The 288,358-nt window shown below is 46.3% G+C and overlaps 5 protein-coding genes and 4 long non-coding RNA genes across 16 annotated transcripts in view; 5 read left to right on the top strand and 4 right to left on the bottom strand.

Annotated features, from left to right (window-relative positions):
- The window catches only part of LOC138770737 (uncharacterized), a 2,780-nt gene extending 2,346 nt beyond the window's left edge, over positions 1-434 (bottom strand). The window contains exon 1 of the long non-coding RNA XR_011359494.1: positions 407-434. This is a non-coding gene — a long non-coding RNA (uncharacterized lncRNA). The remainder of the gene's footprint in view (positions 1-406) is intronic.
- Positions 435-6,740: 6,306 nt separating this feature from the next.
- On the bottom strand, positions 6,741-53,369 carry LOC138771587 (uncharacterized). 5 transcript variants are annotated; one of them, XR_011359646.1, is made up of 9 exons: positions 53,232-53,369; positions 37,643-37,741; positions 35,645-35,968; positions 31,962-32,258; positions 30,414-30,533; positions 12,754-12,903; positions 11,095-11,149; positions 10,502-10,606; positions 6,741-6,816 (listed from the first exon to the last, which is right to left on the bottom strand). XR_011359646.1 is itself a non-coding variant. In XM_069951433.1 (6 exons), the coding sequence occupies exons 2-5, from the start codon at positions 37,689-37,691 to the stop codon at positions 30,439-30,441; spliced, it is 765 nt and encodes a 254-aa protein (XP_069807534.1). In that variant the 5' UTR covers positions 37,692-37,741; positions 53,232-53,366; the 3' UTR covers positions 25,291-27,292; positions 30,414-30,438. The 5 variants fall into 5 exon arrangements, 1 of the variants encoding a protein (XP_069807534.1); XR_011359648.1 differs by lacking the exon at positions 53,232-53,369 and adding an exon at positions 48,170-48,251; XR_011359649.1 differs by lacking the exon at positions 53,232-53,369 and adding an exon at positions 40,047-40,221.
- Positions 17,706-24,257, top strand: LOC138770825 (uncharacterized). The gene is made up of 3 exons (XR_011359512.1): positions 17,706-17,816; positions 19,501-19,818; positions 23,525-24,257. It is a non-coding gene; the product is annotated as an uncharacterized lncRNA (long non-coding RNA).
- On the top strand, positions 52,985-93,832 carry LOC138771588 (T-lymphocyte surface antigen Ly-9-like). 3 transcript variants are annotated; one of them, XM_069951437.1, is made up of 7 exons: positions 52,985-53,446; positions 76,272-76,580; positions 79,155-79,187; positions 84,713-84,778; positions 88,908-89,051; positions 92,030-92,090; positions 93,571-93,832. In XM_069951437.1, the coding sequence occupies exons 2-6, from the start codon at positions 76,322-76,324 to the stop codon at positions 92,074-92,076; spliced, it is 549 nt and encodes a 182-aa protein (XP_069807538.1). In that variant the 5' UTR covers positions 52,985-53,446; positions 76,272-76,321; the 3' UTR covers positions 92,077-92,090; positions 93,571-93,832. The 3 variants fall into 3 exon arrangements, with proteins under 3 accessions (XP_069807538.1, XP_069807536.1, XP_069807537.1); XM_069951435.1 differs by lacking the exon at positions 52,985-53,446 and adding an exon at positions 53,499-53,597; XM_069951436.1 differs by lacking the exon at positions 52,985-53,446 and adding an exon at positions 61,417-61,488.
- A 2,620-nt stretch (positions 93,833-96,452) lies between these two features.
- LOC138770368 (uncharacterized) lies at positions 96,453-126,474 on the bottom strand. Of its 2 annotated transcripts, none has more exons than XR_011359468.1 (6): positions 124,192-126,474; positions 124,002-124,040; positions 123,747-123,861; positions 123,587-123,666; positions 96,814-96,867; positions 96,453-96,540 (listed from the first exon to the last, which is right to left on the bottom strand). It is a non-coding gene; the product is annotated as an uncharacterized lncRNA (long non-coding RNA). The 2 variants fall into 2 exon arrangements; XR_011359467.1 differs by lacking the exons at positions 96,453-96,540; positions 96,814-96,867 and adding exons at positions 123,036-123,173; positions 123,416-123,469.
- Positions 126,475-200,512: 74,038 nt separating this feature from the next.
- On the top strand, positions 200,513-208,977 carry LOC138771064 (SLAM family member 9-like). Its single transcript, XM_069950499.1, has 4 exons — positions 200,513-200,575; positions 202,121-202,435; positions 206,806-207,060; positions 208,514-208,977. The coding sequence occupies exons 1-4, from the start codon at positions 200,524-200,526 to the stop codon at positions 208,648-208,650; spliced, it is 759 nt and encodes a 252-aa protein (XP_069806600.1). The 5' UTR covers positions 200,513-200,523; the 3' UTR covers positions 208,651-208,977.
- Positions 208,978-210,995: 2,018 nt separating this feature from the next.
- Positions 210,996-221,383, top strand: LOC138770908 (uncharacterized). The gene is made up of 7 exons (XM_069950220.1): positions 210,996-211,118; positions 212,774-213,088; positions 215,111-215,419; positions 215,636-215,727; positions 218,497-218,606; positions 219,533-219,609; positions 220,875-221,383. Exons 1-6 carry the CDS (start codon positions 211,049-211,051, stop codon positions 219,591-219,593), a joined length of 957 nt encoding a protein of 318 aa, XP_069806321.1. The 5' UTR covers positions 210,996-211,048; the 3' UTR covers positions 219,594-219,609; positions 220,875-221,383.
- A 10,592-nt stretch (positions 221,384-231,975) lies between these two features.
- On the top strand, positions 231,976-233,589 carry LOC138771213 (uncharacterized). The gene is made up of 3 exons (XR_011359566.1): positions 231,976-232,061; positions 232,192-232,330; positions 233,452-233,589. It is a non-coding gene; the product is annotated as an uncharacterized lncRNA (long non-coding RNA).
- A 7,772-nt stretch (positions 233,590-241,361) lies between these two features.
- Positions 241,362-243,233, bottom strand: LOC138771043 (uncharacterized). The gene is made up of 3 exons (XM_069950467.1): positions 242,928-243,233; positions 242,551-242,697; positions 241,362-242,409 (listed from the first exon to the last, which is right to left on the bottom strand). Exons 2-3 carry the CDS (start codon positions 242,658-242,660, stop codon positions 241,521-241,523), a joined length of 999 nt encoding a protein of 332 aa, XP_069806568.1. The 5' UTR covers positions 242,661-242,697; positions 242,928-243,233; the 3' UTR covers positions 241,362-241,520.
- Positions 243,234-288,358: the final 45,125 nt, after the last annotated feature.

The following is a 288,358-nucleotide window of genomic DNA, read 5'->3' on the forward strand; positions in this document are numbered from 1 at the left end:
ACAGAGAGAAAAGCTCACACATAGGTTTTTGTGTCTTCAGCAGAAAGCAGCAGCTGAGAACTGGGGGAAGGAGACTGAATAGATAATAACAAGTATGGAAGAAATTGTTAGTCTCACCATGGGCAGCAACATATCAAAAGTTATGTTTTTGTGGAATAACCCTTTAACACTACACCCTTGGTGACCATCAACACCAATGCATCAGCATGAAGCAGGTAAGTAAATATTACACATGCAGTGTTGCAGGATATTTAATCCTTTGTTATCCCTGGGACCTCATATTATCGGAATGTTACTGTAACTGTATACAGAGATATATTTTATTGATGGGGAAGTTCAGACAAGTAATCATCAGTTCACTCTTCTTCCATCGGTTGCAGTATGGACGTAATAGTATATGACCTACCTGGGTCTCCTCTTGCTGCATTTTCCCTCTGGGATAAAAGGAAAAAAAAGTGTATGTGATTTCTGGCCACATAAGAAATTCATTCTCTATAGACCAGCGCTTCTCAAAGTGTGAGGCGCGGGACCCTAGCCAAACACTGCGCCTGTCAGCTGTGGGGCCGCAGCATACTAGCAAGCTGACTGATTGCCCGCTTGCTTGCACTGCCCGCCCACTCGGCTCGAGTCCTCATCACTGTTCCTCCGTGCATATTCATGTGAGCACACTCTCAGGCCGGCGGCTGCACTTCCTGACCGGCCTGAGTGTGCACACATGAATATGCACGGAGGAATGGAGGCCTGACAGCTGGGAGCTTGTCCTGATCTGAGGGGAGGGGGGGATTTGTTATGAGAGCTTATTTAAGGTGGAACAGACAGCCTGAACCCCGGCCAGCAGTAAAGGTTAGGCTGCACTCACACGTTCCGGGAAGTTGTCCGTGCTCACGGATTCGTGCGCACGGACAATTTTACAGCCCATTGCTTTCTATGGGGCTATTCAGATGTTCCGTGATTTCACGGATCCGTGATCCGTTCCGTTAAAAAATAGGACATGTCATTACTCGGAACGGATGCACGGAAAGGATTCCCCATAGAAATCAATGAGATCCGTGTTTTTCACGGATGTACACGGATGTGACATCCGTGTTCATCCGTGAAAAACACGGATGTGATGTAATCAATGTCATTTACAATGCTGTAAGACAAATCCGTGAAAAAAACGGACACGGATACAAAACGGATGCAAAACGGACTGTTTTGCACGGATCACGGAGGTAGCTGCCGGACCACAATCACGGACCGGGAAAATCACTGAACGTGTGAATGCAGCCTTAATCTTCCTGGTGGCCGAGATTCAAGCTGTCTGAAGCTCCCTTAACAAATCCCCCCTCAGCTCAGCTCTGACAAGCCTCAAGCTTCGGATGTCAGGCGGTAAGTGAAAGCAGGGGATGTGTGCAGACACACACACACCTCACACAACCCTGCCCCCTGCTGTCTGTTTCCACATCTCTGCCATCTGCTCCTGTGCCCACATCTCTACCCTCTGCTCTCACATCCCTGCCCTCTGCTCCTGTGCCCACATCTCTACCCTCTGCTCTCACATCCCTGCCCTCTGCTCCTGTGCCCACATCTCTACCCTCACATCCCTAAATCCCTGCCCTCTGCTCCCACATTCCTGCCCTCTGCTCCTGTGCCCACATCTCTACCCTCACATCCCTAAATCCCTGCCCTCTGCTCCCTGTGACCACATCTCTGCCCTCTGCTCCCACATTCCTGCCCTCTGCTCCCATATCTCTGCTCCCTGCCCCCACATCCCTGCCCTCTGCTCCCATATCTCTGCTCCCTGCCCCCACATCCCTGCCCTCTGCTCCCATATCTCTGCTCCCTGCCCCCACATCCCTGCCCTCTGCTCCCATATCTCTGCTCCCTGCCCCCACATCCCTGCCCTCTGCTCTCACATCCCTGCCCTCTGCCCCCACATCTCTGCCCTCTGCTCTCACATCCCTGCCCTCTGCTCCCTGCCCCCACATCCCTGCCCTCTGCCCCCACATCTCTGCCCTCTGCTCTCACATCCCTGCCCTCTGCCCCCACATCTCTGCCCTCTGCTCTCACATCCCTGCCCTCTGCTCCCTGCCCCCACATCCCTGCCCTCTGCTCCCTGCCCCCACATCCCTGCCCTCTGCCCCCACATCTCTGCCCTCTGCTCTCACATCCCTGCCCTCTGCTCCCTCCCCCCACATCCCTGCCCTCTGCCCCCACATCTCTGCCCTCTGCTCTCACATCCCTGCCCTCTGCCCCCACATCTCTGCCCTCTGCTCTCACATCCCTGCCCTCTGCCCCCACATCTCTGCCCTCTGCTCTCACATCCCTGCCCTCTGCCCCCACATCTCTGCCCTCTGCTCTCACATCCCTGCCCTCTGCCCCCACATCTCTGCCCTCTGCTCTCACATCCCTGCCCTCTGCTCCCTCCCCCCACATCCCTGCCCTCTGCCTCCACATCCCTGCCCTCTGCCCCCACATCCCTGCCCTCTGCCCCCACATCCCTGCCCTCTGCTCCCTGCCCCCACATCCCTGCCCTCTGCCTCCACATCCCTGCCCTCTGCCCCCACATCCCTGCCCTCTGCTCTCACATCCCTGCCCTCTGCTCCCTGCCCCCACATCCCTGCCCTCTGCTCCCTCCCCCCACATCCCTGCCCTCTGCTCCCACATCTCTGCCCTCTGCCCCCACATCCCTGCCCTCTGCTCCCTGCCCCCACATCCCTGCCCTCTGCTCCCTGCCCCCACATCCCTGCCCTCTGCTCTCACATCCCTGCCCTCTGCTCCCTGCCCCCACATCCCTGCCCTCTGCCCCCACATCCCTGCCCTCTGCCCCCACATCCCTGCCCTCTGCCCCCACATCTCTGCCCTCTGCCCCCACATCCCTGCCCTCTGCCCCCACATCCCTGCCCTCTGCTCCCTGCCCTCTGCTCCCTGCCCCCACATCCCTGCCCTCTGCTCCCACATCCCTGCCCTCTGCCCCCACATCTCTGCCCTCTGCCCCCACATCCCTGCTCCCTGCCCCCACATCCCTGCTCCCTGCCCCCACATCCCTGCCCTCTGCTCCCTGCCCCCACATCCCTGCCCTCTGCTCTCACATCCCTGCCCTCTGCTCCCTGCCCCCACATCCCTGCCCTCTGCCCCCACATCCCTGCCCTCTGCCCCCACATCTCTGCCCTCTGCCCCCACATCCCTGCCCTCTGCTCCCTGCCCTCACATCCCTGCCCTCTGCTCCCTGCCCCCACATCCCTGCCCTCTGCCCCCACATCCCTGCCCTCTGCCCCCACATCCCTGCCCTCTGCTCCCTGCTCTCTGCTCCCTGCCCCCACATCCCTGCCCTCTGCCCCCACATCCCTGCCCTCTGCCCCCACATCCCTGCCCTCTGCCCCCACATCTCTGCCCTCTGCCCCCACATCCCTGCCCTCTGCCCCCACATCCCTGCCCTCTGCCCCCACATCTCTGCCCTCTGCCCCCACATCCCTGCCCTCTGCTCCCTGCCCTCACATCCCTGCCCTCTGCTCCCTGCCCCCACATCCCTGCCCTCTGCCCCCACATCCCTGCCCTCTGCCCCCACATCCCTGCCCTCTGCCCCCACATCCCTGCCCTCTGCTCCCTGCCCTCTGCTCCCTGCCCCCACATCCCTGCCCTCTGCTCCCTCCCCCCACATCCCTGCCCTCTGCCCCCACATCCCTGCCCTCTGCTCCCTGCCACCACATCACTGCCCCTTTCTCCCTGACTCTGATAATCTTTTAACTCTTTTTCACTTCTGGCTTCAGCGTCCACCAATGGTGAGGCCCGAGCAACACTGTTGTTTGGTTGGTGAGGCCCAAACTGAAAAGGTTTGAGAAGCACTGGTATAGACTATTATCACAATTTAGCCATTTCTTACTACTTGCTTAGTTTGAGGCTACCGTATGTTTTTTGCGGGTTTGTCGGACATCTTTTAGGACAGCCATCATTTCATTATTTTAAGGCCAGATAACAGGCATTATTTTTAATGATGGACGTTATTTATACAATGACGTCTGTAGTAAATAATAAATGCTACTGGCCTCAAAATGATGGTCGTCCTAAAAGATGTCCGACAAACGGCCAAAAAACGGCCTGGGATTTGATTCAGTGCTCTCTACTGGAGAAGAAGAATATAATTCTCTCCCCTATAATTGAGAACACTGAGGGGACATAGTAGTCATAGTATTTCCTAACATGGTGTTTTTATCTAATCTTGTAGTATTAGTTTTTTATAGGACGGGAGGTGGGGGGCAAGGGGGACTGAGGTTATATTATGTCCCTCTCTCCGTGTTTCAGTGTAAAACCGTCATCCGTCTTATCACCACATGGATTCCTGCCCCATCGAAATGTCTCAACTCAACTCGAATTTTACATTTTTTGCCCTTTGTTGATATCTTTTCTATATTTGCTAAAAAGAGGGAGTGGAAAATGTTGGTCTACTGTGGGACAATGGCAGACCATTGGCCTATCTAAATTAAAGAAATGAAGCAAGTAGTTCTGATTCACAGTTGCCTACATTTTGAGCTTACAGTTCTCATTTAGAGCTATGTGTCTCCATGGTAACAGACTACAAATACACAGAGTGTAGTCACATTATGAGCTATTCCTTTTTGTTTGCTTTCTCTTCTACTGTCTGAAGGTTAGCATGTAGAGAGCTTAAAGGGGTTTTCCAGCTTAAATAGATTGGAGGGGTGCCTCCACACGCACAGATCAGCTGTTCGGCGCCTGTACTACACAGTGCACAGAGTTTGCACCGTTTACTGTGTAGTCGTGGTGTGTGGTAAATGTAGCTCGGCTTCCATGTAAGTGAACAAGACACGGGCTGCAGTTACAGGTCGTCCCCACTACACAGAGAAAAGAGACAAACTCTGTTCGCTTAGTAGTGTGAGCGCCAAACAGCTGATGCCAGCGCTCCCCGTCAATAAGTTATTGATGTGCTATAGGGTACTATTACACAGGGCGATGATGGCCAGATCAATATTGTAAACAAGCACCAATCTGGCGCTCGATTAATGGGTCTATTACACAGCCTGATAATTGTTTAGCAAGGGCTGCATGGACATTGTTAGCGATGTCCGTGCAGGCCTTGCCCAAACAGTAAATACTTCACCTGTCCATGCTGCCGGTCTTCTTCTACACTCTGTATGCGTCTGTGGCTTCAGAGTGGCCTGTCTGAGCTGACAGCCCGCTCAGCCAATCACTGGCCAGGGCAGTGTCGGACGCTCTGAAGCTGCAGCGCCCGGTGCTGGGACAGATACAGAGAGCAGGAGAAGACTAGGAGCATAAAGAGCTAGAGTATTAACTATTTTGGCAATCATTAGCCGTCGGCCGCGCATTGCTATTACACGTAGTGAGGATTTTAGGTCTGGGCCTAAAGAAAAGATCAGGCGATGATTATTTCATCGGCTGATCGTTATCTCTATTACACAGAGCCAAATCAGGCCGATTATCGCTCTGTGCAATAGGGCCCATATATTGGCCAGAAAGCCCTTTAAGGGCATAAAGGAAACACATGAGTCTGAAGGGGAGCATTATACACAAGATTTAAGATTTATTTTTTCAAAAGAGATACATTTATTAAAGCAATACATATGGTTACAAAAACATGCATTTAAAGGGCAAAGTAAAAATAGCAATAACAATGAAGTCATACTTACCTGTCCAGATGGCCCCGCAGTCACAGCACCACCAACTCACAACCTCCAGTCTCCTGTATCTCCCGGGTTTCTGTGCCGAGGGAACGACCCTCTCAGCTCAGGGGCACTGCGCTGTGGGTCCACCGGGACAGGTAAGTATGATTTCATTATTTTGCTCCCACCACCTCCTGCCCACCCTGGATTTTATTTTTGACCAGAGTTCACCTTTAAATGAGATAGTGGAAATATCTAACCCCCTGGGTCCCCATCTAAGCTATAAAGGAAAATAAACCCAGTAAAGCATAGAAGAAATGTGGTGATACATACAGTATTTCTGAAGCGTTTCCTCATCACGAATGCTACACCTACTACAACCGCCACCACCACCAGTGCTAGGACCACTAATATAATCACCACCTCATGCGTCCTGTGGGGCACAACTTTATCTTCAAAAAGAAAATATTAAATTCAGTCTCATAGAAAAAGAACAACATTCCATCAAAAGGAAGAATTAAAAACAGCAACAAATCAGTACTCAAAGATACAGAATTCATGTAGAAATGGTAGAGCCATAGCTATAGAAGGAGGGTATAGTGGTATTATAACAATTATGTTTTTTACTGTTGTTTTGTATTAGTTTTTTTGTATAAAAACTACCTGATATGGTAGCTGCATATACTCGCTAAATTGACAAATATTGACTTGCACACAAATACATTCCTTAAAAGCAAATGTGCCATCACATGGTTGCCGAGCATACCCTCTCCGCACCAGTGCTGAAGCAGAAAACAGTTCTGAGTGCGAGCACCCAGAGGTGGTTTAAAAAAAGGGAAAAAAATTTCAGTACTTGTGATGGTACATTCACTTTAACCATGAAACTTACCAGAAATGTGTAGGAGATAAACCATTTCATATTTGTCCAGGTTTAGCAGGAGTATGTCCGCTTTATATTCCCCTTGGTCTTCCATCAGTAAGTTGTGTATAACTAGTGATCCGTCCTCTGAGCTGTTCAGTCTTCCATCATATCTACTTTCCCGGATAGTGACACCTCTGTGTGGTTTGGTTGTAGCAAAATTGACTTCATTTTTAACCCACTGGATATCTTGTATTTCATTTTTTTCATCACTATTAACCGCCAGAGTGACATCTTCCCCGATCAGAGCAGATATATTCTTTGTTTCCAGTAAGATACCTGAGGAAGTAGACGTCTTTTTGAAAAAAACTGTATGCCAAGTAGATGCCCCACCGGAGATATCATCCACTAACCTTAAGCCTAACTACATCTCAGGCCTCAACCATGACTGTATTAGGGCTCCATCCAAGTCTTAACATCCATACAAGTCTATAGGCACATACTATACTCCGGTATGTATTCAATATATATTCTATTTTGAGGGCTATTTGCAAAGTTATAAAAAGTTTTTGTTTTGTTTTTTTCAAGGTCAAATGTCATACAAGCCGTGCTAAACTTCAGCATGTATGCCTCCTCCCTCCCCTGCTCCTCCTTGCTTTGCAAGAGTGTTGTACAAGGCTCAGAATGAGGGGAAGGGTGGAGGAGGGAGGAGGTCTGGGGCTTGTGTCACCCTCTAGGACGGGTCACCCGACACTGGTGGGCAATAGTTGGTACAAAGACCAAAGAGTCAAAACACAGGCACAAGCATTTTCTCTACTTTCAAGTATTCTACTTCTTCTACCTCTGGAGTTCCAACAGAGCACAGTACTACTTGGGTTGGGACTCTCTCGACATCCTCCTCTCTACTTTTCTGAACTTTCTATCTCTCAGCACGCAACCCAGCTAGAACGGCTCTATCTTCTGATCCACTCTCAGTACAGATCTAGCCTATCAAGTATAAAGTACCATATCAAGGCAAAGCTGTATTACCTGCTTCCTACATCAAGTAAACAGATTTTCTTTATTGTAACAGGACTCTGTGGTTCTTCACTAAGCACCTACACAGTGAATACACCTCTCTGGGGTCATCTCCCCTTTCTGTGGGTGGCAGTACCAATAGTCCAGGTGGGTCACTACTCCACTCTGGACCACAGTGATAATTGCCCAAGGGACCCCCAAACAGCCCGGCAGGTTACAGTCCACAAAGAAAAATGGTATAGCCAGCCCATTGAACTAAAACCAGGTGTGCTAGCACATCTGTGTGCCAATCCGGCACTGGTGTCACAACACATTACCACCAGGCCTAACCATCAGGCAATTGACCGGCCGTGCCTCTACACCGGAGGCCACCATAGAGGCATGCATGCTGCAGCTCAGCACAGCTTCTACGACACTTAAGCTTGGAAGGGAAACATGACTTTATAACTTTGCTAAAATCAGCTAAGCAACAGGTATCATTTTTTTTTAAATCTCCCATATTGTGCACCACTGAGAATGAGATATGGCTCACAGTTTTTTTTTATAAGGTGTCACCACTAGACTATCTCTTTAGATCCACATTGGTGCCTATAAGAAACGATATAATATTACAGATTGCCTGTAGGGAGAAAGGGACAACCACTGCCAAATGTCCCCAGCACTACTAATGAGAGGATTTTGCACCTGGTTCCCTGGAGCACTGTATAAAGGTCCTGTGCAGCCAACGGCATGTACCAGCCGCGGTTGCAACAGAATATTTGTACCAGAGTCATCTGGGTGGCTCCCCGACTAGTGTCTAGTCACCACTCTCTCCCTCCCGGTGGGGATGAGTGACAGGCAGAGAGGCGCCAGTAACAGGCCTCTCCCTGTCACTCATCCCTGCCGAGCACGCAGAGAGAGCGGTGACTAGACACTAGTCAGGGAGCCACCCAGATGACTACTTGCTGTCTCTCTCCTTGCCACACGCGAGAAACTTTATTTTTTCTGGTACAAAGCTTTTGCTGCTGCCATCATGGCCGGTACATGAGCTTTATGTGGTGTCCTAACACAGGTATTACAGATATATACACCCTTCGCAAAAGTCTGTACCTATTGTATTATTATGGTGATGAAAAAAGTACTAAAGTTTGCCACTAGATGTCACTATATTATAGATGTATATGGAAGCTGCACCGCTGAAGGATTGTAAACGGTTATTGTTTTGCTGTTGGTCACCTGAATCTGTAGACCAGTAGGAGTGCGGAGAGGAAGTAAGTCACATGGGTGGAGGAGGAGCAGGGGTCTTTCGTTCTTGAAATTGTGGAGGAAGGACGCCAGCTAGATAGCTCTCCACAGTGGTCTGATTTGGGCCCTGGCCCTCTGCCAGGTCCCCGTACCTCAGTTGAGTCTTAGTCAGAAGCCCGTATGGGAAGGACACAAGACAGCACGCTTCACACAACTTTCCTACAAGTAACACTATATAGCACTATGCACTGTTAAACTCCTCTTAGGAGAGGATAAGCCAGAGATAACCTCAACCCACGCTGTGGCCAAGGAGAAGTCACAGAGCAGGACATTATCAACTAAAGAGCCAGGAACTGATCCGAACAGAGCAAAGTTGCAGTAAGCCTAGGAACTCGGTCTCGCAGTGCGGGTGTCAGCAGGGAACCCTCAATATTCCGCTCAACCCAGGTAACAATGTCTGGGGCCTGTGTCACCCATTAGGAAGGTTCAGCCAAGTCTAGTGGGCATAAGGTAGTGTGAAGACTAATTCAAGGTCAATGCATGGGCACAGGTGTTCTTCTTTTTCTTGTTCTTCTAAGTATTCTACCTTATCCTCAAACATCCCGGCAGAGCACAGTACTACATGGGTTGAGACTCTCACGGCATCCTCCTCTCTGCCTCTTGCATCACTCAGCACAACTCAATCAACACAACTATATCCTACACTGCACTTCTACTACAGATCTGGTTGTTGTATTGTCAAGTATTTATTGGAACTTTGCCAAGTGTGTTTCAAGTGCTTTATTTAAAGAAACCTCATAATGTTGAAGCTGTGTTACCTGCTGCACATTTACAAGTAATAAACCGGCTCCTCTATATTCAAAAGACTCTGTGATTATTCGCAACCCACCAACACAGCACACACCGCAACCTTGGGACATTTTCCCTTTCTGTCGGTGGCGGGTCCTATCATCCGGGAGGGTCACTATACCACTCTGGCCATCCGTGATATTAACCTGGCAGGACACCGACCACAGGGGAAAAGGGTACAACCGGCCTTCAGAACTAAAAGCAGGCGTGCCATCACACCTGTGTGCCCTCCAGGCCCTGGCGTGACGAGACAACACTACAAGGTCCGGCTGTATCTCGGCCATCCACCACAGGAGTGGTGTCACACTTCAACACCTGGCAGGTGACCAGCCGCTCTTCCGATATAACATCACACCTGGGGTACACCACATTTATACTGTGCTCCACTTTGAATCCCTTGGTTCCCTTTAAGGTATAGGGGTTAGGAGAAAAGGATTTTGTGTGACCCCTTTGTTCTTGGAGAGATAAGCAGATGCCAGAGCGGTCTGTGTACGGCTTCCACCCCCACTTCAAATAGGGAAAACATGAGTGTTGGGTTGTGCCGAATGTTCATGTGTATGGGGAGGACGGGAGACAGAACTGTCGGCTGAAGGTGTATAGGCTTTGTTAGATTCTACATGAACACTGAACAAGACTTCTGGCACATAAAGATGTATTTCAGCCATTAACATTTATCCACTATGATCCCCTCAACATCTCGGGAATGGTCCCATATTTCCAGTCAGAATGGAGGGATTGTCATACATGTGCATAGCTGACATTTCTGGTCTATGCCAAACAACATATCCCTCTGTCTCCAAAGTTTCCCATAGACAATGCAGTCGCATCATTATAGAAACCATTTTGCAATGCGATATTGCGATCTTTACGTCACATGACCAAAGTCGCCATGTAGCCCTAAACATACAGTATGATAAATAAGGATATTACCAACCTTTTTGCTGAAGAGATGTCACCTGTTGTATTCCCAGGCTGTCAGCTGTCCTCAGTTTTTCTGTAGTTCCCAGGGGTGTTCCCTGTATACCCCCAATATATGGCACTAGACAAGCACACGACACAAGACAGGTATTATTGGCTTTATAGGTCAACATTATACCAGTGCATCAGTGATTATTCTTCTAAGAGTTATGGTGCGTTTACACAGACAGATTTATCTGACAGATTATTGACGCCAAAGCCAGGAAGAGGCTATAAAAAAAGAACAGGTCATAAAGGAAAGACTGAGATCTCTCCTCTTTTCAAATCCATTCCTGGCTTTGGTTTCAATAATCTGTCAGGTAAGGCTGCCTTTACACACAGAGATTTTTGAAGCCAAAGCGAGGAATGAATTTGAAAAGAGGAGAAATCTCAGTCTTTCGTTTATGACCTGTTCTCTGTTTAAATAGTCTGTTCCTGGCTTTGGCTTCAAAAATCTGTCAGATAAATCTGTCTGTGTAAAGGCACCCTGAATCTGTCTGTGTAAACACACCATAAGATATTGAGCAGGACACAGAGAAATTAGAAGATATCACATTATAGTCAACTTACATATCAGCATACACATCAAGCAATGAGCAATCTCCATTGTCTTTCTTCCTCATGACTACAAGTAAAAAAGAGACATGAACAGATCAAATAAACGATCCTTTATTGTTTCAAATAAACATTCTGTTACCATTATAATCCAAATTATATTTTCCTATACTAAGACCGAGCTACGTCTTGTTAAAACAGCTATTAGAAGGAATGAAATAAAAACAATCACCCCAAGATATATCATTTACTAATATACTGTTTTCACTTCATGGATGGCTTAACTAAACCCTGACAGGAAGTTGTGTAGTTCTTACATTTTCAGTGTGGTGTTGTCTCCAGCTCCCTGGCTCCTCCCTCCACCCGAGACAACACATCTCCTATCTGGCTGGATCTTGTCTCTGAGCTCTATCCCCACCCCCCCACCCACCTGTCCATCCTTTATTACCATCTCTGACCAGCCCGTCCAGCATTTGTCACCACGTCATCCCAGCCTACACAGCCCTGCCATATACTCCTACACATATAGGGGGGATTTATCATCCCTCTACCCGCCAAAAAATATTAGAATTTTCACCTTCATCTGGTGGGCAGGCAGTAGTTAGCGGCATAGTTCAGAGGGGACATGGCCTCCAACTGGACCCAATTACCAACTGGATTTATTGAGTGCCGTAACCTCTCGATAAATCTGTCATGGACATGGGGTGGGGATTTAGATAAGACCAACGTACGCATATGATGGCCTTTATAAATTATAGCCAAGTGGTTGTGTCAGTACAGTAGCAGGAAGATATGAACAGGTTCGGAGCTCCCAGCATCATAATAATATATGATGCCAGGAGTTCCTGACTGCAGCCTGCAGCTTCACGCTCCATAGCATCCGTGATCTACAGAGCATGTGGACGCCCACATTATGCAGGGATGGGGAATCTTCAGCCCTCCGGGCCATTGCAGAGCTGCCATTCCCATTATTTGTATAGCCATGATGGGCCTTGTAGTTTTGCAACAGCTGGCTGGTCTAAGGGTCCTATTTGACGTTTTTTAACGATTAACGACTAACGAAAAACAATTGCAAACAAGATTGTTTACCGATAACCTGAAATCGTTATATTACACAGAACGATAGTTGTTAGTTACGATTACAGCGATCATTGACTCCCCCCGAGATCCCGGCGAATGAAGGAGCGATGTGCAAATGCGGAATTACAGCGAATGATTAACGAACGATGATTTTAGGGTCAGATCTAAATCAACAACCAACGTCACACAAACGATTTTTTGATCGTTGCCTGCAATTACACAGGGCGATTATCATTTAAATTCAAACGATTTTCCGCACGATAATCACCCTGTGTAATAGGGTCTTAAATTGTTGGGGTCCAACCTCTAGCTATTGCACAACTACAAATCCCATCATGCCTGGCCAACCAATGCTTTATCAGTGTAATTTTCTCTCATCGCCTCCTCACAATCTGACTGCACACTTGTATTCATTATATCCCTTAAAGGTTTATTACTACTATACAAGCACAATGCCGACCACTGAGAAAGCAGATATCAGAATGATGAGCGATACAGAAACCAGATGAGATTTATATACAGGAAGAGTAATAAAAATATATACCACACACATAATAATACGATAAATAATAATGACTCAAATCACACCCTCACCATTGTGCTAGGACCGGCTCCCTCTTAGTTTTACTTTCATTTCATGGTTACCACCCCTTCTAGTCATCTGCGGCAGCCTGGACTCTATGATAGAGTAGGAGGAGTCGGATCCCTGTGCTCACATCTGCTGCAGAAAATCAGCTGCAGATCCTGTAGGTGTGAACGCACCATTAGAGTGTTTTTACAGTGATATTAGCATGGACTCTCACAAACATTGACAGTGATTCTCTCACTTTTATAGGCACATACTGTACATTACTCTCTCAGAATCACTTAGAATTACACTTCTGTACACTAAAAAGTGAATATACTCTTACAGATATACATACATACCTAGAATGTGAAAATAGAATACAAATACAAAGTTTGACAGGTACACAGTCTCATGATTTTATACACATATACTGTATGGTACTCTCACACACAAAAATACTCTCACATTAAGAATCAAGAGCATTCTCTATAACGGTCCATTTACATGGAACGATTATCACTCGGATTTTTGCCATAACGATCGCATTTGAGCCATAATCGGCTCGTGTAAACACATTGAATGTCTTTCACACATTCGCCCTAATGTGTGAGATGGGCTTAAGCGATTTCAAAACGATTTAAAATCACTTCCCCAACCTTTTCAGTCCCCATATCTTAAAGGGAATCTGTCACTAGGTTTATGCTATGCTAAATAAAGACAACATGAACTAGTGATATAACTGCTGAACAGATCGGTGTATTACTTGTACAATTCTGTTTCACTGTTCTCCTAATATGCCGGAGAATAGGACACTTGCCACACCCCTCTCCCGTCCTCCAGCTGCTGATTGACAGTTGACTGCCTATACACTGCATGGATAGATAACTGCCAATCAGCAGCTGGTGGGCGGAGTTTTCTGCTTCTCATGAATATCCAGGACTACTGGGTTCATGCACATAATGGAGAGGACTACTTATTGTCCATGTTATTTAGGAGGAGATATCTGGATCAGTTGTACAGACCAATGTAAGTGATACATCATTCTGTTCAGCTTCTCTGCCACTAGTTTGCTACCCCAAGATAGGACGCCATAAACCTGCGGCCAGAGTCTCTTACACCATAGATCTCTGGGATGAGGCTTTTTAGAGCATCTTAGTGCGTGAAGTGACCCCGGCAACATAGGCCGATATTCCTGCAGAACGATGTCAGCACCTAGCGGGATCTATGCTGCAATACATTGCTGCAGTTCTGGAGGCCAAAAGGGCTCCAACCCCACACAGAAATGGATGTTGATGGACATATATCCAGTATAAGGTCTCCTGGGTTATTGTATTGCGAAGAGGAAAGAGAGTTCAAAAACTTGCTATAGTCTCTGGGAATATCTCTTCAGTGTCTTGCAGCAAGTTTGGCTGAAGTAAAGTGTGACATACCCGGTAAGTGATATTCCCATTTGTATTCCCGGTCTACACCGCCATCGATCTAACCCATTTGCATCATGTTATTATACTATTACTACATATCCATATAGAAAGCCTACTATATTCTTTATATTGTTCAGCCACACTTACATGTATCTGTTCCTTAAACCCTGAGACACAGCCTCGGTGGCCGCCTACCTTGCAGCGTTTCTTCCTCTTTTTGGAGTTTTGCTTCCAACCTGAAACTAGATGTGTCCTGTACAGCCTATTCCCCTAATTTAGAGCACAATGCTCTCCTTTGCTGTATACAGTCCTGTATGCATTATATATATATATTGTGGACATGTCACAGGAAAAGTGCTCGAGGGGAGGTACATCTCACCCAGACTACTGCTTATGGGGAGATGGTAAATCCGGAAGAGACCTGTCACTCAGCAGTGATATGCTGCTGAGTTGTTCTTTAAATTTTCCGGGCCGGATTTACTGGAATGGTGGATAGGTTGGTAGTGGGACCTGCCATTCCCTCCCCCTCGATCCAGTGTGGGTTTTGGGAATGACACAATCGGGCTGGACCACTCGCTCTGGGACACCTCAATGACTCCTAGGTCAAGCATACGTTTTACCTCGGCTGACACCGCCTCCCTCCGTGCTTCTGGTATCCTATAGGGCTTAAGGTTTACTCTATAGTACTGGCTAATGTCGGGACTGAACTAGGCGCTGTACAATATGAAGTGGGTGTGGTTAAAAACCTTATGCATAATGTGATATTGGGGCGTGATTTTCCATTGTTCTGGGCTCTATGGGGAAAACAACAATCCCCTGAAAGGAGTGAGGATACCCCTAAGTCTATTGCATTACCCACGGTAAATGATAAAAATGTACAGGATGAAAATGCTTTTCCTTTGCAGGTCCTGGCTGGTGAGGAAGAGGCTCCTCCCACTGACCAGAATGTTCCAGACTTAGAGGTGTCTAGGGATAATTTTGGGACTGCACAGTTGCAGGACCCCACTCTCAAAAATGCGAGAGAGCAGGTCACTGTTATGAATGGGGTACCTCAGGAACCAGAAGCTGAGAAAAAGTTTCCACATTTTTCTGTGACTAATGATCTCTACTATAGAGTCACTAAGATTAATGATGAGGTTGTGGAACAGCTTCTGGTGCCTAAGTCGTACCGGCGTCAGGTACTCGACATGGCCCATAATCATGTCCTTGGGGGCCACTTGGGGACAGATAAAACACAGGAGAGAGTCCTCCAGAGGTTTTTTTGGCCTGCGATTTATGCTGACATAAAAAAATTACTGCGAGTCGTGCCCCACATGTCAGCTTAGCGCCCCAGTGTCGCATTTCCGCAGTCCTTTGGTTTCGCTCCCCATCATAGAGGTACCTTTTGACCGCATTGCAATGGACTTGGTGGGACCCATTGTAAAGTCGGCAAGGGGACACCAGTACATTTTGGTGGTCTTAGACTACGCAACCCGCTATCCTGAGGCTGTACCCCTAAGAAACACTGCGTCTAAAACAATTGCCCGCATCCTCCACCAATTGTAGGGATCTTCCCGGGGGATGGTGTGTTTGGACACAGTTCAGACAGCAAACTTGGACTTATAAAAACAGCTGGGTGTTTATTAGCTGCATAAACAGTCCTCAACAGAAATGTAGCAATACCATGCTTTTCAGAACAAAACAAAACAAAAAGGTCCTTGCCCGTCTGGGCACTTACTAACACAGGTCTCCTATCTGACTCTTCAGTAGGCAGTATCACAGGGTATGAATAGGCCCCAGCGGCGGCAGTATTCGTTGCTCTCAGCCAGGGGTGAACAGCTTGCATGCTGTATCTCCTGGGAGCAACGAATACTGCCGCCGCTGGGGCCTATTCATACCCTGTGATACTGCCTACTGAAGAGTCAGATAGGAGACCTGTGTTAGTAAGTGCCCAGACGGGCAAGGACCTTTTTGTTTTGTTTTGTTCTGAAAAGCATGGTATTGCTACATTTCTGTTGAGGACTGTTTATGCAGCTAATAAACACCCAGCTGTTTTTATAAGTCCAAGTTTGCTGTCTGAACTGTGTCCAAACACACCATCCCCCGGGAAGATCCCTACAATATATATATATATATATATATATATATATATATATATAACTATATAATATATATATATATATATATATATATATATATATATATATATATATGCCTGGGACTGCGCTTGTAATCCAAATCCACTCTTGAACAGAAGCAAATTTTCCCATAAGAAATCCTTAAAAATGCAGACAATTGGTTCCACACCCCAAAAATAAGGATTTTTGTAAATTCTGAATAACAGGTAAAACAAATGAAACAAACGATTAGAAGAAGCTGATTATGTGATATTATAAGTTACTGTTCAGTATAGCAATCAGTATGTGGAGTATAATGTATAGTAACTGTATAACCCTGATAACACAGACGCAGTTTGTAGATACAGGATGGAGCTGCAGATTCCCATAATGCAGTAGTGTAGGACAACAGGCTAGACTAGAGAAGCAGGGCTGCTGTGAGACGTCTGTGTGGTCACAAGACAGCAATGGGGAAGGGGGTGTGTTCAGCATAGACCAATCAGGAAGTGAGAATCTCAGAGCTGTGCAGGAGGACAGTGACAGAAACTATTCTATACAGCAGTGTATAGCTGAGTGTAAGTGCAGGCCCATTATAATAGCAGTGTGTATAGCTGAGTGTGAGTGCAGGCCCATTATAACAGCAAGGTGTATAGCTGAGTGTGAGTGCAGGCCCATTATAACAGCAAGGTGTATAACTGAGTGTGAGTGCAGGCACATTATAGCCGGAATGGAGAGGATGGGAAGCACAAGGGCTGACAGAGACTGAAGGGAGCATGAAGGAATGAGCAGGGCAGATGTGGACACATACATGCAGCACTTTCTGTCCGGGGAGAGAGGGGTTAAAGCTATAAAGAGATTACCCCCACAGTCCTGTCCCCTGATGCTATCCCCAGCCTGAAGTGGATTTGCTATGATTTGAAAGATGAGGGAGACTTCCTGGGTCAGAGTACAGGACTGTAGACAACGTGATGCTCCCGGCATGATTTTAATAGATCATGCCGGGTGAGAAAACACTCAAGGAAAGGGATTCACTGTCCGTGTTATGTGTGCTTCACGGAGCGAGCAGACCAGCAAAGCTTTGGCTGTCCAGGCATGATGGCACTTGTAGTTTTGCACCAGCTGGAGGGCCGTAGTTTGACACCTCTGCTCCAGATAACCTGTGATAGGTGGGTGAACTCTTCTATGTGTTTGTCCCTTTCTAACTATATTCACCATCTTCGTGCCTGCTTCCACTTCTAGGTGACTCCTTTCATGTACGGTAATATGGGAGCTGCCACCTAATTCTAGCATCTCTGGAAATGTGGAAAGTGAACAAAGAAACAGAATGCCAAGAAATATATGGCAGACTTCCTCCAGAGAGGTAACACTTGTGAATTACAGACCGTGTGTGTGTGTGGTTAGCAGGCGGTTTTATAGTTTATATGGGCGGAAATGACTGATTGCATGAGAGCGAGATGACAGTGTGTTGTAGATGGTGCAGAGCTGTGTGCGTGTGAAGTCCTCTTACTGATGTGCAGGAGACTAAGGGAAATTCTCTGTTGTGCGGCTTCATATTTCTCTCTCTTCAGAAAGGTAAGCTGCGTGTCTGTATTCACTTTATATGACATAGCCAGTTTAAGCTATACATAGTAATGATGTTTTCCTGTTGGTTATAATGGAATCTTTGGATGCTTCTATCTATGGAACCTTCATGTCGGCCTTTACTATTTACTATATAGACTGTACGGCATATTTTTTATATTTTGAAAATTAAAAAAAAAAAAATTATAAAAACTTTTGAAAACCAATATAAAACCTGATACTGTTACTTGGGGCCTGCAACCAAATGTAATTTCATTTTATGAATTTATCATGTTACGGTCGCATTATATTGCAGGCTGCATCATGGCCACATTGACTGTTATTAGATGTAAATAGTAAAGACCCTCTATAGGCTGCCTGGACGATCTGGCGATCACCCGGGCAGTCCTTTGCACTCACCTGCTTGCTGCTGACGTGTATAATAGCAGCGTCAGCAAGCGGGGAACGAGGAGCAAACGAGTGCTGACAGCCCTCGTTTGCTCCTCTATGTCGTCCCGTGTAATAGGGGCTTAAGACGGCCAACATGCCTATCAACCTATCTTCTTTATTGCCACGTATACTACAGTAAATGGCAACGTTTCAACCCTGATATGTGGCTCTTTGTTGGGGTTGCCATTTACTGGACTTCACAGTGTTGCAATAAAGGAGATTGGTTGATAGAAATGATGGACGTCTTAAAGTGACTCTGTACCCACAATCTGACCCCCCAAAACCCTCAGATAGCTGCATTTAATCCAAGATCTGTCCTGGGGTCCGTTTGGCAGGTGATGCAGTTATTGTCCTAAAAAACAACTTTTAAACTTGCAGCCCTGTGCCCAACGGCCGTGGCTTAGAGTATCTGTGCCCTAATTTTGCACCACCCCTCCGTCCCTCCTCCCCACCCTCTTCATCATTAGGAATGCCACTGGAACATTTTCTCCATGCTGAACATTGCACAGGTGCCTTAACAATCCAGCCCATGCGCTGTGCTCACACAGGTGGAGAATAGGAGGCAATCTGCCTGGAGCATTCCTAATGATGAGGAGGGTGGGGAGGAGGGACAGAGAGGTTGTGCCAGCCTAATGCATACACAATCTAAGCCCTGGACGTTGGGCACGGGGCTGCCAGTTTAAAAAAAAATTTTTAGGACAACAATTGCATCACCTGCCAAACGGAACCCAGGACAGATCTTGGATTAAAAGCAGCTATCCAAAGGTACAGGTGGTTTGGGGGGGTCAGATTGTGGGTACAGAGTCACTTTAAAGGAGTTGTCTGGTATAAAATTATATTTTACTCTGCTGCCGGCGAGATGACAGGGACGTACACTTACCTGTCCAGCTCCATTGCCGGGTCCCAGGCAGACTGCTCTCCACCGCCACTAGCGATTTCAAAATATCCGGTGATGCTCCGTTCCCGCTAGAAATAGAAGTTGGAGGACATACAACAGCTAATAGGTACTGGAAGACTTGAGATATTTTAATAGAACTAAATTACAATCATTGGCATTTTCTGACACTTGATTTGAAAGTTTTTTTTGTTTTTTTTTAATGGAGTAGCCCTTTAAGTCTGAGGGGCGGGGCTTGACACAAGACTCCAGTATTCATTAGAACCCAGTCACTGTCCCCTGCAGGAATATACTGTGGACATACGATAAGACAGTATGGTTGCCCTAAACTTCTGCTTGGGTTGTTTCTAGCTGCATTAGGTGAAGAATTATGTGGAGCAACAATAAAAGTATCGGGTGCAGAAGGTGGAGAGGTGACACTAGCTGTAAACCAGTCTAACATCACCATCATTTCCTGGAGAAGAGACAGTGAACTGACATATATTGCCAGGACGGCCCCATGGAAACTTTACCTATTCCAGGATGGGGCACATGAAGGATGCCTCAACGTCACGGCTGATGGATCCTTAATCATTGGCAAACTAAACCGAGAAGACCAAGGAACGTACAGAGCGGAAATCATAGGAAGAATGAGTCAATGTGTACAGCTGTATGACCTGAGGGCGCCCGGTAAGTAGGGAGCTATAGGTTATAGGCTATAGGCTACAGGGCCCGTTCCTAGGTCCCAATAAAACACAAAAAGAAAGTCCAAGGTGGCCCATCCATGGTGAGGTCCAAAGCGGCCCCTCCACAGAGAGGTCCAGGGCGGCCCCTCCACAGTGAGGTCCAAAGCAGCCCCTCCACGGTGAGGTCCAAAGCGGCCCCCCCACGGTGAGGTCCAAAGCGGCCCCCCCACGGTGAGGTCCAAAGTGGCCCCTCCACAGTGAGGTCCAGGGGGACCCCTCCAAAGTGAAGTTCAGAGCGGCCCCTCCACAGTGAAGTTCAGGGCGGCCCCTCCACAGTGAAGTTCAGGGCGACCTCTTCACAGTGAGATCCAGGGCGGCTCCTCCACAGTAAGGTCCACAGCAACCCCTCCACAGTGAGATCCAGGGCGGCTCCTCCACAGTGAAGTTCAGGGCGGCCCCTCCACAGTGAGATCCAGGGCGGCTCCTCCACAGTGAAGTTCAGGGCGGTCCCTCCACAGTGAGATCCAGGGCGCCCCCTCCACAGTGAGATCCAGGGCGGCCCCTCCACAGTGAAGTTTAGGGCGGCTCCTCCACAGTGAGATCCAGGGCGGCTCCTCCACAATGAAGTTCAGGGCAGCCCCTCCACAGTGACGTTCAGGGTGGCCCCTCCACAGTGATGTCCAGGGCTACCCCTCCACAGTGAGGTTCAGGGCGACCCCTCCACAGTGAAATCCAGGACGGCCCCTTCACAGTGAGGTCCAGGGTGGCCCCTCCACAGTGATGTCCAGGGCGGCCCCTCCACAGTGATGTCCAGGGTGGCCCCTCCACAGTGATGTCCAGGGCTACCCCTCCACAGTGATGTCCAGGGTGGCCCCTCCACACTGAGATCCAGGATGGCCCCTCCACAGTGATGTCCAGGGTGGCCCCTCCACACTGAGATCCAGGACGGCCCCTCCACACTGAAATCCAGGACGGCCCCTCCACACTGAAATCCAGGACGGCCCCTCCACAGTGATGTCCAGGGTGGCCCCTCCACAGTGATGTCCAGGGTGGCCCCTCCACACTGAAATCCAGGATGGCCCCTCCACACTGAAATCCAGGGTGGCCCCTCCACAGTGATGTCCAGGGTGGCCCCTCCACAGTGATGTCCAGGGTGGCCCCTTGACCGTGATGTCCAGGGTGGCCCCTCCACACTGAAATCCAGGGTGGCCCCTCCACAGTGAATCCCCATTTTTTCACATATGCAACTTTTCATTTTGATACCTATGTCAGGCCATGCTCAGGCCGGGATCACTGCTCACAGGGTCAGAAAGTACAGCACAGCAAGAAGACCTGGTGGCTTCTATCTTCAGGGCACAGCAGGAACATATATAGGAGTAAATGACATAAACCTGCTGTCCTAATAAAGTGCATAGCTTTAGGATAGAATGGCCAACACCTTTTAAAAAGCTCTCCTGGATAATGTGACCTCTGATCAGCAACCATCCTGACTTCCAGATTTCAAACTGCATTCTGTTATCAATCCCATGATGCATCAGCACCGCATCACATAAGCGGCTAAAGCCAGTAGCATTTCTTCCTGCTAAGAGGGTAGGGCAATAATGCTTGTCTCTACAATTTCGGCAGCGCCTCCAAATGCCCCCTTCCTCTATAGACTATAAGGCCCCTTTCACACTACGGAATCTTGGTGCCTAAGTATACAGTCAGGGAGGCTGGAGGTTTCTGTCTCCCCCTTGTGGAGAGCTTTGGTGGAACAGTCCATGCATCTTCCTCATACAGGAAGATTAGAAGGTGACCACCATTGTGATCACAGAAACACACCTAATTTCCAGGTGGTCACCATGAAATCACATGACCCAAGTGAAAGAAAAAGGATTCTAGGAAATAGAAAGTAATAACTAGCTAAACTATATACATACATGGCTATCTGCATAATAAAATAAAAATAAAGAATCTTGGAGCGCTTCTTTAAAGGAGATGTCCGACGAAAACGTTTATTAAAGTATTGTATTGCCCCCCAAAGTTATACAAATCACCAATATACAGTTATTACGGGAAATGCATATAAAGTGCTTTTTTCCCTGCACCTACTACTGCATCAAGGCTTCACTTCCTGGATAACACGGTGATGTCACTTCCTGGATAACACGGTGATGTCACTTCCTGGATAACATGGTGATGTCACTTCCTGGATAACATGGCGATGTCACTTCCTGGATAACATGGTGATGTCACTTCCTGGATAACATGGCGATGTCACTTTCTGGATAACAAGGTGATGTCACTTCCTGGATAACATGGTGATGTCACTTCCTGGATAACATGGTGATGTCACGACCCGACTCCCAGAGCTGTGTGGGCTGTGGCTGCTGGAGAGGATGATGGCAGGGGGACACTGAGGGACACAGGGCACTGGAGGGACACTGAGCATCCCCCTGCCATCATCCTCTCCAGCAGCCACAGCCCGCACAGCTCTGGGAGTCGGGTCGTGACATCACCATGTTATCCAGGAAGTGACATCACCATGTTATTCAGGAAGTGACATCACCATTTTAACCAGGAAGTGAAGCCTTGATGCAGTAGTAAGTGCAGGGAAAAAAGTACTTTATAAGCATTTCCCATTAAAAGTGTATATTGGGGATTTGTATAACTTTTGGGGGCCAATACAATACTTAAATAAAAATTTTCGTCGGACTTCTCCTTTAAATTAGGGAACATGTTGGTCATTTGTGATGTGGTTTTTCCAGACACGCTGAACGTTCACATTTGTTAACTTCAAAATCACCTACTGTATATCAGTTCCTGTTCCCTATTTCACCCATACACACATGTACAGTAACTACACAAGGGTATTTCCATAGGCTGATGCCTACATTGGCTTTTCCCATCATAAACTATCATGGCATATCACCTATACTGACTGCGACTGGGGTCCAGAACAGCAAATTGTAGGCAAGCTAGCCTTTAGGCTTAAAGGGGCAATCCTCTAGCTATTTTTTGAAACCTAAATACCCCCCTTTTTACCCCAGAGTATCAGACACTTGTGAACACTGACTTACTGTCCCTTCTTTAAAGGTTACGCCAGCAAAAAATCTTTTTCTTTCAAATCAACTGATTTCAGAAAGTTATACAGATTTGTAATTTACTTCTATTTAATATAAAAAAAAAATTCCAGTACTTATTAGCTGCTGTATGTCCTGCAGGAAGTGATGTATTCTTTTCAGTCTGACACAGTGCTCTCTGCTGACACCTCTGTCCATGTCAGGAACTGTCCAGCGAAGAAAAGTTTTATCTATGAGGATTTGTTGCTGCTCTGGACAGTTCCTGACACGGACAGAGGTAGCAGCAGAGAGCACTGTGTCAGACTGGAAAGAATACACCACTTCCTGCAGGACATACAGCAGCTGATATATATGGGAAGACTGAATATTTTTAAATAGTAAATTACAAATCTCTATAACTTTCTTATACCAGTTGATTTGAAGAAAAAAAGAAAAAAAAGATTTTCGCTGGACAACCCCTTTAAATGAATAGGCTCTTTCAGTCAAGCAGATGGAGTGCAATGCTTCACCTAGTGGTAGAGATATGTATTGCATACATTTACACTTTTATGTGGGTCAAATTGCTGATAACAGTTTCTCCTCTGGATGGTAGTGATATCACATGCATTGTACCATGAACATAATATATATTTTTAATTTTACCTCTAGGAGTGAAAGAACAGACGGATTACATAACGTTCAACAGTGTGCGTCTGATCCTATCGGCCTGTGTGTTTCTTAACACCTGCTGTGTGTTCATTTACCACCTGATCAGTGAGGTGTTCCACAGAGACGGTCACACAGAGGATTATATGTAACCCGGACAATATGTCACACGGACGATCTCTGGATATAGTGGGGTTTATTTTTACGCTGTTTTTACTGTGCAAAATAATGTCCCCTTTTCCTCTATGGTGCCACCTACTGGAGGAGGAGTAGCTGCAAATAAATGCTCATCCCCTTAAAGAGACTTGAAACATGACTGGAAATCATTAACCAAAATCTCCTCCAAAAGCAAGAGTTATCCCTCTCTGGACAACTGCTTCATCATTACAGAGCAGGGTGTTGTGGGGCTGAAGCTTCTCATTGACGATACTGCCAAACTGCTATTTAGAAATTTAAAAAAAAAAAAAATTCATTTCCAATAGGTGGCACCATAGAGCTCACTCTCTTCCTTCTGGAGGACAGCTACTGTGAGAGTTTATTCCCACATGAAGGATTACATGAGCTATAATGCACTCCTCTCCCCCACCATTAGTGTGACACTAAAATATAACCGTATATGTGATCCTAGAACATCACACCGGAGATGGTAAGCATAATGCGTTTATTATTTAAATCTCACAATCAAAATATTATCAAACTGTATAATCCAAATAATTATATAATTATACAACAAACACATTTGTGTGTTGGATTATATTGCCCCTTTCCATGGAGATATTCAAGCCACGATATTCTCTTTCACCATGCAGAGCTGCTATACCCGGGTTATCCAGGATTAAAAAGCATGGCTATTTTTATTTCCAGAAACAGTGCCATTCTTGACCGCAGGTTGTGTGCGGTACTGCAGGCTGGTTCTATCAGCTAAGATGGAACTGAGCTGCAATACCCCGCACAAACTGAGGACGAGCGAGAGTGGCCCTGTTTCTGGAAGAAAGCTAATCCTGGATAAGGGCGGGTTCACACTACGGAATTCTCGCGGACAATGTCCGCGGAATTCCGTCAGCTGTCCGCCCGCCCTGCGTATTCCGTGATCCGCTAAAAGAAGTAACATGACACTTCTTTCAGCGTATAGCGGAATACGCCGGCCCATAGAATGGTGTCTATGGGGCCAGCGGAAAGGCGCCCAGATGTGCGGGCGGACAGCTGACGGAATTCCGCGGACATTGTCCGCGAGAATTCCGTAGTGTGAACCCGCCCTAACTCCTTGATGATAGGGGATATAAAGACTTGTAGAATACATGGCGGTGTTGCTGAAATCACAACTAATGATGGGGAATTTATTCTCGCAAAAATCCAACTGGGCCGATTTTGGCGTTCCGGTAACTTGTACTTTCAGTAATATTAGCTGAGCAGCAGCAGCAGGAGGTTGCGGGCATATAAAGTGCTAGAGAAGAATCGCAACAAAAAGTACCTGATATCTCAGCTTACCAGACTGATAACGCGAGAACACTGTAGACTTTGGCTAGAATTCAGCTTAACATCTAACACCAACACACAGGTTTATAGCTTATAGGATTAGGCTCCGTTTACACAGAGCAAAACTGGCGAAATTCCACAGCAAAATTCTCAGCTCCGGAATCCCGGCGGCCTCCGTGTCATAATGACAGTATATGGAAGGCTCGCGTGCCTCCTCTCTCCGCGCTGAAGAATGGACATGTTCATTCTTCAGCGCGGAGAGAGGAGGCACGCGAGCCTTTCATATACTGTCATTATGACACGGAGGCCGTTGGGATTCCGCGGCGGAGAACCTCCCATAGACTCCCATAATGACGCGGAGGCTGGCGGGACTCCACCAGTTTTGCTCCGTGTGAACGGAGCCTTATATCACACTGAGGTAGGTAGTAATTATATTATAGACTAATGAAGAAAACAAATAAATTATGAGGTAGCAGGACTATCATGGTAGAAGATGTATGTGTCGAGGGACCAATTCCTGGACTCGGAGTCAGCTGCTGGAGTCGTACCGCTTCATCATCGTGTCTAAACTTAAAGCAAATGTACCATCAGGTACATCAATGTTTTTTTTTGCCTGATGGTCCATTTGCTTTAAAGTTGTTCATATGTTTCATATGATATCCAGGATTTAAAATAAAAGATGGCCTCTTCCTTCCAAAGACAGCACCACCCTTGTCCTTCGTTTGTGTGGGGTATTACAACTCCAAAAGAGAACAGAATTATTCCACATTAAACAGAACTTTTATTCTGCTAGTTAAAAAGGTGGAAAAAAAAAATCCCACAGTACAAAACCCCATAGCTCACATAACTGGCCCAGAGGTGAGGCCCATGCTGAAGAGCGGCCCGTATAAGTCTGGTGAAAGTATCGGTGGTGGCCCACCCTATACTGACCCTCTTCTTTGGGAGGCACTCTTATAGGAGTGATCCCGCACTCGTACCTCCTGGTATTCCCACCCATCAGGCAGTATATATAAGCATACTGTGGTTTTATTGGCAATGTCAGAACTAGTGTCTAATAGAGATGCCGAACTGTTTGGCTTCGGTCATGTTCTCCAAACCCACAACTTCATCAGCTGCAGAAGTTGGATGCAGCCCTAGGGAGTCCTGGAAAACATGGATACAGTCACATTTTCTAGGACTCCCTGAGGCTGCATCCAACTTCTCCAGCCTCCAGGAGTCAAATCCCGAACATTTGGGTTTGGAGAACATTGCCGAACCTGAACAGTTCAGCATCTCCATTCAACACTAGTCCCAACCTATAATGAACAAACAATATATGGCGGTCTTAATCCCGCCTGATGATAAAACACTCTCCGACGCCTTTCCTTGTTATTGCACACAATTCTTCAGGGAGAAAATATCCCAACATTACAGCCAGGGATATGTATTGTATATTGCCAAATCTGTTAATAAGTGAATTGGATGGTAATTGGCCAGATGGCCAAGGTATGTGCCCAAAAATATCAAGTTACAATTTATTTGAACAACACAATATGGATGCGTGTACTTGCCATGAGATGTTCCATGACCAAGTTCCCTGACCATGGCATAAAGATGGCCTGGGTATCAAGTATAGATAACGACCAATTTTTCTTTTTATCACTACTTGCTATCTATAAACCCCACTCACCCCCATTAGGGTAAATTAAGGGGCACCAGGAGGTACGAGTGCAGGATCACCCTTATAGGGTGTCTCTCTTGCCTTGATAGACAGGGCCATCCAGAGAAGAGGGTCAGTATTTTCTATACAATGGAACTGAGCTGCAATACCAAACACAAACTCACAACAAGAGTGGCGCTGTTTTTGAAGGAAAGCGGCTATTTTCCAATCCTGGATAACCCCCATGAACCAATGGTAATCCCATGGAGTAAGGCTAATATACATGCACAGATCAGTAGCACTGCAGTCAGTATAGTATAGGGCCAAGCTGCGGCAGCACAGTGCTCAGTATGGAGCCACATAAGCTCAGTTCTAGCCCATCTCCACTTGTAGAGCATTAGAGGCCATCTTTCATCTTAACAGGGCGAACAGAACATCAAACCAAACTGTGCCAACAGATTACTGTGACTAATATTAGTTGCAGATCACTATGAATGATATTAGTTGCAGATCACTATGATATTATTAAGGCACGCGTATACAGAATAAACCTAAGCTGCCACCAAATGCGGAATGCAGGTGACAACTACGTTGCCGGCTTCAATCCACCAGGTGCCTCATGACTGACACAATACCATCTGCTCCCATCTGATTTCCTAGAGAAGAAACAACAAAGATGAAGGTTTTCCTCAGCTGGGACATGATGACATCTGATGATACAGACACACGGTTCACAATGACTACTTATTTGGGTGAGGGGAGTTTATTTTTAGATATACTTTTAGCATACCTCCCAAGTGTCCCTCTTTTGGAGGGACAGTCCCTACTTTTGACCCACATCCCCCTGTCCCTCTTTGCCCTTTACATGTCCCTCTTTTGGAGCTAGGAATTCCATTTGCAATAGTTCCCTTCTTATGTTGCTCTAGAAAGTGTCTGGTTACTTAGGGTTGTATTCCACAGGCCGATGGGGGCCCGATCAATAATGTAAACAAGCGCCAATCTGCTAGATCAGTGCTCGTTTACTGGGCCTATTACACAGCACGATAATCGTTAAGTGAGGGCTGCAGGGACATTGTTACCGATGTCCTTGTAGCCCTTGTTCAAACAGCATACATTACCTAACCATGTGGCAGGGCTTCTCCTGCGCTCCTTCTTCCTCCCAGTCCCGCGCGCAACTTTGGATTGGCCTGTCTGAGCTGGCAGACTGCTCAGCCAACTAAATAGAAACAACTTGGCTGAGTACACTAGGGTGTTTGTAGCGGGTGTACGTAGGAGGCTCCCAATCTGTGAAGAAGGGAGGAACACTCCTGCAACGTCCATCCGGCTGCGTGGTTGCACGCTTACCTGTCTTCAGTGATGCAAATGGTGGATCAAGAGCTCCGTAAGGGGTGAAATCGTATCCAGTTACCAGATGTGGCCCGCGTCATGAGCACTTTGGGTGATTTATATATTTGTACAACATAGTGAATTTGTGTTGCAAAAGAAATGAAAGGATACTTTCAGTAAAGCATTACCAAACAAGTTTTGTTTGCAAGCGTGGTGAATTGTATACTGAGACTGCTCAGCCAATCACTGGCCAGTGATTGGCTGAGCGGTCTGTCAGCAAGACAGGCCGCTCTGAAGCTGCTTCTGCGTGCAGGACCGGGAGGAAGAAGGAGCGCAGGAGAAGCCCTGCAACATGCTTAGGTAAAGTATATTGGCTGTTAAATCTTCGGTCACCTGCCACACATCGCTATTCCACGCTGTGATGCACAGTCAGTGCCCGATGATTTTAGGTTTGAACAACAATGTCTCCAACAATGCTGTTAAGGTCCCCATATACCTTATATGTACTAACAAGCTTGTGGTATAAGGTGTATGGAGCTATCCCAACCATCCACCGACAGATTCAAATTAGGATCGGGGTGATGTATTTTCACTGCCCGACCCCTTTTTTCTCTGAGAGACAAGCCACCAGAGCAGCCTGGCTGCGGCACACCATTTCCTTCCCCATAGAGATGACAGAATGATCAGCCGTGCTGAATGATCCTGTGTATGGGGTGGGCGGGAGAGATAACTGACGACCCAACAATTGTTGCTGAAGGGACCCTTTAGCTTTATTTGGCCATAAAGCTATGTTATAGAAAATAAATGATGATGATGATGATGATGGAGAAGTAACCATGATGCATTTTTCTACACCAGATGAGCTGCTACTCCTCCTGTGTACTCCCTGTTCCCCTTTGGCTTCCAATGACTTTTGTTGTGATCTTATTCTGTAATGTAGCATTATACCATTATATATACTTTAATGTTCCTCCTAAACCTGGCCACAGACATTAGATCAGGTGTGAACAGCTCAGTGCCTATTCTATGTGCCCCCCAACCATCTGGCTGTACAGTCATGGCCAAAAGTTTTGAGAATGATACAAATATTAATTTTTACAAAGTCTACTGCTTCAGTTATAAAAATGGCAATTTGCATATACTCCAGAATGTTATACAGAGTGATCAGCTTAACAGCAATTACCTGCAAAGTCAATATATAATATATATACACACACATACACACATATACACAGTATACGCTAGTATACATGTCAGTTTTCTGTGGTCGCTGTTTATTGAATAGCGGCTGCAGGAGACCTGTCAGTGCACACAATAGAACGTGCAGCTCCGGCAGCACGCTCCATTGTGTGCAGCGGGGAATTTGGATGCGGGCGCACACTAATGCGCCCCCCTCTCAATTCATCAGAGATAAAGATCATCCAGCTGGTACTGCAGTATCGGCCAGGGTGATCTTCTCTGACACAGGCCGTTCAGTGACCCAGCGGGGTCACGGAACAACCGGTGTCTTACGCCATGTGAACATAGCCTGAGACTCCTATGTATTGGGAGAATAGGGGTCCCCTGATCTGCGGCAAATGGGGTTGAGAGTGTGTCATGGTTGCCTCCATTGTAGTTTATGGAAGCTATCAAATGTTAGGCTGTTCCTGTAACTTTAATACGCCAAAATGAAGAGTTGCATGCATGATTAACTCCCTCCTCTCTGGAGTGCTGAATTGTAACCCTCGGTTGCAGGCTAATCGGCCTCCATAGATCAGAACAGATGGTGCACCCCTGCATTAGTTCAATATGCCCCTACTGTAGCAGGTTTCCATCAAGAATCTATCGTCTAGCTTCATCCTGGGTTCCCCAATTAAATGGGACAAGAATACAAATAAGTGGCCGCAGAAGAGACTGGAACATTTAGGGAACAGAAATGGCACTAAAAGCAGAAATAACCAGCGCAATAAAAAAAATAAATAACTACAACGATCCCTGATGAAGGTAATCGTAATAAGTGAAACATGTAGGAACCTTTCTAACTACTGGAAGGACCCGTAGCTTCACTAAGGATCTCCTTACCCAACACGGAATGCGAAGGACAAGTGTGAAGATGCTATCGGCCAGAGCGCTCCCCTGTCTGTGAAGTTTTCTCTGCACCTGTACTTACCTGAGGATTCGTTTCCTCCTTTCAAAATGTAAGCACACATCATATGGTAACACAACATTTATTATTAGAATACTATTATTGTGCTGGGTATTTCTGCTTTTAGCAACACTACTTTACACTTGGGGACACAGGGTACCCTACCTTTCTAAGTAGCACTTTACTGTATATCTGGGTATTAGCGCCAGTGCTGTATATCTGGGTATTAGCGCCAGTGCTGTATTGCCTCTAACGGGGGATATACTGTATACAACCCTTACATTTAAAATAAAGGTACAGATGAGATGGAAGGAAACATTACATACTTTTGTATGGGCACCAACTTCTTTTTTACACCAGGATCCAAGCATAAATGGGGCCCAATGTGACCACTGACAATAATCCAGAGATCACACTGACGGCACCTGACCCCCCTTTCAAGGACGCTGAAATAGAAATGTGAATACGACATCAATGTCATCTCAATACAATCACATCCTGGAGATCATCTTTCCATCACTGATATGTATTAGCGACTATCTACTACTTTTACTTGTATTTAAAAAAAAAATTCAAGTCTTCCAGTACTTATCAGCTGCTGTATGTCCTGCAGGAAGTGGTGTATTCTCTCCAGTCTGACACAGTGCTCTCTGCTGCCACCTCTGTACATGTCAGGAACTGTCCAGAGCAGTAGCAAATCCCTAATGAAAACCTCTCCTGCTATGGACAGTTCCTGAAATGGACAGAGGTGGCAGCAGAGAGCACTGTGTCAGACTGGAAAGAATACACCACTTCCTGCAGGACATACAGCAGCTGATAAGTAGTGGAAGACTGGATATTTTTGTAAGGAGGAACATCAGAAAGTTAAAATGGAAACAAGGCAATGAGCCAGGGGTGAGAACTCAGCCTATGCAATGAGCTATGTAAGATACAATAGTGGCCATTATAGACGGCTGTGGGCGATTAAATCTGGTGCCGCCTGCCAGTGTGGGACACTAGTGCTAAACCTTACCTGCCCCAGCGTCAGCTATTGTCAGCCATAGCTACCAAGTGGATATGTAACCATGTAGAAGCTATAACCAGCATTAAAGTACTAAAACTGGTACCATTGACTGGCGAAGATGATTGTAAACCTTGGCCATGTACCAGAAAGCATACATAACAACAACTTAAAGTGTCACTGTCGTTTAATTTTATTTTTATTTTTTTTCAGAAATCAATAGTCCAGGCGATTTTAAGAAACTTTGTAATTGGGTTTATTAGCCGAAAAATGCTTTTTTTATCATGAAAAAGCAGTCTGAAGCTCCCCCCCCCTGTCTTCATCATTGTGTATGGAGAGGGGAGGGGTGGAGGGAGATGAGGCACCAAAACAGGACAAGAAAGAGTTAATTTACAGCTACATCACCGGGCTATCTCCTCTGACAGTCAGCAGTGACCTCTCTGACCTCTGAATACTGGCTTTCACACAGGTCCCGCTGTGTAATCCTTTGTTCTCTGCTCTCTGCTGCCGACTAATCTCCCTCATTCCTCCTCCCCCTTCCCTCTCCATAGCACAGACAGGGCACGTCTTATGCAACAAGACATGATTTCCTGATGATGAGCAGGGAGTGGGAGAGAGGAGAGAGGAGGGAGGGGGGACCTGGGAAAAGTCTTTTTTGAATGCATATAATGGCATATTTGCCTAATAAACCCAATTATAAAGTTTCTTAAAATCGCCTGAACTATTGATTTCTGCAAAAAAATAAATAAATAAAAAACACGACAGTGACACTTTAAGGCCTAAAAGTCTGGGGGTGGGGGATTAAGAACAATGGGAAGACTTATGGGTCACTGCCAGGTAAGTTTATTACATTATGACAATATATCTTACTCACCTGTAAAGGTGACCTGATACTGCTGCATGCAGCCGACTCTATCACGTGGGAGAAGAATGGCTCTGTACACTCTTTGGTCGTCTCCAGTTAAATGTGTTATGGTCAAGGAGCCATCCTGAGATGCCAGCAGCCTCCCCTTATTCTGGTATTCTTGGAGATATCCGCCCCGCTTAGTTTTGGCATAAGTGACGCCAGCTGGGCTTTCCCAAAACAGGTTTTCAATGTTACTTTCTTCCACTTGTAGAGTGACACTTCTTCCAACTCCAGCAGACAGCACCTTGGTCTCACCGCACTTACCTGCATAAAGAACACACACAGTTCAGGCAGACCACACCTATCCTTATTATTTTATCAGTATTTTTTTCCTCATTAAAGGGGTACTCTAGCAAAAAAAAATCTTTCCAATTAACTGGTATCAGAAAGTTATATAAATTTGTAATTTACTTCTATTTCCAGTCATTCCAGTACTTATCCGCTGCTGTATGTCCTGCAGGAAGTGGTGTATTTTCTCCAGTCTAATACAGTGCTCTCTGTTGCCACCTCTGTCCATGACAGGAACTGACCAGAGCAGCAGCAACTCCCTATAGAAAAGCTCTCCTGCTCTCCAGACTGGAAAGAATACACAACTTTCAGACATTACAGCAGCTGATAAGTACTGGAAGACTTGAGATTATTTAATAGAAGTAAATTACAAATCTCTGGCACCAGTTGATTTAAAAGATTTTTTTTGGGGGGGATGAACTAACCCTTGAAGAATTAGACTAGCACTTATATAGCATATAAGCATATAGGGGGACATTTATAAAGTCCGGCGTTTTTTGTGCCAGGCTTAACAATGTCCCCGCAGCGCCGAGGTTTGCTAGATTTATATAAAGGGGCAATGCCTCTACATAAATCCTATTGCAGTGAAACCTACGCCAGCTTAGGCCCACTTGTGCATACATTTTTCCCATAGATTTATGCACAAGTGGGCCCTCTGCGCCAGAAAATGGCCAGTGAGCCACATATTAAATGTCCCCCATAGTATATAGCTTGTTACCCACAGAAGAGAAGAAGGAACACCAGCTCAGCTCCCACACTGTTGACACAGCCCGCTCTACACCCCATGGCAATATTGTATGGACAACTTCAGCCGCATATACTGTACACACATTGCCCAGAACAAGTAGATTGCTCCTGACCAATGAGAGACTGTAGAAATGTTACAAAAGAAGTGTAATAGAGTCACAGTATGGGAGCATTGTCATATATAGCATCTTGGTCAACAGTGTGTTTGTTGGAAAGTTAAAGGGGTATTCCCCCCAAAATTATTTGTGCATTAATACATTGCCCACCCATAGCTTTCCATCTTGCCAATATTCTGGATTCTGCACAGTTTTGCTGTTATCTAGGTGCGTTCACCCCCACGGAATGCATAGAATCATGAAAACTCAGTCCAACCCGACACGCTCCCTGCTCCTGGCCCGCACCCTCCGAGACGGCATCACATCTCCTCAGTCTCTTCAATGGACAGGGTTAGTACTTCTTACCCAGTCCACTGAAGAGAGGAAGGACACTGACAGCTGCTGCTGCTGTCTCCCTCTCTGAAAGCAGCCCCCCTACCACAATGTGTAACCCCATTTCCCCCCAATGTGTGCTCCCCGCCAGCAGCTAAAAACCGCCACCCCCCCCCCCCCCCCCGCAACTGACCCGCTGCTGGCCGCCCCCCCAACGAATCACCCGATGCTGGCCGCTGCACCAGGGAGATGTAGTTCTGCAGCCTGGATGGCTACAGGTTGCAGAACTACAACTCCCATCAAGACCTGTCAGCAGGGCATGATGGGAGTTGTATTTCTGCAACCTGGATGGTCTCAGATGGCAAAACTACAACTCCCATCATGCCCTGCGGAAAGGTAATGACGGGAAATGTAGTTCTGCAACCTGGATAGCCATCCAGGTTGCAGAACTACATCTCCCAACATGTCCTGTTTCCTGGCCAGCGCCATCTTGTATACATATATCGGTTTTTAGAAAAACTTTCTCGGGAACGGCAGCAGCTAGAAAGACGAGTGATGGCTCAAAATACTCCGGAGGACTTGGTGATTAAGACCAGCTAGGTTTGGGAGAATTTCATTTTTGGCTCTTGGGGGGAATACCCCTTTACAGTGTCACTGTCGTTAAAAAAAATTTTTTTGCAGAAATCAATAGTCCAGGCGATTTTAAGAAACTTTGTAATTGGGTTTATTAGGCAAATCTGCCATTATCTGCATGTAAAAAGCCTTTTCCCAGGTCCCCCCCTCCCTCCTCTTTTCTGTCATCCACTCCTCAGAATCAGAAAATCTCGACTGTTTTATCATCAGTCGGATCTGTCTGGTCTATGAAGAGGGGAGGGGGGAGGAGTGAGAACAAAGGATTGCTCAGCAGGGGAGCTATTCAGAGCCCTATTTAGAGGTCAGAGAGGTCCAAGGTGACTGTCAGATGAGAGAGCCCGCAATGTGAATGTAAATTAACTCTTTGTTGTCCTGTTTTGCTGCTTTTACTTTCTCTCTCCATAGGAAAACCATGAAGACAGGGGGGAGAGCCTCAAACTGCTTTTTCATGATAAAAATGCATTTTTCGGCTAATAAACCCAATTACAAAGTTTCTTGAAATCACCTGGACTATTGATTTCTGCAATAACAAATTTAACGACAGTGACACTTTAAGTATTTTTCAGCACCAAAGATTTCAAGGGTGGTATTACACGGGCCGATGAAGGCCCGATAATAACTGTAAACGAGCGCTGATCTGCTAGATCGGCGCTTGTTTACCGGGCCTATTACACGGCCTGATAATCGTTTAACAAGGACTGCATGGACATCGTTACCAATGTCCTTACAGCCCTGCATACATTACCTGTCCATGGTCCAGGGCTCCTCTTGCAGTCCGCTTCTCCCCGGGTCCCGCGCGCTCTAGCTTCAGAGCGGCCTGTCTTAACTGACAGGCTGCTCAGCCAATCACTGGCCATGGTGGTCCCGGCCTGTTATTGGCTGAGCGGCCTGTCAGCTGAGACAGGCCGCTCTGAAGCTAGAGCGCATGGGAAAAGGGGAGAAGCAGAGCGCAGGAGGAGCCCTGGACCATGAATAGGTAATGTATTTACTTTGCAAATCGTCACCCACCGGCCGCGCACCGCTGTTACACGTAGCGATGTGCGGTCGGTGGACGACGATTATAGGTCCAAACCTATATCAACAATCATTGGCTGATCAATGTGTTTATTACACACGGAAAGGGCCGATTCGGCAGATTATCATTCCGTGTGATAGTACCCTAAAAAAAATCTCTAAAACATTGGGATTTCCTGATGGGGAGGAGGATTTCACGTGAACATTGGTCCATTATAACCTTATGGTGATAATCAAGGGCCTGGTTATGTAACAAAGGACAAAAAGAGGGAAAAAAAGAAACGTTCAAGGGGTTTTCAGAATGTCTGACGGTGATCCAGAGTCTCCTGTAGGAATGGAGCAGTGGGTTGCACGGAGCAGTGGGTTGCTCCATTCATTCTCTATGGGAGCTGCTGGAGATTGCCAGGTACAGCCCTTGACTGTCTCCACAGAAAATGATGAGTGGTGGCATGCACACCCTCCTCCGGTACTATGACCGGTGCATAGGGAATACCTTTGCAAGATGAGAAGATCCCTTTAAGAACTATGAGACTATTTCACCTGTGACGCTGAGGTTATAGGACTGTGAGCAGCTTTGCTCCTCCAATAAGAGTGCTGTGGCTTTGATGATTCCGGCGTCATTCATTTGCAGATCTCCTATAATCAGGGAGCCATCACTGGATGCCCTTAATCTCCCTGTGTAGGAATCTTCTCGGATCACAACAGATCCACCAGGACGTGACGTGGCAAAGTGAGTCCCCCGGGAATTGATCCACAGAACTTGTCTGATTTGCTTCTCCTTAGCCACCGACAGCTGTAAAGTCACCTCATCCCCGAACATGGCAAACACGTCTCTTACATCCTCACAGGACTCTACAGGCAAATCTGACAATGCAAACATTTCATTAGGAAAGAAAATCTTCCATACATAAATATATTATCAGTAATGAGAAATAGAAAATACCCTGAACGATTATCTCAGGATTGGGTGTTGTTTTTGCTCACATGGCCCCTGTGCTCTTTTGTATGACTAAAAGGAGAATTCAGGCGGGGGGGGGGGGGGGGGGGAATCAACTTGAGCAGGGGGTGGGGGGAACATAACATGGCTGCTTACCGGACCTTATGCCCACACTGCACCGCATCACCGATCTCATGAACCCCGCCGGATGACACTCTCTCCCGGCTTCAGGGTACATCACGACTAGGCTGACACGTTAATGAAGGGTGGGATTTAGCATGCTCAGCCAATCACTGACTGAATAAGCGGGGCATCCATCAGCCAGGTCATAATGTAGCTGCAGGAGAGATGTGCAGACTGTCAGCGGGGTCCTGGAGTGGGTCGTGGCACTGTGTGGGCACCAGGATGGGCAAATATGACTTATTTATTATGTTCTGTCGGCAATTCCAAGAGGGCCACTGACTTGCCGTCACTTTGAATGTATATGCTGCCACCTGTAAAGTCAGATAGTTACACCTAAATTAAAACCTATATACAGTTTACTGACTGCCACCCTGTTCTGTATACAAATGTAGCTCCGCCTTACGCGGATGCCCCAGGCCGTGGTGGCATCTAGAGATGAATGTGATTTGAGCATGCTTGAGTCTGATCTTCAGCATTTAAATACCGGTGGCTGAGGTTGGACACAACCCTATGGAGCCATAGGTTGTATCCATGTTCTCCCTGTGGTTGCATCTGACTTCTTCAGCCGCTGGTCATCAGAGCCAAAGGATCAGACGTGGGCATCTCTAATGGCGTCCTATATGACAATACACTTCACCCTTCACCCTCCCTTCTTCAGTGCAGTGTAACATTATGGAGAGTGACGTGTAAATCACATGCTCCTCCATAGGGCGTCATCTTATGGACAGGCCACCCAGCCAGCGCACAGCCTGGGGTATCCGCAGGGCAGAGCTACATTAGTGCAAAGAACAGGACTATATATGTGTAAGTGCTTCATTTACTTCTTTATGGTGCGTTCACACCTACAGGATCTGCAGCTGATTTTCTGCAGCAGATTTCATTTAAATAACTGAACACAGCATCAAATCTGCTGCAGATCTGCTGCAGATCCTGTAGGTGTGAACGCACCCTTAAAGGAAATCTGTGAGTAGGTTTATGCCTCCATAAATGAGGGCAGCATAAACTAATGACAGAAATTCTGAACAGATCGGTGTATTACTTACATCATTCTGTTCAGCCGTTCTCCTAATATGCAGGATAATAGGATTCTTGCCACACCCCTCTCCCCGCCTCCAGCTGCTGAATGACAGGTGACTGCCTATACACAGCATTGATAGATAACTGCCAATCAGCAGCTGGTGGGCGGTGTTTTCTTCTTCTCATGAATATCCAGGACTACTGGGCTCATGCACATAATGGAGAGGACTACTTATTGTCCATGTTATTCAGGAGGAGATCTCTGGATCAGCTGCACAGAACAATATAAGTGATACATCATTCTGTTCAGCTTCTCTGTCACTAGTTTATGCCACTCTAAGATAGGACACCATAAACCTACTGACCTACTACTCTTTAATAAAGTGTAACATAACACTCACTCATTTGAAGATGAAGAAGTATTATCAGCCAGCAGGCGAGATTTCTCATTTTTTTTATTTTGTTTTTTCCCCAATTCTTAGATCAGAAAGGAGCCGAGACTGAAAAAGAGAGCAAGAAAGTGAACCAGATTTACTATACCAAATAAAATATACGTAGCTATCAGCCATAACAGTGAAACCACCTTCTTAAAGGGAACCAATCACGTCCAAAATCGCAGCAGTATATAGCACTCTAACCAGAGAGGCGCTGGACGAGCCCAACGACTGTGACTAGTTTAGACAGACGGACCGCCCAAATGACCTAGTTTACCTACGGCGCACATTATCGCAGAACATACAGAGCACAGCGGGCAGGGACAGAGGGTTATATGTTTGTGTAGTATGTGCAATCAGGTATTTGCCATCCAGGCCTGGTCTCTATACACTGTGATATGTCCTGGGGTATTAGCAGCAGGTTATGTCAGGTGCAGATTCCAGGACTGTTCACCCTATATACTCCGTGTGGGAATAATAATGTTATATGTTAATAGATCGGACAATTCCGCACACTACGATATGTAATATGTTTATTTATTTTTTTTATATTTTTATTTTTTTAATGGGCAAGGGGGTATTTTAAACTTTTATTGGGAGGAGGTTTAGAAGGGGTTTTTAATACTTTTAAAAATTTTTTGTATTGTACTTTTTAATTTTTCTTTTACACTTTTTATCACTGTTAAACATGAAATCAATAGATTGCATGCACTGTTCTATGCCATAGCATAGCATAGCTCAGTGTTATCGGTGATATATGTATAGAGCCTGCCTGAGAGCAGACTCTATACATGCATCACCGATCTGACAGGACGGAGGTAAGAAGCTTACCCCGGCCAGCCAGGACATGCGATCGGAACCCCTGGAGCACGGCTGCGGGGGTGCCGATCACTCAGTGACAGATGGTCGTTTTGTCACTGAGCACCTTAAACGCTGTGATCTCTATAGATCTGATATCAGTTGATTTGGACAACCCCTTTAAGGGGTGCAGGAATCAGCAGAGAGAGTTGGATTCTTTGCAGGTACCAGATGCACAGGCCAATGTCCATCTCACAGCTTTCTCCAGGCTATATTGTCATGCATCCCACTAAGCCCCCCCCCCCCCACTTAAAGCTCCACGTAAATTTACAAGGCATAAAAGAGGGGGGAGGAGTTACATGGCACTATACGGCCTGGAGAAGGCTGTGAGTTGTGAGATAGACATTGGCCTGTGCATCGGGGGGGGGGGGGGGCATTACACGTCAGCCACGCCGACGTCTTTACTATACTGCGCATGCGCAGTGCAGCCAGAGAAGGCGCTGCTGTACTGCGCCTGCACGGTGTAGTACAGCAGCAGCATAGTAGCATAGTATAGACGACAGATATACCTACTGGGCATTGGGCATACAAGGTAAAAGTCCTAAGTAAGCATGGCCAACAATTCACAGCACGTGTGCTAGATGCATGCGGGACCTACGATGAAAGACGTCATCAAGGAGACATACGAAGTCCTAACATCCGCACCAAAATAATATAGGGGAAATATATTAATTTTATTTTTCTAGGATATTACATCCACTATTATAGTGTACACAGTGCAATCCCAATACACCACAGCACATTAAAGGAGAAGTCCAGCGTTTTTTAAAAATGCGACAGCCGGCAAGGGGGGAATTTGATAACAAGTATGAACTTGTCTCTTCCCGTGCCCGCGGTGAGCTGCAGGACCGGCCGTGGGACTCTTGACGGGCTCCGGGATCTCCGGCACTGACACGTCATGACCCAGCTGATGGACTGGCCGCTCCAGTCACTGACTGGCTGAGCGGCCAGTCCATCAGCCAGAAAATGCCTTCTGGCAGGGGTCCCGAGGCCAGTCCTGAGCCGCTCGCTTCATTGTTTGAACTGACAGGGCTTTCTGCAGCGGCTATTCACTGAATTGTGGCCGCAGAAAACTGACATGTCAGTTCTTTGCAGCGCCGCTTGGGATCACGGCCGGAGCATATACGATGTGTATACGCGCCGGCTGTGATCCCATAAAAGATCATGCAGCATGTCTAGTCGCACAAAGTACTGCCGTTGTTGCCGATTGCAACAACGGCCGTACTTTTACACTGTGTGAACATAGCCTAAGGCATGAACAGCAATAAAATACAATCCACATATGAAAGTAGTAATAAAGGAAAACCTAAGCTCTGCCTTTCTCTCTATTTTATCATTTTTCCCCCATATTGTGAGTTATAACTGACCGGTCATACACAGTGCACAATCAGTTGGATCAAGTAAAAAGAAGTTGGCAGCGGCAGAGATATCTACCATGACAGCCACACAAACCGACCGAAGTCACATGACAAATGTAAAAAGAATCCAAAAGAAAAATAAAAAACAAACTCACCAACTGGTAGACCATTGTTTGGAACAACTGGCACAATCTTAAAACTCACAGGGTCCGTCTCACCACCACTCCATACGGGCTAGATGACTTTAAGAGAGGTACATCCACAGAGGTCACAAAAAAAACAAGAAAACACACCTCATAACAGTATCTTTATCTCCCCAAAATGGAAACAAGTTTCCAATCTACTCAACGAAATGGCCAACAATGATCACATAAACCATCATGACTCTGAGGTTCAACAGTGTTATATGGAGTCCTTTGACCGCTATGCACTTGGAAGTATCATCCTCCGGATCTAGAGGTATATAGTGAAACACCGCCGCTTTAGGATCATCAGGAACCTGTATCACCCCCATACAGTACTGGCTAAAAGTATTGGCACCCCTGCAATTCTGTCAGATTATACTCAATTTCTTCCAGAAAATGATTGCAATCACAAATGCTTTGGTATTGTTGATATGGCTGCTATCTGACTGATATGGCTGCTATCCGATTGATATGGCTGCTATCTGACTGATATGGCTGCTATCTGACTGATATGGCTGCTATCTGACTGATATGGCTGCTATCCGATTGATATGGCTGCTATCTGACTGATATGGCTGCTATCTGACTGATATGGCTACTATCTGACTGATATGGCTGCTATCTGACTGATATGGCTGCTATCCGATTGATATGGCTGCTATCCGATTGATATGGCTGCTATCTGATTGATATGGCTGCTATCCGATTGATATGGCTGCTATCTGATTGATATGGCTGCTATCTGATTGATATGGTTGCTATCTGATTGATATGGTTGCTATCTGACTGATATGGCTGCTATCTGATTGATATGAAGTATAACAAAGTCCTTTATTTACATGTACAAAAAATTGATAAAAACTAGGGAATTTCAGTAGGAACTAATTAATGGGTGTACAATGGAGGTTTTTATGTGTGTATATATACACGTATGGCTGTTATCATGTCCATTAGCTCCTGATGAAGTGAGCGAAACGTACGTCGGGCTGGTGGGCTGGACGGGGGTAAGATCTCAGTGTTGGTTTGTTAGACTTGTGTGGTCGTATAGGAATTGGAATCTGTAGGGCCTTACTTGTGGTGCTCTATTCATTACCTGACCGGCCGCTGAGGGGTTACAAACAGTCTCTCCTCCATTATACTATATCATATTATACTATAGCTATGTTGTCACTGCATTGCAGGTTAAAGGAGAAGTCCGGTGAAAATTATTTTTTTATATGTTATTACTGATGGAAAGTTATACAATTTTCTAATGTACATTAATTATGGGAAATGCTCCTATACTGCTATTTCCCTTAATTTAGTGTACCAGGAAGTGTTAGAATTCTCTCAGAAGCAGTGACGTCACGACGAAAGGTGTAATTCCTATGGAGTGTCCAGCAGGGGGCGCACTATATATAGAAGTCAATGAGTACCATTGACTTCTATATATAGTGCGCCCCTGCTGGACACTCCATTGGAATTACAATGGATGTGTATGTAATGTAATATACAGTGTTTTTGATTGAATACATTTATGAAATACTTTGGGGAGCAAGTGTCCTTGCTCCCCAAAGTATTCCATAAATGTAAGCAATCAGTACATCACAGTAAGCCCGCCGCCCGCCGCTACCGAACGCCCGCCACTGCGGACTACTCTCAACTACTACTCTCCCCACCTGCTCATAGCATGTGCAGGTGATGGGAGAGTAGTAGCCGGGTTATATGGCTAAGATCGCCGCCGCGATGCCGCGCAGGGGGAGCCGCTCATCACTGCAGCTATCACCCCCCTCCTGCTGCTTCCTTACTCTATGTGATGGCTGACTTCCTGCCCGGCCGCCGGCAGTGTGAACGGAGAGCGGGAGGGGGGAGCGGAGGGGGATGACACTTGCTCCCCAAAGTATTTCATAAATGTATTCAATCAAAAACACTGTATATTACATTACATACACATCCATTGTAATTCCAATGGAGTGTCCAGCAGGGGCGCACTATATATAGAAGTCAATGGTACTCATTGACTTCTATATATAGTGCGCCCCCTGCTGGACACTCCATAGGAATTACACCTTTCGTCGTGACGTCACTGCTTCTGAGTGAATTCTAACACTTCCTGGTACACTAAATTAAGGGAAATAGCAGTATAGGAGCATTTCCCATAATTAATGTACATTAGAAAATTGTATAACTTTCCATCAGTAATAACATATAAAAAAATAATTTTCGCCGGACTTCTCCTTTAAACACTTGTCATTGCCATAATTTCAGTGACCACTAGATGGTAGTGTTGCAATTGGTACACATAATATTGCAGCACTTATAATTTCTAATTTTACATTGGTTTACCACACTGAGATCTTTCTCCCCCTCTGGCCTTATGTTATCTGTGTCTTTTCCCATGAAATTCCCTAGTTTTTATCAATTTTTTGTACATGTAAATAAAGGACTTTGTTATACTTCTAAATAATTGTGCAATTTTCTTCGGTTTTTTATATGGTTTTGTTGCACTGTATGTTGTTTAGGCAGGACTTTCTTTTGGGTTGTCTATCTAATTGATATGGTTGCTATCTGATTGATATGGCTGCTATCTGACTGATATGGCTGCTATCTGATTGATATGGCTGCTATCTGATTGATATGGCTGCTATCTGATTGATATGGCTGCTATCTGATTGATATGGCTGCTATCTGACTGATATGGCTGCTATCTGACTGATATGGCTGCTATCTGACTGATATGGCTGCTATCTGATTGATATGGCTGCTATCTGACTGATATGGCTGCTATCTGACTGATATGGCTGCTATCTGATTGATATGGCTGCTATCTGACTGATATGGCTGCTATCTGATTGATATGGCTGCTATCTGATTGATATGGCTGCTATCTGATTGATATGGTTGCTATGGTTCCCTGCAGCAGAATATAGATCTACTGTGCAGCTCGCAGAGCATATACCAGCCGTGGCTGCAGCTGTAGCTTTATAAAGGGGAAAAAGAAGTTTCATTATGCCACGTAAGGCTGGGAGAGGGGCGGCAACTAGTCATCTGGACCCAATAGTGGCCTCTCTGTCTGTGAATCATCCCTGCACTGCGCGCTGACAAGCAGAGAGTGATAACTAGTCACAGGTGGCTCCCCACCCAGATGACTAGTTGCCGCCCCTCTCCTGGCCTTGCGTGGCATAATGAAACTTCTTTTTCCCCTTTAGGGTACAAACACACACAGCAGATACGCAGCAGATTTGATACTGTGTTCAGTTATTTAGATCTAATCTGCTGCGTATCGCAGCAGTAAATACGGAGCGAATATGCCGTGTGTTTGTACCCTTAGGGTATAAACAAACACACCGTATACACCGCGTATTTACTGCTGCGATACGCAGCAAATACACCACAAATACGCAGCAGATTAGATCTAAATAACTGAACACAGTATCAAATCTGCTGCGTATACGCGTATACGGTGTGTGGGTTTGTACCCTTATAAAGCTATTGTTGCAGATGCGGCTGGTATATGCTCTGCAAGCTGCACAGTACATCTATATATACTATATATACCAGAGAGGGCAACAAAGAGCACTGTGTCAGACTGGCGAGAATACACCACTTCCTGCAGGACACACAGCAGCTGATAAGTAACTTTCTGACACCAGTTGATTTGAAAATATATCACATGTAAGCAGCACTGGATACACAAACCAAACAATAGAAGAGGGGTGCACACCTCACCAGACTGGATCCGTACATCTGTCAAATTCAAACAAAACGGAGGTTGGAGAGGGCACTCAACGTAAAAGCGTGACCCTAAATCCCACCATCTCGACAGTGTTCTGAGGCAGGGCCGGCTCCAGGTTTTTGTGGGCCCTTGGGCGACAGAAGCTCGGCGGGCCCCTTTGAGGAGCAAATCATGGAGAGACAGGCGAGGAAAGATTTGCAGCAGAAGAAACATGCGGCTGCTGCATATCTTTCTCCTCCTGTATCTCCTGATCTCTGCAGTAGTCAGGACTCTGGAGGAGTCAGACCCAGTGAAAGGATATATATATATATATATATATATATATATATATATACACACAGAGCAGGAGCTGTATACAGAACTAGCAGCTCCAGCATGTTATATATATATATATATAAAACATGGTGGAGCTGCTAGTTCTGTATACAGCTCCTGCTCTGTGTATGTATATATATATATATATATATATATATATATATAAGGGATGGGTCCGTACGAACCCGAACTCTCGCCATCGATGTCTTCCACCTTCGTGGAGAGGGTGGATACAGTGGGAGGACCGCCTGGAAAACTGGGATACAACCATAGCCATAGGCTGTATCCCAGTTTTCCAGGCGGTACTCCCGCTGTATCCACCCGCTGCACAGAGTGGGCACACAGCGGGAATCATTTATTTATTTATATACAGAGCAGTAGCTGTATACAGAACTAGCAGCACCAGAATGTAAGATATATATATATATATATATATATATATATATATCTTACATGCTGCTGCTAGCTCTGTATACAGCTCCTGCTCTCTGTATGTATGTATATATGTGTATATATATATCATGCTGCATGAGAGAGAGAGAGAGAGAGAGAGAGAGAGAGCAGGAGCTGTATACAGAACCAGCAGCACCACTCCTGTATACAGCTCCTGCTCTGTGGATAGATAGATAAATAGATAGATAGAAAGTAGATAGGAGGTCCTGCTGTATACATATATATTACAGCAGGACCTGTATACACAAAACAAAACAACTAGAAACGCCAGCACATACAGTTGACTATTAGTTTACAGAGCCTACCTTCTGCTCTCTATCAGGTCAGGTGTCCGATCACATGACCCATGACATCACCACAGGTCCTTCATACTCAAAGGTCCTTTTCCTACCTACTCGGCTGTAGGGAAGACTTGCAGGAAGACGTGTGCCCGGGGACCCCAGTATGTATCGACGGGCCCCTAACTGTCACATGCGGCCTCTAGGGGCCCAGTCCCCTCTGTTACTACACTTTTTTTTTTTTTTTTTTACTAACAAAAAAAAAAATGTAGTAATAGACGGGAGTGGGCCCCTAGAGGAGCTGTGGGCCCCGGCACTTGCCCTAGTCAGCCGGGTGCTGACGCTGGCCCTGTTCTGAGGTGCTATATATAATACACCACTCAATAGTCCAATCAGAATACGGATCCAAGAGTCTGGAATTATTCAATCATCGTTCCAAACAATGCAAGAAATCATACAGTGAGGAACGTATTTTCCGGCGTATAAGACGACCCCTCACTTTTAAGAAGATTTTCAGGGGGTCATCTTATATGCCGGAAAATGGCGCGATTTTTATCACTTTGTTATTTTTTATTTATGTTTCAATAAATTTTCTACATTTTATCGGAGCTGGGGGATCCATTTCCATTTTTTTCTATATTAGTTTGTCTTACTGTATATGCCAGAAAATGTTAACCCCAGACTGACCACAGCAAGGTTTACTAGCTGCAGCTCTGCTGTGGTCAGGAAGGGGTTAACTGAACTTGAAAAAAACAAAACAAAAAAAAAACAATTAACTCACCTGTCAGCTGTTCCTGGCAGCCGTGCGTCTCCCATTATTTTTCGGTGCAGGTAGTGTGGAGACAGTCCTTTTAGTGACTTTCAGATCTGTATTGGACCTGGCAGTTTTCTGTGTTTCTGAGTGCAGATACACTGTCTGTGCTGGAGGTCCCTGAAGCTCTCTTGGCAGCCAAGTGTCTCATCGGAGAGAGGCTCGGAGACGCTCGGCTGCCAGGAGAGCTTCGGGCAATGACAGAGATTTCGAGAACTTTCCGCACCTCTGCCATTCTCCCGAATCTCTCCCTTCAGCCAAGCCTCTCTGAGCTTCTCCGATGAGACACTCGGCTACCGAGAGAGCTCCAGTGACTACCGACAGTGTCTCTGCATCACACTGACTGTGGCGGAAACATGACTTGAGACACGCGGCTGCTGGGAATGGGTCACAGGTGAGTTGAATTGTTTGTTTTTTATAGCGGTCGCCGCATATGGTGGGGATGCGGCCATTTTTGAGCTCCCACACTGTATGCGGCGACCATACCCAGAGTATAACACGACCCACAACTTCTGAGAAGATTTTTCAGGGTTAAAAAATTGTCTTATTTGCTGGAAAAACGGTAAATAGATAATAGATAGATAGATTAATAGATAGATAGATAATAGATAGACAGATAGGAGATAGATAGAAAGCAAGTGATAGATAGCATACATACAGAGGGACTGAATGCCCCAGTATACCCAGTAACAGTATAATGATGCATTACATTATAATTGTGTCGTACATTACATTCAGCTATAACATATAGACTATTCGATCAGCTGGAAGCTTACCCCATCAGAACCAATAATGAAAGTGTATTAACTGCACATGTCTCCTGACCCCCGTACGGAGTACTTATTTCAGCCAAATTTAACTTGATTTTTCGATCCAAAGGGTTCTGTTTCAGATCGCTTCGAATCAAGCTAGGGAAGCATAACTGTACTACAGGCGTATGTTCGCGGTTCGTACGCATCCGGCGGCATGTCAATTTTTCCCACGCCCGTAGTTTCAGACGCACATGTACGGAGGCGTACGAAATGCGGCCGGACTCATACGCAGTGTGAACATAGCCTAAGGGTGCAAACACACACACCGTATACGCAGCAGATACGCAGCAAATACGCCGCAGATTTGATGGTGCAGATTTGATGCTGTGTTCAGTTATTTAGATCTAATCTGCTGCGTACTTGTTGCGTATTTGTTGCGTATTTGCTGTGTATCGCAGCAGTAAATACGCTGTGTATACGGTGTGTGTGTTTATACCCTTAGGGTAGCTTCCCACGTACCGACTCGTAGCGTTAATAACAGCTAGGTCCTGGCAGATCACTTTTACTACATACACGCAGCGGTCTGAACGACCGCTGCGTGTATGTAATTCTGCCCGCCGCTTAACCTCCTCAGCTGCTGCCCGGCTCCCGCTCTGTATACATTACCTCTCCTCGCTGCACGGGGTCTCAGCGTACTGCTCTCCCGCCCAGCCAATCAGTGGCTGCGGCAGGGCAACACACTGATTGGCCGGGCGGGAGAGCAGTACGCCGGGACCCTGTGAAGTGAGAGACAGGTAATGTATAAAGAGAGCGGGGGAGCCGGACGGCAGCTGAAGGGGTTAAGCAGCCGGCAGAATTACATACACGCAGCGGTCGTTCAGACCGCTGCGTGTATGTAGTGAAAGTGATCTGCCAGGACCTAGCCGACTCCGAGCGTTATTAAAGCTGCGAGGGGTTATCCAGGGTTATCCAGCGCTACAAAAATATGGCCACTTTTCCCCCTACTGTTGTCTCCAGTTCAGGTGTGGTTGGGGTGAGGTGGCTGAGGGAAAAGACGTCCACTCACCTCCCCGTTTCCAGCGGCGGGTCCCACATCGCGGTGCTCCGGTGCCCGGCCGCTTCCTGGTGTCTGACGCGGGCCCGAGACGTGACGTCTCAGGTCCGCTCAGCCAGTCAATAAAGGAGGCGGGATCCGTTTCAAGTCCACACAGATCCTGCCTCCTTCACTGACTGGCTCGTCACGTCTCGGGCCCACGTCAGACACCAGAAAGCGGCTGGGAACCGGGCACCGGAGCGCCGCGATGCGGAACCCTTTAAGCTCCATTTACTTTAATGGAACTGACTTTCAAAACTCCACCCAAACTAGAGACAACAGTAGGGGGAAAGTGTCCATGTTTTTGTAGCGCTGGATAACCTCTTTAAACTGGTGGTGGCTTCAGAATTAGGCTATGTTCACATTACGTAAAAGTACGGCCGTTGTTGCCATCGGCACGGAACGGCCGGTCACTCACGTTGTGTAAACATAGCCTAAACACTCCAACTCCCACCCGCCCCCCGAGACATTACACACACACACACATATATATAGAATGTGCAGCACTTGACGTATCCTTGAAGGACGCCCACAATAATTTGAAAGCCAGGACAAGAAAGCTCCACCATAATAACATAGAGAAATGTAAGGTAACATTGCTAACGCTCTAATAATTAATGTACCAAGGGAGAAAAATAAAATACAGTTTTACTGATAAAACCGCCAATATAATCACCAAATCAAGGCAATGATGTAGGCAGAAACCAGCGGTGTGACTGGCAGTGACTGGGTTAAGATTGGGGGTCAGTGATGGGGGGGGGGGGGGGGGCTTGTTGCTGAGGAGTTTCATTATTCCAACACACCACATCGGTATCTAAGAAGGAAAAGAGGAAAAGCATTAATCCTCACGGTTACTTATAGTGACAGAAAATCACCATCAGAATGATAGGAGACCCTACAAGAAGAGCTGAACGCTGCTCAGTTGGTCGCCCGGTTTCTCTAAGAATAAGACAGGGTCTTCTATTATTTTTTCACAGGAAGAAAGGGCTATAGCTTATTTCTGGAGAGACACGGGATGCCCCTTCACTGTAACCCCAGTCTATATGGTAGTTAGCCGCTATACTGTATGTTCCACTGTTATAAGGCTTCTATACTGTACGTTCCCCTGTAGTTAGGCCTCCATACTATATACTTCCCTCCCCCCATATAGTTCTTCCCCCAACTGTATACATCCCTACCCCCTCTGTAGTCTTTCCCTCCACTTTATACCAGGGCCAGCCTTAGGGTAGATTGCGCCCTGTGCAAAAAATAAAAATAAAAAGTTCGGCACCAATGCCCACCCCATTGGCTCTGGTGAGATCCCCCTTAAGGTGACATACAGCTATTACAATTCCTACAGCCTCCAACCCATTCAGATAACATCCAACACCCACCACCGACCCTTCCCCCCAGCCGTACAAACAACTGCCCAACCCCCGCCCCCCCTCCAGCCGTACAAACAACTAACCCCCCACCGTCACCCACGCCAAGAGTTCTTACCAGATTAATATAACATTATGGGCGGACTCTTGGAAGGTCTAGTATCAATGTACATAAAGAAAAGGTCACCTCGGTATTTACCAAGTGTCAAAACATGAAATCCAAATCACCAATATAGGGCGATCACCCTCAGAGAAGCACTCTACAGATTGAATGCGGTTAGTTACATCTGCCATCTATTACAGTGACCACTAGAGGTCACTATAGATTTGTTGATCAGCTGATTTATTACACAAATTGTAAAGAAGCCGCTCCGCTGAATTCTATCTGTTTCCTTTAGGGTGAACCGGAGTCGACACCACACATCGGGGGGCACGGATCCTGGCATGCAATATCAACTAACAAGTCACGTGAGTGAGTACAATACTCTACAAGAATTGTCTGTATATTCTGTTGATTTGATATTCTTGTATTGATACAAATCAATATCGATAGACGCTGTAACGGTGTATGTCAGTTTCTAGATTCGATCATTGGGCACAAAGCTCCAACTAACACAATCTAATACAGCTAAGTAGTACGAGGGTGTACAGTCATACCCCAAACATCTCAATCTACACCTTCGCACTACTTAGATGTATCAGGCTAAGTTCACACAACAAAAATTTTCAATAAATAACGGCCAAAATTAAAATAACATTGTGTCCTATTGAATCCCGGCCAGAGTGTATACATTTCATACGGCCACACAGAAAACGGACGGCTCCAGCCGCACTTTACATTGTCTGCTATAGTGATTTGGAATGCAGGTGCACGCTTATGAGCCCGTATTCCAAATCAAAAGAAGTGAAGTCATCTGGCCGGTACTGCCGCACAGCTGACGTGAACTGTACTGACAGCGACCGTTCTGTAAAAAAGGCCGTGTCACAGAACGGCCACTGTCTTAATAAGTGTGAAACCGACCTTAGATTGTGTTAGCTGGAGCTTTCTGCTCAATCTAGCAACTGACATACAACATGGCAGCGGTCTTTCAAGGATCTGTAGCACCTCTGGCCTCTCGCTTGTACTGATAGGGTACAAACACACACCGTATACACAGAGTATTTTATGCTGCGATACGCAGCAGATAGGCGGCAGATTAGGTCTAAATAACACAGCATCAAATCTGCTGCAGGTCTGCTGCGTATACGGTGTGTGTGTTTGTACCCATACAAACATTTACCAACTACTTGCAGAACTTTTGGCCTCTCGTCTGTATCAATACAAGAACATCAGATCAACTGAATATACAGACAATTTTTGTAGACTATTGTACTCACTTACATGACTTGTTAGTTGATCCTGCATGCCGCAATCTGTGCCCCCGATGTGTGGTGTCGACTCACCTAAAAGGGTACGGGTAGAATTCAGTGGAGCGGCTTCTTTACTTACTTGATACAATTTATAGGCTTTGTGTAATATATCAGCTGATCAGCAAATCTATAGTGACCTCTAGTGGTCACTGTAATGGATGGCAGATGTAACTAACTGCATTCAATCTGTAGAGTGCTTCTTTGAGGTTGATCGCCCTATACAGGTGGAGGAAAGAAAAACACTGTATTGGCTTTGTAATACTCATTCCCCCATTTAATTTAGTGCATCAGCTTGTTTCCCATGTTTTGACACTTGGTAAATTTAAAGGAAACCTGCTCCCCCCCCCCCCCATGTCGGGGTGAAGGCCGCTAGAGCCCCGGATACTTACCCCATCTTAGCAAGTCCGGTCCCTGGAGCCAGTCCCGGGACGGAGATATCCTTGTCGGAAGCCCGGCGCGCGCGCTGCATAGTTGTGTCCGACGTCCATAGAGAATGAATGGAGCCTATGGGCGTTGGACTCATCTCAGCAGCGCGCGCCGGGCTTCCGACAAGGATATCTCCGTCCCGGGACTGGCTCCAGGGACGGGACTTGCTAAGATGGGGTAAGTATCCGGGGCTCTAGCGGGGGGGCAGCGTCCTTCACCCCGATACGGGGGGGGTGACAGGTTCCCTTTAAGGCCCCGATCACATTTAGCAAAACTAGCTGAATTCCGCGGCGGAATGCCGTTAGCCTCCCTCTCGTAATGGGAGTCTATGGGAGGCGATGTGTGGTCCGGGTGCTGGGTTGGGAGTGGGGAGCAAGACCCTGCTGTGAACCGCCGTGCTCCGGGCAGCTATCAGCATCGGGGAACAAGGTCACAAAGGGGCGATCCATGCTTCTGTTCACACACCCGGCTTCGTGCTTGATAGCAATGGGCTTCAGCAGCCCAAAGCAATCGAGCACTGATCTCATAGATCAATGCAGTATAAAAAAAAATCCCCTTTCCCATAATAAAAGTTAAACATTCTCCACCAAAATAGTTTTTTTTTTTAATTTTTCAATTTGCAATATATTTTGTGGGGAAAAAAAGCCATCCCATTGCACTACAGATGGAAAAGTGTGTGTGGGGGGAATTAAAATCCAAAAATAAAACGAGGCATTGTCTTTCGTCAGTTTAACGAATACATTAAAAGGAAAAAAAATAAAATGGGTGCAAAAAACGGGACATGAGGCCACAACCTGCACCATAAGCGATGGGACAAGGACAGGAGACAAGTAAGGGATCATAGGGGTCCAACCGCCTTATTGACCTCTATAATGACCCGCTGCCCTATTAAAAACAAAGGGGACGATATGGAGATTCTGATGGCCTATGGGGCACTTGGCTCTTTCCGGCAGCTCCATAGGAAAGAATAGAGCTGCGAGTCACATGCCGCACCCACCGCTATATACTGCTAAGACATAGGACCTGGGGGCGATACAGAGTTTGCCATGGGGGGGTTCAGACATTAAACCCCTATTATATCTAACTTATCCCCTATCTGGAGGGTAGGTGACAATTTATTTTATCTTGGAATACTCCTTAAAGGGGTAGTGCGGCGCTAAAAAGTTATTCACAGAATAACACACATTACAAAGTTATACAACTTTGTAATGTATGTTATGTCAGTGAATGGCCCCCTTCCCCGTGTCCCACCACCCCCGCCCGTTAACCGGGAAGTGTGTGGTGCGCTATACATTACCTGATCCGTGTCGAGGGCCGTTCGCCATTTTGTGCCAAACGCCATCTTGGGACGAACGGCCGAATCCCTGCCGATCGCAGCTGAGCGGCTGATGACGCGGCCGCAGGCGTAGAATTACTATCGTACGGGCTAGTCGTGAAACTGCGGCCGTTATTTTGAGGCCAAAACAACGGACGTAGAATTACTATCGTACGGGCTAGTCGTGAAACTATGGCCGTTGTTTAATTTTGATTCCTAGCATGATTATAAACTGGATGAAACAGGTCATTTACTTTAAATACTGCGCCCAGCCCGAGAAACCACTCAGAAATACATCAAAATCAAGTTTAATTCAGCAGATATAAGTTTTACATTCGCGGCCGCATTGAAATCCACGGCAGTTGTTGCAGTATTACCGGCCGGAAATAATTGATATGTTCATTTTTCATGGGGCTGTATAAACAACGGCCGTTATCTAAAACGTAGTGTGAATTCAACGGCCGTAGTTACATTGCATTGCAGTCATTATAGGGAACCTCAAAACAACGGCCGTAGTTTTGCGACGTGGACAACGCCCATTATTAGCCTAAATGTTAACCCCTTCTTGGCACACATTAAACACTGGCTCTTGTGTTGAGTCATTTCTGCACATTTTTCTTTTGACCAATAAGATACACAATGCTACGTTTATCCTTATGTAATATGAGAAAATGTAAGAACGTCCGTCACTGACACAATACAATCTATGGGGGAGATTTATCAAACATGGTGTAAAGTGAAACTGGCCCAGTTGCTCCCAGCAACCAATCAGATTCCACCTTTCATTTTCCAAAGAGTCTGTGAGGAATGAAAGGTGGAATCTGATTGGTTGCCGGGGGCGACTGAGCCAGTTTCACTTTACTCCATGTTTGATAAATCTCCCCCAAAGTTTGTATGCACCACAGTAATACCATCTAATAGCACAGAAAGTTCTCCCCCTAGTGGACACATTGAACTGCATGAACGTGAAAGTAGTCTCTACGATGGGAAAGGGTTAATAGTCCATACAGGACACTAACACTGTGTGTGACAGAAAGCAGGAGAGACGGGACAGTAACACTACAGATATACAGTGTATATATACTGCGCAGCAGGCGCCATTTTGTCATCTGTCACTGCGCTCCGGGGGAAAACACCCGGAAGGATCAGCAGCAGTTTCGGGTAATGATCGGAGACGCACTGACACATAACTAAACACACACACACCACACAACACACGACTCTACCGGAAAGCGCGACTCCAGGAGGAGCCCATCCCCCACCCCAGGACGGATCACTGGTAAAGGACGTGCCACTCCGAGGTCACGTGTGATAACAAAGCTTGTCATAGGATGGGGGCGGGGTTATTCTTTTTACATAAAAATTTGCCCCTCCCTCACGTAAAGCAAGCGGCGATGCGGACAATGTACAAGAGCAGGGAGGGAAGGGAAATCCGGCTCATGTACGTACTTTTCGTAGCGCGCTACGTAATGTACGTAAAGGAGCAGCGACTCCAGGGACTCTGTACTCCCGTACTCTAGTACGACGCGCGATGACGTCATCACGCTCTACGTGTAAGAAGGAGAGTGAGGGGGCGCAGGAGCAGAGGGGAGGTGAGTACGTATTTGGTGGGTTTTTTTTTTTATTGGGGGGGGGGGTTGACTAACAATTTAATGGGGTCCTTGGTGAAGAGGAGGTGGTCGTAAGACTTACATGGGACTGTAGGTTGGAGGAAAGGCTGGATGTTACATAGGACTGTAGGTTGGAGGAGGGGAGGGATATAACTTACATGGGGCTGTATATTAGGGGAGGAGAGTACTAGTGTGACTTATGTATGTATGGACAGAAGTGATGTTTAGTTGGGGGAGGGGAGCCATGTGACTTATATGAGACTGTAGGTTGGAGGAAGGGAGTTACATGGGCCTGTATGGACTTCTCTATAGTATAATGTTGTCTCCTCTCTGCAGCCTCTGCTGTATCCTGGTATCTGTGACATCACAATTTATTGGCCCCTCCTCTCCTGTATACACATCTACACTGACTGATCGCCACATTAACCCCTCACTGTCTCCTCTCTCCTGTATATACATCTACATTGATTGATCGCCACATTAACCCCTCACTGTCCTGTATACACATCTACACTGACCGATCACATTAACCCATCACTGTCTCCTCTCTCCTGTATAAACATCTACACTGACTGATCGCCACATTAACCACACACTGTCCTCTCATATATACACATCTACATTGACTGATCGCCACATTAACCCCTCACTGTCCTCGCTCCTGTATACACATCTACACTGACCGCCACATTAACCCCTCACTGTCCTCTCTCCTGTATATACATCTACATTGATTGATCGCCACATTAACCCCTCACTGTCCTGTATACACATCTACACTGACCGATCACATTAACCCATCACTGTCTCCTCTCTCCTGTATAAACATCTACACTGACTGATCGCCACATTAACCACACACTGTCCTCTCATATATACACATCTACATTGACTGATCGCCACATTAACCCCTCACTGTCCTCGCTCCTGTATACACATCTACACTGACCGCCACATTAACCCCTCACTGTCCTCTCTCCTGTATACACATCTACACTGACTGATCGCCACATTAACCCATCACTGTCTCCTCTCCTGTATACACATCTACACTGACTGATCGCCACATTAACCCCTCACTGTCTCCTCTCTCCTGTATACACATCTACACTGACTGATCGCCACATTAACCCCTCACTGTCTCCTCTCTCCTGTATACACATCTACACTGACTGATCGCCACATTAACCCCTCACTGTCCTTACTCCTGTATACATATCTACACTGACTGATCGCCACATTAACCCCTCACTGTTCTCTCTCCTGTATACAGATCTACACTAACTGATCACCACATTAACCCCTCACTGTCTCCTCTCTCCTGTATACACATCTGCACTGACCGATCACATTAACCCATCACTGTCTCCTCTACTGTTTACACATCTACACTGACTAATCGCCACATTAACCCCTCACTGTCCTCTCTCCTGTATACACATCTACACTGACTGATCGCCACATTAACCCCTCACTGTCTCCTTTCTCCTGTATACACATCTGCACTGACCGATCACATTAACCCATCACTGTCCTCTCTCCTGTATACACATCTACACTGACTGATCATCGTATTAACCCCTCACTGTCTCCTCTCTCCTGTATACACATCTACACTGACTGATTACCACATTAACCCCTCACTGTCCTCGCTCCTGTATACACATCTACACTGACTGATCGCCACATTAACCCCTCACTGTCCTCACTCCTGTATACATATCTACACTGACTGATCGCCACATTAACCCCTCACTGTCTCCTCTGCTGTATACACATCTACACTGACTGATCACCGCTTGTTCACTACTCACTGAAGTAGTAACCTGTTCTTTCTTTGGGGCGGTTATCAGAATCTGCCTGACCATAGAATGGAGTCTATGGCACAGACAGACATGTGCATGGGTGTGAGCGCGGGTGATCCACCCGAGTTCCCTAGTGTGCACATATCCTTAGAGAGGAAAGTTTTCTGCTTGAAATTCCTCGCCTATTTAGCTCTGGCAGAATTCGAGTGAAATTTAAGCAGAATTTAAGACCCATTGACTTCTATAGAATTCCTCTAGCAGAACAGATGCACTCCATACACAACTGTCTTATATACACACATAGCTCTGATACAGATCAATACAGATGCACTCCATACACAACATTGTTATATACACACACTGCTCTGCTACAGATCAATACAGATGCACTCCATACACAACTGTCTTATATACACACCTAGCTCTGATACAGATCAATACAGATGCACTCCATACACAACTGTCTTATATACACACCTAGCTCTGATACAGATCAATACAGATGCACTACATACACAACTGTCTTATATACACACATAGCTCTGCTACAGATCAATACAGATGCACTCCATACACAACATTCTTATATACACACACTGCTCTGCTACAGATCAATACAGATGCACTCCATACACAACATTCTTATATACACACATAGCTTTTCCATAGCTCCACTATAACCATACATAAACACACAGACACCCATTTTAATGAACTCAGAAGTTTTACACTTGGAAGTGCCGACCTACTTCTTCTGTTCGTTTTGAATTGCTATTAAGGACTTGGAGGTCCTCGGGATGAGCACCTACCAGGTGAACTGGATGAACTTTTGTCTATAGTAATCATGTGACCTCCCCACTCCATTCAAAGTGGCAGAACAGTAGGCAACGTATACTGCCGTGTAACCTCTCAGGGTTCCATTGGACCCTCATCATTGCCACACAGCCTAATCTGGGAAGAGGCTGTAATCACATTAGACCCCTCTACTTTCTAGACCACATGCATACAAAATGATGGGGGGAGTAGTGCTGCATGTTTTTCCGAGACTATATAACATATGAGAGGCTTAGTTATAGAAAACCAGTGGACAGTATTACTCAAGATAACCTAGAGGAAGCCTACATGACCACAGGAAGGCTATACAAACCTTATGTATACTGCTCCACCCAGGACCACAGTGCTGCACAATAACCACCGAGCCTCTGTGCTGCTGTATACACACTGGCTCTCTACACAGTACAGCAATGATTAGGGCCCTATTCCACAGTAACGATAATTAGTAAATAGGTACCAAAATAGGTACCAAAGCCCAATATTTCAGATTTTTGGTCACATAACATCCCTGAAAAACGGAATAAAAGTGATCAAAAAGTTACATTGCGCTGTGTGACATAGCCTTATGTGCAATGGGATCCCGGCCGGAGCGTACACACATCATATGCACTCCGGCCGGGATCTGTGCGGCGCCGGAAAAAAACTGATAGGTCAGTAAATTCCGGCCGCAGAAAGACCTGTCACGGAACGGCCGGTCTCATACGTTGTGTGAACATAGCCTTAATGTGTATCTGTCATGACATATAACCCCCCCAGCAAGTATATAGTTAATGCTTGCCTTCTGGCTGCTGTCAGTTTTGATTTTAATATTGCAGCTCCCGTGACCTATGTGCCACTCATGGATGGGGGGTACAGGGGCGTGTACAGCTGCTAGCCAATCTGCATTCATCTTTACTGGGCCAGTCTGGACCAAATAGCCTTAGGGTGCTATCACACAGGCCGATGAAGGTCCAATTCATTTTGTAAATCTGCTATATTGGTGCTCGCTTACTGAGACCATTTCATGGCCTAATAATCGTTTCGGAAGGGCTGCACAAACATCGTTAGGGATGTCCGTGTAGCCCTTGAACAAACAGCTAATACATTACCTGTCCACGTTCTCAGTGTTCTCCTGTGCTCTGCACCCGTCCCAGCACCACAGCTGCAGCTTCAGAGCGGCCTGTCTGAGCTGACGGGCTGCCAAGCTGATGGCCAATAGCGACCTGTCAGCTCAGACAGGCCGCTCTGAAGCTGCAGCTGTGGTGCTGGGACGGGTGCAGAGCACAGGAGAACACTGGGAATGTGGACAGGTAATGTATTAGCTGTTTGTTAAATTGTCAGGGTAGGCCGCTCATCGCTATTACACGGACGATGATTTTAGGTCTGGACCTAAAGAAATGATCAGCTGATGATCATTTCCTTGATCATTGTTGTCTCTATTACATGGAGCGATAATCAGCCGAATCGGGACAACTCTGCCTATTATCGCTCTTTGTAACAGGGCCCTTAGTGAATGAGTGCAGTTTTGCAGTAAGTGAGACACCTAGTGGCCCAATGTATAGCATTGTATTTCATATAGAAAACAGGCAAGAAAAAAAAAATTAGAATGCAAAGATGTAGTATATCACCTTCTTTGCTGATTTAACACTTTTAGTAATGACAGTGCCCATTTAAGCAAAAGTGGCACGCCTGTCCCTGCTTGTTTTCCCAGTGGGGGTCTCAGCAGTGATCAAAACTCTTAACATGTCATAAGTTTTTTGAAATATGCACAAATTAAAGGGGTAGTTCACAAAAAATAATTTCTTTCAAATCAACTGGTGCCAGAAAACGCCAGAGATTTTTAATTTACTTAACAGCAGTAATAATTTGTAGAAAAGAAGTAGATAAGAAGATAGAATAAGAACAAGTGTCAGGGACTGGATAGGAGGCCCCTTTTCCTAATTTAGTAAGTACTGGGATGTGGTGAAATGTATATAGTGACTTGAAGAACTCCTCGTACTCACGTATAGATAAGTCCTAGTTATGTTATCTGACTGCCTTCTGCCTCTCAGTATCGGTAATCGTCCTGATTGGTAGTACGAGTCTTTGGCCTTTGTCTCTGAGAGTAGCTAGCTAGTAGTTTTCTTCCTACTCGGCCGAGCGAAGTTCATTAGAGAGCGGCTACCTTGAACTGTGCTCTACTGTGGTTCAGTCTTAGTTTTCCTCTCCTACTTTAGGCGGTTGCCACCTAGTAGTTGGAGTAGGACACAGCAGTTGACTGCACTAACTGTGACACCTGATAGAGACACTTTTGCTTAGGTGTAAAGAGAAGAAGAAAACACGTAGTGGGACACTACATATGTCCTGCATGAAGTGGTTTATTCTTTCCAGTCTGGAGAGCAGGAAAGGTTTTCTATGGGTATTTGCTACTGCTCTGGACAGTTCCTGACATGGACAGAGGTGGCAGTGTGGGGTCCCAGCACAGGTGTGCCACTTAAACTTTATTGCACCTGGGCAAAGTGACTCGGTCAGGTTCCCACAGTGGGATATGGTCAGAGTGTTCTGTGCTTTCCCCACTAGGGGTCACAACTGTGTTTTTCTGTGTGCCTTGTGTTATGCACAGCTGTAGGAAGCATCGGGTTAACTGTGTTTGTCATATGTTTGTTGTCCTCCTATTACAGGAGCAGGCCTGTTATCCCTCACTTTTATACCTATCCTCTTTCCTCTCTCTTTACACCACACAGCCCCACCAATCACAGGTAGCCTAGTTTTTCCCCTATAAAAGGAGGTTAGTTGCTGGTTGTAGGGTCTTCGTTCTTTTTAGTTCAGTCAGGAGTTGGATAGAGAGAGACGATGTGAGAGCGTGTTTCTATGTCAGTAACCACCGCTAGCATGCAGTGCTAGATCCCTCAGGAGGAAAGGACATCCTCTAAGGATCCCCTTGTCCTCGCCAGGGATACTCTCAATAAGGTATAGGACAGTATACCTAAGTTTGGTACTGACCCCAGCAGGACAAAGCTGCAGATTACGCCTATGTGTCCTGCTGTAACGCACGGCTGTTCTGAAAAGTTTCGGGAAGTTTGCTCAACCCATCGCAGGTACATAAGACCTCGTACTACCCTAATAGGACGGGTATCGCGACACTTTATTCTATAAGGCGGTCAGATACGTAAGTATGAATATCTTCTCCTCTCAACTAGGGTACACAGCTACCTTGGACAGGGCCCTCAAGACACTCCTCTACTCTCATTTCTACAGTTACTACTACTTTTACCTCTTGCCTGCACCTGCAGTTACTGAAGCCTAATTTTTTGTATTACCCTGAAGAATTTAGGTAAATGGACGTTATTCAGGTTAAGCTACTGGACTCTGTCTATTTTTCTGCACCAACACACCAGGTTACACTTTGTTATCCAAACCTGCGGAAGCAGTGCCTATCTGACTGGGGGTGGGTACCAAGGCCACTCCAGGCTACCGTGACAAGTGCCCAAGTGACCCTACACCCACCTAGCAGCCACAACACTGAAAAAGCTACCCTGGGCAACGGCAACCCTGACTTCTTTACCACGGCCGCAGAGAGCACTGCGTCAGACTGGAACAAATACACCACTTCCTGCAGGACATACAGCAGCTGAAAAGACTTGAGATTTTTTAATAGAAGTAAATTACAAATCTCTGGAACTATCTGGCACAGACGAAATTAAAATGGTGAACAACCCCTTTAGAGGGGTAGTGCAGCGTTTAACATTTGTTCACTAAATAACACATTACAAAGTTTTACAACTTTGTAATGTGTGTTATTTAAGTGAATGGCCCCCTTCCCCATGTTTCCCTCCACCCCGGAAGTGTGGTACAGTATACTTACTCAACTGCTGTTGACCCCGGCCGCCATCTTGGGTCGGCTAAGTAATCTTCCGAAGGCCAGCCAGACCGATCCAGCCGGCCCTTATGCCGGCCCTTCTCTGCCGCGTCATCAGCTGCTTAGCCTTGATTGGCTGAGCATAACTATGCGTCATCAGCTGCTCAGCCGCGATTGGCTGAGCATTACTATGCTCAGCCAATCGCGACTGAGCAGCTGATGACGCAGCAGAGGGGGGACGGCTGGAGCGGTCCGGTGTGCCTCTCGAAGATGACGTCGTCGACCTAAGATGGTGGTCAGGGTCGACAGCAATTGAGTAAGTATTGTGCATCACACTTCCGGGGTGGGGGGACACACTGGGAAGGGGGCCATTCACTTAAATAACACACATTACAAAGGTTAATAACTTTGTAATGTGTATTATTTAGTGAATAAATGTTAAACGTCACACTACCTCTTTAAGCACATTTATTTAAAAAAAAGAAATAACCTTTTTTTAACATAATAAAATAAAAGTTGCCTCATCAGATGGTGATCTTTCCGCAGGGCTCAGGTAAAACCTGGGACTTGCGGGGGGCGTGCCATCTGATGAAGCGCCCATGCACGTGAAACAGCTGTAATAGCTTGTGCTGATGAGTGTTTAGCATCCCGGCCCAATACCACTGTACCTGCTGAATTTTTAAAGTTTTCTACATGAAATAAAGATTGTAAGAAAATATAGTGAGTGCCCTCAGGCTCATATCTCTGTTTTGGATGTTCATGTATGACATGCTATATAATTATGAGGAGCATGTTATGTTATATGTAAGTCATGTTATAAGGTAGTGCCAGTATAAATTCTTATGAACAGTAACGTGTAATAAAATAAAAGACTTTAAACAGTGTATCGTTGTAATCATACTGACCTGAAGACTATGAATAGTGTTTCTTTTACCACTGGTGAACGGTGTAAAAACAGCCCCCACCAGTTACTATTGCAAAAAACAAGACTTCATATGAGTCTGAAGGAAAGCGAGGAGAAAAAAAAGTCTTGAAGAGGGTACTACAAAACAGGAAAAAATAACAGCGTTTTTTTGAGCGTGTTTTTTTTTTCTCACTACTGCTCTCACTGGGTGTATAGTAGAATATATTAATATGGTTTTAACACACTAAATTCTCTCTTTTTCATGCCAAAAGTGGATGTAGAGGCAAGGGGTTAAGAAAACTTTATACAACTTCCTCTATATTTTTTGTACAGAACAGAGGTTTCACATTATTTTTCACAGTCTCCGACCACTTGTAGAATCACAGACTGTCCACAGCACATGTAATGTTCTCAGTATATTAGTCACCCAGTGACACAGGGAGGAGAAGCATCTGAGGGGGATGGGGGAGAAGCTCTATATGTGCCTCTTCATCTTACTCTATCATCGTGATGGTAAGTCTGAACACCTTCTTGTCTTTGATTCTCGGTATAGTTGTTCTTTCTCCTATCGCTCCCATACCATTATATTGTCTGCACTGGACATATAACAATGAGCAGTCACATCTTACTGATTTGTTTTTCACATCCTTGTAAAACAGCAAGAGCTTGCTTTATGGACTATTAGGCTATGTTCACACTACGTAAAAGTACGGTGTGGAACACTGCCTTATCTGCTATAGGATCCCGGCCGGAGGGTCAACACATAGTATACGCTCCGGCCAGGATCCCATACGGCGCCGCAAAGAACTGACATGTCAGTTCACACAGTGAAGCGAGCGGCTCCGGCCACAAGCTTCATTGTGTGCTGTGTGAAGTTCTGATGCGGGCGCGTGCTGATGCGCCCGCATCAGAACACTGCAGTACTATCCGGGATGATCTTTGAAGAGACCGGCCGTTTCGTGACCCAGCAGGGTCACGGAACGGCCGGTCCAATACGTAGTGTGAACATAGCCTTAAAGTGATTTTTTCTTATTTTAAGATTAATGCTGATATTCCCCTCTGAGCTTGTTAGTCAATATCTATCCATTCAGTTGTTCCCAAATAAATGGTGGGCAGCCGCGGTGGCCTGTACTCTTATTTATTCTCTATGCAGGCACACTGATCACTCCATTCTTTGGGAGCATTGTATCCCTGTTCTCGGAATTGGTGGTTGGACCCCCAGCGATCAGCTTGTTATACCCTATCCTATAACAAGCAAAGATGAGAATATCCTTTTTGCATGTGAAAAAAAATGGTCAATCTCAAAACTATCCATCTCATATCTATCTGTCTGCTGTTCCCCTGATATACCCTGTTGTTTCTCAGTACATTATACCATGGGGCTCCAAACTGCGGCCCTCCAGCTGTTGCAAAACCACAATTCCCATCATGCCTGGACAGCTAAAGCTTTGGATTTGGCTCTCCAGGCATGATGGGAAATGTAGTATTGCAACAGCTGGAGGGCCGCAGTTTGGAGACCCATGCTATACGATAAAGTGAAAGGTGGCTTTGAAACGTACTACAAAAAGTTTGACCAAATCCTCACATTGCTCTAACAATGGAAAAGTAAAAAGTTATGGCTCGTAGAAGGTGAAGAGGAAAAACTAAAATGCCACAACCAAAAAAAAACCTGCATTAACCCCTTAAGGACAGACCCTGAAATGGCCTTAAGGACAGAGACATTTTATGAATATGACCAGTGTCACTTTATTCATTAATAACTTCGGGATGCTTTTACCTATCTAGCCGATTCTGAGATTGTTTTCTCGTGACATATTGTACTTTACATTTCTGGTAAAATGGAGTCGATACTTATAACAAATCTTTATGAAAAACACCAAAATAACGTGAAAAATTGTGAAAAAATGCATTTTTCCAACTTTGAAACCTTTCTGCTTATACAGAAAATGGTTATGCCACATAAATTATATATTAAATAGCATTAGCAACATGTCTACTTTATGTTGGTAGCATTTATTAAACTATATTTCATTTTTTTAGACAATAGGAAGCTTAAAACATTAGCAGCAATTTTCCAAATTTTCAGTAAAATTTCAAAATCAGATATTTTTAGGGACCTGTTCAGGTTTAAAGTGTATTTGAGGGGCCTGTATGTTAGAAAGCCCCACAAAGCACCCCATTTCAGAAACTGCACCCCCCAAACTCTGCAAAAGCATATCAAGAAAGTTTTTTTAACCCTTTAGGGGAGTCACAGAAATAAAAGCTAAGGGAGGCATTTATTAAGTCCGGCGTTTTTTACGCCGGACGTAAAAATGCCCCCGCAGCTCCGGTGCTACGGAGATTTATGTAGAGGCGGACTGCCTCTACATAAATCCCGTGCGCGCCGTTGCGCACCGCCGAAAGCCTACGCCAGCTGAGGACTGGAGTAGGTTTTCGGCGTACATTTTGGCGGAACGGATGATAAATCGCGCGGACCTCCGTTCCGCCCACTTTCCGCCCCCTTTCCGCCCCCTGGCGTACTCGGCGGAAAGTGCCGATTTGCGAATATTTTATTCGCAAATCGGCCATTTGCGTATAAAAAAATACGCAAATCGGCACTTTCCGCCGAAAATCATCCGTTCGCCGGATGATACATGTGGCCTTAAGTGTGTAAGAAATTTGAAATTTTTTATTTTCTGTGCAGAGATTTTATTGTAATCCAATATCTTTCATAATGATAAACCTATTAGCAGAGAAATGCACCCCAATATTGATTGCCCCGTTTCTGCAGTTTATAGAAATACCCCATATGTGGCCCTATTGCGCTATTTGACGCAACCACAAGCCTCAGATATAAAGGAGCGCCTAGTGAATTTCAACGCCTCTGTTATATTTGGTCATTTTTGACTGTACCACTTCAGGTTGGCAGAGGCTCTGGGGTGCCAAAACCTAAAAAACACCCCTAAAGGGACACCATTTAGAAAACTACACCCCTCAAGGAATGTAACAAGGGGTGCGGTGAGCATCTGGACCCCACAGGTGCTTCACAGATTTTCAGAACAATGTGGTGTAAAAAAGGAAAAATTCTATTTTTTACACTAAAATGTTGTTCTAGCCTTCATTTTTCATTTTTACAAGGGGATAAAAGAAAAAAAACACACCAAACGTGTAGTGCAGTTTCTCCCGAGTACGGAAATACCCCACATGTGGACATAAAGTGCCAAGCGGGCACAGGACAAGCCTCCAAAGGGAAGGAGCGCCAATTGGCCTTTGCAAGCTGGATTTTACTGGAATGGATTTCAAGGGTCATGTCGCATTTACAGAGCCCTCGTGCTGCCAAAACACTGGAAACCCCCCACAAGTGACCCCATTCTGGAAACTACACCCCTCAAGGAATCTAACAAGGGGTTCAGTGAGCATATGGACCCCACTGGTGACGGGCACAAATGTGGAACAATGTGATGTGAAAGTGAAAATTTTCATTTTTTCACTTTCACGGCACAAATGTGGCCGTCATCAAGGGGTCCATATCCTCACTGCACCCCTTGTTAGATTCCCTGAGGGGTGCAGTTTCCAGAATGGGGGTCACTTGTGGGGGGTTTCCAGTGTTTTGGCAGCACGAGGGCTCTGTAAATGCGACATGGCGTTCATCATCCATTCTGGCCAAATCCAACCACCAAAATCCAAATGGCGCTCCTTCCCTTCGGAGGCTTGCTCTGCACCCACATGGCGCTTTATGTCCACATGTGGGGTATTTACGGACTCAGGGGGAATTGCTCTACACATTATGTGTGTTTTTTTCTCTTTTAACCTCTTGTGAAAATGAAAAATTTAAAGCTAAACCAACATTATAGTGTAAAAAATTTAATATTTTATTTTCACGCCATATTGTTCCACATTTGTGCCCGTCACCAGTGGGGTCCATATGCTCACTACACCCCTTGTTACATTCCTTGAGGGGTGCAGTTTCCATAATGGAGTCACTTGTGGGGGGGTTCAACTGTCTCGGCAACACAGGGGCCTTTTGAATGCAACATGGCCCCTCGAAATCCATTCCAGCCAAATCCAGCCTCCAAAAGCCAAATGGCGCTCCTTCCTTTTGGAGGCTTACCCTGTACCCGCATGGTGCGTTATGTCCACATGTGGGGTATTTCCGTACTCAGGTAAAATTGCTCTACACATTTAGTGTTTTTTTTATCTTTTAACCCCTTGTGAAAATGAAAAAATCAAGACAAGATCAATAATTTAGTGTAAAAATTAAACATTTTGTATACTATATGTTAGTCTAGCCTTGATTTTTTTTCCTTTTCCACAAGGGGTTAAAAAAGAAAGTGAACACAAAACGTGTAGGGTAATTTCCCCTGAGTGCGAAAATACCCCACTTGTGGACATAATGTGCCATATGGACACAGGGCAAGCCACCAAAGGGACAGAGCGCCATTCAGAGGCTGGAATGGAGGATGGAGGCCATGTCGCAATTACAAAGCTCCTGTGCTGCCAGGACAGTAGAAACCCCCCACAAGTGACCCCATTCTGGAAACTACACCCCATAAGGAATCCAACAAGGGGGTACAGTGAGCATATGGACCCCACTGGTGACGGGCACATATGTGGAACATGTACCGTGAAAATAAAAAATTAAATATCCCCGCTGCCCCCCTCGTTAGATTCCTTATGGGGTGTAGTTTCCAGAATGGGGTCACTTGTGGGGGGTTTCTACTGTCCTGGCTGCACAGAGGCTTTGTAATTGCATCATGGCATCCTCTAATGGGAATGGCGGCCATACCTATTTAGCTGGGGAAAAGGGACAATTCTAATTTATTTGGGGGTATTAGGCCAATTATTAGTTTATAAGGTTGGAAATGACAGGTGTCCATCAAATTCTATCTGTGTTGACCCAGAGGAAGGCAAAAAACCCTTGTGAGGCAGACGACAGTAGCCTCATCACTGGGGAAAAATTCCTTCCCGACTCCATAATGGCAATCAGAATAATCCCTGGATCAACGTGACCCCTGAAATAGGAATAAGGGACAGAATTTAGATAATGTAGATCTCCAATGATGTGTGGTACGCCTTGAAGCGATCCAGTATGCAGAGGCCGGGGTGATCAGGACAGGTGTCATACTGGAAAATGGTGTCCTTCCTGATCCCCCTGTTACCCCACACTCTGCACTTCTTCTGGGGTCTCCTGTTTTCCAGTGTGGGGGACGTCACCTGGAAAATGTTGCCCTGGTGCGATCTGGGGTCCTTCATATCCAGAAGCGCTGGGTCCGCTCCATGGCTGCTAAATATTAGGGCTCTATTACTGCTTCTGATATTTTAGGATCGTGCGGCAAGCTACAGTAGCTCGGGCAGCGAGGGACCGGAAGAGGGGGTGCTGGTATAAAAGTTATCCCCGTACAGGTGGTAACCTTTATCCAGCAGTGGGAAGATCAGTTCCCAAACGATCTCCCCACTAACTCCGAGGATGGGGGGGGGGGCATCTAGGGGCTGCATTCGGGTGTCCCTTCCTACATACACTGTAATGGTACCTGCACACTGCGGAATGGCGAAGGATAACCCTTTGTGCATTCCGCAGCTGGCACCCACCGGCGGACTGATGGAGGCGCGCGTCTCCTCTCGTGTCACACTCCATTCTATGCACGGGCGGATTCCGCCCTCTGTCCAAAGAATTAATGTGTTCATTCTTTCGACGGACAACGGAATCCGCCCGTGCATAGCTGGTGGGTTGTAACGCCCGGAGTAGTGGATCCACTGGACCGGCACCAGCGATGGCACAAACCTCACCAGGGAGCGGAGTCTAAGGGGCCGCTGGTTTTCACCAGAGCCCGCCGCAAGGCGGGATGGACTTGCTGCGGCAGGCGACCCCCAGGTCGCTACCCCTGGCTTGGTTGCTGGTGTCGGCAGGCGAGGCGTGGCAGGAGATGGCACAGGCAATAGTCTGCAGATGAGAGCGCACGTGACAGGCTGGACACGGGAACAGGTGGAGTGACAGGGGAACAGGAACCAGGAACGGGGACTTGGGACCAGGTAACGGACAGGACTCAGGAACAGGGACTTGGGACCAGGTAACGGACAGGACTCAGGAACAGGGACTTGGGACCAGGTAACGGACAGGACACAGGAACAACAGGGAGCTGGGCCAACCGCTATGGGAAGCAAGTAGAGGCTCCAACACAGGGGACAGGGCATGCTGGGATTTATAGGGGAGTGATTGGGTGCAACTACCAATTAGGAGCGCACTGCCCCTTTAAATCTGAGACAGCCGGCGCGCGCGCGCCCTAGGAGGCGGGGACGCGCGCGCCGGCCGGCACAGCGAGAGACAGGAGCGTGGAGAGGTGAGGCGCCCCCCGGGGCCGAACGTGTAGCAGCGCCGGGTCCCTGCACAGGGACCCCGGCAGCTGCCTGAGATGGAGGGAGGTCGCGGCGGCGGCCCGGAGCACGGGACGCCGCCGCGGCCGTGACAGTACCCCCCCCCCTTTGGCCTCCCCCTCTTTCTAACCTGCAGGAACCTCTTGATGAGATCCTGGTCCAGGATGTTAGCCTCGGGTTCCCAGGACCTCTCCTCAGGACCAAATCCTTTCCAATCCACCAGGAAGAACCTTCTCCCTCTGACAGTCTTCATGGCCAGAATGTCTTTAACAGCGTAGACGTCGTCAGAGACGGCTTGAGGAGCAGAGAACGAAGACTTATCTGAGAACCGGTTCAGAACCACAGGTTTTAAGAGGGAAACATGGAAGGAGTTCGGAAACCGCATAGTGGGGGGTAGGCGGAGCTTGTAGGTGACAGGGTTGATGCGTCTTAGCACCGAGAAAGGACTGAGGAATCGAGGACCCAACTTGTAGCTGGGAATCTTGAGTCGGACATATTTGGCCGAGAGCCAGACTTTGTCACCTGGGAGAAAATTTGTGGCAGGTCTCCTCCTCTTATCAGCCTGATCCTTCATGCGTTTAGAGGCTTTGAGTAATGACTGTCGAGTTTGTTCCCAGATCGATTGCAGGTCAGATAACAACTCCTCCACGGCTGGGACCTCGGAGGATGGAGAGAGAGGCAGAGGAGGACGAGGATGATGCCCGTAGACCACATAGAAAGGAGACTTGCCTGTGGAAGTCGAGTCCAGATGGTTATATGAGAATTCTGCCCATGGGAGTAGATCGGCCCAGTTGTCTTGGCGGCTGGAAACAAAATGGCGTAGGTAGTTACCCAGAATCTGATTGACTCTCTCCACTTGCCCGTTAGTCTGAGGATGATAGGCCGAAGAGAAGTCCAGCTTCACTTGGAGTTGCGAGCAGAGGGCACGCCAAAACTTAGAGACAAATTGAGAGCCTCGGTCGGACACAATGTGAAGAGGAAGTCCATGCAGGCGGAAGATGTGTCGGAAGAACAACTGAGCCAGACGAGGAGCAGAGGGCAGACCAGGAAGGGCCACGAAGTGAGCCATTTTGGAGAAGCGGTCCGTCACCACCCAAATGACTGTATTGCCCGCAGATGGAGGTAGGTCTGTGATAAAATCCATCCCAATGTGGTGCCAGGGATGGTCCGGGACTGGCAAGGGCAAAAGTAGGCCGGCAGGTCTTTGACGGGGAGACTTATTCCTGGCACAAACTGCACAGGAAGCCACAAAATCCTTGACATCCTGGAGGAGATTGGGCCACCAGTAGTGACGGGAGATCAATTGCCCGGTCTTTTGGGTTCCTGGATGCCCGGCTACCAAGGAGGAATGCCCCCACCTCAAGATGCGTTTACGGAGTGCGGGGCGCACATAAGTCTTCCCGGGAGGCAGTCTCTGCAGAGCAGAAGTGGCAACTGGTACTAGGCGGTCGGGAGGTATTATGTGACGAGGAGATTCCTCTTGCCCCATGACATCGGATGCTCGGGATAATGCATCGGCCTTTAGGTTCTTCTCGGCTGGACGGAAGTGGATGGTATAGTTGAACCGAGAAAAGAAGAGGGACCACCGAGCCTGCCTGGGATTGAGGCGTTGAGCCGATTGGAGGTAGAGGAGGTTCTTGTGGTCCGTGTAAATGTTAACAGGGTGTTTAGCCCCCTCTAGTAGATGACGCCACTCCTCCAGTGCCAACTTAATGGCCAGGAGTTCGCAGTCCCCAATGGTATAGTTCCTCTCGGCAGGGGAGAAAGTCTTGGAAAAGAACCCGCAGGTTCTGGTCTTGCCTGATGTGTCCCTTTGCGAGAGAATGGCTCCTGCGCCCACAGAAGAAGCATCGACCTCGAGAGAAAACGGCCTGGAGACATCCGGGCGGACTAGAGCAGGAGCAGAGGCAAAGGCAGACTTGAGGCTATTGAAGGCTTGTTCGGCCTCTGGAGGCCAACGTCTGGGGTCCGCCTTCTTTTTAGTGAGAGCCACAATGGGTGCGACCAGGGTAGAGAAGTGAGGGATGAATTGCCGGTAATAGTTGGCGAAGCCCAGGAAACGTTGGATAGCTCTAAGTCCCACAGGGCGTGGCCATTGAAGGACAGCTGCGAGCTTGGCTGGATCCATTTGTAGGCCCTGATCGGAGACGATATAGCCAAGAAATGGAAGACTGCGCTGATGGAAAACACACTTCTCAAGCTTGGCGTATAGATGATTGGCCCGTAGTCTTCGTAGAACCTGACGCACTTGTGCCACATGAGTCTGCTGGTCCAGGGAGAAGACCAAAATGTCATCCAAATAGACAATGACGCAGACATAGAGGAGGTCTCGGAAGATATCGTTCACGAATTCCTGGAAGACCGCTGGGGCATTGCATAGGCCGAATGGCATGACCAGATATTCGTAGTGCCCATCCCTGGTGTTGAAAGCGGTCTTCCATTCGTCTCCTTTACGAATTCGGACCAAGTTATACGCTCCCCTGAGATCCAGCTTGGAGAAGATCTTAGCTCCACGAAGACGGTCGAATAGTTCCGGAATAAGCGGAAGAGGATAGCGGTTCTTAACAGTCACCTTATTTAAGCCCCGATAGTCTATGCATGGGCGGAGGGAACCGTCCTTCTTCTGAACAAAGAAAAATCCGGCGCCAGCTGGAGACGTGGATTTACGGATGAAGCCCTTTTGTAAGTTCTCCTGGATGTAGGAGGACATGGCTTCAGTCTCGGGCACAGAGAGAGGGTATACTCGACCACGTGGAGGAGAAGCCCCTGGAAGGAGGTCTATAGGGCAATCATAGGCCCGATGGGGTGGTAGTGAGTCCGCCTCCTTGGCCGAGAAAACATCGACAAAGTCTTGGTAGTCCTCCGGTAGCCCGGATAGAGGCTTGACATAAGCAGGTGACCTTGTAGAGCACTTGGGTTGAGGAGATCTCAGACACCGGTTATGACAGTCCTGACCCCAGCTGAGAACCTCCCCAGTTCTCCAGTCCAGTTTAGGGGTATGGAATTGCAGCCAAGGAAGACCCAGCAGGAGGTTGGAAGAGGAATGGCGCAAGACATAGAAGGAGATCTTCTCCTGATGTAAGGCGCCCACCTGGAGGACTAGGGGTGCCGTCTGGCTGTACACAGCTTCGGAAAGAATCTCCCCCGTAACCGAAGAGATAGACCGGGGTTGGGCAAGCTGGATAACGGGTAGCCGCCATCTTTGGACCAACGAAGCAGAGATGAAACTGCCAGCAGAGCCAGAGTCGATGAGGGCAGTAGACTGAAAAACTTGCCCTGAGGGTGTCTGGATGGAGACGGGCATAGTCAACCTTGGAGAGGTGGCATTCACACCTAGGGAGGCCTCTCCCACCGGACCTAGGTGCGAGCGTTTCCCGGACGCTGAGGGCGTTGGGGACATCTCTGCCGATAGTGATCCGCGCCACCGCAATAGAGGCAGAGATTTTGGGCCAGTCGACGGTTCCTCTCATCAGTCGTCAGGCGAGCACGTTCCACCTGCATAGGAACCTCTGGAGGCGACTGGGACATGGGAGCCACGGGATTCTGGAACACCGGTGCCAGCCGGGGATGGCGACGGGGCAGACTCAGACGCCGTCCTTGCCGGACCTCCTCCTCTCTCTCGGCGAACCTGGTGTAGACTCTGGTAGCCAGTAGGATAAGTTCGTTCAGGGAGGTAGGCAGGTCCCGGGCAGCGAGCACATCCTTCACTTGACTGGACAGGCCCTTTTTAAAGGTGGCAATCAGAGCGGCCTCATTCCAGTCTAGCTCCGCAGCCAGGGTGCGGAACTGGATGGCGTAGTCACCAACGGAGGAAGTACCTTGGGATAGATTGAGAAGAGCAGTCTCAGCTGAAGACGCACGGGCAGGTTCCTCAAAGACAGAGCGGAACTCGTCCAAGAAGATTCGGAAATTGGCAGCAACCGGATCATTACGGTCCCATAGTGGTGTGGCCCAGGCCAGAGCTCGACCTTCCAATAGGCTGATAATGAAAGCCACTTTAGAGCGCTCGGTGGCAAACTGACTGCTTAAAAGTTCGATATGCATAGTGCACTGGGTCAGGAATCCTCTGCACAACTTGGGGTCACCTCCATATTTACTTGGGAGAGCCAGTCGTAGTTTTGAAGAGGTTGCCGGGGGTGATGACTGCTGAGCTGTGGTATGCTGCTGTACGGCTGCAGTCAGTTGTTGGATCAGCTGTGACTGTTGCTGGATCTGTTGAGCCTGTAGGGCGACCACTCGGGCTACCTCACGGATATCAGGCACCTCGCCGGGATCCATGGTTGGAGCCTACTGTAACGCCCGGAGTAGTGGATCCACTGGACCGGCACCAGCGATGGCACAAACCTCACCAGGGAGCGGAGTCTAAGGGGCCGCTGGTTTTCACCAGAGCCCGCCGCAAGGCGGGATGGACTTGCTGCGGCAGGCGACCCCCAGGTCGCTACCCCTGGCTTGGTTGCTGGTGTCGGCAGGCGAGGCGTGGCAGGAGATGGCACAGGCAATAGTCTGCAGATGAGAGCGCACGTGACAGGCTGGACACGGGAACAGGTGGAGTGACAGGGGAACAGGAACCAGGAACGGGGACTTGGGACCAGGTAACGGACAGGACTCAGGAACAGGGACTTGGGACCAGGTAACGGACAGGACTCAGGAACAGGGACTTGGGACCAGGTAACGGACAGGACACAGGAACAACAGGGAGCTGGGCCAACCGCTATGGGAAGCAAGTAGAGGCTCCAACACAGGGGACAGGGCATGCTGGGATTTATAGGGGAGTGATTGGGTGCAACTACCAATTAGGAGCGCACTGCCCCTTTAAATCTGAGACAGCCGGCGCGCGCGCGCCCTAGGAGGCGGGGACGCGCGCGCCGGCCGGCACAGCGAGAGACAGGAGCGTGGAGAGGTGAGGCGCCCCCCGGGGCCGAACGTGTAGCAGCGCCGGGTCCCTGCACAGGGACCCCGGCAGCTGCCTGAGATGGAGGGAGGTCGCGGCGGCGGCCCGGAGCACGGGACGCCGCCGCGGCCGTGACATGGGTGCCAGCTGCGGAATGCACAAAGGGTTATCCTTCGCCATTCCGCAGTGTGCACGTACCCTAAATCTGTAAGTGCACCCTGAGGTACGCTCACAGAGTTTGTAGAATTTCACGCCATACTGTGATCTCTTATTGGGACGGTACTGGCGGAAAAGACGTGTCTGGGGGGCAGCGTATGCTACGCTACCCCCAGACACGTCACTGGATGATGAGGACGATGAGGATGAATGGAGGAAAGAAGGATCCCCCCATTTATCCTCACTGGCTGTTTCGGTGTTGGAGGCAATAATAGCGTATGCCTCTGACGCCGAAAACACCCTGGGGGCCATCTTTATACGGGGATTGGTATATGGGGTATGTAAATGTGTAGTGGTGTAGTGTAAAACTTTATTCCATGTAGTGTAGTGTAGTGTAGTGTTTTTTACGTGTGTTTTTTTGACAGTAAGAAAAAATATCCCTACGCCAAGAAAGGAGCTGCTGATAAATGCCGCACTTATGTGCGGCACTTATCAGCAGACAGTGGCGGTAGGATATAGGGGGGAAAAAAACGCCCCTACGCCAAAATGGAGGAGTTGCTGATCAGAAAAAATCTTTTTAACCCAAAGCAACTGATCAGTGAATGATATTCACTGATCAGCCGCTAGGGGGCAGTAGAGCAACGCTGCCGGAGATTGCCGAGGCCCGCCGAACCCGAGGACCCAAGCGTTTCCGAAGATTTCCGACGCTGGACGACCGAACCCAGAAGTGAAGCGAAGAAGACGCGAGGACGGCGCGGACCACAGATCGTCGCTCTGGACGCCCAGATCAGGTGAGTGTGGTACACCTGCACCACACACACCTGTTCTGCACCCCTCAGCTACCTAGCTGAGGGGTGCAGAACCCGGCAAAACTGTTTTTACAGTATGATCGCCGTGATAGGCCAGCCGGTACTGGTATCTGGCACTGGATCGTGGGGGTGGCATCGGCGCCATCTTTGGTGGGGACACTAATGGTATCTCGGACAGCACCAATCGCCATTGCTTTCCGGGTCACCGATGACCCGGAAAGCTGAATTTAGCTGCTATATGCTGATCTGTATAGATCAGCATATAGCAGCGATCGTCGGCACGGGAGGGGTTAATCACCCCCCGTGCCAACGAGCAGAGATGGCCTGATATACATTATCGGGGAAACATCGGGGGTAAGTATACGCCCGTTTGCGTTAAAGCCCACCCTGCGGGGGCGTATACTTACGTCCGATGTCGTTAAGGGGGTAATGGAGTGGGCAGTGTGGCACTGTGCTGCGTTTTTTAATTATTTATTTATTTATTTTTTTCGCCCATTCAAACTGTAAATTTACAGAATGTATCATCTCATTAAAAACAAAATACAATGCAGAGATACAGAACCTCTTAATTCCTGCCTTCCCCCAGACCCTACCATCAGCCTACCCACCCCAACGTGACGAGAGAGAGGAAGGATGATGAAAAACAACATACACCTCCTAGACAGGACCTTACCATGGACCCCGTAACTGTTTATACAGTATTTCTAGAACTTGTAAGTGTCAGGGCCACGGCGGCGTCCCATGCTTTGGGCCCCCGCCACCCTTCTTCTCCTGGGACAGCGGACGCCGGAGTCCATGTGCTGGGGCCCAGCGCCACTGTCTCTTCAGCTCATAAGAGCGCCTTACCCAGGCGTGCTCCTGCTTCTTGCTGTCCCGGCCGGTGCACGCGTTCCCGTCTCCTATGGCGCGCGCGGGCTGTCACAGATTTAGAGGGGCAGTGCCTCTCTAATTGGTTAGAGCAACAATCACCATTACACTATAAATACTTGCACCTGTCCTGCCCTTGCTTCGTTGGATCCTCTGCATGCTTCCCTTGGTGTGTGGTTCCAGCTCTCTGTTGTTCCTGCCCATGCTTCCAGCCTGTGGATCTACTGTCTGCGGTTCCAGCTGTAAATCCTGCAGCGTTCCTGCTGTCAGCCTACGTGTCTCCTGCTGCACCTCTCCAGCCGCCATTAGCAAGCCTAGCCAGGGCTTGCGACCTGGGGGTTGCCTGCCGCAGCAAGTCGATCCCACCTTGTGACGGCACTGGTGAAGACCAGCGGCCCCTTAGACTCCGCTCCCTGGTGCAGGCCACGTCATTGCTAGCGGTGGTACTGCGGATCCAGGACTCTTGTTGTTACAGTGAGCTTGATCCTTACGAATGACTAAACTCTGTTGACCAAGTTCAATCAGTCCTTAGAATTAATATTTGCACCAACAGGAGGAGTCTCCGAATCAGATTCTTACCAACATTAATAAATAACGTAGAAACCAAAATGATAGTGCCTGCACAGTATAATATGAACACCCCTACCCTTTTAGAGCAGCTCTGCAACATATGTATGTAATCTGAGTTTCTTTTCCCGCACCTAGGACACTTGTTATGTCCCCTAGCCACAATCCTGTGTAATAGTGAGGGATGATAATCCCAATGGTTATTGGTCTTAAAGGGGTAGTGCGGCAGTAAAGAATTATTCACAGAATAACACACATTACAAAGTTATACAACTTTGTAATGTATGTTATGTCTGTGAATGGCCCCCTTCCCCGTGTCCCACCACCCCCACCCGTGTACCTGGAAGTGTGGTGCGCTATACTCACCTGTCACGTGCCGACACCCGTCTCCGATCTTCATTCAGTGACATCTTCTTCGGCCAGCCGGCGAACAGCTCCGTCTGTTCCGAATGCCGGCCGCCCTCTGCAGCGTCATCAGCCGCGATTGGCTGAGCATAACTGTGCTCAGCCAATCGCGGCTGAGCACAGTTGTGACGCGGTGGAGGGGGGACGGGCGGCAGCGACTCGGCCGTCCATCCGTCCGAAGATGACGTTTGGCACAAAATGGCGGACGGCCCTCGATACGGATCAGGTAATGTATAATGCACCAACACTTCCGAGTACACCTGCGGGGGTGGGGGTGGGGGAAGGGGGCGATTCACAGACATAACATACATTACAAAGTTGTATAACTTTGTAATGTGTGTTATTCTGTGAATAAATTTTTAGCGCGGCACTACCCCTTTAAATAGAGATGAGCGAACCTGGAGCATGCTTGAGTCGATCCGAATCCGAACTTTTGGCATTTGATTAGCGGTGGCTGCTGAAGTTTTATAAAGCCCTAAGGCTATGTGGAAAACATGGATATAGTCATTGGCTGTATCCATGTTTTCCAGACAACCTTAGAGCTTTATCCAAGTTAAGCAGCCCCAACTAATCAAATACCGAACGTTCGGGTTCGGATCGACTGGAACCCGAACCCGGTTCACTCATCTCTAGTCTTAAAATGTAATGGTGTCCTTTATTACATAATGATTTTTTGATATTTGCCATAATATGCCCCATTCTTGAGTATTGGACCAAGATCTCCCATTTTAATTTGTTACGAGACAGGTAAACCATTGAGATATTGTCTAGAAGAGTCCGATATATGTTTAACATTACTTCCAATTCCTTTAAAGTATCTGTCAGAGATCCATGCCAGCGCCATATTCAAAAAAATACATGATCTGGGGCTGGACCACCATCCTAATAAGTGCCAACCAGACCGGAAGGGGGTTTTCTTGACTGAAGACAACCTCCCCCAACTTGGTTGTTCCTTCCCGGTAGAAGGTCTGGCTAGCTCATTGATGTTGAGAAACACGTGATGGTCTCCACAGTATTTTTGCATATTTGATTTCTCGGGGGGCAATGTTCCTAGATTCCTAGAAACACGTGATGATGTCAGGCATCTATCGGAGGAATCATGGAGGAATGGGAGTGGTCACAGCGCCGGCGCATTGTTATTTATGTTTATTTTTCAAACACAAAATGCAATATATATATATATATAAATATATATATATAAAAAAAAATCTTTAGTAATGGTGATAGTTGCTATCTCTTGTTCCATACAGATGTGTCCAGTGAATCACCTTGTGGAGAGAGGAGGAACGTGACGGGTGAGATGGGAGGAGCGGTGACTCTATATACAGATTACACCGGGATCAGAGACATCACCTGGGTGAGAGATCACAATGCGATTGCCGTAACACAACCAGGAGACGTCGCTGATATCATAAACAGCTCTTATAGAGGACGACTGAGCGCTACACGTGATGGCTCCTTAGTGATCACTAATCTGACCAGAGAAGACCAAGGATACTATATGGCAAATATACTGAGAGCCAGTCAGTGTATACAGGAGTATTACCTCACAGTGTACGGTGAGTTATCTTCAACATGCATTTTGCCCTTTTATTATGCCATCTACCTACATACTTGGCCTACAACCTCTATACAGCATGTGTAGCAGATTCCTATGGGTGCCGTGTAGGGGTAAGTTCACACTTGTAGAAAGATGCTTGTAAATAAATAATTTAATAAAATAAAATAAAAAAACTTGCAAAACCTGCTTTCAAAACTACCAGTGATTTATTTTTTTACATCTTTTTATAATAGGTGGCTTTTTGACATGTTTTTGGCTCACAAACTTGCAAAAGAAAATCTCTAAAAAAAAATAAAAATAAATTAAAAGTGTAATTTTTAAGGCTTTGGTCACACACAGTAAATAAGAGTAAAATATGACAGTAAAATAGGTATAATACAGTGGTGCGCTATGTGCTAACTTCAGAAACATATCGGGCAAAGACGGCAGCTAAGTGTGAGATCACTTTTTACAGTGCACCATAGCCACAAGCTTGTGCAGTCACAGAAGGCAACAAAATTGACCCACAAATACACCAAATTATTAATTGCTTAATAGCTGATGAATGTCTAAGACCTGTTACCAGGGTCCTGACGCTTTTCCTCCCAATTCATGTTCATCAGGAGACCAAAACATATATACACAGCCTAATAGCATACTGGGGACAAAAACTGATGTAACAAGACAGTGCCAAAAAAAACAAAGTGCCAAACAGGAGTCAGAGGTACAGCAAGTAAAGTTGCAGATAGTCGCAATCAACACAAGAAAAATAACTGAGAAATGCCCTGGCTTATCATGCCCTGTAGGAGATGCCCGATGCCGATACCCTGTGCAGTAGGAACGTATATGTTCCTGCTGTGAAGGGATTTTAATGTGTGCAGAACTGCTTCAGTGTGAGCACATTAGTGTCCCAGGACCTGGGGATAATGATCGCAGCTGCCTGTCATTAACCCCTTGAAATGTACAGTGATCGCAGTGTTTAAGGAAGTCAGTGACAGGAGAAGTACCTGTCACTGACTGATTGGGACCCCTGCAGCATGGTTGCGGGGGTCCTGATCACTTTATCTGACAGGCGGAGGTATATACTCTGTTCTGCTGGATGGGTGATCTTCTCATAGAATCTGCCCTCAGGCAGACTCCATGTGCAGAGCACGGATAATAATGATGAATGCTATACATCCCCTAAGAAGTGTAAAAAAATAAATAATAATAATAATTAAAAAATATATATATATATTAAAAGTATATATCAGAAAAATATAAAAAGTGATGAAAATTTTCTTTGATACCAATTTGAGACCAATAAAAACTATAGCTCATGAAGCAAAAAATGACTCCCCAACCAGTCCTGTAGGTGGAGAAATAAAAGCGTGATGGATCTTAGAAGGCGAGGAGGAACATTGCTTCAATTTGACCCCGACATTCCCGCATCAATGACCTTTGGTATGAAGGGGTTAAAGAGTAACCCCTTTATTGTTTCCTCTTTGTGTTTAAAAGGCCATAGCGCTTGTATTTTTTCACCTATATACCCACATGAGCTTTTTTGTGATACCAAATGTACATAAAATATTCTGCAACAACGGAAAATAATTATTTTCACAGAGAATTTTTTTTATTTTAAAAAAGCTATTTTGTTCATGGGGGGGGGAGGGATCGTGTTTACGCTGTTTATTCTATGGTAAAACGGACATGTTCTCTTTTCCCCCCTATGATTATGATAGGCAACTCATATAACTTTTATTTTATTTGACGGCTTTTAAAAAATTAAAACCTTTTAAAATAGACTAAATGCTTTTAAAATAGCTCTATTTTGATCATTATAATGCTTTTATTTGTTGGTCTATGGGGCTGTGTGTGGTGAGGTTTCAGGTTTTTCTGTAACTTGTAGTCCCCCTTGGAGACTTCTATGATCACTAAACTGATTTCTCATAGAGACCAATGCAGTACATATATACTGCATTGATAACTGAGGTTGGTGCTCAAGTACTATGGGCTTCTGGAGCCCATAGTAAAGGATTGCTGAGCCAAAATCAGCGTCATTACATTGTTGAGCCTGTCCCGGCAAGTAAGATTGCCTCCTTGTGATCACATTGCGGAGGGTGGGCGGGGGGTCATCGATATCACCACTAGACCACCATGGATGGGTTTTAAACGCCATTTAAATGCTGCTGTTATTTTTTATAGTTTAATAGTAATGTGTATAAATGGTAAATCAGCCAGGCACATCGAAAGGTCTGTGCCGGCTGTCGATTGTCATTGAAAATGCATGTCTTATTCCCATCTTGTCGCTGGATTCCCAACATGATAGGGGACTACTGCTGGTTTTTGCATTGGGAAAATATGACTGTTCGCAAGTGCAAAAGCTGCTGCCCAAAGCACTTTTAACAGTTTGATTTAGTATAGGACAAATGTTTTTTGACCAGTAGCAGACGAAAAGTTTTTTTTAATTATCATTGTTGTATGGTGTTATGGGTCTTGAGTGAAGGTAAATGAGGAGAAGAAAAACATAAGCAAAAAAAAAATAAAAAATGGCAGGTTGGAAAAGAGTTGAACTAGTTTTTCCATCTTCATTTTAACCTCTGATTTGTTGCAGATAAGAATTATACAGATGACACCAAGGGTTCCGGTAAGTCTTGCTTTGCATTTACAGGTGCCAAAACCACAGACACTTATAGGGTATTGGCACATTTAGAATGCTGTTTTTTTTCTTAGTTTTTCTTAGCACTTATTGTGGTGAAGAAAAAAAAACTAAAAACTTTTTCCAGTTTTTCTACGCTTGCACAGAGCCCATGTGATTCTCCCCAAACAGCAGACTGTTACAGCTATCTATATAATGTCCTATTACCTGAGAGGAGAATCCAGGAATAGTGTTAGTACAGATAACTTTGGGCTCCTAGCAGGTTGATCCTGGCCCCATGGCTGGGAGCTCCAACACCATTTTTCTGCTTGACCAAGTCTGCAGCTATGACTCCCCTCCCCGATTTCTCTATCGGTCCATCAGCAGTTTTAATAGCTTAGCATTACAGAACAGTCACCATTGAGTGTTAATGTGACTCTTTTAGCTCCAATTCAGGTTACAAGTGGCCAACTCTGTTAGGCTATTCAGATAGTCCTAGCTGTATAAAAATAGGACATACCGTTAGTGTTTGAAGAACTGGCTCGGTCGTAGAAGTCAATGAACCACTAGTTTATTGGCCCAGTTCATGTTATATAATTCAGTAGCTATTCAGTAGCAGTCCTGGTAGTTACTGGATTGGTGTCTCCAACTCTCGATATGCACTGTTTAGTTACCAGTCTCTAGTGTCTAGTGGTTAAGTTCTTCTATCCCCAGTGTCCCGTTTTCTGATGTAAGTCACTGTTATTTAGTACTTTAATATTCCCAACCCCTGGTTCTCAGTTAGCTAGTACTCTTATCCCTGCTGCCCGGTGGGTTAGTACTCTTATCCCTTTGGCCAGTGGGTTAGTACTCTTATCCCTGTGGCCGGTGGGTTAGTACTCTTATCCCTGCTGTCTGGTGGGTTTGTACTCTTATCCCTGCTGCTCTGTTGGTTAGTACTCTTATCCCTGCTACTCTGTTGGTTAGTACTCTTATCCCTGCTGCTCTGTTGGTTAGTACTCTTATCCCTACTGCCTGGTGGGTTAGTACTCTTATCCCTGCTGCTCTGTTGGTTAGTACTCTTATCCCTGCTGCTCGGTGGGTTAGTACTCTTATCCCTGCTGCCTGGTGGGTTAGTACTCTTATCCCTGCTGCTCTGTGGATTAGTACTCTTATCCCTGTGCCCGGTGGGTTAATACTCTTATCCCTGCTGCTCGGTGGGTTAGTACTCTTATCCCTGCTGATCGGTGGGTTAGTACTCTTATCCCTGCTACTCGATGGGTTAGTACTCTTATCCCTGCTGCTCGGTGGGTTAGTACTCTTATCCCTGCTGCTCGGTGGGTTAGTACTCTTATCCCTGCTGCTTGGTGGGTTAGTACTCTTATCCCTGCTGCTTGGTGAGTTAGTACTCTTATCCCTGCTGCTCGGTGGGTTAGTACTCTTATCCCTGCTGCCTGGTGGGTTAGTACTCTTATCCCTGCTGCTCTGTGGATTAGTACTCTTATCCCTGCTGCTCGGTGGGTTAGTACTCTTATCCCTGCTGCCTGGTGAGTTAGTACTCTTATCCCTGCTGCTCTGTGGATTAGTACTCTTATCCCTGTGCCCGGTGGGTTAATACTCTTATCCCTGCTGCTCGGTGGGTTAGTACTCTTATCCCTGCTGATCGGTGGGTTAGTACTCTTATCCCTGCTACTCGATGGGTTAGTACTCTTATCCCTGCTGCTCGGTGGGTTAGTACTCTTATCCCTGCTGCTCGGTGGGTTAGTACTCTTATCCCTGCTGCTTGGTGGGTTAGTACTCTTATCCCTGCTGCTTGGTGGGTTAGTACTCTTATCCCTGCTGCTCTATAAGTTAGTACTCTTATCCCTGCTGCTCTGTGGGTTAGTACTCTTATCCCTGCTGCTCTGTGGGTTAGTTCTCTTATCCCTGCTGCTTGGTGGGTTAGTACTCTTATCCCTGCTACTCGATGGGTTAGTACTCTTATCCCTGCTGCTCGGTGGGTTAGTACTCTTATCCCTGCTGCTCGGTGGGTTAGTGCTCTTATCCCTGCTGCTCTGTGGGTTAGTTCTCTTATCTCTGCTGCTTGGTGAGTTAGTACTCTTATCCCTGCTGCTCGGTGGGTTAGTACTCTTATCCCTGCTGCTCGGTGGGTTAGTGCTCTTATCCCTGCTGCTCTGTGGGTTAGTTCTCTTATCTCTGCTGCTTGGTGAGTTAGTACTCTTATCCCTGCTGCTCGGTGGGTTAGTACTCTTATCCCTGCCGCTCTGTGGGTTAGTACTTTTATCCCTGCTGCTCTGTGGGTTAGTACTCTTATCCCTGCTGCTCGGTGGGTTAGTACTCTTATCCCTGCTGCTCTGTGGGTTAGTACTCTTATCCCTGCTGCTCGGTGGGTTAGTACTCTTATCCCTGCTGCCTGGTTAGTTAGTACTCTTATCCCTGCGGCTCAGTGGGTTAGTTCTCTTATCCCTGTGGCCGGTGGGTTAGTACTCTTATCCCTGCTGCTCTGTGGGTTAGTACTCTTATCCCTGCTTCTCTGTGGGTTAGTTCTCTTATCCTTGCTGCTCAGTGGGTTAGTACTCTTATCCCTGCTTCTCTGTGGGTTAGTTCTCTTATCCTTGCTGCTCAGTGGGTTAGTACTCTTATCCCTGCTGCTCTGTGGGTTAGTACTCTTATCCCTGCTACTCGATGGGTTAGTACTCTTATCCCTGCTGCTCTGTGGGTTAGTACTCTTATCCCTGCTGCTCTGTGGGTTAGTACTCTTATCCCTGCTGCTCGGTGGGTTAGTACTCTTATCCCTGCTGCTCGGTGGGTTAGTGCTCTTATCCCTGCTGCTCTGTGGGTTAGTTCTCTTATCTCTGCTGCTTGGTGAGTTAGTACTCTTATCCCTGCTGCTCGGTGGGTTAGTACTCTTATCCCTGCCGCTCTGTGGGTTAGTACTTTTATCCCTGCTGCTCTGTGGGTTAGTACTCTTATCCCTGCTGCTCGGTGGGTTAGTACTCTTATCCCTGCTGCTCTGTGGGTTAGTACTCTTATCCCTGCTGCTCGGTGGGTTAGTACTCTTATCCCTGCTGCCTGGTTAGTTAGTACTCTTATCCCTGCGGCTCAGTGGGTTAGTTCTCTTATCCCTGTGGCCGGTGGGTTAGTACTCTTATCCCTGCTGCCTGGTTAGTTAGTAATCTTATCCCTGCTGCTCTGTGGGTTAGTACTCTTATCCCTGCTTCTCTGTGGGTTAGTTCTCTTATCCTTGCTGCTCAGTGGGTTAGTACTCTTATCCCTGCTTCTCTGTGGGTTAGTTCTCTTATCCTTGCTGCTCAGTGGGTTAGTACTCTTATCCCTGCTGCTCTGTGGGTTAGTACTCTTATCCCTGCTACTCGATGGGTTAGTACTCTTATCCCTGCTGCTCTGTGGGTTAGTACTCTTATCCCTGCTGCTCTGTGGGTTAGTACTCTTATCCCTGCTGCTCTGTGGGTTAGTACTCTTATCCCTGCTGCTCTGTGTATTAGTACTCTTATCCCTGCTGCTTGGTGGGTTAGTACTCTTATCCCTGCTGCTCTGTGGGTTAGTACTCTTATCCCTGCTGCTCTGTGGGTTAGTACTCTTATCCTGGCTGCTCGGTGGGTTAGTACTCTTATCACTGCTGCTCTGTGTATTAGTACTCTTATCCCTGTGCCCGGTGGGTTAGTACTCTTATCCCTGCTGCTCAGTGGGTTAGTACTCTTATCCCTGCTGCTCGGTGGGTTAGTACTCTTATCCCTGCTTCTCTGTGTGTTAGTACTCTTATACCTGCTGCTCTGTGGGTTAGTACTCTTATCCCTGCTGCTTGGTGGGTTAGTACTCTTATCCCTGCTGCTCTGTGGGTTAGTACTCTTATCCCTGCTGCTCTGTGGGTTAGTACTCTTATCCCTGCTGCTCGGTGGGTTAGTACTCTTATCCCTGCTTCTCTGTGGGTTAGTTCTCTTATCCTTGCTGCTCAGTGGGTTAGTACTCTTATCCCTGCTGCTTGGTGGGTTAGTTCTCTTATCCCTGTGCCCGGTGGGTTAGTACTCTTATCCCTGCTGCTCGGTGGGTTAGTACTCTTATCCCTGTGCCCGGTGGGTTAGTACTCTTATCCCTGCTGCTCTGTGGGTTAGTACTCTTATCCCTGCTGCTTGGTGGGTTAGTACTCTTATCCCTGCTGCCCGGTGGGTTAGTACTCTTATCCCTTCTGCTCTGTGTGTTAGTACTCTTATCCCTGCTGCTTGGTGGGTTAGTACTCTTATCCCTGTGCCCGGTGGGTTAGTACTCTTATCCCTGTGCCCGGTGGGTTAGTACTCTTATCCCTGCTGCTTGGTGGGTTAGTACTCTCATCCCTGCTGCTTGGTGGGTTAGTACTCTTATCCCTGCTGCTTGGTGGGTTAGTACTCTTATCCCTGCTGCTTGGTGGGTTAGTACTCTTATCCTGGCTGCTCGGTGGGTTATTGTTTTCAATCAATTGTGTTCATTTGTTTAGTGTTCATATTCTCGATATTCACAGGTCAAGGGCTTTGGTTACTGCTGTCTAGTAGTTAAAGTGACTGTACCACCAGGCCTAGGCTGAAGCACTGGAGGCGGCCGACCCACCCTTAGTGGGAGTAAACCCTCGCCCCTCTATGATAGGGTTCTATTGATTCTTATGGAGTCACGCCATGGAGGGGCTGGGGTTTTTTCCCACTACGGGTGGGTCGGCCGCCTCCAGTGCTTCAGCCTGGGCCTGGTGGTACAGTCACTTTAAGAGCTCAGGTTTTTCATGCAGGTTACTGGTATCTAGTTGCTAAAATCTTTCGTAGTGTCTATTAATTCAGTGCTAAGGTCCCTGGTGTCCAGTAATACAGATTAAGGTCCCTGGTTTCCAGAGGGGTATTGTTTAGGGTCATGGTGTCCAGTATATTACCACTGGCAGTCACACAATCCTGTTGTAGAACTACAGTCAGGGCCGGTGTTAGTACAGGGCTTATCCGGGCAAGTGCCGGGGCCGACAGCACCTCTAGGGGCCCAGAGTTCTAATGTTCCATTTGCTCACTGTAGTGCAGGGTGAGACAGAGCAGGACCTGCACAGAGAGAGAAACTGGTGAAGGACCTGATCACATGACCCAAAGGTCCTCAACCCTAAAGTGTGTAGAGCAGGCCGACAGAGAGGAAGAGGGAGAAGACTGAGCTGCAAGTGCTGTGTGTCAGTGCCTGAGTGTGTCAGTGTCAGTAATGTGTGTCTGTGTATGTTAGTGATGTCTCACGTGATTGTGCATAGTGTGTGGATGATGGGTGCATAGTGCATGAATGAGGGGCCCGCGGAGGCCCTGTTGCCTGGGGGCCCGCAAAAACCTGTAGCCGGCCCTGACTAGATTCCTTAGTGTACGGTGGCTAACATATGGAGAAGTCATAACCTATGTAGGAGATATACTGTAGGGCACAGTATACTTCAGATACAGACAGCTGGGTGGAATTACTAACGTTCTTCTTTTTCTTTCTTCTCAATGTGGACCCAAAGGTGTTAAGCTACTTTTTCCTCTACATCGTAACTATTTTCACATTTGTTGTAGGTGAGACGTATAACGTCACTGCAAATGACACTACGTGTTCCCACAACTCCTTCTCAGAGATAAGAGGTGAGAAAACCACAAACATTTAGGTGTTTCCTACGTCTTATTTAGAGTAAAAAATTACTATTTGCTTCGGCTAGGTTCACACTGCGTTTTCAGCATCCGTTTAACGGATCGTTTTTTTTTAACGGCCAGAAAAATAGAGTCGGCAACGTTTTTTGGTCCGTTTTGGTCCGCCAAAAAAAAAACGGATCCGTTTTTTTTTTATAATGGAAGTCAATGGAAAAACGGATGCACACAAATGAATCCGTTTTTTGCAATCCGTTTTTCATGCGTTTTTTGCAAAAAAACGGATGCGTTAAACGGATGCTGAAAACGCAGTGTGAACCTAGCCTTCGAAAGTTATGAATTTTGCCGAAACTTCATAAAATGTTCATATTCCAGTAGTGCTCCAGTCCGTCCAGTAGTTCATTGGTCTAGCCCATGGCATATAATTCATTATGTGGTGAGCCCCAGGATGATGTTGTAGCGGTGGGACGGCCGGTCACTTGCTAGATGGAAATGTGACGCCACTACTGGTGGTGGATGGCCGAGATACAGCCGGACCTTAAGGGTTTTGTCACGTGACGCCAGTGCCTAGTAGGCACACAGGTGTGATGGCACGTCTGCTTTTTGAGTATAAGGCCGGTTGTACCCTTCTCTCCTGTGGTCGGTGTCCTGTCGGGTTGCTGCAGGGTCCCTTGGGATAGTGTAGTCACAGGTGGGCAGAGCGGTGTAGTAACCCTCCCGAATAGTGGTAGGACCCACCACCCACAGATAGGGGACATGTCCTAAGGTTGCGGTGTAAGTGCTGTGCAGGTGGTAGCCAGTAATCACAGACTCAGGTGATAATGTTGACTTGCTTTACTCTTTGTAAATGTGCAGCAGGGAATACAATGAATCTTCAGGTACACTTCATACAGTTACAATAAATACATGAACATAGAACCACCAGATCTGTGGGATAAGTGCTGAGTAGGATGTAGTAGAGTTGATAAGTTTGTACTGAGGTAGTAGAGAGGAGGGTGCCGTGAGAGTGTCAACCCAAGTAGTAATCTGCTCTGCCGGAAGGTTGGAGTGTATAGAAGAATACTTGTAGAAGAAGAAAAAGAAATAACCTGTGCCTGCGTTTTGACCTTTCCTATAGTCTTTACACCGCCTTCTACCCACTAGCTTTGGCTGAACCGTACTGATGGGTGACACAGGCCCCAGACCCTGTAACCTGGGATAAGCAGAATGGTTAGGGTTTCCTAAGTACACCTGTGCTACGAGATGGAGTTCATCGCCTTTCTAGGAACTTTGCTCCACCCAGAACAGTTCCTAGCTCTTTGGCTTTTCTGTGGAGACTGTCCTGCACTGTAGTGACTCCTAGTCCTCGGCGTGGGTTGAGGTTATCTGTAGGCTAGTCCTCTCCTGAAGGGCTTAGCAGCTCATCATACAGCGTGTTTGGTGCTTCAAGAAAAAGGGTTGTGTGAGCTGTTTGTTCTGCGTCCTACCCATGCAGGGCACTGACTAAGAACCAACTTGTAGAGGGGTCCTGGCAGAGGGCCAGGGACCAGGGAGAACCACTGAGAAGAGCTATCTGAGCTGCGTCCTTTCTCCTTCAAAGCTCAGCTAAGACTCCTCCTTCACCCAAGGGACTAACTTCCTAACCAGCGAGTGTGCTGCGCTGTGGTTGGGTAGAAAGAGTGCAATAGGGAAATGGGATAGAAAAGAGAGAATAGGGCAGAAGAAAGGAGAAATCCTACTGGACAACTGAATCTGGTACATACACACACAATAACCCTTTAATTTACTTCAGCTTTGCAGTTTCTAGACCTTAGTTACACACTATAGCGGCATCTAGTGGTCATCTTCAGTAACACAACAGCTATAGCAAAATCACAGACAAGTACAGACTTTTACGAGGGGTGTAAAGAATAGCAGCACCCACAGTGGGACACCACAATTAGAGGTTCAGTCTTGGGGTACAGTCTTTAAGTGCCTCCATCTCTTTATCTGTAGTTTCATGACAACCCTCTAGCATCCTCAATCCCTAGTGTCCAGCTGTTTGGTGACTGGGTTCCTTCTTCTTTTAGTTGTTTAGTGTTCCCAATCCTAGATACCCTGTTAGTGCTTCTTATCCCCGCTGCCCAGTTGTTAATGTGTAAAAAAGGCATTTTAGCCTGATAATAAATGTCTCCCTGGTGTCCAGGGGTTCAGTGCTCGGCCTGTTGGTATCTTGTAGTTTAGTGCTCAGGTTATTGGTGTCCAGAGGTTAAAGGCTAAGGCTCCTGCTACCCAAACATGTAGTGCTCTGGTCTCTGCTGTCCAGGCATAGAGTACTCAGGATCCTGGCAACCATGTGTTTAATGTCCATTGGCTTAGTTCTAAGGTCCCTGCTTATCTAGGGGTTTGAGTGCAGGTGTTTGGGGGTGTAGTGCTCAGGCTTCTGTCATCCAGGGGTTTAATGCTCAGGAACCTGGGATTTAATGGCTTAGTTCTGAGGTTTTTGGAGTCCAGTCAGATCATTTAAAGGGGTTGTCCAGCGAAAACCTTTTTCTTTCAAATCAACTGGTGTCAGAAAGTTATACAGATTTTTAATTTACTTCTATTAAAAATTTTCAAGTCTTCCCCTACTTATTAGCTTCTCTATGTCCTGCAGGAAATGTTGTGTTATTTTCAGTCTGACACAGTGCTCTCTGCTGCCATCTCTGGTCGAGACAGGAACTCTGTCTCGGTTTTATATGAATCCCCATAGAAAACCTCTCCTGCTCTGGACAGTTCCTGTCTCGGCCAGAGATGTCAGCAGAGAGCACTGTGTCAGACTGAAAATAAAAAACAAAACTAGAAGGGGTATACACTTAAAAAATAACCTTTACTGATTTCTATTAAAACTTAATCCCCACATGACACAACACAAACAAGTAATATACAAATGGTGGCCTCAATTCCACCCTAAATAATAACGTCACTGCAAATGTTCACAAAAAAGAGAATCATCAGGGGTTAGAATAAATAAATAATAAATGGTATTGTCTCACCCATTTGATGTCTTATTCAAGCGATGTTACTGTTACGTAGCTTACGGGGGTGGAGAGAGGTATTGGAGACCTACTGGCCCTACTATGCCCTGGATGCAATATAGGCCGTACTATCCCTGCTCGCACAGGGAACAGCGGGGCACTCGCCCTAAGAAGGGCGACCCCTACCCCGAGCTACCCCTTTGTCAAGAAAACCCTAATTTTCCCTTCCTAGCGTGCTGGTCCCCCACCTTCCGACGCGTTTCTGCCAGGTGTACTGGGGTTATCAAGGAAGCGAGGCACACAGGGAAAACCAAAAAATAAATCTAAATAACAAAATATAATAAACTGACAATTAGGCTCCGGTATGGTGTCCGGGCCTATAGGGATGCGTATGGTTGGTCCCTGCAGTGGCAGGTGACCCCCTTCCTGGCGTAGTATAAAGCCAGGATACTCTGGAAGCAGTGGCTACCTGTTCCTGCGCCGATACACAGGGATTAAATAACTTCAAACCGCGCTGCCGGACCGTCCGACGTGATGCGTCATTACGCGTCATGACGTCATCGCGTATTACTCACGGTGCGCTGCGGCGTCACCTAGACGACCTCTGTAAACAACTCAAGCGCCGTCTGGTAAACCGTATAAGCCCTTTGGGTTTACAGCAGGATATCTCAGAACTGGCTACAGAAATGCGGAGATCTATACATTATCTTTATACCATGCAAAATTACATAAGGACATGCAAAACGCCCCATCCAGAGGTGAGATAGAAGGCAAAGGCTATCTAAACATAAAGTGCAGACAGGAAATTATCCGTAAAAAGAAACTACCAATTTAAATAACAGTGGCAGGCATTATGTTTACAAAAAAAAAGGTACAGCCCATTTATATTAGCGCTATCTGACTAATTTCTGATCGTTCAGACTGAAAATAAAACAACATTTCCTGCAGGACATAAAGTAGCTGATAAGTATGGGAAAAAGCCAGGGAAGGTCCTAGTGAGTGTAAATTCCTGGTTTCAATGATACAGAGCACTGGGTGAGTGTCCTGATAACCATATGAACCAGCGGGATAGACCGGGGCGGCTGTCTTGTCATGCCTCTGGGGTATATCTGGTTTACTATACAGTTCACTTTTACTCTTCTTTCTCATAGATTGCCATCAACACCTTATAGCGAAAATATTGCCAGCTGCCATTGTTCCCGTAATAATCGTAAGTGCTATCCTAATAATCGGATATTGGAAAAAACGGCATCCACAATGTACGAGTAACCGGGCTGAAAACACTCCAAGAAAAGGCAAGTGAGCCGAGCTTTCTTGTTAGACCCCAATAGATTCTATCTACAAACCCATCATTTCTCCCTGTATACGAAGCCAGTACTTGTTAGAGGGACCCTGTGATTAAATCATATTCTGTTAGAGGACCTTAAAGGGGACCTGTCACCCCGGCTGCTGGGGTGAAGCCTGCCCGACCCCCAGGTGGAGCCCCTTATACTTATACCCCTGTCAAAGTTCCGGTCCCGGACCCTGTCCTACCGCCGAGAAGACCACGTCGTAAGCCACGCGCGCTCACCAGAAATGAGTCCGACACCCATAGAAAATGACTGGAGCAGTCATTCTCTATGAGCGTCGGACTCATCTCTGGTGAGTGCGCGCACGCCTTCCGACGGGGATTTCTCGACAGCGGGACGGGGTCCAGGACTGGGACTTAAAGGAAGGGGTAAGTATAAGGAGCTCCACCGGGGGGCCGGGCGGGCTTCACTTCGGGTGACAGGTTCCCTTTAAATGAGGGGAGGAGCTTGGAGCAATGTTGTCACACCTACACAGATACTAAGAAATCAATAGGACGTACACGGAGCCCCGGTCACTTCCATTTTCTGCTGGTGGCAGACTGAGGGCGACTACCGTACGTATAGTCATAGCTTTTGGTCGCCTATGCAGTCAGTATTTTATACCTCGACATGCATGGTGGGATTCTCATTATTTTTAGCTTTGCTTGAAGACATCCTTCCTTAACAAGTCTAAGGGCCCTATTCCACCGGACGATTATCGTTAGCATAATCGTTAACGATTAACGATCTCAAACGACCGCTATTGCGAAAGACCTGAAAACGTTCACTCATTTCCATGGAACGATAATCGTTACTTATGATCGTAATTGCGATCGTTTCTTCTTCCGTATTTCTTCGCTATTGCGTTCGTATCTATTGCGAACGACCGAACGATGTCTTATTCAATGCGAACGATTTGCGAACGTTTTGCGAACGAGCAACGATAAAAATAGGTCCAGGTCTTATAAAGCGATCAACGATTTCTCGTTCGGTCGTTAATCGTTACTGCATTTCAACCGAACGATTATCGTTTAGATTCGAACGATTTAACAATAATCTGAACGATAATCGTCCGGTGGAATAGGGCCCTAAGTATCTAGACCTTTAGATTAGTTTCATAATGCCGTCAATTTAACAGAAGTTCATACAAAGGGCACTTCCTGCAATGTAAGATTTGATAGTGTTAAGATTCCTACTTTAAAGGTCACTAACATTTCATCAAACTTTTGAGAACAAGCTCTTATGTGTTCGTGGACAGCACTATATCTGAGTATTCTAAAGGAGGGACCTTAAGCAGCAGTCTGTATGGCGGGAAGGGGGGGAAGCTAAGCAGCAGTTTATATAGGAGGGCTAAGCAGTAGTGTTTGTGTGATGGGGGTATGAGAAGCTATGGTTATAAGACAAAGGGTGGCTATGAGCAGCACCCTGACACGGGAGGTGTCACTGGAAGTCTCCATAGGGCCATATGCAGTAGTATATGAGAGAGGTGGTGGGGGGGGGGGGGGTGAGCCGCAGTTTCTGAGAGAGAAGTAGGGTTGGGAGTAGCAGTCTATGTTAGAGAGGGCCATAAGAGGCCATAAGCAGCGGTCTGTGTGAGGATGTGAAAGAGGGAGCCATATACAGCAGTCTGTGTGGGCATGTGAGAGAGGGAGCCATAAGCAGCAGTCTGTGTGAGGATGTGAGAGAGGGAGCCATAAGCAGCATTCTGTGGGAGGATGTGAGAGAGGGGACCATAAGCAGCAGTCTGTGTGAGGATGTGAGAGAGGGGGCCATAAGCAGCAGTCTGTGTGAGGATGTGAGAGAGGGAGCCATAAGCAGCGGTCTGTGTGAGGATGTGAGAGAGGGAGCCATAAGCAGCATTCTGTGGGAGGATGTGAGAGAGGGGACCATAAGCAGCAGTCTGTGTGAGGATGTGAGAGAGGGGGCCATAAGCAGCAGTCTGTGTGAGGATGTGAGAAAGGGAGCCATGAGCAGCAGTCTGTGTTAGGATGTGAGAGAGGGAGCCATGAGCAGCAGTCTGTGTTAGGATGTAAGAGAGGGGGCCATGAGCAGCAGTCTGTGTGAGGATGTGAGAGAGGGGACCATAAGCAGCAGTCTGTGTTAGGATGTGAGAGGGGGGCCATAAGCAGCAGTCTGTGTTAGGATGTGAGAGAGGGAACCATAAGCAGCATTCTGTGAGGATGTGAGAGAGGGGGCCATGAGCAGCACTCTGTGTGAGGATGTGAGAGAGGGAGCCATAAGCAGCAGTCTATAATAGGGGGCCATAAACTACACTACATTTGAGAGAGGGACCATGGGCAGCAGTGTATGGGGGTGGTGGTTTAGCCTAAAATGGAATCTGAATTATTTTGCGCTTTGGTCTAAGGTCCAGCATGTCCAACACGTCTTCTATGATGACTATACTAAGAAACCTTTGCCGCTTCCCTTGTGCATCCTATTTATCTATATACCCCTGCTGCCACTGCCAGTATTGTGCCCACTGCTCCACCATATGCCCCCATTACTCTACCTACAGGGCCATGTACTGCCCCCAAATACTAAACTTTAGCTATTAGATAGTGAAGCAGTAAATGATAAGTACACCCACATGGTGGCAATGGGCTACATCAATGGGGAAAAGGGGGCGACCCTTGGAATGCTGGGATGAAAAAACAGAAGTAATTAAAAACTTTTTATAAATAAGTAGTATGAAAAACTACAGCGTCCTGCGGGTCTGAAAGAAGCTGGTATCATTTACAGGTAATGGTTACTGTCGGGTGGACCCTAGTGCTGGTCCCTGGGCATGCTGGTCTGATACTGATCACCTCTCCTCCTCTTCATATCAGTCACCACCGATCATGTACATGGGGGAAGGAAGCATCTCAGTGGCTGATGGTCCTGGCCGGACAACAGAAGGAAAAAGGTTTAAAAATAATGGGATTCTTCTGCTGTATTTTCTATTTCAGCTGATAACGGGGCCGTGTGGAAAACCAATGACATCTACAACATCTAGAGGAAAATATCCAGGTCAGTCATATCCGCTATTACCATGGATGCTGAAAGTGTCACTGCAGGGGGACAATGACACTGACACTTGGGGTGCAGGATAGTGACACTTGGGGTACAGGATAATGACACTTGGGGTACAGGATAATAACACTTGGGGTACAGGATAGTGACACTTGGGGTACAGGATAAGGACACTTGGGGTACAGGATAGTGACACTTGGGGCACAGGATAATGACACTTGGGGTACAGGATAATAACACTTGGGGTACAGGATAATGACACTTGGGGTACAGGATAAGGACACTTGGGGTACAGGATAGTGACACTTGGGGCACAGGATAATGACACTTGGGGTACAGGATGACACTTGGGGTACAGGATAATGACACTTGGGGTACAGTCTAATGACACTGACACTTGGGGTGCAGGATAGTGACACTTGGGGTACAGGATAATGACACTTGGGGTACAGGATAATGACACTGATACTTGGGGTACAGGATAATAATACTTGGGGTACAGTCTAATGACACTGACACTTGGGGTGCAGGATAGTGACACTTGGGGTACAGGATAGTGACACTTGGGGTACAGGATGATGACACTTGGGGTACAGGATAAGGACACTTGGGGTGCAGGATAGTGACACTTGGGGTACAGGATAATGACACTTGGGGTACAGGATAAGGACACTTGGGGTACAGGATAGTGACACTTGGGGCACAGGATAATGACACTTGGGGTACAGGATAATGACACTTGGGGTACAGTCTAATGACACTGACACTTGGGGTGCAGGATAGTGACACTTGGGGTACAGGATAATGACACTTGGGGTACAGGATAAGGACACTTGGGGTACAGGATAGTGACACTTGGGGCACAGGATAATGACACTTGGGGTACAGGATAATGACACTTGGGGTGCAGGATGATGACACTTGGGGTACAGGATAATGACACTTGGGGTACAGGATAAGGACACTTGGGGTACAGGATAGTGACACTTGGGGCACAGGATAATGACACTTGGGGTACAGGATAATGACACTTGGGGTACAGTCTAATGACACTGACACTTGGGGTGCAGGATAGTGACACTTGGGGTACAGGATAATGACACTTGGGGTACAGGATAATGACACTTGGGGTACAGGATAAGGACACTTGGGGTACAGGATAGTAACACTTGGGGCACAGGATAATGACACTTGGGGTACAGGATAATGACACTTGGGGTGCAGGATGATGACACTTGGGGTACAGGATAATGACACTTGGGGTACAGGATAAGGACACTTGGGGTACAGGATAGTGACACTTGGGGCACAGGATAATGACACTTGGGGTACAGGATAATGACACTTGGGGTACAGTCTAATGACACTGACACTTGGGGTGCAGGATAGTGACACTTGGGGTACAGGATAATGACACTTGGGGTACAGGATAATAAGACACCATCTATCACTACTAACTCCCCATTCTTGTACATAGGACTGAAGCTACATGGGGCAGTGATGGATTTCTGGGGGACATGAGGCTCCTCTCCCGGTGATATAGAAGGAACAGTGAGATGGTCCTGACAATCAGCTGGCGGCAGCTCGGAGGCTTCTCTATGTAGCTGTGTAAGAGAGGCCGGGGCTCTGGAGGACCCAGCACATCCATGTGGCATATGGACAGTTACTCACTGATAATAATACAGTGATTTCCCTATATGTGGCAATGATATAAGATATACCTTACAGCTCTTATCTGTATACACGTCTTTTATAGATAATGAAAGTTTATTTTTCTGCTTTGACTTCTTTGTAGAGAGTCATGAAAAGGTCGCGGATTGTTCCATTGAAGAGTCGCAGCACTTATACACTTATAACTGTGACCATAGCCGCATATTATATATATGATATAGATATATATGATATGATATAGATGGATCTGGCACAACAGGGGGAGCGGGCAAGGTCTATCCCCTTAAGGACCGGGCCAAGCGTCACTTTTGCGTTTTCGTTTTTTTCCTCCTCGCCTTCTAAGGCCCATAACATTATCATTATATCATTTTTCCCCCTACAGGGCCATGTGAGGGCTTGTTTTTTTCAGGAACAGGTGTACTTTGTAATGGCAATCTACCACAAAATGAATAATGGAACCCCCATCATTTATGGGGTGAATTTGGGTTAAAAAAAAAAAGCAATTCTTCAAATTTTGCAAAACTTCCGTGTTTACGTAATGCACTTTACAGTAAAACTGGCATTTTTCCTTAATTCTATAGGTTGGTCTGAACACGACGATATGCAGGTTTACTAGGTTTTACGTATTACTGTTTTTATTAGCGTGTACGATGTGTATATGCTCCGGCCGGGATCCCATTAAAAATAAGGCATTGTTCCACCCCGCAAAAAGTACGGCCATACTTTTACGTCGTGTGAACATAGCCTTAGACTGTAAGAAAGCGATGGTGATGATCCATCTATCGTCATTCGGAATCTCCAGGAGAGAAACGTGACATTTCCTCTATTTCCACTGTTCTTTTGTACGTTTACATGATGACCGTCCATCTGTGTGACCCTGCTGAGATCGCACCACGGTACAAGGACCATTTGTGCTATAACTAGATGGTCACTAGTTTTCCTCTCTCGGAGTTCCCCATTCATGGGATTTTACTAAAAATATAGCATCATTTTGTATTATTAAGAATAAATAAGTACCAGTCCTCAAAGCAACAAATACCTTGTAGTCCTCAACCTGACTCCAGATAAATCAAATGTTAGACAGGAAACTCAGGAGGATTTGTAACCCCTGAACCCATTTTGACATCCAGGGACATCATTATAAGTTAAGGGGCATACAGAGAAGGATTACGACTGCTTCCTGCCGGGCCAGGCCTCAGCACCGCAATTATCTCGACATCACTTGATTATTATGGGCTCCAACAGCCCATTGTAGTCGAGCACTGATCTCAGAGGTCAATGCAGTATGGGCATGATGGGAAATGTAGTATTGCAACATCTGGAGAGCCGCAGTTTGGAGACCTATGGTCTACACTATCCTCTTTCTACTCCCTTCTCTTCCTGTCACACAACACAATTTCTATGGAAGACGGAGACCACTGCAGTGCTAAAACTTAGAAGTGTAGTAACCTTGAGCTGGGTAAACGCTTCTCTACACCTGGGATCCTTCTTAAATCTCAGGACAGTCACCCCCTGACGGAAAGGAAGAGGGACTGATCCCAAGTAGAACAAAGCTACTAAGTGCCAACGTATTCTGATTGCGCTTGACCAACTTGGGGAATCTTGAGGACCTAGCTGCACCCAGAGATAGAGGCCTGGGACTCGTATTCCCCCACCTGGTGGTCTCCAAGCTGGTGAAGCAGAAGGCGGTCATATATGAAAGCACATTTATATATGTGAGTATGAGGATTTCTACTTTCAAAGTTTCAAGTATCTACACTACAATCCTGGCAGAGTACTGTACTAATTAGACAAGGGCCCCTACACTTCCCTCGCTGCACACAGACATTCTCTACTTTTCTTTTTATTCTCAATCTGGTCCCGCTATGATGAAGACTTCCCTGATCGACAACCTGCTTCCAAAGAATCTGACAAACATTGTAGTTTCTGTGCTCCAGCATCATCCTCATCTTCTTACAAAGTTCCCATCTGTAGTTCTCCACACTGTAAGAGCTCCTACTTTGTGCTCCCATGTAGTATTAAGACCCAATTTGGGCCCTAAAATGGTACTTAGGCCCCTCTATAGACCTGTCTGTGACTCCATATAGAATATAAGCCCCCACTGTGCCCTAAATAGTATTCTGGACTCTCTGTGTTCTATATAGTAGTTAGGCCCCTTTGTGCACCCATCTAGTACTCAGGCCCCCCTTTGTACAATAATATAGTAGCTAGACCCCTGTATGCCCCCATACAGTAGTTAGGCCTTTCTGTCCTCCCATATAGTAGTTAGATCCTTCTGTTCTTCCATATATTATAGGTGCTCTTTTTGCTCCCATATAATAGTTAGGTCCTCCTATGCCCCCACATAGTAGTTAGGCCTTATTTGTGCCCCCATAAAGTGGTTAGACCACCCTGTCTCAGTATAGTAGTTACACCCCTCTGTACACCAATATAGTCAGGACCGCTTCTATGTATCAATATAGTGGTTAGGCCCCCCCTGTAGGTTTTACCTTGTAGGCATCCTCCTGTAAGTAAGTCTCCAGTAATAAGCCCCCCAGTATGTAAATTTCCCCACGTGGACATTTCCTGTAGGTAATCCCCTCTGCCAATTACCCTTGTGGGACTGTATGTTAGGAGGAAAGTGAGGTCATCCAGAGTCATATTGATCACTAGTTTCATACTGCTTGCGACAAGTCACTTTAAAAAAATGTTTTATTTTCACTGTATACTTGGGTCTTTCGTGATTCATCACTCCACGGTGTCAGTGCTGAAGCAGCATAGAAGAAATCTGGTCAATCTACAAGAGAGAAGAGAAGAGTGAGGGGGAGTATGGTCTATACTGAGGACAGGATGTGGGAGTAGGGTCTATACTGGAGGCAGGATGGGGGAGTAGGGCCTATACTGGGGGCAGGATGGGGGAGTAGGGTCTATATATAGCTGTTATATGCTTGCCACCACTAGAGGGCGCTCACTGCATACTGCTCTACTATAAAGATCAGTAGGAGCTGTAGTAATCCCTGTGCAGTGAGCTCCATCTAGTGGTAGCAGCATCAGGTAAAATATCACTCACTTGTTCCTCTTCCTCCTCAGACACTTGGGGATCCAGGGTTATCTCTGTCTGCACCTAAAAAAAAAGAGACAGATAAGATCAGCGTCATGTGATTATCTCAGGATCAGTCTATAGGTGTCTATACATTAAGAGGAGACTCAGTGTGAAAGAGATGAATGCACAAAAAGTATGTGACCCCCTGGGCTCTTCCTGCAGTGTTCTATATACTTACTGGGCCTCCTGGATGCCCACTGATTCCTTCGATGAGGGCTGCTTTTTTTGCTGTATGTAGTGGCCTGGGTCCTGGTCCGACTATAATAGAAAGCACAGAGATCAATCCCATCATTCTCCCTGTACTATAATGTCTCTCTGTCTATAAGGTCTGTACTCACCTCCTCCATCCTTCCTCTGTCTCCAGCTCTGTCTTCCTCACTGTTAGACATAGAAGATAAATGACACATGGTCTCCAGGGTCTGCAGGATGCTCAATGCCTTCATTGTTCTTATACTATAAAAGAAAACACAATTCCCATAACTGGAGCTGCCCCAAATGTGCCCATATACCCCCCTATAAGAGTCTACATGACTAGTGCTCCCCGGTGGTGATGATGACGTTATTCACCAGTGTTAGCTCTATGGTATACTTACAGAACTGGCCTCTTGGAGCGCTGCACTTTCTCTTTCTATCTGTGGGGAGAAACAGGACGTATCCAGGTTAGGACTATTTTATAGAGCAGTTGTCCTTAGCAACCACAATACTTTATTTACTGTAAGCTTTATAAACCTATAAAATCAATGTCACCTATAATTAAAAAACTTACGTACTTTTCATGTGGGTAGTCCTCCTCCTCATCGCTCTTCATCTTTAGCACCTGATCCTTCTCCACCATCTTCTCCCCCTTCTCCTTTCTTATTTTCCTGTGGTGAACTCCCATTATGCGAGCACCAGGTGGAGCAAATTTGGAATCAGGTGTGGTGAGCCGGGACGTTCTTTCTGTATTGCTTGCATGAGTTGCTTCTGTGCTCCTACACGTCTGCCAGGTCTGAAGTCCATACTGTCAGGATCAACGTGAGGCCACTGTGTCTCGGGCTCGTCTATCCATAAGGGCGTTGTCGAAGCGTATCCTCTGTTCTTCACAAGATGCTCCTGATGGTGGAGATAGACTTTGCCAGAAGATACGCCAGGTCGCTACCTCTTGAGATAGACAATGCGACAGCTGGTTTGTGTTGCCAAACTGACAGTACAGACAAATTTGCACACAGGACACACTGGATAGACATACCGGATACAGGTGACAGATGCTGGGGACGAAGACACAGGTGCTGGTCACACTGTGCAGTTCACACTAAGCGGTTAGCTTGATGCAGGAACGATAGCAGGTGCAACCACGGGTTGGGTCAGGTTCACACTCAGCACAGGAACTGGGAGCCACTGGGAGTGTAGATTCAGACAGCAGGAAGCAACAGGACACCAGGACACAACAGCTAGAACACTGTAACAGGAACACTTTTGCAAAGCAACCACAGATACACCTTTGCAGGACCATAGGACCTTGATGCTCAGAAAGGATATGTGTAAGAAGCCTCCTTATATACCCAAGCCACAGGGGTGGAATAATAAAGGCACTAAGCCTAAACTCTAAGACTGTGCTTTCTATTATAGTGGTAGAGAAGATAGGCCATGATACCTGGGTAACAGATGGACATCTCTCTGCCAGGGAAGCGGCACTACTATATGTCCCATATGGAATCAGGCCCTGATAGGTGTCATTGAGTGATCATGGTGAGGTAACAGGGAGGCCATTTCCAGCCATCCACCAATCACCTTAGGTTAGATTGTAACAGACACGGCCATTAATTCATATACGCCCGTCCTCTTCTTTCATACACAGGAAATTCCATGAAAGTCGGACCAGGGACCCAGGCCACTATATAGAGCAAGAAAAGCAGCCCTCATCCGAGGAATCAGTGGGGATCCAGGAGGCCCAGTAAGTATATAGAACACTGCAGGAGGAGCCCAGGGGGGTCACATACTTTTTGTGCATTCATCTCTTCCTCACTGAGTCTCCTCTCAATGTATAGAGCCCTATAGACTGATCCTGGATCATCACCACCTCCTCCATGTTGGAGATCAACATGAACGATATTAGGAATTTTATATAAAATATTGAATAAGACCTAATATCAAGAAAGGTGACAGGATGGACAAAATCTGCCTGAGACATTGGCAGTCTGGAATATCAGTCCAATGGACAATGGGCATTCATCAAGCTTATGTAAGGTCGCCTAGGTGCTCGCTAACATCAGACCACTACAATGGACAATGTAAGGTCGTATGTGAGATTGCCGAGGAGTATGTTATCATCAGCAAGCTCATGCGGATTCACATACAATGGACAGTGGGATAATCAACAAGGTATATGTGGGGCCAGATCATTTGCCTTGGATCTGGATCATAAACTCAGCCCCTGTTGGGCACTTCAGAAGACTCAAGGAGTGTGATGTCCTCTTATCTGTGTGGAGGGAAATTGAAGGGGCCAACTAATATATACCCTGGGTTAACAGAGGCTGCCTCAGGCCCAGTGCGTATACAGAAGTACAAGGACGCCACCCACAGGAGATGGAGGAATATCACTACAAACTGGTGAAACGACCCCTATCGTATTACCAACAAATATGGCCATTCCAGTACAGCATTGAGTAAGGGTGTATAGGCACCAGAAACGCGTAGGTGTCGCAGCCTGGAGTTCTGTTGGCATTACCCCCACCTCATTCATCATCGCCACCCCCTCCTCCTCCACAGCAACCGCTTCTCATGCACCTCATCCACCAATTGCGCATCCTCCTCCACCACCCCCTCCTCACCACCTGCTCCTCCACATCATCCATCACTGCCACCTCCTCCTCCAGCACCTCATCCATCACCTCCTCCACCATCTGATCCTCCACGACCATCACCTCCTCCACCTCCTCCTTCGCCACCACCTCCTCCTCCTTCCGCACTTCCTTCACCTCCTCCTCCACCACCTCCTCCTCCTTCGCCACCACCTCCTCCTCCTTCACCTCCTCAGCCACCACCTCCTCCTCCACCACTTCCTCCTCCTTCACCTCCTCAGCGTCCTCCTCCTTCCTCTCCTCCTCCACCACTTCCACCTCCTCCTCTTTCACCTCCTCCTCCACCTCCTCCTCCACCTGCATCTCCTCCTCCACCACCTCCTCCTCCTTCCTCTCCTCCTCCTCCACCTCCTCCTCCTTCCTCTCCTCCTCCACCACCTCCTCCTCCACCACCTCCTCCTCTACAACCACCTCCTCCACTTGCATCTCCTCCTCCACCACCTCCTCCTCTACAACCACCGCCTCCTGCTGCACTACTCTCTCCACAAACACCTGCTCTCTCACGACCACCTCATCTGCCACCACCTCCTCCAGCAGCACCCACCCCTCCACTATCACTCTCCTCACCACCATCACCTCCTGCATCACTGTCTCTCTCACCACTCTCACTACCACTCCGTCCACTACAAACTCCTCCACCACTCCAACCACATCCTCCACCAAAACTACCTCCTCCTGCAGCACCCCCGCCATCTCCTCCTCCTCCGACACTACTTGCTCCAACAACTCTGCTCGCTCCTCGCTTTTCTCTCTCCTACAAGTAAAGAACAGTCAGGAGTTACTCAATGAGCTTTACAGATGCAAAAGTGAACATGAGACAGTAGTGGATATAGGAGTAATGGCCAATTCTCATATATCAGATCTGTCCTTAAAGGGGTTATCCAGCGTTATAAAAACATGGCCGCTTTGTTCCAGAGACAACACCACTCTTGTCTCCAGTTTGGGTGCAGTTTTTGCAACTCAGTTCCATTGAAGTGAATGGAGTTAAATTGCTAATCGCACCTGAACTGGAGACAAGAGTGGTGCTGTCTCTGGAAGAAAGTGGCCATGTTTTTCTAACGCTGGATAACCACTTTAAAGGCTTAGAAAAACATGGCCGCTTTCCTCCAATAACTGCACCACTATTGTCCTAAGTTTGGGTGCGGTATTGCAGCTCAGTTCTATTAAAGTAAAAGGAGCTGAATTGTAATACCACACACAACCTGAGGACAGGGGTGGCATTGTTATTGCAGGAAAGTCTTCAGATCCCGTGTAACCCTTTAACTTTTAACTGCACTTAAAAACATGGCTAAATCCATTACCATAATTCCGTCATCTATACCAGGAATGGGCGCCCCCATAGTAATGTATAGGAAATAAGATCATCAAAATGACATTGACTTTTATTGGGCTGCTGCACTATACAACGCACTAAATAGAATTTTATTGTGTATCCAGGAAGGTCCAGCAGGGGGAGCTCACAGCATATGGCCTTATCAGACACATTGTACATCCATAGTAAAGTGGGATTCCCACTGTATATATGGGAGGGGTATACATATATACATATAAGAGTGGTATATATTATACCCCTCTAATGTGTATATAATACCCTCACATATAGATATAATACCATCCTATGTACCTCTCCCATGTGTAATATCCTCAGTAATAGTACAGTATTATCCTGATATACAATATACAGTATATAGAGATTCTCCTCGCATCATACACATTGGGGGGGGGGGGGGATACAGTTATTTGCTATGGGGCCCTGTAGGGATCAGGATAGAGGAGGATTCCCATCATATATAATATACTATATACCTGTAGGGATCTGGATAGAGGGGTACTCCCATCATATATAATATAGTATATACCTGTAGGGATATAGTATATACCTGTAGGGATATAGTATATACCTGTAGGGATGAGGATATTCTAGCAATAGTTTCACCCTATAGTACAGAAGAGAAGGAAGGACACAGCAGACTTACCTCCACCAACCACTAAACGCCTCTGGAGATTCTAGAGCTCTGCAGCTGCTTATATACTGTGTGTGATGTCATCATGACCTATACAGGAGCCTTTTGTGATGTCATCACGTGTGGGGGAAGGGCCAACAATAACCAGTGATGTCATCATGTACAGGAGAGACATGATGGCCCCGCCCCCTGTCCCTGCCCCATGCATAGAAGCTCAGGCCTATAGATATAAGCAATGTGCTGTGGCAGTTATAGCTGGAGGCTGTATATTCTCCCTGCAGCCACTAGAGGCCGCTCTCTCCTCCCAGCTCCAGTATATTCTCCCTGCAGCCACTAGAGGCCGCTCTCTCCTCCCAGCTCCAGTATATTCTCCCTGCAGCCACTAGAGGCCGCTCTCTCCTCCCAGCTCCAGTATATTCTCCCTGCAGCCACTAGAGGCCGCTCTCTCCTCCCAGCTCCAGTATATTCTCCCTGCAGCCACTAGAGGCCGCTCTCTCCTCCCAGCTCCAGTATATTCTCCCTGCAGCCACTAGAGGCCGCTCTCTCCTCCCAGCTCCAGGGCCTGACAGGGAGGACACTCCTGCAGCTAGACCATAGAGAGCCTGAGGGGAGAGAGGAGGCTGCCGGGAGCCAGGACATATGTGTGTAATGGGAGATGCTGCCCAGGAATGGTGCCTGCCTGCCGCTCATCCCCTGGGTATAACATGTGTGGTGATCAGTCATCTGTATACAGTATATACCATGTGTGGTGACCAGTCATCTGTATACTGTATATACCATGTGTGGTGACCAGTCATCTGTATACAGTATATACCATGTGTGGTGGGTGACCAGTCATCTGTATACAGTATATACCATGTGTGGTGGGTGACCAGTCATCTGTATACAGTATATACCATGGTGTGATGGGTGACCAGTCATCTGTATACAGTATATACCATGTGTGGTGGGTGACCAGTCATCTGTATACAGTATATACCATGTGTGGTGGGTGACCAGTCATCTGTATACAGTATATACCATGTGTGGTGACCAGTCATCTGTATACAGTATATACCATGTGTGGTGGGTGACCAGTCATCTGTATACAGTATATACCATGTGTGGTGGGTGACCAGTCATCTGTATACAGTATATACCATGTGTGGTGACCAGTCATCTGTATACAGTATATACCATGGTGTGGTGACCAGTCATCTGTATACAGTATATACCATGTGTGGTGGGTGACCAGTCATCTGTATACAGTATATACCATGTGTGGTGAGCAGTCATCTGTATACAGTATATACCATGTGTGGTGGGTGACCAGTCATCTGTATACAGTATATACCATGTGTGGTGGGTGACCAGTCATCTGTATACAGTATATACCATGTGTGGTGATCAGTCATCTGTATACAGTATATACCATGTGTGGTGACCAGTCATCTGTATACAGTATATACCATGTGTGGTGACCAGTCATCTGTATACAGTATATACCATGTGTGGTGAGCAGTCATCTGTATACAGTATATACCATGTGTGGTGGGGGACCAGTCATCTGTATACAGTATATACCATGTGTGGTGGGTGACCAGTCATCTGTATACAGTATATACCATGTGTGGTGACCAGTCATCTGTATACAGTATATACCATGTGTGGTGACCAGTCATCTGTATACAGTATATACCATGTGTGGTGGGTGACCAGTCATCTGTATACAGTATATACCATGTGTGGTGACCAGTCATCTGTATACAGTATATACCATGTGTGGTGACCAGTCATCTGTATACAGTATATACCATGTGGTGAGCAGTCATCTGTATACAGTATATACCATGTGTGGTGACCAGTCATCTGTATACAGTATATACCATGTGTGGTGAGCAGTCATCTGTATACAGTATATACCATGTGGTGACCAGTCATCTGTATACAGTATATACCATGGTGTGATCTGTATAGAGGTGACAGTATGGGGAATATTTATCAAACATGGTGTAAAGTGAAACTGGCTCAGTCGCCCCTAGCAACCAATCAGATTCCATGTTACATTCCTCACAGACTCTTTGGAAAATGAAAGGTGGAATCTGATTGGTTGCTAGGGGTGACTGAGCCAGTGTCACTTTACACCATGTTTGATAAATCTTCCTCATATGTACTTATATACAGGGGTATAATGCAGTATACAGTATATACCATGTGTGGGGATTAGTAATCTGTATATAGGGGCATAAAACAACTATATAGGTCACAGAGGGGGCAGGTAAACACTATACTGGGTGTAATGCTCTGCAGTATCTGTGTACACCTGGTATCTGATATCACCGCTGTACAAGGGGACGTGTATCTGCCTACAAGGGGACGTGTATCTGGTTACAAGGGGACGTGTATCTGGTTACAAGGGGACGTGTATCTGCCTACAAGGGGACGTGTATCTGGTTACAAGGGGACGTGTATCTGGCTACCGGGGGACATATATCTGGCTACTGTATCCAGCTACAAGAGGACGTGTATCCGGCTACAAAGGGACGTGTATCTGGCTACAAGGGGACTTGTATCCGGCTACAAAGGGACGTGTATCCGGCTACAAGGGGACTTGTATCTGGCTACAAGGGGACGTGTATCTGGCTACAAGGGGACGTGTATCCGGCTACAAGGGGACGTGTATCCGGCTACAAGGGGACGTGTATCCGGCTACAAGGGGACGTGTATCCGGCTACAAGGGGACGTGTATCCGGCTACAAGGGGACGTGCATCCGGCTACAAGGGGGCGTGTATCCGGCTACCAGGGGGCGTGTATCCGGCTAGAAAGGGACGTGAATCTGCATACAAGGGGACGTGTATCCGGCTACAAGGGGACGTGTATGCGGCTACAAGGGGACGTGTATGCGGCTACAAGGGGACGTGCATCCGGCTACAAGGGGACGTGTATCCGGCTACAAGGGGACGTGTATCCGGCTACAAGGGGACGTGTATCCGGCTACAAGGGGACGTGTATCCGGCTACAAGGGGACGTGTATCCGGCTACAAGGGGACGTGTATCCGGCTACAAGGGGACGTGTATCCGGCTACAAGGGGACGTGTATCCGGCTACAAGGGGACGTGTATCCGGCTACAAGGGGACGTGTATCCGGCTACAAGGGGACGTGTATCCGGCTACAAGGGGACGTGTATCCGGCTACAAGGGGACGTGTATCCGGCTACAAGGGGACGTGTATCCGGCTACAAGGGGACGTGTATCCGGCTACAAGGGGACGTGTATCTTGCTACGAGGGGAATTATGCAGCTCCATGGGGCATACCTGTCTGCAGGGGGCACATACAGCTGCAGGGGGCACATGTGACTGCAGGGAGGACCTGGCTGGATCAGTGTGGGACCATCGCCTTCCTGTGTTTCCAATCCACTCCTGGTTTTGGGTGAAAAATACTGATGCAAACATACTGTGTGTGAACATAGACTAAGGGCTTATTCCCGCACATATCCCTGCTGGCTATGGGACTAGTAAGATCTCTGCTTTCTCTCTCAGTCCCATAGACAGTGACTGGAGCAGCAGTGTGTATGTGTGATGGCAGAGCAATCATACAGGCCCCCTCCCCCAGTGCTGTGACCGCTGCTGGTCCCGGCCATCAGACACCAGGGAGTATATGGCGGCCACATATCCTGTGTATAGGTAATAGAGAGTCTTTATGCTCCGGACCCTATGAAGGAGTTTTCCTAACATAGACGACCGGCAGCTGTTTTTGAGATGATTGAAAATTGTCTGATTGCAGATGGCCTCACTCCTGTGTCCTCAGTCATCACTTATACTGTGATCCTGTGTCTCCTATGAGAAGCAGAGTCCCTGAGAACACTGAGGAAGAGCCCTGACTGCAGAGAAGAGGCCGTGTAGGAGGAATGGTGCCAGGACATCCTCACATCCCGGTGTCCTGGTGCGGCCAATCAGTGTGTGGAGATCGGATCCATCACAGGTGCAAGAACTTTTCTTCTAATGTGACAGATGAAACCCCGTACTGTGAGCTTCAGCTCCTGAACCTGCAAGAAAGACTGTAACCTGTACAGAAGAAGGGTGACTGTCTTCCATCTTTTGCACTTAAAGGGGTACTCTGGTATAAAAAAAATGTTTTCAACTGGTGTCAGAAAGTTATATAGGTTTGTAATTTATTTAAAAATCTCTAATTTCCCAGTACTTATCAGCTGCTGTATGTCCTGCAGGAAGTGGTGTATTCTTTCCAGTCTGACACAGTGCTCTCTGCTGCCACCTCTGTCCATGTCAGGAACTGTCCAGAGCAGCAGCAAATCCCCATAGAAAACCTCTCCTGATCTGGACAGTTCCTGACATGGACAGAGGTGGCAGCAGAGAGCACTGTGTCAGACTGGAAAGAATACACCACTTCCTGCAGGACATACAGCAGCTGATAAGTACTGAGAGATTTTTAAACAGAAGTAAATTACAAATCTGTATGACTTGCTGGCACCAGGTGATTTGAATTTTTTTTTTGGCTGGAGTACCCCTTTAAGGTCTATGGGTTTGGTAAGTTTGCATTGAAGTCCGGCTACAGGGGATTGTCCCATCTCAGCTATTATGGGGTAACCTGTAGGGCCGTCACCTTATATATTTTTACTTGGTTCTTCCTGGCTATAAACTCTGGGACCCTGAATAACTGGTGGGTTTCCTGTTATTAGATATTTCCTTCTGTCATGTGACCTCCAGAGCCGTCTCCTGGTTCTCCTCCTTCAGGTGCCCTCCATCCATCACATGACCTGTCACTATGCCGGCCCCAATGGACGTGATAGATTATAGAAGAAGATAAAAGATGGAGGATGAGATACAGTTTGGGGGGTTATTACCTGATGAACCCCCTGGTGTTAATGGAGGACTCTCACCGTTTTACCCCTTGGGCGTTATGTCCGTCTCCCTGATAAGCGGTGTCTTTGCCCCGGAGAGGGCTGCCGGCCTGGGAGGTCAGATGTCGGGGATGCTACTACAAGGATGGCGCTGCCTAATGAGGATGACGCTGCCCGATGAGGATAAAGCTGCCCGATGAGGATGACGCTGCCCGATGAGGATGACGCTGCCCGGTAACCACAGAGGCCATAATAATGCAAAGACGAGGCGTTTCAGGAGATGCAGCTGCCTTCATTATATCCAATGGAGTTACTGGGCATCATCATCCTCATCACACAGCTATCCTCTCTACTACTCACAGGATGCCAATATCTTCTTCCCTGCCAGCCCGTCCTCCCACAGCCCTTCCAGCCCTCCCACAACCTCTGCCCCTCCACAGCCCTCTCTATCCCACCCACAGCCCTCTCTATCCCACCCACAGCCCTCTCCAGCTTTGCCACATCCCTCTACAGTCCTCCCACAGTCCTCTCCAGTCCTCCCACAGCCCTCTCCAGCCTTCACACAGTCCTCTCCAGCCCTCCCACAGTCCTCTCCAGCCCTCCCACAGTCCTCTCCAGTCCTCCCACAGCCCTCTCCAGCTTTGCCACAGCCCTCACCAGTCCTCCCACAGCCCTCTCCAGCTTTGCCACATCCCTCTCCAGTCCTCCCACAGCCCTCTCCAGTCCTCCCACAGCCCTCTCCAGTCCTCCCACAGCCCTCCCACAGCCCTCTCCAGCCCTCCCACTGCCCTCTCACAGCCCTCCCTCAGCCCTCTCCAGTCCTCCCGCTGCTCTCTTCCACAGCCCTCTCACAGCCCTCCTGCAGCCCTCTCCAGTCCTCCCGCTGCTCTCTTCCACAGCCCTCCTGCAGCCCTCTCCAGCCCGTCCGCAGCCCTCTCCAGCCACTACAACCTTCAGATGTGAGTTAAAGGAGTACTGTCGCAAAATTGTTTGTATTATTATGTCATAGAACGTTATACAAATTTGTAACTTACTTCTATTTAAAAATCTTCAGTCTTCCAGTACTTATCTAGTGCTGTATGTTCTGCAGGAAGTGGTGTATTCTTTCCAGTCTGACACAGTGCTCTCTGCTGCCACCTCTGTCAGGAACTGTCCAGAGTAGGAGAAGTTTTCTATGGGGATTTGCTTCTGCTCTGGACAGTTCCTGACATGGACAGAGGTGGCAGCAGAGAGCACTGTGTCAGACTTCTTGCAGGACATACAGCAGCTGATAAGTACTGGAAAACTGGAGATCAGCAGGTTAGAAGTATCTGCTCCCTATAGGGCACAGGGCGCTGAGGATGAGGATTAGCTTCTTTCTTTCATCCTTAGCACCATTTCTATAATATTAGCAGTTTATTCCCTATGCTAATAAGTTGTTTTGGTGCAGTTGGGAGGGGGCTTCCACCCCCCGTGCACTGTTGGGCCCCAGCCAGCCCGCTCTGCTGATATTTATTAGAGGAGGTGGGGCAGCCAGGGGGCGGATCGGGGCACTAGGGTGTTAGTCCCTCCCGCACTGCACCAAAACAGCTATTATGGAAACAGCATAGAATGAAGGTAACAAATACAAGGGGAGGGAACGCTTGCCCAGGGACACAAAAGTGGGCGAGCTATGGGGGGGAAGTGGTAAATACACATCCATTTCAACAGGGGGAACATTCTGCCCTTCCTATTGGCTATCAGTGCTGTAGTTCATAAAGGGTGGTGGGGGCAGACTGGCCCATTATCTGGCCCATGTGGGGGTGGGGAAGAGGGATGCACATTCACCATGTCCATAGTTGCCAACAGTCCCGGTTTTGATGAGACAGCCCCGGAAAAACCATGTCCCGGAAGCTCCGCCTCCGCAGAGAGGAGTCCCTGGGGGACTAGAGGAACCGTACTGGTGAGGTAAGTATAGCTTTTTTTTGTTTTAAATACAGATGAAGGGACAAGAGGATTCTGAAAGGGGTACTGGTATGATGAAGGGGTAGTAGTATGATGATGGAGGAGCAGGAGGATGAAGGGATAGTAGTATGATGATGGAGGGGCAGGAGGATGATGAAGGGGTAGTAATATGATGATGGAGGGGCAGGAGGATGAAGGGGTAGTAGTATGATGATGGAGGAGCAGTAGGATGAAGGGGGTAGCAGTATGATTATGTGAGGTACAGCTGCATTATATGGGTACAAACTACCAGTATGTACAGTCAGTCAGTAGAATGCTAGCTCTAAGTCTCAGCCTGCTCTAAGTGGGGTGTGTAATATACTGGGGACCTGAAACTGGGGACCTAATACTGGGGTGTGTAATATACTTGGCACCTAATACTGGGGTGTGTAATATACTGGGCACCTAATACTGGGGTGTAAAATATACTGGGCACCTAATACTGGGGTGTGTAATATACTGGGGACCTGATACCGGGGTGTGTAATATACTGGGCACCTAATACTGGGGTCTGTAGTATACTGGGGACCTAATACTGGGGTGTGTAATATACTGGGGACCTAATATTGGAGTGTGTAGTATACTGGGGACCTAATACTAGGGTGTGTAATATACTGGGGACCTAATACTGGAGGGTGTAGTATACTGGGGACCTAATAATAGGGTGTGTAATGCTCCTTTTGTGTTGTTCTTAGTGTAAATTCTAACTGGAAATTTTGAACCCACACCCATGATAGGCCACACCCCACGAGACCACACCCACAATAAGCCACACCCCTTTTACCACTAAAGTGTCCCTTGAAAAAAAAATTCAGGAGTATTACCTCACAGTGTACGGTGAGTTATTGGAAATCTATAGTTAAGCACCACATCTATTACCCAACCAACCTGCGGTGTAATCCCATGTCATAGGTCACACATCTCTACCAAACCTAGAGTGACGTTCTGTGGATAGGAAGAAAATGTGGACTGTGGTGTACTGTGCGTTGTATTGTGTATAGTACTGTGTGTAGGACTGTGTGTAGTACCGTGTGTAGGACTGTGTGTGGTACCGTGTGTAGGATTGTGTGTAGTACCGTGTGTAGGACTGTGTGTAGTACCGTGTGTAGGATTGTGTGTAGTACAGTGTGTTTGCCTCTTACTACTTCGTCTCTATGTTTTTTAGATTTAGATGGAACCTCATCCACACCTTGTAATGTACATGATGAGCAGCGGGTCGTATGATGACAGTACAGGTCAGTATATATTATACATTATATTAGTCTGACGTGATATTATACTATTACTAACTATTGGAGGAGATTTACTTTACATTGGCGGCCCACAATGGATGACTCTGTTACCGCATCTGCTTTACATCACACACAAATAATATCTGCTTAAAGCCATTTCTAAGTCTGGTTTCTTCTACGACGCCTGGTCATACCGTGGTCATACAACAGCCGCCTGATTAACCGGGAAGACTCCAGGCCATGATGACGCAAGGGGGAGAAGCGAAAATTATTGTGTTAATTTGTTTTCCCTGAGTACCATTGGCATCACAACGATAGGGGTATTTTCGCCCCTGCGAGCCCCTGGGACGAAGGAATTTTAATGAAAACGATAGTAAAGCTTTTATTAACCCCTCCTACAGGAAGTATAAATAAGCCCCCCCCCCCCATAGATACATCAGTCATTTACAAGAAAACAAACAGGGAGGGAGACTTGTGATGCCAATGGTACTCAGGGAAAACAAATTAACACAATAATTTTCGCTTCCCTTACGTCCCATTGGCATCACAACGATAGGGGAACTAGCAAGTAATATCCCCAGAGGGTGGGTTTTCTGATACAGCTGCATTGAGAACTGACCTAGCAAAGGCCGTTCTAGCAGAAAGGTTAGCATCTATTCTGTAGTGCTTAACAAAAGTGGATAAAGATGACCAAGACGCAGCTTGACATATATTCTCCAGGGATACCGAGGACCGTTCCGCCCAACTAGAGGCAACCGCTCTAGTGGAATGTGCCCTGGTAAATAAAGGAGGTGTTTTCCCAGCTGAAGAATAACATAATTCAATGGCTTTACATATCCACCTTGATATGGAAGGCTTAGAAGCTTTTTTGCCCTTGTTCTTCCCTGAAAATAGGATCAACAAATTTTCTTCCTTCCTCAACGAACTTGTTCTATTCAGGTAGATTCTTAAAGTTCTAGGGACATCTAGAAGGGAAAGATCAACATCCTGATGGGATGTATTTGAAGGAGAAAACACTGGAAGAACAATGGGTTCATTAATGTTAATGAATGAAGCAACCTTGGGTATAAATCCCGGCAAAAATCTTAGAATCACTTTATCCTCGAGAAAGGTGATGTACGGAGCGGTTGATCCCAGAGCCTGAAGCTCCCCGACACGCTTGGCCGAAGTAAGGGCCAAAAGCAGAGTACATTTTAAGGTTAAGAATTTTAATTCCACCTCCTCCAGAGGTTCAAATGGTTGAAGACATAAACACCTGAGTACAAAAGAGAGATCCCAGGAGTCGACATGCTTGTCTACCCTGGGTCTTAATCTTGTGATAGCTTTTACAAAAATTTTTACCTCAATAATCGGAAAGAGTCTATAGTTCAGATGTGCAGAAAGGGCTGCTATCTGGACCTTAATGGATCCCGGAGTAAGACCTTTGTCAAAACCCTCTTGCAAAAACTCCAAAAGTTGCGGAGTAGAGGGCTTAGTAGAACTCAACCGTTTATCGGTACACCAGGATTGAAATATTCTCCAAACACGAGGGTATGAAGCATTTGTGGAGTCGCTACGTGCATGAGATAAAGTTCGGAGGACATTTTCCGAGAAGGTTTCAGGACCTAATAAGGTCCTCTCAGTCTCCAGGCTGTGAGATTGAGGCTGGTTAGATCCTGGCACAGATGTTGTCCCTGAGATATCAGATCGGGCTGTAACGGCAGTTTCCAGAACTCGCCCCTGCTCATGTTCATGAGCAGGGTGAACCAAGATCTCTTCGGCCAAAACGGCGTAATTGTGATCACTGACGCCTGGTCCAATCTGATCTTCACCAGAACTCTGGGGATCATCGAGATGGGCGGAAAAATGTAAGCCATCTGAAAATTCCATGGAATTGACATCGCATCCACCGTCGTTGGATGGTCGGCTGAATACAGGGAACAAAACCTCCTCAGTTTGGCATTGCTTGTTGATGCCATAAGATCTATCTGAGGAACTCCCCATCTTTTGGTTAACTGTAGGAACACTTTCCTTGAAAGCGACCATTCCCCTGGCACTGTTAGTCCCTGGCTCAAACGATCCGCCAGAGTGTTGTGAATACCTCTGATATGAAGAGCAGATAGTCTGGCTATCCGGGGTTCCGCCCACTTGAAGATGTGTTCCACTTCCCTGAGAAGTAGAGGCGACCTGGTACCTCCCTGCTTGTTGATATAGGCGACACAAGCAGTGTTGTCTGTCCTGATTCTTACAGCCTTCTGTAACAATTTCGGAGCGAAGTGTAGAAGGGCTAGATAGATAGCCCTGAGTTCCCGTACATTTGATGGAAGGGACGACTCTTGAATGTTCCATGTCCCTGACGCAGTACTCTTTTCTAGATGCGCACCCCATCCCGAACCTGAAGCGTCTGTGGTGATCGTAATCCACTGGGGTTCGGTTATGGAGGCCCCATGCTTCACCTGTCTCCACCATGTTAGGGACTGTCGAGTTTCTGTAGATAGGACATGTATTGTTTCTAAATCTTCTAAGCTCCGGTTCCATGTCGTCAGGACTTCTCTCTGGAGGTACCTCATATGTTATAATGCCCATGAAACTGCCTCTGCGGCTGATGAAAGGAGTCCCAGGAATCTCATTAGGGTCCGAAGAGACACTTGACGAGGAGGAATGAGAAACTGGGCTCCCCTCTGTATACGTACCAGCCTGGGTGTTGAGAGGAACAGCTTCATCTGCGTGGAATCTATGATGAAACCCAAGAAAGTCTTTATTCTGGATGGCACCAATTCCGACTTCTCCTGGTTGATCAGCCACCCTAACTGCTGAACAATGTCCAAGACATAATTCAGCTGAGAGCTCAGAAGACTCTGAGTCTGAGCCATAATCAACCAGTCGTCTAGATAGGGAATGATCTTTATTCCCTGAAGTCTGAAGATAACCATCATGGCCGACACGACCTTTGTGAATACAAAGGGGGCTGATGTTATGCCGAAGGGAAGAACCTTGAACCGAAGATGTCTTACCTTCCCGTGCAGCTGAATGGCAATCCGCAGATATTTTCTGTGCGCTGGCAGAATAGGAATGTGGAGGTATGCGTCCTGGAGGTCTATTGATACCATAAAGTCGCCCTCCTGGAGGACGGTTTTTACGGATCTGATATTTTCCATACGAAATTTCTTTTTTATCCTGAACCCGTTTAAGTAACGCAGATCGATAATAAGTCTCCACTTTCCGGTCGGCTTCGGTCCGAGAAAAATTGGAGAGCATACTCCCAGACCGACGTCTGACAGAGGGACCTCCTCCAGAGCTTCTATGTCCAACAGGTGAAAGATTTCTTTTTCTATAACGGGATGTTTGACAGGACCTAAATGATGAGACACCAGAAACCTTGGGGGGGGGGGGGGGGAGAAGAAACAAAGGAAGCAAATAACCACTTTGAATAATGCTTATTACCCACACATCTTTTATTAGTTTTTTCCAAGCAGGAAGAAACAGAGTAAGACGACCCCCCACAGGTATGCCTCTGGCGTCAGAAATCCGGCTTCTTGGCAGAATCTTTTTGCTGCTTGCCTGCACCTCTTCTGTTGTAGTACTTTCCTCTTCCTCGGGACTGGTAACGACTTTTTCCACGTTGAGGAGATCTGCCTCTACGAAAGGATCCGCGAGGTTTTTTGTATGATCCACTAACGTAAGAAAGGGGTAAGGACTTACCCTTCTTGTCCGACATCTCCTCCATGATTTTATCTAATTCTGAGCCAAAAAGTCATCCCGGTTGATACTCCAAATTACATAACTGAAATTTAGAGTTGGAATCGCCAGCCCATGGTCTTAACCATAGGGCCCGGCGACCAGCAGTTGAGAGGGCCATTGTTTTAGCTGCTAAGCGAGTCTCTTGTGAAGCTGCATCACACAAAAAAATCAACTCCCATGTTGACTTTTTTGAATGAACGGAGGACCTTGTCCCGGTTCACTCCAGACTCGAGATCCTCCTGCACTTTAGCCAACCATCTTCTAAGACTTCTGGATACCTCAAATGCAGATATAGCAACTGCCCCTTGGGCAGCTGCTGCCGTGTATGATCTCTTAAAGGCCACTTCAATTCTCCTATCCATTGGGTCTTTGAGATTAGAACCATCCTCAGCAGGCAAGACAGTATTCTTGGATAGTTTGGCTATGGCAGTATCTACTTTGGGAGGATCAGCCCAATCCTTGCATTGCTCCTCCTTGAGGACATACAAGGTTTTAAATTTCTTACTTAAAACCGGAGCTTTTTCCGTTTTTTTCCACTCAGTATACAACATAGACATGGATGTTTCTCCAATAGAAAAAGCCCTAGGCTTTTTCGAAGCGGAGGCTACATCCTCGATTTCTTCAGGGTGAATTTCAGCCTGAACAGCTTTGCGTAGCTTGTAGATGCTGTCCATAGGGAAATAACCCTTGAAAATCTCTTTTTCATCCTCAGATGGTGAAGATGAATCAGATGAGGAGGAAGACCCAACTTCATCTATCACCTTAAATTCTGACCCCTAGGGTAGAAAAAACATAAGCTTAGCTAGGGTAAACATATCCCTGCTATGCACCCAAATAATATATACTCACAGGATGTGAGGCAGAAGGAGAAATGCTACGCTTAGATTTCTTCTTATGGCGACAGTCTCTATTGGCAAGGGATTTCTCAACATAATCCTTCACCCATATGACAACATCCTGAGTATCAGGTTCTCCGGAATTTTTTGGGCGGCATGAAGTACAACGTACTGTAATATATATATAATAAATAATAAGACATCATGAATATGAAAAATTGGAACCTTATAGTTGATAAGTAGTGCATACGATATTCATATCCATCCGGCAAAGGATTTTCGCAATCCGCACAAACTAGATGTTTGCGTTTGGAAGTTCTTTTCCCCGATGGGCTAGTTTCCATTGCAGACATCTAATAAATAAAAAAGTTTTATCAACACAAACAAGTCTCAATATAAGTACAGGCCTTGCCTGAACTAAATAGAAAGGGTGTCATACACCAGTAAGACCACAAGATGGCAGCAGAGTTACTTACATTGAAACAATATGCAGTAGTTTCAATAGGCAAGGCTGAAGATAAATAGCGGAGCCGGTAGCACAGAATATACACTCTATGAAACCCTAGGTAGGACTCAGGAGTCAGACCTAGTCCTACCTGAATAAAGGAGTCTATTTAAATGAGAGGGAGCCTGACAGCGAGGCCGACGCCGCCGGCGTGCGAGCCGCACACTTCCGGCTTCCTCCGATGACGTCAGCCACCTGCGCCGGAGAATGGCGGCGCTGGAACGCATGCGCAGAAGACTGCAAGCCGCAGGACGATGATGCGGCCAAGATGGCGACCGCAATCCTGGAATAAAGGTCCGGTACGTTTGTACACACATGGCCGGACATCAGGCAGCCTAAATCACTCATGCAGGAACCAGATATCCGGGTCCTGCGCCTAAGGTAAAACACAAATACCACTACAATAGTAATACCCACAATGAAAGAAGGAGGGAGCAAGGTCCCTTGGGGCTAGTCACTAGGACGAAGAAAAAAGACTGATGTATCTATGGGGGGGGGGCTTATTTATACTTCCTGTAGGAGGGGTTAATAAAAGCTTTACTATCGTTTTCATTAAAATTCCTTCGTCCCAGGGGCTCGCAGGGGCGAAAATACCCCTATCGTTGTGATGCCAATGGGACGTAAGGGAAATTATCTTGACTATTCCTTAGAACTGATTTGAAGCTTGTCAGAATTATTACAATGGCTCCTGAAGTTTTCACCATTTTGTTGGTTGTTGTATTTTGATATTAAATGTGCTCTTTCTAAGCAGCTGATTCCTTTATGTTACTTTCATAGTGTTTGACATAATCACCATCAAATGGTCACTTTCGTTATTTATTTTATTTTTTTTGCGTTATCATGCTTTATTACAAAGCTATACTTACTCGTATCCAGGTCCAGTCTCCTGAAGCTTTTTAGTTGTGTGCTGGTTGGGAAAAAAAAGGAGACCAAACACATGAAGTCCATCAGCGCTCACAGAGAAGGCAGTCATGTGATTGATGGACACATTGAGCCATGTCTCTCTGTACTGGCCGGGATTTCCTGTGTTTGGTCTTATTTTTTCAACCAGCAAAAGACTAAAAAGCTTCAGGAGACTGGACCTGGATACAAGTAAGTACAGCTTTCTTTTTACAGCATAATAACTAAAAAAAAATAATGAGTGTAAATTGCAAACTTGATTTATATCATATCTACTGCTGATTTAGATTTTGAAAGCTATAATGACAGTGACACTTTAAGATTTTAAAGGGAACCTTTCACTAAGAAAGTTATGGAGTAGAAAGAACTGAGCAGATTGGTATATACCTTCATGGGAAAAGATTCAGTATAACTTGTAATTTATTGATTGATGTTTCCATGCTAAAGAGTCCAGTCCAATGAGTGACACCGCCCACTTCACTCCTTATCCAGGCCTGTATTTAGAGTTTATGCTGCCCTATGCACTTTGCATGTTGAGGTGCCCCCCCCCCCCCACAGCGCCCCAGCGTGGTGCATGGTGTATACCCTGGCATGGCTGGCAGGCCGGCACCCCAGCACCGAGTACTCAGCACCCAGTACTACTGAGCGGCATCCCCCGGGCGCCGCTCAGTAGTACTGGGTGCTGAGTACTGGAGTGCCGCTCTGCTTGATGCCCTCTCTTCTCATCAAACAGACGTGATGGAGAAAGGAAGGAGGCCGGGGACGTCTTAGTTTGGGGACCGCTTCTATCCAGTGTCGGACTGGGGTACCTGGAGCCCACCAGAGGAACCGATCTTTGGGGCCCACCAATATATAACCAGTGAGACATGACTCGCTAACCCCGTCCTTTCCTGGATTCATCTGTATCTGTGACAAATCCTTTCTTAAAAATATTTTCAGTTGAACTAAAACTCTCAGAACACCCTACATTTATAAAGCTCTCAGTGTATGCTGGGAGTTGTAGTCTCTGAGAGGATAACCCTATAATAAATCACTGTGTGCAGAGTCTCCTGGTGGATGCAATCTGGGTGACAACCATCAGCCCTGAAGGTCCAGCAAAACATCTGTAAACAGTGGCAGTTATCAGAGGATTGTACTATTGTACTACAACTCCCAGCATATCCTGAGGGCTGTCGACTGTTAGTACATGCTGGGAGTTGTAGTGCCTGCAGCTGTTGTAGTTGGGTCCTATACACTGGATGCTTTGTGGCATATAAGAATACATAGATCTTAGGGGCTCAGTGTAGGGAAGTGACCCCGGAACAGCACTAATAGGGGACAGAACAAAAACATCTCCCCCTATCCCCTATTAGTGATGTTCTGGGGTCACTTCCCCACACTGAGCCCCCACAGATCTATGTATTCTGATCTCCCACAAAGCATCCAGTGTATAATGCACTTTAGGACCCAACTACAACAGCTGCAGGCACTACAACTCCCAGCATTTACTGACAGTCTGCAGCCCTCAGGATATGCTGGGAGTTGTAGTGTCTGCAGCTGTTGTAGTTGGGTTCTAGTTTAAAAGTTTGCGCTAGTGTACTGTAGTGACCGCGGGGCTGTGTCAGTACACTACCGCAAACAATACACTGACCCATTTAGACCCTAATGGTACACAGGCTCTGCACACTATAGAAGTGATTTCAGTGCAGTTACTAATGACTCACAGGTGACGTCTTCTCCCATTGCCGTCGCTTACTGTTTGCTTTCTTCTCCATCTGGCGCAGCATCATGAAGACTTCTCCGACCACAAATCATCTACAGGCGCGCAGCTGGGGTGACTGGGGCAGAAGGGCAGCTAGGGTAACAGGGGCAGGGGAGCAGCTGGGGTGACAGGGAGGGGGAGAAGCTGGGCGACAGGGGGAACAGCTGGGGCGACATGGGGAACAGCTGGGGTGACAGGGGGAAGGGGAGAAACTGGGGAGACAAGGAGAGCAGCTGGGGTGACAGGGTGAGGGGGAGAAGCTGGGGAAACAGGGGGAGCGGGAGAAGCTAGGGGTGGCAGGGGCCGGGGGAGAAGCTGGGGCGGGGGGGAGCTGGAGAGGCAAGTGGAGAAGATGGGGGGAAGGGGGAGAAGATGGGTGGGCAAGGGGAGAAGATAGGGGGGGCAGTGAAGACGCTAGGGGTGGCAGGGGGAGAAGATGGGGGTGGCAGGGGGGAGAAGATGGGGGTGGCAGGGGTAGAAGATGGGTGGGCAGGAGGAGAAGCTGGGGGTGGCAGGGCAGACGCTGGGTGTGGCGGGGGAGACGCTGGGGGTGGCAGGGGGAAAAGATGGGTGGGCAACGGGACAAGATAGGGGGGCAGGGGGAGAAGATAGGGGGGCCAGTGAAGACGCTGGGGGTGGCAGGGGGGAGAAGATGGGTGGGCAAGAGGAGAAGCTGGGTGTGGCGGGGGAGATGCTGGGGGTGGCAGGGGGAGAAGATGGGTGGGCAAAGGGAGAAGATAGGGGGGGCAGGGGGTGAAGATGGGGGGGAAGAGGGAGACGCTGGGGGTGGCAGGGGGGAGAAGATGGGTCGGCAGAGGGAGACGCGGGGGGTGGCAGGGGGAGAAGATGGATGGGCAGGAGGAGAAGATGGATGGGCAGGAGGAGAAGCTGGAGGTTGCAGGGCAGACGCTGGGGTGGCAGGGCAGATGCTGGGGGTGGCAGGGGGAGATGCTGCAGGTGGCAGGGGGAGATGCTGGGGGTGGCAGGGCAGACGCTGGGGGTGGCAAGGGGAGATGCTGGGGGTGGCAGGGCAGATGCTGGGGGTGGCAGGGCAGATGCTGGGGGTGGCAGACGCTGGGGGCGGCAGACGCTGGGGGTGGCAGGGGAGAAGATGGATGGGCAGGAGGAGAAGCTGGAGGTGGCAGGGGGAGACGCTGCAGGTGGCAGGGGGAGACAATGGGGGTGGCAGGGCAGATGCTGGGGGTGGCAGGGCAGACGCTGGGGGTGGGAGTGGTCAGGGGGCAGAGGGAGCATCCGGGCGGCAGAGGGAACAGCGGGGGAGAAAGGCAGGCTGGGCAGGTCCCCCCCATTGCAGGGACAGGGTGAGCTTCCGACACATTGAGCCTGTCACCCAGGCCGGAAGTTCACAGTGCAGCCCCGCGGCGCCCGGATTTTTCCCCTGCTTGGCAGCACACATGAAGTGACGTCACTGCGCCGCTGCCGAGCAGGGTGGAAGTCTGGGCGCCGCGGGGCTGCACCGTGAACTTCGGGCCTGTGTGACAGGCTCAATGTGCCGGAAGCTCACCCTGTCCCTGCAATGGGGGGGACCTGCCCAGCCTGCCTCTTCCCCCTGGCTGACCCATCAAATAAAGCTGTGTGGTGTTACAGGTAGGAAATACAGTGAGCTGTGTGGTGTTACAGGTAGAGAATACAGTGCTGTGTGGTGTTACAGGTAGAGAATACAGTGTGCTGTGTGGTGTTACAGGTAGAGAATACAGCGTGCTGTGTGGTGTTACAGGTAGAGAATACAGTGTGCTGTGTGGTGTTACAGGTAGGGAATACAGTGCTGTGTGATGTTAAAGGTAGAGACTACAGCGTGCTGTGTGGTATTACAGGTAGAGACTACAGCGTGCTGTGTGGTATTACAGGTAGAGAATACAGTGTGATGTGTGGTGTTACAGGTAGAGAATACAGTAAGCTGTGTGGTGTTACAGGTAGAGAATACAGTGTGCTGTGTGGTGTTACAGGTAGAGAATACAGTGTGCTGTGTGGTGTTACAGGTAGAGAATACAGCGTGCTGTGTGGTGTTACAGGTAGAGAATACAGCGTGCTGTGTGGTGTTACAGGTAGAGAATACAGTGTGCTGTGTGGTGTTACAGGTAGAGAATACATTGTGCTGTGTGGTGTTATAGGTAGCGAATACAGCGTGCTGTGTGGTGTTACAGGTAGAGAATACAGTGTGCTCTGTGGTGTTACAGGTAGAGAATACAGCGTGCTGTGTGGTGTTACAGGTAGAGAATACAGTGTGGTGTTACAGGTAGAGTATACAGCGTGCTGTGTGGTGTTACAGGTAGGGAATACAGTGCTGTGTGGTGTTACAGGTAGAGAATACAGCGTGCTGTGTGGTGTTACAGGTAGAGAATACAGCGTGCTGTGTGGTGTTACAGGTAGAGAATACAGTGTGCTGTGTGATGTTACAGGTAGAGAATACAGTGCTGTGTAGTGTTACAGGTAGAGAATACAGTGTGCTGTGTGATGTTACAGGTAGAGAATACAGTGCTGTGTGGTGTTACAGGTAGAGAATACAGTGCTGTGTGGTGTTACAGGTAGAGAATACAGCGTGCTGTGTGGTGTTACAGGTAGAGAATACAGTGTGCTGTGTGGTGTTACAGGTAGAGAATACAGTGTGCTGTGTGGTGTTACAGGTAGAGAATACAGTGTGCTGTGTAGTGTTACAGGTAGAGAATACAGTGTGCTGTGTGGTGTTACAGGTAGAGAATACAGTGCTGTGTGGTGTTACAGGTAGAGAATACAGTGTGCTGTGTGGTGTTACAGGTAGAGAGTACAGCGTGCTGTGTGGTGTTACAGGTAGAGAGTACAGCGTGCTGTGTGGTGTTACAGGTAGAGAATACAGCGTGCTGTGTGGTGTTATAGGTAGAGTATACAGCGTGCTGTGTGATGTTACAGGTAGAGAATACAGCGTGCTGTGTGGTGTTACAGGTAGAGAATACAGCGTGCTGTGTGGTGTTACAGGTAGAGTATACAGCGTGCTGTGTGGTGTTACAGGTAGAGAATACAGCGTGCTGTGTGGTGTTACAGGTAGAGTATACAGCGTGCTGTGTGGTGTTACAGGTAGAGTATACAGCGTGCTGTGTGGTGTTACAGGTAGAGAATACAGCGTGCTGTGTGGTGTTACAGGTAGAGTATACAGTGTGCTGTGTGTTGTTACAGGTAGAGAATACAGTGTGCTGTGTGGTGTTACAGGTAGAGAATACAGCGTGCTGTGTGGTGTTACAGGTAGAGTATACAGCGTGCTGTGTGGTGTTACAGGTAGACAATACAGCGTGCTGTGTGGTGTTACAGGTAGAGTATACAGCGTGCTGTGTGGTGTTACAGGTAGACAATACAGCGTGCTGTGTGGTGTTACAGGTAGAGTATACAGTGTGCTGTGTGTTGTTACAGGTAGAGAATACAGTGTGCTGTGTGAAACACGGAAACTGGAGAGAAAGGAACGGCTGCACATCCCATCTATGGCTGATACTAATGCCGCTTGGCCTATATTAAAAATCAACACCAGAGTGTCTGTATATGATTTGATCAAGCCTTAATAGCCCCGTGTACCAACGTGCAGGTCCTCTGGTTTACACGGGTCCCTACGCTAACTCCACACCGCGTCGGTCAGCAACCGCCACCCCCGCAAAGCGTGCACGTGCAGGGAAGGTAACATGGGGGTTGCAGGGCCATTCCATGGCCCCCCTTCCCTGCACGTGCATGCTTTGCGGGGTTGGCGGTCACTGACCGACAGTGACATGTCTGAGGAAGTGCCCCAACTTACTGGGAATGACAGGAACACTTAAAGGGGGAGTAGACAATTGGTATTATATACTGTATATATATATTTTTTCTAGTCCATATAGGATGGAGCCAGGATATAATACATTATATATATATATATATATATATATATATATATATATGTTATTTCTTTTTCTCCTGGCTTCATCCTATATGGAGTAGAATATCCATTTCCTCTATAGCTAGATGATGGGAAGCCGGAAATCTGCAGCTTTGTATGGCAGAGATGGGAAACTGCCGGCATCGCTCCGCACTGACTAACGCCAGAATAAGGAGAGAATAAAGCACTTTGCACAAAGAAAGATTTTGTAGCGTATGACTTGTATCTCAGTCCCCAAAATCCCTTCTGTTTCCATTCTCAGGTGTACAGTGTCCCTCAGTGAAAAGACCGCCCACCTGACTCCTTAGCATAAAAAATGACAGGTTATGCTGAATCTTTTCCTACATTTTTATTATTTTGAAGTAGATAGAAATGTATACGGTTGGGTTCACACAGCGCTATTGCTGTATGTACCGGCTATAATATAGGTTGGTAAAAAAACGGCACATGGCAGCGGTTCCATTCATTTTAGTGGCCTGAACATAGTCAGTGGTTATGATGGGGCTACTTACTATGAATAAATGGCGCCATTGTTCTGTGCTCAATAGAGTGACTATTGTAGTGTCCAAGCACAGGGTGCTGTCCTATTGCATCTGAGTAAGGTAACTCACGCAAGTGGGATGAGGTATCTGCTGCAGCTAGCGTTTTCCCCACTAGGTGTCACTACTGTCTTTGTCTAAACTTATGCACAGCGGAAGGAACTGAAGGGTTAACTTTGTTGTATGTCACATGTTGTTCTTGATCCACTTCGCTTTTTTTTTGTCCTATCCTGTCTTCTCTTTCTACACACACACACACACACACACACACACACACACACACACACACACACAGCCCCCACCAATCACAAGAGGGTTTAGTTTGCCCCTGTAAGAGGAGTTAGTTCCTGGTGGGAGGAAATCAGTTAGTTAGTTAATGGTTTTAGTTCCAAGTGAGTGGATGTGTGGAGGATCAGCTAAGCCACAGTGTTCTTCTTAGGAGCACTAGAATGGTTATACAGTGCTAAGCCTTTACCAGGGGAGAGAGGCCAAACATGGAACACCTTGCCCACACCAGGAACCTCTCTAAAACTTGCAGGACAGTTACCTCAGAAGCCATAGGAACTCACTCCAGTGCAACAAAGGTACTAGAAAAATGTCTACGTATCCCACTGCACAGTGCAGGACAACTGGGAAGTCTTGGGAGTCTGCTCCACCCACATAACAAAGGCTTGGGGCTCGTACTACCCACCCAGGACGGGTAGCTCGCAACTAGTGGGCATAAGGCAGTCAGGATTAGAAGTCATCCGTGAATACGAGTATTCTCTATTTCTTCATCTATACACCTCTACTGTTCTGACAGAGTACATCACTACCTTGGGCAGGGCCCCTCTGGCAACTTCTCTTCTCTACTGCAAAGTACCTTCCTACTAAAAGCACCAGTTATCTACTTCAACTACCAGCACCTAAGTCTTCTGCAAGATTGTACTGTTATTCTACACTGTTTCTACGCGTACCACTCTTGGTTTTGCACTATGTTGATCCAAAGTAAACTATTTTATTTTTTGCAAACGCACTGGACTCTGGCTTACTCTTTGCTCACCCGCAACCAAACACACCGGTACACTTGGGTTAAACTCTTTTCAGTTGCTGTGGGTTGTGCTAGAGAAGTGCCACTGTCCTGGTTGGGTCCAACACCACTCCAGGCCACCGTGACAAGTGTCCAAGTGACCTTAGACCCACACAGCGGAATGGGGTCATCCAGAGTCATATTGATCACTAGTTACAAACTCTCTGTGATAAGTCACTTTTACATTTTTATTTTTTTTTTAATTTTCATTGTATACTTGGGTTTTTCAGGATTCTTCACTCCACGGTGTCAGAGCTGAAGCAGCATAGAAGAAATCTGATGAATCTACAGGAGAAAAGAACACAGTGAGGGGGAGTATGGTCTATGCTGGGGACAGGATGTGGGAGTAGGGTCTATACTGGGGGCAGGATGGGGGAGTAGGGTCTGTATATAGCTGTTATATCCCTGCCACCACTAGGGGGTGCTCACTGCATACTGCTCTACTATACAGATCAGTAGGAGCTGTAGAAATCCCTGTGCAGTGAGCTCCGTCTAGTGGTAACAGCATCAGGTAAACTATCACTCACTTGTTCCTCTTCCTCCTCAGATACTTGGGGATCCAGGACTATCTCTGTCTGCACCTAAAGAAAAGAGAAAGATAAGATCAGTGTCATGTGATGATCTCAGGGTCAGTCTATAGGGGTCTATAAAAAGTATGTGACCCCCTGGGCTCCTCCTGCAGTGTTCTATATACTTACTGGGCCTCCTGGATCCCCACTGATTTCTTGGATGAGGGCTGCTTTTCTTGCTGTATGTAGTGGCCTGGGTCCTGGTCCGACTATAATAGAAAGCACAGAGATCAATCCCATCATTCTTCCTGTACCATAATGTCTCTCTGTCTATAAGGTCTATACTCACCTCCTCCGTCCTTCCTCTGTCTCCAGCTCTGTCTTCCTCGCTGTTAGACATAGAAGATAAATGATACATGGTCTCCAGGGTCTGCAGGATGCTCAATCCCTTTATTGATCTTATCCTATAAAAGAAAACACAATTCCCATAACTGGAGCAGCCCCAAATGTGCCCATATACCCCCCTATAAGAGTCTACATGACTAGTGCCCCCCGGTGGTGATGATGACGTTATTCAGCAGTGTTAGTTCTATTGCATACTTACAGAACTGGCCTCTTGGAGCGCTGCACTTTCTCTTTCTATCTGTGGGGAGAAACAGGATGTATCCAGGTTAGGACTATTCTATGGAGCAGTTGTCCATAGCAACCACAACACTTTATTTACTGTAAACTTTTATAACACTATAAAACCAATGTCACCTATAATAAAAAAAACTTTACAGTGATATACGTACTTTTCATCTGGTTAGTCCTCTTCCTCATCGCTCTTTATCTTTAGCACCTGATCCTTCTCCAACTTCTCCTTTTTAATTTTCCTGTGGTGAACTCCATCATCCAAGCACCGGGGGAAGCAAATTGGGAATCAGGTGTGGTGAGCCGGGACATTCTTTCTATATTCCTTGCATGATTTCTTTCTGTGCTCGTCTGCCAGCTCTGAAGTCCATACTGTCAGGAACAGCAGAATGTGAGGCCACTGTGTCTCTTTCTCGTCTGTCCCTAAGGGCGTTGTCTAAGCGTATCCTCTGTTCTTCACAAGATGCTCCTGATGGTGGAGATAGACTTTGCCAGAGGAAACGCTAGGTCACTACTTCATGAGATAGACAATGTGACAGCTGGTTTGTGTTGCCAACCTGACAGTACAGACAAATATGCACAGGACACACCGGATAAACATACCGGATACAGGTGACAGATGCGGGGGACGAAGACACAGGTGCTGGTCACAGTACCTTGCAGGAATGATAGCAGGTGCAAACACGGGTTGGGTCAGGTTCACTCTCAGGACAGGAATTTGGAGCCACTGGGAGTGTAGATTCAGACAGCAGGAAGCAACAGGACACCAGGACACAACAGCGGAAACACTGTAACTGGAGCAATTTTGCAAAGCAACCACAGATACAACTTTGCAGGACCATAGGACCTCGATGCTCAGGCAGAGCACATGTGTAAGAAGCCTCCTTATATACCCAAGCCACAGGGGTGGAATAATTAAGGCACTAAGCCTAAACTCTAAGACTGTGCTTTCTATTATAGTGGTAGAGGAGATAGGCCACGATACCTGGGTAACAGATGGACATCTCTCTGCCAGGGAAGCGGCACTACTATATGTCCCATATGGAATCAGGCCCTGATAGGTGTAATTGAGTGATCAAGGTGAGGTAACAGGGAGGCCATTTCCAGCCATCCACCAATCACCTTAGGTTGGACTGTAACAGATACGGCCATTAATTCATATCCGCCCGTCCTCTTCTTTCATACACAAGAGCTTCCATGAAAGTAGGACCAGGGACCCGGGCCACTATATAGAGCAAGAAAAGCAGCCCTCATCCGAGGTATCAGCGGGGATCCAGGAGGCCCAGTAAGTATATAGAACACTGCAGGAGGAGCCCAGGGGGTCACATACTTTTTGTGCAATAATCTCTTCCTCACTGAGTCTCCTCTCAATGTATAGAGCCCTATAGACTGATCCTGGATCATCACCACCTCCTCCATGTTGGAGATCAACCTGAACGATATTAGGAATTTTATATAAAATATTGAATAAGACCTAATATCAAGAAAGGTGACAGGATGGACAAAATCTGCCTGAGACATAATTGGAATATCAGTCCAATGGACAATGGGCATTCATCAAGCTTATGTAAGGTCGCCTAGGTGCTTGCTAACATCAGACCACTACAATGGACAATGTAAGGTCGTATGTGAGATTGCCGAGGAGTATGTTATCATCAGCAAGCTCATGCGGATTCACATACAATGGACAGTGGGATAATCAACAAGGTATATGTGGGGCCAGATCATTTGCCTTGGATCTGGATCATAAACTCAACCCCTGTTGGGCACTTCAGAAGACTCAAGGAGTGTGATGTCCTCTTATCTGTGTGGAGGGAAATTGAAGGGGCCAACTAATATATACCCTGGGTTAACAGAGGCTGCCTCAGGCCCAGTGGGTATACAGAAGTACAAGGATGCCACCCGCAGGAGATGGAGGATTATTGCTACAAACTGGTGAAACGACCCCTATCGTATTACCAATAACCTGATTGGAAGGACTGTTGTAAGGAAGGTTGGAAGTTACATGAAGGAGGGGTGGAACTGGGAGTGTCTATGAATGTGATAGTACTTCCTATATAGTATTAGGTATACCTAATAAAACCTGTGCGCTATATGTCATACAGTGTGTGGAATGCAACTTACTTTATGTAGGATGCACCACCAAGTTAAAACGAGATTGTCAGAGCATGTGTATGACATTATTCACACTAGCACCAGGAGCCCATCCGGAGCCTCGCGTCATTTCACAGATAAATACATCAGGGGAATAAGTAGGCTCGGTATCTGGGTAATAGCCAGAGCGAGAGTGCCACCTACAGACGCATACTACAGGAGAGTGAAGCCCTGTGGATTGGCCATTCCAGTACCAAGTCAGCCATGAGTAAGGGCGTGTAGGCACCAGAAACGCGTAGGCGTCGCAGCCTGGAGTTCGTTATTGGAGTTCTGTTGGCATTACCCCCACCTCATTCATCATCACCACCCCCTCCTCCTCCTCCACAGCAACCGCTTCTCATGCACCTCATCCACCAATTCCGCATCCTCCTCCACCACCCCCTCCTCACGACCTCCTCCTCCGCATCATCCATCACTGCCACCTCCTCATCCACTACCGCTTGCTCCGGGACCTCATCCATCACCTCCTCCACCATCTGATCCTCCACGACCTCCACCTCCTCCTTCACCACCTCCTCCTCCTTCGCCACCACCTCCTCCTCCTTCCTCTCCTCCTCTACCTCCTCCACCTCTTCAGCCACCACCTCCTCCTCCTTTCTCTCCTCCTCCACCACTTCCACCTCCTCCTCCTTCCTCTCCTCCTCCACCACCTCCTCCTTCACCTCCTCAGCCACCACCTCCTCCTCCACCACTTCTACCTCCTCCTCCACCTCCTCCTCCACCTGCATCTCCTCCTCCACCACCTCCTCCTCTACAACCACCGCCTCCTGCTGCACTACTCTCTCCACAAACACCTGCTCTCTCACGACCACCTCATCTGCCACCACCTCCTCCAGCAGCACCCACCCCTCCACTATCACTCTCCTCACCACCATCACCTCCTGCATCACTGTCTCTCTCACCACTCTCACTACCACTCCGTCCACTACAAACTCCTCCACCACTCCAACCACATCCTCCACCAACACTACCTCCTCCTCCAGCACCCCCGCCATCTCCTCCTCCTCCGACACTACTTGCTCCAACAACTCTGCTCGCTCCTCGCTTTTCTCTCTCCTACAAGTAAAGAACAGTCAGGAGTTACTCAATGAGCTTTACAGATGCAAAAGTGAACATCAGACAGTAGTGGATATAGGAGTAATGGACAATTCTCATATATCAGATCTGTCCTTAAAGGGGTTATCCAGCGTTATTAAAACATGGCCGCTTTGTTCTAGAGACAACAGCACTCTTGTCTCCAGTTTGGGTGCAGTTTTTGCCACTCAGTTCCATTGAAGTGAATGGAGTTTAATTGCTAATCGCACCTGAACTGGAGACAAGAGTGGTGCTGTCTCTGGAAGAAAGTGGCCATGTTTTTCTAATGCTGGATAACCACTTTAAAGGCTTAGAAAAACATGGCCGCTTTGTCTTTTTGTCCTAAGTTTGGGTGCGGTATTGCAGCTCAGTGCTATTAAAGTAAAAGGAGCTAAATTGTAATACCACACACAACCTGAGGACAGGGGTGGCATTGTTATGGCAGGAAAGTTTTCAGATCCCGTATAACCCCTTTAACTTGTAACTGCACTTAAAAACATGGCTAAATCTATTACCATAACTCCGTCATCTATACCAGGGATGGGCGCCCCCATAGTAATGTATAGGAAATAAGAACATCAAAATGACATTGACTTATTGGGCTGCTGCACTATATAATGCACTAGATTATTTATTGTGTATCCAGCAGGGGGAGCTCACAGCATATGGCCTTATCAGACACATTGTACATCCATAGTAAAGGGGGATTCCCACCTCATCCAATATAGTATATACCTGTAGTGGTCAGGATAGAGGGGGATTCCCATCATATATAAGATACCATATACCTGAAGGATCTGGATCTAGGGGTATTCCCATTATATAATATACTATATACACTGGTGTAGCTACCATGGGGGCAGGGTACGCCGTCGCTATGGGGCCCGGTAAAACATGTGGCCTACTTCCATGGTGGGTGCTAACAGTGCGATCTGCCAGGCCCCCTGTGACAGCAGCCCCACCCCCCCCCCCCCCCCCCCCCGCGGGTGAGACAGCTTGCAGTGTGACATCGTGATCGCGCGTGCAGCCATCCCTCCTGCGCGTCACACGTCACTTCACCCACCCAGCTGCTTTCCTCCATGACAGCCGCCTTCAGCCCGTCCCCCTCGGACCAGAGCTGCCCCCACACGCTGCTCCTCCCAGACAGGGACAGTCAGGCTGAGGAGAGCAGCTACAAGCCGGCTGTCTGCCACATGGTCTGCTGTCTGCACCTTACTGCCCGCAATATCAGGAAAGGAGCAGCCGCAGGTACAGCAGGTAACCCTGGGGAGCTGTGCGGCCCTATACAAAGATATACATATGGGAGAGGTTTATGCATATATGAGGGTATTATATACACATTAGAGGGGTATAATATACCCTCATATATACCACTCTCATATGTATATATGTATACCTCTCTCATATGTATATACAGTAATAGCCTCCTATATTATTATATACAGTATATGAGGATATTTATGTATATACATAGGGGAGGGGTATTTGTGACGGTATTATATGTATATATGAGGGTATAATATACATATGAGAGAAGTAAATATATTATACCTCTCTAATGTGTATATTGTACCCTCATATATACATATAATACCGTCACAAATACCCCTCCCCTATGTATATACATAAATATCCTCATATACTGTATATAATAATATAGGAGGCTATTACTGTATATACCTAGATAAGGGAGAGGTATACATATATACATATGAGAGTGGTATATATGAGGGTATATTATACCCCTCTAATGTGTATATAATACTCTCATATATATATATAATACTGTCACAAATACCCCTCCCCTATGTATATACATAAATATCCTCATATACTGTATATAATAATATAGGAGGCTATTACTGTATATACATATGGGAGAGGTATACATATATACATATGAGAGTTGTATATATGAGGGTATATTATACCCCACTAATGTGTATATAATACCCTCATATATACATATAATACTATTCACAAATACCTCTCCCCTATGTATATACATAAATATTGTCATATATACTGTATATAATAATATAGGAGGCTATTACTGTATATACATATGAGAGAGGTATACATATGAGAGTGGTATATATGAGGGTATATTATACCCCTCTAATGTGTATATAATACCCTCATATATACATATAATACCATCCTATATACCTCTCCCATGTGTAATATCCTCAGTAATAGTACAGTATTATCCTGATATACAATATACAGTATATAGAGATTCTCCTCGCATCATACGCATTGGGGGGGGGGGATACAGTTTTTTTGCTATGGGGCCTCGTGAATGCTAGCTACGGCCCGGACCTGTAGGGATCAGGATAGAAGAGAATTCCCATCATATATAATATACTATATACCTGTAGGGATCAGGATAGAGGGGTAATTACATCATATATAATATACTATATACCTGTAGGCATCAGGATAGAGGGGTACTCCCATCATATATAATATACTATATACCTGTAGGGATCAGGATAGAGGGGTACTCCCATCATATATAATATACTATATACCTGTAGGCATCAGGATAGAGGGGTAATTACATCATATATAATATACTATATACCTGTAGGGATATAGTATATACCTGTAGGAATATACTATATACCTGTAGGGATGAGGATATTCTAGCAATAGTTTCACCCTATAGTACAGAAGAGAAGGAAGGACACAGCAGACTTACCTCCACCAACCACTAAACACCTCTGGAGATTCTAGAGCTCTGCAGCTGCTTATATACTGTGTGTGATGTCATCATGACCTATACAGGAGCCTTTTGTGATGTCATCACGTGTGGGGGAGGGGCCAACAATAACCAGTGATGTCATCATGTACAGGAGAGACATGATGGCCCCGCCCCCTGTCCCTGCCCCATGCATAGAAGCTCAGGCCTATAGATATAAGTAATGTGCTGTGGCAGTTATAGCTGGAGGCTGTATATTCTCCCTGCAGCCACTAGAGGCCGCTCTCTCCTCCCAGCTCCAGTATATTCTCCCTGCAGCCACTAGAGGCCGCTCTCTCCTCCCAGCTCCAGTATATTCTCCCTGCAGCCACTAGAGGCCGCTCTCTCCTCCCAGCTCCAGGGCCTGGCAGGGAGGACACTCCTGCAGCTAGACCATAGAGAGCCTGAGGGGAGAGAGGAGGCTGCGGGAGCCGGGACCTGTGTAATGGGAGATGCTGCCCAGGAATGGTGCCTGCCTGCCGCTCATCCCCTGGGTATAACATGTGTGGTGACCAGTCACCTGTATACAGTATATACCATGTGTGGTGACCAGTCATCTGTATACAGTATATACCATGTGTGGTGGGGGACCAGTCATCTGTATACAGTATATACCATGTGTGGTGGGTGACCAGTCACCTGTATACAGTATATACCATGTGTGGTGACCAGTCATCTGTATACAGTATATACCATGTGTGGTGGGTGACCAGTCATCTGTATACTGTATATACCATGTGTGGTGACCAGTCATCTGTATACAGTATATACCATGTGTGGTGACCAGTCATCTGTATACAGTATATACCATGTGTGGTGGGTGAACAGTCACCTGTATACAGTATATACCATGTGTGGTGACCAGTCATCTGTATACAGTATATACCATGTGTGGTGGGGGACCAGTCATCTGTATACAGTATATACCATGTGTGGTGGGTGACCAGTCACCTGTATACAGTATATACCATGTGTGGTGACCAGTCATCTGTATACAGTATATACCATGTGTGGTGGGTGACCAGTCATCTGTATACAGTATATACCATGTGTGGTGACCAGTCATCTGTATACAGTATATACCATGTGTGGTGGGTGACCAGTCATCTGTATACAGTATATACCATGTGTGGTGGGTGACCAGTCATCTGTATACAGTATATACCATGTGTGGTGACCAGTCATCTGTATACAGTATATACCATGTGTGGTGGGTGACCAGCCATCTGTATACAGTATATACCATGTGTGGTGACCAGTCATCTGTATACAGTATATACCATGTGTGGTGACCAGTCATCTGTATACAGTATATACCGTGTGTGGTGGGTGACCAGTCATCTGTATACAGTATATACCATGTGTGGTGGGTGACCAGTCATCTGTATACAGTATATACCATGTGTGGTGGGGGACCAGTCATCTGTATACAGTATATACCATGTGTGGTGACCAGTCATCTGTATACAGTATATACCATGTGTGGTGACCAGTCATCTGTATACAGTATATACCATGTGTGGTGGGTGAGCAGTCATCTGTATACTGTATATACCATGTGTGGTGACCAGTCATCTGTATACAGTATATACCATGTGTGGTGACCAGTCATCTGTATACAGTATATACCATGTGTGGTGACCAGTCATCTGTATACAGTATATACCATGTGTGGTGGGTGACCAGTCATCTGTATACAGTATATACCATGTGTGGTGGGTGACCAGTCATCTGTATACAGTATATACCATGTGGTGAGCAGTCATCTGTATACAGTATATACCATGTGTGGTGACCAGTCATCTGTATACAGTATATACCATGTGTGGTGACCAGTCATCTGTATACAGTATATACCATGTGTGGTGACCAGTCATCTGTATACAGTATATACCATGTGTGGTGACCAGTCATCTGTATACAGTATATACCATGGTGTGATCTGTATAGAGGTGACAGTATGGGGAATATTTATCAAACATGGTGTAAAGTGACACTGGCTCAGTTCCCCCGGCAACCAATCAGATTCCACCTTTCTTTCCTCACAGACTCTTTGAAAAATGAAAGGTGGAATCTGATTGGTTGCTAGGGGTGACTGAGCCAGTGTCACTTTACACCATGTCTGATAAATCTTCCCCATATGTTCTTATATACAGGGGTATAATGCAGTATACAGTATATACCATGTGTGGGGATTAGTAATCTGTATATAGGGGCATAAAACAACTATATAGGTCACAGAGGGGGCAGGTAAACACTATACTGGGTGTAATGCTCTGCAGCATCTGTGTATACCTGGTATGTGATATCACCGCTGTACAAGGGGACGTGTATCCGGCTACAAGGGGACGTGTATCTGCCTACAAGGGGACGTGTATCCGGCTACAAGGGGACGTGTATCTGTCTACAAGGGGACGTGTATCTGCCTACAAGGGGACGTGTATCTGCCTACAAGGGGACGTGTATCTGCCTACAAGGGGACGTGTATCCGGCTACAAGGGGACGTGTATCTGCCTACAAGGGGACGTGTATCTGCCTACAAGGGGGCGTGTATCCGGCTACAAGGGGGCGTGTATCCGGCTACAAGGGGGCGTGTATCCGGCTACAAGGGGGCGTGTATCCGGCTACAAGGGGACGTGTATCCGGCTACAAGGGGACGTGTATCCGGCTACAAGGGGACGTGTATCTGCCTACAAGGGGACGTGTATCTGGTTACAAGGGGACGTGTATCTGGCTACCGGGGGACGTGTATCCGGCTACAAGCGGAAGTGTATCCGGTTACAAGGGGAAGTGTATCCGGCTACAAGGGGACGTGTATCCGGCTACAAGGGGGCGTGTATCCGGCTACAAGGGGACGTGTATCCGGCTACAAGGGGACGTGTATCCGGCTACAAGGGGGCGTGTATCCGGCTACAAGGGGGCGTGTATCCGGCTACAAGGGGGCGTGTATCCGGCTACAAGGGGACGTGTATCCGGCTACAAGGGGACGTGTATCCGGCTACCAGGGGACGTGTATCCGGCTACAAGGGGACGTGCATCCGGCTACAAGGGGACGTGCATCCGATTACAAGGGAACGTGCATCCGGCTACAAGGGGGCGTGTATCTTGCTGCGAGGGGAATTATGCAGCTCCATGGGGCATACCTGTCTGCAGGGGGCACATACAGCTGCAGGGGGCACATGTGACTGCAGGGGGGACCTGGCTGGATCAGTGTGGGACCATCGCCTTCCTGTGTTTCCAATCCACTCCTGGTTTTGGGTGAAAAATACTGATGTAAACATACTGTGTGTGAACATAGACTAAGGGCTTATTCCCGCACATATCCCTGCTGGCTATGGGACTAGTAAGATCTTTGCTTTCTCTCTCAGTCCCATAGACAGTGACTGGAGCAGCAGTGTGTATGTGTGATGGCAGAGCAATCATACAGGTCCCCTCCCCCAGTGCTGTGACCGCTGCTGGTCCCGGCCATCAGACACCAGGGAGTATATGGCTGCCACATATCCTGTGTATAGGTAATAGAGAGTCTTTATGCTCCGGACCCTATGAAGGAGTTTTCCTAACATAGACGACCGGCAGCTGTTTTTGAGATGATTGAAAATTGTCTGATTGCAGATGGCCTCACTCCTGTGTCCTCAGTCATCACTTATACTGTGATCCTGTGTCTCCTATGAGAAGCAGAGTCCCTGAGAACACTGAGGAAGAGCCCTGACTGCAGAGAAGAGGCCGTGTAGGAGGAATGGTGCCGGGACATCCTCACATCCCGGTGTCCTGGTGCGGCCAATCAGTGTGTGGAGATCGGATCCATCACAGGTGCAAGAACTTTTCTTCTAATGTGACAGATGAAACCCCGTACTGTGAGCTTCAGCTCCTGTGCCTGCAAGAAAGGCTGTAACCTGTACAGAAGAAGGGTGACTGTCTTCCATCTTTTGCACTTAAAGGGGTACTCTGGTATAAAAAAAAAAATTTCAACTGGTGTCAGAAAGTTATATAGGTTTGTAATTTATTTAAAAATCTCTAATTTCCCAGTACTTATCAGCTGCTGTATGTCCTGCAGGAAGTGGTGTATTCTTTCCAGTCTGACACAGTGCTCTCTGCTGCCACCTCTGTCCATGTCAGGAACTGTCCAGAGCAGCAGCAAATCCCCATAGAAAACCTCTCCTGCTCTGGACAGTTCCTGACATGGCAGCAGAGAGCACTGTGTCAGACTGGAAAGAATACACCACTTCCTGCAGGACATACAGCAGCTGATAAGTACTGGGAGATTTTTAAACAGAAGTAAATTACAAATCTGTATGACTTGCTGGCACCAGGTGATTAGAATTTTTTTTTTGGCTGGAGTACCCCTTTAACCTCTTAAGGACCCATGACGTACCGGCACGTCATGGATCGCTGTCACTTAAGGACCCATGACGTACCGGTACGCGGGTCCTTTAAAAGGGCGCCGCGGACCGGCCGCATGCGAAAAAGTAATGGTGGCCAGGTGCCACCGGCCCGATCGCCGTGAACGGCCGGCCGCTACCGGCCGGCCGTTCACGGCGATCAAAGTCCCCAAAAGTTATAAATACCTGCTCCGGACCCCTCAGCTAGGTAGCTGAGGGGTCCAGAGCAGGTATTCGTACATTACTCACCTTTCCCGGGGTCCTGATCGGCATCTTCCGGGTTCGCGGCGTCCTCGCGGTCTCGTTCGGGTCTTCGGCTTCTTCCGCTATTTTCGGCTCCAGCGTCGGGTTTTCGTGATTTTCCGCTCTGCTGCCCTCTAGCGGCTGATATGTGTAATACACTTATCAGCAGCTACAGGGATGTTCAGCATATAATAAATTATTATTTTTTTTTTTTCAATTTTTTTTTTTCTATTTTCCGCACCCTATCGCCGCTGAGTGTTGATCAGCATTGCACGAAAGTGCGCTGCTAATCAGCAACTCCTCCTTTTTGGCGTAGGGTGTTTTTTTTCTCTATCCTACTGCCACGGTCTGCTAATAAGTGCCGCACATAAGTGCAGCATTTATCAGCAACACCATTTTTGGCGTAGTTTTTTTTTTTTTATACTTACTGTAAAAAAACACGTAAAAAACACTACATTACACCACACTACATTGAATAAAGTTTGACACTACACCACTACATACCCCATATACTAGTCCCCATATAAAGATGACCCCCAGGGTGTTTTCGGCGTCAGAGGGATACGTTATTATTGCCTCCGACACCGAAACAGCCAGTGAGGATAAATGGGGGGGATCCTTCGTTCCTCCATTCATCCTCATCATCCTCATCCTCCAATGACATGTCTGGGGGGTAGCGTAGCGTATGCTGCCTCCCAGACACGTCTTTTCCGCCAGTACCGTCCCAATAAGAGATCACGGTATGGCGTGAAATTCTACTAACTCTGTGAGCGTACCTCAGGGTACTCTTACAGATATAGGGTAGGTGCACACTGCGCAATGGCGAAGATAAACCTTCGTGCATTCCACAGCTGGCACCAACCTGACTGATGACTGCGGACTGATGCAGGCGCCCGTCTCCACCCGTGTCATAGACTCCATGTTATGCACAGGCGGATTCCATCGTCCGTCCAAAGAATGAACACGTTGGACAGAGAGCGGAATCCGCCCGTGCATAGAATGGAGTCTATGACACGGACGGAGACGCGCGCCTGCATCAGTCCGCCGGTGGGTGCCAGCTGTGGAATGCACGAAGGGTTATCTGTCGCGATTCCGCAGTGTGCACGTACCCTTAGAGTGTATGTAGGAAGGGACACCCGAATGCAGCCCCCAGATGCCCCCGCCCCCCCCATCCGCGGAACAAGTGGGAAGATCGTCCGGGAACTGATCTTCCCACTGCTGGATAAAGGTCACCACCACCTGTACGGGGATAACTTTTATACCAGCACCCCCTCTTCCGGTCCCTCGCTGCCCGAGCTACTGTAGCTTGCGGCACGATCCGAAAATATCAGAAGCCGTAATAAAGCCCTAATATTTAGTAGCCATAGAGCGGACCCAGCGCTTCTGGATATGAAGGACCCCGTATCGCACCAGGGCAACATTTTCCAGGTGACGCCCCCCACACTGGAGAAAGGGAGACCCCAGAAGAAGTGCAGAGTGTGGCGTAACAGGGGGATCAGGAAGGACACCATTTTCCAGTGTGACACCTGTCCTGATCGCCCCGGCCTCTGCATACAGGATCGCTTCCAGGCGCACTACACGTCATTGGGGTTCTACATTATCTAAATTCTGTCCCTTATTCCTATTTCAGGGGTCACGTTGATCCAGGGATTATTCTGATCGCCATTATGGAGTCGGGAAGGAATTTTTCCTTTGTGATGAGGCTACTGTCGTCTGCCTCACGAGGGTTTTTTGCCTTCCTCTGGGTCAACACAGGTTGAATTTGATGGACATCTGTCATTTCCAACCTTATAAACTAATAATTGCCCTAATACCCCCAAATAAATTAGAATTGTCCCTTTTCCCCAGCTAAGTAGGTATGGCCGCCATTCCCATTAGAGGATGCCATGATGCAATTACAAAGCCTTTGTGCGGCCAGGACAGTAGAAACCCCCCACAAGTGACCCCATTCTGGAAACTACACCCCATAAGGAATCTAACAAGTGGGGCAGCGGGTATATGGCCCCCTGGTGACGGCCACATTTGGGACGTGAAAATGAAAAAAATGGTACCCACGTCACCAGTGGGGTCCATATGCTCACTGTACCCCCTTGTTGGATTCCTTATGGGGTGTAATTTCCAGAATGGGGTCACTTGTGGGGGGTTTCTACTGTCCTGGCCGCACAGGAGCTTTGTAATTGCGACATGGCCTCCATCCTCCATTCAAGCCTCTAAATGGCGCTCTGTCTCTTTGGTGGCTTGCCCTGTGCCCATATGGCACATTATGTCCACCTGTGGGGTATTTTCGTACTCAGGGGAAATTACCCTACACGTTTTGTGTTCATTTTCTTTTTTAACCCCTTGTGGAAATAGAAAAAAATCAAGGCTAGACCAACATTTAGTGTAATTTTTTTAACATTTTTACTCTAAATCATTAATCTTGTCATGATTTTTTCATTTTCACAAGGGGCTAAAGTAAAAAAAACACTAAATGTGTAGCGCAATTTCTCCTGAGTACGGCAATACCCCACAGATGGACATAAAGCGCCATGCGGGTGCAGGGTAAGCCTCCAAAGGGAAGGAGCGCCATTTGGTTTTTTGAGGCTGGATTGGACCATGGGGCCATGTTGCATTTAAAAGGCCATTGTGTTGCCAAGACAGTTGAAACCCCCCACAAGTGACCCCATTATGGAAACTACACCCCTCAAGGAATGTAACAAGGGGTGTAGTGAGCATATGGACCCCACTGGTGACGGGCACAAATGTGGAACAATGTGGCGTGAAAATGAAATAATACATTTTTTACACTATAATGTTGGTCTAGCCTTGAATTTATCATTTTCACAAGGGGTTAAAAGAGAAAAAAAAACACAATGTGTAGAGCAATTTCCCCCGAGTCCGTAAATACCCCACATGTGGACATAAAGCGCCATGTGGGCGCAGGGCAAGCCTCCGAAGGGAAGGAGCGCCATTTGGATTTTGGAGGTTGGATTTGGCTAGAATGGATTATGAACGCCATGTCGCATTTACAGAGCCCTTGTGCTGCCAAAGCACTGGAAACCCCCCACAAGTGATCCCATTCTGGAAACTACACCCCTCAAGGAATCTAACAAGGGGTGCAATGAGGATATGGACCCCTTGATGACGGGCACATTTGTGCCATGAAAGTGAAAAAATGAAATTTTTCACTTTCACATCACATTGTTCCACATTTGTGCCCGTCACCAGTGGGGTCCATATGCTCACTGCCCCCCTTGTTAGATTCCTTGAGGGGTGTAGTTTCCAGAATGGGGTCACTTGTGGGGGGTTTCCAGTGTCTTGGCAGCACGAGGGCTCTGTAAATGCGATGTGGCCATTGAAATCCATTCCAGTGAAATCCAGCTTCCAAACGCTCCTTCCCTTTGTAGGCTCGTCCTGCGCCCGATTGGCACTTTATCGCCACATGTGGGGTATTTCTGTACTCGGGAGAAACTGCGCTACACTTTTTGTGTCTTTTTTTTCCTTTTATCCCATTGTGAAAATGAAAAATTGAAGGCTAGAACAACGTTTTAGTGTAAAAAATACTTTTGTCTTTTTTCACGCCACATTGTTCGGAAAATCTGTGAAGCACCTGTGGGGTCCAGATGCTCACCGCACCCCTTGTTTCATTCCTTGAGGGGTGTAGTTTTCTAAATGGTGTCCCTTTAGGGGTGTTTTTTAGGTTTTGGCACCCCAGAGCCTCTGCCAACCTGAAGTGGTACAGTCAGAAATGACCAAATATAATGGAGCCATTGAAATTCACTAGGCGCTCCTTTATATCTGAGGCTTGTGGTTGCGTCAAATAGCGCAATAGGGCCACATATGGGGTATTTCTATAAACTGCAGAAACGGGGCAATAATTATTGGGGTGCATTTCTCTGGTAATAGGGTCATAATTATGAAAAATATTGGATTACAATAAAATCTCTGCACAGAAAATAAAAATTTTCAAATTTCTTACACACTTAGCTTTTATTTCTGTGACTCCCCTAAAGGGTTAAAAAACTTTCTGGATATGCTTTTGCAGAGTTTGGGGGGTGCAGTTTCTGAAATGGGGTGCTTCGTGGGGCTTTCTAACACACAGTCCCCTCAAATACACTTTAAACCTGAACAGGTCCCTAAAAATATCTGATTTTGAAATTTTATCGAAAATTTGGAAATTTGCTGCTAATGTTTTACGCTTTCTATTGTTTAAAAAAATGAAAGATAGTTTAATAAATGCCGCCAACATAAAGTAGACATGTTGCTAATGCTATTTAATATATAATTTATGTGATATAACCATTTTCTGTATAAGCAGAAAAGTTTTAAAGATGGAAAAATGCATTTTTTCACAATTTTTCACGCTATTTTGTTTTTTTTTTCATAAAGATTTGTTATAAGTATCGACTCCAATTTACTAGAAATGTAAAGTACAATATGTCACGAGAAAACAATCTCAGAATCAGCCGGATAGGTAAAAGCATTCCGAAATTATTAATGAATAAAGTGACACTGGTCATATTCATAAAATTTACTCCGGTCCTTAAGGCCATTTCAGGCCGGGTCCTTAAGAGGTTAAAGGGGTAGTCCACCCAAAAAAATTTTCTTTCAAATCAACTGCTACCATAAAGTGCCAGAGATTTGTAATTTACTTCTATTAAAAAATCTCAAGCCTTCCAGTACTTATCAGCTGCTGTATGCCCAACAGGAAGTTGTATTATTTCCAGTCTGGAGAGCAGGAGAGGTTTTCTATGGGGATTTGCTCCTGCTTTGGACAGTTCCTGACATGGACACAGGAGGCAACAGAGAGCACTGGGTCAGACAGGAAAGAAAACACCACTTCCTGCTGGACACACAGCAGCTGATAAGTACTGGAAGACTTAAGATTTTTTAATAGAAGTGAATTACAAATCTCTGGCACTTTATGGCACCAGTTGATTTGAAAGAAAATTTTATTTGGTGGACTACCCCTTTAAGGTCTATGGGTATGGTAAGTTTGCATTGAAGTCCGGCTACAGGGGATTGTCCCATCTCAGCTATTATGGGGTAACCTGTAGGGCCGTCACCTTATATATTTTTACTTGGTTCTTCCTGGCTATAAACTCTGGGACCCTGAATAACTGGTGGGTTTCCTGTTATTAGATATTTTCTTCTGTCATGTGACCTCCAGAGCCGTCTCCTGGTCCTCCTCCTTCAGGTGCCCTCCATCCATCACATGACCTGTCACTATGCCGGCCCCAATGGATGTGATAGATTATAGAAGAAGATAAAAGATGGAGGATGAGATACAGTTTGGGGGGTTATTACCTGATGAACCCCCTGGTGGTAATGGAGGACTCTCACCGTTTTACCCCTTGGGCGTTATGTGCGTCTCCCTGATAAGCGGTGTCTTTGCCCCGGAGAGGGCTGCCGGCCTGGGAGGTCAGATGTCGGGGATGCTACTACAAGGATGGCGCTGCCTGATGAGGATGACGCTGCCCGATGAGGATAAAGCTGCCCGATGAGGATGACGCTGCCCGATGAGGATGACGCTGCCCGATGAGGATAAAGCTGCCCGATGAGGATGACGCTGCCCGGTAACCACAGAGGCCATAATAATGCAAAGACGAGGCGTTTCAGGAGATGCAGCTGCCTTCATTATATCCAATGGAGTTACTGGGCATCATCATCCTCATCACACAGCTATCCTCTCTACTACTCACAGGATGCCAATATCTTCTTCCCTGCCAGCCCGTCCACAACCTCTGCCCCTCCACAGCCCTCTCTATCCCACCCACAGCCCTCTCTATCCCACCCACAGCCCTCTCTATCCCACCCACAGCCCTCTCTATCCCACCCACAGCCCTCTCCAGTCCTCCCACATCCCTCTCCAGCCCTCCCACAGTCCTCTCCAGCCCTCCCACAGTCCTCTCCAGCCCTCCCTCAGTCCTCTCCAGTCCTCCCACAGCCCTCTCCAGCCCGTCCACAGCCCTCTCCAGTCCTCCCACAGCCCTCTCCAGTCCTCCCACAGCCCTCTCCAGCCCTCCCACTGCCCTCTCCAGCCCTCCCACTGCCCTCTCCAGCCCTCCCACAACCTCTGCCCCTCCACAGCCCTCTCTATCCCACCCACAGCCCTCTCTATCCCACCCACAGCCCTCTCCAGTCCTCCCACAGTCCTCTCCAGCTTTGCCACATCCCTCTACAGTCCTCCCACTGCCCTCTCCAGCCCTCTCACAGCCCTCCCTCAGCCCTCTCCAGTCCTCCCGCTGCTCTCTTCCACAGCCGTCACCAGCCCTCCTGCAGCCCTCTCCAGTCCTCCCGCTGCTCTCTTCCACAGCCCTCCTGCAGCCCTCTCCAGCCCGTCCGCAGCCCTCTCCAGCCACTACAACCTTCAGATGTGAGTTAAAGGAGTACTGTCGCAAAATTGTTTGGATTATTATGTCATAGAACGTTATACAAATTTGTAACTTACTTCTATTTAAAAATCTTCAGTCTTCCAGTACTTATCAGCTGCTGTATGTTCTGCAGGAAGTGGTGTATTCTTTCCAGTCTGACACAGTGCTCTCTGCTGCCACCTCTGTCAGGAACTGTCCAGAGTAGGAGAAGTTTTCTATGGGGATTTGCTTCTGCTCTGGACAGTTCCTGACATGGACAGAGGTGGCAGCAGAGAGCACTGTGTCAGACTTCTTGCAGGACATACAGCAGCTGATAAGTACTGGAAGACTGGAGATCAGCAGGTTAGAAGTATCTGCTCCCTATAGGGCACAGGGCGCTGAGGATGAGGATTAGCTTCTTTCTTTCATCCTTAGCACCATTTCTATAATATTAGCAGTTTATTCCCTATGCTAATAAGTTGTTTTGGTGCAGTTGGGAGGGGGCTTCCACCCCCCGTGCACTGTTGGGCCCCAGCCAGCCTGCTCTGCTGATATTTATTAGAGGAGGTGTGGCACCCAGGGGGCGGATCGGGGCACTAGGGTGTTAGTCCCTCCCGCACTGCACCAAAACAGCTATTATGGAAACAGCATAGAATGAAGGTAACAAATACAAGGGGAGGGAACGCTTGCCCAGGGACACAAAAGTGGGCGAGCTATGGGGGGGAAGTGGTAAATACACATCCATTTCAACAGGGGGAACATTCTGCCCTTCCTATTGGCTATCAGTGCTGTAGGTCATAAAGGGTGGTGGGGTCAGACTGGCCCATTATCTGGCCCATGTGGGGGTGGGGAAGAGGGATGCACATTCACCATGTCCATAGTTGCCAACAGTCCCGGTTTTGATGAGACAGCCCCGGAAAAAACATGTCCCGGAGGCTCCGCCTCCGCAGAGAGGAGTCCCTGGGGGACTAGAGGAACCGTACTGGTGAGGTAAGTATAGCTTTTTTTGTTTTCAATACAGATGAAGGGACAAGAGGATTCTGAAAGGGGTACTGGTATGATGAAGGGGCAGGAGGATGAAGGGGTAGTAGTATGATGATGGAGGAGCAGGAGGATGAAGGGATAGTAGTATGATGATGGAGGGGCAGGAGGATGATGAAGGGGTAGTAATATGATGATGGAGGGGCAGGAGGATGAAGGGGTAGTAGTATGATGATGGAGGAGCAGTAGGATGAAGGGGGTAGCAGTATGATTATGTGAGGTACAGCTGCATTATATGGGTACAAACTACCAGTATGTACAGTCAGTCAGTAGAATGCTAGCTCTAAGTCTCAGCCTGCTCTAAGTGGGGTGTGTAATATACTGGGGACCTAATACTGGGGTGTGTAATATACTGGGCACCTAATACTGGGGTGTGTAATATACTTGGCACCTAATACTGGGGTGTGTAATATACTGGGCACCTAATACTGGGGTGTAAAATATACTGGGCACCTAATACTGGGGTGTGTAATATACTGGGGACCTGATACCGGGGTGTGTAATATACTGGGCACCTAATACTGGGGTCTGTAGTATACTGGGGACCTAATACTGGGGTGTGTAATATACTGGGGACCTAATATTGGAGTGTGTAGTATACTGGGGACCTAATACTAGGGTGTGTAATATACTGGGGACCTAATACTAGGGTGTGTAATATACTGGGGACCTAATACTGGAGGGTGTAGTATACTGGGGACCTAATAATAGGGTGTGTAATGCTCCTTTTGTGTTGTTCTTAGTGTAAATTCTAACTGGAAATTTTGAACCCACACCCATGATAGGCCACACCCCACGAGACCACACCCACAATAAGCCACACCCCTTTTACCACTAAAGTGTCCCTTGAAAAAAAAATTCAGGAGTATTACCTCACAGTGTACGGTGAGTTATTGGAAATCTATAGGTAAGCACCACATCTATTACCCAACCAACCTGCGGTGTAATCCCATGTCATAGGTCACACATCTCTACCAAACCTAGAGTGACGTTCTGTGGATAGGAAGAAAATGTGGACTGTGGTGTACTGTGCGTTGTATTGTGTATAGTACTGTGTGTAGGACTGTGTGTGGTACCGTGTGTAGGATTGTGTGTAGTACCGTGTGTAGGACTGTGTGTAGTACCGTGTGTAGGACTGTGTGTAGCACCGTGTGTAGGATTGTGTGTAGTACAGTGTGTTTGCCTCTTACTACTTCGTCTCTATGTTTTTTAGATTTAGATGGAACCTCATCCACACCTTGTAATGTACATGATGAGCAGCGGGTGGTATGATGACAGTACAGGTCAGTATATATTATACATTATATTAGTCTGACGTGATATTATACTATTACTAACTATTGGAGGAGATTTACTTTACATTGGCGGCCCACAATGGATGACTCTGTTACCGCATCTGCTTTACATCACACACAAATAATATCTTCCTAAAGCCATTTCTAAGTCTGGTTTCTTCTACGACGCCTGGTCATACCGTGGTCATACAACAGCCGCCTGATTAACCGGGAAGACTCCAGGCCATGATGACGCAAGGGGGAGAAGCGAAAATTATTGTGTTAATTTGTTTTCCCTGAGTACCATTGGCATCACAACGATAGGGGTATTTTCGCCCCTGCGAGCCCCTGGGACGAAGGAATTTTAATGAAAACGATAGTAAAGCTTTTATTAACCCCTCCTACAGGAAGTATAAATAAGCCCCCCCCCCATAGATACATCAGTCATTTACAAGAAAACAAACAGGGAGGGAGACTTGTGATGCCAATGGTACTCAGGGAAAACAAATTAACACAATAATTTTCGCTTCCCTTACGTCCCATTGGCATCACAACGATAGGGGAACTAGCAAGTAATATCCCCAGAGGGTGGGTTTTCTGATACAGCTGCATTGAGAACTGACCTAGCAAAGGCCGTTCTAGCAGAAAGGTTAGCATCTATTCTGTAGTGCTTAACAAAAGTGGATAAAGATGACCAAGACGCAGCTTGACATATATTCTCCAGGGATACCGAGGACCGTTCCGCCCAACTAGAGGCAACCGCTCTAGTGGAATGTGCCCTGGTAAATAAAGGAGGTGTTTTCCCAGCTGAAGAATAACATAATTCAATGGCTTTACATATCCACCTTGATATGGAAGGCTTAGAAGCTTTTTTGCCCTTGTTCTTCCCTGAAAATAGGATCAACAAATTTTCTTCCTTCCTCAACGAACTTGTTCTATTCAGGTAGATTCTTAAAGTTCTAGGGACATCTAGAAGGGAAAGATCAACATCCTGATGGGATGTATTTGAAGGAGAAAACACTGGAAGAACAATGGGTTCATTAATGTTAATGAATGAAGCAACCTTGGGTATAAATCCCGGCAAAAATCTTAGAATCACTTTATCCTCGAGAAAGGTGATGTACGGAGCGGTTGATCCCAGAGCCTGAAGCTCCCCGACACGCTTGGCCGAAGTAAGGGCCAAAAGCAGAGTACATTTTAAGGTTAAGAATTTTAATTCCACCTCCTCCAGAGGTTCAAATGGTTGAAGACATAAACACCTGAGTACAAAAGAGAGATCCCAGGAGTCGACATGCTTGTCTACCCTGGGTCTTAATCTCGTGATAGCTTTTACAAAAATTTTTACCTCAATAATCTGAAAGAGTCTATAGTTCAGATGTGCAGAAAGGGCTGCTATCTGGACCTTAATGGATCCCGGAGTAAGACCTTTGTCAAAACCCTCTTGCAAAAACTCCAAAAGTTGCGGAGTAGAGGGCTTAGTAGAACTCAACCGTTTATCGGTACACCAGGATTGAAATATTCTCCAAACACGAGCGTATGAAGCATTTGTGGAGTCGCTACGTGCATGAGATAAAGTTCGGAGGACATTTTCCGAGAAGGTTTCAGGACCTAATAAGGTCCTCTCAGTCTCCAGGCTGTGAGATTGAGGCTGGTTAGATCCTGGCACAGATGTTGTCCCTGAGATATCAGATCGGGCTGTAACGGCAGTTTCCAGAACTCGCCAAGATCCAAGATCTCTTCGGCCAAAACGGCGTAATTATGATCACTGACGCCTGGTCCAATCTGATCTTCACCAAAACTCTGGGGATCATCGAGATGGGCGGAAAAATGTAAGCCATCTGAAAATTCCATGGAATTGACATCGCATCCACCGTCGTTGGATGGTCGGCTGAATACAGGGAACAAAACCTCCTCAGTTTGGCATTGCTTGTTGATGCCATGAGATCTATCTGAGGAACTCCCCATCTTTTGGTTAACTGTAGGAACACTTTCCTTGAAAGCGACCATTCCCCTGGCACTGTTAGTCCCTGGCTCAAACGATCCGCCAGAGTGTTGTGAATACCTCTGATATGAAGAGCAGATAGTCTGGCTATCCGGGGTTCCGCCCACTTGAAGATGTGTTCCACTTCCCTGAGAAGTAGAGGCGACCTGGTACCTCCCTGCTTGTTGATATAGGCGACACAAGCAGTGTTGTCTGTCCTGATTCTTACAGCCTTCTGTAACAATTTTGGAGCGAAGTGTAGAAGGGCTAGATAGATAGCCCTGAGTTCCCGTACATTTGATGGAAGGGAAGACTCTTGAATGTTCCATGTCCCTGACGCAGTACTCTCTTCTAGATGCGCACCCCATCCCGAACCTGAAGCGTCTGTGGTGATCGTAATCCACTGGGGTTCGGTTATGGAGGCCCCATGCTTCACCTGTCTACACCATGTTAGGGACTGTCGAGTTTCTGTAGATAGGACATGTATTGTTTCTAAATCTTCTAAGCTCCGGTTCCATGTCGTCAGGACTTCTCTCTGGAGGTACCTCATATGTTATAATGCCCATGAAACTGCCTCTGCGGCTGATGAAAGGAGTCCCAGGAATCTCATTAGGGTCCGAAGAGACACTTGACGAGGAGGAATGAGAAACTGGGCTCCCTTCTGTATACGTAACAGCCTGGGTGTTGAGAGGAACAGCTTCATCTGCGTGGAATCTATGATGAAACCCAAGAAAGTCTTTATTCTGGATGGCACCAATTCCGACTTCTCCTGGTTGATCAGCCACCCTAACTGCTGAACAATGTCCAAGACATAATTCAGCTGAGAGCTCAGAAGACTCTGAGTCTGAGCCATAATCAACCAGTCGTCTAGATAGGGAATAATCTTTATTCCCTGAAGTCTGAAGATAACCATCATGGCCGACACGACCTTTGTGAATACAAAGGGGGCTGATGTTATGCCGAAGGGAAGAACCTTGAACCGAAGATGTCTTACCTTCCCGTGCAGCTGAATGGCAATCCGCAGATATTTTCTGTGCGCTGGCAGAATAGGAATGTGGAGGTATGCGTCCTGGAGGTCTATTGATACCATAAAGTCGCCCTCCTGGAGGACGGTTTTTTACGGATCTGATATTTTCCATACGAAATTTCTTTTTTATCCTGAACCCGTTTAAGTAACGCAGATCGATAATAAGTCTCCACTTTCCGGTCGGCTTCGGTACGAGAAAAATTGGAGAGCATACTCCCAGACCGACGTCTGACAGAGGGACCTCCTCCAGAGCTTCTATGTCCAACAGGTGAAAGATTTCTTTTTCTATAACGGGATGTTTGACAGGACCTAAATGATGAGACACCAGAAACCTTGGGGGGGGGGGGGGGGGGGGGGAGAAGAAACAAAGGAAGCAAATAACCACTTTGAATAATGCTTATTACCCACACATCTTTTATTAGTTTTTTCCAAGCAGGAAGAAACAGAGTAAGACGACCCCCCACAGGTATGCCTCTGGCGTCAGAAATCCGGCTTCTTGGCAGAATCTTTTTGCTGCTTGCCTGCACCTCTTCTGTTGTAGTACTTTCCTCTTCCTCGGGACTGGTAACGACTTTTTCCACGTTGAGGAGATCTGCCTCTACGAAAGGATCCGCGAGGTTTTTTGTATGATCCACTAACGTAAGAAAGGGGTAAGGACTTACCCTTCTTGTCCGACATCTCCTCCATGATTTTATCTAATTCTGAGCCAAAAAGTCATCCCGGTTGATACTCCAAATTACATAACTGAAATTTAGAGTTGGAATCGCCAGCCCATGGTCTTAACCATAGGGCCCGGCGACCAGCAGTTGAGAGGGCCATTGTTTTAGCTGCTAAGCGAGTCTCTTGTGAAGCTGCATCACACAAAAAAATCAACTCCCATGTTGACTTTTTTGAATGAACGGAGGACCTTGTCCCGGTTCACTCCAGACTCGAGATCCTCCTGCACTTTAGCCAACCATCTTCTAAGACTTCTGGATACCTCAAATGCAGATATAGCAACTGCCCCTTGGGCAGCTGCTGCCGTGTATGATCTCTTAAAGGCCACTTCAATTCTCCTATCCATTGGGTCTTTGAGATTAGAACCATCCTCAGCAGGCAAGACAGTATTCTTGGATAGTTTGGCTATGGCAGTATCTACTTTGGGAGGATCAGCCCAATCCTTGCATTGCTCCTCCTTGAGGACATACAAGGTTTTAAATTTCTTACTTAAAACCGGAGCTTTTTCCGTTTTTTTCCACTCAGTATACAACATAGACATGGATGTTTCTCCAATAGAAAAAGCCCTAGGCTTTTTCGAAGCGGAGGCTACATCCTCGATTTCTTCAGGGTGAATTTCAGCCTGAACAGCTTTGCGTAGCTTGTAGATGCTGTCCATAGGGAAATAACCCTTGAAAATCTCTTTTTCATCCTCAGATGGTGAAGATGAATCAGATGAGGAGGAAGACCCAACTTCATCTATCACCTTAAATTCTGACCCCTAGGGTAGAAAAAACATAAGCTTAGCTAGGGTAAACATATCCCTGCTATGCACCCAAATAATATATACTCACAGGATGTGAGGCAGAAGGAGAAATGCTACGCTTAGATTTCTTCTTATGGCGACAGTCTCTATTGGCAAGGGATTTCTCAACATAATCCTTCACCCATATGACAACATCCTGAGTATCAGGTTCTCCGGAATTTTTTGGGCGGCATGAAGTACAACGTACTGTAATATATATATAATAAATAATAAGACATCATGAATATGAAAAATTGGAACCTTATAGTTGATAAGTAGTGCATACGATATTCATATCCATCCGGCAAAGGATTTTCGCAATCCGCACAAACTAGATGTTTGCGTTTGGAAGTTCTTTTCCCCGATGGGCTAGTTTCCATTGCAGACATCTAATAAATAAAAAAGTTTTATCAACACAAACAAGTCTCAATATAAGTACAGGCCTTGCCTGAACTAAATAGAAAGGGTGTCATACACCAGTAAGACCACAAGATGGCAGCAGAGTTACTTACATTGAAACAATATGCAGTAGTTTCAATAGGCAAGGCTGAAGATAAATAGCGGAGCCGGTAGCACAGAATATACACTCTATGAAACCCTAGGTAGGACTCAGGAGTCAGACCTAGTCCTACCTGAATAAAGGAGTCTATTTAAATGAGAGGGAGCCTGACAGCGAGGCCGACGCCGCCGGCGTGCGAGCCGCACACTTCCGGCTTCCTCCGATGACGTCAGCCACCTGCGCCGGAGAATGGCGGCGCTGGAACGCATGCGCAGAAGACTGCAAGCCGCAGGACGATGATGCGGCCAAGATGGCGACCGCAATCCTGGAATAAAGGTCCGGTACGTTTGTACACACATGGCCGGACATCAGGCAGCCTAAATCACTCATGCAGGAACCAGATATCCGGGTCCTGCGCCTAAGGTAAAACACAAATACCACTACAATAGTAATACCCACAATGAAAGAAGGAGGGAGCAAGGTCCCTTGGGGCTAGTCACTAGGACGAAGAAAAAAGACTGATGTATCTATGGGGGGGGGGCTTATTTATACTTCCTGTAGGAGGGGTTAATAAAAGCTTTACTATCGTTTTCATTAAAATTCCTTCGTCCCAGGGGCTCGCAGGGGCGAAAATACCCCTATCGTTGTGATGCCAATGGGACGTAAGGGAAATTATCTTGACTATTCCTTAGAACTGATTTGAAGCTTGTCAGAATTATTACAATGGCTCCTGAAGTTTTCACCATTTTGTTGGTTGTTGTATTTTGATATTAAATGTGCTCTTTCTAAGCAGCTGATTCCTTTATGTTACTTTCATAGTGTTTGACATAATCACCATCAAATGGTCACTTTCGTTATTTATTTTATTTTTTTTGCGTTATCATGCTTTATTACAAAGCTATACTTACTCGTATCCAGGTCCAGTCTCCTGAAGCTTTTTAGTTGTGTGCTGGTTGGGAAAAAAAAGGAGACCAAACACATGAAGTCCATCAGCGCTCACAGAGAAGGCAGTCATGTGATTGATGGACACATTGAGCCATGTCTCTCCGTACTGGCCGGGATTTCCTGTGTTTGGTCTTATTTTTTCAACCAGCAAAAGACTAAAAAGCTTCAGGAGACTGGACCTGGATACAAGTAAGTACAGCTTTCTTTTTACAGCATAATAACTAAAAAAAAATAATGAGTGTAAATTGCAAACTTGATTTATATCATATCTACTGCTGATTTAGATTTTGAAAGCTATAATGACAGTGACACTTTAAGATTTTAAAGGGAACCTTTCACTAAGAAAGTTATGGAGTAGAAAGAACTGAGCAGATTGGTATATACCTTCATGGGAAAAGATTCAGTATAACTTGTAATTTATTGATTGATGTTTCCATGCTAAAGAGTCCAGTCCAATGAGTGACACCGCCCACTGCACTCCTTATCCAGGCCTGTATTTAGAGTTTATGCTGCCCTATGCACTTTGCATGTCGAGGTGCCCCCCCCCCCAGCGCGGTGCATGGTGTATACCCTGGCATGGCTGGCAGGCCGGCACCCCAGCACCGAGTACTCAGCACCCAGTACTACTGAGCGGCATCCCCCGGCGCTGCGCAGCGGGCGCCCCTCAGTAGTACTGGGTGCTGAGTACTGGAGTGCCGCTCTGCTTGATGCCCTCTCTTCTCATCAAACAGACGTGATGGAGAAAGGAAGGAGGCCGGGGACGTCTTAGTTTGGGGACCGCTTCTATCCAGTGTCGGACTGGGGTACCTGGGGCCCACCAGAGGAACCGATCTTTGGGGCCCACCAATATAGAACCAGTGTGACATGATACGCTAACCCTGTCCTTTCCTGGATTCATCTGTATCTGTGACAAATCCTTTCTTAAAAATATTTTCAGTTGAACTAAAACTCTCAGAACACCCTACATTTATAAAGCTCTCAGGGTATGCTGGGAGTTGTAGTCTCTGAGAGGATAACCCTATAATAAATCACTGTGTGCAGAGTCTCCTGGTGGATGCAATCTGGGTGACAACCATCAGCCCTGAAGGTCCAGCAATACATCTGTAAACAGTGGCAGTTATCAGAGGATTGTACTATTGTACTACAACTCCCAACATATCCTGAGGGCTGTCGACTGTTAGTACATGCTGGGAGTTGTAGTGCCTGCAGCTGTTGTAGTTGGGTCCTATACACTGGATGCTTTGTGGCATATAAGAATACATAGATCTTAGGGGCTCAGTGTAGGGAAGTGACCCCGGAACAGCACTAATAGGGGACAGAACAAAAACATCTCCCCCTATCCCCTATTAGTGATGTTCTGGGGTCACTTCCCCACACTGAGCCCCCACAGATCTATGTATTCTGATCTCCCACAAAGCATCCAGTGTATAATGCACCTAGGACCCAACTACAACAGCTGCAGGCACTACAACTCCCAGCATTTACTGACAGTCTGCAGCCCTCAGGATATGCTGGGAGTTGTAGTGCCTGCAGCTGTTGTAGTTGGGTTCTAGTTTAAATGTTTGCGCTAGTGTACTGTAGTGACCGCGGGGCTGTGTCAGTACACTACCGCAAACAATACACTGACCCATTTAGACCCTAATAGTACACAGGCTCTGCACACTATAGAAGTGATTTCAGTGCAGTTACTAATGACTCACAAGTGACGTCTTTTCCCATTGGCGTCGCTTACTGTTTGTTTTCTTCTCCATCTGGCGCAGCCATCATGAAGACTTCTCCGACCACAAATCATCTACAGGCGCGCAGCTGGGGTGACTGGGGCAGAAGGGCAGCTAGGGTAACAGGGGCAGGGGAGCAGCTGGGGTGACAGGGAGGGGGAGAAGCTGGGCGACAGGGGGAGCAGCTGGGGCGACATGGGGAACAGCTGGGGTGACGGGGAAGGGGAGAAACTAGGGAGACAAGGAGAGCAGCTGGGGTGACAGGGTGGGGGGGAGAAGCTGGGGAAACGGGGAGGGGGAGAAGCTAGGGGTGGCAGGGGCCGGGGGAGAAGCTGGGGGGGGGGAGCTGGAGAGGCAAGGGGAGAAGATGGGGGTGGCAGGGGTAGAAGATGGGTGGGCAGGAGGAGAAGCTGGGGGTGGCAGGGCAGACGCTGGGTGTGGCGGGGGAGACGCTGGGGGTGGCAGGGGGAGAAGATGGGTGGGTAAAGGGAGAAGATAGGGGGGGCAGGAGGAGAAGATAGGGGGGCAGTGAAAACGCTGGGGGTGGCAGGGGGGAGAAGATGGGTGGGCAAGAGGAGAAGCTGGGGGTGGCAAGGCAGACGCTGGGTGTGGCGGGGGAGACGCTGGGGTGGCAGGGGGAGAAGATGGGTGGGCAAAGGGAGAAGATAGGGGGGGCAGGGGGAGAAGATGGGGGGGAAGGGAGAGACGCTGGGGGTGGCAGGGGGGAGAAGATGGATCGGCAGAGGGAGACGCGGGGGTGGCAGGGGAAGAAGATGGATGGGCAGGAGGAGAAGATGGATGGGCAGGAGGAGAAGCTGGAGATGGCAGGGCAGACGCTGGGGTGGCAGGACAGACGCTGGGGGTGGCAGGGGGAGATGCTGCAGGTGGCAGGGGGAGACGCTGGGGTGGCAGGACAGACGCTGGGGGTGGCAGGGGGAGATGCTGCAGGTGGCAGGGGGAGACGCTGGGGGTGGCAGGGCAGACACTGGGGGTGGCAAGGGGAGATGCTGGGGGTGGCAGATCAGATGCTGGGGGTGGCAGGGCAGACGCTGGGGGTGGCAGACGCTGGGGGTGGCAGGGGGAGAAGATGGATGGGCAGGAGGAGAAGCTGGAGGTGGCAGGGCAGACGCTGGGGGTGGCAGGGGGAGACGCTAGGGGGTTGCAGGGGGAGACGCTGCAGGTGGCAGGGGGAGACAATGAGGGTGGCAGGGCAGACGCTGGGGGTGGCAGGGCAGACGCTGGGGGTGGCAGGGGGAGTGGTCGGGGGGCAGAGGGAGCATCCGGGCGGCAGAGGGAACAGCGGGGGGAAAAAGGCAGGATAGGCAGGTCCCCCCCATTGCAGGGACAGGGTGAGCTTCCGTCACATTGAGCCTGTCACGCAGGCCGGAAGTTCACAGTGCAGCCCCGCGGCGCCTGGATTTTTCCCCTGCTTGGCAGCACACATGAAGTGACATCACTGCGCCGCTGCCGAGCAGGGTGGAAGTCTGGGCGCCGCGGGGCTGCACTGTGAACTTCCCGCCTGTGTGACAGGCTTAATGTGCCGGAAGCTCACCCTGTCCCTGCAATGGGGGGGACCTGCCCAGCCTGCCTCTTCCCCCCGGCTGACCCATCTAATAAAGCTGTGTGGTGTTACAGGTAGGAAATACAGTGAGCTGTGTGGTGTTACAGGTAGGGAATACAGTGTGCTGTGTGATGTTACAGGTAGAGAATACAGTGTGCTGTGTTGTGTTACAGGTAGAGAATACTGCGTGCTGTGTGGTGTTACAGGTAGAGAATACAGTGTGCTGTGTGGTGTTACAGGTAGAGAATACAGCATGCTGTGTGGTGTTACAGGTAGAGAATACAGTGTGCTGTGTGGTATTACAGGTAGAGAATACAGCGTGCTGTGTGGTATTACAGGTAGAGAATACAGTGTGCTGTGTGGTGTTACAGGTAGAGAATACAGCATGCTGTGTGGTGTTACAGGTAGAGAATACAGTGCACTGTGTGGTGTTACAGGTAGAGGATACAGTGTGATGTTACAGGTAGAGAATACAGTGCTGTGTGGTGTTACAGGTAGAGAATACAGCATGCTGTGTGGTGTTATAGGTAGAGAATATAGTGTGCTGTGTGGTGTTACAGGTAGAGAATACAGTGCGCTGTGTGGTGTTACAGGTAGAGAATACAGCGCTATGTGATGTTACAGGTAGAGAATACAGCGCTGTGTGGTGTTACAGGTAGAGAATACAGCGTGCTGTGTGGTGTTACAGGTAGAGAATACAGCGTGCTGTGTGGTGTTACAGGTAGGTACACACTATCGATACTCTAGTAGACGAGGCATATATGCTCAACATCATAGACAAAGGATTGAAGGATTTTCTTATTGTCAAATCTCCAATAATCCCTGTGTTATATGGCTTACCCAAAATCCATAAATCCCTGATCAAACCTCCAGCACGTCCAAATGTCTCTGGGATGGGCTCTGTCTTCAATCCTGCAGCCCAGTTTCTTGATAAAGTCCTCCGCCCATATGCAGTTGGGGCCAGGTCCTACATTCAAGACACCTCAGACTTTCTTACCAGACTCTCTGAACTAGGGGACATTCCAGACTGTATCCTTGTCTCATTTGACGTTAAAGATCTTTATACATCCATCAATCACACCAGAGGCCTAGAAGTCATCAAACGGACATTGAACACCAGCAATTTTTCAGAACATGCTATTGACTTCATGTTAGCCTTACTACACACCATACTTACAGAGAATTACTTTCTCTTCCAGAATGACTTTTTTGTTCAACGCAGGGGCACGGCCATGGGCTCCAACGTTGCGCCCACGTATGCCAACATTTTCATGGCATCCTTGGAGGAGAGCCACGTCTATGTGTTCCACCACTTCAGTCATGTGCTGAGGTGGTGGAGATACATAGACGATATTTTTGTCATATGGACGGGTACCGAACCCCAACTGGATGAATTCTTTACTTTCCTCAATGAGGTTGACGATGACATCAAATTTACCAGGGATTTTTTCACAACATCTCTGAATTTCCTAGACACCAAGATCTCTATACAGAACCATAAACTCAGTACTGATCTCTACTCCAAACCGACCGATCGCAATACACTCTTGCACTTCACCAGTCATCATCCACGCCCTATGGTAGAATCTCTACCATACAGTCAGCTACTTAGAGTTCAAAGAATCGTTGAAGATCCACAACAGTGTGAAGCCCAGTTAGACAATATGTGTTGCAAGTTTCTGGATAGGGGTTACCCAACACGCATTATTCACAAACAAAGGGAAAAGATCATCCCTCTGAATAGATCAGACTTACTTAAACCCAAGGACACACAACATAGACATCCCAGAATTGCTTTTGTCTCCACCTATGGTACATATAGCAGGAATATTGCTAGAATCATCCGTAGGGAATGGGGCACACTATCCAGGGCTTACCCACAGATACCAGAATTTTGTACTCCACCCATTATGGCCTATCGACGCCCTCAGAACCTGAGGGACAAACTGGTTAGAGCAGACTTGGGTCCAGATCCTACAACCACCAGACAGATGTACATAACCAAACCAAAGACCGGTTGTTTTCCATGTCTTAGTTGCAGTCACTGTCAACAGATGCTTAAGGGTGAGTCATTCACACACCCTAGAACAGGTCGTTCTTTTCCCATTAAACATTTTGTCACCTGCAGAACAGAGTACGTTGTATATGTGCTACAATGCCCCTGCAACATGTTGTATGTGGGGGAGACTACTGGAGAATGCAGAATATGTCTTAATCAACATAAATCTACCATACGCACCCAAAAATGTGAGTTGCCTGTCCCCAAACACTTTATGGAACACAACCATCTGGTCTCCGAGCTCAAATTTGCTATTTTGGACCACATCCCTAGGTCTAGAAGGGGTGGGGATAGGATCGCCCGTTTAAAAAAATGTGAACTGGAGTGGATCTACAAGCTGGGGACACTCATACCTGGTGGTATGAATATTGACTTCAAACTGGGACCTGCCACTGGTTAACTTTCACTTTTTCTTTCTCTTTCTTCTCTTTTTTCATCCTTGGATGCCTTGCCGTGATCTTTTGCCCTTTTTCCCCCCCACCATGGTAGGAACACTTGGATACATAAGTCTATATTACCACTGACCCAAGTTGGGATCTTTCTTTATTACCAACGGATTATTGTACATATATGTATATATTTTATTTGTAAATTGATTGGCCTTTCTCTTATGTTTCTTGCAGAATGAAAAACTGCTCTCAGAATGATTATGGATTGTTTTCAAGCTACTACATGCATCTGCCTGAATCCTTACATGGACCTTATTTCCTTTTTTTCTTTTTTTTGATGCCACGGCTTATTCATCTAGCGCATTTATTTATTTATTTTTGCATTATGCACTAGCTTTTTCGGTTACTGTCATTTTGTATCGGTGACTATATTAAATCTTTATATATTTATGGGTGACTATATTCAGTCTTTATATTTTTATTTACTTACTTATATATTTAACTTACTTTGGCCCCCTGAAGCCGTATGTATGACCCGAGGTACGGATACATGGATGGGGTTTGCGTCTTAGCTGTGTTAATACAGTTTTGCTACCACAAGGGAGCGGATGTGGTCATTTTACCTACCCCATTTCTTCTGCACTAGTGTGGTTTTTTGGGTGGGTTCTTAGGACATAGGTACTCACGGGACCGTAAGGTGTTGTGGGTCATCTTTTTGCCCTTTGTTGACCTGCTGCTCCCCCTGGTCTGTGGGACACTTTCACCCTATGTTCCATTTTGGTACCGGTCAGTCCGCACTTATTGTTCCTTATTAGATATACTAATATGAATTCTCCCCATACCTTTGCCCATAATTACACCCATATGAGTTTTCCATCGCTTACAGTCCGTTTAAGCCTTTGCCATATTCTGTATTAGTATAATATTTTGACCCATACTTTGCATAAGGGCAGTTTTCCCTTTTTCAATATGGTGGCTGATTCCTCTGGCCCCCACTGGGCATGCGTGTGCCGCTGCTGGCTTGGTGACTGCCCGGCGCATGCGCCCGAGATCGCGTTGATCACGTGACATCCCCATGTCATGTGGTCTTATCGTGGTCCGGGCGCAGAGCCGAGTGTGACGTCATCCGCGGGCGACACTAGCGTTCCCGATGCGGTCCTCTCCATGTGGATTCCCTGCTCTGGCGCTTTGTATGTATGTATTCTTGTTTTTGTTTGTTATCACAGCTGTGAATGTCACCTCATTATGCTGGCATATTTGTTTCTGCACTGTACTTATATTTATCACAACTTACGACCATGAGAGTTTGGTCTCTTACTTGTTTTCTATGAAATCATGTGTTGATGCACTATTTTGCTACTATGGATAAAAAAATTTTCACATTGTTTATATATTTTTCACTTGATTGATTAATTATGTACACATGTATATATACTCCGACACTGGAGTGCTTTTGTATCACTGCTTGAGAAAGGCTACGCACATATAGCCGAAACGTTGCATTGGTGTGAATAAAGTGGATATTCTTTTTGGAAGTGCGGTCTCCTACATCTTCTTGGATATTACATACGAACCTGGGTCCGGTTTGGTGAGACTTGCACCCTCATTCTTCTTTTTTTCTCGTGCTGCTGAAACTTTGTTTTTTGCAGTTACAGGTAGAGAATACAGCGTGCTGTGGTGTTACAGGTAGAGAATACTGTGCGCTGTGTGGTGTTACAGGTAGAGAATACAGTGTGCTGTGTGGTGTTACAGGTAGAGAATACAGTGTGCTGTGTGGTGTTACAGGTAGAGAATACAGCGTGCTGTGTGGTGTTACAGGTAGAGAATACAGCGTGCTGTGGGGTGTTACAGGTAGAGAATACAGTGTGTTGTTACAGGTAGAGAATACAGCGTGCTGTGTGGTGTTACGGGTAGAGAATACAGTGTAATATGTGGTGTTACAGGTAGAGAATACAGTGTACTGTGTGGTGTTACAGGTAGAGAATACAGCATAATATGTGGTGTTACAGGTAGAGAATACAGCATAATATGTGGTGTTACAGGTAGAGAATGCAACATACTATGTGGTGTTACAGGTAGAGAATACAAAATACTATGTGGTGTTACAGGTAGAGCATACAGCATGCTGTGTGGTGTTACAGGTAGAGAATACAGCGTGCTGTGTGGTGTTACAGGTAGAGAATACAGCGTGCTGTGGGGTGTTACAGGTAGAGAATACAGCGTGCTGTGTGGTGTTACAGGTAGAGAATACAGCGTGCTGTGTGGTGTTACAGGTAGAGAATACAGTATGCTGTGTGGTGTTACAGGTAGAGAATACAGTGTGCTGTGTGGTGTTACAGGTAGAGAATACAACGGCTGTGTGGTGTTACAGGTAGAGAATACAGTATGCTGTGTGGTGTTACAGGTAGAGAATACAGTGTGCTGTGTGGTGTTACAGGTAGAGAATACAGCGTGCTGTGTGGTGTTAGAGGTAGAGAATACAGCGCTATGTGATGTTACAGGTAGAGAATACAGCGCTGTGTGGTGTTACAGGTAGAGAATACAGCGTGCTGTGTGGTGTTACAGGTAGAGAATACAGTATGCTGTGTGGTGTTACAGGTAGAGAATACAACGGGCTGTGTAGTGTTACAGGTAGAGAATACAGTATGCTGTGTGGTGTTACAGGTAGAGAATACAGCGTGCTGTGTGGTGTTACAGGTAGAGAATACAGCGTGCTGTGTGGTGTTACAGGTAGAGAATACAGTGTGCTGTGTAGTGTTACAAAGAGAGAATACAGCTTGCTGTGTGGTGTTACAGGTAGAGAATACAGGGTCCTGTGTGGTGTTACAGGTAGAGAATACAGTGTGCTGTGTGGTGTTACAGGTAGAGAATACAGCGTGCTGTGTGGTGTTACAGGTAGAGAATACAGCGTGCTGTGTGGTGTTACAGGTAGAGAATACAGCTTGCTGTGTGGTATTACAGGTAGAGAATATAGTGTGTTATGTGGTTTAACAGGTAGAGAATACAGCGTGCTGTGTAGTGTTACAGGTAGAGAATACAGCATAATATGTGGTGTTACAGGTAGAGAATACAACATACTATGTGGTGTTACAGGTAGAGACTACAGCACTGTGTGGTGTTACAGGTAGAGAATACAGCGTGCTGTGTGGTGTTACAGATAGAGGATACAGTGTGCTGTGTGGTGTTACAGGTAGAAGATACAGTGTGCTGTGTGATGTTACAGGTAGAGAATACAGCGTGCTGTGTAGTGTTACAGGTAGAGAATACAGTAGAGAATACAGTGTGCTGTGTGGTTTTAAAGGTAGAGAAAACAGTGTGCTGTGTGGTATTACAGGTAGAGAATACAGCGTGCTGTGTGGTGTTACAGGTAGAGAATACAGTGTGCTGTGTGGTGTTACAGGTAGAGAATACAGTGTGCTGTGTGGTGTTACAGGTAGAGAATACAGCATGCTGTGTGGTGTTACAGGTAGAGAATACAGTGTGGTGTTACAGGTAGGGAATACAGCACTGTGTGGTGTTACAGGTAGAGGATACAGTGTGCTGTGTGATGTTACAGGTAGAGAATACAGCATGCTGTGTGGTGTTACAGGTAGAGAATACAGCATGCTGTGTGGTGTTACAGGTAGAGAATACAGTGTGCTGTGTAGTGTTACAAAGAGAGAATACAGCTTGCTGTGTGGTGTTACAGGTAGAGAATACAGGGTCCTGTGTGGTGTTACAGGTAGAGAATACAGCGTGCTGTGTGGTGTTACAGGTAGAGAATACAGCATGCTGTGTGGTGTTACAGGTAGAGAATACAGCGTGCTGTGTGGTGTTACAGGTAGAGAATACAGCTTGCTGTGAAGTGTTACAGGTAGAGAATACTGTGCGCTGTGTGGTGTTACAGGTAGAGAATACAGTGTGCTGTGTGGTGTTACAGGTAGAGAATACAGCGTGCTGTGGGGTGTTACAGGTAGAGAATACAGTGCTGAGTGGTGTTACAGGTAGAGAATGCAGTGTGCTGTGTGGTGTTACAGGTAGAGAATACAGCAATGTGTGGTGTTACAGGTAGAGAATACAGCGTGCTGTGTGGTGTTACAGGTAGGGAATACAGTGAGCTGTGTGGTGTTACAGGTAGAGAATACAGCGTGCTGTGTGGTGTTAGAGGTAGAGAATACAGCGCTATGTGATGTTACAGGTAGAGAATACAGCGCTGTGTGGTGTTACAGGTAGAGAATACAGCGTGCTGTGTGGTGTTACAGGTAGAGAATACAGTATGCTGTGTGGTGTTACAGGTAGAGAATACAGTGTGCTGTGTGGTGTTACAGGTAGAGAATACAGCGTGCTGTGTGGTGTTACAGGTAGAGAATACAGTGTGCTGTGTAGTGTTACAGGTAGAGAATACAGCGTGCTATGTGGTGTTACAGGTAGAGAATACAGCGCTATGTGATGTTACAGGTAGAGAATACAGTATGCTGTGTGGTGTTACAGGTAGAGAATACAGTGTGCTATGTGGTGTTACAGGTAGAGAATACAACGGGCTGTGTGGTGTTACAGGTAGAGAATACAGTATGCTGTGTGGTGTTACAGGTAGAGAATACAGTGTGCTGTGTGGTGTTACAGGTAGAGAATACAGCGTGCTCTGTGGTGTTAGAGGTAGAGAATACAGCGCTATGTGATGTTACAGGTAGAGAATACAGCGCTGTGTGGTGTTACAGGTAGAGAATACAGCGTGCTGTGTGGTGTTAGAGGTAGAGAATACAGCGCTGTGTGGTGTTACAGGTAGAGAATACAGCGTGCTGTGTGGTGTTACAGGTAGAGAATACAGTGTGGTGTTACAGGTAGAGAATACAGTGTGCTGTGTGGTATTACAGGTAGAGAATACGGTGTGCTGTGTGGTTTAACAGGTAGAGAATACAGCGTCCTGTGTAGTGTTACAGGTAGAGAATACAGCATAATATGTGGTGTTACAGGTAGAGAATAGAACATACTATGTGGTGTTACAGGTAGAGAATACAGCGTGCTGTGTGGTGTTACAGGTAGAGAATACAGTGTGCTGTGTGGTGTTACAGGTAGGGAATACAGCGTTCTGTGTGGTGTTACAGGTAGAGAATACAGTGCTGTGTGGTGTTACAGGTAGAGAATACAGCGTGCTGTGTGGTATTACAGATAGAGAAAACAGTGTGGTGTGTGGTGTTACAGGTAGAGAATACAGCGCTGTGTGGTGTTACAGATAGAGGATACAGTGTGCTGTGTGGTGTTACAGGTAGAGGATACAGTGTGCTGTGTGATGTTACAAGTAGAGAATACAGCGTGCTGTGTGGTGTTGCAGGTAGAGAATACAGTAGAGAATACAGTGTGCTGTGTGGTGTTACAGGTAGAGAATACAGTGTGCTGTGTGGTATTACAGGTAGAGAATACAGCGTGCTGTGTGGTGTTACAGGTAGAGAATACAGCGTGCTGTGTGGTGTTACAGGTAGAGAATACAGTGTGCTGTGTGGTGTTACAGGTAGAGAATACAGCATGCTGTGTGGTGTTACAGGTAGAGAATACAGTGTGGTGTTACAGGTAGGGAATACAGCTTGCTGTGTGGTGTTACAGGTAGAGAATACTGTGCGCTGTGTGGTGTTACAGGTAGAGGATACAGTGTGCTGTGTGGTGTTACAGGTAGAGAATACAGCATGCTGTGTGGTGTTACAGGTAGAGAATACAGCGTGCTATGTGGTGTTACAGGTAGAGAATACAGCGCTATGTGATGTTACAGGTAGAGAATACAGTGCTGTGTGGTGTTACAGGTAGAGAATACAGCGTGCTGTGTGGTGTTACAGGTAGAGAATACAGCATGCTGTGTGGTGTTACAGGTAGAGAATACAGCGTGCTGTGTGGTGTTACAGGTAGAGAATACTGTGCGCTGTGTGGTGTTACAGGTAGAGGATACAGTGTGCTGTGTGATGTAACAGCTAGAGAATACAGTGTGCTGTGTGGTGTTACAGGTAGAGAATACAGCGTGCTATGTGGTGTTACAGGTAGAGAATACAGCGCTATGTGATGTTACAGGTAAAGAATACAGTGCTGTGTGGTGTTACAGGTAGAGAATACAGCGTGCTGTGTGGTGTTACAGGTAGAGAATACAGCGTGCTGTGTGGTGTTACAGGTAGAGAATACTGTGCTGTGTGGTGTTACAGGTAGAGAGTGCAGCGTGCTGTGTGGTGTTACAGGTAGAGAATACAGGGTCCTGTGTGGTGTTACAGGTAGAGAATACAGCGTGCTGTGTGGTCTTACAGGTAGAGAATACTGTGCGCTGTGTAGTGTTACAGGTAAAGAATACAGCGTGCTGTTACAGGTACAGAATACAGCATGCCGTTTGGTGTTACAGGTAGAGAATACAGTGTACTGTGTGATGTTACAGGTAGAAAATACAGTGTGCTGTGTGGTGTTACAGGTAGAGAATACAGCGTGCTGTGTAGTGTTACAGGAAGAGAATACAGCTTGCTGTGTGGTGTTACAGGTAGAGAATATAGTGTGCTGTGTGGTTTAACAGGTAGAGAATACAGCGTGCTGTGTGGTGTTACAGGTAGAGAATACAGTGTACTGTGTGGTGTTACAGGTAGAGAATATAGTGTGCTGTGTGGTGTTACAGGTAGAGAATACAGCGTGCTGTGTAGTGTTACAGGAAGAGAATACAGCTTGCTGTGTGGTGTTACAGGTAGAGAATACAGCGTGCTGTGTGGTTTAACAGGTAGAGAATACAGCGTGCTGTGGGGTGTTACAGGTAGAGAATACAGTGCTGAGTGGTGTTACAGGTAGAGAATGCAGCGTGCAGTGTGGTGTTACAGGTAGAGAATACAGTGTGCTGTGTAGTGTTACAGGTAGAGAATACAGCGTGCTGTGTGGTGTTACAGGTAGAGAATACAGCGTGCTGTGTGGTGTTACAGGTAGAGAATACAGCGTGCTGTGTGGTGTTACAGGTAGAGAATACAGTGTGCTGTGTAGTGTTACAGGTTGAGAATACAGCGTGCTATGTGGTGTTACAGGTAGAGAATACAGCGCTATGTGATGTTACAGGTAGAGAAAACAGCCCTGTGTGGTGTTACAGGTAGAGAATACAGCGTGCTGTGTGGTGTTACAGGTAGAGAATACAGCAAGCTGTGTGGTGTTACAGGTAGAGAATACAGCGTGCTGTGTGGTGTTACAGGTAGAGAATACTGTGAGCTGTGTGGTGTTACAGGTAGAGAATACAGTGTGCTGTGTGGTGTTACAGGTAGAGAATACAGCGTGCTGTGTGGTGTTACAGGTAGAGAATACAGTGTGCTATGTAGTGTTACAAAGAGAAAATACCTTGCTGTGTGGTGTTACAGGTAGAGAATACAGCGTGCTGTGTGGTGTTACAGGTAGAGAATACAGCGTGCTGTGTGGTGTTACAGGTAGAGAATACAGCTTGCTGTGTGCTGTTACAGGTAGAGAATACAGTGTGCTGTGTGGTTTAACAGGTAGAGTATACAGCGTGCTGTGTAGTGTTACAGGTAGAGAATACAGCATAATATGTGGTGTTACAGGTAGAGAATACAACATACTATGTGGTGTTACAGGTAGAGAATACAGCGTGCTGTGTGGTGTTACAGGTAGAGAATACAGTGTGCTGTGTGGTGTTACAGGTAGGGAATACAGCGTTCTGTGTGGTGTTACAGGTAGAGAATACAGTGCTGTGTGGTGTTACAGGTAGAGAATACAGCGTACTGTGTGGTATTACAGATAGAGAATACAGTGTGCTGTGTGGTGTTACAGGTAGAGAATACAGTGTGCTGTGTGGTGTTACAGGTAGAGAATACAGTGTGCTGTGTGTTGTTACAGGTAGAGAATACAGGGTCCTGTGTGGTGTTACAGGTAGAGAATACAGCGTGCTGTGTGGTGTTACAGGTAGAGAATATTGTGCGCTGTGTAGTGTTACAAAGAGAGAATACAGCTTGCTGTGTGGTGTTACAGGTAGAGAATACAGCATGCTGTGTGGTGTTACAGGTAGAGAATACAGTGTGCTGTGTAGTGTTACAAAGAGAGAATACAGCTTGCTGTGTGGTGTTACAGGTAGAGAATACAGGGTCCTGTGTGGTGTTACAGGTAGAGAATACAGTGTGCTGTGTGGTGTTACAGGTAGAGAATACAGCGTGCTGTGTGGTGTTACAGGTAGAGAATACAGCTTGCTGTGTGGTGTTACAGGTAGAGAATACAGTGTTCTGTGTGGTGTTCTAGGTAGAGAATACAGCGTGCTGTGTGGTATTACAGGTAGAGAGTGCAGCGTGCTGTGTGGTGTTACAGGTAGAGAATACAGTGTGCTGTGTGGTGTTACAGGTAGAGAATACAGCGTGCTGTATGGTGTTACAGGTAGAGAATACTGTGCGCTGTGTGGTGTTAGAGGTAGAGAATACAGCGTGCTGTGTGGTGTTACAGGTAGAGAATACAGTGTGCTGTGTGGTGTTACAGGTAGAGAATACAGCGTGCTGTGTGGTGTTACTCGTAGAGAATACAGCGTGCTGTGTGGTGTTACAGGTAGAGAGTGCAGCGTGCTGTGTGGTGTTACAGGTAGAGAATACAGTGTGCTGTGTGGTGTTACAGGTAGAGAATACAGGGTCCTGTGTGGTGTTACAGGTAGAGAATACAGCGTGCTGTGTGGTGTTACAGGTAGAGAATATTGTGCGCTGTGTAGTGTTACAAAGAGAGAATACAGCTTGCTGTGTGGTGTTACAGGTAGAGAATCCACTGTACTGTGTGATGTTACAGGTAGAAAATACAGTGTGCTGTGTGGTGTTACAGGTAGAGAATACAGCGTGCTGTGTAGTGTTACAGGAAGAGAATACAGCTTGCTGTGTGGTGTTACAGGTACAGAATATAGTGTGCTGTGTGGTTTAACAGGTAGAGAATACAGCGTGCTGTGTGGTGTTACAGGTAGAGAATACAGCATAATATGTGGTGTTACAGGTAGAGAATACAACATACTATGTGGTGTTACAGGTAGAGCATACAGCATGCTGTGTGGTGTTACAGGTAGAGAATACAGCGTGCTGTGTGGTGTTACAGGTAGAGAATACAGCGTGCTGTGGGGTGTTACAGGTAGAGAATACAGTGCTGTGTGGTGTTACAGGTAGAGAATGCAGCGTGCAGTGTGGTGTTACAGGTAGAGAATACAGCGTGCTGTGTGGTGTTACAGATAGAGAATACAGTGTGCTGTGTGGTGTTACAGGTAGAGAATACAGCGTGCTGTGTGGTGTTACAGGTAGAGAATACAGCGTGCTGTGTGATGTTACAGGTAGAGAATACAGCCCTGTGTGGTGTTACAGGTAGAGAATACAGCGTGCTGTGTGGTGTTACAGGTAGAGAATACAGCAAGCTGTGTGGTGTTACAGATAGAGAATACAGCGTGCTGTGTGTTGTTACAGGTAGAGAATACTGTGCGCTGTGTGGTGTTACAGGTAGAGAATACAGTGTGCTGTGTGGTGTTACAGGTAGAGAATACAGCGTGCTGTGTGGTGTTACAGGTAGAGAATACAGTGTGCTGTGTAGTGTTACAAAGAGAAAATAGCTTGCTGTGTGGTGTTACAGGTAGAGAATACAGCGTGCTGTGTGGTGTTACAGGTAGAGAATACAGCGTGCTGTGTGGTGTTACAGGTACAGAACATAGCGTGCTGTGTGGTGTTACTGGTAGAGAATACAGCGTGCTGTGTAGTGTTACAGGTAGAGAATACAGCTTGCTGTGTGGTGTTACAGGTAGAGAATATAGTGTGCTGTGTGGTTTAACAGGTAGAGAATACAGCGTGCTGTGTGGTGTTACAGGTAGAGAATACAGCATAATATGTGGTGTTACAGGTAGAGAATACTACATACTATGTGGTGTTACAGGTAGAGCATACAGCATGCTGTGTGGTGTTACAGGTAGAGAATACAGCGTGCTGTGTGGTGTTACAGGTAGAGAATACAGTGTGCTGTGTAGTGTTACAAAGAGAGAATATAGCTTGCTGTGTGGTGTTACAAAGAGAGAATACAGCTTGCTGTGTGGTGTTACAGGTAGAGAATACAGTGTGCTGTGTGGTGTTACAGGTAGAGAATACTGCGTGCTGTGTGGTGTTACAGATAGAGAATATAGTGTGCTGTGTGTTGTTACAGGTAGAGAATACAGCGGGCTGTGTGGTGTTACAGGTAGAGAATACAGTGTGCTGTGTGGTGTTACAGGTATAGAATACAGTGTGCTGTGTGGTGTTACAGGTAGAGAATACTGCGTGCTGTGTGGTGTTATAGGTAGATAATACAGCGTGCTGTGTGATGTTACAGGTAGAGAATACAGTGCGCTGTTTGGTGTTGCAGGTAGGGAATACAGTGTGCTGTGTGGTGTTACAGGTAGAGAATACAGCGTGCTGTGTGGTGTTACAGGTAGAGAATACAGCGTGCTGTGTGGTGTTACAGGTAGAGAATACAGTGTGGTGTTACAGGTAGAGAATACAGTGTGGTGTGTGGTGTTACAGGTAGAGAATACAGCGTGCTGTGTGGTGTTACAGGTAGAGAATACAGTGTGGTGTTACAGGTAGAGAATACAGTGTGGTGTGTGGTGTTACAGGTAGAGAATACAGCGTGCTGTGTGGTGTTACAGGTAGAGAATACAGTGTGCTGTGTGGTGTTACAGGTAGAGAATACAGTGTGCTGTGTGGTGTTACAGGTAGAGAATACAGTGTGCTGTGTAGTGTTACAGGTAGAGAATACAGTGCTGTGTAGTGTTACAGGTAGAGAATACAGCGTGCTGTGTGGTGTTACAGGTAGAGAATACAGCGTGCTGTGTGGTGTTACAGGTAGAGAATACAGTGTGCTGTGTGGTGTTACAGGTAGAGAATACAGCGTGCTGTGTGGTGTTACAGGTAGAGTATACAGCGTGCTGTGTGGTGTTACAGGTAGAGAATACAGTGTGCTGTGTGGTGTTACAGGTAGAGAATACAGCGCGCTGTGTGGTGTTACAGGCAGAGAATACAGCGTGCTGTGTGGTGTTACAGGTAGAGAATACAGTGTGCTGTGTGGTGTTACAGGTAGAGAATACAGTGTGCTGTGTGAAACACGGAAACTGGAGAGAAAGGAACGGCTGCACATCCCATCTATGGCTGATACTAATGCCGCTTGGCCTATATTAAAAATCAACACCAGAGTGTCTGTATATGATTTGATCAAGCCATAATAGCCCCGTGTACCAACGTGCAGGTCCTCTGGTTCACACAGGTCCCTACGCTAACTCCACACCGTGTCGGTCAGCAACCGCCACCCCCACAAAGCGTGCACGTGCAGGGAAGGTAACATGGGGGTTGCAGGGCCATTCTATGGCTCCCCTTCCCTGCACGTGCATGCTTTGCGGGGTTGGCGGTCACTGACCGACAGTGACATGTCTGAGGAAGTGCCCCAACTTAATGGGAATGACAGGAACACTTAAAGGGGGAGTAGACCATTGGTATTATATACTGTATATATTTTTTTTCTAGTCCATATAGGATGGAGCCAGGATATAATACATTATATATATATATATATGTGTTATTTCTTTTTCTCCTGGCTTCATCCTATATGGAGTAGAATATCCATTTCCACTATAGCTAGATGATGGGAAGCCAGAAATCTGCAGCTCTCTATGGCAGAGATGGGAAACTGCCGGCATCGCTCCGCACTGACTAACGCCAGAATAAGGAGAGAATAAAGCACTTTGCACAAAGAAAGATTTTGTAGCGTATGACTTGTATCTCAGTCCCCAAAATCCCTTCTGTTTCCATTCTCAGGTGTACAGTGTCCCTCAGTGAAAAGACCGCCCACCTGACTCCTTAGCATAAAAAACAGGTTATGCTGAATCTTTTCCTACATTTTTATTATTTTGAAGTAGATAGAAATGTATACGGTTGGGTTCACACAGCGCTATTGCTGTATGTACCGGCTATAATATAGGTTGGTATAAAAAACGGCACATGGCAGCGGTTCCATTCATTTTAGTGGCCTGAACATAGTCAGTGGTTATGATGGGGCTACTTACTATGAATAAATGGCGCCATTGTTCTGTGCTCAATAGAGTGACTATTGTTATTGTAGTGTCCAAGCACAGGGTGCTGTCCTATTGCATCTGAGTAAGGTAACTCCCTCGGGTTCACGCAAGTGGGATGAGGTATCTGCTGCAGCTAGCGTTTTCCCCACTAGGTGTCACTACTGTCTTTGTCTAAACTTATGCACAGCGCAAGGGACTGAAGGGTTAACTTTGTTGTATGTCACATGTTGTTCTTGATCCACTTCGCTTTTTTTTTTGTCCTATCCTGTCTTCTCTTTCTACACACACACACACACACACACACACACCACCAATCACAAGAGGGTTTAGTTTGCCCCTGTAAGAGGAGTTAGTTCCTGGTGGGAGGAAATCAGTCAGTTAGTTAATGGTTTTAGTTCCAAGTGAGTGGATGTGTGGAGGATCAGCTAAGCCACAGTGTTCTTCTTAGGAGCACTAGAATGGTTATACAGTGCTAAGCCCTTACCAGGGGAGAGAGGCCAAACATGGAACACCTTGCCCACACCAGGAACCTCTCTAAAACCTGCAGGACAGTTACCTCAGAAGCCATAGGAACTCACTCCAGTGCAACAAAGGTACTAGAAAAATGTCTACGTATCCCACTGCACAGTGCAGGACAACTGGGAAGTCTTGGGAGTCTGCTCCACCCACATAACAAAGGCTTGTGGCTCGTACTACCCACCCAGGATAGGTAGCTCGCAACTAGGGGGCATAAGGCAGTCAGGATTAGAAGTCATCCGTGAATACGAGTATTCTCTATTTCTTCATCTATACACCTCTACTGTTCTGACAGAGTACATCACTACCTTGGGCAGGGCCCCTCTGGCAACTTCTCTTCTCTCTCTCTCTCTACTGCAAAGTACCTTCCTACTAAAAGCACCGGTTATCTACTTCAACTACCAGCACCTAAGTCTTCTGCAAGATTGTACTGTTATTCTACACTGTTTCTACGCGTACCACTCTTGGTTTTGCACTATGTTGATCCAAAGTAAACTATTTTATTTTTTGCAAATGCACTGGACTCTGGCTTACTCTTTGCTCACCCGCACCCACACACACCGGTACACTTGGGTTAAACTCTTTTCAGTTGCTGTGGGTTGTGCTAGAGAAGTGCCACTGTCCTGGTTGGGTCCAACGCCACTCCAGGCCACCGTGACAAGTGTCCAAGTGACCTTAGACCCACACAGCGGAATGGGGTCATCCAGAGTCATATTGATCACTAGTTACATACTCTCTGTGATAAGTCACTTTTACATTTTCATTTATTTTTTTTAATTTTCATTGTATACTTGGGTTTTTCAGGATTCTTCACTCCACGGTGTCAGTGCTGAAGCAGCATAGAAGAAATATGATGAATCTACAGGAGAAAAGAGCAGAGTGAGGGGGAGTATGGTCTATGCTGGGGACAGGATGTGGGAGTAGGGTCTATACTGGGGGAAGGATGGGGGAGTAGGGTCTGTATATAGCTGCTATATCCCTGCCACCACTAGGGGGTGCTCACTGCATACTGTTCTACTATACAGATCAGTAGGAGCTGTAGAAATCCCTGTGCAGTGAGCTCCGTCTAGTGGTAGCAGCATCAGGTAAACTATCACTCACTTGTTCCTCTTCCTCCTCAGATACTTGGGGATCCTGGAGTATCTCTGTCTGCACCTAAAGAAAAGAGAAAGATAAGATCAGCGTCATGTGTTGATCTCAGGGTCAGTCTATAGGGGTCTATAAAAAGTATGTGACCCCCTGGGCTCCTCCTGCAGTGTTCTATATACTTACTGGGCCTCCTGGATCCCCACTGCTTCCTCGGATGAAGGCTGCTTTTCCTGCTGTATGTAGTGGCCTGGGTCTCTGGTCCGACTATAATAGAAAGCACAGAGATCAATCCCATCATTCTCCCTGTACTATAATGTCTGTCTGTCTATAAGGTCTATACTCACCTCCTCCGTCCTTCCTCTATCTCCAGCTCTGTCTTCCTCACTGTTAGACATAGAAGATAAATGGTCTCCAGGGTCTGCAGGATGCTCAGTCCCTTCATTGTTCTTATCCTATAAAAGAAAACACAATTCCCATAACTGGAGCTGCCCCATATGTGCCCATATACCCCCCTATAAGAGTCTACATGACTAGTGCCCCCCGGTGGTGATGATAACGTCATGTAGCAGTGTTAGTTCTATGGTATACTTACAGAACTGGCCTCTTGGAGTGCTGCACTTTCTCTTTCTATCTGTGGGGAGAAACAAGACGTATCCAAGTTAGGACTATTCTATGGAGCAGTTGTCCATAGCAACCACAATACTTTATTTACTGTAAACTTTATAACACTATAAAACCAATGTCACCTATAATAAAAAAAACTTTACAGTGATATACTTACTTTTCATGTGGTTAGTCCTCTTCCTCATCGCTCTTTATCTTTAGCACCTGATCCTTCTCCAACTTCTCCTTTTTAATTTTACTGTGGTGAACTCCATCATCCGAGCACCGGGGGAAGCAAATTGGGAATCAGGTGTGGTGAGCCGGGACGTTCTTTCTATATTCCTTGCATGACTTCTTTCTGTGCTCGTCTGCCAGCTCTGAAGTCCATACTGTCAGGAACAGCAGAACGTGAGGCCACTGTGTCTCTTTCTCGTCTATCCCTAACGGCGTTGTCTAAGCGTATCCTCTGTTCTTCACAAGATGCTCCTAATGGTGGAGATAGACTTTGCCAGAGGAAACGCTAGGTCACTACTTCATGAGATAGACAATGTGACAGCTGGTTTGTGTTGCCAAACTGACAGTACAGACAAATATGCACAGGACACACCGGATAAACATACCGGATACAGGTGACAGATGCGGGGGACGAAGACACAGGTGCTGGTCACAGTACCTTGCAGGAATGATAGCAGGTGCAAACACGGGTTGGGTCAGGTTCACACTTAGGACAGGAATTTGGAGCCACTGGGAGTGTAGATTCAGACAGCAGAAAGCCACAGGACACCAGGACACAACAGCGGGAACACTGTAACTGGAACAATTTTGCAAAGCAACCACAGATACAACTTTGCAGGACCTCGACGCTCAGGCAGAGCACATGTGCAAGAAGCCTTCATATATACCCAAGCAGCAGGAGCGGAATAATAAAGGCACTAAGCCTAAACTCTAAGACTGTGCTTTCTATTATAGTGGTAGAGAAGATAGGCCACGATACCTGGGTAACAGATGGACATCTCTCTGCCAGGGAAGCGGCACTACTATATGTCCCATATGGAATCAGGCCCTGATAGGTGTCATTGAGTGATCATGGTGAGGTAACAGGGAGGCCATTTCCAGCCATCCACCAATCACCTTAGGTTAGATTGTAACAGACTCGGCCATTAATTCATATACGCCCGTCCTCTTCTTTTATACACAGGAAATTCCATGAAAGTCGGACCAGGGACCCGGGCCACTATATAGAGCAAGAAAAGCAGCCCTCATCCGAGGTGAAGTGGGGATCCAGGAGGCCCAGTAAGTATATAGAACACTGCAGGAGGAGCCCAGGGGGTCACATACTTTTTGTGCAATAATCTCTTCCTCACTGAGTCTCCTCTCAATGTATAGAGCCCTATAGACTGATCCTGGATCATCACCACCTCCTCCATGTTGGAGATCAACATGAACGATATTAGGAATTTTATTTAAAATATTGAATAAGACCTAATATCAAGAAAGGTGACAGGATGGACAAAATCTGCCTGAGACATAATTGGAATATCAGTCCAATGGACAATGGGCATTCATCAAGCTTATGTAAGGTCGCCTAGGTGCTTGCTAACATCAGACCACTACAATGGACAATGTAAGGTCGTATGTGAGATTGCCGAGGAGTATGTTATCATCAGCAAGCTCATGCGGATTCACATACAATGGACAGTGGGATAATCAACAAGGTATATGTGGGGCCAGATCATTTGCCTTGGATCTGGATCATAAACTCAACCCCTGTTGGGCACTTCAGAAGACTCAAGGAGTGTGATGTCCTCTTATCTGTGTGGAGGGAAATTGAAGGGGCCAACTAATATATACCCTGGGTTAACAGAGGCTGCCTCAGGCCCAGTGGTTATACAGAAGTACAAGGACGCCACCCGCAGGAGATGGAGCATTATTGCTACAAACTGGTGAAACGACCCCTATCGTATTACCAATAACCTGATTGGAAGGACTGTTGTAAGGAAGGTTGGAAGTTACATGAAGGAGGGGTGGAACTGGGAGTGTCTATGAATGTGATAGTACTTCCTATATAATATTAGGTATACCTAATAAAACCTGTGCGCTATATGTCATACAGTGTGTGGAATGCAACTTACTTTATGTAGGATGCACCACCAAGTTAAAACGAGATTGTCAGAGCATGTGTATGACATTATTCACACTAGCACCAGGAGCCCATCCGGAGCCTCGCGTCATTTCACAGATAAATACATCAGGGGAACAAGTAGGCTCGGTATCTGGGTAATAGCCAGAGCGAGAGTGCCACCTACAGACGCATACTACAGGAGCGTGAAGCCCTGTGGATTGGCCATTCCAGTACCAAGTCAGCCATGAGTAAGGGCGTGTAGGCACCAGAAACGCGTAGGCGTCGCAGCCTGGAGTCCGTTATTGGAGTTCTGTTGGCATTACCCCCACCTCATTCATCATCACCACCCCCTCCTCCTCCTCCACAGCAACCGCTTCTCATGCACCTCATCCACCAATTCCGCATCCTCCTCCACCACCCCCTCCTCACCACCTCCTCCTCCGCATCATCCATCACTGCCACCTCCTCCTCCACCACATCATCCACTACCGCTTGCTCCGGGACCTCATCCATCACCTCCTCCACCATCTGATCCTCCACGACCTCCACCTCCTCCTTCACCACCTCCTCCTCCTTCGCCACCACCTCCTCCTCCTTCCTCTCCTCCTCCACCTCTTCAGCCACCACCTCCTCCTTCCTCTCCTCCTCCACCACTTCCACCTCCTCCTCCTTCCTCTCCTCCTCCTCCACCTCCTCCTCCTTCCTCTCCTCCTCCACCTCCTCCTCCTTCACCTCCTCAGCCACCACCTCCTCAGCCACCACCTCCTCCTCCACCTCCTCCTCCTTCCTCTCCTCCTCCTCCTCCACCTCCTCCTCCTTCCTCTCCTCCTCCACCTCCTCCTCCTTCACCTCCTCAGCCACCACCTCCTCCTCCACCACTTCTACCTCCTCCTCCACTTGCATCTCCTCCTCCACCACTTCCTCCTCTACAACCACCGCCTCCTGCTGCACTACTCTCTCCACAAACACCTGCTCTCTCACGACCACCTCATCTGCCACCACCTCCTCCAGCAGCACCCACCCCTCCACTATCACTCTCCTCACCACCATCACCTCCTGCATCACTGTCTCTCTCACCACTCTCACTACCACTCCGTCCACTACAAACTCCTCCACCACTCCAACCACATCCTCCACCAACACTACCTCCTCCTGCAGCACCCCCGCCATCTCCTCCTCCTCCGACACTATCTGCTCCAAAAACTCCGCTCGCTCCTCGCTTTTCTCTCTCCTACAAGTAAAGAACAGTCAGGAGTTACTCAATGAGCTTTACAGATGCAAAAGTGAACATGAGACAGTAGTGGATATAGGAGTAATGGCCAATTCTCATATATCAGATCTCTCCTTAAAGGGGTTATCCAGCGTTATTAAAACATGGCCGCTTTGTTCCAGAGACAACAGCATTCTTGTCTCCAGTTTGGGTGCAGTTTTTGCCACTCAGTTCCATTGAAGTGAATGGAGTTTAATTGCTAATCGCACCTGAACTGGAGACAAGAGTGGTGCTGTCTCTGGAAGAAAGTGGCCATGTTTTTCTAATGCTGGATAACCTCTTTAAAGGCTTAGAAAAACATGGCCGCTTTGTCCGCTTGTCCTAAGTTTGGGTGCGGTATTGCAGCTCAGTGCTATTAAAGTAAAAGGAGCTGAATTGTAATACCACACACAACCTGAGGACAGGGGTGGCATTGTTATGGCAGGAAAGTCTTCAGATCCCGTATAACCCCTTTAACTTGTAACTGCACTTAAAAACATGGCTAAATCCATTACCATAACTCCGTCATCTATACCAGGGATGGGCGCCCCCATAGTAATGTATAGGAAATAAGATCATCAAAATGACATTGACTTTTATTGGGCTGCTGCACTATATAAGGCACTAGATTATTTATTGTGTATCCAGCAGGGGGAGCTCACAGCATATGGCCTTATCAGACACATTGTACATCCATAGTAAAGGGGGATTCCTACCTCATCCAATATAGTATATACCTGTAGTGGTCAGGATAGAGGGGGATTCCCATCATATATAAGATACCATACACCTGAAGGATCCGGATCTAGGGGTATTCCCATTATATAATATACTATATACACTGGTGTAGCTACCATGGGGGCAGGGTACGCCGTCGCTATGGGGCCCGGTAAAACATGTGGCCTACTTCCATGGTGGGTGCTAACAGTGCGATCTGCCAGGCCCCCTGTGACAGCAGCCCCCCCCCCCTGCGGGTGAGACAGCTTGCAGTGTGACATCGTGATCGCGCGTGCAGCCGTCCCTCCTGCGCGTCACACGTCACTTCACCCACCCAGCTGCTTTCCTCCATGACAGCCGCCTTCAGCCCGTCCCCCTCGGACCAGAGCTGCTCCCACACGCTGCTCCTCCCAGACGGACAGTCAGGCTGAGGAGAGCAGCTACAAGCCGGCTGTCTGCCACATGGTCTGCTGTCTGCACCTTACTGGCCGCAATATCAGGAAAGGAGCAGCCGCAGGTACAGCAGGTAACCCTGGGGAGCTGTGCGGCCCTATACAAAGATATACATATGGGAGAGGTTTATGCATATATGAGGGTATTATATACACATTAGAGGGGTATAATATACCCTCATATATACCACTCTCATATGTATACCTCTCATATGTATATACAGTAATAGCCTCCTATATTATTATATACAGTATATGAGGATATTTATGTATATACATAGGGGAGGGGTATTTGTGACGGTATTATATGTATATATGAGGGTACAATATACACATTAGAGAGGTATAATATATTTACTTCTCTCATATGTATATTATACCCTCATATATGCATATAATACCATCACAAATACCCCTCCCTTATGTATATACATAAATATCCTCATATACTGTATATAATAATATAGGAGGCTATTACTGTATATACCTAGATAAGGGAGAGGTATACATATATAGATATGAGAGTGGTATATATGAGGGTATATTATACCCCACTAATGTGTATATAATACCCTCATATATACATATAATACTATTCACAAATACCTCTCCCCTATGTATATACATAAATATTGTCATATATACTGTATATAATAATATAGGAGGCTATTACTGTATATACATATGAGAGAGGTATACATATGAGAGTGGTATATATGAGGGTATATTATACCCCTCTAATGTGTATATAATACCCTCATATATACATATAATACCATCCTATATACCTCTCCCATGTGTAATATCCTCAGTAATAGTACAGTATTATCCTGATATACAATATACAGTATATAGAGATTCTCCTCGCATCATACGCATTGGGGGGGGGGATACAGTTTTTTTGCTATGGGGCCTCGTGAATGCTAGCTACGGCCCGGACCTGTAGGGATCAGGATAGAAGAGAATTCCCATCATATATAATATACTATATACCTGTAGGGATCAGGATAGAAGAGAATTCCCATCATATATAATATACTATATACCTGTAGGGATCAGGATAGAAGAGAATTCCCATCATATATAATATACTATATACCTGTAGGGATCAGGATAGAAGAGAATTCCCATCATATATAATATACTATATACCTGTAGAGATATAGTATATACCTGTAGGGATGAGGATATTCTAGCTATAGTTTCACCCTATAGTACAGAAGAGAAGGAAGGACACAGCAGACTTACCTCCACCAACCACTAACACCTCTGGAGATTCTAGAGCTCTGCAGCTGCTTATATACTGTGTGTGATGTCATCATGACCTATACAGGAGCCTTTTGTGATGTCATCACGTGTGGGGGAGGGGCCAACAATAACCAGTGATGTCATCATGTACAGGAGAGACATGATGGCCCCGCCCCCTGTCCCTGCCCCATGCATAGAAGCTCAGGCCTATAGATATAAGCAATGTGCTGTGCAAGTTATAGCTGGAGGCTGTATATTCTCCCTGCAGCCACTAGAGGCCGCTCTCTCCTCCCAGCTCCAGTATATTCTCCCTGCAGCCACTAGAGGCCGCTCTCTCCTCCCAGCTACAGTATATTCTCCCTGCAGCCACTAGAGGCCACTCTCTCCTCCCAGCTCCAATATATTCTCCCTGCAGCCACTAGAGGCCGCTCTCTCCTCCCAGCTCCAGTATATTCTCCCTGCAGCCACTAGAGGCCGCTCTCTCCTCCCAGCTCCAGTATATTCTCCCTGCAGCCACTAGAGGCCGCTCTCTCCTCCCAGCTCCAGTATATTCTCCCTGCAGCCACTAGAGGCCGCTCTCTCCTCCCAGCTCCAGGTCCTGGCAGGGAGGACACTCCTGCAGCTAGACCATAGAGAGCCTGAGGGGAGAGAGGAGGCTGCCGGGAGCCGGGACCTGTGTAATGGGAGATGCTGCCCAGGAATGGTGCCTGCCTGCCGCTCATCCCCTGGGTATAACATGTGTGGTGACCAGTCATCTGTATACAGTATATACCATGTGTGGTGACCAGTCATCTGTATACAGTATATACCATGTGTGGTGGGGGACCAGTCATCTGTATACAGTATATACCATGTGTGGTGACCAGTCATCTGTATACAGTATATACCATGTGTGGTGGGTGACCAGTCATCTGTATACAGTATATACCATGTGTGGTGGGTGACCAGTCATCTGTATACAGTATATACCATGTGTGGTGGGTGACCAGTCATCTGTATACAGTATATACCATGTGTGGTGGGTGACCAGTCATCTGTATACAGTATATACCATGTGTGGTGGGGGACCAGTCATCTGTATACAGTATATACCATGTGTGGTGGGTGACCAGTCATCTGTATACAGTATATACCATGTGGTGAGCAGTCATCTGTATACAGTATATACCATGTGTGGGGACCAGTCATCTGTATACAGTATATACCATGTGTGGTGGGTGATCAGTCATCTGTATACAGTATATACCATGTGTGGTGACCAGTCATCTGTATACAGTATATACCATGTGTGGTGACCAGTCATCTGTATACAGTATATACCATGGTGTGATCTGTATAGAGGTGACAGTATGGGGGAGATTTATTAAACATGGTGTAAAGTGACACTGGCCCAGTTCCCCCGGCAACCAATCAGATTCCACCTTTCTTTCCTCACAGACTCTTTGAAAAATGAAAGGTGGAATCTGATTGGTTGCTGGGGGAACTGGGCCAGTGTCACTTTACACCATGTTTGATAAATCTCCCCATATGTTCTTATATATAGGGGTATAATGCAGTATACAGTATATACCATGTGTGGGGATCAGTAATCTGTATATAGGGGCATAAAATAACTATATAGGTCACAGAGGGGGCAGGTAAACACTATACTGGGTGTAATGCTTTGCAGCATCTGTGTACACCTGGTATGTGATATCACCGCTGTACAAGGGGACGTGTATCCGGCTACAAGAGGACGTGTATCCGGCTACAAGAGGACGTGTATCTGGCTACAGGGGGACGTGTATCCGGCTACAAGGGGACGTGTATCCGGCTACAAGAGGACGTGTATCTGGCTACAGGGGGACGTGTATCCGGCTACAAGGGGACGTGTATCCGGCTACAAAGGGACGTGTATCTGCCTACAAGGGGACGTTTATCCGGCTACAAGGGGACGTTTATCCGGCTACAAGGGGACGTGCAGCCGGCTACAAGAGGACGTGTATCTGCTTACAAGGGGACGTGTATCTGCTTACAAGGGGACGTGTATCTGCTTACAAGGGGACGTGTATCTGCCTACAAGGGGACGTGCATCCGGCTACAAGGGGACGTGCATCCGGCTACAAGGGGACGTGCATCCGGCTACAAGGGGACGTGCATCCGGCTACGACGTGTATCCGACTACAAGGGGACGTGTATCCGACTACAAGGGGACATGTATCCAGCTGCAAGGGGACGTGTATCTGCCTACAAGGGGACGTGTGTCTGGCTACAAGGGGACATTTATCTGGCTACAAGGGGACGTGTATCCGGCTCCAAAGGGACGTGTATCTAGCTACAAGGGGACGTGTATCTGGCTACAAGGGGACGTGTATCTGGCTACAAGGGGATGTGTATCCGGCTACAAGGGGACGTGTATCCGCCTACAAGGGGACGTGTATCCGGCTACATGGGGACGTGTATCTGCCTACAAGGCGACGTGTATCTGGCTACAAGGGGACGTGTATCCGGCTACAAGGGGACGTGTATCCGGCTACAAGGGGGCGTGTATCCGGCTACAAGGGGGCGTGTATCCGGCTACAAGGGGACGTGTATCCGGCTACAAGGGGACGTGTATCCGGCTACAAGGGGACGTGTATCCGGCTACAAGGGGACGTGTATCCGGCTACAAGGGGACGTGTATCCGGCTACAAGGGGACGTGTATCCGGCTACAAGGGGACGTGTATCCGGCTACAAGGGGACGTGTATCCGGCTACAAGGGGAATTATGCAGCTCCATGGGGCATACCTGTCTGCAGGGGGCACATGTGACTGCAGGGGGACCTGGCTGGATCAGTGTGGGACCATCGCCTTCCTGTTTCCAGTCCACTCCTGGTTTTGGGTGAAAAATACTGATGCAAACATACTGTGTGTGAACATGGCCTAAGGGCTTATTCCCGCACATATCCCTGCTGTCTATGGGACTAGTAAGATCTCTGCTTTCTCTCTCAGTCCCATAGACAGTGACTGGAGCAGCAGTGTGTATGTGTGATGGCAGAGCAATAATACAGGCCCCCTCCCCCAGTGCTGTGACCGCTGCTGGTCCCGGCCATCAGACACCAGGGAGTATATGGCTGCCACATATCCTGTGTATAGGCAATAGAGAGTCTTTATGCTCCGGACTCTATGAAGGAGTTTTCCTAACATAGACGACCGGCAGCTGTTTTTGAGATGATTAAAATTGTCTGATTGCAGATGGCCTCACTCCTGTGTCCTCAATCATCACTAAGGTTGGGTTCACACTAGGGAATTCTCGCGGATAAACTCCGCGGAATTCCGTCGTGTGTCCGCACGCCTTTCTGCCGGCTCCATAGACACCATTCTATGGGCCGGCGTATTCCGCTATCCGCCGAAAGAAGTGACATGTCATTTCTTTCGGCGGATAGCGGAATACGCCGGCCCATACAATGGTGTCTATGGAGCCGGCAGAAAGGCGCGGACACTTGATGGAATTCCGCTGAGTTTATCCTCTAGAATTCCGTAGTGTGAACCCACCCTTATACTGTGATCCTGTGTCTCCTATGAGAAGCAGAGTCCCTGAGAACACTGAGGAAGAGCCCTGACTGCAGAGAAGAGGCCGTGTAGGAGGAATGGTGCCGGGACATCCTCACATCCCGGTGTCCTGGTGCGGCCAATCAGTGTGTGGAGATCGGATCCATCACAGGTGTAAGAACTTTTCTTCTAATGTGACAGATGAAACCCCGTACTGTGAACTTCAGCTTTTTTCTTTCTACTGGTGTCAGTAAGTTATATAGATTCCTAATTTCCTTCTATTTAAAAATCTCCAGTACTTATCAGCTGCTATATGTCCTGCAGGAAGTGATGTATTCTTTCCAGTCTGACACAGTGCTCTCTGCTGCCACCTCTGTCCATGTCAGGAACTGTCCAGAGCAGCAGAAAATCCCCATAGAAAACCTCTCCTGATCTGGACAGTTCCTGACATGGACAGAGGTGGCATGGACACCACTTCCTGCAGTTTGCATTGAAGTCCGGCTACAGGGGATTGTCCCATCTCAGCTATTATGGGGTAACCTGTAGGGCCGTCACCTTATATATTTTTACTTGGTTCTTCCTGGCTATAAACTCTGGGACCCTGAATAACTGGTGGGTTTCCTGTTATTAGATATTTCCTTCTGTCATGTGACCTCCAGAGCCGTCTCCTGGTTCTCCTCCTTCAGGTGCCCTCCATCCATCACATGACCTGTCACTATGCCGGCCCCAATGGACGTGATAGATTATAGAAGGAGATAAAAGATGGAGGATGAGATACAGTTTGGGGGGTTATTACCTGATGAACCCCCTGGTGTTAATGGAGGACTCTCACCGTTTTACCCCTTGGGCGTTATGTCCGTCTCCCTGATAAGCGGTGTCTTTGCCCCGGAGAGGGCTGCTGGCCTGGGAGGTCAGATGTACGGGATGCTCTCCTGCAGCCCTCTCCATCCTGTCCACAGCCCTCCCACAGTCCTCTCCAGCCCTCATCCAGTCCTCTCCAGCCCTCCCCCAGTCCTCTCCAGTCCTCTCCAGCCCTCCCGCAGCCCTCTCCAGCCCTCCCGCAGCCCTCTCCAGCCCATCCACTGCCCTCTCCAGCCCTCCCACAGTCCTCTCCAGCCCTCATCCAGTCCTCTCCAGCCCTCCCCCAGTCCTCTCCAGCCCTCATCCAATCCTCTCCAGCCCTTCCAAAGTCCTCTCCAGCCCTCCCGCAGCCCTCCCACAGTCCTCTCCTGCCCTCCCATAGCCCTCTCCAATCCTCCCACAGTCCTCTCCAGCCCTTCCACAGCCCTCTCCAGTCCTCCCACAGCCCTCTCCAGGCCTCCCACAGCCCTCTCCATCCCTCCCACAGCCCTCTACAGCCCGTCCACAGTCATCCCCCAGCTATGACACTAGTTGGCAGTTTCTCTCATCCAGGTCTCCTCACCCACAGACCCCCATAACAGCGCATGCACCTTATGAAACAGACAGTGATGTGGGACGCCCGAGCTGTCCATGCACCACACTGACTGATAAGCGATGTCTTTGCCCCGGAGAGGGCTGTCAGCCTGGGAGGTCAGATGTCCGGGATGCTCTCCCACAGCCCTCTCCATCCTGTCCACAGCCCTCCCACAGTCCTCTCCAGCCCTCCCACTGCCCTCTCCAGCCCTCCCACTGCCCTCTCCAGTCCTCCTACAGCCCTCTCCAGCCCATCCACAGTCCTCTGCAGCCCTCCCACAGCCCTCTCCAGTCCTCCCACAGCCCTCTCCAGTCCTCCCACTGCCCTCTCCAGTCCTCCCACTGCCCTCTCCAGCCCTCCCACAGTCCTCTCCAGCCTTCCTGCAGCCCTCCCACAGCCCTCTCCAGTCCTACCACTGCCCTCTCCAGCCCTCCCGCAGCCCTCTCCAGCCCATCCACAGCCCTCCCGCAGCCCTCTCCAGCCCATCCACAGCCCTCCCACAGTCCTCTCCAGCCCATCCACAGCCCTCCCACAGTCCTCTCCAGCCCATCCACAGCCCTCCCATGGTCCTCTCCAGCCCTCCCATGGTCCTCTCCAGCCCTCCCCCAGTCCTCTACAGCCCTCTCACAGTCCTCCCCAGCCCTCCCACAGTCCTCTCCAGCCCATCCACAGCCCTCTCCAGCCCATCCACAGCCCTCTCCAGCCCTCCCACTGCCCTCTCCAGTCCTCCCACAGTCCTCTCCAGCCCTCCCACTGCCCTCTCCAGTCCTCCCACAGTCCTCTCCAGCCCTCCCACATCCCTTTCCAGTCCTCCCACTGCCCTCTCCAGCCCTCCCACAGCCCATCCACAGTCATCCCCCAGCTATGACACTAGTTTGCAGTTTCTCTCATCCAGGTCTCCCCACCCACAGACCCCCATAACAGCGCATGCACCTTATGAAACAGACAGTGATGTGGGACGCCCGAGCTGTCCATGCACCACACTGACTGATAAGCTGTGTCTTTGCCCCGGAGAGGGCTGCCGGCCTGGGAGGTCAGATGTCCGGGATGCTCTTCCACAGTCCTCTCCATCCTGTCCACAGTCCTCCCACAGTCCTCCACAGCCCTCCCACAGCCCTCCTACAGTCAGTCCTCCACAGTCCTCCACAGCCCTCCCACAGCCCTCTCCAGCCCGTCCACAGCCCTCTCCAGCCCTCCCACTGCCCTCTCCACAGTCCTCCCACAGCCCTCTCCAGCCCGTCCACAGCCCTCTCCAGCCCGTCCACAGCCCTCTCCAGCCCGTCCACAGCCCTCTCCAGCCCTCCCACTGCCCTCTCCACAGTCCTCCCACAGTCCTCTCCAGCCCGTCCACAGCCCTTTCCAGCCCTCCCACTGCCCTCTCCAGTCCTCCCACAGTCCTCTCCAGCCCTCCCACAGCCCTCTCCAGCCCATCCACATCCCTCTCCAGTCCTCCCACAGTCCTCTCCAGCCCTCCCACAGCCCTCTCCAGCCCTCTCCAGCCCTCCCACAGTCCTCTCCAGCCCTCCCACAGCCCTCTCCAGCCCTCCCGCAGCCCTCTCCAGCCCATCCACAGCCCTCCCACAGTCCTCTCCAGCCCTCCCGCAGCCCTCTCCAGCCCATCCACAGCCCTCCCATGGTCCTCTCCAGCCCTCCCATGGTCCTCTCCAGCCCTCCACCAGTCCTCTACAGCCCTCTCACAGTCCTCCCCAGCCCTCCCACAGCCCTCTCCAGCCCATCCACAGCCCTCTCCAGCCCTCCCACTGCCCTCTCCAGTCCTCTCCAGCCCTCCCACATCCCTTTCCAGTCCTCCCACTGCCCTCTCCAGCCCTCCCACAGCCCTCTCCAGCCCTCCCACAGCCCGTCCACAGTCATCCCCCAGCTATGACACTAGTTTGCAGTTTCTCTCATCCAGGTCTCCCCACCCACAGACCCCCATAACAGCGCATGCACCTTATGAAACAGACAGTGATGTGGGACGCCCGAGCTGTCCATGCACCACACTGTCCACACTGACTGATAAGCGGTTTCTTTGCCCCGGAGAGGGCTGCCGGCCTGGGAGGTCAGATGTCCGGGATGCTCTCCCACAGCCCTCTCCATCCTGTCCACAGCCCTCCCACAGTCCTCCACAGCCCTCCCACAGCCCTCTCCAGCCCGTCCACAGCCCTCTCCAGCCCATCCACAGCCCTCTCCAGTCCTCCCACAGTCCTCTCCAGTCCTCCCACAGTCCTCTCCAGTCCTCCCACAGCCCTCTCTAGCCCTCCCACTGCCCTCTCCAGTCCTCCCACAGTCCTCTCCAGTCCTCCCACTGCCCTCTCCAGCCCATCCACAGTCCTCTCCAGCCCTCCTACAGTCCTCCCACAGCCCTCCCACAGTCATCTCCAGCCCTCCCACAGCCCTCTCCAGCCCTCCCACAGTCCTCTCCAGCCCTCCGACAGTCCTCTCCAGCCCTCCCACAGCCCTCTCCAGCCCTCCCACAGTCCTCTCCAGCCCTCTCACAGTCCTCCCGCAGCCCTCTCACAGTCCTCCCGCAGCCCTCCCACAGTCCTCCCGCAGCCCTCCCACAGGGCTCCTTACAGTCCTCTCCAGCCCTCTCCAGCCCTCCCACAGTCCTCCCGCAGCCCTCCCACAGCCCTCTCCAGTCCTCCCACAGCCCTCTCCAGCTCTGCCACAACCCGTCCACAGTCATCCCACAGCTATGACACTAGTTTGCAGTTTCTCTCATCCAGGTCTCCCCACCCACAGACCCCCATAACAGCGCATGCACCTTATGAAACAGACAGTGATGTGGGACGCCCGAGCTGTCCATGCACCACACTGACTCCCCTTCCAGAGCTCTCTGCATAACAGCAGATATATATTTGTGGTAATGTTGTGGTGGTGTCAGGTTTTTACTGACATTTTATGAAATTGTGACATTTTTTATTGCAATTTGCAAATAATTATACAAATTATCATATTACAAATCATGGTGGAAAAAAATTCTGCCATTCGCAACAACATTGCCCTCCCAGCCGGCTCTCTCTGCTGATAATAATGGGGTGGGTCGGTCAGGGCCCGATCCGTGCAATGGGGATGGTAATCCCGCCTCCAGGGCACCAGGGCAGCATAATGATTAGAAAGTGCAGAGAACAAAGGTAAGGGGGAGTTGCGGGCTGGGCCACTATCTGGCCCCTGCGGGGGTGGGGAAGGGGATGCACATTTCCATGTCTTACAGTATATATTAAAGGCTGGAATAGTGTGAGCACAGCCTAAAGCTCAGTATTGCAGCACAGCGACACTTGGACAATATAAAGATCCCAGAATATAATACGCATGGTTATTACCCAATAATATTATAACACTGTTAGTCTAGTAGTATGTAGTAGTGTTCTATATAACTGTGATAGTAAAGCACTACCTTGATCCGATGCTCTACTATAACACTGTCTAGATGTAATTATAGCTGCATAAATATATGGACCCCAGACTCCTAATCTGGAGCACATACAGGTAAATGCGGAGCTGTGATTGTCCGCACTCTGTTAATTCTGTCAGTCACTCTTGTGGCCGGGGGCAGCATTATACCTAAAGCTACAAGAGGTCGCGACCTCCTCCCCAGCACTGCAGACCACGAGTGCTGTCACCTGAGCGCACTCAGCGTAGGTTGTAATAAAATGGGGTCGGGTTGCAAAAATGTAAGACCTCTTATAGGTTTCTTGGACTAATGGTTTAGGTGGAGTTGGGGGGTGGTTTTGGACAGTAAAAGCCAAGCAGGTGGAGGGCGTCACCATTAGTGCTAATGGTCCTTTTACACTGAACGATAATTCGCCCGATCGCACGATTAACGATTTTGAATGAACAATGTTTTTTTTTATAACGATCGGCGTTTAGACGGAACGATACATCGTACGGAAAATTCGTTATGCGATCGTTTAAGCCTATCTCACACATAGGTGCAATCGTCGAAAGACTGTTTACACTGAACGATCTGCGATAATTTGAGAACATGTTGAAAGATCAAAAAGAACGATTTCTCGCTCGTCGTTTGATCGTTCGCTGCGTTTACACGTACGATTATCATTCGAATTCGATCGTTATCGTGCAAAAACGAACAATAAATCTTTCCGTGTAAAAGGACCATTAGGAGTCGGTGAAGCCGCCCGCCATATTATGTAGAGATGTGGTTCTTACAACTGCAGGAGTAAGAAAAGGGAGAAGGAGTCCTTGGGGGCGAAAGGATAAAGAGGAAAATTCATGGGATGTTGAGGGTAATTGATCCCCTCGTTGGTTCTCTGGTTTAAAGTTAAAGGTTTTGGGGGAAGCGTTTTTCCCAGCTTTAATGGTAAGTTCCTGTTGGGCCGGGTCCCCGGGAAGGTGCTCTTCAGGTCTGGAAGCTGGTTGTCCTCTGGCCAGGTGTGGTACAGCGTTGGGCAAGGTCCAGACCAGTATACAAGTATGGAGGATGATGTATGGGGCCTTTAGGGTCTCCTCTCTCCTTTCTTTCAGGGCGGCTCAGAAAGACAAGGTTTTGCACTGAATTGCCTGTGTAAGTTATTGGATAATATATTTAAATATACTTGTTGTTTATGTTTGAATATAATGCTATTATGTTTTTATGTTAATTAAACAAGCCGTCGCCTTTTCTTCCACAACTAGAGTTTTTTTAGTGGTAAAGGAGTTGATGGGGTGGTGGTAGAGGGGCCAACGTATATCGCCTCTCCCACACCCATGGGTAACCACGTTGTCTTGTAGGGTCTTTGCCTGAAGCTAAAAGGCAAAGCCACCTGTACAGTATATATGTATATATTCTGGCTGTGGTATATTAGCTCTCCATTTCCTATAATAATACTGGTAAAGCTTTACTGGTTATTGAAGCCAGAGGTGGCTGGCAATCCTTATTATTATATTATTTGAAGTTTAATAAGTCTCCTGTCTGTAGAATTTAGGTATCAGGCTAATAGCCCAGTTATATATATATATATATATATATATATATATATATATATATAATATTTTTTTATTTTATTTTTTAACAATATTTTATTGAGGTTATACATAAATACAAAGTGATAAGAACAATCATATAATAATAGATAAACTATGACAAGTCAGTAGACTTATATAAAATTACACAAATAAATATATCAGATCATTAAAACAAGCAATAAAACAACCAATTATTGCTCTAACATACAAATGAAGTAAAATTGTATCATACTATGTTCTATATCAAGTACAGGTAAGTACTCCCAGGGTACCTCAGTCATTCATATTATTCATAGTGAAGAACAGCTCATTATTGGAGAACCTAAACCAATAGGGCCAAGAGCCCTAACCCACCCTGAACGGCCCTATTAGTTTAGGTGTGATAAATATCCACCCAGTCTAGCTCCCTGTTGGGCACATCGGGCAATATTGGACAGGTCTCCCGTCCGCAAAAGAAAGATGTCGTCTATGTACCTATTGTATAGGGACAAGTTTGTTCAAAATTACATGAGGAAAGTTACATTATTGTCCAAATCAGCCCATAAATAAGACGTCGTATGAGGGCACAACCCATGGCAGTTCCTTGTATCTGATGTGAGATGTCTCTGCCTAGGTAAAGAAGTGGTTCTGAATGTAACTGAATGACATGATAGTAAAACAGACCTACTATGCGAAGACCATTATTACCGCCATATAGTGACCATAGAGATTCCAGCTCTGGAGGGTACTGTAAGATGCTACTTTATATCAGGGCTTCCTGTGTCTTTATTTCATTGTACAGAACGGAGGTTTCACATTAGTCACAGTCTCCGACCACTGGTAGAATGACAGACTGCCCACAACACGTGTAACGTCCTCAGTATATCAGTCACCCAGTGACACAGGGAGGAGAAGCATCTCAGGGGGATGGGGGAGAAGCTCTATATGTGCCTCTTCATCTTACTCTATCAGTATAATAGTAAGGCTTTGATGGTTTATCCTTTTTTCCATACAGATGTGTCCAGTGAACCGCCTTGTGGAGAGAGGAGGAATGTGACGGGTGAGATGGGAGGAGCGGTGACTCTATATACAGATTACACCGGGATCAGAGACATCACCTGGGTGAGAGGTCACAATGCGATTGCCGTAACAGAACCAGGAGACGTCGCTGATATCATAAACAGCTCTTATAGAGGACGACTGAGCGCTACACATGATGGCTCCTTAGTGATCACTAATCTGACCAGAGAAGACCAAGGATACTTTATGGCAATTATACTGAGAGACAGTCAGTGTATACAGGAGTATTACCTCACAGTGTACGGTAAGTTATATCTATGGCCTTAATATGTGTTTCCTCTCTGGGTTATTTGTGAGCGGTACATAAAGCACAGATATAGCAGACACAGAGTAAAAGCGGTTGTCCGACCATTTTTTATTGGAACAGAGAATTGTTTGTTATCTGTCTCTTTCGCTAAAGGCCGTATTACACAGCATAATAATAGGGGGAAGCGAGCACCAACCTGACAACTCAGTGCTTGCTTCCCCCTTGTTCCCTGATCTCCGTCTGCGTTATTACACGTACAGACAGTGAGCGCGGAGCAGCGGAAGGGGTCGCAGGGATTGTTGCAGCCGGTCCTGTTGCACAGAGCAACACGCAGCAGAGCGTCACTGCACAAATCCTGCTCTTTCAACCTGTCCTATTACACAAAATGATTATGGGCCTGAACGGACGGTAATTGGGCGATAATCGTTCAATGTAATAGGACCTTTCTTTGTTTTTTCCAACTTTTTTTTGCCTCTGTGTCCCCGGGCCTCCTCCTCTGTGTCCCCGGGCCTCCTCCTCTGTGTCCCCGGGCCTCCTCCTCTGTATCTCTGGGCCTCCTCCTCTGTGTCCCCGGGCCTCCTCCTCTGTATCCCTGGGCCGCCTCCTCCTCTGTGTCCCCGGGCCTCCTCCTCTGTGTCCCCGGGCCTCCTCCTCTGTGTCCCCGGGCCTCCTCCTCTGTGTCCCCGGGCCTCCTTCTCTGTGTCCCCGGGCCTCCTCCTCTGTGTCCCCGGGCCTCCTCCTCTGTGTCCCCGGGCCTCCTCCTCTGTGTCCCCGGGCCTCCTCCTCTGTGTCCCCGGGCCTCCTCCTCTGTATCCCTGGGCCGCCTCCTCCTCTGTGTCCCCGGGCCTCCTCCTCTGTGTCCCCGGGCCTCCTCCTCTTTGTCCCCGGGCCTCCTCCTCTGTATCTCTGGGCCTCCTCCTCTGTGTCCCCGGGCCTCCTCCTCTGTATCCCTGGGCCGCCTCCTCCTCTGTGTCCCGGGCCTCCTCCTCTGTGTCCCCGGGCCTCCTCCTCTGTGTCCCCGGGCCTCCTCCTCTGTGTCCCCGGGCCTCCTTCTCTGTGTCCCCGGGCCTCCTCCTCTGTGTCCCCGGGCCTCCTCCTCTGTGTCCCCGGGCCTCCTCCTCTGTGTCCCCGGGCCTCCTCCTCTGTGTCCCCGAGCCTCCTCCTCTGTATCTCTGGGCCTCCTCCTCTGTGTCCCCGGGCCTCCTCCTCTGTATCCCTGGGCCGCCTCCTCCTCTGTGTCCCCGGGCCTCCTCCTCTGTGTCCCCGGGCCTCCTCCTCTGTGTCCCCGGGCCTCCTCCTCTGTGTCCCCGGGCCTCCTTCTCTGTGTCCCCGGGCCTCCTCCTCTGTGTCCCCGGGCCTCCTCCTCTGTGTCCCCGGGCCTCCTCCTCTGTGTCCCCGGGCCTCCTCCTCTGTATCTCTGGGCCTCCTCCTCTGTGTCCCTGGGCCTCCTCCTCTGTGTCCCCAGGCCTCCTCCTCTGTGTCCCCGGGCCTCCTCCTCTGTGTCCCCGGGCCTCCTCCTCTGTATCTCTGGGCCTCCTCCTCTGTGTCCCTGGGCCTCCTCCTCTGTGTCCCCGGGCCTCCTCCTCTGTGGCTGCTGGCATTGTTGTCTCTTGTAAATCTTGTGTAAAGTGAAGAAACCATCAGCATATAGACAGGGCCTGATCATGGTTGATGGAGACCCCGCCACACTGCAATGTCTGATTGTGATAATCCAAGTGGGTGGGGTTATAGGAGGTGTACCCCCCACAACATGGCTAACCTCTGTACCCCCCACAACATGGCTGTAACCTCAGTACCCCCCACAACATGGCTGTAACCTCAGTACCCCCCACAACATGGCTAACCTCTGTACCCCCCACAACATGGCTGTAACCTCTGTGCCCCCCACAACATGGCTGTAACCTCTGTGCCCCCCACAACATGGCTAACCTCTGTACCCCCCACAATATGGCTAACCTCAGTACCCCCCACAACATGGCTGTAACCTCTGTACCCCCCACAACATGGCTGTAACCTCAGTACCCCCACAACATGGCTGTAACCTCTGTACCCCCCACAACATGGCTAACCTCTGTACCCCCCACAACATGGCTGTAACCTCTGTGCCCCCCACAACATGGCTGTAACCTCTGTACCCCCCACAACATGGCTGTAACCTCAGTACCCCCCACAACATGGCTAACCTCTGTACCCCCACAACATGGCTGTAACCTCTGTGCCCCCCACAACATGGCTGTAACCTCTGTGCCCCCCACAACATGGCTGTAACCTCTGTGCCCCCCACAACATGGCTGTAACCTCTGTGCCCCCCACAACATGGCTGTAACCTCTGTGCCCCCCACAACATGGCTAACCTCTGTACCCCCACAACATGGCTGTAACCTCTGTGCCCCCCCACAACATGGCTGTAACCTCTGTGCCCCCCACAACATGGCTGTAACCTCTGTGCCCCCCACAACATGGCTAACCTCTGTACCCCCACAACATGGCTGTAACCTCTGTGCCCCCCACAACATGGCTGTAACCTCTGTGCCCCCCACAACATGGCTGTAACCTCTGTGCCCCCCACAACATGGCTAACCTCTGTACCCCCACAACATGGCTGTAACCTCTGTGCCCCCCACAACATGGCTGTAACCTCTGTGCCCCCCACAACATGGCTTAATCGGGTTGTCCAGCAAAAATCTTTTTCTTTCAAACCAACTGGTGTCAGAAAGTTATATAGATTTGTAATTTACTTCTATTAAACAATCTCAATTCTTCCCATACTTATTAGCCACAAACCTCTCCTGCTCTGGACAGTTCCTGTCTCGGCCAGCGATGGCAGCAGAGAGCACTGTGTCAGACTGAAAATAAAAATTTCCTGCGGGACATACAGCAGCCAATAAGTAGGGGAAAAATTTAGATTGTTTAATAGAAGTAAATTACAAATCTATATAACTTTCTGATATCAGTTGATTTGAAAGAAAAAGATTTTCGCTGGACAACCCCTTTAACAGTTCACATTAACACTAACAGTTCAAAGAGTTTTGTCACACATCTGCACCAAACCCAGAGGTGATGTTTTGTGGAAAGGAACATAATGTGGCCTAGGGTGTACTGTGTGTAGGACTGTATGTAGGACTGTGTGTAGGACTGTTTGTAGTATTGTGAGATTTACTGTGTGTAGGACTGTTGTATTGTGAGATGTACTGTGTGTAGTGCTGTGTGTAGGACTGTGTGTAGCACTGTTTGTAGTATTGTGAGTAGGACTGTGTGTAGGACTGTGTGTAGGGCTATTTGTAGTATTGTGAGTAGTACTGTGTGTAGGACTGTGTGTAGGACTGTGTGTAGTACTGTGTGTAGGACTGTTTGTAGTATTGTGAGTAGTACTGTGTGTAGGACTGTGTGTAGTGCTGTGTGTAGGACTGTGTGTAGTGCTGTGTGTAGGACTGTGAGTAGTACTGTGTGTTGTACTGTGAGTAGTACTGTGTGTAGTGCTGTGTATAGTACTGTGTGTTGTACTGTGAGTAGTACTGTGTGTAGTGCTGTGTATAGTACTGTGTGTTGTACTGTGATTAGTACTGTGTGTAGTGCTGTGTGTAGTACTGTGTGTAGTACTGTGTGTAGTACTGTGTGTAGTGCTGTGTGTTGTACTGTGTGTAGGACTGTGTGTAGGACTGTGTGTAGTGCTGTGTATAGTACTGTGTGTTGTACTGTGATTAGTACTGTGTGTAGTGCTGTGTGTAGTACTGTGTGTAGTGCTGTGTGTAGGACTGTGTGTAGTGCTGTGTGTTGTACTGTGTGTAGGACTGTGTGTAGGACTGTGTGTAGGACTGTGTGTAGGACTGTGTGTAGGACTGTGTGTAGTGCTGTGTGTAGGACTGTGTGTAGTGCTGTGTGTAGTGCTGTGTGTAGTACTCTTACTTCTTTAACTAAGAACCAATCTGAAGCCAAGTTGTCTCTATGTTTTTTAGATTTAGATGGAATCTCCTCCACCCCTTGTAATGTACAGATGAGCAGCGGGTGGTATGATAAGGACAGTGCAGGTCAGTATATATTATACATTAAATTAGTCTGACGTGATATTATACTATTACTAACTATTGGAGGAGATTTACTTTACATTGGCGGCCCACAATGGATGACTTTGTTACCGCATCTGCTTTACATCACACACAAATAATATCTGCTTAAAGTGACAGTACCACCAGGCCCAGGCTGAAGCACTGGAGGCGGCTGACCCACCCCCAGTGGGAAGGAACTCCAGCCCCTCCATGATAGGGTTCTATTGATTCTAATGGATTCATGCCATGGAGGGGCTGGGGTTTCTTCCCACTAAGGGTGGTTCGGCCCGTCTCCAGTGCTTCAGCCTGGGCCTGGTGGTACAGTCACTGTAAAGCCATTTCTGGTCTCTTCTACGACGCCTCTTCTTCTGGTCACAATAACTTCTTATCATCTTTCTGGATCCTAGGATCCGATTACACGACAATAAATCTCCTCCGCCTGACGTTGTCCGCCTTTGTGCTGGGTCTCACCTGCTCCATATTCACTCACCACATGAAGACCGGGGTCATACAACAGGAAGACTCCGGGCCGCAGTGACGCAAGGAGGAGAAGAAATATTTACTTTTCCTGATTTGAAGCTTGTCAGAAATATTACAATGACTCTTGAAGTTTTCACCATTTTGTTGGTTGTTGTATTTGATATTAAATGTGCTCTTTGGTCATATTGACATAATTGTGACTGTTCAAATGGTCCCTGTTGTTTAAATTTTTTAAATATATATATATATATTTTTTTTTTTTTTTTTTTCCGTTATCATACTTTATAACAAAGCTATACTTACTCGTATCCAGGTCCAATCTCCTGAAGCTTTTTAGTTTTGTGCTGGTAAAAAAAAAAACACAAAGTCCAGGCCATCAGCTCTCACAGAGAAGGCAGTCCAGTGATTGATGGACACATTGAGCAGCGACTCTCTTTACTGGCTGGGACTTCCTGTGTTTGGTCTCATTTTTCATCCACTAAAAAGCTTCAGGAGACTGGACCTGGATAAAGGTAAGTATAGCTATCACAACTACTGCTGATTTAGATTTTGAATGCTATTACTGACAGCGACTTTTTAAGATTTTAAAGGGAACTTTTCACTATGAAAATGCTACCTAAGCTTTTAGCATCATATTATGGAGTAGGAAGAACTGAGCAGATTGATATATACCTTCATGGGAAAAAATTTAGTACAACTTGTAACTTATTGATTGAAATCTCTGATGTTTCCATGCTAAAGAGTCCAGCCCATTGAGTGACCCCGCCCACTGGACTCCTTATGACAGAATGAGCAGGGATTTTTTTAATCAAGATGTTACAAGTTATACAGAATCTTTTCCCACAAAGTTATATATCAATCCGCTCAGCTCTTCCTGCTCTATAACATGATGCTGATAGATTACATATCATCGTCTGGGTGACAGGTTTCCTTTAATGGTGATATTTGCCCACTAGACTGCTAACCACTCAGTAGTTTACCTAGAAAAGTGACCACATCCTTCTCACACTCACTGCTGTGTGACCAGCCTGCACATTATCATATGGCGGAATCTCTGAGGAACACAATAGATTCTTTTACCTATAACTGAATGTAACATTTTATCCAGCACCAGAAATAGTATTACTCTTAGTTAGGATGAGCTTATACCCTTTGTGTCTTACATTGTACCTCAGGGGGTGGTGAGTGCCTCCTTTTGGGTCTGCACTTCTCTCATCTACCACTTGTCATGACATATACATTAGAGAAGACTCCCTTTACCTCATTTGAATGTTGATGTGCCATAGAGGTGTCTGTATAAGGGGGCGGAGCCTAAAATAACAAAGTACACCTATTTATCTTACCAGTTGCTGCCATTCCTGTCCTGGAACATCTTGGGTCACCCACAGGCTCTTACATCATGGTCTCTCTCCACAATAGACATGTAAGGGCCCTATTACACGGCCCGACCTATAGAAGCAAGCGAGTGCCCACCTGTTATATCATCCGGGTGACCTATAGAGGATAGGCACGGTCTGCTGCCGCCACTTCTATTGCTCGGATTAACAGCCAGCAGACAGTCACTTTTGTAGTTGTTTTAATTCAGCCTGTTGAAAGACAACGTTCAGCTGACATGATGCACGTCGGCTGATCATTGCCTATTACACCAAGCGATCTGCTAGAGGTTAGCGGATGGCTCCTCGCGCTTAGCCCTGGCATAGTGGATGGCTCAGCAGACCAGGGGGCACCAGGGCAAGAACAGAAGGGTTCTGCAGAGATGGAATCCATAACCACAGCAATACTCAGGGAAGGTAAAGGGGAAATAACGTCATCAAATATACATCTCATTTAGAGAACAGGGATATGTCAAAAGTTTTGATTGGTCATTTTCTTAGTGATCTCCAATGATCAAGAGAATCAGCGGGGAGAAGCCTGGACCTTCCACCACCGAAGCAACAATGAACAGACTTAATAAGTGTCTTCTTTATATAGAACAGAAAAGAAACTGGCAGCACTCTAAAGTAGGACAATATCTCTGAGGACATCTCAACGGGGTGACATGGTACACTCTTTAACGTGGTGACTTGGAACACTCTGTAACCTGGACACATGGTACACTCTATAACGTGGTGACATGGTACACTCTGTAACCTGGTCACATGGTACACTCTATAACGTGGTGACATGGTACACTCTGTAACCTGGTCACATGGTACACTCTATAACGTGGTGACATGGTACACTCTGTAACGCGGTGACATGGTACACTATAACGGGGTGACATGGTACACTCTGTAACGCGGTGACATGGTACACTCTGTAGCGGAGTGATATGGGTCACTCGGTAACCTGGTGACATGGTACACTCTGTAATGTGGTCACATGGTACACTCTGTAACGCGGTGACATGGTACACTCTGTAACGGGGTGATATGGTACACTCTATAACGTGGTGACATGGTACACTCTGTAACGCGGAGACATGGTACACTGTAACGGAGTGATATGGAACACTCGGTGACATGGTACACTCTGTAACGGGGTGACATGGTACACTCTAACGTGGTGACATGGTACACTCTGTAACGGGGTGACATGGTACACTAACGTGGTGACATGGTACAGTCTGTAATGGAGTGATATGGGACACTCTGTAACGCGGTGACATGGTACACTGTAATGCGGTGACATGGTACACTCTATAACGGGGTGATATGGGACACTCGGTAACCTGGTGACATGGTACACTCTGTAACGGGGTGACATGGTACACTCTGTAATGTGGTGACATGGTACACTCTGTAACCTGGTGACATGGTACACTCTGTAACGGGGTGACATGGTACACTCTGTAACGCGGTGACATGGTACACTCTGTAACCTGGTGACATGGGACACTCTGCAACGGGGTGACATGGTACACTCTGTAACCTGGTGACATGGTACACTCTGTAATGTGGTGACATGGTACACTCTGTAACGTGGTGACATGGGAAACTGTAACGTGGTGACATGGTACACTCTGTAACCTGGTGATATGGTACACTCTGTAACACGGTGATATGGTACACTCTGTAATGCGGTGACATGGTACACTCTGTAACACGGTGACATGGTACACTCTGTAACGCGGTGACATGGTACACTCTGTAACGTGGTGACATGGGAAACTCTGTAACGTGGTGACATGGTACACTCTGTAACCTGGTGACATGGTACACTCTAACCTGGTGACATGGTACACTCTGTAACCTGGTGATATGGTACACTCTGTAACCTGGTGATATGGTACACTCTGTAACGCGGTGACATGGTACACTCTGTAACGGGGGGACATGGTACACTCTGTAACGTGGTGACATGGTACACTCTGTAATGGAGTGATATGGGACACTCAGTCATGCGGTCACATGGTACACTCTGTAACGGGGTGACATGGTACACTCTGTAACGTGGTGACATGGTACACTCTGTAACGGGGTGACATGGTACACTGTAATGCGGTGACATGGTACACTCTGTAACGCTGTGACATGGTACACTCTGTAACGTGGTGACATGGTACACTCTATAACGGGGTGACATGGTACACTCTGTAACGTGGTGACATGGTACACTCTATAACGGGGTGACATGGTACACTCTGTAACCTGGTGACATGGTACACTCTGTAACGGAGTGATATGGGACACTCGGTAACCTGGTGACATGGTACACTCTGTAACATAGCGATATGGGACACTCGGTAACCTGGTGACATGGTACACTCTGTAACGGGGTGACATGGTACACTCTGTAACGTGGTGACATGGTACACTCTGTAATGTGGTGACATTAGGGCCGATTCTAGGTTCTATGCTGCCTGAGGCGAAAATTGAAACTGCGCCCCTTCCCCCGCAAACACAACTATATACCAGCAGTGAACATTGCATATATAACTACATACCAACAGTGCATACAGAACTATATAACAGAAGTGCATACACTAAGGGTATGTTCACACTGAGTAAAACAGGTGGAATTCCGCGGTGGAAGTCTCCGCCGCAGGATCCCGCCTGTCTCACTGTCCCATAGCCCATCTATGGGAGAGCATGCGCTCCTCCGCAGCCGCCGCTCTCCGCTCGAAGAAGTAACATGATACTGCAGTGGCGGCTGCAGAGGAGCATGTATAAGTGCCAGTCTTAATGGTGGTGACATATGGGGAGCCAAGTGTTAGAGACCCCCAAATAGTATAGGCCTCAGACGGCCTAATACTGCCAGCTTCAGACCCTCAATAATACTGTTAGCCTCAGAGACCACCTTACCCATATCATCATACTACTCCCCCCTTCATCCTCCTTCCCCCTCCACCATCATACTACTCCCCCCTTCATCCTCCTCCCCCCTTCATCCTCCTGCCCTATCATCATACTACTACCCCCACCTTTATCCTCCAGACCCTCCATCATCGTACTACGACCCACTTTATCATCCTCCTGCCCTTCCATCATCATAGTACTACCCCTCTCATCCTCCTACCCTTCCATCATCATAGTATAACCCCCCTCATCCTCCTGCCCTTCCATCATCATAGTATAACCCCCCTCATCCTCCTGCCTTTCCATCATCATAGTATAACCCCTCTCATCCTCCTGTCCTTCCATCATCAAACTACAACCCCTCTCATCCTCCTTCCTCCTCCATCCTCATAGTACAACCCCTCTCAGGGGCGGATTAACTTTACCATAGGCCCCCGGGCTGTTCACCAAGCCTGGGCCCCCCCACCCCACTGTAACTATGGCAGCACTAGCCTGGCGTTCATAGTACAGGATAGATAATGTCATGATGTCCTGATTTGTGCAAAATTGCCATAAAAAAACTGTGATTTTTTTGCAAATCATGGCAGAAGTGTAGCCAGTAGACAGTACACCACTGAAAGTATAAGTATTTTTGGGTGGTCATGGGCCCCCCAGGAGCTCAGGGCCCCGGGCTGCCGCCCGAAACGCCCCTATTATAATCCACTACTGACCCCTCTCATCCTCCTGCCCTTCCATCATCATACTACTACCCCTCTCATCCTCCTGTCCCTCCATCATCATACTACTACCCCTCTCATCCTCCTGCCCTTCCATCATCATACTACTACCCCTTTCATCCTTCTGCCCTTTCATCATCATAGTATAACCCCTCTCATCCTCCTGCCCTTCCATCATCATACTACTACCCCTCTCATCCTCCTGTCCCTCCATCATCATACTACTACCCCTCTCATCCTCCTGTCCCTCCATCATCATACTACTACCCCTCTCATCCTCCTGCCTTCCATCATCATAGTACTACCCCTCTCATCCTTCTGCCCTTTCATCATCATAGTATAACCCCTCTCATCCTCCTGCCCTTCCATCATCATACTACTACCCCTCTCATCCTCCTGTCCTTCCATCATCATACTACTACCCCTCTCATCCTTCTGCCCTTTCATCATCATACTACTACCCCTCTCATCCTCCTGCCCTTCCATCATCATACTACTACCCCTCTCATCCTCCTGCCTTCCATCATCATACTACTACCCCTCTCATCCTTCTGCCCTTCCATCATCATAGTATAACCCCTCTCATCCTCCTGTCCCTCCATCATCATACTACAACTACCCCTCTCATCCTTCTGCCCTTTCATCATCATACTACTACCCCTCTCATCCTCCTGCCCTTCCATCATCATACTACTACCCCTCTCATCCTTCTGCCCTTCCATCATCATACTACTACCCCTCTCATCCTCCTGTCCCTCCATCATCATACTACAACTACCCCTCTCATCCTTCTGCCCTTTCATCATCATACTACTACCCCTCTCATCCTCCTGCCCTTCCATCATCATACTACTACCCCTCTCATCCTTCTGCCCTTTCATCATCATACTACTTCTCCCTTCATCCTCCTCCTGTGCCTTCATCATCATACCACTAGCCCCTTCATCTGTATTTAAAACAAAAAAAGCCATACTCACCTCACCAGTATGGACCCTCTAGTCTTCCAGGGACTCCTCTCCCGCTCTGCATGGGTGACATCACTCGCGCTCGGCAGGGGGCGGGGCTTCCCGGGACATGGTTTTGCCGGGGCTGTCTCGTCAGAATCAGGACAGTCCCGGCAAAACCTGAGGGCCCCCACCTGCTCCCCTCCTCACCATCCGGACCGGGATCCACCGCTTCTCCTTTCCCTCGGTGACAGGAGAAGACGCCACACAGGCCCCTCCCCCAGGCCAGGTCACAGCGCCATACACGCTCTCTGTTGTACAGCATTGTGACCTGGCCTGGGGGAGGGGCCTGTCACCCAGCGGATGCCGTACAGGGGAGAGGATTATAGTGTGAGTGGGGGCGTCCTCTCCTGTCACCGAGGGCCACGAGTCTGACGGCAGTGCATCCCTAGAAGCTGCAGAGCTGCAGCTTCTAGGGATGCGGAAAGGGGGACACCTGAGCGGGCGGCGGGAGTCAGATGACAGGGCAGAAGTTGCCGCCCCTAAAGGGACCCCAGAATGTGCCGCCTGAGGCGGAATACTCATTCCGCCTCATGGCAGAAGCGGCCCTGGTGACATGGTACACTGTAACGGGGTGACATGGTACACTCTGTAACGTGGTGACATGGTACACTCTATAACGTGTTGCCATGGTACACTCTGTAACGCAGTGACATGGTACACTCTGTAACGTGGTGACATGGTACACTCTGTAACGGGGTGACATGGTACACTCTGTAACGGGGTGACATGGTACACTCTGTAATGCGGTGACATGGTACACTCTGTAACGCGGTGACATGGTACACTCTGTAATGCGGTGACATGGTACACTCTGTAACGCGGTGACATGGTACACTCTGTAATGCGGTGACATGGTACACTCTGTAACGCGGTGACATGGTACACTCTGTAACGCGGTGACATGGTACACTCTGTAACGGGGTGACATGGTACACTCTGTAATGCGGTGACATGGTACACTCTGTAACCTGGTGACATGGTACACTCTGTAATGCGGTGACATGGTACACTCTGTAACGCGGTGACATGGTACACTCTGTAACGGGGTGACATGGTACACTCTGTAACGTGGTGACATGGTACACTCTGTAACGCGGTGACATGGTACACTCTGTAACCTGGTGACATGGTACACTCTGTAATGCGGTGACATGGTACACTCTGTAACGCGGTGACATGGTACACTCTGTAACGTGGTGACATGGTACACTCTGTAACGGGATGACATGGTACACTCTGTAACCTGGTGATATGGTACACTCTGTAACGCGGTGACATGGTACACTCTGTAACGCGGTGACATGGTACACTCTGTAACGGGGTGACATGGTACACTCTGTAATGCAGTGACATGGTACACTCTGTAACGCTGAGACATGGTACACTGTACCGCGGTGACATGGTACACTCTGTAACGTGATGACATGGTACACTCTGTAACGGGGTGACATGGTTGACTTTTCATGATAAATAGTTAAGAACCTAATTTCCTTACATCTACAGAGCAGGTTTTTATCATGTGTGTACACCGGGGGAAGTATGTACGGTAAGCACTTACAACTGTAGGTTGCTGTTGCACTTTTTTGTTTTTTGTTTGTTCTTTATATAGAAGATTGTCTAAAAGGCAAAAAAAAAAAAAGGTACGTAATAGAGAAAAACCTTATAACATTGACCCGGCAGGTTTTTGTTTGTTCTCTTGTTGTTCTTTGTTCTTTATATAGAAGATTGTCTAAATATGTCACGGAGATTGGTGAAAAGAAGAGGAGAAAAAAAAATACACGACCATAAAAGAGACAATCACAAAAATTGCAAATACTTTATTGAAAAATACGTAGGCAAAAAAAAAAAAAAAGATACATAATAGAGAAAAACCTTTAAAACATTGACCCGTCAGGGTTACAACTGACTATACTACAGCTTAGTTATAGGTCCAGGATGATACAACATGACTTGTATAGACATAGAAGAGAGCAGCAAATGGAAATACTGTGTGACCGTCACATTGTTTGTTTTTTATCATTGAAAGGATGTGGTCAGTCCATATATCAGATACAGTCTGTGCTTATTGAACTGTGCAGGTGTGAAATGTTCTGTGCAAGATGATGAAACCTAAAAATACGAGGTAACTCAACACCAACTAAACAATGGACAATAGCCCTGGGACTTTGTAATACATTATACTACATGTTACACAATACAGAACCCTGATCTGTACCAGCGTCTTCCTCAGGTGCATGAAACAACCTTCAGGGTTAACATTGAAACTTGTCTGTGTCTTCTTTCTTCTCTAAGATGTCATGTAAAGATGGACAGTGTCACCTAGGCGGGGCTTCATGGCAATTTTACCTCCTCCCCCTTGGCCGAACCACTGTGAAGCCCCGCCCAGGTGACACTGTCCTCCAATAAACATTATCACCTTATCTCCTTCTGTATTTGTTCAGATAATACTATAAGATTAGATAAGGATGCAGGATCTGTACGCTCTCCGCAGGAGTCTCAGTACTGATCCCAAGTGGTCCAAGGCGGTGAGACAAAGCTAATGGAGGGAAAGGAGACCAGACACTACTCTCATCTCCTCTCTACTGTAGGCGTCACTGGATACATCGATCTCCACATGTACGGGGAGTTATCTGTTCTCCTACACACAAAAACATTCTTCACTGCAATGAGGGTATAGCTTATATCAGTATAGTAACCACATAATGCAGAGCAATAGCAGTGACCAAATACTGTAGCAGAACCACAAAGGAAAAAAGTAAAGTATAAAAGTATGCTATCTATCTATCTATCTATCTATCTATCTATCTATCTATCTATCTATTATCTATCTATCTCCTATCTATCTATCTATCTATCTATCTATCTATCTATCTATCTATCTCCTATCTATCTATCTATCTATCTATCTATCTATCTATCTCCTATCTATCTATCTATCTATCTATCTATCTATCTATCTATCTCCTATCTATCTATCTATCTCCTATCTATCTATCTATCTATCTATCTATCTATCTATCTATCTATCTATCTATCTATCTATCTATCTTCTATCTCCTATCTATCTATCTATCTATCTCCTATCTATCTATCTATCTATCTATCTATCTATCTCCTATCTATCTATCTATCTATCTATCTCCTATCTATCTATCTATCTATCTATATATCTATCTATCTATCTATCTATCTATCTATCTATCTATCTATCTCCTATCTATCTATCTATCTCCTATCTATCTATCTATCTATCTATCTATCTATCTATCTCCTATCTATCTATCTATCTATCTATCTATCTATCTATCTACTATCTATCTATATCCTATCTATTATCTATCTATCTATCTATCTCCTATCTATCTATCTATCTATCTGTCTGTCTGTCTGTCTGTCTGTCTGTCTGTCTGTCTGTCTGTCTGTCTATCTATCTATCTATCTATCTATCTATCTATCTATCTCTCCTATCTATCTATCTATCTCCTATCTATCTATCTATCTATCTCCTATCTATCTATCTATCTATCTATCTATCTATCTATCTATCTATCTATCGATCTATCATCTATCATATATATATACGGCCAGCTTGTGGATATGCCATAAATGTCCTAGATGGGTATACCCCTTTAAAGGAAATTTACAGCAGATTAGGCCATAGTCAGTGCCATGTGTAGCATGTAGAGCGCCATCTATTGTCATATATCACTGTGACTACATACACTGTGTTTTTCTCTATACCACTAAACAGGATGTGCACCCTATACCAGGTGGGATTTCTAGTGAGGTCATTCAGAGAAAATGAAATTCTGTCACTGCTGGACGGTCTTATGGCTCCTCAGCCTGCTGAATGGTAAGTTTATATAATAATTATATATATTATGTATATAGTGATATGGGGCATGCTGGTATAACCTGGGGATCTCCTGTATATAATTATATATGTACAGCTGGTATAACCTGGGTATATACTGTATATAATTATATATGTACAGCTGGTATAACCTGGGGATATCCTGTATATAATTATATATGTACAGCTGGTATACCTGGGTGCCTCCTGTATATAATTATATATGTACAGCTGGTATAACCTGGGGATCTCCTGTATATAATTATATATGTACAGCTGGTATAACCTGGGTATATCTGTATATATTTATATATGTACAGCTGGTATAACCTGGGTATATCCTGTATATAATATATATGTACAGCTGGTATAACCTGGGTATCTCCTGTATATAATTATATATGTACAGCTGGTATAGAATGGTTATTTCCTGTATATAATTATATATATACAGCTGGTGTAACCTGGGTATATCCTGTATATAATTATATATGTACAGCTGGTATAACCTGGGTATATCCTGTATATAATTATATATGTACAGCTGCTATAACCTGGGTATATCCTGTATATAATTATATATGTACAGCTGGTATAACCTGGATATCTGCTATATATAATTTATACAGTATATACAGCTGGTATAACCTGGGGATCTCTTGTATATAATTCAATATGTACAGCTGGTATAACCTGGGTATCTCCTGTATATAATTATATCTGTACAGCTGGTATAACCTGGGTATCTCCTGTATATAATTAAAGATGTACAGCTGGTATAACCTGGGTATATCCTGTATATAATATATATGTACAGCTGGTATAACCTGGATATCTCCTGTATATAGTTATATATGTACAGCTGGTATAACCTGGGGATCCCCTGGATATAATTATATATGTACAGCTGGTATAACCTGGGGATATCCTGTATATAATTATATATGTACAGCTGGTATAACCTGGGGATCTCCTGTATATAATTATATATGTACAGCTGGTATAACCTGGGTATCTGCTATATATAATTTATACAGTATATACAGCTGGTATAACCTGGGGATCTCCTGTATATAATTCAATATGTACAGCTGGTATAACCTGGGGATCTCCTGTATATAATTCAATATGTACAGCTGGTATAACCTGGGTATATACTGTATATAATTATATATGTACAGCTGGTATAACCTAGGGATCGCCTGTATATAATATATATGTACAGCTGCTATAACCTGGGATCTCCTGTATACAATTATATATGTACAGCTGGTATAACCTGGGTATATACTGTATATAATTATATATGTACAGCTGGTATAACCTGGGGATCCCCTGTATATAATATATATGTACAGCTGCTATAACCTGGGATCTCCTGTATATAATTATATATGTACAGCTGGTATAACCTGGGCATCCTGTATATAATTGTATGTATACAGCTGGTATAGAGTATATATCTTTTTGTATATTCAGCTTTTGATCAGATGATTCCGTGGAGTTTGGTACAATGTCATGACATGGTCTCTCCTGTTCCTATAGATGTCGGGGGTAACACACCCTGTGTAGCGGTGAATGTGTCCTCGGTGGAGGGAGGAGAGGCCGTGCTGGAGGTGGATCAGGCTGGGATAACAGAAGTCTCCTGGGTCACCCGTCCTGATAACTATAACATTGCCAGGACTTACCAAGATGGGAGGATTTATATACGAGGTGATAAGTATATAGGAAAGCTGCGCGCTGAGAGGGACGGCTCCCTGAGGATAACCAACCTAACCAGAGAGGACCGGGGGCTGTACAAAGCCAACCAGAGAACGCCAGGCGGCCATCAGTGTGCCGAGTTCATTCTCAGTGTATATAGTAAGTGTGTATACACCTGTATAATGGTAGAAGGGCAGTGACATCTATATGTGTGTTTCTGTAGGAGAGTATCACACTGGATAGGTACAAAGTCCCATACACTTTAGACATGTGTCTAATACTCCACTGCACAAAATTGTTTTCAAATCAACTGGGGTCAGAAAGTTACACAGATTTGTAAATTACTTCTATTTAAAAACCTCCATTCTTTCAATACTTATCACCTGCTGTATGTCCCGCAGGAAGTGGTGTATTCTTTCCATTCTGTGACAGGAACTGTGCAGAGCAGTGCAAATCCGCATGGAAAAACAGACATAGGTGGCAGCAGAGAGCACACCTCTTCCAGCAGGACATACAGAATCTGATAAGTACTGGAAGAATTAAAGATTTTTAGAAGTAATTTACAAATCTATATAACTTTCTGACACCAGCTTTAAAAGGTTTTTAAGCAAGACTGGACGATCATCTAATGTGTATGGGGCCATTTGGACCCAAAATGACACATATGGTAAATTTTGGCTTATAAATGTAAATGCACAAGACGTCATGTGACATATGGCCAAGAAACAGTGAATATGTGGATGCGGCCTTTGGTTAGCCACACATCTGCTAGAACCTTCCTGCCCAAATTCTGATAAAATGAATCTGTCGGCTACAATTCACCTTCAAAACTGATGCTGTTAGATGTCTGTTAGGTCAAGGAGACACATGGTACCTCTCATATAGAAGCTGTGCTTTCAGAACATAGAAAACTGCTTTTATTCTCCAGAGAGGCTTTCCCAACTTATCAGACCTGACCCTGCTTGACTGACGCTGAGTCCCGGGCAGAGTTAGGGTTGGGAGGGGAAGCACAGACAGATATATGAGAGGTACCATGTGCCTCCTTGCCCTAACAGCATGTAACGCCTGGAGTAGTGGATCCACTGGACCGGCACCAGCGATGGCACAAACCTCACCAGGGAGCGGAGTCTAAGGGGCCGCTGGTTTTCACCAGAGCCCGCCGCAAGGCGGGATGGACTTGCTGCGGCAGGCGACCCCCAGGTCGCTACCCCTGGCTTGGTTGCTGGTGTCGGCAGGCGAGGCGTGGCAGGAGATGGCACAGGCAATAGTCTGCAGATGAGAGAGCACGTGACAGGCTGGACACGGGAACAGGTGGAGTGACAGGGGAACAGGAACCAGGAACAGGGACTTGGGACCAGGTAACGGACAGGACTCAGGAACAGGGACTTGGGACCAGGTAACGGACAGGACACAGGAACAACAGGGAGCTGGGCCAAACGCTATGGGAAGCATGTAGAGGCTCCAATACAGGGGACAGGGCATGCTGGGATTTATAGGGAAGTGATTAGGTGCAACTACCAATTAGGAGCGCACTGCCCCTTTAAATCTGAGACAGCCGGCGCGCGCGCGCCCTAGGAGGCGGAGACGCGCGCGCCGGCCGGCACAGCGGGAGACAGGAGCGTGGAGAGGTAAGGCGCCCCCCGGGGCCGAGGTGATAGCAGCGCCGGGTCCCCGACTCTGGACACCGGCTGCTGCATGGGGCAGGAAGCGGTCGCGGCGGCGGCCCGGAACGCGGGACGCCGCCGCGGCTGTGACAGTACCCCCCCCCTTTGGCCTCCCCCTCTTTCTTGCCTGCAGATGGCACAGGAAGCCACAAAGTCTTTGACATCTTGAAACAGACTGGGCCACCAGTAGTGGCGAGAGATCCGTTGGCCGGTCTTACGGACTCCAGGGTGCCCGGCCTCCAACGAGGAATGACCCCACTTCAAAATACCTCTTCGAAGCGCAGGGTGAACATGAGTCTTTCCGGGGGGTACTCTCCGAAGCGAGGAGGTGACGACTGGTGCTAGGCGATCAGGCGGTAAAACATGGCAGGGGACTGTGGGTCTGTGGACGAGGACCTTCTGTAAGTTCTCCCGGTGGTGAGAGGACACGACCTTAGTCTTGGGTACGGAGAGAGGGTACACTTCGGCAGAGAAGGCATCCGCCGAGTCTTGGTCTTCTGCCGGTAGGTCGGGTAGAGGCTTGGCTGGGACAGGAAACGACATAGTACACTTGGTCTGAGGTGACCTGAGACACTGGTTGGAACAGTCCTGACCCCAACTGAGAATCTCCCCGGTTCTCCAGTCCAGTTGAGGGGCATGTTCTTGCAGCCACGGGAGTCCCAGGAGGACCGCGGGGGAAGAATGGGGCAGGACGTAGAAGGATATCTCTTCTTGATGTAAAGGACCCACCTGGAGGACTAAAGGTGCGGTCTGGTAGTACACACGGTCGGTAAGAATTTCGCCTGTGACCGAGGAGATAGTCAGGGGCCTGGCTAGTCGGGTCACGGGTAGCCGCCATCTTTGGACCAATGTTGCCGCAATAAAACTGCCTGCTGACCCAGAATCGAGGAAGGCAGTAGTCTGATGATTTTGTCCTGAGGGAGTCCGGATGGAAACTGGCATAGACAGACTTGGAGTGGTGGCATTCACACCTAGGGACACCTGTCCCACCGGACCTAGGTGCGAGCATTTTCCGGATGTTTGGGGACGTAGGGGACATCCCAGCCGGAAGTGATCGGAATCACCGCAATAGAGACAGAGATTCTGCTCCAGGCGCCGGATTCTTTCATCAGGCGTCAGGTGAGCCCGTTCCACCTGCATAGGAGTCTCAGGAGAGGGTTGGGACATCGAAAGGTCAGGATTCTGGAAAACCGGCGCCAGCTGGGGATGGCGACGGGAACGGGTTAGTAAATGTTCATGCCGAACCTCCTCCTCCCTCTCCGAAAAACGAGTATCAACTCGGGTGGCCAGTAGAATGAGTTCGTTCAGGGAGGTAGGCAGGTCTCGGGCAGCGAGCACGTCTCTCACTCGACTAGACAGGCCCTTCTTGAAGGTGGCCAATAGGGCGGCCTCGTTCCAGTCCAATTCAGCTGCCAGGGTGCGGAACTGGATGGCGTAGTCACCTACAGAGGAGCTGCCTTGAGAGAGGTTGAGGAGAGCAGTCTCGGCTGAAGAAGCACGGGCAGGTTCCTCAAAGACGGAGCGAAACTCGAATAGGAAGGCCCGGAGATTGGCAGCAACTGGATCATCACGGTCCCACAGTGGCGTGGCCCAGGCCAGGGCTCTACCTTCTAATAGGCTGATGATGAAAGCCACTTTAGAGCGCTCGGTGGAAAACTGACTACTCAAAAGTTCAATGTGCATGGTGCACTGAGTCAAGAATCCTCTGCACAACTTAGAGTCCCCAGAGTACTTGCTTGGGAGGGCCAGTCGGAGTGAAGAAGAAGCGTCAGGAGGTGGTGTGCGCTGGGCAGTAGTCTGCTGCTGTAAGGCGGCAGTGAGTTGCTGGATCTGCTGTGACTGTTTCTGGATTTGTTGCGCCTGCTGAGTGACCACTCTGGCGACGTCACGGAGATCAGGCACCTCGCCGGGATCCATGGTTGGAGCCTACTGTAACGCCTGGAGTAGTGGATCCACTGGACCGGCACCAGCGATGGCACAAACCTCACCAGGGAGCGGAGTCTAAGGGGCCGCTGGTTTTCACCAGAGCCCGCCGCAAGGCGGGATGGACTTGCTGCGGCAGGCGACCCCCAGGTCGCTACCCCTGGCTTGGTTGCTGGTGTCGGCAGGCGAGGCGTGGCAGGAGATGGCACAGGCAATAGTCTGCAGATGAGAGAGCACGTGACAGGCTGGACACGGGAACAGGTGGAGTGACAGGGGAACAGGAACCAGGAACAGGGACTTGGGACCAGGTAACGGACAGGACTCAGGAACAGGGACTTGGGACCAGGTAACGGACAGGACACAGGAACAACAGGGAGCTGGGCCAAACGCTATGGGAAGCATGTAGAGGCTCCAATACAGGGGACAGGGCATGCTGGGATTTATAGGGAAGTGATTAGGTGCAACTACCAATTAGGAGCGCACTGCCCCTTTAAATCTGAGACAGCTGGCGCGCGCGCGCCCTAGGAGGCGGAGACGCGCGCGCCGGCCGGCACAGCGGGAGACAGGAGCGTGGAGAGGTAAGGCGCCCCCCGGGGCCGAGGTGATAGCAGCGCCGGGTCCCCGACTCTGGACACCGGCTGCTGCATGGGGCAGGAAGCGGTCGCGGCGGCGGCCCGGAACGCGGGACGCCGCCGCGGCTGTGACACAGCATCTAGCAGTGTCAGCAGCATTACAGCCGACAGATTCACTTAAAATTTTCCAGAAAGACATGATGGACAACATGATGTAAACTCGATGGACCTTATTACAGTCACTGAAGACTCTTTAGCTCTGTTGGTGTCCATCATGGGGGGATCAGGTTATTTAGGAACATTTCCAGGACTCTCTCCAGCCATGTAGCCACCATCTGTAAATCTTTCATCTAATTGTTTTTTTCAACAGAGAAAGTAACAGAGGATGACCTGCAGATCTCTCACACCGCGGCCGGTCACCAGAGCTGTAGTGTGACCGTAACCTGCATGGTGAATAGATCCGACCTGACGGTTACTTGGATCAGCTCTGACAGCAATATGATGGTGACCGGCAATGCTGTGTCTATAGAGAACCCCGGTGCAAACAGCACCTACACCTGTACAGCCTGGAACCCCGGCTCTAACAGCTCCAAATCCATCACCCCCCGGAGTTACTGTGACACAGGTAATGTACCAGTCTCTGAAGCTCAGGGGGAGCTCTACCCTCCAGTCATTGCAGATACTTGAAAACCATCAGCAAGTTGTCATACAAGGGTTTGCCGGTGAATAAAAAAATACTTTTTTTTATAAGTTTTATATAAGTTTTTAATATAACTTTACATTTATACTTTGACTGGCTGTAGTATGGGGTGACAGCTCCTCTGCTGCCACCAGTGGCTGTGTCAGGAACTGCAGGTGCAGCCCTGGTCCCAGCATAGTAACATTTACAGCGCTAGTGATTCTGAGCCTCCCCTGATGTTAGCATTAGAATAGACATAACATTTGAGGAAGCTGTCGGTGTCTCTAGCGACATGTTACTGTGCTGGGACCAGGGCTTGTACAACCCTGCAGTTCCTGACACAGCTGAGAGCTGGCTGAGACTTGTGGTGTGATGTGCCACGGTCCCTGGTAAGCAACCCGGACTTCTGCAGGGTAATGGCTCTCCCGTGGTCTCCCTGTGAAAATATTTTTCAAATATATTTTATCAGAAAGTTATGCAGATTTGTAATTTACCTACTTAAAATCAAAGTAAATGACAAATCTATATAACTTTCTGAAACCAGTTGTTTTAAAAGAAAAATATTTTCGACGGAATACCCCTTTAGGGTAGCTTCACACGTACCGTATCGCTGCGCTTTTAACGCCGCGTTGTTAACGCTGCGTTTTTGGTGCGATTTTTACATGCGCGTTTTGATTTTCACATGAAAATCATGTGAAAATCTAAACGCGCATGTAAAAATCGCACCAAAAACGCAGTGTTAAAAACGCAGCGATGCGGTACGTGTGAGGGCACCCTTAAAGTGATTCTGTCACCCTGTGACCACCTACTGAACTGATCGGTACTGCTGGACAGATAGCAATAAAGGCATTCACATCATACCTTTCTTACCTGTGTCCATGGTTTTATTTTAATATTAAAACACCTTTATTTGGGCCCTAAATATAGTCAAGGAGGCGGGGCCTATTACTTTCTGGGCCCTAGTACTCCCTATGACTCACTGTGCTGCATTACTGATTACTAAAAGGCAGCAGAGTGAGCCAAAGGGGTACTAGGGCCTAAGAAACAATAAGCCCCGCCTCCTTGACACTCTTCATGGCCCGAATAAAGGTGTTTTAATATTCAAATAAAACCACAGACACAGGCAACAGAGATATGTTCTAAACGCTTTATTTGCTATCTATCCAGCAGTGTTGCTAGCTCAGTAGGCGTTCAGGGGATGACAGATTCACTTTAAACCCCTTCCCTATGTCAAGCACTCCTACACGGCTGTTATATGCAGAATATGGCCGTTATTTGACTCGATAATGATGACTGTGTCCAAACAGAGGTCTGTAAATCAGACAGAAGATGACATGGTGGGAGCATAGCCTCGCAGTGTCCTCCCATTAGTAACCTATGTCTGCTCTTTATATTACAGAAAGATCAGAAACCAGAATCCGAGCTGCCTGGGAAACCAGAGGCCGCCTCATCCTGTCTGCAGCTGTGCTCATCCTGGCCGCCTGCTTTCTTATATGTTACCTGAAAGGAGAAAGAGATATCAGCCGGGATATGTAGAGGCAGGGGCGGATTAACTTTACCATAGGCCCCGGGCTGTTCACTAGGCCTGGGCCCTCCAACTCCACAGTAACTATGGCAGCATTGTGGTGTTCATAGGACAGCATAGATAATGTCATGATGCCCTGATTTGTTCAAAATTGCAGTAAAAAAGCAGCGATTTTTTGCAAATCTTGGCAGAACCTTAGCCAGGAGACAATACACCCCTGAAAGGACCTATTATAATCCGCTACTGTGTAGATGTGTTCCCCTTATTGAGTATATGTCACTGCCCAGCTTCTATAGAGGGTCATGAATGAGCCAAGCAGAGGCGCTGCCAAGAGGAGGAGGCGCTTGTCCGTTCATTAACTGTTTATAAGCGACCTGCTGAGAGGGCTCAATAGAACCGAGCCACAGAAATGTATGAGAAGCTCCCAAGAGTAAGGCTGGGTTCACACTGTGGTTTTTTTTTTTTTAATGCATTTGTGTGCATCAAAACGCATCCTTTTTGTAGCGTACAAACATGGTTTGTGTACACTAAAGAAAACAGGCTATAATAAAGGCTAAGGGGGAGATTTATCAAACTAGTGTAAAGTAGAACTGGCTCAGTCGCCCCTAGCAACCAATCAGATTCCACCTTTCATTTTCTGAAGACTCTGTGGGGAAAGAAAGGTGGAATCTGATTGGTTGCTAGGGGCAACCGAGCCAGTTCTACTGTACACCAGTTTTATAAATCTCCCCCATGGTGCAAAGTAAAAACTGGCTCAGTTTCCGCTAGCAACCAATCAGATTCCACCTTTTATTTTCCAAGGAGTCTGTGAGGAATGAAAGGTGGAATCTGATTGGTTGCTAGGGGCAACTAAGCCCGTCCTACTTTACACCCCTTTGATAAATCTCCCTCTATGTTCAAACACAGTAAAATAAGGGTAAAATAGATATAAAACAGCAGTATTTTGAATATAATATTTTTTTGCAACTTGTGCATTGACGGCTGTCTTTCCATAGACTTTAATGTAACTTATTAGGTAAGAAAAACAGCCATATTTTTTTTTATGTATTTTATGGCTATATTTGGATTTTGTTTTACTGTGTGTGAACATTGCCTAAAGAAAAAATATATTAAAGGGGAACTCAACTGGTGTCAGAAAGTTGTATAGATTTGTAATTTAATTCTATTCAAAATTCACAAGCCTTCCAGTACTTATCAGCTGCAGTATGTCCTGCAGGAAGTGGTGTATTATTTCCAGTCAGATATGGAAAGTAGAGGTTTTCTATGGGAATTTGCTAGTGCTCTGGACAATTCCTGACATGGACAGAGGTGGCAGCAGAGAGCACAATGTGAGACTGGAACGAATCCAGCACTCCCTGAAGGACATGCAGCAGCTGATAAGTACTGGAAGTACTGGAAGACTGGAGAAGTAAATTAAAAACCTATATAACTTTTTGACACCAGTTGATTTGAAAGAAATTTTTTTTTGCTGGAGTATGCCTATAAAGGGAATTTTTATAAATTAACTCATATATATATATATATATATATATATATATATATATATATATATATTACGCATTACGCTGTTGGTGTATTATGCATTTTTGGTCTGACTTAGTTTTTAGTATTTTATAATAAAATTGTTTCTGTTGCTATTATGCTTGAATTGACTATTTATTTATTTATATATTAGCTATACTCATTGCATTTTTGGGTGCACTTGGCTGAGCTCTTCAGATGTAGGTTGACAAACATTCAGTGCCTGTGTAGGATCAGTTGGGTGGACACACTACATACTATAGCTGAGAGAATATAGGGCCTCCCAGAGGAAATCTGTCTCCGACCCAATATCTCCCTTTGTAGCATATCGTGCCTACCTCGTACTATCAGCTGCTGTATGTCCTGCAGGAAGTGGTGTATTCTTTCCAGTCTGACACAGTGCTCTCTGCTGTCACATCTGTCCATGTCAGGAACTGACATCACCTTTTCACTTGCTTTCTAACATATCTCCCCACTTGACGTCACCAGATAATCCATCTTATTCACTTCCACCATCAGTGGTTTTAATGTTATGGCCGCTCAGTACACTTTATGATGGACAGAACAGGATGGATACTCACAGACGCCAGTTTACACACAAATTCCAGCACCTCAGATCAGGAACAGAAATAGTTAACTAATGTGCAAAGAAAGTCAAAGTGCGAATGCAAAGTGCAAGACACAACAAGCTGGGGGCGGGGGCAGTACACATTCGTCTTCTCTGCTACATTCACTGTAAAATATTTCACGGCACAAAGCATTGTGGGAGCTGTAGTTTTACTGAATATTGTTAGTAGGCTGACACGTGAGTGAGGGGACACGCCTCCTCTTCTTCCTTCTCTTCCTGCCTCCTGTGCAGCTGAATGAACGCCGGCCGCAACTGCCAGGATGGGGGTTATCCCCTTAAAACAGACGATCTGGGTAACAATCCTGCTCGTTCTGCATTGTCTCCGTAAAGGTGAGCACTGATTATTACCATAGGAGGGTCTCATCGTGGTGAAGCAGAGTTGTGTTTGTCATACGGTTCATGGTGATGTCCTTACCTGGATGCATGAAATGGTGGTATTGTATATAATACCTAATATAATATATACTGCTTGTCACAGCAGCTGTGTGGCGGTGGGGGTCCTCGAGGTTGGAGTCGGTGGAATGGACTTGGATGTGGTGTTAGGGACCCTTACACTCTTAGACGATAATTCTTTGGGGCTGGGCGGCAGTAGTTTGCCGCGGGCTCATACGTGGGTTATGGCCTCCAGGAGGGGCTGCTGGGAGTTATTACACAGGTGCTTAGTTGGAGTCAAGTTGCTCTTCGAAAAGAGGCAAATCCTGTGTGGGGGTTGGAGATTGGACTGGAGATAGCCACCCAGGGTTTTGGGCTTGGAGGACCGCCCCATCATTTATATCTTTGGTTTGATGGGGTATATACGGTATATTATATAATGTTATAACTGGATGTTATGTGTAAATAAACGGCTGCTGTGGCCATTAGATTCCATAAGGCGGTGTCTGTGTCTTTCTGGCGGGTCTGAACAGGTGGCTGGTGGATTGGGGCGCTCGTGTGGTGTCCCACTGTGGGTGTTGCTATTCTTTACACCCCTCGTAAAAGTCTGTACTTGTCTGTGATTTCACTATAGCTGTTGTATTACTGAAGATGACCACTAGATGTCGCTATATTGTGTAACTAAGGTCTAGAAGCTGCACGGCTGAAGTATACTAAAGGGTTATCATTTGTGTATGTACCAGATTGTGTTGTCCAGTAGGATTTCTACTTTCTTCTGCTCGATTCTCTTTTCGATTCTCTCTTTTCTATCCTGTTTCTCTATTGCACTCTTTCCACCCAACCACAGCGCGCTACACTCTGGACGGGAAGGGGAGGAGTCTTCAAGTCAGTGTTAGTTCTTAGTCAGTACCCCAAATGGGTAGGATGCAGAAGAGACAGCTCTCACAACTTTCTTCCTCAAAGCACCAAACACGCTGTATGATGTGCTGCCAAGCCCTTCAGGAGAGGACTAGCCTACAGATAACCTCAACCCACGCCGAGGAATAGGAGTCAGTACGATGCAGGACAGTCTCTTCAGAAAAGCCAAAGAGCTAGGAACTGATCCGGGTGGAGCAAAGTTACGTAAAGTCTATGAACCCCATCTCGCAGCGCGGGTGTACTTAGGAAATCCTAACCATTCCGCTCATCCCCAGGTCTGGGGCCTGTGTCACCCATCAGTACGGTTCGGCCAAAGCTAGTGGGCAGAAGGCGGTGTGAAGACTATAGGAAAGGTCAAAACACAGGTACAGGTTGCTTCTTCTTCTTCTTCTTCTACAAAGTATTCTTCTATACACATCCTCCGGGGTCTCACCACACTCGGGTATTGGCAATGCCTGTAGGGCCTGGTCAGTACCCTGGTCATGTTCCAGAATCCCTTCCAGAATCCTAGCTAAAGTCATAGGGAAAGTATCGTGACCAAGGGAGAGAATAATCCATCCCAGTCTCACATATTCCTCCATAATAATATTGTTCTGCTTTTCAGGGGTCTGGGAAATCCTAGCGACAACTCGGGTAAGATGTAAGATGAAGGATTTATAGTCACTGAACCATGTATACTTCTTGTCGTCTTATAGGCGTCTCCTGTGCCGATAAATGCGGTGATATAAGGAAGATCTTCGCTTTCCCTGGAGAACCTTTCACCCTCGACTTTTACCAAGATGACGTTAAGGAGATTAGCTTGGTTGATGGGAATGGAGCTGATATTGCAAGAATAGAAAAAGGAGGAGAGTTACATATATTAGACCCGAGCTATAAAGAGAAGCTGAGCTCCAAAGGCTTCTCCTTCTATATAAGAAATGGCGCCATAAAGGGCCAATGGGAATTCACTTCCAATGTATTGTACGCAGATGAGAGACACTGCTTACAGCACTACCTTGTCACCGTCCACGGTACGTTATATCGCTTACTATGTCATAATAAGGAGTATTCCTCCCTTATCACCTAAAGGCTCAGAATCAGGGCTAGGAATACCCATTAAAGGGGTAGTTCAGCAAAAAAATAAATAAATCTTTCCAGTCAACTGGTGCCAGAAATTTGTAATTTACCTCTATCAAAAAAATCACAAGTCTTCCAGTATTTGTCAGCTGCTGCATGTCCTGCAGAAACTGTTGTATTCCTTCCAGGCTAGAGAGCAGGAGAGGTTTTCCATGGGGATTTGCTACTGCTCTGACCAGTTCCTGACATGAACAGAGGTGGCAGCAGAGAGCACTGTGTCAGACTAGAAAGGATACACCACTTCCTGCAGGACATACAGCAGCTGATAAGAACTGGAAGACTGGAGATTTTTGTGCAAAATACAAATCTCTGGCACTTGCTGAAACCAGTTGATTTGAAAGAATTTTCTTTTTGCCTAGGCCTACGGCACCAATGTGGGCGGAGATATGGGGCACCACAGCTGTTAAGCTCCACCCCTATGGCACTGTCCACAAACAATAACATGCATTTTAAGGGAAGAGACCACCAAAAAATCCTTTATACAGTAAGATATGAAATGTCCAGTATATGAGCTTAAAAATGATGCTGAGACCTCCTTATATAGGGGGGGCAGTATCACTTTAAAGAGGCTCTCAAGTCTTTCCTGATGGCAAGTGTAAGCAGACAGAAGGATCAGGATGATGGATTTCAACATGCCCTATCCTTTTGACATAGTAAGATATAAGCCGCCACTCTGTGTAAAAAATGTGCACTCCCCCTATTTCCCATAACCGGCCATATACAAAATAAATAGTACCAGCCTGTCAATACCGGGGAAGGAAGAGCCATTTATACTGATCCGCGTCTACATGTACCCAGCTCTTCCCAGTGGCCCTTTGGCAGTGGGTACAGGGGTAATAAGGTGTGTGTCTTAGGGCCCTATTCCACAGTAGCGATAATCGGCTGGATTGGCCCCATTTGGCCTGATTCGGACGATTATCGTTCGGTGAAATACAGAGAACGATCAGCTGATGATCGTTCATTTAGGGCCAGACCTAAAATCATCGTTCCCCCACCGCGCTTCACTACGGTTGACTAGCGGTGCGTGGCGGGCGACCGACAATTTGACAGCAGCAGCATCATACATTACCTGCAGGTCTTCTCCTCCGCGCTGTCTTCCTCCCCGTCTCCCGCACTCTATCTTCTGAATGGCCGGTCAGCTGACGGAGCGCTCAGCCAATCACAGGCCGGGAGCGCCGCGGCCTGTGATTGACTGAGTGTGGCCTGTCAGCTGACCGGCCATTCAGGAGATAGAGTGCGCGGGACCCGGGGATGAAGACAGCGCGAGGAAGAAGACCTGCAGGTAATGTTATATGCTGCAAGGACATCGGTAACGATGTCCCTGCAGCCCTTGCTCAACGATCATCGGGCCGAAGAATAGGCCCAGTAATCGAGCGGCGATCTAGCACTAGGCCCTTGGAATAGGACCCTTACCTCCGTATTTGGTGGTTGTGCTTCCTGGTTGAGCAGTTGCTCAGTACTACAATTGCCAGAGCTGTCCCTCAGCTCTCCATCATAGTTCTCCCACCTTGCCTTTTCCCCTCCCACAGCACTCCTGCCAAAGCTATTACAGAACATCTCATTACACATAACTCAAAGGAGCGGGAACAGAGCTAAAAAACAAGATCCAGCCGAGATCTGTAGACAATACACAATTGTAGTCCTCCCATTTTCAACTTCCTGTTAGCTGTGAATCACACAAAACCACACACAAAATGCAGAATATGGTTATGTGCTTATTATATGTTATATATAGTATCCTATGCTTATTGTATGTTATATATAATATGTTGTGCTTATGTGTTTATTATGTTATATATAATATGTCGTGCTTATGGGTTTATTATGTTATATATAATATGTCGTGCTTATGTGTTTATTATGTTATATAATATGTTGTGCTTATGTGTAATCCGATTGTTCTATTTCTCCTCTAGATGACCAGATCTGTAGTAAAATAAAAAAAATAGTATTTACAGACAATAAGCCCTGGTTCACACTATACTTTGACTCCCATGAAGTGAAGGAGATCACCTGGGGTAACAGTAGCGGCTGGAGCATTGCTATTACCAGACACAAATCCCAACTACACATTTTAGATCCGGATTATGAAGAACAGTTGAGCGTGAGAAATGTTTCCTTGACCAAACACCATGCAACCAGAAATGACCAAGGAGACTACACCGCCATGGTGTTATTCCGTAATGGAACCTGGTGCCTTCAACGCTATTCTGTCACCTATCAGGGTAAGTGTCCTCTCTGTGTCCCCTAGACTTGTTTTTCTCTCCAGACTCCTTTGCCTTTTCCAGGCCTTTCTTTTTTCTAGACCCCCCCCAAACATTGTGCCCAAGGCAGCCGCCCCTCCCCCTCCTCCCCATTGGTGCCATTGTGACAATACAACCTCCCCTGTTGTTGCTGCGGCCCACTATATCTCGGTCATACTTCTCATGTTTCTTTTCCAGGTTACGGATGGTACAAGTTCATTATACTGGATGTAAATAATCTACCGTTATTAGCGGTGATTGTGGTGATTGTGCTTCTGGGTGTTACATGGGTAAGTCATCTCATGTATTTTATTAATTCATGTGCAGGTGTGTACATAGAAATAATAGGACAAATTGCAGTAAAAATGGTGTTATTTTACTGTAAATTGGCCAATTAGGAAAAACGCATGGAAAACGTACCAAAGATACCACGTGTGAACACAGTCTTATAGCAAGCTTTAGCATGGGCCCCACTTATCACTGACAGCTTTTTGAAATGTATTTATTTTTTATTTGAGTTAAGGCCCATTATAAGATGTAGCAGAGCTCATGCGGTAACACAGGGCAGCCAGGTGGTGTTAGCAGGGACAAGGTATTATAATACGGTTAGGCGCTTGTCACAGTGGCCAGAAGTGGTATGCGCCCACCCCGGGATGTACGGACACTCACTCTTTAGGCAGAACAGTTTGTGTTGGTGCAAAGAATCTCAGATAAACCTAAAGGGGTAGTTCGAAAAAATGTGGCAGCAGAGAGGTGGCAGCAGAGAGCACTGTGTCAGGCTGGAAAGAATACACCACTTCCTGCAGGACATACAGCAGCTGATAAGTACTGGAAGACTGGAGATTTTTTAATAGAAGTAAATTACAAATCTCTGGCTCCTGTTGATTTGAGAGTGAACTACCCCCTTAGGCTATTTTCACATTACGTATAAGTACGGCCGTTGTTGCCATTGGCAACAAAGGCCGTACTTTATGCAGTGTGGAACATTGCCTATTGTGCTGTGGGAGGTTCTATATGCGCTGTGGGAGGTTCTGATGCAGGCGCGCGCTGATGCGCCCGCATCAGAACACTGCGGCCGGAAAGATCATCCGGCCGGTACTTAAGTACGGAACGTCCGGTTGTTCACATTGTGTGAACATAGCCTTAAACAGGATCAGATCTTTTACTTAAATTCTTCTTCAAAGCACATTGTACAATAAAGTCACTTTCAGTAAAGTGCAGATAACATTGATTGAGCTGGGTGCTTGGAATAATACTTTTAGATATCACAGTCTCTCGCTGACGGATAATACTTGGCCAAAGTCTCTGAATAATGTACTTTAAGTTAGTTGACTGTAGGGACTTGACTGACTTTAGTGATTTGCGGTAGTAACTAAGACGGGCTGCCACCAGAGATTGTGTAGGGGCCCTATCCAGACTATTAGGTACTTAGCTGTGGGTTCTTTAATAAGAAATACCTAGAAGTACTTATGGGTATGAATATCTGCCTATTGCTGTCTGTGGGCACCAAGTGACACCTCGTGAGTGAAGCTAGCTTAGGGAGACTCCTAAGGACACCTAGTGAGTTTTAGTAAAGTTTTCGGCTGCAGTTGCGCTTACCTAGACCTTAGTGACTTTATCTCCTGGAAGATTATCAGGGAAGTAAAGAAGATAGTTGCCCAGCGTGAATAGGGTTTTCCTATTGTTCCCTCTACCGCAGTCTCTCCGCTTAAAACTATAGTCTGACATGACTAGGATAAGGATACTTGGCTGAAAGAGTAAAGTCTCTGACATGAATAGTCCCGCAAATGGATCCTGGCCTCCAGGCCAGGCCCTGGAGTAGGCTGCAGCAGGACACTTTCTCTTGTTGGCTCCCTTTGATTAGAACCAGAACTAGCCCCCCAAACTACTTTTACCTCAGTATGTATACTGAGTCTCTCGCTGACGGATAATACTTGGCCAAAGTCTCTGAATAATGTACTTTAAGTTAGTTGACTGTAGGGACTTGACTGACTTTAGTGACTTGCGGTAGTAACTAAGACGGGCTGCCACCAGAGATTGTGTAGGGGCCCTATCCAGACTATTAGGTACTTAGCTGTGGGTTCTTTAATAAGAAATACCTAGAAGTACTTATGGGTATGAATATCCGCCTATTGCTGTCTGTGGGCACCAAGTGACACCTAGTGAGTGAAGCTAGCTTAGGGAGACTCCTAAGGACACCTAGTGAGTTTTAGTAAAGTTTTCGGCTGCAGTTGCGCTTACCTAGACCTTAGTGACTTTATCTCCTGGAAGATTATCAGGAAAGTATAGAAGATAGTTGCCCAGCGTGAATAGGGTTTTCCTGTTGTTCCCTCTACCGCAGTCTCTCCGCTTGAAACTATAGTCTGACATGACTAGGATAAGGATACTTGGATGAAAGAGTAAAGTCTCTGACATGAATAGTCCCGCAAATGGATCCTGGCCTCCAGGCCAGGCCCTGGAGTAGGCTGCAGCAGGACACTTTCTCTTGTTGGCTCCCTTTGATTAGAACCAGAACTAGCCCCCCAAACTACTTTTACCTCAGTATGTATACTCACAAGGGGCACTAGGATTGGGTGGGAATACTCTGGAAGACACTAAGTATTGGCCAGTTATACGTTAATAAATAGATAAGGGCATAGTGTGTGGTACCCAGCTCAGGGATTGGTTTTCAGCTTAAGCGCATCTGCAGCAGATTTCATCCAGCTGCGAGTATGTGAAACTCAGCATCGTTAACCCCTGCAGCCCCGGAGCATACATCGCCAGCTCTAGGCTACTGCTATCTTCGGGCCCCCCAGCATCTCCTGGCGGTCAGTCAATCCATGCGCTCCCGTCTGTCCCCATCAGCCAATCAGTGCTGCCGTGTACTGATTGGCTGATGGGGACCGAGCCGGGAGCCTCACACACAGCAGCGGTGCCAAGCGGGTAATGTATGCTCTGGGCTGGGGGCTGCGGGCGGCGGGGGGTTAAAGGGGCCGAGTTACATATCCGCAGCAGAATAAAAATTTACATTTTTATGCTCATTTTGAGAAATCTGTGAAATGTTTCTTTTATCCCTTTAGAAGCTCTATAAAACCTATAAAACCAAAATCCAAGACTGGTTAAGAAAAAAACTTCAAAATGAGACCGAACTGGACCAAGCAGAAGCTTTGCCAAGCAAAAATGAAATGAGGTATTGTATCTAATACACAGAGATTACAATCCTATTATACAGTTTTATAGCATGTAATAATAATAATAATAATAATAATAATAATAATAATTAATTATTATTATTTGTATAAGCCAACAGATTCAGCAGCGCCTAATACTAGACACAGTGTACTGCTGAGCTGCTGTGTGATACTCTCTGCTGAGCTGGGCTGGCGCTGATTCTGTAGTGTGAACAGTGCCTTACTGTGGACAGTTGTCAATCACTGGGCATAGGGGTGGGGGAGCCGGGGGATATGGCACTCTTTCATCTGGTGGCCAGGCTGTATGTGGTACCATATTATAATCTCTGTCCCTAGTGTATACTGTCCTCAGGTAAAACAGCATAAACCCAGTGACAGATTAACCTTAAAAAACGACCTACCTTTTCCTATGTATATAATGGGGATTATACGTTATACTCTGTAACCTTTTCCTATGTATATAATGGGGGTTATACATTGTACTCTGTAACCTTTTCCTATGTATATAATGGGGGTTATACGTTATACTCTGTAACCTTTTCCTATGTATATAATGGGGATTATACATTATACTCTGTAACCTTTTCCATTGTATATAATGGGGATTATACATTGTACTCTGTAACCTTTTCCTATGTATATAATGGGGATTATACATTGTACTCTGTAACCTTTTCCTATGTATATAATGGGGGTTATACATTGTACTCTGTAACCTTTTCCTATGTATATAATGGGGGTTATACATTGTACTCTGTAACCTTTTCCTATGTATATAATGGGGGTTATACGTTATACTCTGTAACCTTTTCCTATGTATATAATGGGGGTTATACATTATACTCTGTAACCTTTTCCTATGTATATAATGGGGGTTATACATTGTACTCTGTAACCTTTCTGTTCTGTGTTTCTGCTAATAAAGAAATGAGGATACTTTACCACCGGAGAGTCGTCCCTGCTTGGACCATACACGGACGCAGTGACTGTCAGGAGGAAAGGGTGAGCTGGCTTATGTTGCCCTCTTACTGTTATGTGGTATGTTGTCTGCTCATGTATCTAAAGCTGGTCCTACACATCAAGGATATGCTCCCACTATAGATGTTCTCACGTATTTTTTTGTAGTCCCATCAGAATGTGCAGGTTTGGCCAGCTTTAGGCTATGTTCCCAGGAACAGATTGCAGGAAGACGGCTGTCTCCTTAAAGAACATGATCTTTATTAGCGGCCGTCTATTTAACAAGATGGCCGCCATCCTCCGTTCTGTTCACGAAATGTAAACATAGCCTAAAGCTGGCCAAACCTGCAGATTCTAATGGGACCACCCAAACATCTAATGTGTATAGTGCACCCTCTACTCTCTTGGTGGGAGGGAAAAGTTGGGCATATTGATTTGAATTGCGACTTACCCAATAGTTTTATTCCTGGGGAGATAAGCAGCCAAAAGAGATGTCATGTGCTGTCTGAAATACAGTATATGGCCAGCTTTAGCCTATCATCTGAGATACTGTCTGCAGAGCCATGTGTGCTTTACTCCTCGCTCCACAGCCATCTCTATCTTGTAGAGCTTTCCTTGCCTCTCCCTGCTCATTATCCTTATCGGAGAATCCAACCAATCAAAACTTTTGATACATCCCTGAGATATTAAAAAGTTTTTCTAAATGTTAAAAAAATGTTCCAGATAAAACTTACTCAAAAGACAGGAGGCGCTTCTGTAGAAAGAAAGGCCCCATCTCCAGAGTTGACAAGTCTCCTCGACCAACTGTGAGAAAAGTAATAAAATATAAAAATAATTTCATAGTCAATAGTTTGCACATGGGCACCACCATTTACCAATGAAAGTCTATGGGGAAAATTTATAAAAGGGTGTAAAATTTAGACTGGTGCAAACTACCCACAGCAACCAATCACAGCTCAGCTTTAGGCAGTGCTGAAAGGAAAGCTGAGCTGTGATTGGTTGCTGTCGGCAGTTTGCACCAGTCTAAATTTTACACCCTTTGATAAATCTCCCCCTATGAGTACATCAAGTGATATGTATCATTCCATTTTTTATGCATGAAAACTATTATACTCAACAGATAGCAAAATCATCGTGTGAACCTTACATCACATACACTTTGTGCCTTGGTCGTTGGACATTCTGTTCGCTCATAATGGATATTAGAGACCCAATAATCTTTGGATATCAATGCGACAATGTGATGGTGAAATATTATGGTAATCCAGAAAACCTTTCTTGAGATGTATTTTTTTTTTTATATTTTCTAGACAACATTGTGGAATCATCTGGCAGCAGAACAACCCAGAAAGTGTTAACCCATTGGGGGACTCGGTGTCCAGAATGTTTCCATGTCCCCCAGTATTTACATACTCCAGTATTGTGATGTCCACAGGAAACCCTCCTGTGATCGTCCGCCATTCCAATATACACGTTTTCTACTATGATGAGAGTTTTATATGTTTATAGTGTTTGTACTTGTGTTATTACTTTTAACTCTTGTGCTTTATAGTATGTCAATAGTAGGAAAACATTTTGGTTTCTGTTATACTGACCATTAACCCTTTGCCTCAGCAGGCACTTTTGGTATTAAGGACCGAGCCGTGTTTTTCTAATCTCACCTCTTTCACTTTATGCCGTAATAACTTTGTGACTCTTAAACTTCTCCACGAGATTCCAAGATCGTTTTTTCATGACAAAATGTACTTTATGATAGAAGTAAACACATTAACTCTATTTTGTGAAAAACTCTAAAATGTCATTAAAAAATTGAAAAATCTATGCGTGTAATTCTCTGCATATAACAAACAGTGTCACACACCACAAAAAGAGATAATTCAAATTATTATTATGTCTACTCTATGTCAGCAATGTTTGGTTAAGGTCCTGTTACTTTTTAGGATGATACAGGGCGTAGAAGTTTAGCAGAAAAGTTTTCATATTTCACACATAGTAACAGCAGTAACAGTCAGGTACAGTAACAGGAACAACGATCATCTACAGTAACAGGAGCCATGATCACATACACTAATAGCGGCGACCATCAGATACACTAACGAGGCGACCATCAGATACACTAACGAGGCGACCATCAGATACACTAACAGGGGCGAGGATTAGGTACACTAACAGAAGAAAGATCACGTATAGCAACAGAGGACAGGAATAAACGCAGCTACAGTAACAAGGGCAACTATAGGTACAGTAATGGAGGACAGTGGAGACTGGCACAGCACAGAGACAGGGGACAGGGTAAAGCATCAGCTGTGGAGCTGTGAATCGACACTCAAATGATTCCATATTTTTGGTCTTTTCTATGCATTTTCCACCAAATATAAAAGTCTGGATAATCCGTTACCTTGTGATCACAATTTATTTGCCCCATGTTACTCTCACACTGATGACATTTGTATACTATTGTATAGAACACTACCCCCTTTGTGTTTTCTTACACAACATTTTGAGACTCTGAATACACACTTAAGAAATGTTTTTGCATCAGTGTGTTGAACATCCCGGGTGTAAATGTCGCTGAACCTGTTAGTTATACCACATTTAAAGCGACTCTGACGCAGCTCCGACTCCAACTCCGACTCCTGAATTTTATCAGGACCAACTCCAACTCCTGCTCCTTCATAAATATTTATCACACTGGCTCAGCAGCTTCTCCCTAATGTCCTACATGATCCTGGGGCGACTTCTGAGGGAATAAGGAAACATATACAGCAGCTTCTCCTGTGTGTGCAGTGGATGCAGCCAGTCTCCAGCCTCCATGTCCTGAACTACTCACAACTAGACTAGATGGAGCAGGTGGTCTTTTCTGCTGACAGTCTTCTATGTTTCCAACTAAATATTCACCATACTTAAAGAAACACTGCTAACAATGCCAGATACCTGTAATATAGAGGTTAGCCATAGTGATATACAGGGGGTCACACATAGTGATATAGAGAGGGGTCACACATAGCGATATAGAAGGTCACTGTGGGGGCACGCAATAGCATGCACACACACACACACACAGCCTGCTGCAGCCATAGCATACACCCACACCCACACAGCCTGCTGCAGCTTTAGCACACACACACACACACACACACAGCCTGCTGCAGCCATAGCACACATACAGTCTACTGCAGCCATAGCACACATACACACACACACACACACATGCTGTAGTCATAGCACACACACAGTCTACTGCAGCCATAGCACACGCGCGCGCGCACACACACACACACACACAGCTGCAGCCATAGAACACTGAAAAAAAACCACGCAATCTTCTTCCAAAGAGAAAACACCACATTGAGGGCAGAGCTTACAGCTACACTACTTATGTCTTCTCCTCCTCTATATTACACAGGATATCTTCATATTACACTGCTGCTCATATACAGTCATCCAGCATCCAGGAAGAGACCAGCACACATCTCCCCCCACACAATGGGCTCTTCCAGCTCAGAAACAAACTGCCAAATAGTGACCGACAACTTTTCCATGACCCCCCTAATGTAATAGGGCCAGTGTCCTATTACTGATATATTCCCCGACCACCCTTATGTAATAGGGCCAGTGTCCTATTACTGATATATTCCCCGACCACCCTTATGTAATAGGGCCAGAGTCGTATTACTTATATATCCCCCGACCACCCTTATGTAATAGGGTCAGTGTCCTATTACTGATATATTCCCCGACCACCCTTATGTAATAGGGCCAGTGTCGTATTACTTATATATCCCCCGACCACCCTTATGTAATAGGGCCAGTGTCCTATTACTGATATATTCCCCGACCCCCCTTATGTAATAGGGCCAGTGTCCTATTACTGATATATTCCCCGACCACCCTTATGTAATAGGGCCAGTGTCCTATTACTGATATATTCCCCGACCACCCTTATGCAATAGGGCCAGTGTCCTACTACTGATATATTCCCCGACCACCCTTATGTAATAGGGCCAGTGTCCTATTACTGATATGTTCCCCGACCACCCTTATCTAATAGGGCCAGTGTCCTATTACTGATATATTCCCCGACCACCCTCATCTAATAGGGCCAGTGCTTTATTACCAATATATTCCCCGACCACCCTTATCTAATAGGGCCAGTGTCCTATTAGAATGCTGCTTACAGTATATATTCATGAGCAAAACTTGTAAAATTCATATCAAAATTCATTTCTACATTCTTTAAAGATTTTTTTTTAAAGCTGGAGTCGGAGTCGGTACATTTTTTTACCGACTCCAACTCCGACTCCAGCCAAAGCTAGCTCCGACTCCGACTCCGACCAAAACTAGCTCCGACTCCACAGCCCTGCTCTGTACGCACAATCTGTCCCCCCCAAACCACTTGTACCTTCGGATAGCTGCTTTTAATCCAAGATCTGTCCTGGGGTCCGTTCGGCAGGAGATGCAGTTATTGTCCTAAAAAAAATTTTTAATCCTACAGCGCTGTGTATAACGGCCGGGGCTTACATTTGTATATGCATTAGGCTGGCACACCCTCTCTGTTCTTCCTCCCCACCCTCCTCAGCATTAGGAATGATCCAGGAACATTTACTGCTGTTTGATCTTTGCACAGGTGTATTAACGATCCAGCCCATGTTCATTATACACACAGGTGGGAATAGGAGACTATCTGCCTGGAGTATTCCTAATAATGAGGAGGGTGGGGAGGAAGGACAGAGAGGGTGTGCCAGCCTAATGCATATACAAATGTAAGCCCCGGCCGTTAGACACAGCGCAGCAGGATTAAAAGTTGTTTTTATAACAATAACTGCATCACCTGCCGAACGGACCCCAGGACAGATCTTGGATTAAAAGCAGCTATCCGAAGGTACAAGTGGTTTGGGGGGGGGGGGGGGTCAGATTGTGGGTACAGAGTCACTTTAACGTAACTATCTATTGGAGTTTTGTTTGACAGAACAGCTAAAGCAAAGCAATATATACAGTCTATTAGGTGAGAAATCCAGGGGGAGCTGTTTTATTGACTTGTAACCAGGTCTTCAGCAGGATATGAAGGTATTCATTTTGTTAAGCGTCAATGTTACTGTACTTAGAAAGTACACACAAAAAGGTTTGAGATAGGGGGAGTGGGGTGATCTAAAACCTGGGCTGCAGTACTAAACGACACCACTAGATGTCGCCCTATCAATGCTGAAACAACCCACCAAGAGAATTTTACAGGAAAAAACAATGGGTTTAGTTCATAAAAATCTATTAATTTTTATTATGTATTAAAAATGTACCAATTCACACAACATATGTTATATATAAAGTAGATTTAAAAATGAACACAAAAATAAAAGACAATAGTATTAAAAATGTAACTTCATCAACAGTATTGTGGCTGTGAAACATCCTCTGTCATGACTTCCGATTCAATGGCAAAAGTAGGGATACACGTAACCTTATTGCATAAGATTCTGTTGATGAAGTTACATTAGCTGACACCATTTTTTATACTATTGTCTTATTTTTGTGGTCATTTTTAAATCTACTTTATCACATATGTTGTGTGTATTGGTACCTTTTTAATACATAATAAAAATTAATTGATTTTAATGTACTAGCCCCACTGTTTTGTCGTGTAAGGCTATGTTCACACTGCGTATGAGACCGGCCGTTCCGTGACCCCAGACGGGTCAAGGAACGGCCGGTCTCTGGCCGGATCATCTCGGATGATCTTTCGGCCGCAGAGCTCTGATGCGGGCGCATCAGCGCGCGCTCGCATCAGAGCTTCCCATAGCCCACAGTGAAGCGAGCGGCCGGAGTTGCTCGCTTCACTGTGTGAACTGACAGGTCTTTCTGCGGCCGGAATTCACTGAATTCCGGACGCAGAAAACTGACATGTCAGTTGTTTGCGGCGGCGTTTGGGATCCCGGCCGGAGCATATACGATGTGTGTACGCACCGGCCGGGATCCCATAGAACAACAGGCATTGTTCCACCGCGGTAAAAGTACGGCAGTTGTTGCCATCAGCAACAGCGGCTGTACTTTTACGTAGTGTGAACATAGCCTAAAAATGTACTTAAAAAGTGCAGAGGCACTGAACACCAAAATGACAGGCCAGTGAGGTTATAGATCAGCTTGATCGCTGATGTCAGTCATTGGCTGTGAGTTTTGACTGAGCTTGCATTATATCGCCTCACCACTCGTGCACAGTACATGTTAGGTGCAGAGCATTAGGGGTTTAAAGATCAGTCTCTAGAAGTCAGAGAATACAAAGAACTCAGCCGGCTCAGAAAGTATGAAGGGAGGTGAGTATGTAATTTTTTTAAAAAATGTTTAACGTGCTTGCAGTCAACTAGAAAAAAAAAAAGTTTCTGTCTTCAGAAAACTACTAAAATGCCACGACCACACATTTTTTTTTGACTGTTTGACTGTTTGACAGACTTTTTTTGGACAGCTGTAATTTTGCCGGCACAGTATTTTGAAATAACGGACATTATTTGGCCACAAAACATCATTGAAATTGCCATAAAAAGACGTTGTGTGGTCATGGCCAATGACGGGGATCCGAGATGAAAAATAACATGAAACCCACAATATTAAATTCCATGACATATTGCTTAAAATCCTTAAAGACACACATACAGTTTGGTGGGGGGCTTTATAGGCGCTTTTGAGATGCCTAGGATGGGGTTTAAGGATGCCAAACCCCTAAAGTCTTACATCCATGTCATAAAGGGTGCAGGCCATGTCCACCTTAAAAACCTACATAACATCAAAACTTTGGATTGGGGGGGGGGGGGGTCACTCTAATCCAGACTCCTTTGTAGGTGTCTGATTTTCCCTACAACAAAAACTTTTTAGGATCTTTTATGCATAACTCCTATAATAAAGCAAATTGAGTGCCAAGCCAGAGTGAAGTGGGCTGCTGTGTGCTTCTTCTGGCTATATCTAGAGATGGGTGGGACTAAGACCTCGACGGATAAAAACTCTGAAAAGAGGACACTTAAAGAAAGATACTTTTGATAACTCTAGTAACTTCCTGCTGTGCTATCGTACAGTCTAGTCTGGATAGTTATATTAAGAACATCCTCCTTACCAACTTCTCATTTTTTCGGACTGTACAGAGAAATGAAGAGGAGGGTTCCTATTCTTCCCTTTATGATGGTTTTTCTTTAGCCACGTAAGTCTTCTACTTTTATTGCTATAAAAATGTTGAGTTAGATTCTCCAACCATTAGGAACGCGAAAGTTCTTCTTTGGATCAAAGCTAGATAACCAATGGAACTCTTACAGGAGATGGTTAGGTTCACACAGCATCTTTTTTTGGCCATTTGATGTCCAACTTTTTGGACGTCCATCATTTTGAGGCCAAATAATAGTCACTATTTTGAAATCACGTCCGCCGTTACCAAATAACAGACGTTATTTGGCCTCAAAATGACGGACTTCCAAGAAGACGGATGTCAAGCGGCCAAGAAAAGACAGTGTGAAGACGGCTGATATCATCTCACATTCTCTGGTTCTTGATTGACTTGATCAGGTAGCTATACTGGACCCGGGTCCATATCACTTAGTTGGTTTGTACAGGCAATGCTCCCGCTTCTCGACCACAAGAGAAGGCATTCGACGTGTCTTTTCGGTGTGGATCGAGCCGATAAACCGTTGTTTGATGATTGTTAGCAAAACCAGGTTGATAGTCTTGATCCAAGGTCGGATGTATATTATTTATTCTGTTTGCCCTTAATATTTTTAAATCAATTTTTAGGATTGTCTGGGGACTTGCTCATTTTGGGAAGAGTTATAGAGCCCAGTGGGGTCCCGGAGCGGCAATGCAGTACAGCTGATGTACTGTACAGCTGAACAGTTTATGTTCCCCCCTCCCCGATAGAAAATATTTCAAAATTTTTTAAAATGTTCTATCCATCTGGAAAACTGGTTAAGTGCAATGAGTTTATAGCCACATGGATACAGACAATTAGATTATTATTGCCCAATTAAAGCTGGAATAAAGGAGAAGTAAAAATAGCCAACTATGAATTTCCTCAAAATTTTTTGCCGCCCACCTCTGTAAGTAGTTTTTCTATTGTCCTTCCATCTATTCACCAAGTATATTCCCTTTATATCAGGTGCGGTCTGTGGTGACTCCTGTGCTCAGGAATATGTATCTGGAGCTGATGGAGGAAACGTCACTCTACACGTCCATCAGACAAGGATTAAGATCATCTTCTGGGTTTTGTTGCCAGAGAGAAATCTTATTGCTTGGACTAAACCTGGAGAAGCTATTAATGATAGGGAAGTGACAGTACAGTATAGAGGAAGAGTGAGAAGCGAAGAAGACGGCTCCTTATATATCTATAAGTTGTCACAGAAGGATCAGAAGATCTACACGGCAAATATATATACAACAGAAGATGAGAGCTGTATACATTTCCATCTTACTGTATACGGTAGGTTATTGTGTATTTTTTACACTTATCTATTTGCACAGAATAGAAATGTTATCACTAAATCGGTATTTGTAGCCTATTGGCTTCTTCCACTATGTTCTTCATGATTCCTTTAACTACTTATATGCCATGGTAAGCATTGACCATGGTATCTAAGGGGTTGACTACAGTATATCTCCGATCCCACGTTAGGGCAAGGAGGTGGATGAATAATGCAACAATGTCAATATACAGGAAGGGCATAGAAGCAACGACATTGTAGTACAATTAATGTGTGTATACTGTAGCAGAACTATTTTATCCATATTATTTATGTGGATGGTACCATCCAGCGGTACAATTTGTGTGTATTACATAGCAGTATAATTAATGTGTATACTATTATTATGTGTATACTATACTATTAATGTGTATACTATTATTATGTGTATACTATACTATTAATGTGTATACTATTATTATGTGTATACTATACTATTAATGTGTATACTATTATAATGTATAATGGGCACATATAAACGATTCATGCTATTCGGTTTTCACTTGTACACATATTGTAGTTTCATATACTGCAGTGTATATACTGCAGTTTCATATTTTTATGCACACATATTCTGCATTCATTATTTTTATTTTTATATAAATTTTTTTTTTTTTTATTCATTTATATGTATTTATATATTTCATTAATTACACATTCACATGTCACAATTCTGATATTTTTGTTTATATTACTTATTATATATATATATATATATTGTTTTATTATTCACTAATACTTCCAATTATATTTATATATATATTTTTTCTATATATATTTGTAGTTGTTTTGATGAAATTTATACACTTATTTATATTCAACAATTGCACTATATGGTTTTCACTCTTATTATTTTCAATGTACATGCCCATTTCTACTACATTCTCCCAATATATACTATATACCTAGACTCGGCAATGATAACCTGCTTCTCATTCATTTTAGTCACACACCTAGGTGGGTTCCATCAGCCGTTCTTACATGGGACGCTGAACTCAGTGCGTCGAGCGTACGTCGCACCATGGCAACGCGTCGCCTTGATGTTTGTGTGTCCCACCGTCATGTGACTACGTCACTGGGGGTGGGCGGACGAACGGAGCGGCGCTACGTCAGTGGCGTGATGACGCGGGACGCATGACGGAAGCGTCCAATGATGGAAGCACGGCTGATGTGTATATAAACTGGGAGGGTAGTGAGTGTAGCCACGCCCCGTGATCAAGCGAACGCGAAACGTGCGTTGGGGAAGGAGGAGGACCACGCTGTCCCTGGACTTAAGGTATACTGGGCATTAGCCTGTGATTTCCTTTGAGAAGCTGGTTAGGCACTGTTGCCCCCACTTTGTACATATGTAGTAGCAGCCGTTCAGTTGTTGGAGTGTTTACATGTATACATCGCCCTAGTATTCTTGTACCTTAATACATACCCTGATTGCTGCTGCATATTTATTCATTGGATATTGTATCCGTGGCATTATGCACTTTGTAGTAACTGCACTTTATGGTTGGACCGCTGACTAAATGTACCGTGCTTCTTTTTACTATTTATCCCTGTCCGGGTGATCTCTGTGGTCTGCCTATGTCACCTGCCAAAATCTGTTTGTATGTCTTGAAAGTCATATGTGTGTTTTTATGAACTTCACATGAATTAATAATAAAGTTTATATTGTTTAGTATATTTTGTGTGAGCTATCAATTTTCTAGGAGATTTGTACTATTATAATGTGTATACTATACTATTAATGTGTATACTATTATTATGTGTATACTATTATTGTGTGTATACTATACTATTAATGTGTATACTATTATTATGTGTATACTATACTATTAATGTGTATACTATTATTATGTGTATACTATACTATTAATGTGTATACTATTATTATGTGTATACTATACTATGGGGCTCGATTCACACGTAGTAATAGTGCGTCCGTATGTACGGATGTAATAGTGCGGCCGTATATTTGATGTTTGGTGTGTATGCTGGGAAGTATAGGATATGCGGCTGCACAGTGCACACTCCGTATGAGTTTCTGGCCTGATTGTATCCGGGTCCGTAAAAAATGAGCAAGACCATTATTTCCGGGCCGAAATGGTCCAAGTCGACCGTAGGAAGTAACATTCGGGCCTGGCGGAACCTCTGATTACTGCCGGATCAATCTGGATTCTCATTAGAATAATTCATCAATGCGTAACGCCCCTTCAGTTTAAAAGGCCCAAGTGAATGGGCTTCAATAGGTGACCATCCTTTTAGGTGTCCCGATCTGGAGCGATGGCACGGCGAGCGGAGCATGGTGGTGCTGGTCGTGGGCGACGTGGTTCCTGGCAGCGGGACATTGATGTTCCACGCCTGATCGCAGAGGTAAGTTTGATCGAAGAATTACACTCATCTTTCTAGAATGGTTTTACTTGGAAAATAGGATGTGTAGTCTCTTTCTGTGTATCTATTTATCCCTCTCTCTATCTATATATCTATGTAAATATATGTCTAATAATATGTAATGTATGCGAACCCAAATACATATCTCTGTTAATATATTTATGTGATGTGTTAAAATGTTTTACTTGGACTTAGAAATGCACATGGTCGTCTCGGCCAACAAACACGCACCTAAGCCACATGTAACACACATATGAATGTCAACACTGTTAGTGGTCTTAAATATAATCGTTTTAGTCATGCGACACGGGCGTGGGAATGTGGCCTGCAAAAAACCACAAAGTATCGTCATGTGTTTCCTTATCTGCTATAGTATTAATTTCGAGTGCAGTTCCCATATAAAACCACTACTTACATATGTCGAATTTAGTATCCCTATTGAGTGTAGGGTTGTTTGATTTCTTACATGTATCAATTGTATTTAATAACAGTGACATGTGTACAAATGTAGACAATTTTTCTGCACAAATCAGTATAGTGCGTTTTGGATGCGTTTTTTGTGTGATATAGTGCATGTGAATCTGAGTAAGCGTGCGCACTACACCGTACACAGTATAGTCAAGTAATGTTTGTGGAATCTTTTGGAAATCGAGTCGAGCAAGGTTGCGTTTTTGATGCGTTTTTTGTGTGATATAGTGCATGTGAATCTGAGTAAGCGTGCGCACTACACCGTACACAGTATAGTCAAGTAATGTTTGTGGAATCTTTTGGAAATCGAGTCGAGCAAGGTTGCGTTTTTGATGCGTTTTTCATGTAGCTCGTTTTTGCACGTAGTTTCATGTTATTGTGTGCTCCTCCTCGAATGTTCGACCTAATGCTATACCTAACCTTACATGTATTTAATTATTAAAATATATTTGTCACTCTATATCAGCGACTGTTTAATACATAAATGTTGACCATAGTTATTACAAAATGTCGAGATCTCTAACCATAGTCGTTGTGACATGTTTTATCCACACACTAAGATAACAAAACACCACACACACACCAGAACAAACACCGCAGCAGTGAAATAGTTAGCTTCACTCGTTTGCACATGTGTTCATGTATTTTCGAAACAATGTTGATTTTCTCTTTCATCAGGTGTGAATGCAAAGCTGGCATTGATCTGGTCTTGTGGCCTACTAATTAGTGCTAGTTAAGATACAAAGCCTTTCCTAAATTCAATCATTAGACACCAATCTTGGTATGTTTTCAGAAGTGTGTTCAAAGAGTTCTGGCATTCCTTGGTTTAGTGAGTCTTGGCTCAGTGGTTATTAGGCTGTGTTCCTTAGATTACACAGGTGGTCTGTTGGAATCCCAACACCACTCTATGTAATGTCATAATGGAAAACATGTTCTTATTCTAATCGATGTAGACACACAGAGAGGTGAAGTCAGATGGAGATGTCTAGTGATTTCTGTCTTTCTATATAATTTTTCAGGTGCGGTCCCGTCCCCATTTGTGGGACTTGACTGTGCGTGGCTACCACGACCGCGTCCTGCGTCGCGAGACGTGGGAGACGATAGCGGCTGTGGTAGTCCCACAGTGGGGCGATGTGACGGACAGCGAGCAGCTGCGGATGGGTATGTCGTGTTGTCAAATAATGTATGACATAAAATTGTGAGAACAATGTCCGATATTTCTACCAAGACCTCGAAATATCTATCAATTATTAAAATCTATCTATTTCTAATAAATCTTTGCTTTTGTCAGTCCGAGCAGTGGAGACACGCTGGTCTAGTGTCAGGGACCAGTACCAACGGGCGATACGCACGGAGGAGAGGGGTGGGGAGCCGATCTCCATGCGCTATGCGCCTTTGTTGGATTTTATCCCGAGCCGCAGTCAACGGCAGTAAGTATATTTTTCTTATTCCATAATGTATATAGTATCATATAGTGTACAATATGTAATACATGAGATAAAATGTTATATGGGAGTAAGGAATTTTAATTCTGCCTTTGGTTGTTCAGCAGAACCTGGTCCATACTCACTAGCAGATAATCTCATCCGATTTCACCAATCTGCCTCTTTATGTATATGTTTTATAGGAATGTGCAGACAATTATCTTTAATGTATCCCGATAATTTGACTACATACACTATTGCCATTCTTTATAAGGCCCTAGTTGTGTCATGTTTGTTAGCCTTCATGCTGGTGTATGTGACTGTCCAGAGAGGGTTAATGTATCCTGACCAATCACAATAGTCCCCTTTGCTCACACTCAAACAAATGCTTACACACCACTCTGACTCGTGCTTCAACATCCTGTCATTTCTCTAAAATATGTTAGTTTCTGTCATGGCGCTAGAACAACATCTCGTGATTTTTGCAGATCACGGTCACTCCCTCAGTTGTTTAGCGTGTGCTGTAGGTGGCAGAGCCAGTAAGCATGGTGAATGAAATGGCTGTTTCTATGCAGCGGATAATGTTTTATATTTAGTGTCCTACAGTACTAAGCAGTCCGAGAGCTGTTCTCCGGCCCACACTATTCACTTCCTTTATACTCAATGCTGGGCGGCCTGCTGCTCTGTCACTGTCTCAGTGTGGCCTGCGGGGATCTATGACAGGTACACAGGCCTCTTACTGGCCGCTTGTGTATCTGGTCACATGACTAACTCAGGCTCCTCTCCCTGCTGGGCCACATTAAAAAACACTTGTTGTTGTGTTGTCACCAGAATGGTTCCATGCCCACAACATGCCCTGAAGATGAGAGCATTGTTTCCACACTCAGAACGGGGAACATTTTTGGCTAATGTTTTTTTGTTTAAGTTTATTAGAAAACACTAATGTGAATGAGTTAATATAAATAGTTGTATGTCCTAACATAGGATGCGCATAGTACTACATAATGTCTTCGTGTTACCAAAACACACATTTCGACATACTGTATGTTATCAAAACTTAAACATTCGATATATGAAGTACCTTTATGAATGTGTCCATATTAGCTAACCTTTCTGTCTCTCCACAGAACCAGTGGCAATTTCGCAGACCCACCGGGAGGACAGGATGCTGCTGGTTCTGATGTTGCAGCATCACAGCAGGAGGGGGATAGTGCCACGCCACCGCCATCACAGGAGCCTGGCAGTCCTACTCTTTCTGAGGGCACGGAGCCGATGCCAGGACCTTCTGGCTCGACTTCCATGCACGAAGAGGAGGAGGCTGCAGCACCATCAACATCTGGTGCAGGTCCTAGTGGTGTGCCCCTGGCAGCTCGGCCACGTCAGCCACTCACGAGGCCCACTACTACCACCACCAGGAGGCGTCGGGAGCAAGAAGAAGCTCATTCAGCACTGAGTGAGTTGGATCAATCTGTCGTCAACTTTGTCAGGCGGTTTGATGGAGGAGATGATCAGAATGATTTCTTCTGCTACTATCTGGGAGTCCGTTTACGGAATCTCCCTACTAATCTGGCACGTAGTGCGCGGATGGTTACAGAAGTGCTGCTGTCGTGTCACGAGCAGATTGACCCCGATACTTTCCCCGACCCTTGCTATGTGGGCGTCCTCCTACAATCTGTGTATGGGTTACACTCACGGAGGCCACATATCCCGCCGGAGGGCTTTCTTTTCCCCGAGACCACTGCGCCCCCACCTGTGCCCCCACCTCTCTCCCCCCTTGTCCCCCCAGCATTGTCCCCAGAGCCACCTGGTGCCATGCCCCCTCCATCTGAGGGTACTAGGGCCGTTCCTAGGCGCCAGCCACGGCGTGGACGGCGCTCTCGGACATCTCGTTACCCACGACGTTTATGATTTCTACTATGTGATGTATGAGGCAATACATCATAATATTATTATATTTTTTTGTTTTAATTTTTCTATTTTTTTTTTTTTTTTTTTTTTTTTTTTTTTTTTTTTTTTTTTTGGTTTATGGCAAGTGGTCTCCTTTTTCAGGCCCAGAGAGGTCATTTTGTGTTAGGGTAGAGTAGGGTCCATGTCCCTGAGGACACCTTACCGGGGTGACATGGTACACTCTGTTTGAAAAAACAGTTTGCTAAGATCCTCATTTAAAAGAATCTATAGAAAAAAGTAAAATCATAATGTCTTTCCTTTAGCTATCTCCAGGGCGAATGGTTCTTGTGTGTAGGGGCCCTTGTTAGCAGAACCAATATGTCACTACATTTAAACGTCAATAAGGAAAAAAAAGGACTGTCATACAAATAGATGAGTTCCTAAATGCAAGTGTCTGATGTGTCCGGTTTTTACATCCATTACTGACTTTTGTTGCCTATGTTTGACTCAGCATCTTGCACAGAAGGTTGATTTGTGAAATGTATCCTTTTTGTTAACCTTTATACACAATAATGGGTTTAATGTGATATTTCATACAGAACATGCAGAGTTTGGTGTAAAATTATTTTTGATATAATATTTAATTCAACATTATAAGTATTTTAATGATCAACAATAAAATCCAAACTACATTTGGCCTGGAGAAAACAATGCTACATTGTGTGTGTGTGTAAGTCGAATAGTTGACATTCTTCCACACACATCTGCGTTGTTCTCTCTCGATTGGGAGGTGTAATGTACTGATTTGGCTCAAGGTTACTAAAGTACCGCGCGCTTACACAATGTACTGTATCCTAGAATAAAATCCACATTTTCACACATGGAGAGGCCTAAAGCCTTGCCAAGGATACATCAAGGATCTATTCACATGTTTTCAGTTTAAAAAGCTAAAAATTAACCATTATTATGTTTGTATTGGTTTGGCCTTTGCACATAGTGCAGTTAATGGATGTGTTGACGATATATATGTAACATTTCCCACAAGTCTCAGGCTTTTATTAACATGTTGTGTCACTACGCTAATCATTGACTCAGTGTGTGCTGGATGAATATCTGATAGTCTGCTCCTAGACTGGCCCACGAGATCGGCCTTTGGGAGCCTGCAGCAGAATGCAATGATCTGTCTGCAGTAAGCTGCAGCTTCATGCGCCCTTCCCCCTCTGTCCTAATCTAACTTTGACTTTACTATTGTGACATCATATTGCTTGGCAAGTCTGAGAATGTTTTTGAATAAAATTCCTTGTGTATTTATATAATCTCTCATTTTTTCACCTCTCCCAGAAAAAGCTTAGCTGGTTGGGCACTTTGTTTCGCGTAATGATTTGCATTAATGCGACATGCCTATTTTAGCCATGTATACAGATGGCAACACTTTATCAGTCTGAATACAAAGCCTCTATTTCATATGGTAATTCAAAATTTCGTAACCCTGTCAGTAACCAAAGTGAAAACTAACGTTGATTTCTAGTCAACAGTGGCCTTTGCCGCCAAGGGCTGGTTATTTGCATATGTAAATGAGTGTGTTCGCTCACATATGGAGCTAGTGGCTGGGCTGATCCACCGGTTCGGTAGCTCCAATATAGAATGGATCACAGAAATCGTGGGGCCCAAGCGGCAAGCAGGTACGACATGGTGCAAACAAAGGGGTGTAAGGAATGAATCTAGGAATAACAAACGTGTTGTTCTGTGGTCATTTCATGGCTGAGCACCAGTTTTCTCCTTCTGGAGATTACACCTTAGTTTGCAGTTAACTGACGACCAGTGAGTGCCTGGCCTGAGGGCTGGGTATGAGGTATCGTTGGTACAGGTGTGCTCTCGGCCTTGTCAGAGAGTGGACATGTGTCCTGGACCTTTGCAGGTGCCTTTTGGGCCGGAAGGGAAAGGAATGTTGTGTTTGTGGTCCATTTCTTGGAGAAGTGGCCAAATGTTATATAGCATTGTTAGTGCATGTATCTGAGTGCCACCCTGCACTGTGGCTAGTTGCACCTGTGTGATGAGAGCAGGATTGCCATTTGGCCTTGACATAGGATGATAGAAGAAAGGAATTATTTATTTGAAGCTTAGCCATGAGAGAAATATTGTTTGCCACACATTTCTCACGGTCTTATTTTGTAATTGTCCTTGTATATTTTTAAATATAACTCAAAATACAGGGATGAATGTAACAACTGTTTGTGTCCAGGCTTCACCTAGGCCGTGTCCGTGACTGGATGGAGATAACAAATGTATCATTTTGAGTTCCTATGGGTAGAAGCCAAGGTTATTTAGGATGTGTCTGCATTGTAAGAATCTGCACTTTGAAAACCGTCGCTGGAAGAAGAAGTGATTTGGACAACAAAGCCGGAGTGATTCATGGAGCCCGAGATGTATCCTGATCGGTCTGTTATAGCCGTCGGCCAGCTGATCAGTGAAGTAAGTATTTTCTGGAGCTGTTGGGAGTGCTTTATACATAGATAAGATCATCGATAGAAAGATTTCGATCGTCCTTTGGACTCGGAGAAGATAGTTGTGTGGCCGTGACTTAATGTATGACTGTCATTTGTTGTGTGAGTCACATTTACATACATGTAATTTACAAGTCTTGTCTTTTATATCGCTTTTTGTGATGTCCAAAAGTCACATCTGTAATTGCATCCTGTTTAAGTGGTAAATAATTTAGTGAAAACAAATCGATTATGTAATGATCAATAGATGCTAGATAATATTTATTTTGTGTACGATTGTCTATAGTCATTTAGTGGCACGATACATCGCTCCGAGTAGTTTATGTAAGTACGATTGTGTGTAATTCCTATGTGTTTGCCATCAGGGGGCGCTTGAAATCCAGCAATGACTGCATGAGTCTTTTCAGATGTGTGTGTCTCCTCCAAATCTGTGAATGTGTTAGCTCTTTCGGACCATGTAACGCACATCGTATTTTAGGCGAGATTTGTAAGTAATGGCTGGTCGAGGAATTGTCCTTGTAATAGCACATGTTGTTGGGCAAACAGGGCGTGACTTAGGATTGCTCTTAGCGAGATGGCCGTGCAGCGAACTCTCTCCCTCCTCCCTCCTCCCTCCTCCCTCCTCCCTCCTCCCTCCTCCCTCCTCCCTCCATGATGGTTGTTGGCGGCACATACATAGTAGAAATCCTACCATATAATGTGCTGATAGTGTCATCATAAGGAGGTCGCTTAAATAGTACGCAAATCACGCACAAGATCCGGCGCAGGCTGATGATGCTATAGGCTAGCGACACAGCGTGGACACGCCCCCTCTCTGTAGTACATGCACGTCATCAGTGTGCGTAGCGGGGTTGTTGTTTAGCCGGAGTGTTTGGTGTGCTGTGCTAATTCTGTTCACTGCTCGGCTAATGAGTATTTTGGCTTTTAGCGCTGCTCTGCTTTGTACTTTGTCAGGCGTTGTAACGTCGGAAGCACACACAATCCGCAGCAGCCACGTTCAAAGAGGCGTGGCCGACCATTATGGCACTTGTAGTGCAGCGGCTTACGACGTGACAATGCCGGACAGAAATGGGTAAGCTGAGCATCGTTACATGGTGTCACATAGCAATTCGCCGAGCACACGACACGCAATAGTTAACCCCCCCCCCACCCCCGCTACGCCCAGTGCTGAGGTGGCGAGACTACAGAGAGGAGGCGTGTCCCCCCGTGTCGCTATCCGATCCCAGACCCCCGCGGCGGATTGTGGCCTTCCATTCCCTAGTAGTAAGCACATATATTTAGGGCAAATACTATGAGGACATGATGTGAGTAGTAGTGTACTGTGTATATGATATGTGGCGCCAGCAAACATCATGGAGGGAGGGAGTTGGCTGCAGGTGAAGCTGGAGACCCCACCCACATAAGTGACGTACTATTTACAATCAAACATGGCGTGTAGCATGTGACATGGGTGTAGTAGCTATGACCTTATTGACTAATAATTTCTAAGACGTTACTGTAATTATTTTGGATTTTCAGGTCCATGCTCGGCCAGTGCTATGGGCCGGCCCTGCGCCTGGGTACAGAAGCCGGCTAACACGGAGTGCCGCATGGAGGGAGGTTGCCCGGATTGTATACCCAGATTGGGACCAGCATACTAGATTACAGCAATGGATAATTGGTAAGTTGTTTAGCCACTGTGGCAAACCATTAACTCGAGTGTTATGGTCACCTGACGCTGATATATTCCTAATGTGTGGATGCTTTTGCTTGAAGCTAACTATGTGGAGACCAGGTGGTCCAGTGTGAGGGACCGATTCATCAGGCAGCGACGGCAGCTGATCAGGCGTGGGGCCGCCCAAGAAGAACTGGCCGCTTTGCGTTTTGCCCCAATGCTGGGTTTCATTTTGAATTCCCCCAGACGCCGCAGGTAAGTGTGTGTGTTAATTGCATGTGTCCATGGTAGGAGCAGATGATGATGGAAGTAGCTCAGTGTCTTATGTGTGCAGACATAGACATGTGTTAGATTTATATAGATTGTATACATCGAGGCTCAAGCAGGGGGAGCAGTATATTTAGTGAACACTTTAGAGTAATCTCGATTTCGGGAAGATGAGGCGCCCCCTGCTGGACACCAGATAACTAACAAATGCAGCCTGGCCTAACCGCTTTGGGAACAGCTTTTGATCCCTCCAGGATCTAATCCAGAACATGAAATGGCAGTTATGCCAATAGCGTGGACTGTCTTCATAATGTTTAAACAATGTACGCAATGTGTCCATAGAGTAAACTAATGTTCCACTCGGGTGGCCTTGTGAAGACCCACATTTTGGGTCAACAGTGTGTGAATATATTGTAAAAAGTTCTAGTGTGGCACCTCGTACATAGAAAATAGTGTGAAAGCAGGCAGAGTGTAATCCTGCATTGGATGCCTCCATTTTAGTTATCTGGCTAAATATGTCCTTAAACAAAAGTGCCATCTTAGATAGTGACCAGTGTTGTTTTCTCCTCAGACCACAAGTAGTTCAGCAACCAGCAGAGGCCTCATCGGATGAAGAGAATGAAGAACCTAATCTGGCAGAGGGGTTGGCCAGGACTCCACCACCAAGATGTCAAGAGGGTCCTGTGGAGCCTGGCGAGAGAGAGTGACATGTGCCTTGACCGTCCAACAACATTTGTGTTTGTTCCGCACTCCCTCTCCTCAGCTACACCAACACCACCCCTTGTCTGCTACACTGTAGGGCCTTAGTGCCAACCGCGCCTTACTAGCATTAATAATTTCCTAACATTTGTGTGCACCAGGACCACATCAATAACACACTGTTTAGAAGGTCTGGCATCACATTAGCTAGGGATGACAATAACAGCTTGGGGGGATTGGGATGTCCCTTTTATTTTTGTGGTGCCAGAATACAGTCAGGCTGGCTGTGTCCTTCACATATTGCCCACACTATTGCCTCTGCACACTATTCTAACTTCTGTCAACATGGTCCAAAGTAGTCTCCACACACCCTCGCCCACATCCACCCACACACACTATCATGTGAATGTTTTATTTTTTGACATGTAATAAATCCATTGCGACATATCTTGTTGTTTCCCGAAATCTTATTTTTTACTTGTTTATGTTTTAGTGTTTAAGGGTTAAAAAAACAAATTATTATTGACTGCCACTAAGGAACTACGAAATACGCTTCAAAATACTTAGTGGACTTTGTTTGCATAGAAAGCTGTATTGAATGTTGCTATTGTGTCTTATAAAATTTAGTTGTATGCTTTACGTTAGTAGAAAATGAACACATGCTGGATGTCCTTCAGGAGAATATTTCTAATCATATGTGAGACATTGCTGTATGTGTTAAAATGAATGTGTCATGATAGGAAATATTATAATGTAGTTAAGTATTTCATTTATCAGGCCAACACTCTCCTGCTGTGGCCACTTCCTGCCTTGGCCACAGATGGCAGCAGAGAGCACTGTCATACATGACAAACAAGGAATCGCAACATTCACTACATGTTCGTAGTAGGTTCACAATACGTGTATTTGAGTCAGTATATTTTGGTCAGTATTGTTAACAAAACCAGTAGTGGCTTAAAAACACAAAGGCTGTGTTCACACAATGTAGAAATAGAGTGGCTGTGCGCCATTTAAAGTGAAATATTGCTAAGTTTTTTTCTAAGAATGGATGTTATTTGGAAATGTCCTTATTTAGTGTTTTTATGGCGCACATCCACAACATTACAACATTGTGTCGAGATCCTTTGGGTGTTTAGAATCCACTGCTGTTTTTGTTAGCTATACTGAGTGAAATACACGTATTGTGAAGCCACTAGCGAAGATGTAGTGAATGCTGCGATTCCTTCTTTTTGAGGTCTGAGCCTGCTCTATGCTGACATCTGTAGCCAAGGCAGGAAGTGGCCAGAGCAGGAGAGGCTTGTGATGAGCACTAACATATTTTGGGACATTAATGTTATTATCATGACACTATCATTTCCACATAGAGCTCTATGTCCGATGGTAGTAGAAATCTCCTCCTGCAGGACATCCAGCATGTGGTCATTATGTACAAAGTGGAGGATATATAAACGTACACACAATAAACTACATAATGTAGCGTTTACACTGGCAGATTGATGTGATGGATTTTGGATAAGAAATCCAGGAGATGACTGTAGACAAGGAACAGGTGATCAAGTAAAGAGCGAGATTTCTAATCTTTGAATACACTCTTCTGTGTTTTACAGAAAAAAAATGGATGATAAAATAATATTTTTGAACCGCAACCTAAGTAGACCACATCCAGCTGGCGCACCTGGGTGATGTGTGGAGGGATATATGTGGTGTGTTAATAGTGATTGTTAAGAAGTGAGATGGACTGTGGCACTAGAAGATATCAGATCCTGTTACATATCCCACACTAGAAAGTTAGACATATAGTGCGCACCCTGCTGGTCACTCCATAGGAAATGCACATGTTTTGATCACATCAATCTTTCAGCACACTAGGTTCAAAGGACTATACAATTAACATTAGCATGATGTGACCATGCTCGATAATTACTGGCCAGTAGTATATCGAGTGAGGTAATGTGTATTTTCGAACACTACTATGTGGGAACACACAACATGTTTTACATACATTGAAAAGGCAGACACATTGTTTAGTCGAATAAGAAAATATATTTTTTGTTTTAGTAAAAAGAGAATGAAAATTAAATATCAACCAATACATCGGGTTCAAACAACAAAAGAAAATAAAAAAACACACATCCCAGAGACAGGTGACATACATGCGGGAAAACATCAGTCCTGTGGCCGTGGCTCATAAGGGAGGCTGTGAAAGGGGCACGGGCACGGCGCCTTCAGGAGTCATGAAGTAGTCAGCAAAGAGGTTCCTGACCACTATCCCGCGGTTGAGTTGTCTCCCTTGGCCATAGTTGATAGGGGCACTAAAAGCTGGCAGTGTCTCCACGTTCACCTCCGGGGTGGGAGCATAGTCCCGAAGGTAGTTGTGGAGAACACAGGCAGCTTTAATGACCATGTCAACTGTGGCCAATTTCAACTGCAGGGCAGTGGTAAACACTCTCCACTGACTAGTCATGATCCCGAAGGCGCACTCCACGAAGTTACGTGCCCGGCTCAGCCTCCGGTTAAATAGTCTCCCCCGTTCATCCAGCCCTCTCCGTGGGTAAGGGCGCAGCAGGTTGTTCAGTAAAGGGAAGGCTTGATCCCCTACCATGACGAATGGAGCGGGATGCGTGGTACCCGGAAGAGGAGTGGGAGGAGGTAGAGTCACGTGATCTAAGAGTATGCGCCGCCCAAACTCTGATCTCAGTAGCGCCCGGGAGTCCCCAGTACTGCCATAGGAGCCGACGTCGATGGCAAGGAAACGATACGTGGAATCAACAACCGCGATCAGGACCACAGAAAAAAATTTCTTATAATTGAAATACTGTGATCCTGATCGCGGTGGTTGCTTCACACGTATGTGCTTACCATCAACCGCCCCTATACAGTTGGGGAAATTGGCCACAGACTGAAAGCCTGCTGCTGACTGCAACCAAATCTCCCGGGTCGGACTGGGCATCACGATGGGCTGCAAATGCTCCCAGATCACGGCGCACGTGCAACTCACAATTCCAGAGATGGTGGACGTACCAACCCTGAATTGGAGGTGCAACGATACATAACTCTCCCCTGTCGCCAAGAATCTGTGAAAAAATGAAAAATAGTATTTTATGATTCTATTTCACATTCAGCTACATATTAAATTATTACATATTTTAACACTATATTAGATTTCACTACAATTACATGAACAAATAGTTCGCATTAAAATAAAGCATCTTCACCTTAACGTTATGAGCAGACGTCCCACAGGAGGGATGGATTTCCGCATGTAGGTGTCCTGTCTCTGGAGATGTGGGGTCAAAATGGAAAGTAAATTATCAAAGGCCTCCATAGGCAGGCGCACGAAGTCCTGGAACTTGTCAGGATGTCTGCAACAAATTAAGAAAAATATTGATCACTAATATTACACACAAACACACATCATAGGAAGATGTCATACGGTTTACAAATGTTGAAATTAACATCAAACGTTGTAAGGATAAACAAAAAACCTAATAAAATTATGGACTTTGGGGTAAACATTTGTGGACAGTAACCTTTACATTTGCAATATTACATTCAAAGATTTGACGACTTTGATGTATTCAAATCGACATACCGTCGCAAATCATCATACAGGCAACCAATGTGGCCCCGGGTCTCCCTCCGAACATTGATGGGGTGGACCCAATATCGCCGTCCCACCTCCTGCAGACGGCGCTGCTCTGCGTCTTTTTGCCTCTGAGAAGAATTTTTAAAAAATTAAATTTATTATTTTTAAGACATCTCAATTAGTCACAAAATTATTACACAGTTGCATTTAAGGACCTTTGGTCAACAGTACTTAAGGGAGCTTGCATAAACAATACATTTAAATCAATGTTTTACGGATTATAAGCCGAAACAGTTTGTAAGGCTAGTTTGAAATAAGTTACATAAAGCTTTAACAAAAAAAAAAAAAAAAAAAAAAAAAAAAAATATATAGAGACTTACACACAAACGCTGGTAATAATTACGCATCTTCCACAGGATCGAAAGCACCACGAGCTGGTGCTTGCGGCGCAGCCTCATACGCCGGGCTGGCCCATAGGGCGCATTATTAGCGCCATCAGACATCTTTTTTTTTATTTTTTTGCCATTCAAAACACTACAAGCATATGGGCGTACTTCGCGAGTGGGCGGAGATTTTATAGGGATGTGGGTGTGCTTATTTGGCCCGGGGGCAGATTCATGAATCAAATACATGCTTTTGAGCGGGGCCAAACAAGCCAAGACACATCATGACACTACGGCCGGACTCTTACGATAAGACCGTAAGTGGTTTTCAAATACAGCCGCCAGACCACCCGGAGATGTACGGGACAGAAATTTTAACGCCCGCACTGTTACTACGTGTGAAACCGGCCTTAATGTGTATACTATTATTATGTGTATACTATTATTATGTGTATACTATACTATTAGGCTGGTTTCACACGCTGTAACTGTGCGGCTGTATTTTTTATGCGGCTGTAAATGTGCGGGTGAAACTACGGCCGTGGGAAAAAATAGACATGCGGCTCAAAACATACGGTCATTTACTTGGAAATCTGGTTCAACTAAAAATAACAAATAAAATGTTAAGAAAGTGATGGAAACACCTCTGGATGCATCTGGGAAAGCAGGGAACACAGTTTACATGACTCGCTATTACCGGGGTTTGCGATCCTCTGCACTAATGCCGATGTCTCTCATGGTTAATATATTGAATTAATAAAACACATTTTCTGTCTAATAAAGTCCCTTTTATTGTTCAATAATTAAATGTAAACGATTCCATCATTTTGCAATTAAATATACTGTTAAAATAAATATATATATAAATAAATGTATATTTATATATATATTTATTTTTTGACAGTATATTTAATTGCACAATGATGGATTCGTTAGAATTAAATTATTGAACAAAGAAACTGTATTTATTTAAACGAAAATGTGTTTTATTCATTAAATATTAATTAGTACAGGAAGCACTATAAGCCGGTAATTCATATGCCGGCAATAGAGCATTCTGTACTAATCATCACTTTACTTTAATGAAAACATCAAATGTTTCTTCTAATTATGTTATCACAATAGCATTATTAGAAGAAACATTTAGAATTATATGTGCGCTCAGCTGATTGGCTGATCGGCTGAGCGCACATATAAAGAGCCGGTCCGCAGTACAGTGACTTCATTGTGCTGCGGACCAGCGAAGAGGACACATCGGGGTGAGTATAGAGCTCTCCCCACCCCCTCCCCGGCACTGCACCCCTCCCAGCAAGGAAGGGGGGTCACTTAACCCCTTCCTTGCTGGGATGGGTGCAGTCTGACATCAGTCTGGCCCCCCGGGGGTTAAGGGGGATGCAGTACATCCTCCCTTAACCCCTTGGGGGTCAGACTGTAAGCAGCGATCTGTAAAGATGCTGCATACTGTAAGGAGCACAACACCGCTCACAATGATGGGTGTTGTGCTCCTGTTTGTGTGTTTTGTGTGTTTCTCCCTTTTTGTTTTTCAGATATCGGTATCCTGGGGATTACGTCGGATTCCATGGACTACGTCGATGACCAGCGGTTGTTCTTAGAATTTTTTTTAATAAAATGGTCAATGAGGGGTGTGGGGGTGTTTTTATTTGAATAAAAAAATTTGTAAACTTGTGTCTTGTCTTTATTTCTTTACTTTATAGACTTAGTAGTGGAAGCCGTCTAATAGACGGAATCCATTACTAAGTTGGGGCCTAGTGTTAGCCGGTATAAAATGGCTAACACTAACCCCCCCATTATTACCCCAGTACCCAATGCCACCAGGGGTACTGGGAAGAGCCGGGTGCCAGTGGTCCCGGAGCGTCAATATTGGCGCTCCTGGACCGGGCGGCAGCAGGCTGGTAAGATTTAGGCTGGGGAGGGCCTAAACCAATGGCTCTTCCCACCCTGGTGTTACCAGGCTGCTGTCGTTTGGTTTTTAACCCGGCTGGTTATAAAAATAGGGGGGACCCTATGCGTTTTTTTTTTAAATAAATAAATAATTAAAAAAAAACGCATAGGGTCCCCCCTATTTTTATAACCAGCCGGGTTAAAAACCAAACGACAGCAGCCTGGTAACACCAGGGTGGGAAGAGCCATTGGTTTAGGCCCTCCCCAGCCTAAATCTTACCAGCCTGCTGCCGCCCGGTCCAGGAGCGCCAATATTGACGCTCCGGGACCACTGGCACCCGGCTCTTCCCAGTACCCCTGGTGGCATTGGGTACTGGGGTAATAATGGGGGGTTAGTGTTAGCCATTTTATACCGGCTAACACTAGGCCCCAACTTAGTAATGGATTCCGTCTATTAGACGGCTTCCACTACTAAGTCTATAAAGTAAAGAAATAAAGACAAGACACAAGTTTACAAATTTTTTTATTCAAATAAAAACACCCCCACAACCCTCATTGACCATTTTATTAAAAAAAAATTCAAAGAACAACCGCTGGTCATCGACGTAGTCCATGGAATCCGACGTAATCCCCAGGATACCGATATCTGAAAAACAAAAAGGGAGAAACACACAAAACACACAAACAGGAGCACAACACCCATCATTGTGAGCGGTGTTGTGCTCCTTACAGTATGCAGCATCTTTACAGATCGCTGCTTACAGTCTGACCCCCAAGGGGTTAAGGGAGGATGTATTGCATCCCCCTTAACCCCCGGGGGGCCAGACTGATGTCAGACTGCACCCATCCCAGCAAGGAAGGGGTTAACTGACCCCCCCTTCCTTGCTGGGAGGGGTGCAGTGCTGGGGAGGGGGTGTGGAGAGCTGTATACTCACCCCGATGTGTCCTCTTCGCTGGTCCGCAGCACAATGAAGTGACTGTACTGCGGACCGGCTCATTATATGTGCGCTCAGCCGAACAGCCAATCAGCTGAGCGCACATATAATTCTAAATGTTTCTTCTAATAATGCTATTGTGATAACATAATTAGAAGAAACATTTGATGTTTTCATTAAAGTAAAGTGATGATTAGTACAGAAAGCTCTATTACCGGGAATATGAATTACCGGCTTATAGTGCTTCCTGTACTAATTAATATTTAATGAATAAAACACATTTTCTTGGAAATAAATTCAGTTTCGTTTGTCAATAATTTAATTCTAACGAATCCATCATTGTGCAATTAAATATAATGTCAAAAAATAAATATATAGATAAATATACATTTATTTATATATCTATTTTTTTTAACAGTATATTTAATTGCAAAATGATGGATTCGTTAGAAATAAATTATTGATCAACGAAAGTGTCTTGATTACAAAGAAAATGTCTTTGATTAATTTAATATAGTAACTATTAGAGGCATCGGCATTCGGCATCATTCCCGGCTATTTTTGAAGTACTTTGTACGGACCGCCTGTCAATCCTCGGCCGCATATTCAGCCGCAAATAATGGTCTTGTTCATTTTTTACGGGTCCGTTTACGATAGGGCCGTAGATTCATACATAGTGTGCACTGTGCAGCCGCATATCCTATACTTCACAGCATACACACGAACCCTCAAATATACGGGCGCACTATTACATCCGTACATACGGCCGCACTATTACTACGTGTGAAACAAGGGTTAATGTGTATACTATTATTATGTGTATACTATACTATACGGCTGCGTTCACACTACGTATATTTCAGTCAGTATTGTGGTCCTCATATTGCAACCAAAACCAGGAGTGGATTGAAAACACAGAAAGGCTCTGTTCACACAATGTTGAAGTTGAGTGGATGGCCGCCATATAACAGTAAATAACGGCCATTATTTCAATATAACAGCTGTTGTTTTAAAATAACAGCAAATATTTGCCATTAAATGGCGGCCATCAACTCAATTTCACCATTGTGTGAACAGATCCTTTCTGTGTTTTGAATCCACTCCTGGTTTTGGTTGCAATATGAGGACCACAATACTGACTGAAATATACTGACTGAAATATACGTAGTGTGAACCCAGTTTATGTGTATACTTTAGCAGTACTATTTACATGTATGTATTAGCTGTTTGTATAATATAGCACTTCTACTTAGACCTTATTCACACGTTCCCACTGGATACGTGATGATATGGAATGACTAACTGTCCGGCATCATGTATCAATATGATGCCGGGTAGTCATTCTATCATCGCTTATCCATCCGTGGTTCTGTGTTTCGTGGAAGCGTGTGATTAAGCCCTTAGACTCCTCTTTCCATGCATTGTCCCAGAGCAGAGCCCATCTACAATCATTTCTACTTGAGTCTTCTCCATTGCTGATCTCTAAGTGGACGGAGGGTAATAATCTGTTCATAGTTCATCTCTCATGAAGAGGTGGAAAGCATATAGGTGCTATAATGTACTATAGTCACTTTGGGACATATATCTAAAGTGTTTTCGGTAGTTTTATACATCCAGTATTAAAGGTGCCCATATATTTCCAATAGCGGTAAGCTGGATAATAGCTCATCTCTCGTGTTCCCCGTATACATATCATCATTCATGTGTTCTCAGTGTAGAGAAGGGCTAAGCTGCTGATGGTGGCTGAGAACAATAGCTGAAATCCATCATGGCCCATCCTCCCCTCCCCTAACATCACCAGCTGGGGGAGAGCTAGGAGGCCCCATACACAGTGGTTTGCAATAAATTAGAATATCAACAAAAAGTTATTTTTTTCCCCAGTAATTCAATTCAAAAAGTGACCTCCTATATTCTATAGAGTCATTACATACAGAGTGAACTTTTTCAAGCGTTTATTTCTGTTAAAGTTAATGATTATGGATTACAGCCAAGAAAAACCCAAAAGTCAGTATTTCAGAAAATTAGAATATTATATATTACCAACTGAAAAAAATGTTTTTAACACAAAAATGTTGACCGAATGAAAGGTCTGTACAGTCATGGCCAAAAGTTTTAAGAATGACACAAATATTATATTTTCACATGATCTGCCGCCCTCTGGTTTTTATGTGTGTTTGTCAGATGTTTTTATCACATACAGAAATATAATTGCAATCATATTATGAGTAACAAATACTTATACTGACAGTTAGAATGAGTTAATGCAGCAAGTCAATATTTGCAGTGTTGACCCTTCTTCAGGACCTCTGCAATTCTCCCTGGCTGCTCTCAATCAACTTCTGGACCAAATCCTGACTGATAGCCGTCCATTCTTGCACAATCAATGCTTGCATTTTGTCAGAATTTGTTGTTTTTTGTTTGTCCACCCGTCTCTTGATTATTGACCACAAGTTCTCAATGGCATTAAGATCTGGGGAGTTTCCAGGCCATGGACCCAAAATGTCTATGTTTTGTTCCCTGAGCCATTTAGTTATCCCATTTGCTTTATGGCAAGGTGCTCCATCATGCTGGAAAAGGCATTGTTGATCGCCAAACTGCTCTTGGACAGTTGGGAGAAGTTGCTCTTGGAGGACATTCTGGTACCATTCTTTATTCATGGCTGTGTTTTTAGGCAAGACTGTGAGAGAGCCGATTCCCTTGGCTGAGAAGCAACCCCACACATGAATGGTTTCAGGATGCTTTACAGTTGGCATGAGACGAGACTGGTGGTATGGCTCACCTCCTCTTCTCCGAATAAGCTGTTTTCCAGATGTCCCAAACAATCGGAAACGGGATTCATCAGAGAAAATGACTTTACCCCAGTCCTCAGCAGTCCACTCCCTGTACCTTTTGCAGAATATCAGTCTGTCCCAGATGGTTTTTCTGGAGAGAAGTGGCTTCTTTGCTGCCCTCCTTGAGACCAGGCCTTGCTCCAAGAGTCTCCGTAGTCTCACAGTGCACAGTGCAGATGCACTCACACCTGCCTGCTGCCATTCCTGAGCAAACTCTGCACTGCTGGTAGCCCGATCCCGCAGCTGAAACACTTTTAAGAGTCGGTCCTGGCGCTTGCTGGTCTTTCTTGGGCGCCCTGGAGCCTTTTTGGCAAGAATGGAACCTCTCTTCTTGAAGTTCTTGATGCGATAGATTCTTGACTGAGGTGCAATCTTTCTAGCTGCGATACTCTTCCTTGTTAGGCCATCTTTGTGCAGTGCAATGATGATTGCACGTGTTTCTTTAGAGATAAACATGGTTAACAGAAGAGAAACAATGATGCCAAGCACCAGCCTCCTTTAAAAGTGTCCAGTGGTGTCATTCTTACTTAATCATGACAGATTGATCTCCAGCCCTGTCCTCATCAACACCCACCCCTCTATACTTGATCGGGGCACCTTTTGCATCAATGCGGCAATGTGGCATGGAGGCGATCAGCTGATGGCACTGCAGAGGTGTTATTGAAGCCCAGGTTGCTTTGATAGCGGCCTATCTCCAGTTCCATCTCCAAAAATCCTGAAGAAAAAGCATGAAGTGCTCTAACCCCCCCCGGGTAAAGTATAAAATCACATAAACTGAAGGTCTTGTTGACTACAACATCTAAGAGGCCTTAGAGAAATGAATATGAACTCTTATGCAACACTTTTTATGAATTTCATCTTTTTCAGAATATTCCACAACAAGAACTTACAAAACATGCTGGATATTGTCTGGGATTGTGTTACTCGCTACCGGCTGCATCTTCATTTATCATATAAAGAGCGAAGTCATGAAACCCTCTGGTGGAGGCTGAAAGAGGACCTGTCACCCCAGGCTCCCGACCCCCAGTTAGATCCCCTTGTACTTACCTCATGTCGCCGAGTCCCGGGACGGAGATATCCCGGTCAGAAGCCGGCGTGCACGCTCTGGAGATAGGTCCGGCGTCCATAGAGAATGAATGGAGCCGGACTCATCTCTGCAGCACGCACATGGCTGCATTCATTCTCTATGGACACTGAACCTATCTCCACAGCACGCGCTCCGGCTTCTGACCGGGATATCTCCGTCCCGGGACCGGCTCTGGCAGCAGGACTTGGTGGGATGAGGTACGTATAAGGGGATATAACTGGGGGTCGGGAGCCTGTGACCCCGGCACGGGGGGTGACAGGTCTCCATATATATATATATATATATATATATATAAAGCTAGGGGTGCTACACGCATCCCCAGTTCACTGTCAGTAGTTTCTGCAGTTTTTACAAAACTACAACTCCCTTCATGAAAGCTGGGAATTGCTGTGGAGCCTAAGGGGTCATTCGGATGATGTGCTACAGAATGGACTCCGCTACTCGAGAACAAACCTATATACCAATGTAGATACTATTCAATGCTGTGTAACCTTATTTAATACCCGATTCTCTTATTGGTTAATGTATAAAGTATCTGTATGTGTCATGCGCTCTCACAGAATTTCCCATGTTCTGCCATGATAAATATATTAACGTTAAACTTGTAAACGTATAAATAAATGAAATAAAAGTTAAAAACAAAAAATAACCCTCACTATACATCTGGTTGACATTTTTAACTATGATAGTCAGCCCCCCCCCCCACTTCAGAAGGGTTTATTAGCCAGGCTACGAGGGCCAACCAGAGGGGGCAGGACTTGAGGGAGAATATACGTTTTTTTGGTAATGAGAATAAACCCTAAGCCTAGCTTTAGTTTCATTGTAAAAACTGAAAAAGAAAAACACACGATTACTCTCTTTTAGTGTTTCTTCTTACATCTTTTGGGAAATACATGTGAGAGTTAATGTCTTTGAAAACCTATATTTATACAAAATGTATTTTCCATGACCATGCCAGTGGAGCTGAGATGGTGTTCTGTTTCTACACTGTACATATGAGCCTCTATGCATTTGATACTTATCTGGTGTGCTGTTCACGCTAATGTGTTGTTTTCTACTGTAAAACTTAAATAAAGTGTAATAAAAAATACTGAACAAATAAAATTTGCAATTCATAAATTCATAATTCATGTAATTTTACTATTACGCCACTAGAGAGCTCTGTAACACCACAAATGTCATCAAACATACTAATAATAATAATAATAATAGAGAGAGAGAGAATATATAAATATATATATTTTGCAAGAAGAGCTCACAGCTCTAAATTGTAACTTGATTTAAGAGCATTGCTTTGGTTTAAGAGCTCCCTGTACTGGGTAGGAGTGGGGGAAGGGTATGGCCTGCATAGCGGGGTCTACAGCCCTGTACTCTGACCCAGGAAGTCTCCCTCACCATCCAAATCATAACAGATCCACTTCAGGCTGGGGCTTACATCAGAAGACAGGACTGTGGAGGTAATCTCTTCCTAGCTTTAACCCCTCTCTCCCCAGACAGAGAGTGCTTCTATACTGTGCCTGCACTCACACTCAGCTATACACTCTGCTGCTGTAATGTGCCTGCACTCACACTCAGCTATATACACTGCTGCTATAATGTGCCTGCACTCACTATATACAGCTATACACACTGCTGTATATAAAGTTTCTGTCACTGTCCTCCTGCACAGCTCTGTGATTCTCACTTCCTGATTGGTCAATGTTGACCCCCCCCCCACTTCCCCATTGCTGTCATGTGACCACACAGACCTCTGACAGCAGCCCTGCTTCTATAGTCTAGCCTGTTGTACTACACTACTGCATTATGGGGATCTGCAGCTCCATCCTGTATCTACAAACTGCTGCTATATTATCAGGGTTATACAGTTACTATACATTATACTCCACATGCTGATTGCTATACTGTACAGTAACTTATATATCACATATCCAGCTGCTGTGTTATCAGGGTTATACAGTTACTATACATTATATACCACATGTTGCTATACTGTACAGTAACTTATATATCACATATCCAGCTGCTGTGTTATCAGGGTTATACAGTTACTATACATTATACTCCACATGCTGATTGCTATACTGTACAGTAACTTATATATCACATATCCAGCTGCTGTGTTATCAGGGTTATACAGTTACTATACATTATACTCCACATGCTGCTATACTGTACAGTAACTTATATATCACATATCCAGCTGCTGTGTTATCAGGATTATACAGTTACTATACATTATACACCACATGCTGCTATACTGTACAGTAACTTATATATCACATATCCAGCTGCTGTTGTGTTATCAGGGTTATACAGTTACTATACATTATACTCCACACACTGATTGCTATACTGTACAGTAACTTATATATCACATATCCAGCTGCTGTGTTATCAGGGTTATACAGTTACTATACATTATACTCCACATGCTGATTGCTATACTGTACAGTAACTTATATATCACATATCCAGCTGCTGTGTTATCAGGGTTATACAGTTACTATACATTATACACCACATGCTGCTATACTGTACAGTAACTTATATATCACATATCCAGCTGCTGTGTTATCAGGGTTATACAGTTACTATACATTATACACCACATGCTGATTGCTATACTGTACAGTAACTTATATATCACATATCCAGCTGCTGTGTTATCAGGGTTATACAGTTACTATACATTATACACCACATGCTGCTATTCTGTATAATAACTTATATATCACATATCCAGCTGCTGCAGTGTTATCAGGGTTTCCACTCGTCCCTACGGCAGCACAACAGAGGGTTAACATTATTTCTCTTTTCCTACTAACAGAAGAACCAAAACAATAGTAATACACATATACTATCAATTAAGAGTAATTAGCACTAGGCACCTCCCCTACTGGCTATATAAACCCCTAGAGAACACACACACGCGTGAAGTATGCAGCAATAATATTTAATGAGGGTGGGTAACTTGTGCTGCCTTGGGACTTCATGGAAAGAAAAGATTTCGGTAAGGAAAATCTGAACTTTCCACTCGTCCCTACGGCAGCACAACAGAGGGACATATAAAGCAATAGAACAAGAGGGTGGGATTTACGTAGTCGCCAGTTCCAGCACACTCCTGCCAAAGGACGCCTCTCTGTTAGGAAGGACATCCAGCCTGTAATGCTTGATAAAAGTATCAGGTGATGACCACGATGCAGCTCTGCAGATTTGGTCCATGGATACTTGTGCCAATTCCGCCCAGGAAGCAGCTGTCGATCTGGTCGAATGGGCTCTTATGCCTTCTGGAGCAGATACACCTGAGGAAGAGTACACCTAGAGCACACACACACACGTGTTTTTTCTTCTGTTCCTTCTAAGAAGAACCTTTGTGTTATCTCCCCAGGCATACCGAGAGTGTCCTCGGCTCAGCCGGTCCCTATACATACCTATGGTCTGGTGTCGGGCTTCAAGGTAGGGTTTGTTGCTCCCGGCTCTGCCTTCAGTGAAGGTCTCCGGTGATGCAAATGGCTGGACGTTTCCTCTGGCAGTGTTGTACAGAGGTGACTACCCTGCAGCCATGCCATGCCGTCCCCGTGAGGATGGGGGAGGGGCCCCGTACATGTAGTATCGGCATGTATGGGTTAGACCCCGCCTACTCGTGGCGCTGCGCCATACAATTTTTGGGTACTCCTGCATTGTCCGGTGGCCTCCGGGGGGGGCGGGGTTGCCTACGGTTTCCCGCGCGCGTGGTATCGGCGGGTGCGGGGGTGCTGTGGGCCGGCTCTGCTTCTCTCCCGGTGCGTCTGCCCCACTTCCGGGTTCCCTTGGCAGCGTCTCTGATGCGCGCTGCCCCACTTCCGGCCACCTCGTCATCGTCACTTCCGGCGGTGACGTCAGCAGGTCCGGAGGCCGCGATTGGAGGTCGGGTAAGTCCGGCCCTTCTGTATTTGCCCGGGGCTTATGAATTTAAAGGTGCTGTGGACTTGAGCTAGCTCCCAGCACTCTGCCAGGAGCTCCCTCTCTGTTGGTAAAAGGTATGTTAGCAGGCATAGGCTGTGCCCCCACCTGCATCTTCCATACCACTTTCAGCCTCCTTACTTACCTGCTTATATTTCAGGATGGACAATCAGCAGCACGGATCTTCTGGAAAAAGGAGACGCAAGGACAGACACAGGATGTGCCGCAGCTGCGACCAGCCACTACCAGATGACAGTAGATGGGATGTCTGCCGCATTTGTGCTGCCCCGTCTTCTCGAGGAAACCTGCAGTCGGAGGCTAAGGAGTTTATTGGATGGTTCAAGAGCCAACTGTCAGATGTCTTCAGAGAGGTACAAAGCCATCACCATGCTGTGCCTACGACACAGGCTCTTGTCCCAGCCTCTGTTCTCTCGTCACCATGTCAGTCATCCCAGGCGGATGACGACTCGGTCTCAGAAGCCTCTCCGGATAAAGGTACCCCTGATCGTGGCCTCCCGGATGATTATTACTTACTGCATAAGGATCAGGTAACCTCCCTGATCACTGCGGTTAAGAAGACGGTAGAGGGCGAACCTAGGTCTTCCAAGCTTCCTAAGAAGGAGGCACTTTTTTATTTTTCTGAGAGCTCTAGTCACTCCTTGCCTAAACAGCCGCTGTTGGACTCCCTCATGGAGGCCGAATGGGCGAAACCGGAGAAAAAGGCGGATCTAGGTTCCCGTTTCAAATCGGTCTATAAGTTAGACCCTGAGTGTTCAGAAGCATGGGATTCCATTCCCAGTGTTGATATGGCGGTCGCCAGGTTATCTAAAAAATCGATGTTTCCCTCTGATGAGTCGGTGCTGCTTAGAGACCAGATGGACAGGCGGGCCGATGGTTCTCTTAAGTGTGTTTACCTGGGGGCCGCCCAAGCTGTTAAGGCTTCTGTTGCTTCTGTGTCGGTCAGTAGGGCACTCAGGGTCTGGCTAAGCCGTTTGTCCAAAGATCTCAAGGATGGTGTCCGGAGGGAAGATATCTTGAAAGATATCCCCGATATGAAGCTAGCCGCTGAATTCCTTTCGGACTACCCCTTGGATATGATCCACCTTAATTCCAAGAATATGGCCTCGTCCACAGCGGCAAGGAGGGCATTATGGTTGAAGGAATGGGCAGGTGACATTTCTTCTAAAAACCATTTTTGTTCCTTGCCTTTTCAGGCTGGGAACCTTTTTGGCCCACAGCTTACCCCCATCCTGGAGGGTATGAGCTCAAAGAAAGGGGTGGCATTTCCTCAACCCCCTAGGAAGCCTAGGTTTCGCCCGCAACAGAAATCCTATCGGAGGTCTCCAGCCAGAAGAAGATTTCAGCAGAAGTCTAAGCAGAGGAAGCCCAATTACCAGGCCGATACATCATCCACGTTTAAGAAAAAGCCCTCTTCGGGAGGAGCGAAGGGCTCATCCTTCTGACGCCAGCAGGCTTGTGGGGGCCAGACTCGCCCAGTTTGTTGCAGTCTGGTTTCAAACATCATCAGACTCCTGGGTCCGATCTGTCATCAGCAGGGGCTATGCTCTGGAGTTAACCAGTATTCCCCCACACACATTCTTCCGCAACCGCAGCAGTCCGCATATCCTTGGCCTGGTTCAAGAGTTCCTGGAAAAAGGAGCTCTAGAGGAAGTTCCTCGACACCAGAGAGGTTTCGGGGTATACTCCCGAGTATTTGCGGTTCCAAAAAAAGGAAGCTCTTGGAGACTGGTGGTCGATTTAACATTCCTGAACACCTTCATAGCAAAAAAGCACTTCAGGATGGAATCAATAAGGTCCGTCAGCGCAGTCCTGCATCAAGGAGATTATATGGCGACATTAGACCTCAAGGATGCCTATTTACATGTGCCTATCCTCAGAAGTCATCGGAGGTTCCTGAGGATTGCTTTTTCGGCAGCAGGCCAGACGCGCCACTATCAGTTCACCTGTCTGCCATTCGGCCTGTCATCAGCGCCCCGGGTATTCACCAAAGTCACGGTAATCTTAGCTGCTCATCTGAGGCTTCGGGGAGTATACATAATTCCGTACTTAGACGACTGGCTAGTCAAAGCCCCGTCTCCGAAGGAATTAGTTCACCATCTTCGCCTGACTCAGCAGACGCTAGAAGATCATGGCTTCATCGTCAACAAGGAAAAGTCGTGCCTCTCCCCAGCAAGAGTCTGCAGGTTCCTGGGCTTCAGCATCAACTCCATCTCGATGAGACTGTTCCTCTCCGCAGAGAGGTTGGAGCGCTTGGTGACAGAAGTATCTCGCTTACTTCAGGAACCAGAGGTGACGGTTCGCTCCGCCATGAGCGTGCTGGGGCTCATGACGTCTTCGCTGGACGCTGTTCCATGGGCCAGGGCTCACCTCAGACCCCTACAGCTCGATATCCTCTCTCAGTGGAACAGGAGGCCTTGGGGGCTGGACAGACTAATAAGGTTATCATCTCCCATGAGATCAGATCTCACGTGGTGGCTTCGGCCAGACAAGATCTCGGTAGGCAAGTCTATGTCCAGTACCCCACGTCTGGTTGTGACCACAGATGCGTCAGCTCGAGGTTGGGGAGCCCACTTGAACGGCAAGTGGGTTCAAGAAAGGTGGTCCAGACAGGAAGCCTCGTACTCGTCCAACCGCAAAGAACTGCGTGCGATCCGCCTAGCCCTGCGTCATTTCGCTCCTCTGGTTCATCACCAAAGCATCCTGGTTCAGTCAGACAACCTCCCAGCGGTATTCTATGTGAACAAGCAGGGGGGCACCAGGTCCTCAGGTTTGGTGGAGGAATGCAGTCTCCTTATGTCATGGGCAGAGAATCATCTCCTAGACCTTCATGCAGTTCACATCCGGGGCTCGCTCAACATCCAAGCCGATCTCCTCAGCAGAGAACAGCTGAATCCGGCAGAATGGAGCCTTCATCCGGAGGTATTTGCTCATCTAGTCACCTTGTTCGGGAAACCGCAATTGGATGTGATGGCAACGAGACTCAATCGCAAGACAGAGACCTTCTGTTCAATTTACAGGACGGACGATCCAGATTACTTAGACGGTCTCTCGATCTCGTGGAAACACAAGTTCCTGTATGTCTTTCCCCCGTTTCCTCTGATCATGAGGGTTCTGACCAAGGTCAAGGAGGAGAAGGCATCAGCTCTGGCGGTCCTGCCTTATTGGCCCAGGAGGGCTTAGTTCCCTTTGGCGGTGTCTCTTGCCAAGGGACGCTTCTGGGAAATCCCTTTGAGACCAGATATTCTTCTGCAAGCAGGCCTCTTCCATCCGTGCCCAGAGAGACTGAGGTTGACAGCTTGGCTTCTGACAGGGTAGCCCTACAATCTATAGGGTTATCAGAAGATGTAATCCATATTCTGTCAGCTGCCCACAGACCGGCTACGGTGAAGGTGTACAGCCGCATCCTGAGGAAATTCAACGACTGGTGTAATGCACATAATATCCTTGCTCCAGCGATTTCGCATGTATTAGAGTTTCTCAAGGAAGGTTTCAACAAAGGCCTCAAGTTCAACACCTTAAGGGTCCATTTTTCAGCGATCAATTTTCACTTTAATGGCGCATTTTTGAACTTGTCCCTTGTTACTAAGTTCTTCAGAGCCTTGAAGAATCTTCGCCCTCCCGTCAAGAGTCCATTACCTGCCTGTGACTTACCATTGGTGTTAGAGGCCCTTTCTCAGGCTCCGTTTGAGCCATTACAAACTACTGATATTAGATCCGTGTCTTGGAAGACTCTATTTCTGGTGGCCATCACCTCGGCAAAAAGAGTTGGGGAAATACAAGCTCTGTCGGCAGATCATCCATTTCTGAGAATAATGCAAGATTGCTTGATCCTTCGTATGAGACCTTCCTTCCTACCGAAGGTAGCATCCCTCGCCAACATTAACCAGGAGATTTTTCTCCCAGATTTCTTTCCAGACCCTCAGGATGAGGCTCAAGCCAAACTCCACACCTTAGATGTTAAACGTGCGGTCCTAATTTATTTGGAGAAGACAAAGGACTTTAGACTCTCTGACTCTCTCTTTCTCCAATACATAGGACCAAATAAAGGGAAACCAGCTTCCAAAGCGTCCTTAGCACGGTGGATTAAAGGTACAGTTTCTCAATGCTACTCTTCCTCAGGTGTATCTGCTCCAGAAGGCATAAGAGCCCATTCGACCAGATCGACAGCTGCTTCCTGGGCGGAATTGGCACAAGTATCCATGGACCAAATCTGCAGAGCTGCATCGTGGTCATCACCTGATACTTTTATCAAGCATTACAGGCTGGATGTCCTTCCTAACAGAGAGGCGTCCTTTGGCAGGAGTGTGCTGGAACTGGCGACTACGTAAATCCCACCCTCTTGTTCTATTGCTTTATATGTCCCTCTGTTGTGCTGCCGTAGGGACGAGTGGAAAGTTCAGATTTTCCTTACCGAAATCTTTTCTTTCCATGAAGTCCCAAGGCAGCACAAGTTACCCACCCTCATTAAATATTATTGCTGCATACTTCACGCGTGTGTGTGTTCTCTAGGGGTTTATATAGCCAGTAGGGGAGGTGCCTAGTGCTAATTACTCTTAATTGATAGTATATGTGTATTACTATTGTTTTGGTTCTTCTGTTAGTAGGAAAAGAGAAATAATGTTAACCCTCTGTTGTGCTGCCTTGGGACTTCATGGAAAGAAAAGATTTCGGTAAGGAAAATCTGAACTTATACAGTTACTATACATTATACTCCACATGCTGCTATACTGTACAGTAACTTATATATCACATATCCAGCTGCTGTGTTATCAGGGTTATACAGTAACTATACATTATACACCACATGCTGATTGCTATACTGTACAGTAACTTATATATCACATATCCAGCTGCTGTGTTATCAGGGTTATACAGTTACTATACATTATACTCCACATGCTGATTGCTATACTGTACAGTAACTTATATATCACATATCCAGCTGCTGTGTTATCAGGGTTATACAGTTACTATACATTATACTCCACATGCTGCTATACTGTACAGTAACTTATATATCACATATCCAGCTGCTGTGTTATCAGGGTTATACAGTTACTATACATTATACACCACATGCTGATTGCTATACTGTACAGTAACTTATATATCACATATCCAGCTGCTGTGTTATCAGGGTTATACAGTTACTATACATTATACTCCACATGCTGATTGCTATACTGTACAGTAACTTATATATCACATATCCAGCTGCTGTGTTATCAGGGTTATACAGTTACTATACATTATACACCACATGCTGCTATACTGTACAGTAACTTATATATCACATATCCAGCTGCAGTCAGAATCCTGTCCCATCCCTAAATCTAACCTGGTAATTCCATGAGCTACTTTTTCTGGTTTACAGGTTTTAAGCCTAATTACCATTGGTAACATGACTGCTATCATCAAAGGGCTAAATCTTTTTAAAAGAGTTTAGGTAGAACATAACAATATAATAGTAATATCCATAGTCTCCTGGTCACTTTGCTGCTTCAATCCTGCAAATATTGCTCTTGCTCTAGGACCAATTTACGTCGGCATTCAATGGGAATCAAAAATGGGAAAAAGGGGTCAATGGCTTTATTTATAATGGGATGGATTCATTTATATTTATCTCTCCATGGAGGCAGCCCCCCTTCCTTGGTAGTTAGTGCCCCCCCCCTCCCCCAAATGTAAATAAAAAAAACAAATAATACCATACTCACCATACTGTAATGCATATTGTTGTTTGGCCTATCTGGGGCCTAGCGACTCCCCAAAAAACTAAACCGAATCAAACCAAATAACAGAATCACCGTTTGCAAAGAACTTATAAATTATACATTTTCATCCATAAATTTACTGGCTATTTCCCTTCGCGGTAATTCCCAATTTCAGGTAAATTTATGAATGAAATTGTATACTATTATATTTATATTTTTGTTTTAGTTTTGCTATTGTAAATGAAAAATAGCTAAATTACAATGAAAATATGCTGTATTATGTAATTATAAACTAGATTGCATTAGACGGGATCCCCTTACATCAAAGCCTGAAAGTCCTTTTAGTTTTTATTTATTTAATTCAGCATATTTTTTAATCAAATTTTTCTTCTTTTTTTTTTTTTTGGAATGACAATTTAATTAGATTTGAAACAAAGCAACTACAAATACTCAATTGCTACAGCACAAATTCCAGTATAAGAAACACAAACAGGTTATAATACATAGCAATGCAAAGAAATATAATGACAGTATTAAAGAAACATATATAAAGTAATGCTAAATAATGATGTCTACATCACCTAGCAAGAATATACTTTGACATTGTACATAATATAGACTGTAACAGAATAATAAACACAAAGAAAAAACTGAAATGACTCCTTAACACACAGGGAGAGTCTGTTTAAAGACCCATTTTTGTTAAAAAAAAAAAAAAAACTGAAACAAAAATATGAATTTTTGCAAATGCAACGGTTCCGGCCTGTGATTGGCTGAGCGGCCTACCAGCTGACAGGCCGCTGTGAAGCTAGAGCGCGCGCGGGACCCCGGGAGAAGCGGACGGCAAGAGCAGCCCTGGAACCTGGATGGGTAATGTATGCCAGTTTAGCAAGGGCAAGGTAACGATGTCCCTGCAGCTCTTGTCAAACGATTATCGGGCCGTGTAATAGGCCCAGTAAACGAGCAATGATCTAGCAGATCGGCGCTCGTTTACAGGTATTATCGGGCCGTGTAATAACACCCTAAGTCACACGCTGGGGGGCGGCTGTATTTGAGGTTTCCTGCATGTGATCTCTTGATATTGTCTGTGTCCGCTCGTACTAGTTCTCTTTCTTCTTTCAGAATGCAGAAGCAGAAAGATGCTGCTGCTACTGATCCTATTGCTTACTCCGTCTTGTGAGTATTTTCCTTATATTTATGTCTACAATAAGATTTCATAAGTATACATATATCTTCTTTACAATGGGCTTTGCCCTCTATCTTCTCGGTTAGTTGAATCTCTGTATAGAGATGTGTGTGGGCGGAAGACTTCTATTATCTAACATGAGGATACATTCAGTCTTGTTATTTATGTGTATGTAATAGGTATGTGTATGTACTATGTATGTGTATGTATTAGGTATGTGTATGTACTATGTATGTGTATGTATTAGGTATGTGTATGTAATAGGTGTGTGTATGTAATATGTATTAGGTGTGTGTATGTAATATGTATGTGTATGTAATAGGTATGTGTATGTATTAGGTGTGTGTATGTAATATGTATGTGTATGTAATAGGTATGTGTATGTACTATGTATGTGTATGTAATAGGTATATGTATGTAATATGTATGTGTATGTAATAGGTATGTGTATGTACTATGTATGTGTATGTAATAGGTATGTGTATGTACTATGTATGTGTATGTAATAGGTATATGTATGTAATATGTATGACACAGGGGTCAATTGTAAAATAAAAAGTTGTGAAACATTATACAGTAGTACTTTGGTTTAAGAGCGTTTTGGTTTAAGAGCTCACAGTTTTTCAAAATTGTGACTTGGTGTAAGAGCATTGCTTTGGTGTAAGAGCTCCCTGTACTGGGTGGGAGGGGGAGTGGGGTAGGGGCATGGTATGCATAGCGGGGTCTACAGCCCTGTACTCTGACCCAGGAAATCTCCCTCACCTTCCAAATCATAGCAGATCCACTTCAGGCTGGGGCTTACATCAGGGGACAGGACTGTGGAGGTAATCTCTCCATAGCTGTAACCCCTCTCTCCCCGGACAGAGTGCTGCATGTATGTGCCCACATCTGCCCTGCTCATTCCTTCATGCTCCCTGCAGTCTCTGTCCGCCCTTGTGTTTCCCATCCTCTCCATTACTGTACAGTAACTTATAATATCACAGATTCTGCTGTTTCTGGATGTTTGTTTCATCTGTTTTACATGTTATTCAGAATAATAAATCATTATTTTGGGATGTGGAACCAATTGTCTGCATTTCTATGATTTCTTATGGGAAAATTTGCTTTGGTTTAAGAGTGGATTTGGATTACAAGCGCGGTCCCGAAGCGAATTATGCTCGTAATCCAAGGCACCACTGTATTATACTTTGTGCTTTATAGGGTCAGATACTGTACCTACTTTTGTGGGAGGAACAAATGCCATTTCCACTCAGTCTTTGGAAGCGTGCAAACCATGCCCAATGTCCCAAAATCATACTCTGTTTTTAAAAAGAAGTTTTGTATTTTTTAAGGCGGGAAACTGTAGGTGTTATATGTGATGGAAAGGTGTCACATCACACAGGATGTTGCAGTATGATTTTCAGATGTGTGATGTTTTAGGGGATTACTATAAGCCTCCCCCCCCCCCTCTCCATTACATCAGCTAGTAACCACATTGGGGTCATTTTCTGCACTTATATGAGTTTCCATTAAGATTCAAAAGTGAAAACGGAAATGTAGTAACAAGACGACTATGTTCAGGCTACAAAAGTAATAGAGTCTCTGCCTTGTACATCAGCACAATATGGAAAGAATTGTTAGTCTCACACTTTTGTAACTTTGGGGGGGTCCATATCTTTGCAATGCACTTTCCAGTAAAACTGACAATATATCTTTATTTTATTCCATAGGTCAGTCTGAATACAACGATATTCATATGTTTTCATAGCTTTTTATTTGCAAATAATAATTATTAAAATGGCCTTATTGTGACTCTTAGAACATTATTATCTTAAAGTGGTTGTCCAGCGAAAAAAAAAAATTCTTTGAAATCAACCGGTGTCAGATAGTTATATAGATTTGTAATTTACTTCTATTAAATATTCTCAAGTCTTCCCCTACTTATTAGCTGCTGTATGTCATGCAGGAAATGGTTTATTTTCAGTCTGACTCAGTTCCTGTCTTGGCCAGAGAGGTCAGCAGAGAGCACTGTGTCCAACTGGAAATAAAACAACACTTCCTGCAGGACATACAGCAGCTGATAAGTACTGAATGACTTGAGATTTTTCTTTTTATAGAAGTAAATTACTAATCTATATAACTTTCTAACACCAGTTGATTTGACAGAAAACGATTTTGACCGGTCGGGTCACGGAATGTTGGTCTCAGCCCGAATCATCCCGGCCGGTACTTAAGTGATCTTTCCGGAGATACCCTACACAAAGAGTCCAAAGTAAAGGCCTTTTTTTCTCCTCTGGGATTCATTTATCCAAATCATGCCCACCAGAACAGAAACTAAAGACCGCATTCCAACATACCACTACCTTCCTCCCTACCCATTGTTGCTGTTTACTGAGTATATATTGTGAAACGATGTAATTGGTTGATACATTTAACTTTCGTCAATCTCTGCCACGCTCCCCCCTCCCCACCTTTCCCCTACCTTTCTCCCTACCCACTACCCCATCTCACCCTCCCTAACTTCCCTACCCCACCCATCACTATGTGTTGATGGTGTTTTTGTTTTTTTCTCAGTTGAAAATTTTATAAAAACACTAAATAATAATCTTAATTCATTGATAAATAAAATAACCAAGGATATCAGCTGAAATTCAAAATTGCTTGTTTCAAGGATGTATTTCTATTATAAAGGTGACACTGTTACCTAAAATTCTATATTATTTTAGAAACGTACCAATATACTGTATATTCCCCAAACATGGTTAAAGGGGTTATCCAGCGCTACAAAAACATGGCTACTTCTCCCCCTATTTTTGTCTCCAGTTCAGGTGTGGTTTGCTATTAGGTTACAAACACACTTGCCGGATCTGCAGCGAGTCTCCATGCTGCGTTTTTGCAGCGAGACTCGCTGCAGATCCCGGCCCTATACTTTCATTAGCAGAGAAACTCTTTTTTTGTCTGCAGCCCTCCCCATTAACCCCCTAGCCGCCGGACATTATACGTTACCGGGTCCCCGTTCCTGCTTGCTTCGGGGCTCCCGGTGACTTCACGGCCCGCCCGGCCAATCAGTGCGCTACGGCAGGGCAGCGCACTGATTGGCCGGGCAGAACGTGCCGAGAGCCGCCGAAGCAAGCAGGAGCGGGGACCTGGTAATGTATATCCAGTGCGGGGGGCGATCGTGCGGCCGGGGGGTGTGGGGGGCGATCGTGCGGCCGGACGGTGCGGGAGGCGATCGTGCGGCCGGGGGCTGCGGGGGGCGATCCTGCGGCCGGGGGCTGCGGGGGGCAATCATGCGGCCAGGGGCAATGGGGGCTGCGGGGGGCGATCGTGCGGCCGGGGGGTGCGGGGGCCGATCCTGCGGCCGGGGGTTGCGGGGGCGTTCATGCGGCCGGGGGGTGCGGGGGGCGATCCTGCGGCCGGGGGGTGCGGGGGGTGATCATGTGGCCGGGGGCTGGGGGCCATCGGGGCTGCAGGGGGGGCGGGCAGGATATACATTACCAGGTCCCCGTTCCTGCTTGCTTCGGCGGCTCCCGGCACGTTCTGCCCGGCCAATCAGTGTGCTGCCCTGCTGCAGCGCACTGATTGGCCGGGCGGGCCGTGAAGACACCGGGAGCCCCGAAGCAAGCAGGAACGGGGACCCGGTAATGTATAATGTCCGGCGGCTAGGGGGTTAATGGGGAGGGCTGCAGACAAATTCACAGCAGGGATGTACATCCCTGCTGCGAGTTTCTCTGCTAATGAAAGTATAGGGCCGGGATCTGCAGCGAGTCTCCCTGCAAAAACGCAGCATGGAGACTTGCTGCAGATCCGGCAAGTGGGTTTGAACCTTTAAGCTCTATTTACTTCAATGGAACTGAGTTTCAAAACATACAGCCAAACTGGAGTCAAGACAGGGGGAAAAGTGGCCATGTTTTTGTAGCGCTGGATAAAACATATACAAAAAAATACTTATTGAATATGTAAGGAAGGGCCAGAAGGCAAGAGTGGCTGAGAAGACTATATGCACACCCACAAAACAAGGAGGCTTGGGATGCCCTGATATTACTTTGTATTACTATGCTACAATACTGGACCAGTTAAAATGGTGGTGGTCAAAAGACTGGAATGGCTGGAATTGGAACAGATATCTGTACAAAATTCTGACTTAGCTGTATGGTTAGGGTATACTAGATTGACACAGGGACCCATTTAAGCGACTCTGTACCCACAATCTGACCCCCCCAAACCACTTGTACCTTCGGATAGCTGCTTTTAATCCAAGATCTGTCCTGGGGTCTGTTCGGCAGGGGATGCAGTTATTGTCCTAAAAAACAACTTTTAAACTTGCAGCACGTGCCAAATGGGAGTATCTGTGCCCTAACTTTGCACCACCATCCTCCCCACCCACAAAAGCAGCTATCCGAAGGTACAAGTGGTTTGGGGGGGTCAGATTGTGGGTACAGAGTCGCTTTAATAAGAATATTGTTAAAACTATATTGGCTCCTACCTGAATGTATAGAATACCCTTAAAATCTATAGAATTATTAATACCAGATTCAAATTACAGTAAATGGGTGGAGAGAGGCGTGAGGAACCTGTCTGATGTCTGTAAGGATAAGAGCCTTAACCCCTTAGTGACCGCCATGCTGCCTTTTCACGGCAGTCACTAATGGGCCTTATTCCGATACATACACCTTTTAAAGGCAGATGTATGGGAAAAAACTGCCGCCCCCTTGCGGCAGCAGAGCAGGGGATCAGCGGTGAGTGTGACAGCTGATCTCCCCCTGAAACTACCCAGAGCGGAGGACCTAACCTAGCAACAGCCTAGAAAGGCCCTATCTATCTCATGGATATTGCTCAGCGGTCTACTAAGACCCTCCCTGACTACCTATAATTCCATCAGAGATGGTGGCAGGGAAGGGGGGAGGGTTTACACCATCCCCGACCCATTTTGCACTCCAATGTAAGTCAGTGGAGGTTTACACCACCACCACCCACCACCACTGAGCAATATCCTTCAGATTAGGTTAGGTTCCTGAGTGGGACTGCCCTTTTTAAGGTGGCCACCCTTCCTAGGAATAGGGCCCAGACCAGGGTAAGATAGGGAAAGATAGGTCCATATAGATCCCCATGTCTACCTATACAATCTCCTATACCTAGGCCCATGCATATGCCCCTTTTTAGGCCAACATATTTTTCCATAATTTTCCGTACTTACCAGGGTTAATAGCCTTTATCCTTCATCCCTTAAGTTCTTCAAGTCCAATGAGAGTAATTGTCACAATAACCAATTTTTATTTACAGAGCCAGCATGAAAAGTGCTGCGGCCAGCTCCACAAGCCGGTCACATCACTTCACCAGGTTCAGCACCGTGGATAGCGGCGCTTCACCGCTAATCTGACATGCCTGCAGAGTTTACGTGAGATCCTGTCAGTTATTGGTGTATCTTATCTGTAATATTAAAAGTTACGTTTAAGGCACTATTCCTTTTCTTATTACACATCTATTATAGAGGTCATAAACAAAGTACAGTATAACTTAAAAATGGAATATGCAATGAGGACAAACAGTATCCGAAACACAACACATATTGGAAAAAGTGGGGTAACTTTTACGCTATCTTCTCAACGAACGAGGTGCCTAGCCCTATCAGTGAAGGAACATATATGTAAAAGTTAGAGGGCAATTAAACAGTGCATAACAGTGCTTATTATGACTAACCCTAAATGGGATTAAAGAAATTATTTTGTAATTGTTAATTTTTCCATTTCTGTTTTGTTGCTAACCCATAGGCGGCTGCCTCAATGTTATTTTATAAAATTGCATGTAAATATAAAAAAAAAAACAAAAAAAACAAACATGGCTTACGGGTACATTATGGGTCATCTGGTCCCAGGCGGCCATGCCATTCCCGTATGTCATGGGTTGCCTAGCGGTTAATCCAACAGGTAAAAACAGTTCACATTCAGCTACCACCCTGGATACAAAAAATATTGGGTCCTGTCATAAAAATCCTGGGGTTAGTGTTCCATCTCATTTACTAATGGTGTGTGACACAAAATTTACCAAAACTTTACCAATGTTGTTGTTGTCCAAAAACCTGAAAAGTGGGCGGGGCCTTTTAAACCATCCGCAACAGTCAAATTTATTTAGCAAATTGTCTTTTTTTGACAGGTTTTCTATTTTAAAAATCAGCCGTTTTTAGTGTGGTGGGATGGTCGGATTTTACTAAATTTGTCCGTTTTTTCACGGAACAAAACTAAGGGCACGAGACATATTAGTAAATTGGACAGGAAAAAAGTTTGGCAAACTATGGCAAATAAATGGACGGTATCTCAGTAAATGAAGCCTATTATGCGTATTTTATTAATATGTTAAAAATATATATATATATTTTTTTTTTGTCATATCACATCCCCCCCAAAAATCGATAAAATTCAACGTAAAAGTCCCATCTGCATTAAATAGTATCAGAGAACGCCACATGTCATGGCACAAAAAATGAGCCCCATTATTATGCCGAGAGCTCCGAAACAGTGTAAATCTTTATGCATAGTAGCGCAAAGAATGAAACAATTTTTGAAGTTCCAAAGAAGATTCGTGAAGATTTCAACTATTTCTGAAGTACTGAAGTCTGTTCCATAGAACAATAGAACATAGACATAATTGGCGACCTTGCGTGGAACATTCGAATGACCCCTAAGTCTGACCACATGGTGAACGATTTTCCAATTTCACTCTGCCTGCCTGTACTCCTGCCTTCAGCCAGTATAGACTTGTAAGAAAACAAATATAAATGGGGGCATAATAACATTCTACTAACATACATCATGTCTATAATTCTCCTGCCTGTTATTCATTCTGTATATTTCCTTTATATTAGGTGTGGTCTGTAGTCAGTCTTGTGGACAGGAAAATATAACTGGAGTTGAAGGAGGAGACGTCACTCTACGCGTCCATCATACAGGGATCAGGTTTATTAACTGGGTTTTATTACCAGAAGGAAGTGATATTGTTCGCACTAAACCTGGGCAAGCTATTGATGATGATGAAGTGACAGAACAGTATAGAGGAAGAGTGAGAAGTGAAGATGACGGATCCTTACATATCTATAATTTATCACAGAAAGATGAAAAGATCTATAGAGCAAATATACGAGCAAAAACTGAACCCTGTGTAATCTTTCATCTTACAGTATATGGTAAGTCAGACCAAAAAGTCATATGTGGTGTCCCACAACGAGAGCTCCTTATAATGGCACCTGTCGCAAAAGCCTTGTACTCAGCGTAAGGTGGTGGTGAAGGTGTATTATGAGTTGCGCCACCAGATGTCAGTATTATGTCTAAACTCATATGTATGTATGTATTGCACAGCTGTAGTCACTCAAGGGTTACTGTTTCTTTGTATTATGTATATTCTGCGGACCAGTGGAGATACTTCTTTTCCCTCTGCCTCTATGCATCTCTATGCTTCTTTCTCTGCACACTCTCTTCTCCACCACTCACAGGGACCCCTGCATACCCTGTAGGAAGTAGTCACTTGGGGAGAGGAAGTGTAGCGTCAGTTTCCCTCTGATTCTCTAAGGAGTAGGACACACACAAAACAGGCATTTCTGCTGAACCTAGCCGGGGCCTGGCTCTGCCAGATTCCCTGTCCGGGACAGTCCAGTGAGTTGGTTAGAGACACATGTGAATGGAGAACTCAGAGACTTTCCTTTCTAAGACTTTAGCTGAAGACATTATGCATTGCTAAACCCCTACAGGAGGACAAGTCAGAGATCACCTCAGCCAACGCCGTGAACCTCTCTTAAAAGTGCAGGGCGGTATCTTAGAGCAAAACAACTGTAACAAAGGTCTACGTACTCTATGTCGCAGCCCAGGTGACACTGGATAATTTCAGACACTGAGCTTCACACAAGCCTAATACTGGGGCTTGTGTCACCCTGGTAGGACGGTACCCCGACACTGCAGGGCAGAAGGTGCTTAGTGTAACACAGGCACAAGTATTCTTGTCTTCTCTCAAGTATCTCTCTCTCTCTCAAGCTCCAGCAGAGCACATTACTACCCTGGGTTGGGGCTCTCAAGACAAACTTCTCTACACTTCAGTAAAGCCATTTTGTTTATTCTACTGGAATTCAGTGATCATTGCACCAAACGTACAGAACAGGGAGGACAGGGGGTTGTGGGAAAATAATAATGAAGTTATAATTACCTGTCCCCGTGCCCCTGCAGCGCCACTGCTCACAGTCATCCGCTGGTCTCCAGGAACTCAGCCAATCAGTAACTGAGTCAGGATCAGTAACTGACTGGCTGAGCGGATAATTCCTGCAAGGTCATGAGAAAACAGGAACCGGGAGATACAGGAGACCGAAGGGTGACAGTGAGCTGATAGCAGAGCAGCTGCAGGGACACCGGAACAGGTAAGTATTCTTTCATTATGATGTATCCACTTCCCCCTGTAATTTTTACATTTGCCTGGAGTTCTCCTTTAAAATATCAAAACCCAAACAATATGCCTAATTCTTTGTCTCTGCTGTTCCGGGGCTCACAATGTCCCCAATAATCACCACATCTTGTTCTCATTCTGACACACAGGAATTGCCCTCTCAGCAGATCACTGGGCTTAGTTTTTGGGACCAACATGTGGTCTTCAATATATACTCATTTCTCTCATTAAAGGCCAGTGTTGATGCAGGGTGCACAGTGCAATTCGTCCTCTGTTCTTTTATTCTCTCAGGCCAATTTGTTCCTAGTTTGTTGCATTATTTCCTGTTACTTGTAGTGCTACTTCTGTTTGGGACTCGTTGTTTTACACATTGTATTGAACAATGGTCAATTATTTCAGGCCATCGTTCTTAGACTTTAATGCAGTTTATATAATAACGGCCGTTATTTTGAGTGCCAAATAACGACCGTTGCTTATACATTGTGTGAACATTGCCTTAAGCTGTATTGCACTAAAGATTTCTAAGTAAATTGTTATCCTGGTTAATTACTGGACTCAATTTGCTCCGCATCTGCCCCCACATACCTGGTTCTACCTTTTTAATGCCTAGTGCTAGTATACCCAGGGGTGGGCATATAATTTCTATCATATATTTAAACCTGGGATTTAATGTCTCCTACATAGAGAGATTATCACCTGGAGACGTCCGGATCAGCCACACCATCACCAGCAATGACACCTGCTCGCTGGCCGTGTTCTGCACCGTGGAGAGAAGAGATGTGACTATAACATGGAGGGTTATACCCAGCAGTGATATCCATGTGACCCGAGATGTCCTGTATATACCCCCCAGTGGTGTGAGCGACACCTATATCTGCACCGCACGTAACCCTGTCAGTAATGTCTCCGAGACTGTGATCCCCAGGGAATACTGCAAGAAAGGTAATGCTATATACATGCCAATGTCATTTATAGATATAGATAGAAATATGCAGTTTAATATTACAGCTATGGATCCCATTTTATTATCTGTCATCTCTCCAAATGTCATGTGGTTTCCTGTACTTTCCATAGTTTATATCTTGTGACTTACCGGTATAGTCTTCTCTAATAAGAGTCACTCACTTTTCTTTCTCTTTTCCATTCAGCCTGAGCTATGACTCTTCTCTTTAGAATCTGAGAAACACTTTGGGTTTCTTGCTCCAGCACATAAAGTAGTTAGGTCCTGTCAGTGCCCCTATATAGTGATTAGGCCCCCAGCAGATAGTGCCCCTATGCAGCCACCAAACATCCCCCCCACCCTGCAGTTAGTATACCCTAGGAAGTTATCCCCCCCCATCCTATACTCTTGTAGGTAGTCCCAATGGTAGCTGGCTCCTATAAAAAAAAAAAAACATAGCCCCAGTGTAGATCGTTTCCCTGTAGGTAGCACACACCCATGTAGATATGTCTCCTTAGGTAATCACCATGTTAGTTTCCCTCCCCCCCCCAGTCAATAATATCCCCAGTGTAGGAATCCTTGTGTAGGTAGCACCCACCCCCTCATGTAGGCATCCCTTCTGTAGGTAGTCCTCCTGTTTCCCCAGTAAATAACGTCCCACATTAAATAATACCCACAAAGGCATCCCCCCTCCATGTACTGTAGGCATCCCCCCTGTAGGAATACTCCAGTAGGCAGCCCCATTCTGTGTAAGCATCTCCCCTTTAGGTAATATTCAAGTAGGCAGGCCCCCTGGGTAGGCATACACCCTGTAGGCAGCCCCCTTGTCCATGTAGGCATCCCTCTGGTAAAACAAACGCAATAGGGGTGGTCATGCCTCCTTGTAACCAATGTGGATTGAGAGCACGAAGGTAAAGCCCCTGGATTCCGGAGCATTCATGGTAAAGAAGAAAAAACTGGATTCCTTCATCTCACATAAATATCATCTCTGCGGCGCCATCTGCGATTTCTCTGCTATTTAGGTCCTGGAGAGCTCTCTGAAGACCTGTGAAATGGGATGTATTACTTTCCCCATAGATTATTCCTGCTTCAGATGCCATGACTAAGAGCCAGGCAGGCTCGAAACGCGTTGGCTGTTTTAAAGATTTGCAAAAATAAAGAAGATTTTTATGTGAGCTGAAGGAATCTAGTTTTTTTTATCCCTCTGGTAGTTAGGCCCCCCCCCATGTAAGTTTAAAAAACATAGAGTTCTGGGGAGGAAGTGGCCTCTTGTGCCCGGAGGCAGAATGCTGCCTGCAGCCACAACAGGTACACCGCTTTAAGTGTTGCACACGAATAGAACGGCGCTGGCGCAGGGTAGCTGATGCCACAGTCCTTTTCTTGAATTGCGGCCCAGCTCCTGTGCACGGCGCCAGTCTATTCCCAGGCACTGGGCCGGCAGGAACCACTGGAGGGCCATCCGATCCCAGTGTGACGATCAGCCCTCCCCTCTGTGACGCAGCTTCATGGAAATCAATGGCGCCTCGTCACAGAGGGGAGGGCCGATGGTCACACTGGGCTGCCGCAGTTCAAAGAAAATGACCATGGCACTGGCTTTCCTGCACCATCACCTTTCTATTCACGTGTAAACCTTAAAATGATGTACCTGATTTGCTTTAAAGATCCAGACACAGCACCTGGTGTGGACCCTGGTTCACCAGGTGCTGCCACTGGTCCTGCTGCCCCCATTCCAACAGCAGGGGGTGCCTTCTGGGGTCACGATTTCAAGTGCCCTCATGGCAAATGTGCCTTTAGCAGATAGCTCTCTGTGTAGTTTCACCATAGTAGATGGCCCCCTGTGTAGTCTCCCCTTTATTAGATGCCCCCCCCCTGTAGTCTCCCTTTCGTAAATGGCCCCCAGTCTAGTTTCAGCACACGGGCACAACAAGCCAGGGGGAGTTGTTACGTATGCAGCGGTATAGCTGTAGAAGCACCACTAAGGCATTTGTCTTGGTAGCCAATTGGCCACCCCTGGATACACTGACTCTAAAACTGAAACTTACTTCTTCTCTTACATCCCCAGGGAGCTCTAGGATTGGGGGGAACCCACCCTGTGACTGGATCTGAAGCCTCTGATAGGCTGTGTGTGGGGGGATGGTGTTGTGCGAGGTACCCTAGACAAGAATTGGATTTTAGATAGCTTACAATAGAACCTTTTTGATAGGCCAAACACACGTAATCCAAAAACAATTAACCCATGCATTACTTTGCCTGCAGCTGTAGCCGAATGGTGTACTGCAGAACAGTGACACCAAGTGGCAGGAGTTGCATACTACAGCTATCTATCACAGTGCATACACATATACAGGATACCAACCTATACCTGCTAGAAAAGGACAGTGGACCCTATTCTGGGACACTGCATAGTCCACCTTGAGTAGATGGTCCCAAGTGTAGTCCCCCTTAGTACATGGCCAATGCCGGTGAATTCCCCCTTTGGTATATGGCCCCTTTCCTGTGTAGCCCCCTTTGGTACATGGCACCCTTCCTGTGTAGTCTCCCTTTAGTACACGACCCCTTCCTCTGTAGTCCTCCCTTTAGTGGCCCCCATGACGATAATAGATGAAATGTAAAAGAAAAAACCTCATCCTCCACATGCCACTCCATTGAAACTCTCCCGGCATTTCTTTTCTCTTCAGTCTTCCAGCGCAGGCAGCATGGGTGTTACATCTCAGCAATACAGCTGTATATATTGTCGCTAGTGATATAAAGGGCAGCGCTGTGAATATGGGAAGGAATATTATTATTAATAAAAGATTTACTATTATATTTTTCCTGATAGAAACAAACGGAACAGATACAAGACTTCCCCCTCATGTGATCGCTGCAATTATTCTAGGCCCTCTTCCCATTGTTATATCTCTACTTATAATAATAATAATAATGATTTATAAAAGATGCAGTAGAAGTAAGTATTGGTCAGTGTCATTATCTTGTACCCCAAGTGTCAGTATTATTATCCTGTACCCCAAGTGTCACTATCCTGTACCCCAAGTGTCATTATCCTGCACCCCAAGTGTCATTATCCTGCACCCCAAGTGTCATTATCCTGTACCCCAAGTGTCATTATCCTGTACCCCAAGTGTCATTATCATGTATCCCTAGTGTCAATGTTATTATCCTGTACCCCAAGTGTCACTATCCTGTACCCCAAGTGTCATTATCCTGCACCCCAAGTGTCATTATCCTGTACCCCAAGTGTCATTATCCTGTACCCCAAGTGTCATTATCATGTATCCCTAGTGTCAATGTTATTATCCTGTACCCCAAGTGTCATTATCCTGTACCCCAAGTGTCATTATCCTGTACCCCAAGTGTTATTATCCTGTACCCCAAGTGTCACTATCCTGTACCTCAAGTGTTATTATCCTGTACCCCAAGTGTCACTATCCTGTACCCCAAGTGTCACTATCCTGTACCCAAGTGTTAATATCCTGTACCCCAAGTGTCACTATCCTGTACCCAAGTGTTATTATCTTGTACCCCAAGTGTCACTATCCTGCACCCCAAGTGTCACTATCCTGTACCCCAAGTGTCATTATCCTGTACCCCAAGTGTCATTATCCTGTACCCCACGTGTCCTGTACCCCAAGTGTCATTATCATGTATCCCTAGTGTTATTATCCTGTACCCCAAGTGTCATTATCCTGTACCCCAAGTGTCATTATCATGTATCCCTAGTGTCAATGTTATTATCCTGTACCCCAAGTGTCACTATCCTGTACCCCAAGTGTCACTATCCTGTACCCCAAGTGTCATTATCCTGTACCCCAAGTGTCACTATCCTGTACCCCAAGTGTCATTATCCTGTACCCCAAGTGTCACTATCCTGTACCCCAAATGTTATTATCCTGTACCCCAAGTGTCACTATCCTGCACCCCAAGTGTCACTATCCTGTACCCCAAGTGTCACTATCCTGTACCCAAGTGTTAATATCCTGTACCCCAAGTGTCACTATCCTGTACCCAAGTGTTATTATCTTGTACCCCAAGTGTCACTATCCTGTACCCCAAGTGTCATTATCCTGTACCCCAAGTGTCAGTGTCATTATCCTGTACCCCAAGTGTCATTATCCTGTACCCCAAGTGTCATTATCCTGTAGTCCAAGTGTCATTATCCTGTACCCCAAGTGTCATTATCCTGTACCCCATGTATCATTATCCTGTACACCAAGTGTCAGTGTCATTATCCTTTACCCCAAGTGTCATTATCCTGTACCCCAAGTGTCACTATCCTGTACCCCAAGTGTCACTATCCTGTACCCCAAGTGTCACTATCCTGTACCCCAAGTGTCATTATCCTGTACCCCAAGTGTCATTATCCTGTACCCCAAGTGTCAGTGTGTCCTTGTCCTGTACTCTAATCATCAATGTCTTTATATTGTATGCCATGTGTCAGTAAGTAATTCCACCGCCAAATTATTATTTTGTTTTGCGATTCAGGAAGAAGTGAAACCACTGCTGGTAGAACCATATACGATCTGATTGTAAGTTATTTTTCGATAAATGATAAGTTTTCAAACACGTTTAAGCTGAATAATCTGTGACTTATAGATCTGTAAATGTCTCTGCTCTATTGGCAGAGCACCAATCTAACTGATCTATGTCATGCTACAGCATTGTATAGATCAATATTAGCAATCTAATGATTGCTTGTAAAAGTTCTCTAGGAGTACTTGAAAAGTGTGGGGAAAAAAAGTTTTTAAGGAAGAATTAACCCTTAATGCTTAACAGTGTGGCCTCCAGTGAGTTAGGTGAGGATGCACAGCATCTCCACTTAACCCCCTGGGTGCTGGACTGATCTTGCACTGGATCTGCGCCAGCAAGTAAGGGGGTTTAGTGACTCCTCTTCCTTGTTGGGATGGACATCGTGCATAGTGAAGGGTGGCATCTTTTATGCTTACCATCAGATGTCTTTTTTCTTCACCAGAACCGGCACATTGAGACTCCTCAGTGTAGATGATGCAGTATATAGCAGTATTCTCCGGTATACTCTGCCGTAGACTCTCCTCAGTGTAGATGCTGCTGTATATAGCAGTATTCTCCAGTATATTCTGCGTAGACTCTCCTCAGTGTAGATGATGCAGTATATAGCAGTATTCTCCAGTATACTCTGCCGTACTCTCCTCAGTGTAGATGTGGTGTCCCACTAGGGGTGTTGCTGTTGTTTACACCCTTCGTAAAAGTCTGTACTTTTTGTGGTCTTATTGTATCCAAAGTAGTATTAAGAGATGACCGCTAGATGTTGCCATATTATGTATTGAAGTGTGGAAGCTGCACAGCTGAAGTGTCTCAAAGGGTTATTGTGTGTACCAGAATCTGTGGACCAGTAGGATTTTCCCTTTCTTCTGTTCTATCAGTCTTAGTCAGGATTCTGTGGAGGAAGGACGCAAACCAGATAGCTACCCACAGGGGTCCTACCTGGGCCCTGGCCCTCTGCCAGGTCCCCTCATAAAGAAGAGAAGAGTTAGTTCTTAGTCAGTACCCCGCATGGGTAGGACGCAGGACAGTGCTCTGTTACAAACTTCTCTCTCAGTGCCTATACCCCGTATGAAGCAGCTTTTAACCTCTCAGGAGAAGACTAGCCAACAGATAACCTCAACCCACACTGTGGACTAGGAGAAACAACAGTGTAGGAAAGTATCCAAAGAGCCAAAGAGCTAGGAACTGATCCGGGTGGAGCAAAGTTACGGTACAAATGTCTATGAACTCGCAGCGCGAGTGTCAGCCTGGGAACCCTCAACACTCAGATCAACCCAGGTAACAAGGTCTGGGGCCTTTGTCACCTATTAGTACGGTTCAACCAACGCTAGTGGGCATCAGGTGGTGTGAAAACTAGAGAAAGGTCAAAACACAGGCACAGGTTTTCTTATTATTATTATTGGTCGGAACCGCTCGCTCCATAGTGTGCACTGACAGGGTTTTCTGCGGTTGCTATTCAGTGAAAAGGGGCCGCAGAAAAGTGACATGGCAGTTTTCTACGGCGCCGCGAGGGATCCCAGCCGGACCGTATACTATGTGTATACGCTATGGCTGGTATTCCATAGAAGACAGGGCAACGTATCTTCCTGCCGATTGCAACAACGGCCATACTTTTACGAAAAGATACATTGTGTGAACATAGCCTATAGCTGTATTCTTCTATATACTCTGCTGTAGTCTCTCCTTAGTGTAGATGATGCAGTATATGGCTATGTTCACACTACGTATATGTCCGGCCGCATATTTTCCGCGGCCGGACATATACGTATGAAACTCCGGCTGGGACTTTACGCAAGTTGCGGCCGGATACGTACGGAACGCAAACTTACGCCCGTAGTGTACTTACGCTTCCTGAGCGCTCTTCGTAGCGATCTGACAGCGGTCTTTTACTTGGAAATCTTCGCCTAGCCCCGGACACCCCACAGAACCTTTTGGATCGGCACAAAAAGCTTGAAAAATGAAGAAATTACCACTACGTACGGGACCGCATGTAACGCTACGGGCGTAAGTTACGGCATTTCCGTCCCGAAATAATGGTCTGGTTCATTTATTACGATCCGGGCGTAAGTTCGTACGTAGTGTGAACTGTGCGGCCGTGGATCGTATACTTTACATTGTACGCAAACTACGTAAGTTTCCGGCCGCTTATTCACGGAGCACGCTACGGCCGGAAACTTACGTAGTGTGAACCCAGCCTATAGCAGTATTCTTCTATATACTCTGCTGTAGTCTCTCCTCAGTGTAGATGATGCAGTATATAGCAGTATTCTTCTATATACTCTGCTGTAGACTCTCCTCAGTGTAGATGATGAGAGTTGTGATTATATCAGTGTAAATCCAACCAGCTTGTACTCCACATATAGCAACCCTCTATGTAACATTCTGGTTCCCTGGTTCTCTGCAGCTGGTAATATAGAAGAGGTAACAGGTCAGCGAGATGAAAGATACAGAAGAATATAACATTGTACCTGATAGATATATATATATATATTTAATAACACAGGTGAGACCCATTGAAAGACAAAGGGAAAATCCCTATCACCAGCCTCAGGAAGAAAGACAAGACTCTGCAACTGTGTATGGTGAGGCCCAGCATGTACAGGTATGGTGTCCTCTCTATCACAGACAGTGTTTCATCTCCTAATGGAGATCCAGAATAATGGGGTGCAGGGAATAGAGTAATGTATAAGCAATGTTCCCTTAGGTATATGCCAAATATATAGCTACCCCAAGATTCAGTGTGTCATTACCCTGTACCCCAAGTGTCATTATCCTGTACCCCAAGTGTCACTATCCTGTACCCCAAGTGTCATTATCCTGTACCCCAAGTGTCACTATCCTGTACCCCAAGTGTCACTTTCCTGTACCCCAAGTGTCACTATCCTGTACCCCAAGTGTTACTATCCTGTACCCCAAGTGTCACTATCCTGTATCCCAAGTGTCACTTTCCTGTATCCCAAGTGTCACTATCCTGTACCCCAAGTGTTACTATCCTGTACCCCAAGTGTCACTATCCTGTACCCTAAGTGTCACTTTCCTGTATCCCAAGTGTCAGTGTCATTATCCTGTACCCCAAGTGTCACTATCCTGTACCCCAAGTGTCACTATCCTGTACCCCAAGTGTCATTATCCTGTACCCCATGTATCATTATCCTGTACCCCAAATGTCATTATCCTGTACCCCAAGTGTCACTATCCTGTACCCCAAGTGTCACTATCCTGTACCCCAAGCGTCACTATCCTGTACCCCAAGTGTCATTATCCTGTACCCCATGTATCATTATCCTGTACCCCAAATGTCATTATCCTGTACCCCAAGTGTCATTATCCTGTACCCCAAGTGTCACTATCCTGTACCCCAAGTGTCACTATCCTGTACCCCAAGTGTCATTATCCTGTACCCCAAGTGTCATTATCCTGTACCCCAAGTGTCACTATCCTGTACCCCAAGTGTCATTATCCTGTACCCCAAGTGTCACTATCCTGTACCCCAAGTGTCACTTTCCTGTACCCCAAGTGTCACTATCCTGTACCCCAAGTGTTACTATCCTGTACCCTAAGTGTCACTTTCCTGTATCCCAAGTGTCAGTGTCATTATCCTGTACCCCAAGTGTCACTATCCTGTACCCCAAGTGTCACTATCCTGTACCCCAAGTGTCATTATCCTGTACCCCATGTATCATTATCCTGTACCCCAAATGTCATTATCCTGTACCCCAAGTGTCACTATCCTGTACCCCAAGTGTCACTATCCTGTACCCCAAGCGTCACTATCCTGTACCCCAAGTGTCATTATCCTGTACCCCATGTATCATTATCCTGTACCCCAAATGTCATTATCCTGTACCCCAAGTGTCACTATCCTGTACCCCAAGTGTCACTATCCTGTACCCCAAGCGTCACTATCCTGTACCCCAAGTGTCATTATCCTGTACCCCATGTATCATTATCCTGTACCCCAAATGTAATTATCCTGTACCCCAAGTGTCACTATCCTGTACCCCAAGTGTCATTATCCTGTACCCCAAGTGTCACTATCCTGTACCCCAAGTGTCATTATCCTGTACCCCATGTATCATTATCCTGTACCCCAAGTCTCATTATCCTGTACACCAAGTCACATTATCCTGTACCCCAAGTGTCATTATCCTGTACCCCAAGTGTCATTATCCTGTACCCCAAGTGTCACTATCCTGTACCCCAAGTGTCATTATCCTGTACCCCATGTATCATTATCCTGTACCCCAAGTGTCATTATCCTGTACCCCAAGTGTCACTATCCTGTACCCCAAGTGTCACTATCCTGTACCCCATGTATCATTATCCTGTACCCCAAGTGTCATCATCATGTACCCCAAGTGTCACTATCCTGTACCCCATGTATCATTATCCTGTACCCCAAGTGTCATCATCATGTACCCCAAGTGTCACTATCCTGTACCCCAAGTGTCACTATCCTGTACACCAAGTGTCATTATCCTGTACCCCAAGTGTCATTATCCTGTACACCAAGTCACATTATCCTGTACCCCAAGTGTCAGTGTCATTGTCCTGTACCCCAAGTGTCCTTATCCTGTACCCCAAGTGTCAGTGTCATTATCCTGTACCCCAAGTGTCAGTGTCATTATCCTGTACCCCAAGTGTCACTATCCTGTACCCCAAGTGTCATTATCCTGTACCCCATGTATCATGATCCTGTACCCCAAATGTAATTATCCTGTACCCCAAGTGTCACTATCCTGTACCCCAAGTGTCACTATCCTGTACCCCAAGCGTCACTATCCTGTACCCCAAGTGTCATTATCCTGTACCCCATGTATCATTATCCTGTACCCCAAATGTAATTATCCTGTACCCCAAGTGTCAGTGTCATCATCCTGTACCCCAAGTGTCAGTGTCATTATCCTGTACCCCAAGTGTCACTATCCTGTACCCCAAGTGTCACTATCCTGTACCCCAAGTGTCACTATCCTGTACCCCAAGTGTCATTATCCTGTACCCCATGTATCATTATCCTGTACCCCAAGTGTCACTATCCTGTACCCCAAGTGTCACTATCCTGTACCCCAAGCGTCACTATCCTGTACCCCAAGTGTCATTATCCTGTACCCCATGTATCATTATCCTGTACCCCAAATGTAATTATCCTGTACCCCAAGTGTCAGTGTCATTATCCTGTACCCCAAGTGTCACTATCCTGTACCCCAAGTATCACTATCCTGTACCCCAAGTGTCATTATCCTGTACCCCATGTATCATTATCCTGTACCCCAAATGTCATTATCCTGTACCCCAAATATCATTATCCTGTACCCCAAGTGTCACTATCCTGTACCCCAAGTGTCATTATCCTGTACCCCAAGTGTCATTATCCTGTACCCCATGTATCATTATCCTGTACCCCAAGTGTCATTATCCTGTATCCCAAGTGTCAGTGTCATTATCCTGTACCCCAAGTGTCACTATCCTGTACCCCAAGTGTCACTATCCTGTACCCCAAGTGTCATTATCCTGTACCGCATGTATCATTATCCTGTACCCCAAGTGTCATTATCCTGTACACCAAGTCACATTATCCTGTACCCCAAGTGTCATTATCCTGTACCCCAAGTGTCACTATCCTGTACCCCAAGTGTCACTATCCTGTACCCCATGTATCATTATCCTGTACCCCAAGTGTCACTATCCTGTACCCCAAGTGTCACTATCCTGTACCCCAAGTGTCATTATCCTGTACCCCATGTATCATTATCCTGTACCCCAAGTGTCATTATCCTGTACACCAAGTCACATTATCCTGTACCCCAAGTGTCATTATCCTGTACCCCAAGTGTCACTATCCTGTACCCCAAGTGTCACTATCCTGTACCCCATGTATCATTATCCTGTACCCCAAGTGTCACTATCCTGTACCCCAAGTGTCACTATCCTGTACCCCAAGTGTCACTATCCTGTACCCCAAGTGTCATTATCCTGTACCCCATGTATCATTATCCTGTACCCCAAGTGTCATTATCCTGTACACCAAGTCACATTATCCTGTACCCCAAGTGTCATTATCCTGTACCCCAAGTGTCATTATCCTGTACCCCAAGTGTCACTATCCTGTACCCCAAGTGTCATTATCCTGTACCCCATGTATCATTATCCTGTACCCCAAGTGTCATTATCCTGTACCCCAAGTGTCACTATCCTGTACCCCAAGTGTCACTATCCTGTACCCCATGTATCATTATCCTGTACCCCAAGTGTCATCATCATGTACCCCAAGTGTCACTATCCTGTACCCCATGTATCATTATCCTGTACCCCAAGTGTCATCATCATGTACCCCAAGTGTCACTATCCTGTACCCCAAGTGTCACTATCCTGTACACCAAGTGTCATTATCCTGTACCCCAAGTGTCATTATCCTGTACACCAAGTCACATTATCCTGTACCCCAAGTGTCAGTGTCATTGTCCTGTACCCCAAGTGTCCTTATCCTGTACCCCAAGTGTCAGTGTCATTATCCTGTACCCCAAGTGTCAGTGTCATTATCCTGTACCCCAAGTGTCACTATCCTGTACCCCAAGTGTCATTATCCTGTACCCCATGTATCATGATCCTGTACCCCAAATGTAATTATCCTGTACCCCAAGTGTCACTATCCTGTACCCCAATTGTCACTATCCTGTACCCCAAGCGTCACTATCCTGTACCCCAAGTGTCATTATCCTGTACCCCATGTATCATTATCCTGTACCCCAAATGTAATTATCCTGTACCCCAAGTGTCAGTGTCATTATCCTGTACCCCAAGTGTCAGTGTCATTGTCCTGTACCCCAAGTGTCCTTATCCTGTACCCCAAGTGTCAGTGTCATTATCCTGTACCCCAAGTGTCACTATCCTGTACCCCAAGTGTCACTATCCTGTACCCCAAGTGTCACTATCCTGTACCCCAAGTGTCATTATCCTGTACCCCATGTATCATTATCCTGTACCCCAAGTGTCACTATCCTGTACCCCAAGTGTCACTATCCTGTACCCCAAGCGTCACTATCCTGTACCCCAAGTGTCATTATCCTGTACCCCATGTATCATTATCCTGTACCCCAAATGTAATTATCCTGTACCCCAAGTGTCAGTGTCATTATCCTGTACCCCAAGTGTCACTATCCTGTACCCCAAGTATCACTATCCTGTACCCCAAGTGTCATTATCCTGTACCCCATGTATCATTATCCTGTACCCCAAATGTCATTATCCTGTACCCCAAATATCATTATCCTGTACCCCAAGTGTCACTATCCTGTACCCCAAGTGTCATTATCCTGTACCCCAAGTGTCATTATCCTGTACCCCATGTATCATTATCCTGTACCCCAAGTGTCATTATCCTGTATCCCAAGTGTCAGTGTCATTATCCTGTACCCCAAGTGTCACTATCCTGTACCCCAAGTGTCACTATCCTGTACCCCAAGTGTCATTATCCTGTACCGCATGTATCATTATCCTGTACCCCAAGTGTCATTATCCTGTACACCAAGTCACATTATCCTGTACCCCAAGTGTCATTATCCTGTACCCCAAGTGTCATTATCCTGTACCCCAAATGTCATTATCCTGTACCCCAAGTGTCACTATCCTGTACCCCAAGTGTCATTATCCTGTACCCCATGTATCATTATCCTGTACCCCAAGTGTCATTATCCTGTACCCCAAGTGTCACTATCCTGTACCCCAAGTGTCACTATCCTGTACCCCAAGTGTCACTATCCTGTACCCCATGTATCATTATCCTGTACCCCAAGTGTCATTATCCTGTATCCCAAGTGTCAGTGTCATTATCCTGTACCCCAAGTGTCACTATCCTGTACCCCAAGTGTCACTATCCTGTACCCCAAGTGTCACTATCCTGTACCCCATGTATCATTATCCTGTACCCCAAGTGTCATTATCCTGTACACCAAGTCACATTATCCTGTACCCCAAGTGTCATTATCCTGTACCCCAAGTGTCATTATCCTGTACCCCAAGTGTCACTACCCTGTACCCCAAGTGTCACTACCCTGTACCCCAAGTGTCACTATCCTGTACCCCAAGTGTCATTATCCTGTACCCCAAGTGTCAGTGTCACTATCCTGTACCCCGTGTATCATTATCCTGTACCCCAAGTGTCACTATCCTGTACCCCAAGTGTCACTATCCTGTACCCCAAGTGTCACTATCCTGTACCCCATGTATCATTATCCTGTACCCCAAGTGTCATCATCATGTACCCCAAGTGTCACTATCCTGTACCCCAAGTGTCACTATCCTGTACCCCATGTATCATTATCCTGTACCCCAAGTGTCATCATCATGTACCCCAAGTGTTATTATCCTGTACCCCAAGTGTCATTATCCTGTACACCAAGTCACATTATCCTGTACCCAAGTATTATTATCCTGTACCCCAAGTGTCAGTGTCATTATCCTGTACCCCAAGTGTCAGTGTCACTATCCTGTACCCCAAGTGTCATTATCCTGTACCCCAAGTGTCATTATCCTGTACCCCAAGTGTCACTATCCTGTACCCCAAGTGTCATTATCCTGTACCCCAAGTGTCATTATCCTGTACCCCAAGTGTCAGTGTCATTATCCTGTACCCCAAGTGTCATTATCCTGTACCCCAAGTGTCACTATCCTGTACCCCAAGTCAAACCTTTAGTATTTCAGCAGATTGTAGATGAAGATTTTGTTATTACTTTATTTTATCTACAAACGTAAAAACAGAATTTCCATATTTTGCGTCTCTTTATTTTCCGGCTTCTAGAGAAACCAAAGTAATGGAGCGGAATCCCGGCTCACCGGACCAAGTGACCAAAGTTAGTGTGTGACTATCCTGTACTGGAAGTATCACTGTATGTGTACGGTATATCACGTGTCACCGCCAAATACATTACTATTATTTCTGTTTCAGGTTTGGGAGGAAGTGAAGTGGCTGATGGTATAACCACATACGCTCAGGTAGTAATCTCTTATTATATCACTAATGATAAATATCTAATACTTATAGTAACTGAGTAATCCCACTCCTTCATGTCTTGTATATATTACTATATACAGCAGTATTCTTCTATATACTCTGCTGTAGGCTCTCCTCAGTGTAGATGATGCAGTATATAGCAGTATTCTTCTATATACTCTGCTGTATATTCTCCTCAGTGTAGATAATGCAGTATATAGCAGTATTCCTCTATATACTCTGCTGTATATTCTCCTCAGTGTAGATGATGCAGTATATAGCAGTATTCTTCTATATACTCTGCTGTAGACTCTCCTCAGTGTAGATGATGCAGTATATAGCAGTATTCTTCTATATACTCTGCTGTATACTCTCCTCAGTGTAGATGATGCAGTATATAGCAGTATTCTTCTATATACTCTGCTGTAGACTCTCCTCAGTGTAGTTGATGCAGTATATAGCAGTATTCTTCTATATACTCTGCTGTAGACTCTCCTCAGTGTAGTTGATGCAGTATATAGCAGTATTCTTCTATATACTCTGCTGTAGACTCTCCTCAGTGTAGATGATGAGAGTTGTGATTATATCAGTGTAAATCTCCCCAGCTTGTACACCACATACAACAACTCTCTATGTAACATTCTGGTTCTCTGCAGCTGGTAATATAGAAGAGGTAACGGGTCAGCGACATGAAAGATAGAGGAGAATATACCATTGTACATGATATATAGATATATTCTTATAACACAGGTAAAAAGCATCACAAAACAAGTGGAAAATCCCTCTCACCAGCCTCAGGAAGAAAGACAAGACTCTACAACTGTGTATGGCGAGGCCCAACATGTACAGGTATGGTGTCCTCTGGTATAACACACAGGGGGAGATTTATCAAACATGGTGTAAAGTGAAACTGGCTCAGTTGCCCCTAGCAACCAATCAGATTCCACCTTTCATTCCTCAAAGATACCTTGGAAATTGAAAGGTGGAATCTGATTGGTTGCTAGGGGCGACTGAGACAATTCTACTATAGGGTGCCTTCACACGTATTGGATCCGCTGCGGATCCAGGGCTATTCATCTCTATGAGGACAAATACTGGCAGCGTGATTGACATCCCGCTGTGAGTATGTGAGTTAACCCCCCGCAGCTCGCAGCCCGACTCCGGTCCCGCGCAGCCAATCAGTGCTGCCGTGCACTGATTGGCTGAGCAGGACCGATGGGAGCCGGGAGCCTCACATGCAGCCGCGGCGCCGAGCAGGTTATGTACGCTCATGCTTACCGATCCTGCAACGACTCCTTTGCTCCGGATTCTGATATAGCCCAAGCCCATAGCAGCAGACACATCCTCATGCAAGATGACTGAGGAGTATGGGAGGGGGGGTTAGGGGGGTTGCTGTGTAAAGATGAGCTACCCCAATAGCTCAGAGTAGGTGCCAGGGTGTGCCGACCATCTGCCCATCCCTTATAAGAGAGAAGGTTGGTGTGTGCAGCAGTGGATAGGGTGATAGCAGCTGGTAAGATTCCTGAGAATATTATTGAGAATATATATATTTTTTTACCTTTTATAATGTTTTATAGTAATTATATCTAAAACTCTACATGTTGAAGATCTCATGCCTTGTGGTCGGTAAAATCCACAGGATGTACATCTTAATGTCACGACTAAGAATAGATCCAGGCTGTAAAAGGAGTAGATGATGTATGCTCAAAGCCACAAGAACGTTTGGTAACAAGTCTCACAATGTTCACACACAAAAAAAAGCTCTGAACAAACACCTGTAAAAGGAAAAAAAAAAAAAAAAAAAAAAAATATATATATATATATATATATACAGTATATATATGTAATATTAGTGCAGCCATCACTATTGCCCCCATCACCCCCCTGCCCCATCAGCTACAACAATGACTATGATATTCTACTGTATGTAAGAAAAGAACACACTGCCCTTAATGCTGGGACTAATGGTACTACACCGCTCATTCATTGTTAGCATAATATGCTCCTATGTGTGCTGACCTCTGACATATACACTCAAACAATACTTACTACATACAGTATATGGCTGGGTTCACACTACGTATATTTCAGTCAGTATTGTGGTCCTCATATTGCAACCAAAACCAGGAGTGGATTAAAAACACAGAAAGGATCTGTTCACACAATGTTGAGATTGAGTGGATGGCCGCCATATAACGGTAAAGTGCCCAGGCAGCTCCCTTTATGCCCTCACAAGGAAGAACCCACTAAGGAGGCTCTGTGCCGTCATACATGTCCTGTGCTGTTATAGTATGATAGTACAGGTGCCACCCGCCCCCCACTTCTCACTAGATGGCACTGCCTGAGGCTAGAGGTTCAATTGTTAGTGCCCCTGTTAGGTAAATAACCCTCTTGATTAGATAAATGCCCCAGTAGGTATGTAATACCCTAGATACTTAAGGGACATTCTCTATAAGTAGATGTCCCTAGTAGATAACCCCCACCCCCCTATTAGGTAGTAGGGGCTAGTAGGAAGTTAACCCCTTTCCAAATAAGTAGATGCCCCTACTAGGTAGTTAACTGCCCTATTAAATAAATGGACCCAGCCCCCCCCCCCACACACACCATTTGGTCCCCACCAAATAAAAAGTAATAAAACCCCACTCACCTTCTTCCTCCTCCACTCTGTGCCTGGTTACCTGGAGTGAAGCAATAGGCGTAGCATACTACCAAATGTACGGACTATGGTTTACTGCAGTTGAGCGGAGTTGGAGCGTGCTTGTTCAATGGAACTAAGCAGCAAAACCCCGTCTAAGCTGGAGACAAGAGCGGGGCTGTCTCTAGAAGAAAGTGGCCATGTTTTTGTAGCACTGGATAACCCCTTTAATGCTGCACTGACAGAGACCCAAAATTTTCATATGACTCCCCAGTTCTCTACGCTTTTGGTCCCCTCAATAGACTAGAATAGAATAGAGTATAGAAGTGGTATTGCAGTAGTCAACCATTGATGCCCTGATATTGTAATAGTTACCCCCTCATGATGCCCCTAGTATTGCAGTAGTTAATCCCCCATCATGCGCCTGGTATTGCAGTAGTTAATCCCCCATGATGCCCCTGGTATTGCAGAAGTAACCCCCCCATGATTTTCTTGGTATTGCAGTAATTAACACCCCCCCCTCCCCCACCCCCCATGATGCATACCTCCCAACTTTGGCTGAGAGGAAAGAGGGACATGGACACGCCCCTAACCCCACCCAAAGACACGCCCCTACCACCACCACCCCGACACACCCCTTACCCCCATATCATGTCTTCCACTGTTTTTCACACAATCATAGGGTAGTGCCCTGGTAGTACACTGGTTTTCTTGCAGAAGAAAATGGATTGACCAGGATGGTAAGTATGGCACTTTCTATCTTCTTTCTATCTCTATTCCTTCTGAGCTAACTCTTGGCTTTGGCTCATTTCCTCTGCAAAAAATCTTTTTAATTTCTGAAGACTTTAGCTGGCAATAAGTGATAAAACATATTATGGATTACATCCCCTTTTTTTCTCCTGACCGGGGTAACTATGAGGACCCCTTTGTTGTGTCTTCTTTTTAGCTGTACTACATAACTAGGTAACATTGGCTTCTGCATCTAACCACACGTCACACATTCATCTATTTCTGCAGTTTTTCCCTATGAGGCAATTATTTTATTTTAGTCCTAGAGGAACTGCAGAGTCTCAGGTGTACACAGACAGTGTGGGACTACAACTCCCAGTGTGCTCTGCCTGTCTATGGAGCGGGACATGACCCTGAAGTCGGGACTGTCCCGCTGGATGCGGGACGGTTGGGAGATATGCATGATGCCCCTGATACTGTGTAACCCACAGGACCCGCTGTGTCACCTATGGGTAGAGATGATGGCGCGGCCCGCAGGAGAAGACCTGTACATTAGATATTACACTACCATATGTATGGACAGGACAGGGGCTATACAGCGTTACTGATCCACGGACTGGTGGTTGGGGGCCCCTGCTCTAGAAGAGAATATGCCTGCAGCAGGTTACCCTATGGCAATGCCGCTATTTCTGTATATCCTTAGAGGCACTGGGTGTATATAGCAGGGTCACACAGAGTGGGTTATGGCTCTGAACAACTTGTATGAAGCCCTGACAAGGCCACCTGCATAACATCTTATACTGTTCGGGCTATTCCAGGTTATTTTACATATGCTCCCTGGTGGGCTGGGGGATGTGTAAAAACTATCATCCCACAGAATATTTGCTTTACCTATGGACTCCATTGTTTTAACACTGTTTCATCTTCTATACAGGTATGATGAGACTGAATGTACAGGACATGACTAGTGTGTGATACGTGACTACTTGAAAAGCCTTCAACTGCAACCAAGGATTCCCATCCATAGACAATACTATTTTTGGTGAACTCCTAGAATACCTTATGTTTTGTTTTTTTTAATTTTCATGGCCCAAACTCTTGACTTATCCAGAAGATTCTGTATGAAACCTGAGAATATCTGAAAAAAAATCCTAGTTTTGCTTCTGCTCGGTGGAGATATTAGGAAACTGCAAAGGAAAAGAGTTTTTGTCGTTTATACAAG

Source organism: Dendropsophus ebraccatus, chromosome 13, assembly GCF_027789765.1.
Source record: "Dendropsophus ebraccatus isolate aDenEbr1 chromosome 13, aDenEbr1.pat, whole genome shotgun sequence".
NCBI classification, from domain to species: Eukaryota; Metazoa; Chordata; class Amphibia; order Anura; family Hylidae; genus Dendropsophus; species Dendropsophus ebraccatus.

What these genes read in the sequence shown, in the direction of transcription:
- LOC138771587 (XM_069951433.1), bottom strand. Translation starts at nt 37,691, where the DNA reads ATGAGAAATCTCGCCTGCTGGCTGATAATACTTCTTCATCTTCAAATG. An exon ending in CTATAACCTCAGCGTCACAG is followed by an intron (nt 32,259 to 35,644) that starts GTGAAATAGTCT and finishes TTCTTTATGCAG; the next exon opens with GTAAGTGCGGTGAGACCAAG. An exon ending in GTATCAGGTCACCTTTACAG is followed by an intron (nt 30,534 to 31,961) that starts GTGAGTAAGATA and finishes TTTCTATTTCAG; the next exon opens with CGTCCTTGAAAGGGGGGTCA.
- LOC138771588 (XM_069951435.1), top strand. Translation starts at nt 53,537, where the DNA reads ATGACGTCATCACGCTCTACGTGTAAGAAGGAGAGTGAGGGGGCGCAG. An exon ending in GGCGCAGGAGCAGAGGGGAG is followed by an intron (nt 53,598 to 76,271) that starts GTGAGTACGTAT and finishes TGTTCCATACAG; the next exon opens with ATGTGTCCAGTGAATCACCT. An exon ending in CTCCTTCTCAGAGATAAGAG is followed by an intron (nt 84,779 to 88,907) that starts GTGAGAAAACCA and finishes TCTTTCTCATAG; the next exon opens with ATTGCCATCAACACCTTATA.
- LOC138771064 (XM_069950499.1), top strand. Translation starts at nt 200,524, where the DNA reads ATGAAATTCTGTCACTGCTGGACGGTCTTATGGCTCCTCAGCCTGCTG. An exon ending in GTTCATTCTCAGTGTATATA is followed by an intron (nt 202,436 to 206,805) that starts GTAAGTGTGTAT and finishes TTTTTTCAACAG; the next exon opens with AGAAAGTAACAGAGGATGAC. An exon ending in CCGGAGTTACTGTGACACAG is followed by an intron (nt 207,061 to 208,513) that starts GTAATGTACCAG and finishes TTTATATTACAG; the next exon opens with AAAGATCAGAAACCAGAATC.
- LOC138770908 (XM_069950220.1), top strand. Translation starts at nt 211,049, where the DNA reads ATGGGGGTTATCCCCTTAAAACAGACGATCTGGGTAACAATCCTGCTC. An exon ending in TGCTTCTGGGTGTTACATGG is followed by an intron (nt 215,728 to 218,496) that starts GTAAGTCATCTC and finishes TTATCCCTTTAG; the next exon opens with AAGCTCTATAAAACCTATAA. An exon ending in CCAAGCAAAAATGAAATGAG is followed by an intron (nt 218,607 to 219,532) that starts GTATTGTATCTA and finishes CTGCTAATAAAG; the next exon opens with AAATGAGGATACTTTACCAC.
- LOC138771043 (XM_069950467.1), bottom strand. Translation starts at nt 242,660, where the DNA reads ATGGAGGCCTTTGATAATTTACTTTCCATTTTGACCCCACATCTCCAG. An exon ending in CGTCTGCTCATAACGTTAAG is followed by an intron (nt 242,410 to 242,550) that starts GTGAAGATGCTT and finishes ATTTTTTCACAG; the next exon opens with ATTCTTGGCGACAGGGGAGA.